At 40.1% G+C, this 254,844-nt stretch overlaps 13 protein-coding genes across 22 annotated transcripts; 5 read left to right on the top strand and 8 right to left on the bottom strand.

The window, feature by feature from the left end:
* Positions 1-4,477: 4,477 nt before the first annotated feature.
* Positions 4,478-6,505, bottom strand: hoxa13b (homeobox A13b). Its single transcript, XM_083917574.1, has 2 exons — positions 5,835-6,505; positions 4,478-5,591 (listed from the first exon to the last, which is right to left on the bottom strand). The coding sequence occupies exons 1-2, from the start codon at positions 6,466-6,468 to the stop codon at positions 5,353-5,355; spliced, it is 873 nt and encodes a 290-aa protein (XP_083773700.1). The 5' UTR covers positions 6,469-6,505; the 3' UTR covers positions 4,478-5,352.
* Positions 6,506-10,219: 3,714 nt separating this feature from the next.
* hibadhb (3-hydroxyisobutyrate dehydrogenase b) lies at positions 10,220-18,608 on the bottom strand. The gene is made up of 8 exons (XM_083917670.1): positions 18,529-18,608; positions 17,400-17,560; positions 17,205-17,314; positions 17,001-17,122; positions 12,117-12,250; positions 11,707-11,783; positions 11,457-11,613; positions 10,220-10,911 (listed from the first exon to the last, which is right to left on the bottom strand). The coding sequence occupies exons 1-8, from the start codon at positions 18,596-18,598 to the stop codon at positions 10,753-10,755; spliced, it is 990 nt and encodes a 329-aa protein (XP_083773796.1). The 5' UTR covers positions 18,599-18,608; the 3' UTR covers positions 10,220-10,752.
* A 1,352-nt stretch (positions 18,609-19,960) lies between these two features.
* On the top strand, positions 19,961-36,183 carry tax1bp1b (Tax1 (human T-cell leukemia virus type I) binding protein 1b). Of its 3 annotated transcripts, none has more exons than XM_083918394.1 (18): positions 19,961-20,065; positions 22,849-23,042; positions 26,064-26,166; positions 26,888-27,078; positions 27,296-27,454; positions 28,425-28,573; positions 28,778-28,868; positions 29,806-29,991; positions 30,204-30,455; positions 31,867-32,037; positions 32,434-32,506; positions 32,617-32,735; positions 32,904-33,029; positions 33,563-33,649; positions 34,229-34,433; positions 34,550-34,707; positions 34,810-34,895; positions 35,161-36,183. In XM_083918394.1, the coding sequence occupies exons 2-18, from the start codon at positions 22,866-22,868 to the stop codon at positions 35,357-35,359; spliced, it is 2,532 nt and encodes an 843-aa protein (XP_083774520.1). In that variant the 5' UTR covers positions 19,961-20,065; positions 22,849-22,865; the 3' UTR covers positions 35,360-36,183. The 3 variants fall into 3 exon arrangements, with proteins under 3 accessions (XP_083774520.1, XP_083774522.1, XP_083774521.1); XM_083918395.1 differs by having other exon boundaries at positions 19,995-20,076; XM_083918396.1 differs by lacking the exon at positions 32,904-33,029.
* Positions 36,184-36,253: 70 nt separating this feature from the next.
* On the bottom strand, positions 36,254-53,055 carry jazf1b (JAZF zinc finger 1b). 2 transcript variants are annotated; one of them, XM_083917986.1, is made up of 5 exons: positions 52,827-53,055; positions 42,588-42,660; positions 41,697-41,810; positions 40,070-40,235; positions 36,254-38,116 (listed from the first exon to the last, which is right to left on the bottom strand). In XM_083917986.1, the coding sequence occupies exons 1-5, from the start codon at positions 52,939-52,941 to the stop codon at positions 37,940-37,942; spliced, it is 645 nt and encodes a 214-aa protein (XP_083774112.1). In that variant the 5' UTR covers positions 52,942-53,055; the 3' UTR covers positions 36,254-37,939. The 2 variants fall into 2 exon arrangements, with proteins under 2 accessions (XP_083774112.1, XP_083774113.1); XM_083917987.1 differs by having other exon boundaries at positions 40,070-40,239; positions 41,697-41,890; positions 52,827-52,983.
* Positions 53,056-58,372: 5,317 nt separating this feature from the next.
* On the top strand, positions 58,373-98,428 carry creb5b (cAMP responsive element binding protein 5b). Of its 2 annotated transcripts, none has more exons than XM_083917571.1 (11): positions 58,373-58,459; positions 64,229-64,306; positions 64,767-64,860; positions 67,074-67,195; positions 68,574-68,731; positions 79,157-79,283; positions 80,704-80,814; positions 92,089-92,415; positions 93,734-93,961; positions 94,562-94,670; positions 95,680-98,428. In XM_083917571.1, the coding sequence occupies exons 2-11, from the start codon at positions 64,253-64,255 to the stop codon at positions 95,832-95,834; spliced, it is 1,485 nt and encodes a 494-aa protein (XP_083773697.1). In that variant the 5' UTR covers positions 58,373-58,459; positions 64,229-64,252; the 3' UTR covers positions 95,835-98,428. The 2 variants fall into 2 exon arrangements, with proteins under 2 accessions (XP_083773697.1, XP_083773696.1); XM_083917570.1 differs by having other exon boundaries at positions 58,415-58,513.
* A 702-nt stretch (positions 98,429-99,130) lies between these two features.
* Positions 99,131-104,906, bottom strand: cpvl (carboxypeptidase vitellogenic like). The gene is made up of 13 exons (XM_083917901.1): positions 104,790-104,906; positions 104,458-104,636; positions 103,961-104,082; positions 103,087-103,201; positions 102,885-102,943; positions 102,661-102,740; positions 102,476-102,542; positions 102,111-102,233; positions 100,584-100,715; positions 100,329-100,427; positions 100,025-100,198; positions 99,711-99,893; positions 99,131-99,625 (listed from the first exon to the last, which is right to left on the bottom strand). Exons 1-13 carry the CDS (start codon positions 104,792-104,794, stop codon positions 99,527-99,529), a joined length of 1,437 nt encoding a protein of 478 aa, XP_083774027.1. The 5' UTR covers positions 104,795-104,906; the 3' UTR covers positions 99,131-99,526.
* A 3,744-nt stretch (positions 104,907-108,650) lies between these two features.
* On the top strand, positions 108,651-132,929 carry chn2 (chimerin 2). Its single transcript, XM_083918889.1, has 13 exons — positions 108,651-108,947; positions 116,117-116,155; positions 117,800-117,855; positions 121,297-121,328; positions 121,536-121,649; positions 121,798-122,068; positions 127,172-127,255; positions 128,289-128,373; positions 129,567-129,740; positions 130,010-130,087; positions 130,295-130,432; positions 130,529-130,634; positions 131,679-132,929. The coding sequence occupies exons 1-13, from the start codon at positions 108,899-108,901 to the stop codon at positions 131,848-131,850; spliced, it is 1,398 nt and encodes a 465-aa protein (XP_083775015.1). The 5' UTR covers positions 108,651-108,898; the 3' UTR covers positions 131,851-132,929.
* Positions 132,930-134,485: 1,556 nt separating this feature from the next.
* On the bottom strand, positions 134,486-136,412 carry fkbp14 (FKBP prolyl isomerase 14). Its single transcript, XM_083918086.1, has 4 exons — positions 136,133-136,412; positions 135,206-135,357; positions 134,958-135,085; positions 134,486-134,859 (listed from the first exon to the last, which is right to left on the bottom strand). Exons 1-4 carry the CDS (start codon positions 136,327-136,329, stop codon positions 134,701-134,703), a joined length of 636 nt encoding a protein of 211 aa, XP_083774212.1. The 5' UTR covers positions 136,330-136,412; the 3' UTR covers positions 134,486-134,700.
* A 320-nt stretch (positions 136,413-136,732) lies between these two features.
* plekha8 (pleckstrin homology domain containing, family A (phosphoinositide binding specific) member 8) lies at positions 136,733-146,844 on the top strand. The gene is made up of 13 exons (XM_083917573.1): positions 136,733-136,861; positions 137,748-137,864; positions 137,978-138,133; positions 138,259-138,380; positions 138,670-138,828; positions 138,928-138,968; positions 139,216-139,334; positions 141,464-141,845; positions 142,688-142,773; positions 143,887-143,945; positions 144,289-144,490; positions 144,828-144,889; positions 144,979-146,844. The coding sequence occupies exons 1-13, from the start codon at positions 136,822-136,824 to the stop codon at positions 145,174-145,176; spliced, it is 1,743 nt and encodes a 580-aa protein (XP_083773699.1). The 5' UTR covers positions 136,733-136,821; the 3' UTR covers positions 145,177-146,844.
* A 1,405-nt stretch (positions 146,845-148,249) lies between these two features.
* colq (collagen-like tail subunit (single strand of homotrimer) of asymmetric acetylcholinesterase) lies at positions 148,250-156,483 on the bottom strand. Of its 2 annotated transcripts, none has more exons than XM_083917894.1 (17): positions 156,323-156,483; positions 155,584-155,693; positions 155,163-155,270; positions 154,316-154,360; positions 154,102-154,128; positions 153,175-153,246; positions 152,810-152,872; positions 152,680-152,706; positions 152,518-152,562; positions 152,362-152,397; positions 152,174-152,254; positions 151,839-151,935; positions 150,838-150,968; positions 150,482-150,601; positions 150,231-150,357; positions 150,032-150,134; positions 148,250-149,946 (listed from the first exon to the last, which is right to left on the bottom strand). In XM_083917894.1, exons 1-17 carry the CDS (start codon positions 156,417-156,419, stop codon positions 149,877-149,879), a joined length of 1,359 nt encoding a protein of 452 aa, XP_083774020.1. In that variant the 5' UTR covers positions 156,420-156,483; the 3' UTR covers positions 148,250-149,876. The 2 variants fall into 2 exon arrangements, with proteins under 2 accessions (XP_083774020.1, XP_083774019.1); XM_083917893.1 differs by having other exon boundaries at positions 150,231-150,372.
* Positions 156,484-157,940: 1,457 nt separating this feature from the next.
* hacl1 (2-hydroxyacyl-CoA lyase 1) lies at positions 157,941-165,871 on the bottom strand. Of its 2 annotated transcripts, XM_083918836.1 has the most exons (17): positions 165,736-165,871; positions 165,238-165,342; positions 165,084-165,124; positions 164,704-164,784; positions 164,510-164,582; positions 164,354-164,431; positions 164,104-164,198; positions 163,883-163,995; positions 162,728-162,863; positions 161,730-161,835; positions 161,405-161,488; positions 161,088-161,189; positions 160,759-160,913; positions 159,751-159,909; positions 159,555-159,662; positions 159,264-159,450; positions 157,941-158,038 (listed from the first exon to the last, which is right to left on the bottom strand). In XM_083918836.1, the coding sequence occupies exons 1-17, from the start codon at positions 165,784-165,786 to the stop codon at positions 158,006-158,008; spliced, it is 1,707 nt and encodes a 568-aa protein (XP_083774962.1). In that variant the 5' UTR covers positions 165,787-165,871; the 3' UTR covers positions 157,941-158,005. The 2 variants fall into 2 exon arrangements, with proteins under 2 accessions (XP_083774962.1, XP_083774961.1); XM_083918835.1 differs by lacking the exon at positions 157,941-158,038 and having other exon boundaries at positions 159,166-159,450.
* A 2,393-nt stretch (positions 165,872-168,264) lies between these two features.
* Positions 168,265-187,270, bottom strand: ankrd28b (ankyrin repeat domain 28b; the record flags this gene model as incomplete). Of its 3 annotated transcripts, none has more annotated exons than XM_083918199.1 (28): positions 187,101-187,270; positions 181,518-181,601; positions 180,947-181,025; positions 180,334-180,404; positions 180,031-180,231; positions 177,193-177,280; positions 176,790-176,932; positions 176,353-176,565; positions 175,922-176,000; positions 175,685-175,799; positions 175,453-175,535; positions 174,846-174,909; positions 174,673-174,741; positions 174,429-174,569; positions 174,135-174,246; positions 174,002-174,028; positions 173,694-173,768; positions 173,390-173,591; positions 172,539-172,626; positions 172,320-172,437; positions 171,747-171,966; positions 171,422-171,509; positions 171,228-171,311; positions 170,955-171,100; positions 170,763-170,845; positions 170,503-170,585; positions 170,242-170,333; positions 168,265-169,722 (listed from the first exon to the last, which is right to left on the bottom strand). In XM_083918199.1, the coding sequence occupies exons 1-28, from the start codon at positions 187,125-187,127 to the stop codon at positions 169,439-169,441; spliced, it is 3,159 nt and encodes a 1,052-aa protein (XP_083774325.1). In that variant the 5' UTR covers positions 187,128-187,270. The 3 variants fall into 3 exon arrangements, with proteins under 3 accessions (XP_083774325.1, XP_083774324.1, XP_083774326.1); XM_083918198.1 differs by lacking the exon at positions 187,101-187,270 and adding an exon at positions 181,743-181,838; XM_083918200.1 differs by lacking the exons at positions 168,265-169,722; positions 170,242-170,333; positions 170,503-170,585; ... (14 more) ...; positions 175,453-175,535; positions 187,101-187,270 and adding an exon at positions 181,743-181,838 and having other exon boundaries at positions 175,681-175,799.
* Positions 187,271-208,454: 21,184 nt separating this feature from the next.
* On the top strand, positions 208,455-231,856 carry hdac9b (histone deacetylase 9b). Of its 2 annotated transcripts, none has more exons than XM_083918216.1 (11): positions 208,455-209,272; positions 216,526-216,761; positions 217,094-217,265; positions 218,668-218,791; positions 218,912-219,024; positions 224,535-224,666; positions 224,972-225,087; positions 226,507-226,629; positions 227,237-227,414; positions 227,546-227,757; positions 229,969-231,856. In XM_083918216.1, exons 1-11 carry the CDS (start codon positions 209,164-209,166, stop codon positions 230,302-230,304), a joined length of 1,851 nt encoding a protein of 616 aa, XP_083774342.1. In that variant the 5' UTR covers positions 208,455-209,163; the 3' UTR covers positions 230,305-231,856. The 2 variants fall into 2 exon arrangements, with proteins under 2 accessions (XP_083774342.1, XP_083774343.1); XM_083918217.1 differs by lacking the exon at positions 208,455-209,272 and adding an exon at positions 209,320-209,573.
* The last annotated feature ends 22,988 nt before the right edge of the window (positions 231,857-254,844 follow it).

Below are 254,844 nucleotides of genomic sequence, written 5' to 3' on the forward strand. Positions count from 1 at the left end.
TTCTTGGTTTCCCTGAATTTTCCTTCGACACTTTAGGGAGACTGTGGTTTAACTTAACTGCCTGAAATTCTGTGTGCGCCTCCTGCCTCTCCTGGTTCCCGAGTCCATTTCACAAGGGGCCATTTTGTAATATTTAGGTAAAATGTGGCGGTTAGTGTGTACAGTTTAAAGGGCCCTTCTGTACAGGTAGGTACAGTATATCTTTATAATTAGTAGTGAGTTTGAGAGCAATAGATGAAAAAACAGCATTTTATTTCAATGTATTTTGAATGTCTGTAAGCATTACTGGTAAAAAAGTATCAAAACAAGAATTATTAAAATGTGTTTGTCTCTAGTTTGTGAGGTAAAGGAGGTGTTCATCAATAAGACAGTGACAGCAGGTTTTGGTGGGGCGACTCTGTGTTTACATCTGGATCACAGGAACCACTTCTAAATAGGCCTTTTCCATAGGCCTATTTATGATGATTTGAAAACGAGGAAACATAACTTACTGCAAACTCATTTATTACTCAACATAATGCCTTTTTACATGGCCAATGACCACAAGGTTGTTAGTAGGAAAAATACAAAATATGTATTTAAAAGGGACTGAAATAGGATCAACTGGAAGATCACATTTTCGAGTTTGAAGCCGAAACAAAAACTCTCCTATTAACAAGGTGACTGTAACTGTTTGTATTGGTTAAGATAAACCTATTTTCCCCAGCCATAAGGACTTCTCATGTCACAGACTCCATGGTTTATAAAGCAGGCCCAATAAACAAGATCATTTGGTTCATGTTATTTAAAGTTAAGGGGACTATGTTAAAATACGGGGAAAGAAATACATATTTGACAACACCGACGAAGAAGAAGAATTGAATTTGAACACAAAACAGATAGCACAAAATTTAAAGTATTAAACGTTTAAAGTCTTCAAGGTAAAGAAACAGAGGAGAGAGGAGAAACAGATAGTGGTGTCTGACAGCACCTATAGGGGAGGAGGGGAGGCGGGGCTTCTCCGGAAGTAGTGCACTGTTGATTGGTTTACAGCTGAGGCTGCTGTAAAACACAACTTTAAAACAAAACAAGAAAAAGCTTATAAAAACCACAAATTCAAGTTCGCATTCATTCACCAGTATCTGGCTGCCACGCAGATGTGATACGGTTGCAAAAGGCAGCATGTTTAATGTACAGGGCCGTGTGTTTAATTGGAGCTCCATGTATCAGGGAGCTTCAATTAAACACACATCAATCTCACTACTTGTCTCACTGTCTTCACTTTAAAGTGTGAATGTCTATTGCTATTATTGTACAGTTATGTTGTGTTTACCGGTGCAGTTTTGTTTGTATCATAGCTTAACATTAGGGTTGCATTACATTACAGCTGTAATACGTGGTGGGATGCAACACATATATATATAATCATTAGAATAAAATGCAGCAGCAGTCAGGGACATGTGGAATTAAACAGAAACATTATATTCAAAGTCAAATGCTTTTGATTGTGATGTTTGAAAGAAAGAACATCCGGCTGACTTCGTGTCAGCGTCAGCTCCGTCCCATTAGTGTTCTGATGTATTCGTTTCTGTGGGAAATATATGGATTTTCCTCAAATACAGCTTTTTTGCGCCTGCTTTTTATGCATGTAAACGTTACATCCTTAATTAAGATATTTTAGAGGTTAGAGTTCTTGTCTGAAGTTCATTGCACAACATTCAACACCAACCACCTCACACACACACACACACACACATACACACACACACACACACACACACACACACACACACACACACACACACACACACACACACACACACACACACACACACACACACACACACACACATACATGAAAATGATTCATATATCTACAGCATAGCATAAAGCTATCAGTTCTGTAGGTTTAGTTTCGTTTACATAAGAAAGTTCCTTTAATTTTAATTGTATGGACTTTATTGGCTTCAATTTCCTCTTTGTATATTTGTATAATGGAAACGTTTCAGTTCAGCAAGTTTTGACTTACATAAAAGACAAACCTATCTAACTGTCTCAAATGATTTTAAAATGCAACATAATTATATTGTTTACAAGTTTCCTAAGAAAGTCAACAAGCCCCTGTTAGGCACACGTTTATTTTATATCCTTGTATTTGTGTGTGTATGCTTGTGTATTACTGTATGTATGTTTGTATATTAATTCATGTATTTTGGTGTATTTTTGTATATGTATTCATGCATTTGCGTTTGTATTATTTTGTATGCATCAGCGTATTTTGTGTATGTATTTTTGTATTAATGTAGCCTCATAGTGTATGCATTTTATACTTTTTAATTTTTCCATTTTAACTTTTAAAATATGAAAAACAAACCTGTGAACAGATGTTGTAAGTTGGAAAACAGCATCTCGCTACAAACACATTGCATCTTGTTCTTGTTCTAATGCTACTGTGATGTTCATGTCAAATTAAATAAAATTAGATTAGAATTTTGTTTAGAATTTTTTATATAAGTTATTTGGCTATGGTTGGTGATGCTGCTAATGAATACATTGGCATGCTTAAGGTCCATATATGACTTTTTGGAGTGAGGTGCATTAACCTGTTTGGCTGTTAGGGGGAGCAATGACACAGATCCATAGAGGGGGAAACCTCATTGGGACCCTCACCTCAACAAGGTAGAAGAATATCTTCTTCTCTTGATGGGCGTCATCATCATTTCCAAACAGGGAGTCAGGGAGAGTAGTGCAAATGCTTAGGAAACCTCATCAGCTTTCTAAAATTACTATCTGTGTTTGAGGGCACATCTATATCAGTGTCCGGCCTCTTTAAAAGGCTTTTGAACAATACAACCTGCTATTGTTAAGAGAAGATGGACAATGTGAGGGGAAATGCCCGGTTTTAGTATTTAATACTTTAATTTGATAGAAAAATTGGGACTATTTTACACCGATTGTGTTAAAAAATAATGTTAATAATTATGTGAATTAAGCGGATATTGCAGCCTATATGTGATTGTGATAGGATAATGTGGATCATATTGAAGCCAACATATAATGATATAACGTACAAAGCATTTACTTATATAGAAGGTTAAATATCAATGCAGAAAAATAATTGTGCGTAATAGTTGAGGGGTTACTTGGACAGCGAATTAACGGGCATCTCTACTCACTAGTTGTGACATTCTTTTTATATGATAGGCTTCTGTTTAAATCCAGCTTTACAAATACTTTTTCAGCTGTACGTTTTTGTTCCAATAGGACAGGGACATAATGACCTTTGGTTCTTTAACACACAATGAAAACGCTGAAAAACAGCTCACCTGAGGACTCGATGAATATACACACATAAAACAGGCCACACCGGATTTTTCGATTGTGAATGAATTAATAAATATGAGGATAAAACGGATAATGTTTAATAAAGAAAATGATGCAGGCGTTTAAGTAACGAAATTTGATATTGCTCTCAACAAAAAAAAAAGAACCACAGAAGACTGAAGTTTGCACGTGCACGAAAAGCACCTGTGATCGACAGATAGTTTTAACTGTTTTTAAAACACATATTAAGGGGAAAAAAGCATCTAAAATGAGCCGTTAAAATACAACCATAATGCCATCATTATAGTGGACTTCGAGCTGTGCCGTGACCTCTAAAAGGCTTATGTGTTGTCATTATTATAGTATCCTTATAATTTTCATGTAGCCCCTATATTTGTAAAATATCCTAAATACACTCACATCATTTAAGTGACTTATTACTTAAATCCTATCACTGTAATTAAACATGCACCTATCTCTATTTATCTTGCACCTTAAAATCCACTTAGTATATTGTATATAGTGTTTTAAATTGCGATACTGTACTCTTATTGTATCTTATTTTTTGTAATTCTGATTGTATTGTACCGCTGCTACGATGACCTAATTTCCCCTCGGGGATAAATAAAGTTATCTATCTATCTATCGATCTATCTAAAGAGATACATTTATTATTACAGCATGAATAAGGTTTCGCTTGCTTAATGTCAAAGTTGAAAAAGCAATGACATATATATATACATGTATTAATAAAAAGGTGAAGTGTATAAATAATAGGTATATTTAACTTGCACACTTACTTACACACACTCAAAACAAACGCTTCTGACAGTAGAGGCATATACGTAGATGGGGCAGATGTACAGTCTACAGGCAGACGCTGTGCTGACGGAGCGTCGCCACTAGATGGCGATATAAACTCTTAATGGCTGAAGCCCACAGAGCCTGAGCGCATGCAGGGCCGTTGGCCCCTACACTCAGGGAAAAGGCCCATATTTTGAAATTTTACATTGAAAATGATGCGTAAGGCCTATCCCCGATCTATCAGTCCCCACCATTTTGCACCAAAACATATGAATGAAAATGACAAGATCACATTGCGTCTCTCAAACATTTATTGTCAAAACTTTGGCTATTGCAGTCAAAAAAGGGAGAATAGATAGTTGCAGTCAGATAGTATTTACATGTTTAAATATGCTTACGTTTTCAGTACTCTTCTTGACTGACAGGCAGAAAATGCATAGGTCAGCCTGTTGACAGGCGAGTTATTCTGAGTTAAACCCTGTGTTTATAAAATAAAAAAAGACAGTGAAATAGACAACATATTGAAATGCTCAGGCTAGTATCACGTTTGATAACGTGTCAGGCCTACTGAATGATTAACTAACAGATGAAGGCTTATTTTAAATAGAAAGGCAAGGATTTAGTGTAAACTCTGTTTTTCAAGCAGCAAACACCAAAAGGCGTTCACCTAAATAACTGAATGGCTTCCCCCTAAGAACTGTTGTGTGATATGGACTCTGCAACGACAGAGTATAGATACATTTTCTCTCTTATACGTGAATGAATTCTGAAAATATATAATTTTCAAAATTCCGTTGCTGTTATTGAATTCATTTTGCATGTTTGCATTGTGATGATAACTAAAGGTGCCACTTTAGCCACCGAATTGTTTACCACTGCATCACGGTCTAAAGACGAATATAGTTATTGTAACTAATCCCAGTCTTCATTTCTGGATTGGATAAAAGCGCAGGATTGTTCGTCTCGTGCCTTTAAGGCCGAACGTGTCATTGTTTGGTGAATATTTTAAGGAGATCATACATCCCTCGCAGAAACGCCTTGGTCAACATGTTGCAAACCATTTCCGATCTTCTGTCAACAGGCCGCATCGACTGGTTCCAATTATAATGTGAGGAAGGAAATGTGTAGGTCAAAACAGAGCCGCTCTGGCGACAAAGAACCCGTTCATAATGTAATAAATTATAGCACAGTTTGTTTTTGTTTTTAAATGAAGGGCCTTCACCTCCTGTTTCAGTATCTCCAAAGCTAACTGGAACTCTTGAACTTAGTGACGACTTTCTTCTCCTTTACGCGCCTGTTCTGAAACCAGATTGTCACTTGTCTCTCTGTCAGATTTGTCTGCGCGGATATCCTCCTCCTTTTATCCTTGGTGATGAATTTATTGGCGGCGTACTCCCTTTCCAGTTCTTTGAGCTGCACCTTGGTGTATGGCACACGCTTCTTTCTCCCACGGCGGACAGAGCTGTCTCCACCAGATATAGTGTCTGTGGAAGGGAATAATGAAACATTATATATTTATCTGCTCGGCTGCATCAGGCAGACAACTAAATCTTTTTTTACATTCCCCCCTTCTTTTAGGCAAATTTTTAAATATTAACAGTTTAAAAACAGCTTTTTTCCCCTTAGATATTACATACACATATTTTGCTAGTTTAACTGTACATTTACATGCACATATATACAGATCTCTGTGTTAATAGAAACAACAATAATAAAATAAAATAAACCTTGTAACGAAGATTTCCACAGAGGATTTGACTGTGGCTGTTCTTTGGTGCAGTAAACTTGACCACTCCAACCATTAGTGATGGCCCATGGCTGGTAGGGCTCCATGGGCAACAGGGACTCATGTCTTGGCTCAGATGGAGCACTCAGCGCAGGTACGACAGGGACATCCAAGTAGCTTGGCTGGTAAGGACCCGAGGAATAGCCCTGATAAAACGCAAATTCCTTTGCCCTGGTTGAGAACTCCTCACCAGGGACCGATGAGTCCATGTATTTATCGCCATAACCAGAGGGCTGCGCGCAAGCCTTGACGCTGCCGTGTGACATCCTACATGGGTAATAACTGCTGCCAAAATATCCATAAGGCAAAGATGCATTGGGCGAACTCTGAGTGGCAGAACAGGGACTGCATTGTTTGCCAGGCTCCCCCATGCCAGAGACTGGCACCTCACTCGCAGCGTAGGTGGTGCTCGGAGCCAGCGAGGTTGGATGCGCTAACAAATTCCTGCACTGGTTTGCAGCAAAATTGCCTCCAGTAAATCCTTCCATGTTCTTGCTTCTTTCATCCAAGCCGTTGTCGTAGAGAAACATCACCGGGTCAATCCAGTGCGAATGGAGGAGTAATGAAGCGGTCATAGCATGCCCTACATCGAGACGACCAACTCTTTTTCAAAATCCCCTCGACTGAACAGAGACAGGGACTCGGGCAGAGTAACGATACCAACACGCCTGAGTACATAGAGATCGCGAGGTTATTGGCCAAGGCCAAACACGTGATATGCAAAGGAGATGATAAACGTCTAGACTCCAGATAATGCAGATCAAGCTGCATGTACTTGTGAAGATGTGCTGTACGTCAGTTTATCAATGTTTCATGCAATTACGCCCTTAGGGTAGTTTTTTTCCCCTCAAACTGGAATCTCAAACTGAGTGAATCTGCGATGTCAATGCATCTCCTTTGTCATGTGCAACCACAACACACGTATCTGAAGGATTGTGTAATACATGGCGTGAGAAAAACTATGATATTTGCATATTTTTACAGCAGAATGGATGCGTAATTACGCGTGCCATTCCGGTTGTAGAAGCTTACTCCCAGACTAAAGGGAAACATTATTTCGGATATGTGAATTTTATATCTAACGAATCGAGCTTTGCATGTGCTTTCAGTCAAAATGTTCACTTTTATAAAACGTGGTCTACCATCAAATTCTTAAAACAACTGCCTTTTAAGCATATTGATGAGGCATGCATTTTTTTTAAGAAAAGAAACAGATGGATGTCTTATGGAAACATTTAAAAGGCTTGTTAATAACAACATTTATGATCATCCTCACATTTGGCACTGAAGCATGTAACTGTAGACACCAGTTCACTGTCCACTAAAATACTAAAAGAATGCCACATTTGGCCGCACTCTGCCTCATACGAGTTAGACGAGGCTTGAGGCCAAGGTCAAGTTGAAAGTTGCAGTCTGGCCAAATAGGCACTTCATGCCAGGAAGCCCGAAGAGAAAACACGGCCCCGAGCCCGAAAAGGAGGTTTCATCCACAGACCGCATGTGCTCGTTTAAAAGACAACGTATCTTTTTTCTTTAATCCTATCGGACTTTGGCGATGAAAAAACATGCTATTGGTGTTAAATGGTCCAAAGCTCAAGATGATTATTTTAGCCTTTTCACTAGAGAAAAAAAAGTGATCCAGAGAAATAAACCGCTCTTCGCCGTGTCTGCATGTGTCTACATTCTGCGTAAAATGCCTCCATAGGTGGGCTCTTGTTTTCCTACGCAGGGCTAAAACAGTGTTGCATTGAGCCACATACGATATACAAACAAATTCCCCACGAGTGTAGTACCAGAATAAAAATAAATGGTTTACATTTCAGCCTATATATGGCATTAAAACATTCATCTGTGTGGGTGACTGAGAAGGTTAAGATTAATGCCCAACTAAATGCTGCTTTGACTTCCAGAGTGCAGTTTTGCTTTACATTAACGCGAGACCACAGACGCAGAGAGATGTTATAGCCTTCTACATTTGAGCACCTTTTTTTTTTAATAGAGTTTTTCCCACCTTTTGAGGCTGTAAATCTTTATGGTCCGAGTTCATAGCTTGTAGGCAAGAGTGAGCAGTTATTTTGGGCAAAAAGCACAATGTTTTATGTTACTGAATAGGTAGATGTCTCGAGTGTTTGTTTTGTTTTTGCTTTGTCTTGATAACTGATTTAAGACGGACTACTTGTTTTAAAAAATGTATTTAGAAGTATATACACGTTGTATTTGGGGTATATGGCCTAGATAAATAACATTTCGAAAAAGTGAGTGTTGGCTGGACAGGAATCATCTCAGTCACGTTGTTCACAGATTAAAGACCGGCTGGTTTTCTCAGCAGCTGTTATAGGAGCCAGTTAAACGAAAAAGTTGGTCCATGTTTAAATTGCAAATAGGTCATGAGTTGTTGATAGAGAAGCATTCCATTTGGCATTTAATTTATATTTCATAGTACCGTTAACGCACACACAGGCCCTCTCACATACCACCCAAGCTCGTATCCGCATACATGCAAATGACAATATTTAAAATGGAGATATTTTGTGTTCATATTTATCAAAGTTACATCACATCCCAAAGGTTTTCGTGACGGTGGTAAACAGTGCAGTCAGGACGAATAGGCTACAATTTCTGTTACTTATTTATCACGCGCAGCCTCTTTAAGTCGAAACGCTGACGCAAATTTACAACTAAAACACTACAATTAATATCTGAAGTTTTCCAATAGCCTATATAAAATAAACGTTTGACCCATTTCAAACAAATGAATTAAAGGATATCTTATTGACAGGAACGACGGCTAAACCTACCCGGGTTTAATCAAAACAGTTATGCGATTCATTATCGACAGTTATTGTACGTGGGCACCGTTTGGATTTGCACGTCGGGTCTGATACGTTTGTGGCGTAACAGATCTTTAAATTAAAGCAGAATCTAGATGTTTTTTTCAATTTACAAACGCTCTAAATTACTTTGGGCAAGGATGCAACTTTTGAAACCACACACATTTGACAATAAACCTTGGTCACCGATTTGATTGCCAAATGTGAATAAAATAAACTTGGCTGATATGAATTAGGAACCATTTGGGACATGAAAACAGCAAAGCCATATTGCGACTATCGTTTAGGATGCAACATCTGGACTTTCCTCCACAGTCAAGTCTAACTTACTTGTTAACATATGATGCGTATAATGTATTTATACAACTACTAAAGGCTATCATGTGCAAAACATGCACATCAAACTTTATCACCGAGTTGAAAATAGATACAAATGGACAACTGAATGCAAAGCTTAATAAAAGTGTTGAATGGGTTATAAGTCCAGCACGAGGGATAACGTGCGCGCAGCGGCGGATGATGTCAGGCTGCGTGTATCAGTCTGCTGGAGGCCTGAAGCGCTGCTCTGTTTGCAGTACCCATCAAGTAGATGACAACACAGCTCTTAGCCTACAGTGCTTAATGGACTTTTTATGAGTTTGGCTTGTGATCGCATGACCTGTGGCACCTTGGCCCCTCAGTGGCTCTTGGCAAACTAGATCAGAAACATGCCGCACTCCTCTGTCTGGTCTGGTGGCCTTTAGAAAAGAGGTCCACGTCCCAGAGTTAAAGTCTGGCCGCGTGATGCAACCTTAGGTCAAAAATCTGTTTCATAGCTGTGGAGTAGGCAAATGGGAAATATTTATCAGAGGGGGATTTGCACTCGATAATCTAGTTCCGAAAAAAGGTTGTTGCGTCCTTTTCGTTTGGGACATTCGCAGTTTTTCCCCGTGTTTCTGTCCGGCGGTCCGCATCCCGCCGCTTCATCCGCTCTGCTGCAAAGCTTTGTTCGTGACTACTGAATCAGTGGGACACCATTCAAACTTGAACATTTGGGAGCTATTTAACTTGCTTGCGCTCAGAGACACGGAGGAAACACCATGTAGCAGTGCGTGTCCACATACAAGGCTTTTAGAATTTAAATGACCACTTTCATCGTGAGAATTAGTATCCTTCATCCGCTGTGTCTGAGGTTTTGGCTGCATTTGCATGCAAGTTTGTGGACTGCATAAATTCAGTTGTTTAAGCCGTGTCCACGAAACTCTCTTCCTTTTGAATAAATGACAGTTATGCAACACAGAGCAGGAGTTATGGCATCACCACAACAAACCAGCAGCAATAACTCAATACATGTGGGACTTCCAGTTGTTTTATATTAAAAAAAACAAAAAAAAAAAAAAAACCTGTTAACTTGAACGTCAGTAAAACATTAACATCCAAATCCAGAAATGAAAAAAAAAAATTAAATTGAAAAAGGAAGGTGATAAATTAATTGTTCACAAAATTAAGACATCAGGATTTTTCTTTATTTCCTAACAGAATAAGATATGACACTCTTACCCAAAGTAACATTTCCATCTTCAAAAGAAATATTCCCAACAAACAGAAAAAAACAGCAACATAAAGAAATCATCAGAAATATTGATAAATATGTGGAGGCTAAACCGTTGACATTCAGAGCTAATGAGTTGTCTTTTAAACACCACAGTTTCCCAACCAGCTCTTTGCATTACAAGTATTATCTGCAAAGCTGCAACTTCTTGACAGTCTACTAATCTTTTGGATCCTCCATATATCTGATAAGTCACTTGATTCTAAACTGAAAGGAGTGTTGCATATTAAAAAGGCTTAATCACACAGGTAACATGATTTCCAATAGTAGATAAGTGCTCACATGATCTTTCATGCTGTGTTGGAGCCCTCTTGGCTTCATGTCTTTCACAGGTCTGAAAAAGAAAGTCTTCGGGGGCAAAATGCACCCAAACTACACTATGTTAGTCCTGTGCCGGGCCAGGCCTTGCGAGGCTGTGGACGGGGTGGAGGCTGACATTACTGGCCCTCCTCCTCACGCAGGAACTGGAATACGGAGGAGAAATCTTTATTGGCGTAACCGCGTGCGCACATCATACGGTAGATCTGATGTGCTAGGGAGCCAAGAGGGACAGGAGTCTTTGTGTTTGTGGCGGTGTTCTGTGCCAGGCCGAGATCCTGAAAAAGAAAGCAAACATACATTAGAAAAACCAATGAAGCTGAAAATTAAATCTAAAACCAAAACCACCAGTCCACACACACCACAGAGAATTTCTTTATGTTGTAATAATATGGGCTTCATTTCCTTTGAAGAGGGATGTAAACTACTGCCGAGTAGTTCACTACATCATTTTAAGAGGTGTGACCTGAGATTGTATTTTGTTTTTTAACAGATCCCTGTCACATGCATAGCATATGGCTTAGAAATGAGTTCCTGACTGACTTGTGCTAACTCTAATACATATGAGTGAAAAGAAAAGAATGAATAGTTTAAGTAGTAACCAAATATTGGGCTATTGGGGAACAAAGTATTTCTCTGCACCAATTAGAGAACAAATGATAACTGCCATAAAATATGCTTTATTTCCTCAGATTTTTGATGACAAGGTCAACTTGTACAAAACTAAAGATGAAATGTTTGTTGAACCACTAATGCGCAAACATAATTGCAGTCTCAGGAAATTGAGTTCGGTACAAAGTAACAGGTCATTAAAGTAACTGACCTTAGCCATCAGCTGGGTGCCGAAGCCTCCCTGGTAGTTATTCCCAGAGGGGACTCCCTCCATGACTCCAGGCACGGGGTTGTAGGTGTCACTTGACCAGCAACGACCTGAACTCATGTTCAGGATCTTGGCCAACAGTTTAGGATCAAGGCCAAGTCTGTGAATGAAGATGAATCCCATGTTACTTAGTGCTGCATTTATCCACAATCTTTAAAATGGCTCCATATAATTTGTAACCAAGAGAGTTCACCTGACTCCCAAGTTCATTGTCTCTGAAGTCCCAATCATTCCAATGGCTAAAAGCATGTTGTTACAGATTTTAGCAGCCTGTAACAAGTGGACAGTACATTAGAATTCAATAGCCTGTACACCATGTCAGAGGTACTTTACCCTTTTACCCAATGGAGCATCGCAGATCTGCTGAAATCTACTGTTGTTTGGTCATTCTGCCCTGCACATCATCCGGCGGATTTCAGCAGATCTCCGAAAGTATCTCTTATTACTTTAATTTTATGACTCACATATTGATTTTATTAAAGTAATGACTAAAAAGGAAAAAAGTTCAACTATCTTTACACCCGAAACACATTGGAAAAAAAAGAAGAAACACTTATAAAAATGACAAATGCATTGTGACAGCTCCTGGAAAATATGACCTACCTGTCCAGTTCCGACCTGACCACAGTACACCACATTAGCTCCCATGCAGGTGAGCAGTTCTTTGGCTGCAGTAAATTCCTCCTCAGCTCCCCCAACCATAAAAGTCAGTTTACCCGAACTGGCAGCGCCAACACCTAGGAATGGGAAGTTGTACTTACACTTTATACAATAAACTATGTGCAAGCATGCAAAGATGGCTGGTGTATCATGATTTGATTTTTCTGAAAGTATCAGCAGTTGAAATGGAGTGAACACAAGGAAATTGAAAGCAATCATAAATGTGCGAATAGTAACCACTGTTAATCATAGCAGCTGTTTCAAGGTACCTAGAATAGCATCCAGCTACGGTCCTTTATGATTAATATTTGGATTTGGGATTAATTGACTGATGAGTTTGGTGATTCCAACCCGAGGGAATTTTGAGAATTACAGACTGACCCGACCTGAAACTGGTGGGCAGGCCAATTGAGTCGGGCAGAGAATCAAAGCTCTGCTATGCTATGCAACATAATTCAGATAGATGGGGTGGGAACAAAGGAAGAGAGAATGAATTGAGTGACTAACCAAATGCAATGTTTATAACAAAGACTAATATACAGTATACATATAATATAACCTACACTCATTCATAGCTAGTAGGTATGGGAGCGGAAACAAGACTAGTGCGCCCAGTTCAACGATGATTGAGATTTGTAAATGAGAATCAGGCGTCAAAAATAGAATTTAATTACATTTCTGTCTTTACAGCATCTGGCTCCAACTGTCTGCATCCCACAACGACTTTGTGGCTAGAACTTAGTACGTGGGACCGGAAAGCATTGATTTCCATCAAGGCTACACTGACCACCTTCTGACATGCAGGACGGTGCATGTTCATTTCCAGAGACGGCCTCAGCAATGGTTCAAACTCCTTGTCCGCCAACCATTTGTTCACAAACTTGCGATTCCCTTTATCTAGGTAGTTTAACACTGTGTGAGTGTAAAGGGACCTTCTTGTAAAATTATCAAGCAACAGTCAATGAGCATGCTCCGATTTAATAAATGATCTACGTAGAATCTCACCACGCACCTATGCAATGATTTAATTCACAAAAACTTTAGTCAGATATTAGAAACTAGTAACAAAACTGTACCTCTGAAAATGGCATTTAAGACTTTTAGAGTTTTAATTGCTATAAATTGATTTATCACCTTTAAAACGTTTTTTTAAGAGTCCACAGACACCCTGAATAAATGGGGGAACCATTACAGCCATTTAGGTGTTAACAGCATGTCTGAAAGTATGTCTTTTAAAAAAAAAAAAGATTTGGATGAGGACAATAACCTATGTAGCCTGTTCTTACTGGGCAAGTCAGTCCAAAGCCTCAGGACACCGTTGGAAAAAGTTTGTCAGACCTTTCCTAGATTAAAAAAACAGCCGTTTCTGGTTCCATTTGTAAATTTGACGGTGCATTCGGGTTCACGTGGGGTTAAAAGCTCAGTAATATCCAATAACCAGGTGCAAGCCACATGGGTGCCAAGAAATGAACCAACATAGTCTTAGAATTAATCCTTAAGTTTACAGGAAGCCAAGATGGGTGTTATACGTTTCCCCCTCCCCCTAGTCCTCACAAGCGGTCTGCCGGCAGCATTTTGTATAAACTGGAATCTAGAACAACTGTGCTGCTGCAGACAGGTGGGAGTTACAAGAGTCACGCTGAGAAATAATAAAAAACATGGGCGATGGTTTCAATATTCATACAGAATAACAGTATCTTTTTAAATTATCTAGATGTAGAAACAAGATTTACCAAGTGAGTCAAGATGCGAGACCGACAGACTACTGTCATTCACAGTAAGAATACTTGGGAGTACGGTATGATCAATAGCTTTGTTCCCACAGAAAACTTTAACTTCTTCTCACAGACAGTGATGTAGAATTTGGAGAGAGTACCTGAAATGAGAATTCTACATAACATTGAAAGCTGATAGTGAATGACTATATATATATATATATATATATATATATATATATATATATATATATATATATATATATATATATATAGTCATATATATATTATTGAATTTATGATTGATTATTGTAATTCTTTAAATCTACTCTTCAGTTTCTAAAGCTACTAAAAAAACAAGTGACAACACACCCTTGCAGCACACAAACCGGTAAAACCTGTACAAAATATCCAGTTCATGGTTCAAAAGCAAACATGCATATCGCTCTCTTTAGTGGGACAATTACTACAGAAGCATTCCTTTCAACCATGCAAATGCTAACACTTCACTGACACATTAATGGGAGAACTGAGACTTCAAACTAGAGAAGCAGTGTTGTTTACTCCATAGGTTTTGGGAGAGAAAAAAAAACAACTAATCTAACACCTTACAAGTGGGCATTTTTGTAAATCGTAATAGTTTTGTTGCTCTGGAAAATTGGGTGGTCATTCCATATCAGAGATGTCCCCAATATAATCCTCCTCTAGGAAATAACCAAGTACGATCGAGATATATGGAAAAAACATATTTCTCTTCTCTACCACCAGTTTACCGGTCTCTAGTTCTGTTATTTCAGACCTCTACTCTGGCCTTCAGTACGGTTAGCATTACAGTCCAAGAAAAAATGAAAGATGGCTCTTATCTCATCTGTTACTTACATTTTTTTTCACACAAAGACACAACTATCAAACACATGCTGACTCAATTATGTCCCCACCAACATGTGTGCTTTTATGTTAAAACTTAAAACCACACTGGATTAAACAGTCACTCCCATGCCACTGTACTTCTTTTGATTTCTGTCTGACCGCTGGAGATGTTCAAAAAGTTTAATTTTGGTGATTGACATGAAAGTGTCAAATCAAAGTATGACATACACTTGAGTTTGCACTAGTTAACTGCCGGCACCCCACACACACACACAAGTTCAAGGCGGAAAGTTGGACGACTTTAATCCGTGTGCACTACCACAGGACGGAAGCATATAAATCATTACTAATCTTTAGGGCCGGGCAATAAAACGGGCCAAAATCAATTCAAAGAAAAGTGGCTGTCTTGACGTTGACGAGGCCAAGTTCAAACAAACTGTGTTTCTGTGTGGACCCCCAAGAAAGTCAGAGAGTTACAGCTTGGAACGTTTGTGCAGGCAGAAGCTGCTCCTCATTTGCCTCTTCTTTAGAGAGATGATGTTGCTGGTCTTTATAAACCAGACTGGACCCAACTCAACTTGCAATAATTGAAAAATAAGTGCTGAAATGCAAATGTCTACTTACAGCCCATTCCCTGCATTCTACACATATACTACATATACTGTATTAAATGTCAGAACTCATGATGACACAAGGTAGACTATTTTATCTCCTTCCTCAATAATGTAGAGCAAAAACTACTAGTTGACTGTTCACGCAACCGAAAATAAATCTGACTATTTTGATAATTGATTCATTGTTTATGTAACTTTTAAAGCAGAAATGAGTGATAGATCGAATAATCAAGATGATTAATGCCTTTTTGAGATAATCAGCATCATGCTGATATCTGCAGATAGCCTTGTCTGTGTGGCTGCCTGCAGGAACGAAGTTAACACTCTTCCTTGGGGCACTTTTGCCATTGTATGGGCTGATGTCAGCATCAAAGTAGCAAGCCTTCAACCAGCTAAACTAGAGGACAGGGCACAAAATAACTACTGTATGGGAGTCCCCAGCACACCACTCCGACTTCTAATGAGGAAATATTTATCAAATTTGTCATTTGGGATGGTTATGTAAGCAAGTGTAACTGTGAAGCCTTTTAAGGGACTGTCCACACATCAAAGACTACACTAAACAATGCAGACATTAACAGTTTTAAATATTCATTTTGGAAATTTTGCATTTTTTTTGTTATTATTCAAATAGTAGCATTTTATCAGAAACCAAAAACAACAACATGATATCAGTATCATATTCATCGGCCATCAGCAGCCTCGTTCTCGAAATATTGGCATCAGCCATTGAAAAACCCTTATCAGTCAACCACTTAAGGAAATGGCAAACAATCACTAGATCTAGCTTCTCAAATCTAAATATATATTCTTGCCTTTTCAGTCATCCATGATAGTAAACCAAATATATATATTTTTTTTACTGTTGGTTTTGTGCTTGGCAAAAGTCTGGCAACACGGTACACATCATCATACAGGGGTCACAACAACCGAAACAATGCCAAATTAACCGCCGTCTGCCATGAATCTTTGCATGTAACTTACCATTTAAAACTCTACAGTGCTTTTGAGAATCAATACAGTATTACAAAACATGATATTGTGATGATCAAGTGTATAAATATTTTCTTACACCCTTAATGGCAAAACAAGATGTCACCATGGCTACTTTTTTGTTATTTGCTGACGTTAAAAGACAATTAATCAAGGAAATCAGTTGATTGATTGATAATGAACGGCTACTTGCAAAAAAAAGTTCAATAAATTTTAGATTGGTTGGAATGAAAATGCAGTGAATTTCACAGGTAAATAAACTTAAGAGATAATATATGTTCTCAAGAAGTATATTCTCAAATCGACAGTTTATTGAAAACACCAGTTGTTGCTTATCTATTTATCCTTCAGTGAGGGCTGACTAAATATCAAAAACACCTCTTGTTATATTGCAGCGTCAGTTACAGCTTCACAATAGCCTGTAAAATGATCATAAAGTGAAATCAACACCTCTCTTATAGAATAAACATTATTATATTTGTAAGGAGGCCTTTATTGCAGAACCTTTGTATTAGGCAATATTAGTTTTATCTCGGTGAAGGCTACCTGACAACCGAGTACGTATTCAAAGATTAGACAGTGATTTGTGTTGGATATAATACAACCTACATCTTGATTAAAAACGTAAAACGTACCTCCTGATACAGGTGCGTCCATAAAAACTGCCCCCATCTTCTCAGCAGCAGCAGCCATCTCTTTTGACACAGATGGGTCGATGGTGCTGGAGTCAATGAGCAGGGAGCCTTTCTTCACCTTTCTGTTGATAAAAGTACATGATTTAGACTCTGACTTAAATCCAGGAAGTTATTACGTACGGAAAAAGAGAAATCGAAGAGTACTTTAGGATGCCATTGGATCCAGTGTACACATCTGTGACATTGGGACTAGAGGGGAGCATGGTGATAATGCGGTCTGCCTTCTCTGCTACCTCAGCAGGATTATCTACAATCTGAAAAAATAGAAAATGACATGGTAAGAAGAGATCATACACGTGAAAACTGTTAAAAAAGTGTGAGTATATTTTACACTCCCACCTGAGCGCCCAGCTCTTGCACTTCCTTGCAGGACTCCGGGAACACATCAGTAGCAATGACTGGGTATCCGTGCTTCAGCAAGTTCTTTGCCATTGGGTTTCCCATATTGCCCAGACCGACAAATCCCACTGGTGTCTTTGAGGCCATCGACCTTGTGGAGGCTACAACGTGACGGCAAAATGGATATGACAAAGTATCCTTGTTACATCTGAACGTTATTTAATTGGTAAATAATTCACATTAATAATTTCTCTCCAATCCAAGTAATGGAAACCCTAACTAAGATGTAATGTCTTTAAATGTCACTAGGTATGTAATTCTAGTGTAAGTGCCTTAAGTGGCAAAGTCATCTAATCTAATGGTACCAAGCCTTTTCCATATTGACTTAGCTACTGATAACAGAGCATTCTTCTGAATGACAAGCCCCGTATGTCATTGTAGGTTAAAAGAAATAAGTTAAATATATAACTTAATAGTGGAGTTCATCTTCACACTAATAACAAAAAAAGACAAACATATACTGTGAAGTGGTTTTACTAACATGTGTTCACCCACACAGGCCTACTGCTTATGGAAACGATAACGATCGTGTGTAAAATGAAAGAGATCGCAAGAGATACATAAATAAGGATTCCCCCTTCTTTTTAGATTAAATGAATAAGATGAATGGTTTTCCCAAGCTCATCTGTTTAAGTGGCTACAAAGAGCCATCTCCATCTTTCTGCAAAGAAACGGACTTGACAAAGTGCACGGTGACAGACATTACATAATGTGCCTTAAATAAAGAGAAGGGTCACAGGGTTAGGACACAAGTGCATATGTCGACGAAATCCGCCATTTAGAGTTTCTTGAGCATTGCAGACTAAAGCATTGGCTGTTAGCACGTAGCTCTGGCACACAAATAAAACATATGTTTAAAGCTTCTTCACCGGTACATTGTGAACCGAAGTCCCTGCAACAGCAGCTAAACACGGTAAAACGTTAGCAAAAATTAACCCAAACTTTCCTCCAACGTTTCAAGCCAAAGTGGTGTTTTCAAGTCATAGAGCGTTTAAGTAACGACCTCAGTTTCTAAAGTAAGCGCAGAGACGCACACAATGTGTTCACGGTGTCAGTTTGTTCTCCTTACCGAATGCAAAGTCAACATGCTTGCAACACCTTCCAATTAGGTACCGAGACCCTCTCAACACAGCGGCCATGCTTCTTTCCTCTGACCTTACGTATGACGTAACATTAGCGACGTATACTAATGGCGTTTACCCCGTCCAATCAAATGATAGATATACGCACACGGCCTCCCGAATTCAACCAATAAGATGCAGGGGCGGGACTAGAATATATTGTCTACGTGTTTCCGGTATAACAGATATATTTGTTATTTCCTTTATGTTGTACATATTAATGACTTTACGTGTTTCAGATTGTCTTATCCATGGTGGTGGGATAATTTACAATACCACAGTGTAAAAAATACTCATCATCATTCATATATGTCATTATTTAATATTACTGACATTTTAATGTGTAAGACAATCTGAATATATCATATAGTTATAGGCCCATTGCAACGATATAGCCTACTGGTCTATGAAAATGCATTGTATTTTATGATTAAGTTGAGATTGAACGTGGTGTGTAAAATAATTGAAATAAAATTCATTGCCGTTCACAGCGGTCAAAACACACAGACATTTATTGTTTCCATACATCCTTATAATACAAAGTAACTAGTAACTAAAACTAACTTTTGAAATAAATGTTGTGAAGTAAAAAGTCCAATGTAGACTATACTAAAGTATAAAGGAGCAGTGAATGATTATGCACTTGTAGTTAGTTCCACCACTGCTTATAGCTTTCAAATGTATGTAAATGCCTCAAAATGATATATATTGAAATATTATAAGTAGTTACACAGATATTTAAATATATTGTCTGATTTCTATTTTGAATTGTATGTGCGGGTTCTTTTTAGTCCATTTGCATTTTTGAATATTTTATTTTATGTATAATAAAGATTACAATTATTATAATTCTTGTCATACAAATATATCGTATTTTTTCTCTCACTATAACTAATACTATAATACTAACAGTTGCGTAAATGATTGTTTTGTTATTGCACGATCAAAAAGGCATACATCATATTGAAGATAATACAAGTAATATACAATATGACATATAACAACCGAGCCAGTGACATTAATAAAAAACAGATAAAGAAATAAATTAAAGAAAAACTAGACAAAACTAAATAAAATAAAATAAATCAAAATAATAAAAAGGAACTCAAGTACAATTAAACAAAAAAATAATTAAAAATCAGGCATTGTTGCCTTGGTTACGGAAGACGCTTTTCTTATGACGGTTTGTTTAGATGTTTGCGCTGTCATTAAAGAAAATATAAACGGATCAAGCCGACCCTCGATCACTTTTTGGACTTGATGTTACATTACATAATATTTTTGTTCTCTGTCTGCTATGTAAGGTCATTGTTACGTTGTTACAAAATGTTCAGACGGGTGGGATTCCCAGGCACGTCCCCTTTCCGGAAACGACGTAATGTTTTTATTATTCCAGGAAGAGGTTCACGGGAAAGCACTGAACTGCGTCAACGATTGTTTTTATGATACATTCTGATTTCAGCTGCTTTTCAACATGTCAACTGGGTATGCTTGAGGTCTATTTTTTATACATTTTACTTATAATACCGTTGATGTTTATTATCAGTCAGTTTGACGTGTGTTTTTAAGGAGCTAGCTCGAGTTGCTAACGCTATCTGTTTACGTTGGCTAACCTTGTTGGTAGCAGTGCTCTCTTAGCTCCTTTCGTCGACGTTTCTAACGCTATGTGTTTAAATGGTTTAAGTTTATATTTAGCTCGGTGGTCTTTGCCTAGCGGTTAAAGTTTATAACTAGCTGTATAGCTAACTTAGACAGCTACGATCACCACAGCTTTCACATTAGGCCTTGCTGCTTGTTAATTTGCCACCTGTCAATTTAGCCAACACCGATAGCTTTTGCCCGATTTTTTTCATTGTCAGCATTACACGTCGGTGGTTGCTGTAGAAGACAACAGTTTCAGTGTTTTTGATCATCGACCGAGGTTCTCATATGACTGTCACAGGCCCAATTACGTCAGACAAACTTCGATCAGCTGAGGTGGAAACGGAAGACCCACCCTGAAGTAGACCTCACGTTTATCAAGTTTAGATAAAGGTCACTGCTCTTTTATCCAGAAGGATTTCTGTCTGCTGTCATCTATGTTATCACGAATGAGGTGACACAATGCCAGTATACACCTGAAAAGATCTAAAAGGCAATTTAAATGCCGAGTCGGTTAAAGAAAAGATACGAACTGTATTAATCCCGAAGGAAAAGGATCAATACAATAAAATAATCTGGGAACATCAGAAATAAAATGAAAATGACAAAATGAATATATATGTTGTATTATAAATGTAGTCTGGGGAATTTTAATAGTATACATATCAGTTTTATTTTCAAAACCTAGTGAATTGAAAGTAAGATAGATATGAAAGATAAATACTGAATTAAAAAAAAAGTCCGGTAGAGTCATAAAGTATTTCTGATTTATAAGGATAATACATTATATCATATTTGCATAAAATAATTTCACCTAGATCTTTAGGAAACTAGGGCTGGGAAATATAACAATATTAAATTGATGTTGTGATGTGAGATTAGGCAGGATCTTACATTATTTTGATATAGTAATGTGACATAAGTGTTGCCTTTTCCTGGTTTTAAAGGCTGCATTAAGGTAAAGTAATTCTATGAACTTACCAGACTGTTAACACTGTTCTAATATTTCTTTTTTACTCACGACACCAATAATACTCAGTGCATTATCTGTAAGTAAATGTTGTATGGATGTAGCTACAGTACCATTAACCTGTTTCATTGTTTGTCCATCGGTGTTGGAAGCAAGTGGTTTTTACTTGCCCTGTAAATATCAATGTAAATTTAGGTGTCATGGAAATTGCCTGAAATTACCAATACCATTTCACTGGTGAGAGAAAATTCTTGATGGCAAATTTGGAATTTTTTGTACTTTACATCTTGACAAGGACCTCCCTGTCGCTGGCCTCCAAGACTTTTTTAAACCTTTCTCCCCTTGAGATTGAGATCTCATTTTCAAGATAGACCTGTGTACATAAAAAACATAAAGAAACTATTCAAAATGTACAATACCAATCATGATAGTAAGTAATGAAATACAATACAATAATTCACAAAAACCCTATGGAGCCAAAAACAGAAACCGCCTATCTTCCTTACAATGAGAGAAGACACAAGTATATTTTCCCAGTACTCTACAGTCCTACACCTAAACCAAACAGTAGTAGTAATAGTTTATTTAAAAGGGGACAGTGCAACTTCATAAAACACATGATTACACATGGTTAAAAAAAGCCAGAATTAGCCAGGACGCTAATTTTCATCTGTAGTCCCCTGAATTAGTTGAATGTAGATTTGAAATGTGTCCTTTTGTAGAGAACTTTCTTCAAACTTTTCTTCAGACATTCCCTCAATTGGGACAGAGATTACATGCACTTTAGAAATGCCATCTGTTTTTGCTGAGCAAGGGAACCTTCATCATGGTGTGTAACTTTCAAATTACCTTATTCTCGATTTTTCAATATTTATGTATTTTATTACTGTGGCCTAGGAACGTTGAATCAATATTTGTGAGCACAAACTCTCTTAAAGCCAGAAATCAGAGAAGTCTCAAACATGTGATGTCAAAGTATAAAGTGTGGAGCTGCTCGTTAGACAATGAATGGAGACTTGGATTTTCTGCACCCACACAATATTTTTTCCATCTCTTTACCCAAATGATCTTATTTTATTGTAGTGTTATCAGTTGTGAAACAGAAAATATACCCATATACTTAGAACTTTCCTCTGGGTGCTCATCTATAACATCTTTCACAAGTCGTTTTCTATGGAGCAGCTCCCATATTTGATGACATCACAAATTTGAGTTTTTAAACCTCTAGTACTTTGGATTTGGTAGAGAGTTGTTCATGTTAACTGATAGCTGCAACAGAGGCAACTATCATTGTCAGTGAACATATTTTTTTACAGCAATAGTGTTGCAACCATGCAATATTCAGTCATGAAACTTTACATGTTTATAGTTGAGATAAAAATGAAGGTCAAGCTTTAAGGTGGATGAGGTCTTAGCAAGGGTGCCAGAATTAAGGGGGTAGGAAGTAAGGAATTTAACAAATTACCTTAAATGTTAAGCCAATCAAAGTTGATAGCTGGTATTATGGTATTAGCCATGAGCCTGTGAAATTACATTTTTTCAATAAAAATATACGCTAATTGTAGGACTCAAATCCATTTTGTTGTAAATAACTGGCTTGCTTTTTCGATTATTAAATGTATATCATATGTTGTGTTGCTTGTGTCTTCCTGTGTAGCCACTGCTGAGTGATTGATGGCCCTGTTCCTGGACGGGACTTTATTAAGCGACAACATGGACACATCAAACTTTGCCCACGTCATCTTTCAGAATGTGGGGAAGAGTTACATGCCCCATGCTGCACTGGAATGTCACTATACCCTGACGCAGTTCATCAAACCACATCCAAAAGACTGGGTTGGCATATTCAAGGTGAATAACCCTTTTCTATCTATTTTAAAAGCATTTGAAGAAAACGCAAGATTTACATAAATATTATTATGGTTCTAAGTATTAAAGTTTGTGTTCTAATGACTTTAGTGTATGATGTATTGGAAGTAAATCTGTAGCTTACTGTATGATACTCCATTTGTACAAAGGAGCAATGATAATGTTTGCAGAGATTTTACTAAAAAAGGTAGAAACAAAATGTGAATTCAGTGGTGAGAAAAACAGGTTGCCAAAGCAGCTATTGTCATGTTAATTTAAAAAATGATCTTGGAAGAGGGAATGGACGGAGCCTTTTGACCCCCACCGCACATTTAAGTGTCCCTCAAGGATCTTGTTATAGGAGAACATTAAATCTAATACAGTGGCAGTTCTTTTTTTTAAGCCTCATCTGTAGCTGTCACAGTAGCATATGGCTCCAGGCTGTTCTAGGCAAACATGCTTTTTATCTTCCGGAGATGAGGTGGAAACTAGAATTAAATCACACAAGATTGAAGATGCCCTTTTCTGTTTGTGTTGCATTCAGGCTGAATGTGCTTCTAATGTTAAGAGTCAGAAATATACTGTACTTGTATTGTGCACCAGCCAAGACAAATTGTTGCAGTTTTGCTGAACATGAGATTTAAGTTGTTCATATCTTTGTAACATTGAAGAAAGCCATATATTTATTCTATATCTGACAAATGCATGTCTGTGATTAATGTTAGTGTGCTATTCATGATATGTTTGTGGATGAAATGCATGTATATACAGAGGTTTTTGCAGAGCCTCACTGAGGGATGGGGTCATGTTAGGTTACTGGAGGTGAATCAGGTAATGTCTGGGTTTTTAAGTACTTGATTCAACACTCTGTTGTAGCTTGATGCCACATCACATTGTGTTTAGCCTCAAGCGAGGCACCAACTGGTAGTGCAAACCTAAAATCTCTAATTTCTTGAGCCTCTAAAAACACAGGGCTGAGCTGGAAAAGGCTGAGGGCGTGATCGTAAATTGTGTAAATGTTCCTGGCAGTGCTGAAGGATGAGACGTTTGGTGCCAAGTTTTTGTGTTTGTATACACAGAGATAACCTGGATACACTGTGCATCAGTGTTGGCTCCTTGACACACATTCAGTTGCTATTGGCTCCCGGTCAAACAGAGCATTTCTTCATTTCCGCTTTCTAGGTTTTTTTTGGTCTTTTCGACACGCTTGGGTCTGAATATAGTGCATGTTTCAGATATGTCTAGTTAAGTGATGCTGTTAGACTAGTATATGTCCTTTGCTTTAGTCTGTTGACATGTAAGTTGTCAGCACAGCTGTCAGTAATGTAGTCACTTCAAAGAATTATACGTTTGAAGAATTATGACTAAATTGAAGATGAATGATTTTGACATTTTTAATTAATGGTTTCACATGTCAACCTAAAATATTTGACATTTGTTTAAATTGCACAGTTTTACTTGGCAAGTCAAACATAAACTATGCATGCTATAGACAGGAGACAGGTTCTTGTTTGCACATGGACAAAAGCAGCCTTTGGCCCTTTTTGATGTTGGAAGATTTACCATTCTGATGGAAGCAAACTGTTCTGGGCTTCATGGAGGAATGTTGTTGGGACAGGTTGTCATAGTGGCCCAGCAGAAAGCAAGCACAGCTTTATAATTAACCTGTCTCCGAGCACAACCTCTCTGTGATTCATGAACAACTTGCTTCTGAATTTATACAGTTTGACTGGCAGATAGACAATACATTACCTCCTGCAGCCACATTGCCACCGGCTTCTGTCAGCTTTTTTGCAGAAGTATGACTTTGCTGGAATGCTTTGCTCGTGTTTAAACTAAAATACTTTGGTATATTTGCAGGTTTTACTCTTGCAGTGTTGCCTGTGTTGTCGCAGTCTATTTTTTGAAATGGTGGCTCTACATCGTCTCTTCCTCCTCTCCTTTTATTTATACACATTGCGGACCAATCTGTTGTAAGTGAAAGAGTTCCTCTCAGAGTTTTCACCCACCACCACCTCCGCTGCTCTAATGAGTGGACTGGTAAGGGCTAGCCTTCAGTAATGACACTCTAACTAGGTGCATGTTTTAATTGCTTCCTGTTCTTTACTGCTGGAGGCTGGAACTTCACTGGTAACAATTGGGGGTTTTGAAGCACCGGGGCTTTCTATCTCTGGCTCTGATGAACACTTGCAGTATTGTAGCTGTAGACTGTTTGTACACAGGTAGGAAAATAAACTGCCCAGATGGTGGAAAAAAAACTGTATACATGAAAGCAATCTGGTTCCACACTATATTAAGTGTGATCTGCATGAATATTTAAAATAGAGTTTGGGCAAAACTTTGAAAATCACATTACACAACTTAATCTTTGTGGTGGGGCAGAGGCTGGTGTAACAGGCTGGCCTGACTGGGCTTGTTTTGGATGCACGTGTGTGTGTGTGTGTGTGTGTGTGTGTGTGCGCGTGTGTGTGTGTGCCTGAGTGTGCCTGAGCCTGAGCGTGCACACCCAGAGCCAGCCAGCTCGATGTGACTCTGATTTTGTTTGACAGTTTTATGGCACTGGGCTGAAGTTATGGATGTATTTTCTGTACTCCCCCCTCATCAGCCGCCAGTTAACAACACATAAAATGAGGATAATTACATTTTGGTTTTCATTTTCATCTCACCTATGTATAAAATTTTCACCTATTTTCCTCTTCCTGTTTGAAGTGAGTTGTAGCTACATTTCCACAGTTTGGCTTGTTCATGACGAGGTCCGGGCATGTGGTGACCACAAGTTTCAGTGGTTTACATAAATTATCATTTTTCTTGTTAGGACAGAAAGTCACACTAGGCATGGTCTTACACTATCATCCCAACATAGATTGAAAACCCAATGATTACAGTAATAAACCAATTTGAGATATTTTGGAAGTGGAACTGTGTGGATTCGAGGAAGTCTCCTTGTTAATCCTCCATTGTTATTATCTTACACTGATGTGGTGAGAGCGTCTGGTTGAATGGATTCCCCACAATGTCTCACAGGTTGGTTGGAGCACAGCAAGGGACTATTACACATTCTTGTGGTCGCCTCTCCCTGAGAACTATGTGGAAGGCACCGCAGTCAACCGAACAGTGGTCTTTCAGGGTAAGATCATACCATTGTTTCATATAACTTTGACACCTTTTAATAACCACATATCAGGGGGCTGTTCAGAGGATTGTTAAAACTTTAATACTGAATCAGTGGGTAAATGTTAAATGAGAACCTTTCCCCACAGATATGTTCTGGTGTTAAAGACACTTCAGTGTATTTAAAAAAAAAACTAAAAAAAAACACTTTTATAATAGTTTTTATTAAGGTTGGGTGACATGGCCAAAATATATTTTTTAAACTTGCAATTTTCTTCGTTTTTAACGATATAACAGTATTTGACAGTATTTAGTTTTCCACTGCAAATAACAGTATGTCATACATACTGTATGACACAGGCCATTACAGTATGTTGAAATACAATCATCACGGTGCTATTTTTAAAAAACTCTGCTGCGAGGACATTTTCTTTATTAACTTAAAAATATACAGTATATATATTCTTTACAATGTGTATATATTGTGGACGACGGTATAGTACCTTCACATTCTATGTACATCCCAGTCCTACTTTTTATAACTTAATGGAGAGTGAAAAAGGGGAGAAGGACATATCTTATTAGCTTTTTTAGTTTTGTAATAACTTTGGAATAAGTGTTCAGTTTAAGAGAAGTTAAGGGCTGAGGTGAGTTTAGTTGTGGAGTAATATCTTTTGCTTTTGGTTCTCTGTACTGCTGTGCACTTAGTTCACTGACCAGATGTCATTCTTCCCCAGGTTACTATGTTCCCAACGACGATGCTGAGTTCTACCAGTTTTGTTATGTGACCCACAAAGGGGAGATCAGGGGGGCCAGCACGCCATTCCAGTTTCGTGCCAACAGTCCTTCAGAGGACGAGCTGCTGACTGTGGAGGATGAATGTAACTCTGACATCCTGGTGGTCACCACCAAGGCTAGCTTCCTTGAGGTATAGTATGCCTTAGCAGTGCTACTCAATACATCAGTGTTCAGCTGTCACATCCAGAACAGCTACTTAAATCTCTGAGTTATTAGTTTGGTAAGAACATCATGCACAGTGGTGAAGTACATTATAAACTATTCCGGCATGGGGGTGTACCTTGTCAGTGAAGTGAATTATTATGTGAATGGCCCAGACATCTTGAACAATTTATCTTTTTGTGCAGCAAAAGATGGAGGAAGCCCAGAGAGAGAAAGATGAGCTGGTCAAAAACATGGCCATCCTGCAGCAGGAGAAGGAGCAGCTGGAAGCCGAGAAGGAGTGCCTGCAGAAAGAGTGCGAGCAGGAGAGAGAAACCTGTGCTCAGCTGAGAAGAGAGAGCCAAGTAAGCTGAGAACGGACTGAATCTAATTCTGAAGGCAGATAGGAGTGTCAGCAGTAAGGGAGGAGGGGGATGTTTGATGCTGTTGTAAACCTTTTGTCAGTGAAGCAAAAGGCCTTGATCCCTTTTCAGGTTTTTAGTATAGTTGGTCTTGGTTATTGATTGGGAAGCACATACTGCTAAATGTGCTAAATTACATGATTGATGCTCTTTTCTGGTTATTCTAAGGATAGTTTTACATTTGGCCTAACAGTCTCTTAGCACCCCCTAGCGAAAGACTGCAAATATGCAGAGCCATCCAAACATGTGATCCACTAAAAGTATAAATCACACGCTGACATATAATATGAATGTATTATCAAAGTTGCAGTTCAGTTTTTTTTATAGCATAACATTAAGTCTTAAAAGCAGTGTCAGTAATAATTCATAATACTGTCCTCCACCATAAATCTGCTGCTACTAAAACAGCTTTCAGATGAAAACATGATTACAGATTTTGCGGCTGTTAATTTTATGACTATACTTTTATATGTTTTTTTTATATGGTGTGAATATAAAGATTCCAAAATTCTTCCTATAAACCAACTGTAAAAAAAACAATTTCCGTTTGACTTTTTTGATGTAATTTCTTAAATTTGAAAACTCTTGATCAAGGCATGAGGTTCCTTTTGATTTAGGCTTGTACTTCAAGGACTTTTTATACTTTGCACACTCTTTCCGCAAGCATAGAGTCAAATAAAGAGATAGAAAATGATAAACCAGGAGGCTAGAATTATTTTGAAATGTCAGATTTTATCTAGACTTATTTATGTCGTGACACAAATTGTAGTAAAACATTCATTTTATGATTGAGAATTATTATGACATTATGCACATTACCAAACTGAAGCCTTCCTCTGTACCTTTTCTAGTCTTCGGTCTTTCTTCTTAGTTAGTTAGTCCACTTTGTTTCCAACATTATATTTTATCCCAGGAGGTGCAGAATTCTTCCCAGGCCCTGCAAGAGGAGAAAGAGGAGGTGAAGAGGAGGCTGGAGGAGGCCACAGCCAGAGTTATACAGTTGGAGGAGGATCTGATTGGAGTCACCCAGAAGGGCCTACAAAAGGAAACTGAGCTGGACAGGTGAGTTCAGGATAGAGGGGTTGTTGCAGTTCCACTGGATTGCTGGTTTTGACCAAATGGTTTTTCTTGTTTTACATATAATGTATCTTTGGTTGACCGCTTGTTTACAGTATAAACCAATTTTTCCAAACATTAAATGTGAACATAGACACTGTGATGGGTGATACTATTTGTGACTCACAATGTTTATGACATTTTCTTTAGTCTCAAGGATAGAGTGAAGAAACTTACAGCAGAGAAGGAGGCACTTGAATCTCATCTCAAGAATGAGAAAGATGAGAAGGAACTCTACAAGGTAAAGTACTGGTAGTATTAATACGTTTCTTTACAAAAGATTAAAGATTAAAACACAAAGGTGCCATTGTTCAGGTTGGTAGCAGTTGGGTGCTTTCATGTCATATGATTATCATCAGGTCAGTGGGGCTGACCTAGCAGTAGTCTGGCTTAAGGGTTGTACATTGACGCTAACGCTGCTCTCTGTTTTGCAAAGGCAACGTTGCTGTATCTGAGGCCTAGTGCTGCCCACGACGACTATGTGGAGATAGGTCTAGCTAGCTTAGCAGTGTTTTGGTTGACTGCTTTGTTAGTGACAGTTTTATTATCTGTATAATTAGCAAAATGTTTGTTATATTAGAAACCCCAAAATTGTAGGTCCGGTTCATTGACCTGTTTCCTTTTTTCACTTTTTACTACTGTAGGTATTTTGTAGACTCTTGCCGAAACATTTAGTCTAAACAGGGCATGCCTTATTCTGTCTGGTGTTTCTGTGCCTTTGTTGTGGTCGATACTGCGCAGGAACTGGGAGTGCCACATACTGTAGTGTCGCCACGGAAATGGCGCCAAAAACCCATACCTAATATAACTTGCAGCATCACACTGAGGCTGTTGCACAAAAACTTTATAGGCCTATCTCAATCTCTGTTTTGTAATTGAGGTCATGCAACATTTATTTTAATGGTCAAATGCTTTTTGGTACATGATCGTGATTGGTGAACGCCAAGGACTTTATGTTTTATAACTTCACTTATGTTTTATAACTTCTTCTGTGTGCGTGTGTTTGTGTGCGTGTGCGTGTGTGTGTGTGTGCGTGTGCGTGTGCGTGCGTGCGTGCGTGCGTGTGCGTGTGCGTGTGCGTGCGTGCGCGTGCGTGTGCGTGCGCGTGCGCGTGCGCGTGCGTGTGCGTGTGCGTGTGCGTGTGCGTGTGCGTGTGTGTGTGTGTGTGTGTGTCTCAGATTCGCCTGAAAACCCGGGAGCTGGACAACGCTAGGTTGAGTGCAGAGCTGCAGATGCTGAAGTCTGTGGATGTGAATAAGGAAAACACCATTGCCCAGTTCAAAGAGGAGGTGGGACGCCTGCAGGCGTGCCTCACTGAGAAGGAGAAACAGTACAGAGAGATCCTGGCCAAAGTCCCCCCCTTGGTACAAATCATTTTGTTTTAAAGTCACAGCACCTGGGTAGATTTGTTTTATAACGTACTTAACTTGTTTAATTCTTATGTCATAATAATGATGACGGCATAAGAAGTCATAAAATTAATGATCATTTGAATATTTTAAATATTAACACATTTACAGTGACGTTACAGAAATGGAAAAACCTTCACTTAAAACGTGTTTTTGCTTTCTGGCAGGGAGACATAAAGGCCCTGAAGGAGCAGCTGCGGCAGAAGGAGGAACAGCTCCAGGCCAAACAACAGCAGTGCTCCTTGTTAGCCGCTGAGTTGAGGGATGCCTCTAGCACCCGCGACCGTACTATGTCTGAACTCTACCACATGAAGCTGGAGGCAGATGCCCTTTGCCAGGCCAAGACTGAAGCTCAGGGCCAGTGCGTTCTCTTGGAGCGGCTGGTAGAGCAGATGAAGGCGGAGGCCAAGAAGGAAGCTGTAAGGATGATAATCAATCTGCTAACAGGCTTTATTAATTCAATTAGCTTTATATGAAACATCATATTTATTATTAGGCGTGTTTGATGCAGGGGGAAGGTGATGTGTGACTGTAGAAAACCTCTAATATTTGTTGTATTATTTGTATTCAACCAAGTATGCAGTGCTTTGGTGAAGCCAGCAAGAAAGCTTTTGGTAGGAGGAGCAAAAATAATGGAAGCAGAAACAAAAAGTCTCTCAGTGGGTTTTATTGGTTCTGCCTTCGAGGGGGGGCTGTAATTCTTTCCATAGTTCAGACATTACCAAGTTTGAACGTAGTGAAATGCACAACAATCTCCCCCTGATCATTTTTTTTAATTTAACCTTTGCTTCACCATTAATATTCCCATTGAGATTCAGAATCTCTTTTACAAGGGAGTCCTGACCATATGGTCCTGGCCAAGACAGCAGCCCAAAAAGTTTCACATAAAAGAACAAATAACTGACTTCAAACAAAACAGCAAAAAGTTAAAACAAACAGCATTAACAAGAATCACATAAAGGAAATAAGTAACAGATTTTAAACAAACTGAAAATTATATCAAGCAGTGAATTAGCGGTGTTCCGTGACGTGCATTCAGTGGTCAAATCGTCATTAATCCTGTTTTTATAATCATCCATGCTTATAAAATACTCTAGTACAAGGTGACTCTGTAGCTCACACCAAGATGAGGGTTCAAAAAAGTTTTAGGAGTTAGTAGAGAACATTATATAACCTGCTTCGAAAAATATTCCAGTGTTACATTCTACGGTTGTGTAAGGAAGACCGACTGCAGTGGTGTGTGCGGAAATCCTAATCAGAGACATATCGTAATGCAGCACGGTACACTGACTCTAACATTTCAATGAAGATGAATTTGTTTGCATACATAAAATATCACAATAGTTGAATTAATTTTTTCCTTGCTCTAAAAGAGAAAGCAACATTTATTTTTAGTATAATAGAAACCTCACCCTGAGTTTTTTTCGTAAGACCCTCAATATGATATTAAAAATGAATGAATGAATTAATTAATTTAGATTGTCTTCTAAGAAAAAAACAAGGTATTTGTAGGTTGAGACTTGTTCAGTCACCTTATTATGTAAAGTAACAATCTGATATACACTTTCACGAAGTATCAGTCTCCTGGTGTGCATGAACACTTCACATTACAACTTTTTATTGACTGCGATTTTACTGAGAAAATCATTTGATAGCATCCCTTTATTAAAAAAGCACCAACAGACATCGTAGATGATCAATCATAATCACTAAAGTACTTTTAATAAGGGGCTCCTTCCTGTGACCACAATCTTAAAGGGGTCTTTAGCAGTTGGCCCATTGCTGTGTTTAATATGTGAACGGTTCTGCTGTCATGTTTATTGTCACCAGGCCAAGGCAGAAGAAGAAGCTGCTGCAGACCCGGCTGTTTTAGCAGAGCTGCAGAGAGAGGTGGAGGACCTGAAGTTGCGGCTGCACATGGCTGCAGAACACTACAAGGAGAAATACAAGGAATGTCAGCGGCTGCAAAAACAAGTGCTTAGATACTCTGATCAGCAAGGGGTAGGTCCCACTAGACACGCCGTATACTGAAGAACAGAACTTACATTCGATTTTTGTAACACTATGCCGGTCTATCACATCCCATGAAATATCCTCAGAGGTAAAAGGTCCTTCGGCCACTCTTCAGCCTGTGTCGCTAAGTTGTTGACTGGAATGTATTGCCAAATGCCATCAACTTTATCAGCATTCAAAGTGCCTGTATAAGGCATTAACATATGCACATTTGAATGTCTGTTTTTAAAAATGAATGTGCAAACTTTGATACATACACAAAATATATAATCCCGTGTCATGTAGTAGTTGTTAGAGGTAGCATACTTTTAACTCTTCATTGTTGTTGCTTCTTTCAGTTGGATTTCAAGCTAATTTTCAACATTTAATTTTCCCTGTCTGTAGGATCTGAAGAGAAGCTCAGTGCAGGAGGCCTCAAACATCCCTGCATCAGTGAGTCCAGACACTTCAGTGCCAGGTACGTTATATCTAACTTTGCCAAAGTGTATGTCATGGAATTAATGATTGCATTTAAAACTGCAATCATGCTTTGCCAAAATGTTTGACTTGCCTTCATTATCTTCACAGGGAGTCCAGGCTCTGCTGATCCCATGCTGGAAGCCATCATCCAGGAGAAGCTCAAAGGCATTAGCAGAGAGGCGTCCGACAGGAATGACAAGTACAGGAAGTGCAAGCAGATGCTGGTGGTAAGAAACATATGATTGCCTCCTTTTATTGGTCACATGCTCCCAACTTAGATATCCCCATGTTGTCAAAGACTCATGTTCTCCAAAGGCATGGTGTACAGTATACACCATCTGCATTGCAAGATAGAGGGGTATGATAAAAAAAGAGCATATCTGACTGCTCTTCAGGAGGAGAAGGAGCGAAGCTGCATGTTTGCTGATGAGCTGGCCAAGATGGAGGTGAAATTTAAAGAACAACTGAAGACGAATGAAAACATGAAACTGCAGTTGGCAGCAGAGGAAGATCGCTACAAGGTCAGTTCAGACACTTAGTACTACGGTCAGGCCAGTCGCTGTCATTGATGCTCTGCTGCTTTCAAATCAGGTCTGTCTTTGGACACTTACTGTGCTTTTACCACTGGGTATGGCTGGTCTAGCTCAGGAATGGAGCCTTTGATGCTATCTCTCCCCTTGAACAGAGCCACTCTGACAGTGTTGTTTATGAGCAGGCCTATCTGTAAGACGACATTTTACTGCTGTTTATGTCAGACTCTGGAGGCAAGCGAAGCTTGGCTCTGAGGAGTCATCTCCAGTTGCCTGGCTAATGCTGTGCTTGGCTCAGGTCAGGCGGATATTTGCTTAATGTCTCAGAGGAATTCAAACAGGTTGTTTTGCTTTGAGCGGTATTGTACATAAATCAGCCCTCTGCAAAGGGAAGCCTTTTATGGCTGTGATCAATTTATGTCACGCACTGAGGTCTGAGAGTCTTTCTGTGATGCAGTTTTGAATGTTTGAGAATTGGAAATGTCTCTTCATTCTTCTGTTTGTGTGTCTTTTGTTGACTTCAGAGCCAGGTAGCTGAGAAGGGAAGGGAACTGAAGGAACTGAAGGACACACTAGCACTTGTTGTGAAGGAGAAGGAAAAAGTGGAGGGGGTTAGTGACAGCTTTCATTTTCTCTTTTATAGACTTCTTCCACTCTAAAAAATCCTTGAAAAGTGCCATTCCCCTGCCATTTTTCCTCTCCCAATCTGGTCTGTTTTTAATATGCCTCTAATTGTAGAAGCAAAGTAAATGAGTTCTTATTTTCCATTCCATTACTTTGGACCACAGTAAGGTCCTCACTGACCTAAAATATTGCTTCAAGTTAATGCTGTTACAGCTAAGAGGAGCAGAATGACCCAATTTGAGGTTTAGACTGTAAATTAAATTGGCGTCTGCAACTAACATCAATAAAACACAGCGTCCCAATCCCTTTGAAAAAGAGAAGAGTTTCTTTTTTAATGAAGGCACTAATTAAACTGTTTGTGTGATTGAGAGAAAAAAAAAACAAGAACTCATGGTTCAGGAGCTGCTGTGCGATTGTAAACAGTGATGTATAACTTACCTTGACAGACCAGGAGGCATAGAGAGTCGAAACCAGATATTTAGCTCCTCAGAAAACATTTTTCATTTTGACATTCAAATTTGTTTTTCAGGAGAAAAAAAAATTAAATGTGCCTTTTTCCTGCCCAGGATCTCCAGAAGGGCAGCAGCAGCAGCAGGAAGGGAGATCAGGGGGCCACTGAGAAAACCAGTTTGGAGAATATCCAGTCTAGTGTGCCTTTATTCCTGCAGTACCCTGTCCCTTACACCCAGGATGCCCCCACCCCACTGCTGGTTTCTCAGAGCCCCAGCAAGTTGCATTTTGGGAACCCTTACTCCATCTCGGACTCAAAAGGTTGGTTTCCTTTTCATATAGAGTCACATGACTTGGTTGAAAAGTTTCCAGTAACAATTGCAGAAGGAACTGCCTTGTATTTACCGTAGCCATGTCTCCGATTTTTCTCCCTGCAGATGAGGGGGATGAGGAGATCTCAGATGACCAGCTGCTTAGACTGCCCCCTGTCGGCCCGCCCTCCTGGGACAGTAATGTGGTGTGCATCCAACCCACCCGCAACCACAGCCGGCCAGAAGGCCACGAGGATACAGAGGAAAAGCAAAACAACAACAATGTAAGCTCTAACTGGGCTGTCTGTTCTCTCCCACGTGCAGTATGCAGTTAAATACTGGATGATCGGCTTAAAGCAAAATATTCACAAACGTTCTTTCCTCAGGGTAATACCAACGAAGAGCCCGCAGCAACTGAAACTAACAGCCCATTTGTGACTGATGGACAAACTGCCTTCTGCTTTGATCCCAGGTAACACACCCTCACATGCCATACGAGTGTGCTGCACCCTACATTTTCTTAACCTGTGCATTGTAACATGTGTAAAGTGTTTGTTCTGCTGCACAACCCCCTTTTGTTGGTATTAGTCAAGCAGCCAGGCCACCCACGTCGCATCAGACAGATGCTCTTTATGAGCCTGCGCTCCTGGTTTCGCCCACACCATCACTCGACTTGCTTATTAACGTTAGCTTTCTCTCCCCGTCTTTCTCTTCTTCCGTCCCCTCCCCGCATGCAGCATGGACATGAAGCGATGTCCACTGTGTGAGGTCATCTTCCCACCCAACTACGACCAGAGCAAGTTTGAGGAGCATGTGGAGAGCCACTGGAAAATCTGCCCAATGTGCAGCGAGCAGTTCCCGCTGGACTGCGACCAGAAGGTGTTTGAGAATCACGTGCTCACTCACTTTGACGGCCACACGCTCAACTTCGACTAAAGAAACAGAAAATAAGCACATCCGGTCTGCCTACTTCTTGTCGCCACTGAAATAAATCACTCTGCACTCTTTTCTGCATGTAATGGTGTGAAGATCCACTCTTTAGGACTATACTGACTTTCGCTTTGTTACTTCAACTTAGAGAAACACTTTGAAGTGATGTGACATTTTGAAACAACATTCTAATTCAGTGTATATCGCAGGGCTACCGAAGCAACATTTTTTTTATAGTCAAAAGATTTCCCTTCATTTGGATTTGAAGACTAATTTAGGGGGATAGGACTGTTGTACGTATATATACTGACTTTAAATTGACTCACACACATCTGTCAGAATCAGGGAAAGAGATAAGTGTTTACCAAACTTACATTTAAAACATCCAACCAAGTGGTTCCCCTCTAAAACATCACTGTACAAGTCATTTGCTCATTCTTTATAGATAACAGCCTTGGTGCACTATATGCAGTCAGGGAGAAGTCTTACAGTCAGACATGATAATACAGTATATCATCAGATCATCTATTTTAGAATAATTAAAGCCAATGATATTGTGAAAGCCTTGATACTTTGTGTATGATATAGATTTGTTTCCTGTTAGGTTTCCTTTGTTTTGATTTTAAATATTTTAAGTGGGTTTTGTGTCGGAATCCTTAAGGACTTTCATATCATCAGCTAATCAGTGCATGCTGAGCTTATGTTAAATTTTCCATCTTTTGTTCTTCTCTTTTACAGTAATAAGTTATTTAATTCATAGAAATGTTTCATTTGTTGTGTGAGGTTCATGTATCTAATGCAAAAACTAATAAAGTCTGTTTGAATCTGAATCGTGTCCACACGCAATTCATGACACAGGAGTCTTTAGGCACACATCAGAGGAATTTTTATTCTAAATGTAACAAAAGTTTACATGAAGCAGCTTTCTGAAGAGATACAATACAATCACCATTAGTTTCTCCCAACAACCTCTGGTGTTGCCTTTTCATACACATTATACTATTGTTTTTTTTAAGTCCAGAAACATATGAAAATATAATTTAATGCACTTAACACATAACAATACATTCACTGTACACTATATCAAAGACTTTCCTCCATACTGGCAGTACAATACTGTCACAATTCTCATTGGACCGTAGTTCATTAACACTAACATCCATGCAGTGAAGATGTTAACAAATGGCTCAAACTTGATAAATCTCCAATTTTGTGGCATTTAACAATCTGCGGTTAACTATTCTGCTTACTGTACCCTCAACCAACGTATTTTTATGGCACACAGTAGGAGTTGCGTGTGATTATTTCACGGTTCCAACATAAAACACAACTATCGTTGACCCCAACTTTGTTCCATCCATGATGAACACAATCACATGGTTCCATAAGACCAGAGAGTCAGTGAAGGGCAGACAGTCTGGGCTGAGCTGTCCGTGTAATGTCTGCATTCTCCTGAATGTGTCTGAACTGTCAAAATAAAGCCATACAAAGATCTGTAATGATTGGAATGGTTCTCAATTCAAGGCAACTACTGTACATACAGAAATCTCACAATACTGGAAACACCGGAGGTTTGGTATACATCTTCCCTTGGACCAATGTAGAACTTGCAAACTTCTGCTCTGAAGGCCTTTTGCTTCGTTTTGGTAGCTACTGTACATACACCAGAAACGAGAGATTGGCAAAAAAATGCTAATTTGTTGGCAACTTGTTACAAAAAGTGCTTAAATCCCTCACTGTAAAAACAGTGAGGAAAACTGCTTTACGTCTTCAGGGAGGTGACTGGGAACTTATGGGCAGCAATGACACAGTTCCCATGATCCCACTGAACAGCATAAATACTATCAGAACACTTGGGCAGAATTGTGGAACTGAAATGTTTGCAAACGTCACCTGAGATCAGCCTTTGGTGCTCACACACAAGTGTTTGCAGTAAAAACAGATGGAAAAAAGGTTTGGGACACTTGTGATATGAACGGAAAAGTAACAAAATCAAACAACTGATTATTTACAATAAATCTGATAAAGAGTTACGACGCACACATTCTGATTGTTTTCATTTGCCACGGTCACATTTTTAGATTCAAACGAGGGAAAGGTAATGGAGCCTCCTTTGTCTAAAAAAACAACAACATCCAAATCTTTCCTCAGTTTTCTCTGACTTCACATTGCCTTTAAAGCAGGACGCCCTACTGTACATGCAAGGCTACGTGTGGCTTAGTGTGGCCGTTTGTCCTCTAGTCTACAACAAGCCCTCATCATCAACAAACACATACTGTATGTCGAAAATAATAAAATCAAATAGATAAATGATAGTTTAAATGTGCAAAATACAAAACTGTGAACTACATAAAGATTTAACATTCAGAATAAAAGTTAAGGATGAATAATAACACATTTATACCATGCAATCAAAAATAGTGTCATAGCAAAGTGGGATAAGAGAGAGCGAAAGAATAGGGGCAGGGGTTTAAGGATGGGGGGTTTGAACAGGGTGGGAATGTGAAACAGCCATTGCTGGTGTTGTTGGGCATTCAGATGGTTGAGAAGTGGCCCGAGGGAGAGTGCTGGTTGCTCACTCGGTCTCTACTGCTGCATCTTGCGGATGATGTCGGTAGAAATGGGTGGGTGGAAGTTGATGGTGTGGTGGCGGAGACCCTGAGACGTTTTGTAGCTCTTCCCACACCGGCACTTAAAGGGTTTGCGCACCCTTATCTGGGTTCGGTGGCCATTCTTGGCATGATATTTGATCCCGTTCACATTCTGTAACGAAGCAAAGAATTCACTCAGCTATGGCGATGATTCAATATTATAGTTTATCATCTTTCAATGAAATCGATATTGTAAAAGAAAAAATCATTTTGACATTTTGTGATGCACAATTACGTTGTCTAAATTGACAATAACTGAAACTTCTTAGAAAATGTTATCTAAAACAGCTAAGGAAATTTCATTTGAAACTGGCAGTTTTTTTTTTATGATCAAATTTAACAATATCACAGAGTTCAATCAACTAGATTACATAAACCCTGATTTCACACAAATGCAAGGGTGCAGATTTACTTTAAACTTGGGGGGGGGGGGGGGGTGCATAAAGAAGGGAGGTCTGGGGGTCCACCGCCCAAAGAATTTGAGTGTCAAACATTTAATTTCCTGCATTCAAGTTAATTTCTATGCACCAATTGGTGGAAATGTATCCCTTTATTTATGCAAGGGAATACGTAGATGACAATTTTAAACATCCATCAGTCCATCTTCAAACGCTTGTCCATATCGAGGTCACGAGAGAGTTGGAGTAAATCCCAGCTGACATCAGGGTACACCCTGGACAGGGCACAGAGCGCACATAGAGACAAACAGAGACAGACAACCATGCACACTCACATTCACACCTACGGACAATTTAGAATGATCTATTAACCCAACACGTTCATGTCTTTGGACTGTGGGAGGAAGCCGGAGAACCTGGAGAAAACCCACGCAGACACGAGAAAACATGCAAACTCCACACAGAGGGGCCCCAGCCGGGATTCAAACCAGGAACCCTCTTGCTGTGAGGCGACAGTGCTAACAGTGGTCCTAATACACTGTTGTAGTTGCCTTTTAGTTATTATTCTCGCTCGAGAGTCATTTGCAGCAGTATTAGAGCAGCTTTTTCCGCATTTATGTCATCAAAGCAGAGTATCTTATACTTTGCATACTTCTTCCATCTGTTTTATGGCAGATAGCAACGTCTGCTTTTGAGGTTGCATACTGCCCCTTACTTTAGCTGCGAGAAGAAGGCGATTGAAGGAAGAATATACCTGTATATACAGTAGTATATCATCAAACATATATAAAAATGTCTATCATATATATTTTTCTATATAATTTCTATTGGAATGTAGACAAAACCAGCAGCCAAAATGCATTACAGCAATATTTACGTCATTTGGATGACACATATTTTGTTCATTTAGCACAAAAGTTCTTAATAAAATGAGGAAATACCTTTTAATTGTCAAGTATTTAATTCACACTGGAGTATACAAAAAAATGTGGTTATTTCATATACCCTATTTATTTATTGAATTGCCAGAAAACATGCTGTGATATATATCTTTATATGAACTGACCTATATCGGGATAGAAGATTTTTGCTCGAAAGATCTCCTAGGCCTACATTCAACCATCTCTTGACATATAATTACACTTTAACATGTGCTTAACTGTGCTTCCAATTACAACTTCCATATGAAAAAAGAGGATGCCTGTTGACAGTAGGCTGTAGAAATGAGAAATAAAATGTCTTGTTCGGTCCCTGAACAGATGCCTCATGCTGTCTGCTGCCTCAGACTAAGTCATTGCCCATAACTCTGTCATTCACGTCAGCAATGCAATTTTCTCAAGCTGCACATAATTTATCCCGACCGCACACACCAGATGTGAACGGAAAATCCTGTAAAACTCCACATCACTGAAGTGGACGAGATGTATGCATCCATGTTGACATGCTGCAATGCTCAACTAAGAACTGATTTTTTCCCAATGTCAACAGCAGGGAGTCCATTTTGATTTTTACATCAACACATAAAATCACATATCTCACTTGATGCAAATTTCCTCCGATTTTTTTTTCGGCCTCTACCAGGGCATGGTAGAAAAAATATTTCACACTGACAAATCATGTTTAATCCATAGTGTGTATTCTACGAAGAGATGCTGTGTGAAACCTACCTTGTATCTCTTTTTACAGCCTGGCACGGGGCAAGCAAAAGGCTTCTCATCTCCTCCGTTCATACACATAGAACTGAGGATAGACTCTGAGCTGATGGCGCTCTCTGTGGTCCACGACTCATCGCTGTCAGACTCTTCAAAGTCCACCTCCTCCTCATCACACTCGCTACCTGTGGGAGGGTGAAAGACATGAAGTCAAACAACTCAAGGCATCATGACCGGTCATGATCATACAAACCTTTCTCCAAAGCAGCTCTGATTTATGCACACTTGATGACTAATCTGTGACAATAAACAAATCCTGGCTTTTGAGCATTCGGGCTCACAAATGTGAAGCATTCTCAACATGTGCTTTGGGGGCAGCATTCACATAATGTCTACTTCATGTGCACCCGTTTCCGGAGAGACTGAAATATACCAATCGTGGGAAAGAATGTATGTATTTTATTAAGGTCTCGGGGCCTGAGATTGTTTTATCGATTAATTAAAGATGTTATGCCAGAAGGCAAGCTGAAAAACCACAAGAGTTAACAACAAGACAGAGCATTAAAGACTGCATACAGAACAAGTACATGGGAAAACATTACAAGAGAAAGAACTAAAGCGTTTTTTTTTGTTATGAACTGTGCACTGTAGTGAATTAGACTGAGCAGCTGGACTATGAAAGCTTCCCCTCTTTCTGTGTAGTTTGAATGTGAGTTTGATATAAAAAAATATATATCTCCTAAGCTTTCCTGCCGATGCTTTTTGTTTACAGGATCATTTATAGTGTGCCAAACTTTGAGCCCTAGTGGTTGAATTCATCAACCAAGTAATGGAAAATATTGAGATGTAACCAACAATTGGGTGAAGTGAAGTGAAGGGTTTTCTACAAGCAATACCAAATTATATAATTTAAATTTTAATAAGCTGTTAAATTCATTACAACTGACAATATATATTGATTCATTGTAAAGGTTAATCAAGGGTGAAAACATTGCCTGCTCTCTGCTGTTTCTTTTCACCTGCTTCAGTCTGAAAGCCATTTATTTCATTATCATCTTTTTTTAAGTAAGAAGATTTTATCCCTGAAGACGATATTCATTCGTTGCCTCATTGCCTTTCTTCATAATGTAGGAAGATGTGAGTACTATCTAAGCTGGCAGAGATTGAGATTTACTTTTGAGAGGAACACTGGCTCCCAAATGGTGGAACGAGCTCCCCATCGACATTCGAAAAGCCGCAGACTAAAAAGCGCATCTCATTCGACTGCACCTTGGCTAAGGAGATGATTTAAAATTTTAAAAATGCACTTATATGTAGCACTCTATAGATGGCTTATTTGAAGCTACAGCACTTATTTAATAACTTGCTCTTCTGGTTTGTACCCTAATTGTTGAATGCACTTATTGGAAGTCGCTTTGGACAAAAGTGTCAGCTAAAGGATATGTAATGTAATGTAATGAAACAAGGTGTTGGCCTTCACAGTGTCTTTAAAACGGACCTCCTGGTTGAATGTCAGTCTCCTTAACTGCTGCAGCACTCTGCTGCTTGCTTGATAAACAACATAGCATGTATATAACTGCCGCAGTGACTACATCCTGGACATCTAACCAGAGAGGTGAGTGTGTTAAGGTAGTTTATGTACCTGTAGGTGTACTGCTTCGGAAAGAAGAGGACGGGGTGATGGGTGGGGTGACTGGAGGGGTGAGGTTTCCACTGGTGTGGCGAGGCGGAGTGGAAACACTGCTGCGAGACAGACCTGTCAGAGACAGAGACAACTTGGGCTGCACCTTCTTCTTCAGGGTCTCGTGTTCTCGCCGCGCAGCATCTGTCATGAACCTAGCATTGTGGGATGTAAGATCTGTCAAAGTTTGCAATTGATCTTATGAAAACTGGGTCATCTTATCCATTGTACAATGAGCTACTTGTTAATGTGGGACTGCCCTGATGTTTACAAAACCCTAAAGGTTTGCTACTGTAGAGCACATGTTTGGGAAAGAAGCATATAATTGGCTCTATTCCCATCAAAAAAACCTTACACCAGGGTTTATGATGGATAGTAAAAATGTATCATAAAAATGAAATGTTAACATAGACATTGTTAAAGCAAAGTGGAATTAACAAATTAAGTGATAACCACATCAAGATGGTGTTTGGGAAGGCAGGGAGACAGCGGCAGACCTTCTTGTACACTGGCTTGCTGCATAAGGCTTTTAAAACCACTATTCAAGCACCATATCAAAGACAACTGGGATGAACCTAGAGCAATAAAAAAAAGCTACCAAATACTGAAGCAATTCATCTAAGCAATCCACCAGATGCCATTTAAAATAGCTGGTAGAACCTCACAGCAGCTCATAGGACACAGTATAATATTCACTGATGTAGAGGAGATAAATCTTTACGGGGACAAATAACAGCAAGGTCATTATTATGTCAGATTTATAAAGTAGATTTATTTATAATTTAGTCACTGCATGAATAAGTGGAAATTCAGCTGATTTCTTTCTCGATAAGAGATCATACATTTCTTTACCTGTTGATGTAGCTGAGTGCAACATATGTCGGCTGCTGCTGCTCCTGCTTCTCCAGAAGACGAGGGTCTGTGTCTGAGCAGGTGAGAGAGACAGAGAGTGGTTACATCTTGTCATATATGGTCATTTTGAGAATAGCAATGTACTTGTTTTTTGGGACGTCCAGTTCCCGGCAGTCTTTGCTTCACTGATCCAACTGTTCACCTGAACAATCATCCCGACCAACCAGAAGTTACTGGCACAGATCCCTCAATGGCTTCCCAACTGAGATCAGTTTCTAATGAAGGGTCAGGCCAATCTGGAAGCACTGCTGTAGGCATATTAATCTGGGCTTCTGTGGTGGTAGGCAAATGCTCTTTCCTTGCTACACCACAAGAGCACTTGCACAGAAGAAAGGTGCAGGGACAAGGTATACAACACTGATATCAAAAGGTGCAGTTAAAGTCTAGATTTAGTTCTCAGTGCAAACTTTTCAACCCTCTAGCATCAGATTACCAAAATATGATAGCCATCAGTAATCTCTGCTACTGCACCATACCTACTGATATATTGTACATTAATGCATTGTTTACCTTTAACTATCAGTGGCTACTTTTTAACTTTACGGTGGATCAAAATCTGATCTCATGAGGGCTCCTTATGTGTCTGTTATTGTAGGCCTACATATGTGAAAATGATCTTTTTAGGAAAAAAATGGAACTGTATTGTATCTTTTGGATGATGATGTGAGATACACACTTGCTGCCTTAAAAAACCTACATCAGGGTATCTCTGAGCAGTGCTCTCAGTGGCAAACACGTGTGGCTGAACTGGGTGAGTCCTAGATATGAATGCGTGTGTGCAATGTGTATAAGTGAGGAGTTGTCAAAGAGCCTGCATGACTCAGCTAATAAACAACAATTTAGTGAAAATAATCAAAATGCAGGATATTGTGTACCAATGTGCAGTACAATTAGTTGAAACATGATGTAATGCACCACTGTCTAGACTACAGTCACTGTTTAGTTAAGTTGTTGCTGGAGAAGCGCCACAGTTTCCAAGCTGATGCTGGTTTCTTGACTTATTTCCTCGAGACCTTTGTGCTCTTTTTCTATTAGCTTAATGAAATGCCATATGTGTCCTTTACTGCATGATTAGGCTTTTTCACTGTTGGTAAAATGCAGGATCCAGTCCGTCTCAAACCATATTCTGCTACACTGTTACTTTTATTTAAAATACACAAGGCGAAAGTACCATATCACTTTTTTGAAAAGCTGCTCTGCAGATGCCACATTGCTCATACATGACCACACTTGACACATACTGTGTTTTCCCATGCTGTGCTCCAGACATTCATCTTGCTCAGCAGTGCTAAATGTACAACAATAGCCAATCTCCACACCCTGAGGTGAAGCGGGCTTGACTTCAAACGCTCTTCCCACTGCCGTCCATGTGGGAGAAGAGAGATCCCCATAAAACAACACAGTGTCTACCACTTACCAGCTGAGCCTCTCTGTCTGCCTCTGACAGAGCGGTGAAAGACTGCTACCCCCATGTGGTTAAATCTATTGCTTGTTTCCATCCACAAGCTCATTTATTTACACCTAGGCCTATTTGTAACATTAAACTTTCAAAAGACGCTTTTGTAACGCACGATGACTACAGTGCACCTTTAATAGAACATGTATATTCAGCAAGCAAAAAAACAACACAGCTCAGTCCTTGTTGCTATGATTTGAAAGTGACTAATGATAGAAAACATATGGAAATTAAAGCTGTCTTGGTTAAAGGGATAAGCAAAACCTTTGGGAGGCTGTAATAAAACCCTGAGTCATACTCAATTATTACTTCCACAGTGTTGGGCTTTTCCTCCTGTTTGTTTGTTTGTTTGTTAGTTTGGAACAAAAAACCTAAAACAATTTTCCATTTTATGTCTGCTGGGCGGAGAGACCAAATTTTGGTGGTGCTCACTTATATGGGAATTCACCGTTTTTTTATGCCTATGCGCAAGCAACATCCGATTTCGTACGCATGTATGTCCCGTTCTCTTGAATGCAACATCCCAGGAACCCCTAAAAGAATTGCCTTACAATTTGGCACAAATGTCCATTTAGACTCAAGGATGAACCTTTTTGATTTTAGAGGTCAAAGGTCAAGGTCATTGTGACATTAGAAAATGTGTTTTTGACCCTGACTCAAGAATTCCTATGCTAATTATGATTTTTCACACAAATGTCTAACACAATAAAATTATGAAGTGATTTTATATCTAAAAGGTCAAAGGTCAACTTCACAAAAAGACTTCACTAAACACACATTAGTTTTAGACTTATTAGTATTTGTATTTTAGTAAAGTAAAGTTCTTGTAATAAGACATTTTTATATTTTGTTAAATTGGAAAAAAGGATTTATTGGACACACGTTTATACTCTTTAAAATAAGGTATCTAAATGTTTAAATCAGGGATTAGCATCAATAGTAGAGGATGACCAGGCATAGTGAAGACATGAATTACAAATTTGTTGATGTTTTTTGTATTCTAACTTTTAATTTGAATATTTTTCAATTTAGTCACTGTGATCGTAGTCTGGCTCAACAGATAGACAGTGCTGAATAAAGTTCCTGACATACGGAGTGTGGACGGCTTTGTCACTCCACTTCTGCTGTCTTTGTGTTACCGTTGTCAAAATCTGTTCGCTACGAGAAACAAAAACAACCTCTGCAAGCCTGCTTGGTTCTTTCAGCGAATGATTGTAAAGATCTACAAAGAACAACATTTGTTGTCTAACAGGGATGTTTTAGCATGTTTGCCCACAGGTTATGGAAAAAGCATAATTTTCAAAGCACAGCTTAGCGAGAGTAAACGGAGAAAAAGGCCTAAAAATGCCATGGTTTTGGTTGTGTGTGCTCTTATGTCAGATGCTGATCCGTTTTCTGACACACCCATCATCAGTCGAAGTTGATTTGCGACATCTATTAACTTTGGCAGTGGCATCCACCATTGACATTGATTTGAGCTTCTGTGATAACAGTTTAATACATTTCTGCAAGAGCAGCATACAGCTAGCAAATCACCTTTGATTAAGGTCCAGTGAGCTCCTCAAGAGTTTAAGTATAGACAGGCTTCACCTCGAGGTCACAGACAATCAAATTATGAGTGTCTTTTCCTTTCTGTCACACAACAGTGGACAAACATCTCTAAATATTTTTCTAGCATTTTCTTTTGCGGGTAATTAGCCATTTTAAGGCCAGGGCTGGCCTCCTTACGTACATATGTTCCACTAAAACAAGATCCCTCCAGAGGCTATTGCAGAGGCACTGTCGCTGCATCCTGAGCTTAGCACTGCCCAAGACAATTGTGATTGGTTTAGAGAAATGATAACAATATGCAGTTTTCCGCTTGTCCCAGAATGTGGCAAAGAGAGATTACTACGACTGTTGATTTCTGACCTGGTAATTACTCAAAATGAGCTTTCAAAACTGGTTGATGTTAATTCAACTTCTCTTCTCAAAAGCTAAAACTGTTAAGAACACCAACATGGTGTATAAATTAAAAAATACTGGCACACACATGCACATAACCATCTACAGTATAAAGGAAACAGAAAGCACAGACTGCACTCTCTGTTTTAACAGTGTAAGCTACTGGCTTAATTCAGTCATGAAAAAGGTGAAAGTTGATGTTGACCAGTAAAACTCAACCGAAACCACATTTAAGTATGAATGAGAAAGCACATATTTTAGAGGTCTAACAGGAATCTAAGTCAACAAACCCATGTCAAAAGTAGACATGGGTGATGAAAGATGCGAGGCACCATCATCCACTCTGTGGTTACAGCCAAGCCGCTTGGTTGACTGTGAAATAGTGGCAGAGTTTTATGATACTGGCAGGTAGGCTCTTTGAAAAGCTTAAACCTCATCGCCTAAGGCCCAGGAGGGTTCCCTCAAGGCCTTAGTCGTAAGCAAGTGTTTCATTAACAGTGGATTTATCCCCAATGAGAAGGACAGCAGACCTCTCTCTACTCTCCAGCCAAAGTCATGGTAACACGGAGCAGGAAAGACACATTCATAATAGCCCTATTCCCCTGCCAAAAGCCCAAAGGCAGTGCAGAGACTATTCTGAGGGCTGTGTGTTGGTATGTGTGTATATGAGTGCACAAGAAATCCCTCCTAACATCCCTAATGAGACTCAAGGAGTGGAATGGCAGCCTGCTCACGGACCGCTCAAACAGCAGTGGATCAATCTGTTCCCACACACTGTAAATCACACGCACCTCAGGTGGGGACTGGGGCGAGGGAGGCCTGCAGGGGCCAGTTCCCCCGCAGCCTCTGCTATTCTTTCGGGGCCACCAGCAGTCAAGGAGAGGAACGCAGGCGCCTCAAGTAGAGATGAGAACCCTTCTAATCAAACTACACCGGTGGTCCACCTTGGTGGCCGACTATTCTGGGAAACAAAATAGGGCATCTATTCAACATCACTGATTCCTGAGGCAAATAATCAGTTCCTTTAAGCCCCAGTGATTGTTTATGTATGGGTAAAAATAATAGATAGGTAGACAAGAAGAGGTCTAAAACAGATCTATAATTCATGTATAATAAGGCTCTTTAATGTTGGATTTTCACAGAATACACTCTGACTTTTGTCAAGTTCATTAATTTAAACTTTTCTAAAAAACATTCCCATGCAAGGTTTCCATTTTTAGTATATTCCATTTTCTGCAAATTGCAGTTCACATCAAAGAGAATTCTCTCGCAAAGTGAAGAGAAAAATCTGGATTTTCTGCAGGTCTGAAAAAAGTTTCAAGCAATTAAAAACCACTTCCTGACACCTAATCTGCATCCAAATGCATCATGTTTTTGGTTTCTTACCTATATGTCTTAATATTTAAAAACCTTGATAAATTTCCCCTTAAAAAAAGAACTATGACAAGCTCTGTTGATTATCATTTCATCCCAACAACACTGATATACCCTATATATTTTTCAATTCATCAAAGATGCTTAGCCTCAATGCAACAGAGCACACAACCCTTTCTTTTTACATGAAAGCATTGACTAGGTCTACTGTCAGTGTGTATGTGTGAAGCATGGGTATGGGAGCGTATTCTGACTGAGCCAGTGGTTGCAATGTATGAGCGCAGAGAACATGATGCAATAGCATGTTCTCATTAGGGCCTCTATGACGACCTGCGACAGGAAACCAAGAGTGGATCACACAACAAACCTTCCTAAGGCAACGGGGGAAGTGACGCCTGCTGCCCTCTCATAACGTCCTCCACGACCCTCTTTACACACATACGCATGTGCGCACACACACACACACAAACACACTCACACGCACACACACACACACACACAGCTCCCTCTCTCATTTCCACCAGTGTCTGGCTCTCCCATCCACCCTCATGGCCAAATGCACTGTGGGGTAGAGCAGAGTGGTGAGCATTATGGTGACATGTTTATGGCGGCTATGAGCAGCAGGGGACATTACCAGGAGTGGTGGCACAGGTAATTCATTATGATGTGACCTCTGAGGAGGAAATGAAAAGAAGTCAAGCTCCATGTGTAAGCTGCCTTTGCGGGTTACTGCAAAAAAAAAATGGGGAGGTTAAAATGATCTATTATAAAGACATTTAGCACAGACAGCAACTTAAACGCGCACCAAGTTATAGACGTGTCTCTACAAAAGACACATCTGCAAAAAAATCAGGAAACAAAGGGGGATATGTATAAAAAGTTTAAAAAACACACATTCATTGCTGCTCATCGCAGACATAATATGCTAGTTGAATTTGTGATATGGTGCAACAAATGTTATTTTCATTTTGGATTGATTAGCCAATAATATTCTCTATTTATGGCTTAGTGTTCAAAATATCTAAAACTTCTCAGAGTTCAAGAGGAATTCAATTTTTAGTATTGTCTGACCAACAGTCCAAAATCCAAATATAATCAGTTTACAATCATTTAAAACAGGGGGAAAGCTGAACACTATTACAATGGGAGAGCTTCAACAAATATGTGTAATTTTTGGTTGAAAAACAACACGCAAAATCCTTCATCAGAATAGTTGCAGATTAATTTTCGATCGATCAAATAATCGATTCAGCTTGAATATGTATTTTTCAACACAAATGCCAATGTTTTCAGACTGATATCCAGTATTTATATTATTTATAATTATTTATTATATTTGTATTCAAGTGACACAAACTATTTTGCTTAAATCCATAAATAGTAAATCCATAGTAGTTAAAGTAGTAGCAGTAAAGTAAATAAAAGATTTTAGGTTACATGTAACTTCTAAGTCTAATTCATGTAGCTGCAGTAAAGGAGGAACCCTCATATCTGCAGCATTTGACATGGAACAATATCGTATGTTTGACATGATCTATTAAAGCATTGAACAAAACCGTATAAAAAAAATGAAACATTTCAGCAAAAACATCACATTTGTTCTGCATAGAACTACACAGCCATGTTGTGTGATGTCAACATAGGCTGTACATCCTCTCCTATGAATTAAAAATGTTTTGTCGAGTTTGGGAGCCCCTCATGTCGCAGTCACAGCACAAGAACAGGAGCACTGGAGTTGGGGGGATGGGGAAATGTAATTAGGCCCACCAGGTGCACAGATCAGGGAACTAGTTACTGCTTCACAAATTTATTACTTCCGTGCAGATTTTGGGGGTGCATACCGAAATCTACTAAATGAGCCTCCAGTGAGAACTGGCAACAACCAGACTCGTTGTTACCGAGCCTGGACACTTCAGGCCATCAGTACGCCAGGCTCCAGCAGCGCACACACTCTCAGGTCCATATAACATGGTCGCTGTTTGCTTCTGGTCTACAGAGGCCTGGTCGCTCAGTGACAAGGTAAACATTTCACTGGCTTAGTGCATGCAGTTTTTTCATGCCGACACAAGAATACCAGACCATTGAGGAGACCGTTCAAGCTTAACATGACTTAGGCTCAGTGTTAAAACATTCCTCTGGTTTGTTGGCGTTTTCTGGCACTCATTAGCATCTGCTCTTTTAAAGTTAGCTGAATTTGTTCACAAAGGGCTAAGCGGACCACCCAACACTCATATTATCAACTTGATTCTGCTGACACGATGGTGGAAAAACAATAGCGGATCCATTTTGAGTTTGTTTATCATAATTGATGTGGGATTGAAATGATTCTGTATTTATAGGCCTATTTTATTTGATAGCCTATTTGTTTTATGAGATTCAAATTGTAAGCTCCCCCCCCCACATAGCTGTATGTGTTCTTGTGTATGTTATGATCTGTACATCCTAAACTATGACCAATGAATATATATTTCAAAGTAGCTGTAATAAAAAGTACAGATATGTATGACCATGGGACTACTCAAGAAGTATGATACATTCAAGTATAACAAGACCTCCTTAAATAACCAGTTATTTAGCTCACTAATTATCCTTTTCAATATGCTTTCATTTACTGAAGCTTGACCCTTTGAGCCAGTTACTGTGTGACACATTATGCTGTGTTAATAAATGAGTCCAGTAAGTAACTTTGGGCCTATAATATCCAGCATAAGCATTTACTGGACGGACCAGGTATCTCAAGAAAGTCCCCTCAACCAGTAGCAGAGCAGCGCCACCTCTTGTTCACAGACCTGATCAACAGGCTGGTTGGGGAAAATGGGGACAAGAATGTGTGCTTGTTTTCCAGGCGCCTAATTATAAAGGAGAATGTGCTTTAAGCAGCAGGCCACCAGATGAGGAGGAAGACAGGCCAAATCAAGCACTCTCTCTGTAATTATGCTTCACAGGCACTTGGCACAACGCGCAAGATTTCGCACTTCTCCGAGTAGGCACAGGCCAGTGGACGAAGGAGGGGGGCAGCAAAGTTTTTCCACTCTGAGCCAACTAATTGCCTCATTACTCCCCAATAAGTCATTTGGAAGCATTTTTTCTAAAGTAACACCTCGGACACATGCACAGCACACAATCGGAGGGCAGAGGATATTAAAGCCAGTCAAGCAACAAACAAGAACAACAGAGGCAGCTGGGCCTTGTCAGCTTCAATAATAAGAGTCTGAAATATTAGATTTGGAAACAGATGTAGGAACTTAAAGAGTGTCAAACTGTGAGGAGGGAAATTCACTTTGTAGTCTAGGCCTAAAGTTAAAAGATATAAATGCTTTTAGCACAACACAAAAATGTAATGTTCATAATAGGCTTATACACTTTTATGCATTTCTTTTATATACATGGATGGAACAATATAGTATTGAGGACTAAAAGACAATGGATAAATAAATAAATACATAAAAAAGTTAAACTTCTAAATTGTGATTTGCTGCTTTGATTTTTTTAATGTATTTAATTAATTTAATTTAATTTAATCAATTTGAAGTCAATAAAGACTATAAAGACATCAGTCTGTGGCAGTAAATACGCAACCACCAATAAATTAGGTTCTCATATAAACTCAATGCCTTTTTTTATTTTTTACATATAATTTAAGTAAATAAAAGCATAATGTTTCACCTATATACAGAGTTATTTCAATACCATGTACTTTGTATGCATATAAATGGGTTCACAGCTAATAATAGCCCTCTGGGTCTGATACTACCGCAAGGTAGTCACATGCACTAACATGCATACACGGCCAGACCTGCTGTCAAAACAAACAAACAAACAAACAAACAAACAGAGAAACTCAAATTACAACACACACACACAGGGAGAGTTACTTCATTCTGCCCATTACTCCACTATATCTTTATATAGCAAATATTTGTTTGCTGCTATATCAATTTGATAGAAGTGCTAAGCATGCTCTGAGCTGTTGCATGTGTACTGTAGACCAACACTTATGTGGACATGATGAGACACACACACACACACACACACACACACACACACACACACACACACACACACACACACACACACACACACACACACACACACACACACACACACACACACACACACACACACACACACACACACACACACACACACACACACACACACACACACACACACACACACACACACACACACAGAGAGAAGGTGATAACAATACCAGCATCGTTGCTGGTAGTAACATTGTGATAAACTTGATCCAGTCCTGGTCAAGCAAAGTCTGGGATAAGGACATGACCAGATGTCCAGCATGTGGCCAGATGTTAGCCCCTCTGCTATTTATTTTGCAAGGACAAGATGACTGTGACAGGTTTAAAAAAAGCATATCTCAGAAATGACAGACAGAAAAATTAACACGAAGCAAATACTCAAGACCAACTTTGTCATTTGGCCATGTTCACAAGTGTACTTGACTCACAGCTAGTCTCCATCATTGAGTGGAGAGACACAACAAAGACTGAGTAAGTAATTTTCTCTCCAGAAAAAACAATAGTTTATGATGTTTTTCCACCTATATCCGCGACAGACACCATAAATGAATAAAAGTTATATGGGGTATATGGAAGTTTATCCATGCGCATATAATGACGCTCTAATTATTATTATTATTATTATTATTATCATTAAATAATGTTACACTTTATAATTACTATGTTATAAATATGAGAACATGAGATACTAAATCATCTAATTTTTAATAAAGTAGTCCGCACATATGTTGTACAAAGCTATAATTGGTTAATTTGTCTGTTTCAAAGTGTTAATGCTAATTTCAACTCAAATTAATATCACACGAATACCAACATTGATTTAAAAATATGTAGGCACATATGCAGATACATTGTGCAACATCACTGTTAGCGAGTCTTAAAGTGATAAATACACACATGTTCGACAGAGACTGCATCCTTACTTTCAGCAAGTAGTAAAACTGCACTATATTGTCAGGCGGATTGAAACAATCTGATAAGTAATCAGTGTATCTTCATTGGTTCCTGCAGACTGCAAGTGAACTCACGACGCTTCACAGGCAGCTCTGCGCGCGGGCCTTGCGCTGCAATAATAATGTTGCACGAGCGAGCCGACGGACCGTAAAGAAACCGTCTTCCTGTTGGTGCTTCAGTGCGGATGGGTTTGGTGATGTAGTAATCAATGAGACAGCGTGGATACAGGCATGCAGATGGTGTACGGGGACCGCAATCTACGAATAAACATCAACAGCCACCACACCTAGCAACAGGGTTGTCAGGACGCAGGAAGTAACTTGCTAGCTCGCTGACTTAGCCACTTCTGCTAGCAGTGCAAACCTCGGCCATCGCTGGCTGCGGCGCTCATTACTTATCGCCTCTTACCGATGTGGTTATCCTCGATGTGCACGATGAGCTCGGCCAGAGAGTCGAAGTGAAGTCCGCAGCCACCGAACCTGCAAGCGTTAGAAAAGAAAGAAGCAGCGGCGATGGCTGTCATGGTCGCGGCTGCATTGGAAATAAGGGCAGCAGCAGCAGCAGCGAGCAGCGGGGAGACAGCAGGCGGACAGCGGCAGGAACAGCTGGAGCGGCAGGGGCGGTGCGGCGACTTCCCCGAGCTGCGTCAAACCAGCCGGACGGAGACAACCAGACCGGAAGTAAGGCGGGTTGTCTTTCACTAGAAAAGCATCCACTGTTTTTAAAAGACGGTCAATAGAAATAGACACAGATCTCATGTAATAATTGGGAATTTGCATAACTACTTTAATATTTGTTTAAAAGTTACGATAAGTCTTTTTTTTGTGCCACTTATTATGAAATAATGGTTACTAATTATAAATATAAATCCATAAAAAATGTAGTAAAAGTACCTGTGTAAAACTTGTGGTCAGTGAATATTATCTTTACTGTGAAATACTTTGACATGAGAAGTTCAATTATTACAAAATAATGATTACATTTTTTTAATCCACTTATCAATTAAAATAGTAGGCATTTTCATCACTAACTAAATATCGCCACTAGAGTAGTCTAATAATCTAAACTAAATATAGAATATCGGTTACATATAACAACTTTACAGTTTTAAAACATAATCAGTGATGGAATTGTGTAATTCTCAAATAAATTAAGGGATCAATAGGACTGAGGGACTGTCAGTAGCTAATCAGCAGCGTTACTGCAAACTACCTACTAACGTAGTGCCTTCTCTTCTGAATCCTATCTAAATCTGGATTTGTGTCGACTTTCATTATAAATAATGTATTTATATCATGCAATTATCAGTGATTATTTTTGTGATGAACAGTAGTGATACAGTTGTGGCATGGATCACACACTGGAAAAACAACCTGCGGCCACTATGTGGCAGTGTTGGTCAGAAGATAAATATTACCCATGATTGTTCTTTGTGTTCAGTAATTTAGGGGTCTTCTATAACTACCAAAAGTGTTGTTTCATAAATTATGCTAATATGTCCCTAAAAGAGCCGAATCACATATATTCCAAATACAAATCTGGTGTTAATTCTACATAGGTTTATCAATACCACTTGATCCATCATGTGCTGCACGGTAATTTCGTTCATCCAGTTATTTGGGATAGAGACAACATAGAAAAGAATACATGCTGCCATTTATTAGGTGCTTTCTCTTACAAGAAAAAGTGGTCAATTTCCAGAAGATTCAGTCAGGCCTATATGTGGAATCAATGTTCAGTTTCCAGGGAAGTGCAACTACAGCTTGCATGTGCAAACCTCAATCATAGTATTGGTGACAGTAACAGATATGAAAGATTGTATGTGTCATCATTTATAAAAATCTAGCTGTATCCCCATCTGTTTTCAGTGGAAGACTTGCAGGGCTGCAATCACTTGTAAGACGAAAACAGATGTCTGCACAAAGTACAGGTAAGAATACGTACATATCACTGGTATGTGCTTATGTATATCTTCTGCCAATTGGCCAGAAATCAATTTTGAAAATGCACAATTACACTAATAATATTTATGAACTTTTTCCAGTTCTTTCTTTTTTACATTTTTTGACCGCAGTTGCTTTAACTTTATACCTGGTGATGGTGTAGTGGGTCATCACTGGGCCCATCGCATTTTCAGATCTGGCACTGTCTGTTTGAGAACACTGTGGGATATTACTTTGAAAGCATTACATCACATGCAACCTTGTGTAAGTAAGCGTATGGTTTTTGTTTAAGATGCTGGCATTGCCTATAGTTAAATATTGATGGCTGTGCTTGTTGAGCATGTCTGCAACTAATCATTACTTTTCAACTTGTTACAGCCCATTAATGTAGATGAGGTAATAGATGCATTTGGGATTTTCTACACTAGATTTAATTAATATATTGTTTAGCCTCACCTATGTGGAAACACATGCAAGAAATGTCTCAAAGCATAGCTGTTGACAAGTGACTAAACCCTGTTGCCCTCGTGACGTATCAAGCAAGTCTGAGCTAACAAACCAGATCATTTGCTCTCTGTTAGATAGTTACATCCGCTTCCACATGATACAGTAAAGAGAGGCACCTGAATTATTCTGGCTTCTACAATTTTCCGCACCCAATAGAGACATATTCCAACCTCTATATCATTTCAAATAATATATGTTAAAGATATAAAATTAAATTGGGTCAGATAGCAGAAATACAGATTTTTCCAGCTCCAATACTCCTCTGATAATTTTTTTCAAGTTCAAATCACCAGTGTGTTTATTTATGAATAGTATTAATAAAACAGAATGTTTTGCAGGCCAATATAAATTATAAAGGAAGAAATAACACCCTGATCACACTTTTTACAAATGAATTCAAAATCTTATCCATACAATGGTGAATATAAATTCCAAATACAATCCTAAAAATGAAAGATGAGTGATAAGTGATTGTTATTATCATCCATTTATATATCAGTTTTGAAAACCCAGCCGGAGTACATTTATGATTGATTTTATAAATTACTCTAATAATCCAGTATTAACACATACATAAGCCTAAATTCAAATGAGAGTGATGTACTTACCCACAAATGCTGTGCACAGAGGACATCACCCTACACCGTTATAAATCTAAAGAGTCATCACACAGGCAGCACCATTCAACAGCCGCCTAATGCAAATGTTATAGGGTTGAGTGTTTGAGTGCGGGAATGTCACTAGGGTTATCTAGTGGGAACCTCCCAGCACATATGTTTTGTTGAATTAGGCTCTCAGTTGCTCTAGTCTACAGTGATGTTTGGCAGCCCAGGACCAGAGCCTCTCCTGCAGCAATGGAGTTGTTAATGTTAAATTCCTTCAACCTTACACGTAATTTTAACCACTGTTTTACAGTGTAGGGAAGCAGCCTCCATAACGTATGTGATATTGACACTGCAGAGCAGAGCATGAAAAATTGTGTTACACGTAAATATTTTTTGCAACCCACCCCCAGACTCTGATACACAATGTCAACAATGTCATACTTTGGTAGCACTGATAACCATAATAAGTCCTGAGGTCTGTGTCATTATTCAGTTTCCTGATCTTTAACCACTGAACAGCTAACGCATCTTAGCAAACAAAATGATAACAACAAATACAGGCTACAAGTCGTGGTTGAGAAGAACTGAAAATGGAACTTGGTCTGCATCCATAAAACAAGCTTGATAGTCAGCCACTGGGAGTCTATGAACACAAATTTGATCAGAAGTTCTCAGTCACACCTTTTTAAAACGCTTTAATCAACTGACAAAGAGCTATAGATTCAATTCTTCCAGAATTTCATTAATTCATTTTGCAGAAAGCTCCTGCTGTTTTGCCCCCATCTTTTATGCAACTTTACACTCTTCACACTGGATAAGTAAAGATATGTGTTTGAAGTGAAGATAGCATGAAACTGAATGTATAATCTGGCATCTTACGTGTATAGCTGAGGTTTTATAATGTACAATTGCATGCAATTATACTCAGAGCCCAACATCCCTGCAGGCACAAAATAATCTCTTCTTAAGATGTGGAGAGCAGGTTTCCAGTTACATTACTTCTTTCCATCTTTGATTGTTGTGAAGTAAAATATTACTTAAGGTGTTCTATATTTTGTATACAAATTGAAAACCTGTATGACACTTTTGTTATTTAGCCTCCTTCACCTTTTGCACCTGCTTGCAACAAAGCATCCTCCATGGTGCTAATCTTCCCAAGGTGATCTTACTCAGAAGCATTGCACAAAGGCATAATAATAAAAGGTTTAGTATAATATAGATCAAATCTGCTTTAGTGTGGGTCACTGACCCAAACTGTATCGGCTCTCTCCAACCTTAATAGTCTGCTCCTCTGGGAGCATAATGTTTGGATTGGTTGGGAAATATATTGGCAATAAAGAGACAAAAGGATGTCATAAACGTTGATTAAAGCTCCGGTTAAAAGACAGAGGCGGAGAAGCTCTGAGTTATGAGAGCTTTTCAGTCTGCGTTATTGTTTCAGTGACGGAGCTCTTAGTGCATGTACTGGAGTGGTCGCAGGCAAGTAGTAAACATTTCTCAATGTGTGAGGAGTCATTAATCCCTGAAGCCGAGGATGGCTTCACTACCGGTGTCTGTGGCCCAAGAAATCACAGCCAGTTGGCACCAGCAGGTCACACAGGGCTCCAAGATAAACGCATTGTACTCCAAAGCTGTTTAAATCTCGTCTAATGTGCTGTAGCTAAGGCACACATTTCAGGAAAGGCAGTGTGAAACCGCTATCTATTCTGCACGTTCAGTTAATTTGCAAGTGAAGCTAGATGATTTTTGACAGATACATTTAGTTAAATATAAGAAAAAAGTAGTATTGAGTTGAATGTGACTATCCAATCCAGTCCTTCCTTGACTATTTTCTGATATTGATGCCCTGCTGAAAAGAATCCCTGTGCCAAAATCTACTCCTTGACCTTCTTTATTTCAGTATTGTGCGTACACTTGCATATTTCAAAGTTATTAATTTATGTTTGATCATATTAAAACACAGAATCTGATAATATTCCATCTTAGAAAAACTACAAATTTCACAGAGGAGGAGGAATAGGTATTTGTTTGACTCAGGGCCCTGTAGCAGGTTAATCCAGCCATTACTGTCACTGAATAATAGACAGTCACCCGTGGATACACATAATCTAATCATCATAGCTAATATTGCACTCTCTCACGGCAGGGACACCTTGGATTACAATTAATGGAACCTCGCTCAAACATTGTGGCCTATAATTATTCCCTCTGTAGCTAATCTAATTAATCCAACAAGCCTTTTCCACAGAAGTAATTTTGACATGTCAGGAAAAGGTGTAAATCATCAAATTAACAATGTCTGAATTCTATTTAGCAACCTCTGTTTCAGGACCGTGGTATTGTGCATGCTGGCTTGTTGTCACTCATACTGGGACACCTGAATAGAACAGAGCCATTGTTAATGTTAAGGGAAACACCTGTGCTTTTCCTGCCATGACAAATTAGAATGTGTGCCGTTAAAAGGCATGTTTTAATATGTGAGTGGTTTCTTTATTTATCATTAACAACGGGTGGAAATAAAAAAGGCGCATTAGCTATTAGAAGGTATCTAATTGACAATTATGCTAATTGTTTGCTTGTTTGTTTTCTACAGTATGTCAGGTTCTAAGTATGGTCTTCCATGATGAAACGTTTGATTGAATCTTCTTTCACACTCAGTTACATTATGTCACTCTGCTCATGAGGCAGAGTTGAGAAGATGCAGTGTATTTGCATGTCTAATTAGTCAGAACTGGAGCTCCAACCCTGCACCACACCCACTTCAGGTCCAGCAGTGTCCGTCCATGTCTCTCTGGGTCTGCATTTGCAAACTCCGCCCCGCTCGCGCCGCCTCCAAGCGGACCGCAATGATTTAGAAGTTCAGGAATCCCACGTGACGTCACCCCGGGGTGACGTTATGCTTCTCTAAATAGATCGTATTGTAATCTTTTCTCAGTCCAACGTGGTTTCTTCTAAGAGACTGCTTCACATTTTCTACACTTGTTTGGTAAGTTGAAAACCTCACACCGCCATGCAGAGGACCATGCACGCGCCCCTGCAGGTTTGTTGTGTTTTGTTTAAAAGCGAGCCTTGTTACTTTTTTCTCCTCCTTTTTTTTCCATGCAACAGCTTGTTTTGTTGTTCGCTTCAGCGGTCTTGGTCGAGATGTTCATTTTTTTCCTTCTTCTTGTTTTCAATTGATTTATGTTTGCAAGTATAGCAGAAGAGGGATCGCGGTAATTTTGTCAGGGTACGTGCATTGTCATCTCACTCCGCGTCCGTATCTGTTGACTGTTGTTGAAGTTGAACGCGGAGTCAAGTGCCGCCGCCGCCGCCGCTGCTGCCGCTGCCGCTGCTGCTGCCGCTCGGTCTGTCAGGCAGCAGGAGACGAGTCTGCAGGAATTCATCTCAAACCCGACTGAAAACTACACACCGGGTCATCGCAAAGGGATCATTTTAATTGCATTTCCCACCAATTCGGCACTTCTTTCAGATTTGTTCTATTTGCTCCATAGCACCAAAGCTGGATCCCTGCATCATTGCCATCCCTGTCCCATCTCGGGATACGCAGAGCCGGCGCTGGTCCCGGACTCTCTGCGAGTTGCGGTTCACCAATGATAGCCCGGTGTTTTTTTGTTTTTGTTTTTTTTCCCCCTGTCATGCCAGTTAAATAAAAAAAAAAGATTGATGCTCTTGTTGCCTTGAAATTTACGTTCCCCCTTTTCTCCTGAACAGCAATGGGACCAACATTACGTCATTCTGCAGGCCAGTCGATTTTTGATTAACCGCTGAGATGTTGAGGGTTACTTTCAGGAAGGTTGTGCTGACGAGGCGCGCTTTGTGGCTATAAGGCTTGGGCAAAAAGAAGGACGTTTTAATCATTTGATTACTCTCCGCTGTCATTATGTTTATGTGCCACACTGTCAATAAGTACTTGTTTCTCATGCACACTGCTTTAGATTAATGTAGAGGCTTTCGGTTTTATTATGGTCCTTTTAATTGGCTCTGTTAACACCTGGTGATAAGGTATTTAGCCTCAATTTGTTGATGTGTTAGTAGGCCAATTCTTAGGCTAATTCTGATTCCATACAGATTGAGATTAGCTTTTATTTTTTAAACGCACAGGGACCTATTGTAGGCTATGTCTATAGAATAAATATGCTATATGCAAGCAACAGTTTGAGAAAAAGTTTGAAAGATGTAGACTAATCTTTCACATTTTCCACTTCTTTGTTGCAAGAAGCCTTGGTAAAAGAATCCACCTTTTGAGGTTGAGAAGAGAACAGTTGTAATAATAATACATAATGAATCAGTTTTTATATTATAATATAATCTTACTTTCTGTAATATTCTACTAAAGATTAGCCAGCTAAGGAAAATAAACATCAAAATGTGAATTAATACATGAATACATACAAAAACAGCAAAGTCTGTAAACTCACTGGCTCTACGATAAACTTACTGGATAACTTGAGTTATTTAGAAACCTTGATCTAATTCTTCACATATTTTATTCTATGTTCAGCTTGATTGCAGTCCACCGGCTCATTGCAGTCATGAAATGTGACCTTTATTTGTTTACGGTTGTTACATGTGCTCAAGGTGAAACATTTCTCTGATGTTGACTGTACTAATCTAGGAAGGGGTCGAATAACAGAAATCATAACTCCAATCAACACTTTGGCCACAGAGTTCTCATTGCAATGTTTTGAAAAATATGTTGCGCATATTTTATTATTTTGGCTTGTACATTGTTAATACAAACATATTCTTGGGACTTTGAGATTAAAGTATACAACTTTGTTTGAGTAAGAATAATGTGAGTGGTATTAGTGCCATGGTTTCCCCCTCAGGGGCCTTCTTTGTATTTGTTATGAGTTTACATGTTGTGGAAGAGACCAGTAATTGATGGTCTCAAGGTTTACATCACAGCAGTCTTTTTGTCATGCATTCACCTCAAGAGCAGAAGTTCAGGGCAGACGTTGTCTAAGAAGGCCATATTCCCTGCCTCAGGGTTCGGCGTGATCCTACCTTGAACTCGTGCTGTCAAAGGCCCAGGCTATGGGGAGCTGGAGATTTGAATTGCTGTGCATGTTTGTGCTTGCTTTAACCCCATATGCCTTTGCACCCCAACCCCTCTTTTCGTCACCATATTGTTTAAATTTTAATATGCGGTCTACCTGGAGAATTTCTCCCTTGCTCCTCTTGAAATCGAACCCCAGACCCTAATCCTTCCCCTCGCACACATCAGGATATAGTTAATGTAAAGTGTAACCAAATTTCCTCTGCTGAACTAAAACATCTATATCGAATGTGAGCCAAGTGCCTCTTCCAAGGAAAGGGGCGTTGAGTACTGATAATTTTAAGTGTGAAAGCTATTGGATAATTCACAGAGGCATTCACAGAATTAATGGTTAAAAGTTTTATGTGTCATATGGTTTGGATTTCCTAGTAAATGTGATGAAATGGCCAAGTCCCATTTTAGAAACAGGAACGTAAACGTACATTTTTGCATCAGATTTAATAATCGCGGATAAGTTTTTATTAGTGCTCTCTGGTGAATTTTTTTTGTTTTAGTAGAGTTTTAGATTTAATTGAAGTGATTCATAATCACACAGGTGTTCAGAAAGAAAGCTTGACGGCGGTAACAATATTTGTACAAACAGCTGAAAGTTCAACGTAACTGTATTTGAGATAAATCCATGACCTGAAATCAGCGACATGTCCACAGGCTTTTTGAAGCACTGTTTCTTCAGCTGTACTTACCGTCATCCTGAGTCTAGTTTAAGTTCAGGGTAAGGATCTGTAGTGTAAGTCATGTTTGTTGTGTCAAAGGAAACCAGGTGAGTTTTTAGGGGGCCCTGTAGTAGAGACAGAGTGAACTGGTGACAGAAAGAGAGACCAGGGCTCATTGCTCCCTGACAGAGAGACCCTGTCCAGACCCATGTTCTGCAGGCTCGGTCATGAAGTACAGCTTGTTAGGAAAACAGCACTGCGTTAGCATAACACAATATTTGAGTGTTTTGACTGTGCTTGAGGAAATAGTCTGTACCCATGAAAAAGACACACATGTACATAGTGTATGAAAGTATTCATGCTCGACACGTGACCCGTGGCTGTGACTTGAATTTTCGGATGCGTTTTCCTGAAGTGATGATGATGGCAGGTAAAAAGTAGAGTAATTAACTTTGTGTTGGATGTGCATAATAAATGACAACTGTTGGGTGCTATACTGCAATACAAAGCCAAAGTGCAGCAACTATGATATCATTTAAACAATAAATAATGACTTTAAAGTTTGCTAGCTGTCCCAATAAATTAATAGTTTGCACATTTATGATGGATGACGGTTTACTGGTGTGCCATGGTATCATTTTTTACGCAAATCACCCATAACTTCCATACTTCCAAAACTGTGCATAACTCATGTTATTAGTGATTTCATAGTTACTGCACTTAGCCTTTGTAGGGCAGTATATCACTGCTGTGAATAATTTAGATGTTCCAGTCATTATGAAGAGAGTACATGATAAACAAACACCTAATGCTGATGATTAAATTATTAGTTTCTTAACAGCCCCCCCGTTTGAACCGTTTGTATTAATGGGAGCGGTGCTACATGAGGATGAGACAGAAGAAAAACTGTCTCCATCATGTTGCATTGTTTACTGTAGATTCTGCACTGTGTTTTTGTACACCTCCCAGCTTTCTTGATTCATCCAGGCACTATTTCAAATAGTTTGTAACTTTACTTAATGGAGCACGAAAGGAGTCTCCACAACTCTAGTCATACACTTTGATGTTCACACGCTTTGCTTCAAACCTCTCAGAGGTCAACCCGTGTGCAGTTTGAATGTCCATTCCCTGCTTGCGTGTCCCATACCAAAAACAATCTTTCTGCTTTACATCAAGGCACTGGTCCAAAACATAAAGATGGTCCTTGGTTGCTGTTCTGAGGCTGGGGCTTAAAAAAGTAATACTTGTCATACTTACTTAACATCTGTTAAAACATCTGTCAGAAAGTGCAGGGCATCTGTGGTGCTGGCGTGTGGCAAATGTGCTCAGAGGTTGTTTGTTTGTTTTTGTCAGAGGATAGTTTACATTGTGTCATACTGGAGAATGATAAGACCTTGAAATAAAATATACATAATAACGACACAGTAGCAGTCATTACATATTACGTTTGAGGTTAAGGTAAAAAAAATACTCAATACCTTTTGAACCATAATGACCGATTATAATAATACAACACATTTTCATTTAAATTAATGAGCTAAACTTGCATCTGTGTTTAATGTTATCTTAACATACTGTTTTCAGACACAATGCAGTCCGTATTAATGTAAATTTATTTCTATTTTTTCTCCCTACAATAATAAACCAATATTGTTATAGATACTGTTGGCAGGAGCAATTTCGTATGCTGTTGCAAAAGTTAATGGAATAAATATTTAAATGTGAGCGAGGCATCACACCACAGGCATCTAATGCAATGACTAATTAAAGAGCACATAAGAGCCTCTGTCCCTGCTCTTGGTTTGATCTTGTGAAGAAAATGCACCTGTTTTTTTCCTGTTGTTTTTCCTCTCTGACATCCTGTCATAAATATAGTCAGGTTGTTTTGAATAGATTTGGAAAGCAGAATGCAGAATGCATGCTTGTGTGCATGATTTAGTTTCTGTAAGTAAACAGAGGGACAGGATATTTACAGAATCGGTTGGTCTTTATTTTTCTATATGTGACTCTGGTTTCATTTTATATTTTGTGACTGGAGAACAGATACGAAGTACTCCTCTTTTCTGGGAAAGTTTGTCCTCTTTTTCACTCTAAATTATTAAAGCATTTAAAACTCTAACTGGAGTTATTGCACAGTTGACATGATGCATGGCTATGGCTGTGGTATACAGAGCAATTACTTACAAAGCACAGATTTGGCAGTAGTTCCAGATAAGCAGATTATTCTAAAGTCATAGTTTTTAGAACATCTAAACTGCATCTTGTGTCTAACCCTCATGAATGCTGCTCTGTCACAACTTCCTTTTCTTGTTCTTACTACACCAAGTATACTGACTGAATAACTTAATTCAATGATTGCTGCATGACTGAAATGTGAAAATAGAACGTCAGCTTTAGGTGCCTTCCATTTAAAGCTCAATTTGTCTCAGTGCATAAGTGCATTAGTGAAAAGAGATTTTTCACATTACTAATGGGGAGTAATTGTAGTCGGTAGACCAGTGCCAGATGTGTTAGACCAGATTCTGTCACTTTGTGGTGAGAATAAACATTTTAAGACACCTTGTTGAAATTGTGGTTTCAACATGGTGTTGGTGTTTGACTTCAAATTTCAAACATGGTTTATCGTGTCATTGGTTTCAACCAAATTTAACCTGAAACCTATCACAACTGTTTCTAGACAACACATGTACCTCTGTATTCACAGTTGGCCCGGTTTAACCGCATAATAATATGAAAATTCAACTATTTAAGTATGTTGGACTATTTAAAGGCTAACCCATTGAATCCAGTGTTTCCAGTCCCTTTATAACCCAGAACCTTAGCCTCAATTTCATTTTAGGAGATCTCACTTTACCGTAGTGTGAGGAAACTGTTTATTACTGAAAAAAAGCACACAGCTGTTTGAGGTGCAATTGCAATTTTATGTGTAGCGTGACACAATGAGTGTATTTTTCCTCTTGGATGCAAGCAGGGGAAACTAAAGTCATTCACTTCCTCTCTTTGCTTTCTCCTTTTGCCTGTTTTTTTTTTTTCTTTTTAGTTTTACGAGAAGGTAGCCAGAGTGATGAACTCAGACCAGGAAAGACCGTACATGTGCAACGCTCCTGGCTGTTCTCAGGTGAGTGTGTCGAGACAAAACAAAACAACACAACACATACATGACGTGTGACGGTGTGTGTGACGGTGTGTGTGATGGTGTGTGTGTGTGTGTGTGTGTGTGTGTGTGTGTGTGTGTGTGTGTGTGTGTGTGTGTGTGTGTGTGTGTGTGTGTGTGTGTGTGTGAGTCTGTGAGTGTATGAGTGTGTGTGTGTGTGTGTGTGTGTGTGTGCGTGTGCGTGTGCGTGTGTGAGCCTGTAATATGAGGAATGGGTTGCTTCCTCATCATGGGGAGAAACAGAATAGCAATGAAGTCAACACTCGGGTTGATGCTCTTTAAGGATGCACTCGTTACATGGGGAATAACAGGGGATGTTATTTTGGGTTAAATCTTCAGAGTACTGGTTTATTTGTTTTGTAATCTGTGAACACTTTTTTCTGTTTTTACACACAATTCTTTCAATCCTACTTTTGGAAAACAGCGATTCCCGACGGAGGACCATCTGATGATACATAGACACAAACATGAGATGACCCTTAAGTTCCCCTCCATAAAAAACGACAACATGTTATCAGGTGAGTTACAGCTACATCAATACACACAAACACACTCACACACACACACACACACACACACACACACACACACACACACACACACACACACACACACACACACACACACACACACATACACACTACCTCAGCAGGGTTCACAGGGAACTTGTAGTTTATTTGCAGGTGTGTTCCTCAGTGACTCAAACTCAGACACGTCATCAGAAGACTCTATGGTGTGTCTATGCCAGTTGTTTATAGTAATGTAAATCATATGGCACACGTTTCTTTGCTAGTAAGCTTTGTTCAGTGCATACCATTTATGCACACATCAGAAGGCGCTGATGTACGACTGGAGAAATCAGCATGTTAACCTAAAATGTGATTCGTATTTTCCCACCATTAAAGATGCCATTGGTCTTGATCTTACTCATAGAGGGAGAGGGAGATGGTTCACGATGGTTTTATGGATGTTGGGGTGTACAAGCCTCAGGTGACATGCTGATGGACACATTAATCTACTGTTGAGAGAAACATGGAGTAGATTGTGAACTGCATACACAAGTGTCAACTCAAGGCCGATCCATAAGTATAGATCTCTATTCCTATAAATGGCCAGGCCACACTGGAGGACAGCACTATAGCCACACCACTGAGATTGTGTGTTCTTTATTATTTACGCTCAGTGGACAGCAGGATCAGATTTTCTAGGCCAGGTGTTCTTATCGCTTGTTGTCTGAGTTACAGCCCTGACCATTTCTCTTATTGAGACCTTGAACTCAGGATAAAATAGTCAGTGCTTATATTATAAGTTACGGTTCGGCCACCCATGGTAATGAAGCTGGTCACTATAATTGTCTCCTCTTTAAATTTGAGCACTATTATTGTTAACCTAAAGTTAACCTCCTGCTCCACTGACTCATAGTTGTTATTGTCAACTTAAAAGACATTATTCTCTTTCCTATTATAAGAGCTTGAAACATATTTGTAGTAAGACTGTATTTTGGGTACACAGGTCATGATGAAAGTTTGAGTCAATCCCCAGTCTAGCCAGGACAGATAAACACACGATGAAGTATGCTTTTAGCCTTTGAAACAAGCCTGATCCTAAAATCACCTTCGACTGTCTGAAACCTGATCTCTGTGCACCCCCCACAATGTCAAGTTGAATACCACAGCTTGACTGAGCTCAACAAATGAGACCCCCACTCGGTAGGTGGGATCTGTACTTTATCAGCTGAAATGGGGCTGTCAAGCGCAGTATCTCTCTCTCTCTCTCTCTCTCTCTCTCTCTAGCAGAATAGAAGTTATGTTTTCTTAGAATCATTGCAAATACGAAACAATGTACATTATTTGCACTTGAGTCTTTATGTGGCTCTGCATTGGCTTCTGTAAGGAGTTTGTAACTGTGGTCCACATAAATAGTCCATGCATGTAATATAGGTCACAGAAGGACTTGAAAGTCAGGGAATTAATCCCGCTAAATGCTTTTTAATCCAAAATGAAAGATGTGGAGCCTGTTTCATTGATATGTCAGTGTTTTTAAATTGACCTGGTTATATAAATAAAGATTAAATACAAACAGTACATAAATAATTAAAATAAGCAGCATTTTAACGTCATAGTGAATCAGTGGGGTTAAAAAATACAAACCAAAGAGAACAAGCTGTGTGTGTACTGGGAGGCGACTTACTTACAGTTATAACTTTTAACATAACAATTAGTAACCCACAACTTATTCTGTTTACTGTAACAGGGCAAAACACCATGGCACAAAACAATTTTAGACACATAAACAAATTGTAACACTTTACAATTTTACATTTACAAAATGACCCTGATGAACGGTATGTTTTTATATATTTTATGTACTCCTGACAGAATAAGCCACTACAAATGTATAATAAGGCCAAGTCACACAAAAAAAAAGTATACTGGGAAACTATTAGAATCTTAACAATTACTGTGATACAAGTATTTGGTCTTACATATGTTCAGTTGTGACCTGCCAGGGGGCTGCAGATGAGAATTAGCTTTAAGCTAACATTTATGTTTAATATCATACACAGTCAAATATGAGTAATGATAATAATCATTTTGAATGCTGCTCTTTTCTTTGTGCTGTAGTGTTTTGCTCTCCATGATCATGGTGCATACACAGTCTAACAAATAAACACTATTAACAGAAGTTGACTTCAAAGCTTAAACTTGAAAAACCTTTCCTTGATTTCCAGACCAGACGCCCACACCAACACGCTTCTTGAAGAACTGTGAGGAGGTCGGATTGTTCAGTGAACTGGATTGCTCCATTGAGCAGGAGTTTTGCAAGGCTCAGGAAGAAGAAGACAGTAAACAGGTAATGCAGAGTGGAGAACAAAGCCTCAGGCTGCGGAAAAAAACAACTAGGTGAACCCACAGGGGTTGGGTCAGTGAACTGTTATCTGGTGCTATCATCAGTCATGTTCCTTAGAGCAGCCCACACGCTATGAGCTGATGCACACACTTTTAATAAATTCCAAACACCTAGACCTCGTGTAACCACACTCTGCTCTCTTGTTGAAAAGACGTTAACCTCAAGAATACACCTAGTATTTCTGCTGTATTTCCTTTATATCCAAAGTGCAGTCATGTTTTGAACATCCAGCCCTTGCTGAGGCCTATACACCACGCTCCCCTGTCCCCATCAGTCTTGTTGACGGTGACAGACAAGGCTAGCAGCTGGAGATTTGTCACCCACCACAGATGAGGAGAAAAGAGATCAGGTTCTTTACCTGTAACTTCAAAAGACTCTTCAGTTATCTCTCAGGGAGGGAGTCCTATTTCTAACCCAGATGTACAGATAGACCCCTGAGACAACTTCTGTGACAGCAGTAAAAGACCTTACCAGACATTCTCACATTTGACAAAAGACATAGTCATTTATGCATTATGGATCTAACCGGAGGAACTTTCACCTGAAAAACAAGGCTACTACTCAGATCACCACAAGACTGACTGCTTATTTAATGTCTGGAAAGACGTACAGTGCAAGCTGTAGCTTAGTTGTTGTCTGGGTGGTTTGGCTCTGGAGCTCATCTGCACTCAGGTCAGCCTTGTCTAGCCTCCCCAGTCTGTGTGGTTTATGATGGGAGGCTCTGCTAAGTCAGCAAGTTGCGAGTCAGAGCAAGACTCTCCGGGAATGCATAGCTTAATAAGGAGGTAAGAAGTGAAAGCTTGAAAAATTAATTACTGAGTAATTTAGTTGGTTGATGAACTATTTTAAGGTCAATACTTGTTGTGAGGTAAACTATTCCTAAATATTTTGACTGCCTGTATTCTCCTTTTTATATCTGATCGCTGCAAGCGGTTGTTTTATATTTGACTCAATGCAAATTACATCACTTTGCTGTTTGTTTTATGCCAAGATATGCACGTTGAGGCTGGAAATATATTGGTACGGTACAGGGTTACTTTGGAATGTATATGTGGTTACATGTAACAGAAGTTAAACAAACAAACTGTCCTCCTGTCCAAATAACAATAAGGATACCTGGTCTTCATTAGACCCTCAAATGTTCCTCAACTCAGAAAAAATACCTGCGGATCATAGTTTATATAGTTCCTCATTACCACTTCAAACAGTTGTAATGCTTGAGTTGTGCTGAAAATACAACATGCTGGGGAGAATGTGACACTTCTTGATTGATTCCCAACCATGTATACTGTGCTTACTCCCCCCCCCTTCCTCACTGCAGAGCATCTCACTGCACGGCCAGGCAGGCCAAGGCCAGCACCAGCAGTCCCACTCGCGGATGGGCAACCATGATACCAGCATAGTGATCCAGCAGGCCCTGCCCTCTCCTCAGTCCAGCTCCGTCATCACTCAGGCTCCATCCACCAACAGACAGATAGGGTGAGTAGGTCAAGCAGTTAAGAATCCAGCAGAACACCAGGAAGTTATACAAAATTGCAGGTTTTACTAAACCTGCAAGAGAAAGAGATGGCAGAATAGCTTTTTTGTTGGTTTTTATTTTTGCATCTTTCAGTTAAGTGTTTCTTCTTTCTGATTGAGTACTAGAGGCACTGTTAAGAACTGCTGACGGACTGAAAATTATCTGAGGAGCGCTGTGATCGGAGTGTATCCTCTATCCTCCAGTGCGCCCCCGTTATAGAGACAGCCTTAGGCTCGTCCTGGTCCTTTTGTGTCCGTGCCGATTGTCATCCCTCCGTAGTCTCTGAGGTAATGTCAGTGTTTTGTTACATTTTGGAGCAGTGTGTGTGGGGCTGGCGATCCATGTTTTGCTGTTCATTCAGTATTGTCCCACAGCAGAGCATGCCAAAGAGGGTCCCAGAGGACAAGATGAGGTCATTGTTGAAGCCTTAGCTGTGACTGCTTTTACAGCGGTTTAGCATTTCATGCTCTAAAATAGTTCCTTTCAGTGTATGGGAATGTCAGCCACAACCTCAGAGCGCTGTTTGTCTGATACGTTTGGGCTGCCATGCTACAGGTGTATAATAACCAGCAGAAAGAAAATATTATTTGCAGTCTGTGTGGTGTGCTGCTTTATTGTTTACCTGCAGCATTAAGTGGTTAAGGAATAGTTCATGGAACATTTTAATTAGAGGTATATATAAGACAATGATGAGTTGATAAATTCTACCAACCATTATGGGTCTGTGAGGGTAAGGTAGGGTCTAGTGACTTTTTGTCTCTGTATATATCAAGAACAAAATCATTACCACACGGAAACATTTATGCACCGTTTTTCCTTATGGAGATACTCCACTGACCTCCGTTAGTCCTTCTTCCTTATCCCTTATCCCCAACCACCTTCAAACTTGTGCCAGGGCTTTGTTACTGTAAACTAGACCTGTGGCAAGCAAGTTAGACATTGAGATGACTCAGTGTTAGGCCTGCCTTGTGCCGAAGTTGTCCTGTGTAGATTTACAGCTTGAGGAGCTAGTGAATATTGGATGGGAGGCCCATCACTAAGCCTGACTGACACTCCGTCAGGCTCTTTGTCGAGGACAAGGATGGAATTTCACCCCCTCAGAGGAGCAGCAATCACTGCCAGTAACAGAGACTCTGCTGGGTCTGCTTCACCTGAGTTTACCTGTCATTAAGAACTCATCAGAGCTGGTGTGCCGCGCAGCGGTGGTTTTCAGCCACAGAACGGCACATAAGTTTTAAGCTACAGTAACGCATGATATGAACATGCTAAATCTGCAGAGGCGTCACTTGTTTACTAGGACGGTGGAATCCTAACACATGGATAGGATGAGTAGAAGATTCACACGAGAGAAATGTGGAAATATTCACATCAGCAGGAAAATGTGTTGAGGAAACCCCTCCACTGAGAAGCAGTGCTTCCACAGGAAGCCATTAGGGCCAACCAAAGGCTCCGTGCACAGGGTCTCTCCACAGGAACTTCCCTCACAGAACAAGCTGGACACTTCACAGGCTAGCTGGGCTCTGTCCAGATTGAGAGTAAGGGAGCCTACTGAAGGTCAGATCAGGGGTTCCCTATGACTCCCCTGTTGTCCTATTAAGCCACTTTAACTGTAGTCTCCGATATGTTCTGACTTCCCATTTCTTTGTGAAGAAAAGACAAGCAAAACATGTTGTTAATCCACAGTGCATACATGCTTTACTGTGCAAATGTTAATGCTTAGTTTGAATCGTAATAATCTGAGAGACATCAGTGGAGGTGTATAAATCTTTTAATCTCAGCACACTTTAAAGCTCTGTGGTGAATGTATCTCTGAAGGAGAAGAAATCACCAAACAAAATCAGTTTAATCTAGCCTCCATCTGCTTCCTTCATTCTCGGCTCTGCTGAACGTACCGCGTGAGCATCCAATGAATTAGGATAACAAGTCATTTTCATTGCTCCACAATGTTTACTAAAGAGCTTTGAGGCTTGGAATCAATTAGGATTGGCTTTCCTCAAGTCCATTTACTTTAGGGTTGAGCTGGGCCTGCAGCTGTGAAACCTGAGGACCTCACTCACTCTCTTTTTCTCTACCTCTCCCTCTCCTCTGAGTCCCTAAACAAGGTCTTGAGGGAGCATGCACTGACACAAACCAGTGTTAAAAGCAGGCATAAGAAACAGCCAACAGATCTTAATGTCACGGCTATCATTATCATACAAAGCGAAGCGGCGTCCAACTGATTTGAATGCTTTCTGCTTTTCAATTATAAACATCTGGTGCTGAGTTATGTCAGAGTTAAATGCGTCGGACGTTACTAGTCAACCATGTGAGATACAACATTGTGTAGAAACCTCAACCATTTGCCTCGTAAGAAGAGATGTGCGAGTATGGGTGTGGGCACAAGGACCCAAAAAAAATGACATTCTTCTTTTCAGGCTCAGTGGAGGAACTCTCGATCCTTTCCATTACATAGCACAATAAACCTGAATGTAGCTGAGTTAAGTGAGGAGTGATTACTGTACAGATGTGGTAAAATATCGGATCGTCAGTTTATGATGATGTGGTATTCAATTACTTATCTCAATTTATGCTGAGTAAAAATTGTTGCTTTTATTAAATGTTCAATTAAGTTTCATACTTTTGGGTTTCTACTAGGATATGTTTAGTTGCTTTAAAGTTCAAAACACATTATTTTTCTCTACTGTCTGTCTGAATATACCCGTATTCACCCTCTTAAACGCTGCATTTAAGCGCCTTTCTCTTAAAGCCCCCCTCCCCAAAAAGCCCAGTCTGCTCTGATTGGACAGCATTTCCAGGACTTCCATCATATGCGCTTTCTTGTCTCTTGTCCTGACGGATGTTGAAAGGCAGTTTCTGAATACAGAGTTGTATTCTGTGTGAATTTCTCTGTATTTATATAGCACCTCCTTTATGATAGCAAAAGACATGAAAATCGCAGTTTTTCTAATATGGGACCTTTAAATAGGTATTATATTTGATAGCTTGAATGAATGATTCTAACGAATGTTGAGATCTGTGTGAACCTAAAAGACCCATCCTCAGAATCGCTGACAGTTGATGTCTGTTGGGTTTAGCTGTCACCAGCATCACATCCGTTTTGAAATTTCAAAGAGAGGTTTTATCATTTTATCCTTGTGGAAATGTGACATGAACCATTTCTTTTACTTCAGAGTAGTCCATCATACTAAAGAGTTATTTGTCTTTCAGTTTTATGCATGAAGGATTTATCTCTAAACTTTAAATATGTCTTGTTGGGGATGTCCCAATCTAAGTGTACTGTTTGTGAATCTTTAAATTTGTCACATCACCATACAAAGCACTGAAGGAAGTCAATTTGTGGTCACATGTATAGTTCCCATGCTGCTTTAAATACACAATATATTTCACACCTCACAGCCACTAGCCCCTCACGTTCCTTGTTTTTGCATTTAAGGGAAGTAACACTGCATGCCTTCCAAAGAGCGGGGTTTCATGCAAAGCTCAAGTGTAGGGTGACACATCTGCTGGAACTTCCTGTGTTTTCTCAAGAAGATTTGGTGATATGCTGATTGATTATCAAGGACCACTGCATGAAAGATTATGATCATCATATCACTCCAGCCAGATATGATTTCTAGATATTGGCTTGCATTTTCTAAAAAAAATAAAGAATGGTCGCATCTTGAAAAGAAATAAAATACAGATATATCATATATCATATCTGTTGTTTATTTTTAACCTGATGTGATATTCAGTTGTTCTCTTAGTTGTTAAGATATAGTACTTCTACTGTTACAGTACAATTAATCAATGGGAGCGTGGTGGTGCTGATAGTTTGATTCCAGGATGCATTATATATCATAGATTGCGTAACAGTTTTTCCTCATGCGTGTGATTGAAATAACTGCGCTGATTTCAACACCCATTGTGCCAGGGCCAGAACAGAGAAAGTCTCCACACCTCTGTAGAGAGTTATGGGCTTTCCATAGACAAACTTTGACCTCATGAACTCCGCAATTTAAACAAAACTTCCTTTATTATTGTTTATGATTAGATTGCATTCAGAAAGTGGTGATAAGGAGGGAGGTCCGTCCTGAGTGCAGGAGTGCGGGACCTCTACAAAATGCCTGAGGTGCCCTCATGCTCTGACTTGACAAATGTCCTTCTCCAGAGGGCAATATGGGCAATAGTCTCAACTAAGTATACACTGTAGGCCAAATACACATAGTAGCAGGCAGAGGGAATGGAAGAACACATTAACAAAGGTGCAGAAAAACAAAGGTATACAGTGTAATCAATGACAAAAAAAGGAAGAAGAGAAAAAGAAAGAGAGAGAATGCAGGATGTACATCTGACCTGAATTAAGATGAGCTCATTGTGTACTGCAGTGGGTTTAATAGTGCGTTTGTCGAGGAACGCCCAGACTCTGTTCCCTCTCATTCCAGCGGGGCTGTGTCATCCCTGCCCCGGGGCCACCACACATGCAGGCTCCTGCACAAGCAACTCACACACAGGGACATGCCTCACAGCTCTGGGGAGCGTGGGGATCACAACGTGGGGAAGTGTGGAAAAGGGGGATCAGAGGTGGACAGAGGAGAGGAAGAAAGGGATCAGAGGTGGATGGAGGAGAGGAAGAGGGGGATAGGAGTTAGATGGAGGGGAGGAAATGAAGGATCAGGAGGGTGGAGGAGAGAGAGAAAGAAGAGAGGCATCAGATGTGAGGACATGGGGTTTCTACCAGGACGGCGGCTAGTTGGGCGGAGGAGAGGATAAAAGACATGTCTGCACAAGGAAAGGAAAAGATGGATCATGTTTGGATGGAAGCATAGTTAGAATTGGGATGAGAGGAATGAAGGTGTGTGAAAAACTGCATTCATGAGATTATGAAAGGAAAGTGAAGATGGAAAACTGAATGAGAAACAGAGGGATGAGACTGACGGTGGAAGGCAGGCATTAGGTGGCTCAATGAGAGGAAGAGAAGTTGGTTAGGGAGGAGAGGGACAAACAGGCTAATTAATAGTCCAGTTTTAGTCGATGAAATGGGAGAATGATGAAGTAATTCTTAAAGTGAAAGGGGCGATGTAAGCCAAATGTTACAACATCAGTCAGGTGCTGCTGACGGATGCCAGGTTAGCTTGTAACAAGATCACCCAGTATTTTTCTGATTCACTGCGATAGGAATGTACCGACACGCTTTTTGCTCGTGTAAAATTAAAGACAGGCCATCTTCGCTCAGCTAATTGCATCTAATGAATCAAAAACAATATCATATTTGGTGAACAAATACCACAACACTCGCCCTAATTTGCTCAAGAGTATCATCCATCACCATTTCTCAACTGTGCTTTGGCACGGTTTAACTCGGCTTGAGGCTCCCTAATGTGAGGACACCCCATTCCAGATCAATCCCAGCGCAGCACCCTCCCAGCATCCATCCCTCCTTTAGCCCGCTAATAAAAGTCAGCCTGTGTCGTAACCCATTAGGGCTGATTTATTTGATCAGATTCGTATTATTTCCTCAGTCCAAACCCCATGGCACTCTCCTCCCATCAGTGATTAAAGGCAGTAAATCAGGGGCAGGTCCTGTGTAGTGTTTACTCAGAGAGCCAGGCAGCTGCAAGCTGTTTGAGGCCCTTGTTTCTCCCTCTGTTTACCTCCGTTCCCATGGCGACTGCACCACCGTCTCCCGAACGTCTGGAACTTGGCCCTTGGCTGTTTTGGTTACGTTCGAAAGTTTTTAGCTGCTGTGTCTACCCAGAGAGCGCAGTGACTTCACCCAGTGAGGAGTGAGCGCAGGGATGTTGGACGGGTCGAAGAAGGAAAGAGAGGGAAAAGCGAGAGGAGGAGAGGAGGGAGGGACGAAATCTGGGGGTGGGCAGGCACAGGGTGGGGGGAGGGCGAAAAGCCAAGAGCATTACATCATTGCTGGAGCAGAGTCAGAAAGGGAAGGATATGAGTCAGTGGACTGACTGCACCTCTCTCTCCCTCTCTTGCTCTTCTTGGATGGCAGCCAGGCCCTTGTGTTAAAGTCTCTAGTGCTTGAGTTAGAGTTGGGACTGTGGGGATTGGGACAGTAAAGCTTAGTGTGTGTGCAGGCTGCAGGATTTGTTGCATAGAGCAAGCAAATCCCTAGGGGCTTGAGTTGAGGTGTGGGCACCCCGAGGGATCCAGAAGAGTTATACTGGATTAACAGGACAATGAGAGGAGGGGAAAACAACAGGATAAGTTAGAGAAATAGACTATGGAACAAGAGATAAAAAGCAAAAGAGGGACTGAGGGAGAGAAGAAGGTCTAGCAGTGATGTCATGTTGGAGTGAAGGTGGATGGGGGATGGAGGGTTGGTGGTGCGGTGGGGTGGTGGTTCTTGGGCGGGGATTGTGGAGGAGAGCTGGGCTGAGAGCGAGGCACTCAGTAATGTGAGAGTGCAGGGTCAGGACTGCAGAGTGTCTACCTGCTTTCCCAAGGGGCCCACAGCCCAGGCTATTATCAATCCCCTCAGTGGAGCCACAGCCTGTCATTATTCACTCACATACACACACACACACACGCACACACACACATATGTTCACACACAGCTGCATGGACATGCACACACTGGCACACACACTTATTCACAGACAAACACTCCGAACATGAATCCACTAATCCACTGCACAGTCTGGTGCATCATGTATTCATAGGCAAACAGATGTAAACACATAAAGCAGAAGATCATTTCAGCACCTCAATTAGAATGCTTTTATTGTGTATAATTGAAATCCTGCATCACAAGCCAAAGCTGACATGATGCATTTCAATAAAGTATGTTGATACTTATAGCTGCAACTGACATTTGTGCTGATTATCGATGAATTCATCTGTCAATGAATCAATTAGTTGACAAAGCGAAGGCCGAACACTGATTATCATTTTTTTTTTCAAATTGGTCACATAAATAAAGTGATTCAAAAGCAGAGGAAAGGTTAAATTATATTTAAAGCCTTTACCACCTCAAAGGCTCTTTATCAGGGAAATAGTAAAATAAAAAATATAATGATTTGGGCTATAAAATATACGACACCAGTGAAAATGTGTTTGTGTTTGTCTCTCTGCTCACCTGCTGTAGAGGACTTATAGGCACACCTGTTGATAATTAAGTAGAAGAAGAATTTAGAAGAATTACTTTATTTTTATCCCACACGGGGAAATTCAATTTTTTCACTCTTATTATGATACATGTTACACACACACAGGCCCGAAATACACACATGCACAACCAGGACCTATACATGCAATTGAGGAGGGATGTTAGAGCGAGGGGGCTGCCAGTGACCAGCGCCCTGAGCAGTTGGGGGTTCGGTGCCTTGCTCAACAGCACCTCGGCAGAGCCCAGGAGATGAACTGGCACCTCTCCAGCCACCAGTCCACACTCCATACATGGTCCACAAAGGGACTTGAACCAGCGACCCTACGGTTGTGTAACGCGCATGTGTAACGCGTAGTTCACACCGTATAGATTTATGTTTATTTGTTTATAAAGCTGTGTCAATCCTGACATCCTGGTGTGTGCTGGATTTTTGAAAAATATTTTGGTTTACCAGGAAATCATTGGGAGATTTTTCTTGAAAAAAAACTTGACGAATCAATTCATCGACTAATACATTTATCATGTACGAGTGACTCGTTCTTTCTCACAAGTAACAAAATTCATAAATGTGTTATTAGTTTTGCCTCCAGTCAGTCTAAAATGTCTTTATCTATTAGTAGTGTCAGCACAAAGGTGAGATAATCCCCACAGGAAGTCCTGTCAGATGTGAGTGTTGTTTTTCCGCCCACTGGACAAGCAGGTTAGGTTTTGCCTTGTGTGTGTGGTGGTGATGGACACGGTGTTCGTCCTTCCCTGCTGCAGGTGACAGGCAACCTGTGCAAGCTTCAAAGGAGCCATTCTTCTCTAGAAAGCGGGAGCCTGACCTGCAACAACCAGCAACCTGCCTGCGCTGTGTCCTGACCTCCAGTTATTATACAAGTGGCAATGTGTTCGTGCATTTCATTGTCTTATCTCGAATGAAAACGGACATCTACATTCTGATTTAACTTTCCCAATGAGAATATCAGCACCTTAAATCATTTAATTGATCTGTTGTTGTTGACTTTGAGAGGCAGCCGCAGATTTGACATCATCGTATTAAAGACATGTTTGCTTAAATTTCTCCACCTTTGGTTTGTAAAGTAAATCACCTCTACTTTAAAATCTCAGTGCAAAACAAACATCATCAGGGAGTCATCCTACAGAATACAAATCCAGCGAAAACTGTTTTTGTGTACACGATCAACAGCGTGTCACTGCCGCTGCCTCGTGACCTGTTATTTCATCTTCTCGGACGCTGGCAGAGTCTGAACGCAGAGGGGAAACTGTGTTGATGTAGCGCGCGGCTACACTGCATACCTCATTGTACTTTCATGACTTTTCCCATGTGGAAATGTTTGGATTCGCAGTGTTGCTCAGATGTCATACGTGCTGTTAAATGAGTGTGATTGTGATGAATTGGGATGTTAGACAGGAATGACACACACAGTCGGGATGGTAATGGTCCTGTGTGTGTGGAGCAATCTAAAATGTCTGGAGTGTAAATGCACATATTTAGGTCTGGAAAAATACCGGTATTTATTCAGGTGGGGGAGCATTTGCTCTGGTGCAGCCCCTCACTCCCATGAAACACACACACACACACACACACACACACACACACACACACACACACACACACACACACACACACACACACACACACACACACACCACATTTGGCTCTTACTCCTTCACTATTATGGTAATCCAGTCTCAATTGATTTTATTAACCTGTTGAACACAGCTTACCTTAAAGCTTCTTGTTTGCACTAATTTCTACATGCTCAAGGAAATGGATCTTTATTGACTGACATTCACCCTGATGATATTGATAAGTTATTGACTTATTGATTCTCCTGATACAGGTTATGCAAGAATCAAGTAGTGAATGCTGTTTTTTCAGCTGTAGCTGAATAGTAACCGTATGCATGTGGTTATAGCAGCACCCTGCAGCTGGGGATCGGTATTCTTACCACCAGGACTTTGGTGGCAGTTGTATGAATGATGTCACCACGTGCAGATGGAGCGGTCTGGGTGTTTGGATGGCTGCAGCCCTGAGCCAGTGACTGGGACAAGACTGCTGTCAATAGTTTAAGCTTAGGCCTCCTCTGTATATGTGATTTATTGATGTGGCCATGAGTGCGGATAGGCCTGTTGGTCCGCACACACTTTTGTGGTCACCAAGGGAGATTTTTTTTTCTCCCACAGGGCTCCCACCACTGTAGCAGTTTCTGAAAGCGATTCTCGTCATGCACGTCTCGCGGTTGTTATGACAAATATTATTCATCCATCATCGCCATCATCGTTATTCATCAATTGTACTACATGAAGTGTGCTTGTTTAAAGTGCATCCAAAAAGTCCCAAGATGCCTCAGCTTTCAACTACAGCATAAATATACAGCCACACATTTTTTTCTCCATTTTTTCATCTTTGTAACTGTGAAAACAAGTGGAAACTAAAAATGAAAGAAGTTAAGGGAAAACATTTGCTCTGAAATGGCAGAGATGTGAATGAATAAATGTGGGAAATGATTTTTAAGATGCAACGTGGTGATCTCACATTGTAGAACTGCAATAGTCCAAGGGTTCTTTTCAGGTTAAAGCATTTTGTGACTTTTGTTAAACTTGGTTTTCAAAACATAACACATGAATAATAATAATAAAAGACTTAAGACTGAACTTTTAGCATTTACGAGCAGAAAGTTAACACCGAATGAATGATTCATAACACATATTCTGTAGTTGTAAGCTACTATAAGGGGCATTTATTAATGTACTAACTATAACTAAACTATAACTCCTCCTAATCCATGCTTAATCAATATAGCACAATTACATATATATGTATATATATATATATATATATATATATATATATATATATATATATATATATATATATATTAGGTAGTATTTTTTAAGCATGATTGTTTTTTGTATTTGACACATGCATATTTACATTATTCGATTTATAAAATATGAAAAATTTGTAATATGTATATTTATTAGGTATGTTTAATTTTTTATACTTATCAACAAATTACTTTACATTATAATTGTTATATTTATCGATTAAGTATACACTTATCTACTTCTTCACTCTCATGTCAAGTGAGCAAACTCTCTCCACTGATGAAGGCTACAAGATGTGACTGAAAGTGACAGAAAAAAGTCTAGAGAGTGGACCTTGAATTATGAAGGAGAAGTTACAACTACCACCATAGCGGTGGAATACCAATTTCTGTGACAGTGCCAAAGCTGAAGTTCTCTGAGTGTATTTCTGTGTGTCTCTTCTCAGGCCTGTCCCAGGCTCTCTGTCCTCATTGTTGCACCTACGAAACAGACAGAGACAGCCTATGCCAGCCTCCATGCCTGGAACTCTGCCAGACCCGACCATGCCTGGCTCCTCCGCCGTGCTGATGCCTGTGAGTACAAAAACTCCGTACAGAACATCCACTCACGGGTGCACTCACAAAAGCAGAAGCAAAGTCACTCACTCATACGTGACAACAGTGTTAATTCCCACTGCACATAAACTATGCCTTAGTTTGGGATATTTTCTATCAGCATTAAAACGATTTACAACCGTTTATAAGGAAGTGATATTTTGTAGAAACGAAGAATTCTACCTCTAGGTTAAAAATATAGACATTATTGTATTTAAAGACTTAGAGGACCCACATTGGGAAGCGGGGGAAATGATAACACCCCGGAGAAAGCTCCTCGTATCAGGATTCTAATGATACAACATATGTTCTCATTGTAACACAAGACAGCCTGTGTTTATGGTATGGAGAAAAAAAACTCCCATGTTTATTAAATTAAGAGCTAAGCGATTTTGGGGAAGATTGACGGTTCAGGAAAGGGGTGTAGGTTTGGGTGATATTTTTATACAAAACACACTTAGTGCAATTAAGGCTGTGTGTCAGGTTCTAGGCTTGAGTCTCTGTGGACAAGAAGGGGGTTTGGGTGTGTATGGGGGGGGGGGGGGGGGTCAGGCTAAGGGGGGTGGAGAGGGGCCATTCCCATGGAGACCATCAAACCACCCAGAGTTTAGCAGCTGGGAGGCCACCGCAGCTTACACATGTGTGCATGCAGACGCCCGCACAAAGGTTTCTTCTTTCCTGCATGTACTGCTCAGTGAACATTGCTCACATCATCATTATCATCATCATCATCATCATCATCATCATCATCATCATCATCATCATCATCATCATCATCACTCTGCGTAGGTGACCTCTCACCCCTGTTTGTCAACTTCACCAGCTGATTTCCTCACAGATCTCAGCTGTGATGCATGACAACACTGACCAGGTTCGCTAAGAGGCAGGCAGTAACCATACGCAGGGGACGACAGATTCTCATGCATCCGTACAACTAAATCACACGTCTCACATCTCGTTCACCTTATTAACACATCCTGCACAAAAAGGGGCCAGGCTATGAGGCGTTAGTCCGACTGACACTCACAACACTATCAGAAAAGCGCACACCCCTGTTGCACCGGCTTCCTGTGTTAAGTCCCTCCGTGCTGGCTTCCTGTTTTGGGTCAGCTTCAGTTATCATCACACAGAGCTGTGCACAGGGCAGCCTGTCATGTGAAATCAAGCTCTCATGCTCTCTCATCTCATCCCCTATAGCCTACTGTGCGGGTACGCTTAAAATGCTAAAGCTTCTTTTGTGAAAGTAGTGAGAGCATCCTGTAAAGGCTTAAAAGTAGCATAGATTATAGCTAAATAAAGACCTTTTTTATTGATTCATCTTGTAGAAAATGTTTGCGCTATGGGAATAATAACTCTAGACTTGTGATTATGACTGTTACCATGGTGTTGTAATCTTCAGATGGAGAGACAAATGTCCATGGGCTCCAATATGATGGGTATGCAAGGACCCGCCCACAGCAACTCTTGCTCTTCCACTCACATTCCCTCCATGCACTCAGAAGCCAAACTGGTGAGTATACGCATGTATTCACATGGATACATACACATTTATGCACACACAAGTCCACACACTCAGGCTCAAAGTGTTGCAACTTTCTTTTCCACTGGGCTGTGCCAGCAAAGCTTTGCTCTTAGGTCTGTGTGGATTTCATCATTTGGTGTGTAATCAAAGCTGTGTCTGAACCTGCCAGTGCAGCACTGGAGACTGGCTGGAATAAAGGGCCCTTTATGTGGTTGTGGCTCGGCTGCCCACCGACTGCCTGATGTATATCTTAATGTACAGAACATGTTCTGTAGGTCCTGCAACTTGTTAGCACTAGTTTAACACAGCAGGGGAAAAAATCAAATGACCTCATCCTTCACAAAGCAGGCAGTTAGAGCAGTGGGAATGAGACGTAGCTGAGCGAGGAGAGAGAGAAAGACTGACTGACAAAAAAGCTGAAGAGAAAGAAACCTTCCACTTCAACTTTGCATACTAGCACTGCTAATACTGACGCAACTGACTGACAGTATACGTGTGATTAAAGGGATAGTTCGGATTTTTTGAAGGGGGGGTTGTATGAGGCACTTATCCATAGTCAGTGTGTTAACTACAGAAGATGGCAGTTAGCACACCCCTAGTTTGGAGAAGCAGAATCTAAGCAACGTACTGCTGTGGGCAGCAGCTAAACATATTTTGGCCACCTCAAAAAGGACCACCTAAAAAATCTTCAGATCAATCTATCAATTTCAGTATATGCTATGTTTACGGTAGTTTCACAGCTTTATCATGTCGTCAAACAGCCCTGTTTAAGTTTACGCAGGGGGGGTCGGAAGGTGTTATCGATGCTCCGGTCAAAGCCACCAGATTCCATTGAAGAGAAACAACATAGAACAGCCTCAACCTCTGTGTAAACATGGCTTTCTGGCAGCAAGGTAAAGTGGTGAACATATTCTAAATACACTTGGGTGCATGTCGACTGCCATCTACTGTAGGTAGTACACTGACTATTGACGTACCTCATACAACCCCAGTTCAAAAAATCTCAGCTGTCCCTTAAACATCCAATGGATGAACGGTTACACTCTAGCTGATATGAACTGATTAATACTGTAACAACATGACCACCAGCCAACCTTTGTTTTCAAAATAAATATCTCTGAAAATGGAAAAGACTCCATAGAAATAAGAGCAAGTGTCATGACTTGGATATCAAAAAAATCACAAAGCATAATGAAAAGCGTTGGCTGCTCTTTGTGTTTGGAAAGGTTCACTGATAGCTGAGTTCACTGGACAGAAACATCTTGTGGAGAGAGAAAGGGAGAGAGGAGGTAGCAGAGGTCATTAGAAGAGTTATTGCTCTGATAGAGGAGAGCGGGAGCATTCCCAGGGCATTTAATTCTCCCTCTTCCTCCTGCTCTCTCAAGATTGATCGTCTTTGTAGTCTTTTGAATCTCTTCGACTGTTCCTATGGTAACACGCTGGGGTAACACAATATTAGTGTATTAGGCTTATCTCTCCCCTGGCCGTCATCCAGACACATCTTGCTCTTTTTTTTCTCCTCCTATCTATGTAATTGAATTGTAAATGCTCTGCTAGGCCTCCCATAAACATATGCAGTCACTAAATGGCTACAGGGCCCTCGACCGTGCAACTTTCTGGTTAGTTGGACGTTCAGACACGAGGCACAGCAACCAAATGTGGATCAATTGAGATTCTGCTCCCTGATGTCTAAACGCAACTGATGGAATTCCATGATTGTGGACAGAAAGTGAGAGGCTAATTGTGTTATCACTGTGCGATCTCCAGCGTGGGTTTCATAAGCATAGACGGGGTCTCTAATGTCTGTAATATCCGCGCTCGGGCCAGGTCGATAAATACGGCCTCGCTATCGGATAACTGGGCCATGATCAGGCCCATGTGTCCCCTGCGACGTTCTCAATCCGGCTCTAATCGCATTACCACGACCATGTTGACTTTCCGCCAATGGGAAATCTCCGGACTGTAACATTACACCCCCGAGGCACGGACCTGGATGCACTCTTTCTTCTCAACGTTTACACTGCTAGAGTGGGAGAAGGGGATTGAGTTGGACTTTGATAGACATGAAGGAAATAGATAGACAGGCGCGGTGAGCGGGGGAGTTGAAAGGCGAGAGACGGTATCGATATTGTGTGAGAGTGAGAAATTGGAAGAATTGTGAAGGATGTTAAAAGGACTTTTTGCTCGGACTTCATGCTCGGCCTAGTTTCCTTTGCCCCTCTGCATGTGTGCATGCATGTACACTCACATGTGGGTGATTGTTTGATTTTTTGTGGTAACAGGAGGCCTCTGTAGCTGGATTAACCCTCCCCTGCCGGAGAGAGCATGCCCAGAGCCTGTGCTAATGAAGGCTAATTGATTTTGTGGTGGGCCAGAGCAGCAGGGAGGCCTGTCTCTGGTGTAAATACTTAATGAGCTGAAGGACTGCTGTGGCCCCTTGGGGACTCATATCTCGCTCTAAGCTCTCTGTTTGTGCTCTCTGGGCCGAAGACTGTATCTGCATCAGTACCCACCTTTGTTCTCTTCTATCTCTGATTTTCTCCTTAAGTGCCAGCAGTTAAGTGGTACAGCAAAGCCTGATGGTGCAGTAACTGACTTGTATATTTTCCCTTTTTGCTTTCAGCTGGTTGTCTGGGAGTGTTTTATTAGTTTTGGTTCAACTGTTTTCTTTCTTGCGAAGGACTGGGTGCTCATGGTGCCGGGTGTGGTTGTGTTGTTCTCTGTTGTGGTCTGGGGAATAGAATGGTGCGTGTTGTGTGTTGGAGGTTGTGGGATAGTTGACCCTTGCAGCGTAGAGGAAACGCTGCAGAGAGGAGGCCAAGTTCCACAGCTCGCTGGCCAAAGCATTACGTCAACGAGAGCGAGAGAGCCAGCGAGCCAGCTCTCCACAGGGCCTCGCGAAGAGTCGTGCACACACACAAACACACACACACACACACACACACACACACACACACACACACACACACACACACACACACACACACACACACACACACACTGACTGCCCCAGCTCTGTGTCATCCCCTTTGCACGGTGCCATATACTTAGACAGCCAGGGACATTCATACACACGCAGACAGTCAGGTAAACAACAGAAAATGAGATGTACACACATGCACAGGACACACACATATACACAGAGATGCACATACAGTACAGTACTTTATAAACACACGTGTGCATACGTGCACTTTGTTCTCCCCCGAATACCTTCCTCTCTTGCCAAGATGGTTTGATTACTTTTTTTGTATGATGAGAGACATTCACTATCACTTCTCATCTGTAAAAAGCAAAGCCCAACCAGGTCCATCAAACTAAATAACTCTGCCGACGACTATGAGGCTTGACTCATGTCAGCGGTGTAATTCAGCATTGTTTTTGTGTCCCTTTTTTAAATGAGCTCCATGCTTTCCACACATCCTGCTTGCCTGCTAATTTCAGACAGAGGGGCCTTGAAAAAGTTTTGGTGCTGTTGTATGAAAATGTGCTATTTATTATCTCCCAATTATCTATTGTTTACATTGTTACTAAGGACAATAAATGTGTCACTAAGCATCAGGCTAGGTGCTGAGTTTTTTATGAGGTAAACAATACTATATGTTCCTTCACTGCAGCTCTCTTGACTGTGGAGCTGGCACTAGATGGGTGGATGACATAATTCCTGGCATGCTCTAAATGTACTCCTTATTACTTCAGGAGGGGGGGGGGGGGGGGTGCGTCTCTTAAAGAAACATTTCATAGGACACAGGAGGACCAATAATCAAAGTGTTTCTAGCACGCTGATGTTGCTTTTTACATTGCATTTACACAACTCTTACTGTTCTTATGTTTCAGCATAGTTAGAGAATTGCAACAGGCATTTGGGTTAATAAGCTCAAGTTTTGCCTTAAACAACGAACAAGTGAAAAATTAGAAAGTTACAAAGAAAACAAAAATGTGTGAAGCAACTACAGGTGCGTCACTTTTCAACTCTGCTGCACAGTGATTGATTGAGCGATTTGCTCGGTGTGAAGTCATTTGTTGGCAGTTGAACTATTAGCCTACATGGTAACGCTATTACGTGTTCCATTCATTTTCTTCCACTGTAGTAGGGGAGCACCTCTGGTTAAACCTCTTTTTGTGAGGAGGAGCAGCACACACAATAGGAGTCTGACTCCACGTTTTGTAAGCAACATCTGTATGAATGGTGGCATTGTCAGGTTGTGATGTCATCGGAGAGGGACGGTGAGATAAGAGCACAGCTGAATCTGCATGCCGCTTCACTTGGCTCTTGAATATGTGCGCTCACTGTGTATGTTTGTGTGCACTCTCACTATTGTGTGCGCAAATGGTTCGCTTTCAGTGTATTGACACCCTCTTCGGTAATTATTGTCCTTGGAGCCAAAACACATCTGTGGACTAAGTGGGCTAAAACAAACCATAAATTTAGAGTTTGTAGATAGTATTTGATACAGATCTCTTATGTACATATGTGTGGTTAGTTAAGTAAATGTACGGATGTGGGATAACAGCAGCCAACAAGGACATTGACCGCTCTATTCATGCACTGTATCAGTGTAGCATAGAGAGAGCGGTCAATGTCAGTGTCTTGGATGCAAATAAAGTTTTGCAGATGATAAAAATGTGATCTCTATGTGTGTCCGCCAGTTTATCAGTGTTGGACAAAGACCAGAGAGGGGCCTCTCTCTCACTGCCTCCACTATGTTGCCAGTGCCAAAGTGTCTAAAATACATGCATACTGTAAACAGTAAATCAAAGGTAAATGGACAGGCTGTGTTTTGTTTAACAGGCTTTGTTTGTCCTATTCGGCACTGTAGCAGTACTTTTTATATACATAAATATATATCTCAACTTGCTTTATAATAAAAAGAAGACATGGAAATCTAACTTTTTTACAATTTGTCACCTTTAATGGATATTAAATTGATGTAAATAATGTTGAGATCTTTGTGAACCTAAAAGATCCCGTCCTCAAAACCACTGGCTTTTGATGTCAGTCAACTTTGGTTAGTCACCAAGAGAATTTTGTATACTTTTATTCTTGTGCAAATGTGACATTAACAATTTATTTTACTTCAAAGTAGTCCACCATACTGATATTTGCAGAGTTACTTTTTCAAATATGGGACCTTTGTGAACAAAGAGTAACTTCTGTGAGAACTTCTCTTTTGAAATGGATGTAGATAAAAACCTAGGCAGTAAGAGCACTGCAGGGAACAAAATTCTGTCATGTGGGATACAATACAGACATACTTTTACAGCTAAAAGTTCAATGTTGACATTGTAAAACTACTATACAGCAAGGTATTTTAAGGACTGTGTATACTGGTACATTTATATATGTGTGTGTGGATGTAAAGGGGGGTCTGGACGAGGGTGGCAGTTGTGGCGCAGAGCGTCGCATCTGTTTGTCTTTGGATAACTGCGTGTTGTTTTAGCTGTGCTGATGGGAGGTGTATGTGAAGGCCATTTGGTCATGGTTCAGGGCCTGTGAATGGGACGGGCTCCGGTAGAGCCAAGCTTGGGTAAACCAACTGCCATCACCACACGGGCCAGACTGAACTGGTCCAGCCACCATGAGCCCCCCTAGAGCCTCACTTGCTGGACTCCAAAATAACCACTCAAACGATGGAGGGGTGATGGGAAAAAGTCTGTTGTGTCAGTGATTTTTTAGTCTGATAAAGTGTCGTTAATATTGACCAGTTAGGTCACTACACACTTCTCAACTTCTGATCAGAACTGACAACCTTTTTCTTGTGCCTTCTCTTTGCTTCTCAGTCATGTTAACATGCTGGAGCACAGGGGGAATCTCCTTCCTTTGGGTATAGTAACAACGTGTGATCCCAAAGCAAATGTTAATAGAAATAGACTATGGTGATGCAAGAAATGTGAGTATTTGTTTTTACAGGACAAAGTCTGAATGAAAAATCCAAGCATAATTAGGAACATTAAAATTTACATATAAACAGTGAGTGCGAAGTTAAGGGTGCTGTTTCAGCCAAAATACACAAGCATTTGAGGACTGTTGTTTTAAGCATCTTTGAAATTATGTTTGATTCCAGTCAGCACATTTCAAGTTACTCTTATTAGCATGATGGCACGTAATTTGCCTGTCGCTTACAGATTAAGACATATGATAGTGTTTGTTATTGTATTCATGCTCTTTCTGTCTCCCTCGCTCTGAGGCATTCTCTATATTCAAGATTGTGTCAGTGGGTGTAGTGATAACCATGTAGGCTGCACTAGAGCAGGGCTTTACAAGAGAGGGAACAGTGGGGATATACAGACTGGAGTCAGAGGCCCATCCATTAACTTGACAGGGTGGAGAAGCTGCCAAGAGTATGAGTGCATGCTTTGGAGCATGCCTCTCAGTGGGCGTGTGTCTCGCTGCGCCCATACTGCCATGGTTCCTCCGAGCACCACTAGAGTGTCGTCGGGCCCTGGCGGAACAGCCGGACTATGTCCATCTCTCCTCCTGTGTCTGGAACCACAGGGAGGGTCTGTTCGGCCCCGGCTCTGATCGTCTTGGCTCAGAACCGGAGAGAGGAGGGAGGGGGCGACATTACAGCCCTCCCATCAGACTGTCTGCCTCTCCATTCCCTGAGGAAATCAGTTTAACAGTCCCCAGCTCTTGGCAAGCAAAGGGGGAGGGGGTGGAACAAGGAAGAGGTGTGTGTGTGTGTGTGTGTGTGTGAGTGTGTGAGTGTGTGTGTGTGTGTGTGTGTGAGTGTGTGTGTGCGTGTGTGTGTGTGTGAGAGTGTGTGTGTGAGTGTGTGTGTGAGTGTGAGTGTGAGTGTGAGTGTGAGAGAGAGAGAGAGAGAGAGAGAGAGAGAGAGAGAGAGAGAGAGAGAGAGAGAGAGAGAGAGAGAGAGAGAGAGAGAGAGAGAGAGAGAGAGAGAGAGAGAGAGAGAGAGAGAGAGAGAGAGAGAGAGAGAGAGAGAGAGAGAGAGAGAGAGAAGGGGGGGTTACTGAGGGTAATCTAATAAAATTGAACTAATGGGGGGTGTGGAGTTTTAGGGCACAGAGAGTGGGTTTTGCAGACAAGCACTGGTGGGTAGTGGTGGTAGTGGAGATGAGGAGGATGGAATTAGATCCTCTGGGTGCTTTGCAAAGCAGAGGAGCCAAACTCCTGCTTTGAAATGCAAGGGGTGAACCCATGTCAGGTTTAGAGTGTGACTTAGGGGGCCTTGGCTGCCAGGAAAGTTACAGCAATGATACATTACGCAATTAGAAATACTGTGTGCTTACAGATGACACGCTGCTACTATAGTGGTAACAAAAGGCTGACAGAGACAGACAGAAGCTTTATGTTTCTCTGTGGACTCTTTAATGTGAGTCGGAAGATCTCCATTTGAAACTGCGATCTTTTCGCACTTAAACAATGACTCCACAGACTGGTTAAATCTTTTTAACCCGCTCAGGCGCCAGAGGGCCACAGGTCCCCTGATAGTACACTGCTCCACTTTTAAGGGGAATAAAAGTGCTCACCCTGACCTCGATGGGTGTGATTTACCCATCCTGAGACGGGCGTGGTCTCCTCCCTTTGTACCTGCTCCGTGCGCTTGCTTCCTCCTCCCAGGGTTAATAGATATGAAGTCATCTGGCGAGGAGAAACCTGAGTGTGTTCTCAGGATGTGCCCAGAGCACTCACAGGGACATCACTCAAAGCCCCCCGTGTCAGAGAGGTAGCAGCCATTAATAAATATCATTAATGGGTGATCACCTGGTATCCCTGAGACCACATAAATGAGAAACTCTTAAAAAAAAGGAGTGGGAGTGGAGAGGTCAGGGGGCAAAGGTCTGCGAGGAAACAGCTCCCCTCTGGGCAAAAGATAGCTGAACCAGGGATGGTGTTTTAACAATGGAAAATCAATAGGCTTACTACTTCAAGTACACTTACAGACTGCATGATATATAGTGTCAAATGCATGTGATTACATATAGACTGCTAGTTTATAGATTTATCCCTGTAGAAGCTGACGCCTCTTTATGGTGTTGTGGGCTGCTCATCCTCTTGTCGTGAGTTTTTCCAATTCTCTCGACAACAACAGGGCAGACTTTAGCAGGACAGACTGCGTGCCATCCCATCTGCAAGCGCCCTGCACCGCCACACCTGCACCGATTTAATGACTGTTTTCTGTAACGGCCATGTTTCTGCAGGAGAAATGCATACGTATGTGTGTGTGTGTTATTAGAGTAAAATGAGCGTGGTGGTTAAGTTCTTGAGCTTAGCGCAGTCTGGGGAAATACAACCATGTGTTAAAGAGTCATTAGGGAGCTGATGAAGGTGTTTAAGTATCACAGCCTGCTCATCATCGCTCTGCTAACGTCCCGTAGTTGCGTCACTGTGGTTCTGGGTACTAAGACTTAAGTTTTGGCTGAGGTGGGTTTAACTGAAGCTGGAGTCTCATCTCCAGATGGAGCAGTGGCAAAGACTTGCACGGAGATAACAGGAACACGTTTCAAACACGGTAAGGGTTTGTTTGTGCTTTTTCTTTAAACTCCACTGTTTAATTTGAGTGTGTTAATATAATTCCTGCCACTTATTTAAGTGGTATGTTGTCTTTTCTCGCTACATGTTCCTTTCATTTTTTTGCATCTGTTTGTTATGTGGGATAGGTTTCACGTCAGATGTGCTGTCTCGGTTCAACAGTGTACAGTATATTTTAACTGGTGTTTGGTGAAGCTGGCGTGATCTTCTAATCATGCATGGTCCTTTTCTTTTGCCTCAATCTGGTTTGTAACCATCACCACTAAGGCTTCTGGAGCGGCCCCTCGGCTCTTTGACCTGCCTCTGTACTCTGACACTCTTGGGCCTCTTCGGATGCAGGCTAATTCAATTAATAAACAGATAGCGCTGTGCTGCCAGCTGGACAGCTCTCAGAGACACTGATAAATGAGCACTAGCTGTCTTGGGCTGGTGTGTGTGTGGAGAGGAGACACTCTCTCTCTCTCTCTCTCTCTCACTTTCTCTCTCTCTCTCTTTCTCTCTCTCTCTCTCAGAGTTCCCCTTCACCTCCTTTTTACCCTCTGTCCTCCCCTGGCGCTTGGTTGGCAGGGAGTCAGGTAGCTCCAGATGAACGTCTAACCAACACACAGACAACTTTATTAGGGTCTGAAAAGCATAGTACGGAGGTAGACAGGCTGCCTTCCATTGGCTTCTGTTCATTCAGGTGATTGCCTGTTCTGTGACTAAGTGACAGGAGATTGTCAAACTCTTTCTCTTTCACAAGAAGGGTGGGTCTCACCTTTCTGGTGCTGACTGACACACTGACGCCTGAAGAGAAGTTGTTTAGTGTGGGCTGTCAGCCTCAGAATTCATCCTGTGATACACGGAAGATGTCCTTGTCAACACCGGTGACTATGATTGATATCTGTAAGCTTGTTTAAATCCATTTCTGTTTTAGTTGCATGTCAACTGTAGCTGCTTATTTCTGCATGTTTATAGCATAGAAATAAATCAAAAACTTAGAGCCTATAAAGACTGTAACTTATGCTGTCAATAGTAAATATAAAATACAGTAAGTCAGAGCCTTCTCTCTGCCGTTTGTTAGCCTCCTAGAGTCTTAGTGTGACTGTGATGCTGTGGACAGCTGCAAAGGCCTGCGGTCGCCTGCTGTGTGTTAGTGTGTACACTGTGTGGTATTTTAACCTCTGTCTCACCAGTCGCAAAGAAGAAGGGATGTAGCCCCCTGAGAGATGTGCTGCCAAGGCTGTGGTGAAGGTAGTTAGCAGGAGTTAGGGTGTAGATGGAGATAAGTATTCAGTATTGTAAAAGCAGTTATAAAGAGGGGCAACAGATAAAAACAAAAGTATGCAGCTACAGAAATGTAGCACTGTTCCACTATGTCAGGCATCCCTTGATTTGACAAGCAGAAACTATGCTCAGCTGAAACAGGCTTAGCAAGGTCATAATTTCACTGTGCTAGTTTCATGTACAGTAATATGACACACACTGAGTATGGAAAGCCTGGTAAAGACAATTAGTCTAGTAAACACTTTCACAGATACATATATGCCAATTTTTAAATATAATGCAAACCAGGAGGGTATGCTCTTCACTTCTAAAGTGATTTATTTGAATGTGTCACCTCCCTCCTGGTAAAAAAAAAAAAAGCTTTCCACTCATGAACAGCGAGAGAGGAGTGGAGGGCTGATGTTGTGCTCGGGTCGTGTCTTAGCGTTGTGATCCAGACCAGCTGGATGCCATTCCCTATGGGAATCATGAATGTGAAGGTTGTTAAAAGATACAGAGCCCTGGACACAGCATGGACTCACTGCCAGCAGCTGGGAGAAGGGGGAAGGGATCAGAGAAGGGAAAGAGAGCACTGAGAAAGAGAATAGATAACTTTGTGGAATTCACAACAGTAGCCTTTAAATGAATGCCTTAGTTTTAAGTTTTGTGTTGTGCAACGTTGTGCTAAAAGTCACAAGCAGTCGAGTCATAGACAGGATATAAGACTTGACCTGAGCATTTATTTTAGTGTGTTTAAGTATTTATTCCCATCAGCGCTGCACTAGGTTAAACATATGGGCATTAATCAAAATTCAAATGTCTCAACACTCTCTCAACCTGTTATTCCTAAAGCGGTTAAAATGTAAATAAGTCATGAAACGCTTCAGACATGGATTTTTTTATTTTGTCTAGGTTTGTGTACAGGAGATGAAGCCTGAAGACATACTTTGGCAACGGTCTGGTCCTGCGGTTGTTTTTATTCAATGCCCAGAAAAATAAGCTTTCGAGGAGAGGTGCATTCAGTAAACAGGAGGAACACAAGCGTACCTTTAGAGAGCCTCTCTCTGGTCTCTCCCAGGCTGCTGTGACACCTGTGGACACGGTTAAAGCAACAAACCTCCTGCTGGGTCAACAGCATGGAGCAGTCTGAGGCTCACACCTTGCCAGAGCTCATCTCACAGACACACATCCAGACACACACACACACACACACACACGTGCGTAGAGGAGAGAGAGGCTATTAGGAATATGAGGAGGAGGGACTGGTAAGATGGCAATCACAGAAGGTAAAGCGGGAGAATGACAACACTGAAGGAGAGACAGAGGACAGCCTAAGTGGCTTTGATTTGTTCTCCTGACATATGTATTTATGGAGCCATTCATCATATCCTAGTCAGCAGATAAACTCGCTCTGTAACTGTTGATAATCCGCACACTGGTAGACGAGAGCATGTACAAACTACAAACAAAAAACATTTTCATTTGTTAAACATTGTGCTTGGTGTCCATTTTGTCCAATTCAGAGACTGAAGGCTGCACTGTCACACCACCCGGGCACCATCGCCAACGGCAACATGAACTCCATGGGCCACATGATGGAGATGATGTCATCGCGGCAGGAGCAGGGCGGCCACCATCACATGCACTCACACCCGCACCAGCACCTGCAAGCTCCTCCCCATGCGTACCAGCACCACGGCAGCCACCACCACCACAGCCAGGGCCACGGCCAGGGTGGACACCACCACCCACAGGGACACAACCCCCATCACAACTCCCACAATCCCCACCTCCATCCCGGGCACCCACACCAGACCTCACCGCACCCTCCGATGCACTCTGCTTCACATGTAAGAAAAGCACATTCTCCAGAGAGGCAAAGCTCTTAGACAACCCGTAGGCATAGCCACAAATTCAATAACACATTAAAACCTCTTGCATAGCTAGAAGCCACTGTATATTATATATGTGTATCGTAACTAAAAACAAGGCAGCACTTCAGTAGTCCTTTGAAAAGTTTAGAAGTCAGCTGTTAGTGGTTTAGTATAAAGTATAGCTGAAATCATGCTTTAAATTCACATTAAGTCAATGGATGAACACGTTTTCACTTGCTGCAGCCATAATGCCGAGTAGTTTCCTGGCAGCCATCTCAAAGGATATTTTTTCTTTAAGGTTGCTCAGCTACAGGTCAGGTGTCGGACGCCTGCCATGGAGGGAAAGGGTCAAGGAGAGGCCATAAAGTAGCCATTGTAAAGGATACTCAGTACTGTCTTGTGAAAACCATGCTCCTCGCCATCCTACACTGCCAAGCTGCCGGCCGTTATGTGGCCACGACATTATCCAGGTGCAGGAGAGGTTTTATAAATGCTGGTCCTGATGATGACCAGACAGCCTTGGTTAATAGTCCTGGAATCTTAGCTCGGAATATATTTGGTTTAATTTTAATTGAAAGTTTGAAAGTACTGCTCACAGCATTAAAATGACACGATGCGAGACACTTTGTCCTTGCATTGTCTAACGGCCTCTGCAATCCCAGGCATTTTGGATGAAGGACAGTCCGACATCAAGAAATGCAATTTACTGTATGTTCCAAATGTATCATTAGGGCATTAAAACAACACCCTCTGTATGTGCCGAGGCCATTAAAGCAGCTTGTATTTTTTCCATGGTTCTCATAAAAATGGTAATGATCTGAAGACTGAAAACACTTGACCTTGCCAAGTATATGTCAAGATCTGTCAGTGCATGTACGGTTTTAGAAACAAGTCTTTTGACTGTGTCTGGTGGTGTTAGTCTGAGTGGAAGTGGGCGGTGGAAAACTGCCTCCTGACACCTCCTTAACAAGGTGGGCATGCTGGTGAATCAGCCCAGTCACTCACTCACTCTGTCACCCCTGACGCCCACAGTCCGGCTCACAGGGCACATGGCACAACCAGATGTTGTTTTTTGGGGAATTTGCCAGACATGGAATATCCGCAGGAGGTAATGTATAGATGCTTGTTTTTAGGCTTTGAGGGCAGTGGAGCTGTGACAGCAGACAGGTGGCTGGATGTTTTCCAGGTGTGTCGGAACTGTTACATGTCTGGTTGGACTGTTGCAGACAGACACGGTCTCATCAGAGAGCTCAGTGATGCTGATCATACATGCCCCCCTGTGTGTGTTTTTCAGATGTCACCTGCAACCCAGCAGATGCATCCAACACAGACACTGCAGTCTCCGCCACCCAGCGGCGGGCGGCGCAGGCGAGTAGTGGACGAGGATCCGGATGAACGTCGGCGGAAGTTTCTGGAGCGAAACAGAGCAGCAGCAACAAGATGCAGACAGAAGAGAAAAGTGTGGGTGATGTCATTAGAGAAGAAAGCAGAAGAGCTCACCCAGACCAACATGCAGCTTCAGGTACACAACAACTTCAGACGTTGCACAGTACCACTCAAAACATTCTCAGTGTATTTTTGACTCACTTCCTCATTAAGAACTTCAGGATATTATCCCGTTTTTCTGCGGAGATGATGGCAATAAGTTGCATTGCTATGATGAAATCGTAACATGATCAGTTGGATGTTGTCAGTGTTGGACTGATATAAACAAAAAAACCATCAGAAACTTTATTTTACTATTTGGAGAAACAGATAAAAAATGATTGGTTAAAATCAAAGCTGCAGATCTCCAAAAACACTGACTACTACAATTCCCACAATGCAATTGAAAAGCTTCCTTTGTTAGACCCTCCCTGTCTGGCAAATGCCCTCATCTTTCAAGGACCATGTCCCAAATGTGTATCACAGGTTTTCAGTTCAAATTTTTAAAAAATTCAAGTCCAATCCAATATATGAAATAACCCTATGGACCATATGAATATATTGCAATCATAAAGGGAACACCAATACACTTATACTCATGATTATTAAGTGACTGATGGTGATAGTGTAGCCTGCTTTAATTGTGGATTCCCTAAATGTTAGTCCTAAAATGCTTCTGTGTTTTTTTGCATTTCAGAATGAAGTGACCATGCTAAAGAATGAGGTGACCCAACTCAAGCAGCTTCTCCTCACACACAAGGACTGTCCCATCACCACTATGCAGAAAGAGTCCCAAGGTTACCTCAGTGAGTAGCTCAGACATAAACACAGACACACACACTTGGGAATTTGACCAAAAAACACGCCTTCATCTGTGTGCCTTAGCCCGGCAGTGCAGCTAGCACTGCGGGGAAATGTTAATTGTCTTGCCAGAGGAAAGATTTAACTCTACAGACTGAACTGTGATGGACACACAGTGACTGCCAAGAATCTTCGCTCCTATGTGCTGGTATCCAGCTCCCACGCTCATGGCAGGACTCTTCCTTTCACACATGGGTGTTGCGCACTCTTGTAGCCAGCCGGGACTGGGAGTTGGTAGTCTGAATCCCGTATGAGACCTGTTTTTCCATCCGACAGCAGCTCCGTGCTCAGAAGCGGCCAAGACTCGACGTGAGAAAGACGTCACAGACTGCACATTGGCATCCAAACTCCCATGGATGCCCCGAGATCTCACTGATTACCGGACTGTGCCTCGGCTCAGACATCAGACCAAAAAACACGCCGTGCATGACATCAGAGCCCCACCCTTTGATACGGATACAAGTGACATTTCCATGTAATTAGGATAAGGCACCTCCCTCCCTGTGTGGCTTTAGCGCAGGGAAAAAAAGGCTCACATCCCTCTGAATGGTTCTTTTATACAGAAGAGGGCCAACTCCCAGACTGGGTTGGGAGAGACTTTCATCGATGAGTCTAGCGTGTGTACAGATGTCACCTTCAATGTGTCCAAACTTCATCAGACATGTTTATGGAGTTGAGTGATTCACTTTTCCATTTTTGTGCTATCCATTTACGGCCTATTTTGGGATGACAGTTGACAGGTGAGGTGAGAATTTAGTGTGTCACCTGTTTGACATTTATGTGTTTCTGCTAATAAAGCTGTTTTTTTTTTACATTAATGAGATTTTTTTCTGTTTATTATTTCGCTATCACAATATATTCTGAAGCCTCTGTGCAGAGCTTGAAGTTCGTAGTATTTACACTACTCCCCACACATGTTGTCCATGCTCATGGATGTCTCTGCTGTGTCCTCAGGTCCAGACAGCAGTCCGGCAGGCAGTCCAGCGCCAGCGTGCTCCCAGCAGCAGGTCATTCAGCACAACACCATCACCACCTCCACCACAACCGTAGGGGGCAGCAGTGTGCACGGGCAAACCAATCACCGCACAGACATTAACCCCATCCACTAGGGACAAGAGGGACTATAACCCCAGCCCAAAACTCCCCCTACTACCCTGTTATCTGAGGGTTGCCAGCTGCACATGCTGACTGCCTCTCTCCCTCCATCAAGAAAAACCTCAAAGGCCTGTGAGGCTGTTCTTTATACAGTAGCTACAGTATGTATTTTTATAGACCAACCCTATTAACACGTAAATGTTCTATGGTTTGTTTTGTTTTTTTGTGCTTTTAGCAAAAAGCGAGTTTTTGCTAATCCCATGCAGCATTTAAGTGACTTTTTCTGTTGCGTAATGGTACAAAATGGACCACAGTGGCCGTGAAACCAGAGGACAGAGACATTAGCCTCTAACTGTCATCTCTATTAGCAGACCTTACATCTCTGTATGCCTGATGGACTGAAAAATTAGTCATAGAATGTTATTATTGACAGTATGTTGAGTGTATGCAACAGACACTAAGTGAGTGGGATGTTGCCGCCTTTTAAGTTGTCTTTTGAAAAAGTCACCATGATGTCTTGAAGACAGGAATATGCAAGCAGGTGTAATGATCCTTTTCTTTCCTAGAGATATGACTGTTAACCTTTTCCCTGTCAGAGGTATTCTTAAAGAGTTTCATTAAATACAGCATGGCGGTGAAAATATGATCAAATGGAAGCAATACATCGCAGTATTGATCATCTTCTCTACTGTATGGCCACGTTAGGATCAGAATGGCCAAGCCACTCTGGTCCCAAGAGGACATATGATGCTGTTACAGATACAGAACTGTACACTGTGATACCAGTGAGGCAGCTTGGGAGTTGAAACAAACTCCTCCGCTCTCCAGGACCAACTGATGCTTTAATTATTGAGGCCTCTATTTTGTGTGTTTGTTCATCTGGATTTTTAGGATCCATAGTTTTGAATATGCATGAGAATTATGTATTTTTGAGTTTCGCCTTCTTTCCTCTGCAGAACAAAGTTCAGCACGTGTAAAGAAAGAAAAAAAAAGTGTGTGAGAAAGTGACTGTGTGCATGTTCATTTTGTTGTTTTTTTTGACTGGCATCCCACAACTGGCAAAATGTTTTGCGGTTTCTAAAAAGGAACAGTTTATGTGTGTGCTTTCCAAAATGTCACAATGTGCCTGAATCGTTCTAAAAGTCTTTTGTTAGTCGTCTGTAGACAGCAGCTCTTTTTTACTTCAATCAAAACCTTTCATTCTCAGTGTTTTATTAATGACTTCTCTCTGTTATTGGCTTTGTCATGGATGTCTGCTGCATGTAAGCGCAAAACCAGCTGACCAAGGAGAAAAAAACTACCAGCTTTCTGTTTGACCTCTGACCTCTTCTTCAATTTCTCTTCCTCTCTTTCTCTTGACTCCTCTGCAGAGCAATGGATGTACTAATCTCTCTTCCAGCCTTGAAACTTAACGCCTTCCCATGTTGACTCCTCTTTCTCTCTCTCTTTTGTATGACCAGGAATGTCGACTCATTAGCATGATGACCATAATGCACTGTGTTTTACAGTAGGATGGATGAAATACATTCCACTGACAGGTGGAGCGATCACAGAGCTGTCTATGCACTTTGTCCTCTGTCATGCCAGAGGGTAGAATAGCCATATTAAGGTCCGAGTAATTCTCAGTGATCCCCCCCCCCTCTTTTTTTTCACACACCAGCGAGAAACTTAAATGTGTTTGGCTTTATGGAGAGACTGTGCCTGACATGCAACACATGTCCGTAGATAGAAAGAAGGGAACCTAGCGCTCACATTGTAGGAACCCTGCACCGTTAAGTGTGTGCTCTTTTAATTCTGGGGAGGAAAAAAAAGATGAAGGATGTGAATGGAAAATCTTTATCCTCATAAATAGGTTCAAGTTTTATCTAAGCATTTGATCTGTTTATGTCACGTGTTATCCCAGGCGTCTGTGTGCAATTTGATGTGTCGATGAGCAATTCATTCTCTTGAAAAGGGCTTTGTCGTACCAACTCCTGGAACTGAACCTTGCCTTATTTAAGGTTGTTTTTTAAACCCTATTTAGACTGTTAGACCATTCCAAATTAACAACTTGCGTGTGAAAATGATGGTTATGACCTCAAAATACTTTCAACTGGAATCATTTGGAGGATGTTGCTATTTTAGAGTTAGATATGAGAGTCCCTTGTTTCAGCTTTTGATAGTGGGTCCAGGTTCAGAAAAAGACATTTGTTACTGCAGAGGAAGACAAAAACAGGACAGATGAAAGTGTAGTGTGAGTGTGTCTGTGTGGAGAACAATTCCCATGTATTAACGATGTTATAATTGTATTATTTTAAATTTAAAACTATAAATAGTGTACATATTGTCATTCATTTATGTAATCCTTTACATGTAATGCAACCACCTTTCTTTTTGAAGGGAATAAATGTGTGGTACATGTTTGTAAATAATGTTTGCATAGCACTTGTTGCCTTTTGTTGTACGTCAAGGCTCATTTCAGCGCTTAAATACATTGTTTATATGTAATGAACTGATGAATCTGTTCTTGCCTGCATAACTTTGTACATTTTTTTGTCTGTATTGACATTGTCTCCTTTTTTGTTTCGTCTTTGATTTTGTACAGATGTTAAAGTATCACTGCAGTTACATTACGGTATGAAAATAAAGCACTTGTTCTGTAACATACAACTAACTGATGTGATTTGATGTCACTACTGCTTGTATGTGCAGATAACGAGTAAAGGAGAATTCTATTAAAAGAAAGCTAATGTTCCCATCAAACGGTCGACAGTATTTCCCCGACACTTGACCTTGAGACATAATTGCTCATTAAATAGTTAGGTGCTTTAAAGGATTAGAATACCCATTAATTATTGATCTGTCTAGACATCTTGATAGTTGCCTGATGAAATAGCAGAACACAAACATGTTTGCGTCATTATGTCAAAAACAAAACAACTGAAACTACAGAACTCTGCAGCCTGTCAGTACATTTTAAAGCCACATTAGCCAAAAAAATAATGAAACAATTAAACATTAGAACATGTAAAGTGACCCCTATTCTTCATTTAATATCGTTTTTCGGATCCAAGGTCAGACAATTTGAGATCAAATGGTATATTTTCTAAATGCATTGAATGACTGTAGTAGTTTTGGGATAGACTGTTTAAATTCTGGCTTTCCAATGAAATTTATTTGAGCACAGTGACCCCTGGTGGACGTTTTGATTCACCAAACACTACTTGACAGGCCATATCTGTAACACACTGCAACATAAGTCAATTAGAAAAAGGGTGTCTTTTTTTTCTCTAATAATTAAGACGCTTAGATTTAGAAAAGTACATTTTATTTCAAGACAATTCAACTCTGGTTTCAAGGTGTTTTCTTTGCATTTCATCGTCAAGCATGTTCCAAAATGACTGCAACATAAACCCATGTTTTCCTCACATGGTCAAACAAAAATAAGAAATGGTTCTGGTCTGATAATCTGACTGAATTGACAGGTGATTTCACTTGATTTTTTTGTCTACCATTTGAGTCACTGATGTGGGCACAATTCAGAGATCTGGGAGATCGTACTTCACTAGAAGTGAATTAGAGCAGCCTAAAGTCCCACACCAAATGTCACCTCAACAAAAAATCGCGCTGGTTTAAATTGGCTGAGACAATCAACAGTCTTTCAAATCAACATTGTATGATCAAAAAATATGCTCTTTAAAGTGGAAGTGCTTTAATCGGCTGGGTTTCATATCCAGCCCCGTGTTGAAAGAAATCTGTCAATCATGTCGAAGGACCTCGCCGGTTGGTCATAAGGCAGAATGTGTCCTCCTCCTCGGATGATGACCTGCGTGACAACAGGAAAGATTACAGACGTTAATACAAAGATGTTCACTGACTACATTTCACATTGCTTTTCATCTTTTGCTCACCTGGTAAAATTCTCCAACTTGTCTCACGTAACCTGCCACCTCTGTGTCTTCGGGCTGAACCTTCCAGTGGAACCGAGGGGCTGTTTTATACTCGGCCGCCCCGGTCCAGTTAACAGTAGGTAGGAACCTCTCAGTCAGTGGGGCTGCTACAATAACATCCAGCTGACCACTGTAGATTAAGACCTGGGTGTATGTAGAAATGGACCAAACAAGGAAAGACAGAGAGTGATTAGATTAGAACTTTTCTAAGCAAAATACTACTGTAACATTGCAGTCACGATACAACTACCGCAGTTTCATTCCACGCCGCTCACCCTATAGTTGTCCATCAGCACCCCCAGCCACGGTTTAATGCTCTTCATGACATCCTGCAGAAGGTGCTTCTCCACCTCTGAACCGTCGTGGAAGGTCAGGTTTCCGACATGGATGGCCCGTCGCACTGCCGGCAGAGTCACAAACTGGGAAAAGTACTCTTGGTCTTCAGGTTCCTTTGGTGCACAAAAAACAAAATGTAGTTGGTTGTGCAAAGACTTTTAAGTAATACCTAGTGTACTATAAAGTTTTTACTCTAAGAAGTCAGAGAGGCAATTTTGATCTGTACAAGTGTTTTTTACATACCCGACATGTCATGTAGTTGAAGTAGTTGGTGCAGCCAGTAGCATTTTGGAAGAAGGAGGGATATGGTTCCACGTCACCATTCAGCAAGCTATCAAAAACCTGAAGTCAGAGGTCAACAAAGTGTTCAGCTAAATGTCTGATTGGATTCACACTTGTATGGTTGGTTTCAGAAAGATGTGAGAATAAAAATGGCATTCATTCAACAATTAGAAATTATGCTATTAACGTTGACTTGTATTTTGATGAATGAATTACCTGAAAAGCCTCCACCCACTTCTGCTGCTGGATGAGTTTAGCTCCGAGGTCTGTCTGCTGGACAACATACTGTTTTTGGAATTCATCTATCATGCCTGTTTGGTACAGAAACTCACCATAACCACCTAGCATCTGAGATGGGAAAAAAATAAATAAATAAACTGTAGACTACTATACCAATAACACCTGCATCTGAGGGAATCAAGCAGAAGAGAAGTGAAAAGCTCCCTGCTGGAGCGTGAATTCTTAAAGCGTAGAAATATATGAACAAAGATAGCGAGACATTTATTAACCAACTTTCTGATTAACACAAGACAATAAGACACAGTACAATCTGGAGACATAGGAAATTCATTAGTCAAGATGATGTCCCCATCAACAAAGTGGTAAACTTTATATTAAATATAAGTATACAAAGGTTATTACAAGTATACTTCTACTTTTTGTTCTCAATTTAACTTAAGACGTCTATTTAACATATACTTCTAAAACGTGCACCTCAAAATAGATGTCAGAAGTCAACTTCAATGCACTAAAAATAAATCTACTAATCCTGCAATACTCAAAAGTGGTATTTCTGTGTACTTCTGGAAAGTATACTTATTTCAAGTCCTTTGAAATACACAATAAATAGGTTTTATTAAAGTGTACTTTAATTTCACTTCATTAGAAGTAGTACGCTTCTTTTTAAGTTTATTTTAAGCTGCATTTCAGTATTAAAAAAAAGTACTTCATTGCAAACATGTAGACTATAAGCTAATTACTTTTCATCTCATCTCATCTTTAACCACTTATCCAGGGTCGGGTCGCGGGGGCAGCAGCTTTAGCAGGGGACCCCTAACATCCCTTTCCCGGGCAACATTAACCAGCTCTAACTGGGGGATCCCGAGGCGTTCCCAGGCCAGTGTGGAGATATAATCTCTCCACCTAGTCCTGGGTCTTCCCCGAGGCCTCCTCCCAGCTGGACATTCCTGGAACACCTCCCTAGGGAGGCGCCCAGGGGGCATCCTTACTAGATGCCCAAACCACCTCAACTGGCTCCTTTCAACGCAAAGGAGCAGCGGCTCTACTCCGAGTTCCTCACCCTGTCTCTAAGGGAGACTCCAGCCACCCTCCTGAGAAAACCCATTTCGGCCGCTTGTACCCACGACCTCGTTCTTTCGGTCATGACCCAGATTTCATGACCATAGGTGAGGGTAGGAACGAAGATTGACCGGTAGATCGAGAGCTTTGCCTTCCGGCGCAACTCCCTTTTCTTCACAGCGGTGCGGTAGAGCAACACCGCCCCTGCTGCTCCGATTCTCCGGCCAAACTCTCGCTCCATCGTCCCCTCACTCGTGAACATGATCCCGAGGTAAAAAGGTAAGGGTAAAAGTATAATTGCTTTCAAGCCCTTTGTAATACATGCTGATAATTATTATTTCACTACTATAATTATTATAATGCATTTTTTATTAGGTTTTATATTACATTATGTTGTTGCAGTTTATAGAATGAAAGAAGAATGGCACTTTGCCAGATACGCACCAGTTCTGGATCACAGAGCCCATCCCCAATAGCCATCCCCATGAAGTTAATTTTCACTTTGGCAGTGGGGTTGTTTTTGTGGATGTAGTAAGAAATGGCAGGAACATATTTCCCTGCATAAGACTGCATGACAAAGACGGTTTATGCAGGTTAGGATTCTGTTAAATATGTGGAATGTTTTTATTGTCTTTTTGTTGCAGTGATATTTTAAGGCAAACTTTCAACTTTATCCAAAATGTGTTCCATACGAATTTAATGTAAGGAGTATACTTTTTACTGTAATGTGTACATGTTGTAGATGTGTGATGCCACATTTAATTTTTTACAACATTTGCAAAGTTTGAAAAAAAACTAAAAACATTTACCTCCCCAGTTGCATAGAACTCATTGGACTGATACTCAGGAAAGATCTGGAAGAACTGTGTTAAAGCGCTTAGGAAGAAATAAGAATACAAATAAAGGTTAGTGATCAAACCCTTCAAAATACTCTTATACTGTTAGATCCAAGTGACAAGATCACTGTGTTTGAGTTGGATGGCAGTGGTATTACCTGTACAGGTCTCTGCCGACATCATCCTGGTTCTGAGCGAAACCTCTGTCATCTTCAGTGAAGCTGAAACCAGTTCCAACCTAAAAAAAACAACTCGTCACTAAGTATTCATACACATTAAAAAAATCAATATGAGCTGAAAATAAAAGATGTGTTTCATGTTACTAGTTTGCTACTTTTTAAAAAAAATAAAGTGTAAATAGGGTAAAGAAAGTGACACGTACCGGATTGTCAATGTACAAAACTGAATATCTCGATGTCCATGCGTAATCCCTCAAACCAACTACAAAAACAAAAAACATGAGCAGAAAACAATAAGCAATGTTATATACTATATAAACTATACAGGGCTCAATTTTATTACAATAAATATGGATTACAAGTGCATGTTTACGCATTCTGCTGTAGTCCCAGATCAGTTCTTACCAGTCAAGTCCTTAAACACCACGTATGGTCCATGTTCCACAAAGAGGCCAAACATGGACGTGCCACCGGGTCCGCCTTGCAGCCAGAGCAGGACCGGAGCTTTGTCTTGATTCGCCTACAGGTCAGTCAGGACATCACACAGAAAGTTATAATGTTTATTAACAAAAGATTTTTAAAAATGAATCAACTACACATTGTTAGAACAAGACCTCAACTTCCTAACCAGTGAAAGCAATAAAGACCGAAATGGAGTCAGGATTAAGTTCATCGGACCGTAGAGATGTGGCAAACCTGTCAAACATCCGTCTTTTGTCATCTAGGATAGGAATATCATCACAGAACGATCCAATTCGAAACTGATTTTCAGCTGAAATTAAGGATTTTTGAAAGCTTTTAAATTCTCATAAATGGGTTTAAATAAGTTGGTTATGTATTATAGTATAGCTCTCTCAGTGTAGATATAAGAACTAAACACTGACTCATGTAAATAGTAGAAGCATCTTCACAGAGACTGAGCTGTAAGAGTGAAAATGAACATCTTGGACTGACTGCAGCGTCATGTGACATTACAACACTGAAGTATGGGACATTAAACACAAAACGAAGTGTACCATCAGCTGACACTCCCGCACTGCAGCTGAATAAATACACAGGTGCAATTCCTTAAAACAGGTTGACTGAGGCGGCACAGTAAAAAAAAAAAGACTGTTGTGCAATGTAGTTCAACTAAGAGAACAAGCACAAAAATCCCTATTTTTTCTCAACATTTCTGCTCATCCCTTGTGATCCTCTCCCAAACTGCAGCACTGACAGAAATGCAACCACATAACGCAAATGTAATATGGAAAGCCTTTAAAGAAAAGTCTGAGCCTACCATCAGTGCAGGGAAGAACCAAAAGAACAGGTTGCTGTTGTATTTCTTGTTCACAGTGAGGTACCCGGCATAACTCTTGACGTTGGCACCTGGCAGATCTCCTACCAGACTCAGTTTCCTGGCTGGAACAAACAGGAAATATATCTAAAATGTGATAGTTGATCCCTTACTGTTGTTTATTTTCACTTAACCTAAATAAAATAAGATAATCCTTTATTAGTCCCCAAGTGGGGAAATGTACAGTGTTACAGCAGCAAAGGGGATAGTGTTATAGAAATGCATATGTGATAATGCAAGATATAATAATTAGGTAAACAACAAAAAGTATAGTGCAAGTACAAAGCAAATTATAATAAGTAAACAGACTGAAAGGTTGAATACACTATCCATAGTATTGCACAGAGGAAATGTTGATATTTCACTCAAACATTGACAGCAGCAGGAAGAGAGGAAGGCGTCTAAAACTGAAAATATGAATGCTGACTGCAGTATTATACCTTCATCTATTGCGCCCTTCTCCAGGTACGGAGTGAGAAAGAGAGGAGACCCGGGGTCGACTCCATTCAGTCCGCTGACACGGTGAGATTTTCGGCAGAAAAACGACGAGCAGCTCCGTGAGTGTGCAGAGTCCAGAGCGACCCACAGTAAGAGGAAACCCAGAGTTTCCCTCCGCAGCCTGCCAGTGATTACAGAATGAATATCAGACTACAGGCCTGGTCGGTCAGTCATGTGTGAACCCAAAACACCACGAGTCACCTCACATTTCACAACAAGGCTGAGCACGAGCACAGCGGAACACATGGATTTACAGACTAGTATGAAAACTCACCTCATGTTCACGGTCGCTTCTATGGCAACAGAAGTATTCAGTCTCCAGGCAGAGAGAAGTCGGTCAACTGACTGAAGAATGACTGTCCCTGAACATTCTATGGTGGAGTCACGTGAGCAGCTCTGCGTCGGTCATGTGACATGTTAAATCACGTTGTCGTTGTTTTGGTTCCCGGGTTTTTAAGTCCTCAGTGAGGTCTTTCAGGAGACTTCCGGTGTTTTCACTAAACCCAAAACTTTGTGGAAGCCTGTTTCCGCCTCCGAAAGAAAAAACATCGCCATGGAAAGTCATAATTATGAGACAAAGAAAGTCGAAATTATGAGATAAAAAGTCATAATTATGAGACAAAAGAAAGTCGAAATTATGAGATAAAAAGTCATAATTATGAGACAAAAGAAAGTCCAAATTATGAGATAAAAAGTCCAAATTATGAGACAAAAGAAAGTCGAAATTACGAGATAAAAAGTCCAAATTATGAGATAAAAAGTCATAATTATGAGACAAAAGAAAGTCCAAATTATGAGATAAAAAGTTATAATTATGAGACAAAAGAAAGTCCAAATTATGAGATAAAAAGTCCAAATTATGAGACAAAAGAAAGTCGAAATTACGAGATAAAAAGTCCAAATTATGAGATGAGGAAGTATAAATTATTATTCACAATTTCGTCTTTCTATCTCGTCAATCTTCAGATCTTCATCCTCCTAAATGTCTTACTAGTAGAGGTCAATTTTCAATAAGATTTAGGGTTTTACCAAATTACGGAATGGCTTTTCCCATCTGGCAAAGAACTGTTCCTCCATAACATGCTATAAAAGAAACTTAAAAGATAATTTAATGGTTGCTTTGTAATTGCTTTTTTTTTTTTTTTTTACACATTGTCCATTTACATATCATATACTCACTTTCTTTGCTTTTATATTGATGTTATTATTTTTTGTTATTATATATAATGTGTTACTATTAACTTGTTATTACTTTATGTCATTTTAATTGTTTTATTTGTTGTATGTTAATTTTGTTTTTCTTTATAATATTGTGAAATTTTAACATTATTTAGGTGGAGGCTTCAAATAAGCCCACTGGGTTTTCTGCCTCTTCCTGCACTGTATGTTATTTGTACTCTTTGTCAGCATTTGTGTATTTTTTTTAAATTATGCTAAATAAATAAAATAAAAAAATCTCAACTTTTTTTTTTTATCTCATAACCATTACCATGGTAATATTTTTCTTTCAGTGGCGAGCTTCCATACAAACAGAAAAACAATTTTTAAAAAGCCCAATTTCAAAGAAAGGTTACACTGACTTGGTAAGTAAGCTGTTTTTAAACTGTTTAAAGGTGTTTTAAAGTAGCAGTTAGGTGCTGTTTAGCATTCTGGCTAGAAGACAAACAAATGGGATAAGAAGATAACAATGAAGCATAGACTGACTAAGTTATACATTATCATTGTAGTATTATGGATTATACATATCGTCTATGATTGAAAAGGATAGTTCTGAGACGGTGAGCATGCCTATTATTCTCAGCATTTTTTACAACAATTTACCTGGACAGCATGTTATTTAGGGCATCTGAAGGAATATTTTTTAGCACTGTATATTTTCGTTAGAGAAATTGGCAGACTTAAGTATAATAAAAAGAATAAAATAATTTAGTTTCTCAGTTCCCCACAAGGCAAATGAAGTCAAAGTAGCCTAGAGTTCTGGTGCTGGTCACAGTTATTTAAACAAATACATACATACATACATACATACATACATACATACATACATACATACATACATACATACATAATTGAATGAATAAACACGTTTTTTGTAAAAAAAAAAATACATTTTAAACTGGGCAGTTGTATGTATTTGTATGTATAGTTCAATTTAAGCACACACTCCATTTTATTTCCTGTGCTTCCTTTAAACTCATAATAGTGCTCAGTGAGAATTTGTAGTTGAACACTTCATATAATTAAAACTGAACATAAAAACTGGGACACTACGGGACTACTCTGGCTTTGCTTCTCACTCAGAACTAGAGAATACAAATTTGGGTAAAGCCTCCAGGGCTGACTGATAAACTGGGTCACCTGTGAACCAAGCCAAAATACCCCAAAGTAAATCTCCTCAATGGAAAAATGATTCTCAACACAGGCGCACAATTAAAGTTGCATTGTGTACCTGCCCATATAGTTTTATTGTACCATGCTATATATTTCAGAATGCTTGCCTTTTTGCCTTAAACAATGCTCATAGTTTAAATCCCCATCAACACATTATAGAATAAATGCTGGGATTTTAAAAGGTACAATTATTAATGTTTGGCCACCAGTGGGCAGACTAACTCCAAAATAAAGTGTGGCTTTAAAAGACATCTTGGTTCTACAGTGCAGTTCACAGTGAGAATGAAGAAACTATTCACATCTGGGAAGAAACCTGTGGACTGTGATGGGACAGCTCGGGTGAACAGGTGAGGAGGTGGGGACTACAGCACAGCTGTCTGCTGCCTATCAATCTATAGTAATACCTGATTCCACTTATTCTGCAGATAATCTTGGTGGTCATTTTAAAAATTAGTGTTCATTTAAGAAGCTGGTAAGGCTTGATGCTAGGCATGTTCTGATCAGTTTCTCAGACTATCACAATCCTTTACACTCATTTTCATTTTTGTAACCTATATTTGCGTACATTTTAGAAGCTGCCTGCTAAAACCTCACAGTCGTATCTGCTGTCCATTTGACATCTGCACTGAGGCATTTGTGGGCTAAGTGCCTTTCTCAATGCATCTCAGCAGTGGTAATGACAGAGAAGGGAGTGCTTCTCTCTTTCGCTTAACTGCTCAGATTTGTCCTGTCACTCATGGGATCAAACCAGCTGTTGGTCCAAAGGAAAATAAGTTGACCATCTTGTGATTGCATCCCACGAGCAGTGATGCCAAACCGGGCCAGGGGCCTACAGTAAAGGGGCCTTCTCTGCTTCCCATACCTCCCTAAATATGGCGCCCCTGCTCAGTCCACACACATCTTTGACCTCAAACTGGATAGTTTTGTGACTGCATCTTGTACAGATATTCAGCCAGGGGTTTGGGGCCTTGCCCGGACCACACCCATTTTCAAACCTCATTTTGACAGACAGACACAAACACCTACCAAAATCAAAACCTCTGCGGTAGTTCCTGCCACAGTAGATGTCTTAAGGTCCACATTTCACACACACACACACACACGCACGCGCACACACACACACACACACACACACACATACTGAAAACAATACCAGCATCACAAGTTGTTCCCCTGTACAGGAAGATTCAGAGAAAGAATCAAGATGGCATTCATAGGAAATGTATGAAATCCCCGCTTCAAAATCTGTACCTATGTTACACATCCATCATTTGTGTGATCCCAGAGAAAGTGGGGAAAGCAGTCCCACCAGATGGCGCAATAAACATTCTAGCTCTTTCAACATAACATGACATAACATGACATCTGATGAAAATATACCATCGCTGAAACAATGTGGTTCAGTCATTTGGGCCTTTGCATTAGTTCTCACATAACCATTGGCTTTAAAGACAAAAAAAAGTGTCATCTGTTTTGGATTCTGCGAACAGAACTGAAATCAGTTGTTTTGGGGCTTATTTTGCCAGTTGGGCAACCCTGCTCCAAACTTTCACTTTAAGAAGGCGCGTCTACGCTGCAGTGTGTGTTTCATACAATCCTTAAAGTGGCACATGGAAACCATAGCTGATGTCTGCATGGCACAAATCTAGACTATACAGATTCTGTCTATTTAGTGGGAGGAAATGCTTTGGAAAAATTATCCACGGAGTGTATCCCTGTAGCGTGTCTGACTATAATTATCTGTGGCACCTTCAGTGAATGCGGCAGCGTAAGCTCCTCACCCAGGCGCGCAGCGAGCCGAGGAGAAGGCTCGGCGGATTCAGACAGACGGGTGGTGGGCTATGGACAAGACGAGACATGAAATAGTCACCGTGAGAGCCGTCAAAGGTGAAGCACGTTGGGACGCGAGTGAAATGGAGGCACCGCTGGTGACGAGCTACTGTGAGCGCACCTTGGACAAACGGGAATAACCGAGCCGTGAAACGGACTCTGATGGCAGCATCCAGCAACTCAAGCCTCTCAGGTTCATCTGTGTCCTCCGGTAAGAGTTCACACAACCCAGACTCAAACTAGACACTGAGGCGTTGCACGTAAGAAATAATAATAATAATAATAATAATAATAATAATAATAATAACAATAATAATAATAACAATAATAGTGATAATGATAATAATAGCCTAATAATAATAATAATAATAATAATAATAATAATAATAATACTCTGTGGGGAGTTTATAATTGTGCTTGTCTGTGTTTTTTAAACATGTCTGTATTGAGCCTAAAGCTAACTTTTTTCATTGTCTATATCTGCACTTGAACGTGCTTGGTAAACTTTAAACAAACACATTAGTAAAGTAGCTTCCTGTGTCTGCTGTGAATAAGGATTAACGATGAATGGACAGCATCAGCATCGGTTAAATCTGTATTCAGTGGTGGAAACATTGGAAAATTACACCTTTCATTTTGCCTAGGGATTATAAGGTTGTGACATGCAGTTCCTATGACGCTGTGTTTGGATGTTATCATTAGATTGCCAGTCATCTCGATAATTCCCTTATTGGCCTTCCACTTGGTTGACTGCAGGAATTATCTTTGGCATGTGTAGTTTACCATTTTCCAAAACGCAGCACAAGGCTGGGAAATTGTCTGGCATTGTACAAAAAAACAAAATCCCAATATGCTTTGGTCCAGGGACCTAATACAGTTCAGCCTGCCACAGTGTGCACACAACTCCAATCAAATCCTCTTAGCATATAATGAGGTATAGCTCAGCAAGGCATCTATTATATATTTGTTTAAAAAAGAGACAATTTCTGGGTTGAATTTTTACAGAATGAGAACAGAACGCGGGTTGGCAGCTGTTCAAACAAACCCAGAATAAAATAGCAGCTCCATGCTTGTTTCAGTGTCTATCCCATTCTGTGTTGATACAGAGCGTTGCTCGTGTTTGCCAGGGTATAAAGTACAAACCCCACTATCACAGCCCTGTTTGATGTGCAAGCCCTGCCAACAACCAGAGGCTGTGTGTGTGTGTGTGTGTGTGTTTGTGTGTGTGTGTGTGTGTGTGTGTGTGTGTGTGTGTGTGTGTGTGTGTGTGTGTGTGTGTGTGTGTGTGTGTGTGTGTGAGAGAGAGAGAGAGAGAGAGAGAGAGAGAGAGAGAGAGAGAAAGAGAGAGAGAGAGAGACCATGTGTGTGACAAAGGGAGGGAGAGGCTGTTTATAATACCAGGCTCAGCACTTTGGTGTATGTTTCTGCCAATATTTTCACTTTTACTGAATAGTCTAGAAAATGTGCAGCGATACTTTCGCAACCTATAAGAGCTTCAGGTTTATTACAGGGTGAGGACACTGTATAGTATACATCATGTTTGTTTTAACTCTCTCTGCATCCTGACCACACCACACGGCAGTCACATTTCCTTAGGTACTGCCCAATGGGAGGGACAGACAGTCGTTTCCAAGCTGATATAGCCTAAGGCGACCACATGCTTCACAGAGCATTATCTCATGTGTGCGTTTCAGAAAGCAGTGGATTTACTGTTTGACCACTGCTGCTTTAAGAGGAAAGTCTTTTCTCTCTGTGGCATTGGAGGGTTGTCATTACTTTTGGGCTCTCAATATAATTATCAGAGGTTACAAGCTGCGCTGCTGCCAGGGATAGAGTGGTTGTCACAAGGGTATTATTATTTTCATGCGGAGCTCTTTGGCAGTCAGACACAACATTTGAATAATCTTGTCTATGAGACATATGACTCAAAAATGAATCTCGGCTCAATTTCTGCTCCATATTAGGTCGTCTGTTTTGGCTGCAAACAAAGTGCTTGTGGTGTAGTTATTTCAGCTGCTTCTGGTGATAAGTCTATCTAGTAATCTTGTTTGTGGCAGGGTGTGGAAATAAAGTTCATTCAACTTGTGTCACTGATGACAGCTTTTTGTGCTGAGTATTGATTTATAATGGTGGCAAAGGTAATTATATTATGGGAGCAGACATTGATTGATTTCTCTACTTCCTGCTAATTATTGAAATGAAGGAACAATGGTATGCACACAAATGGCCTCGTAATGTATGGACTGCATTATAAACAAAGTTTATGCAGCCTGATTACACAGGTGAATAATAGTAGATGTAACCTACCGCTCATAATATGATAAGAGACAAACTGGAAGGATTGCAACAAGATTGCAGCACACATGTTGCAATCTCTTCCTTTCCTTGGAAATATATTTTTTTGGCTCTTCATTTAGATCAGGGAGATTCCTACACATTCTTGGCATCAGTGGGCATTGAAGCATGTACTGTACCAACAGCTCAACCATTTGCCAGACGGCTCCAGGAAATAAAGCTTTGAAAATAAATTGAGGGATAGAGCATGAAAGTATGCCTTCAGCTCCCAGCCTTAAATGACAAAATTGGTCAGGGAGGCTGAATTACAGCCATGTATTACAGAGAGGCTGTCTGCTCAACACAATCTTGCACATGTGTCTGGCAAATGCTGCAGTTCACCTCAAAATCTTTCCACCACATCTATTTCTTGTCCTTACCAGTTCAAATTATGTAGGACTGAATATGTGTCATGTATGCTGAAGGACTAAAATTATCTGCATCTTCTACAGCATGAGCGAAAGTATTTCAATTTTGGTTGAACATATCCCAGTAGTCAATCCTTTATTAATTACAACAGAAGACTCTCTCAGTGGAAGACACAAGGAAATGTCAGAATAAGATTATTAAGTTACACTCTTTCCTCGCTTAAACTCACCTACAATTCTTGTTAACAGAACAAACATTGTTGTCCAGCCCAGTAGCACAAAACACACTCCAGAGAGACCCTGTCACATATTATCTGGTCAGCACTAAAGGCAGTGTTGAAATACTTGTCCTGGACCAGTGTAATACACAGATGGTCTCCCTGCTGCAGCTCTGCAGCATCCCACTGACACGATAATGTGTGTGTTTGTGCGTGTGTCTTTATGTGCAGGTCTGTATCTGTATCTGAGTAGTCCAGAATGTGTTGTTTCTGTATGTTATTTGTGTGAATATATACTGGCTATAAACTATATTGAGGCTTTAAAAATATAAATGTGTATCTATTTTCTTTTTCTCTTTATTTATAGACAGACAAACAGACAGACAGACATATAAACATCTAGCGAAATACTCAAAACGGCATTTCCGCTACAGTTGGTGTCTCCAGGGCCACGTTTAGCCATGATGACGCACACGTACAAACAGACTCACATGGTAAAAACAATACGAGAGCGGCTGTGATGGCTGGTAATTAGTAAACAGCATAGAGAGAAGATGATAACTGTTAAATCACTGATTTCCAGCACACAAGACACAGTCACAAAACTTTACAGGTGTGTAGATGAATGTGTCAAAATCAAGGCCAAGTTCGAAATTAGGTGTGATCCTGGGGGCCGGAAGTAGGTAAGGGCAGCCCCCACTTAACGGCCCTAGCGCGATAACAGTGTAAGATACAGTCACACAACTTTACAGGTTTGTTGAGATCCAAAATGAAAGCCAAGCTCAAAGATGGGTGTGGTCCCAGCAATGGTGCTGGAAGTAGTGGAGTTGGAAGTAAAGTAGGGGCGATTACCCCGCCCCTGGCCTGGTGTGGCATTGCAGCTGGTGTTATCCATCACAAGATGGTCTCTATAAATGGTACAGAAGTCCCTGGTCTGATGCTCAAAAAGCTTGTCCCATGTGGTGCGATCGATTCCAGGATGTCCAAGTCCCGAAGACCATCTTGTGTGGGTATGTTTACCTGGCTGTAAAGAAAGAAGGCACTTCTACTTGCCTGACAAATGTGCAGTCATAACAGACATTGAATAAATTGTTACAATATTTAACAATCAATCAGTCTATATTTGGTGTTGTTGGGAATAGGGCAAGTGGAACATAACCAGTACCATTTTACCTCTGTACCTATACAGTATGTCATTCCATTGCCAGCCATGTCTGCTGGTATTTGTTGTGTGAGAGTATTTTACAGCAGAGCTACAGCTGCATATACAAAACTAATGCTTTATTAATTGTATCATTTTAAATAGTGCTATGGGGAGTTTTATATGGACTTGACATCCTTCTAACCAGATAAATTAAATAACTCCACACCAACGTCTTTATATCTTCTCCGTTGACATCAGCCTTTTTTTCACTAAATTGGGTCACTGTGAACAAGACTCTACACAGGTTGTAAAAAAGCCTGTTGTAATCCATGTTTTCTTTATACCTCAACACAAGTTATTATTTTATGTGCTGAAGTTTTTTTTTTGTTGTTGTTGCATGCGGGCTCTAGAGCAGACGTCATCTCCAGGGATAAACTTCTTAGGCGAGCTTGATCTTCATTCATCACACATTCTCTTTGTCACCAAAGCAAACAACCTCCGGTAATTATTTTATTGAATGTTTCTGTGTGGTGAGTAATGGAGGGCAACACAATTAATAGATGTTGCTTTGGGGGGGAAGAACCCTTTGGCTGCTCTAGAATTTTAAATTCTCCCTGATCATCAAACACTGTACAAACTCTGTGCTACTTAGAAATTCTTTTTGATGTTCTTTTTCTGTGTGTGTGTGTGTGTGTGTGTGTGTGTGTGTGTGTTTGGTTGAGAGCTGGTATGTACAGTGTAGCCTTATGTATTTGCATGTGTGTGTTTGTGCAAGTGTGCCGGTGTTTGCGTCAGAATCGACCCTTAAGAGCTCCCTTTTCCGAGCTGCAGTGGCTGCTGAATTCCAGACTGAAATGCCATTTGTCATTAAAAAGAATCAGATTGAAAAGTGAGTATTTGGCAGCCAACCAGATGAAATCACATTCTTTAAACAAGCCGCAGTGGAATAAATCTATCAGACTGTTGCCAGTGCAATGCACAGTGACAAAGCTGCACTGACAATACATTTTCCGAGGCAGCTTGGCCACACGTCAGCAAACTGAGCCTAGAGCCTATTTATTTGTATTTGAAGGCACATATACTATTGACGGCTTTTGCAACAACGTTTACTCTCGAAGCATCCACTTCTCAGTTGGGCTGCTTTTTCAGCATTTACATATTTATTCAGCATTTGATCATATGCACCTCTCTTGTCTTCTCTGTGTAATTAATGCAGCTTTTTCCAAAGTAACAGCACTATTATGATGAGAAGCAATGATGAGCTTTCGGTATGTTTGATAATGGAACTCCTGCTGCAGTGAGCAGAGAAAACAGCAGCAAGGAAATACTCTGATTGCCTGCTCCTTAAGTGCCGTCAGTTAAACAGATAAATATAGCAGAGTATATACAGAGACTTTAGGGGAATAAGTAAAACTTTCTTTTACATTGATGCCATTTAGTATATGAATAAGTACGTCAGTGCCCACATCCAACAAGTGCTCACTGGTTTTCACACCCTCTCAGGTGTGTTTTATTATTACCCAGAAAGGTGCGGCGCTGATCTGCTGATGAGTGCAAAGGAATGCTGTAAATGAGAGACATGTATCTTCTGGACCAACATGATTCATTATTCAAACAGTCAATTGAGTCCTTCAGGAGTGGGGCTGTGAGTTTAATAAGAGATATTACACTAAACATCTGAGAGGCAGATTAATCATTTATTGTCAGCTATTTTTTTCATTTGATATTTAGTATCATCTGCCTATGTGGTAGCTATAGACCACCGTGTTTGACAGGCTATGATTGCCTCACTGTGTGAACATGTAGGACATGCAGTAACATTTAGATATGCAATAAAATGTTTACGCCAATGGACCAAAACCTGTTAAGAAATTGCTCAATACTGTGAATAGCATCAAATGATTACCAAATTACTGTTATTAGAGGAAAGATTATTACTGTCTTGTAGGTGTACTATGTTTTAACTGATGAGTTAACAACATTTGCAATGTATAATTACCAGACGCGACAGCGATGCTGGTATTGTTTTCTTACCTTGTGAGTCTGTTTGTGTGTGTGGCATCACGGCAAGATGTGGCCCTGGAAACATCTACTGTAGGGGGAACTACCACAGAGGCAGTTTTGAGTATTTTGCCTGGTCTGTCTGTCCGTCCGTCTGTCTTTCTGTCTTTCTGTCTGTCTGCGGACAGATTTTGTCACTGTGATGGTGACGCATCCATGCAAGATGCAGTCACAAAACAGGTGTGTAGTTGAGATCAAAATGAAGGCTGAAAGTAGCCGTCGCTCCACCACTTAAGGCCCCTGGCCCGATTTCGCATCATGGCTGGTGTGATCCTCTTTCAAGATGCTCTCTAGTTAGAGTTTAGTTTGTAACAATTGTAAAAATAGTAGCTTGACATAAAAACTCCTAAGAGAAGTTCCATTTTTCCCTATAGCTTTTAAACCAATCCCTTGACCTTCCTCAACATATAAAGTTGCTGTGGTGTGAGACATGGTTAAAAAGTTTTGTCAGGAAAAAAGATAGTCACACACTTGGAGTCAGGATACAAAAAACAAATTAGATAATTTAAAAACATTTCAACATACAGTCTTCTTTAAGGAATGAAAACGTTTCGTCATCATTATTATGTTATGAGTAAAAAAACTGCTGCACCATTTCTGTCATAATGAGGGCAGGACATATTAATACACTACTGGCAGTGTAGTACACAAATTTTGCCACATTTTTTACTCGTTTAGTGAACACATTTTATTACAAGTCATTACTTTACCTGGCAGGTGCTATAGTAAATTTTCAGCTGCTACAGGGCATTTACTGCATCGCCTCTCTCTTTTCAAGTTAATATAAAAGCGCCATCAATATTTCAGGAATGTGTGTTCACATAATCATTAATCGGCCACCATGTTTCCCAGAGGAAAATCTTCCAGTGGGCTAAATTGTATTTACCTATATTCATGTTGATTGGTGTGTTTGCACTGTTGTCTTTGGGCCTGTTTCTTCTGGTAATATACATCAGGTATGTGCCGACACGATATTTAGCCAAACACGCTGACATCTTTATTGATTGTCCTTGAAGTGGAGTCACTGATTAGAAGTTTATTCACTGGTGCATCTCTAGAGGCACCTGCACTGCATGAAGCCATATGCATAATTATAACAGAGAGATAAACAACAGTGACATAATATGGCGAAGGGCTCACAGCCAGTCTGCTGGGAAAGGGGTAGAAATAGAGATTTTAATGAGAGAAAAAGGGCACAGTCTATTAAAGCTACTGAGTTAATAACAGAAACCTGCTTTATTTTTGTGTTTTACAGACCCTGAGGATTACCAGCCGCCCATATGGAAGTCCTACTGTGAGTAATGAATTCCTTTTTTAGTGTGACTCTTTAAATAAGGACACATTTATTTTGTGATATCATAAAGACATTTTTCTGTACTTTCTGTACTGTTTTTAGTACAATAAGATACACTGCAGGTTCCAAAAGGCTACGTATACGCATAAAAGGCACACACTCAAACACACTCCCCCACACAACACTCTCACACATGATCTCTGAGTAAAATAGGTTACCATCGCCCGGGGAAAATAGGATTTTCTACCTGCAAAGAGGCTCAGCGGAATTAGGGTACTCAGAACACCCACCTCATCGTACAATGTTTTTGCCACGTGGGAGGAAATAGGTTGACTCGTCAGAATATATGTGGTGCATTTGTGAACTAATTTCAGCTGGAATCTGTCTCTGTCCTTACAGTGAATACGGTTTAATAAATGACGATTTAAACCTTATCATATACATTTTTCCCAGTAATTAAGCATTGTCTCCTCTGTATAATTGGCTGATAATGCTGTTTCTGGAGTCCCCCATTTTCTTCTGACTCCTCTAATCCTCTGCTGAGGTATTTTTAGAGCTCACTGTGTCACAGGAAACAGTGAAGTCCAGATCTTGCTGGTTGGCTTAAGTCTGCTTGACAAAACATGAAAATTCACAGTCAGGAGTCTTCCTTCTCCTGCCTAGGGAATCCGCTGTGATGAAGACTTAGCTCAGCCTCACACAGCGATTTATTTTCTGTAGTACTGGTTGTTAGAAATTAGGTCACTGGTGCCATCATCAGCCCCTTATCCACTTCTCACAGGGTTATAGACTGCTGAACGTACGTGAGCACGAGTGCATTTAAGTATTAAACAGTAGACACTGTTAATGCTGCAGGATTTTTATATAGCGTCAGGTTAAATGTGGCAGTTTGTCAGATAAAAGAGAAACTCAAATTCTAGACAAATGAAAGATATAAAATTGGATATGAAAGAAAAGAACCACACTCAGCTACTGATTCTTCTGTTGTGGGAATATTTCTATCCTGACAGACATCCTGTTCTGAGAAACAACCAACATCTTTGGCTTCTCTCACTTTTTGAACACTAATTGTAATGTACTTATTCTGTGAGGCTGCTGAGGTGTTTGTGGTGAATACTCCAACTGGCACAAATCCCTCAATTCCATTTTCACTTTGCTTCACTGATTTACTTCCAGTTCTCCCAATACTTTAAGTACATTGGAGTTGCAGCATGTGTATATTGAGAAGTGTAAGTATTTGGGTTTTGCAGTTCTGTGTATTTGTAAATGCACATTTGGTGGGTGCACAACATGTCTTAATTCATACAAATGGATTGCAGATATATGGCACCTGTCAAGTAAAAAAACACTGATCGCTTGGCCTTGCATTCATAAGCTAATGTTATTACCTTTGCACGGAATCAGAGCTGCAGTCAAAACTAGACTTCAGGCTGTTAAATGGAGATATTGTTTGAAGTCCAGGAGTGTCCAGTGTCGGGAAGCTGCACTGCGTCATTGGGTGTCCTGCATGTTTCTTAAGTGTGCATTGAGGTCGTTATTTTGGTAACAAATCTTTAAAATGTATGTAATTACAACTTGCACTGGGCTGTGTACATAACTCAGGGGCAGAGGGCCTTAATTAACATCCATGTGTTTCTCTAACAGTGTACCAGCTACAGCAGGAAGCCCCGAGACCAAAGAGGATCACATGTCCTCAGGAGGTCAGTTCATCTGAAAAGCTGTATACAATAGGCTACTGTATAAGGCAGAAATGATTAGTTATATATTTTTTTACTATTGAAACAAATACAACCCGTTTCCAAAATAGTTGTGTGTAAAATAATATATAATAATAAAAAAGTAACTATAAGAATACAAACGGAATGCAATGATTTGCAAATCATTGAAACCCCATATTTAGTTGAAAATAGCACAAAGACAACATTTCAAAACGAAAAATGTAATTGTTCTTTTAAAATTAAATCCTCATTTAGAATTCGATACCAACAGCCTATTTCAAAGAAGTTGTGACAGGTTCATGTTTACCACTCTGCTGCATCACCTCTTCTTTTAACAACACTAATCATCTGGGAACTGAGGAGACCATTTTCTGTCATTTTGAAAGTGGAATGTTTTCCCATTCTTGCTTGATGTAGGATTTGAACTGCTCAACAGTTCAGGGTCTCATATTTTATGTTTCATAATGCGTTCATAATGATTTCCACAAAGAATTTCTATTTTTGACTCGTCAGACCACAGGACAGTTTACCACGTCACCTCAGTCCATCTTAAATGAGTCTGGTTTCTGGATCTGGTTTAATATGGTTTCCTCTTTGCATGGTAGAGTTTCAACTGTCATTTGTGGAAGCAGAGAGGAACACAGACGATAATTGTTGGAAGTGATCCTGATCACATGCAGAGATATTCATTACAGAATCATGCCTGTTTTTAATGCAGTGTCATCTGAGGACCAAAACACCATGGCCATCTATTTTGGTTTTCATCCTTGTCCTTGTGTCATCTTTTAGACGATGACATTACCAAACTATTTGCAATTCGCAAGTTTATGTTTATGTTTTTCAACAGCCAGCAAAGTCTTTCACAGAGTGGTGAACCCTTTCCCATCTTTACTCTCTGGGATGCTCTTCTTATTCCCAACCTGTTGCCTAATTAATTGTGACATGTTCCACCAGGTTTTTTATTTTAGCATTTCACAACTTATCTTCGTTTTTGGACACAGGGTTGTAGAACTACACACCAAGTAGCTGCTGTTAAAAGGATTTTAATGATGTGTGATGTGCACAGCATTCAAATCTTTTGACAGGAGCTACTTGGTGTGTTGATCTGTTTGTTTCAATTATATTTCTTCTATCCAGCAGCCATCCCATTTGGCAGGAGTTTGCATGCCTTTTTAAATGTTTCTTTATATGTTTATTAACCATTTAGTTTGCTAAATAAGAACAAATAATAGCAAATGCCAGTGTCACAATCTCAGAAACCAACAGAGAATCTATATCCAACATAGAAAACCTGTCATACCTTACATTTGAGTAGCTGGAAACAGCAGTTGATATTTTACCATCAATCGATTCATTGATTCATTCTTTCAACTGCATATGGTTGAAAAGAAATGCCCAAACCATAGATACAAAAACTCATATTAATAGTAATCTATATTTCATACAAAAATATGTGATACAGTGTGCTTCAAGAAGAAAAGAAAATAAATATTAAAAGACAGGTGCGAGAAATGTGAGCATTAAAAACATAGCACAATGATTCCTTTTCTTTCTTTTTTTGTCATGTGATAAAAATGGTACTAAGGTTCAAAGTGGACCACCTGCTGGCTCCATTTATTTATTTTCAAAGGCAATCGTTTTTCCCTCTTGCTCCCAAAACCATTCTACCAGACTACAGCCACACTACAATCTGTAAATTCTGTTTTCACTCTCAGATTTAAGCCTGGAAAACATTCACAGAGTAGTGATTGAGTCTGGCAGCTGGAAGCCAGACCAGTCAGTAATCTATATGGAGTGACTCGCTGCGTCTTGAAACTCTCACACCTCACAAGTTAGTGTTTAAACACAGCACCATACTAGAGTAAGGAAACTGAGCATGATCCTCCAACTGCATGGTTTATTCTTTAAATATATTTTCATGCTTGAACAGGCTGCGTATAAATAATTTTAACCATTTTATAGGAAAGAAATAAGCTTGAATTTGAATATACTGAAAACTGCTTGGTTTTCATCATACCCTGGTGTTTCATCAACACAATCACTCATGTCCACCAAAAATCTTTTAATCATTTAAGTGTAACAATCATCATGTTTGTTTGTTGTCTCCCGGTGTCTCGCTCTGGACACGGAGCAGATTATATAACTTTTCATGTGAATATTCTTCCGGGATAATCTGATCATTTTGTTCATTTGATCCTTTCAGTGGTTTGAACAGATAGAGATACTGCTGTACTTACTGTAATGTGCAAACATGTAAAAACGTCTTTTAGATGATTTAAAGACTGTCTGTTCTTGGACACCATAAAAGATCCAACAACTGAATGTTCTTTGGAGGCTTCGAAGGCTTCCAGAGTGTACATTTTTTTGTTTAGATACCTTGAAAGTGCTTGAAAAGATCTTAAATTTTCCTCTTTACCCTGTCTGAATGAGATAACTGCTAATCATATTTTATGTAGCTAGCATATTTAACCTAAAAGATTTAGAGGATAGGTTCACAATTTCCTGAATCCTTCTTAAAAAAAGGGAACTGTACTAGTACGACTGTAACTTTGGATGATATCCATTTGATTTGTCCAACTCGGACAGCTGAAGCCTCATTAGCTTCAGACTATGGAACTGATTTTTGCAAAGAACAAGGAATGTGGATTTGATGTCTCCTCATCACTTATATTGGAAGTGACTCTCATTTAAAGAGTACAAATATATCAACTCATAGCAAGCAACAGGAACAGCATAGACTTTATTCCCTCAGCTCTGTGAATAAAGCCAAGGAACAGATATACAAATATACTCTACGTGTTACTGCCCTCACTGGGAGAACTGTCAAGCTTCTATTGTACAGCTAACCTGAAATGATGCATGTCTCATCCTATTTTGAGTCTTGCCACGCTATGATGAGCAAAGTGAAATTTCTGGGCTGGCTCTGTGAGATTAGTGGCTAGCCATTAATCCAAAGCACGAAATTATGTTTTATTACCAAATCCTATACAAAGAGTTTAAAAAAGAATCTACACTATTGTCTGTAAAGATGTATGGAAAGACGGTCTGGATAATGAAAATGTTAGATGACATGTTGAGAAATGTTTTTTGTTTTTTTAACGCCATATCCTTTGATCTGTAATGCAGACATACAGCACACACCCTAGCGTGACACAATAACACACTAAATATTAATTCTTTGCAGCTGGCCGACTATCACCAGCTGTTTTCTTGCTCGGCCTATAATTCATCTCCACACTCTGTGATTTGGCTTTATGGTTTGGTAGCTGCGAATAGATGTGGGGGCACAGATGGAGATAATCTGTCCCGTGGTTTGGAGTCCTTTATATTTCAAAAAGGCCGTAAGAACAATTCGCAAAGCCATTTAATTGATCTTTCATATCTCACTCCTCCAGCTAATGTGTCTTCTTCTCTGCTTTACAGATGGAGAACAGACCCAAATACTACGGCAGAGAGTGAGTGTGACTTGATTACTCTCAACGTCTCTATGTCTTCCCCTCCCTAATATTACTATGCAGAGAATGATTTTTCTTTATCATGACTGCCTTGCATTAGATGGGGTTTGGATTTAAGTTGGTGGATGTGTATTTTATGTGTATGTATATCTCATGACACTAGCGGAAGAGTTATATGGACTGCTTTTTTTTTTTTTAAATCTACAGGTTTCATGGCATGATCTCTCGAGAATATGCAGATGAGCTTCTAGCAGGAGCAGAGGGTCCGTACCTCATCAGGGAGAGCCAAAGACAGCCAGGGACACACACCTTGGCCTTAAGGTAGCAACACCATCAGTATGCAGCACAGAATCCCCTGAAAGGTCAACCCTATCGGCAGCCCAGTCATCGCTCAGTCTCCACCTTTTATTCATCCACTCTACCGATTCCACCTCATCTTTACTCTCCCCGTCTTCACGTATCAATCCAGGTTTGGGCACCAGACCCTCAACTATAGATTGTTCTACGACGGGAAGCACTTTGTCGGGGAGAAGAGGTTCGAATCAGTCCATGACCTTGTGACGGACGCCCTCATTACTCTCTACATTGAGACTAAGGCAGCGGAGTACATCGCCAAAATGACCACTAACCCCATCTACGAGCATCTCGGTTACACCTCGTTGCTCAAGGACAAGATGGTGCACAGACTGAGCCGTGGACGCACAGAACCCCGAAGAGTCACCTTCCAGAGAGATGAAAGGGTGAGTTTTATGTAAGTGGACTGTACTTTTGTGTGCACTGTCAGTGGTGTAGATCAGAGAGGAGTGAAAAGTACATAGTGGAAATGGGTAACCATCTTGTCTGCCTCTGCCAAGGTAACAAAATACACATACCAGCACCTAGGAATCCCTAATTACTTTTTATATCTCATTTCTTTCATCTGATATATTGAGATGACTATTTTTTGGCCGAGGCCAGTACCTTGGTTGAGTTTCATTGTCACAGAAATGTTGCCAGGTAAACTCATTGAGAGTGATATTGATTCTCTCGTCTCTTGGCGTGAAAGCGGATAAGCATATTTCCAAAAATGTCAGAATATTCCTTTTGGGCGATAATAGCTTAGTGCGGAGGAACAGGGCTTGGTAACGGTTCAAGTCTCTGTATGAATCAAGTATAGACTGTGGACTGGTAGCTGGAGAGATGCCAGTTCACCTCCTGGGCACATCCAAAGTGCCCTTGAGCAAGGCACTGAACCCCAAACTGATCTGGGTGCTTTTCCATGGGGAAAACCCCTTGATCTGACATTTCTCCATTTAATGCATCTACAGTATGTAGGGCCCCTTTATGCATGTGTGTATTGCGACCCTGTAAGTGTAATATGATGAACAGAGTAAAAAATAAATAAATATACTTATTTCTTTCTTTCTTAAAACAAAGAAAGCAAAATAAAGATGTAACCTTTGCCCCTGGTATAATTGTGACATTTTAGACTAACTCGTGAATCAGTGAGGAAAAGAAAATGATCAATAGATTCATAGAAATAATTGTTAACTGCAGCTCTATCGTCCTTGGAAAGAGAACCCTGTGGGAAGGAAGCATATTCATTATTTCATTTCGAACAGTGAGTAAAGTTTTTTCACAATGTTCCAAACACTTTAAAAGACAAACTTTATTTAAACCAAGCTTGAGGTTTGTTTTTCAATATTTCTAGAATGTTACAGAACCAGCCTGGAACCTGTTTTCTGTTTGTTATTAAAAGACTCCAGTCACCTATGGTCCTAATTGTCATATTAATCAAGACTTATTTAAAAAAAAAACTTGGTACATGTAAATAGTATATTTCCCCTGGTCATGTGATAGACAAGATTTTGATTTACTTCCATGTTGCTGAACATCTCCAGTCCATTCCCGGTAGGATGAGAGCTCTACTGAGAGGACACTTTGTCCTGTGAGTGAGACGTATATTATCTCTGTAGCCCCTTGGGGTATTCACTGCTGCCATGCTTGGTTGCGTCCTATGAAAGGTAATGATGACCAAGGGGACTGGGACTTTGCTCTGCTTGCCAAGCATATCAGACACACTGATCTTGGGTGTGACAAATTGCTCATTGTTGTCATTGGCACTCATGAGTTTTTTGTTGGATTAAAGTCTGTGAATGATTTATCAATGAGGAACGAGGAATGTGTGTTTTCTTACCGGTGAAGAATCCTAACTATCCTTCCACTAGGTGGCACTCTTAACTTGTTTCCTCATCTCTGTTTGAAGATAACACGACGATTCACACCCAGCTCTTTTTATTAACAGATACTAATATTCACACCCAGCTCTTTTTATTAACAGATACTAATATTAACACCCAGCTCTTTTTATTAACAGATACTAATATTAACACCCAGCTCTTTTTATTAACAGATACTAATATTTACACCCAGCTCTTTCTATTAACACAGCCAACTCTTTTTATATCAGATACTAATATTTCTTTGGGATTGGATGAGCTGTATCCTTCATGTGTCTCTCAGATTGAAGACCAGATTTATTGCTTCAGGGGAGTCTTTGTCTTCAATATGTCAGCCTGTAGTTTATCAGTCAGTGACAGACACTTGTCAGCCCTGTCAACAGGAGCGTCAGAAGTAGTATTATTATCACCAGTCGTCAGTTTGGTCTCTGTAACACATTGAAATATGAGTCATTAATGCCGCCTTTTGGACCTAATGGTCATCGGTCAGCCAGCAGTCCATTGACTTATAGTGGTTTCACATACGCTTTGAGCTACACATGCCACTACCAACTTCTATGAAGCCCTTAGAGCAGAGGACTGCCCTCATAAGTGCTCTAAGACATGCAGACTAACCTTCGTTTGCTTAACACACAGTACTGTATTGAACATGTCCAACACTGTTGCCCTGTGTTTGACTTGCAGTTTATAATGTTTTAAATTTCGTGGACTGCAGCCCTTAAAATTAACCTCTACTTGGCGAGTAAATCTGGAGCACGTCTCTGTCAAAATGTCACATTGTCAGTTATCTTAGTGCTATTGTAAAATTTCATATTCCTCCTGCCAAGTTTTCTAAACAAGCATCTGAGTCAGTGACAGCTGTGACGACAGCAGGATTTGTCAGACGTTTGAAAGCCACATGCCAATCAAGGTAGAAAAATGTTTTCTGTCTGCTCGAATATAACATGTTCGAGAAGCAGAGACCCGACTTGATGGCTCAAATCTGTGGATGCTTTTTGAACTTCGTCTTTACCAATTACTGAGCCACACCCTGAGGCATTACAGCCACAGTGGCTTCACTGTATAGTCAACACGCACGTGTATTTGCTCGGTGTCAGGTTGATACCGCCATATTGCCGTGACTGCAAATTCTTGTGTAATTAGAATGCACCCAGAAGGTGAGAGAGGGGGGGATACTTGACTCGACCTGTAGATCAACCTCCTGAATTTACTTATTTTTTCGTGTGGAGAAATTTCCTCAATGACCAGAACGACTGCCAAATTGGTCCTGATACTCATCACACTGGTTTAATCTCAGTGGGGCTCTTGACAAGCTGGTCTGCTCAAATGGCCTGAAAAGATTTCCAAAGAAATCCTCTTGTTGTTTGTACGGATAATGACCTGTTCCCTCCCGAGAGTTACACACTATAAAAACAGCCATTTTACATGTTTTTGTTGTACATTAAAATGTAAAAATGTTCCTCACAGCAAGCATTCATTTCATTTTCAGCCGCAGACACAGTAGATCAATTTTCAGTGTTCTATAGTAAGACAAAACTTGCAATTTCTTTTTTTTTCCATTTTAAAATAAATGACTGATATCTTTGACTGCTATACCCTTCACAGTATGTCTTTTTGTCAGAGATGTTGTTAGGGCTTTGTTGTTTGGTGATGTGGGTAGTTGTATCCTGTTGTCTTACTGTGTCAGTGCCCGCTGTGCCGTTTTCCCAATGATTCCAAGTACTCAGCCACAACAGACTCCGCTCAGCTGTGCTCTCACAAAGCCTTGCAGGAATAAAAGAGCCCAGCCACTGAAAAGAAATCAGAGATTGCTGTGTGACCACCTTTTGTGTCCTTTCTACCAAGCTCTTCTTTAAGAGACAAGAAGCCATCTGCCTACAGACAAAGAGCCCCCCATCCCAACCCCCTCCTCACTCCAACCTCTCAAGCTAAAATATCTGCGAGTGATCTATTCCTCATCTGTCCCCTCAGACTTAGCTGCAGAGCTGAATAGTTTGGTAAGGTATTCATAGGTCTTTTCAAGGAATGTCAGCCACAATGACAAATGCCTTCACCTGTCATGTCACTCTGACAGCGCTCAGCCAGTTAACTATTGCCCCCCAGATGCCAAAGACAAAAAATAAATAGTTGGTACACAAGAGGCCCGCAGCAATTTTTTTTTTTACTTTGCTTCTGTCTGTAAGCTGCCAATCCTTTCATTTTATCTCAGCTTTGCAGTTGCCCTTTGGGTTTTTTTGCTCTCTGCTTTACCACTCTGCTTTTGCTCAAGCTCTTTATCATCACAAATCCAATGCTTGCTGGCTTTATGGCCTCTCCTCTCTGTTTAATACATCAGTTCAACCTTATGTTCGGGCTTAGCTGTTCTGTAAAATAGCCGTTTGGCATACAATCGTGCAGATGTTTGTTATTTGACATGTAGTTCACACTGCTGTCAGTGTTGTGCATCTTGGTTCAGGGCTTCTTAATTAATTAATAAAAGCTGTAAGCCTTCTGGTGTCATTTACTGGTTGTTTACAAGCAGAGCTAATAGGGACAAATTCAGCATGAACATAGCAACAGCCCCCCACCGCCAAAACGCTATATGGCTGTAGATCTGCAAATGAGCCTGCTTTGGGATTTGACTTGGATTTGGGCACTGTTGGATTATTCCCTATGTAAAGATTATGGCAATAATCCCTTCCAATCCCAGTTGATGGTCTGGCTCTGCTGGCCCTCCGAGACAAATGATTGTGATTGGCTTGAGTAGTCAGAGCGTCTGGATGATCCAGTCTGGATGGCAGTGTGGGGAATTCCACCAGCCGACTGACATTGCTGGAGGTCAAGATCTGTTTGAATTATGAGGGCACAGCCTCAGCCCTGTCATGCCAGAGAATCTTTGGTCAGACTTTGAGCAGTCGACTGACCTGTTTAGGAGACCCAGCGCTGGCCGAGAGCTGCTGGCAGTTGAGTGCTATCTCCAGTTAAGTGAAGTGGAGTGTGTCCGGAAGGCAGTGTGCTAATGGGAGTGTGCTATGTGCTATAAAGAGGGCGTCTGCACTATTGATTGTGCTTTACAGAACTATTGAGCCGTGTGAAGCGGTCCTGACAGCACCCGACCGCCCTCACTCTCAACCTCCTGGCCCCTCCCTATCAGGGACCCTGTTCTCTCTCTCTCTCTTTCCTCTTTGGGCGTGTGAAAGAGGGCCATTGTGTGAGGCACACTCCTGCCTTCAGGCCGCCCACTACCAGTCCCGTTCCCTCTGCTCTTCTTGCTTGCTGCTGCCACTGGATTCAGACCAGATGCAGAGTCAACCCCGTGCTGGCTTTCATCAATCGCCCTCCTGGGTCAGAGGGGAGTGGAGCGTAGCTGCCACCTCTGTGCTGGGCTGTTGCCGGCAACGTCTGCTGCACAGCACCCACGTCTCTCCTCCACATCTTTCCCCAGAGGAGATGGAGAGTCTGTGGGAACCCGACCAGGCTAGCATGGAGGCTGAAGAAAACAGAGGAGGGGAATTGATTACCCACAAGGCTAAAAGACAAGAGAGGAAGCATCAGGAGCTGCTGGCTTTGGCTCTGGGTGTCAAACTGGGGTGCAAAGGAACACTTCTCTGGAAGCCTATTAAACTGTTGGCATCCTGTCCACAGATCTCCTCACCTCTTGTGCGACGGAGTGCCTTGAAAGATACACCAGAGAAGCAGTGCTCCTATGAGAAGATACACAACTTCAAGGTGAGCGGGTTTTTTAAAGAAAAGTTTAAAGGTTGCTGACTACTTGATATAATGATTTATATGTGTATATATAATTATTCATTTCCCCTTAAAGAGCAAATAGATTTTCATTAGTTTTCTATTAGCGCTCAGTTTCTTTGCAGTGCTTAAGTAATCCCAAAGAGTGATCCATTTAAAGATGTGTTTTTGCCTGCCTCAGATGTTTGCTCGTCCCATCATAGACCATAGTTTGTACTGCTGTTTTGATGAGAACACATGCAGCTGACACCCATGTGCACTGAGGGGAACTAATGCACACACTGTATTGCAACCCATTAGCAGAGCACAATGATCAGCATTGATTTTAAAGCTCTTAGATCCTATTTTTGTTTTCAGGCTGCTGATTTTATAAAACAAAAAAAGTTATACTGTAGAGTGCATAGCACATTGTGGAAAGCAGAATAGAGTTGTGGTTCTTTAAATATACAATAGAGAATTTAGGGATACTTTGCCTCTGGGCGCCTCAACATTCTTGCAATTGTATCTTTGGTTTCAGTTAACATGCAGGCTGTAATGTCCCCCAGCTTTGTGTATATCTCCCTTTGAAAAAGAACAAAAACCATCCACTCTCCACCTGCCGTATGCCCACTTCACTCATCAGTCTACTACTACCTATTCAAATTACCAATGAAGGTGTGTGTGTGTGCTTGTGCACGCAGGTGTGGCTCCATTTGCCATCTTGTCTGTGTTTTTAGGGTGCATGGTGGGTGTACATCTGTTATTTTGACTTGCAGGCCTGCCTCTGTGCCTGCCTGCATGTATCCGATTGCCCAGGAGCAGATGCCAGACACATTATAGTAAATCCTTTAATCTGTCTTATATATACAAATACTCTCATTTGGCGAGGGGTCCCGTCCACTGTAGTTTGGGATCACAAAGTAATCTCTGTCCAGTACATCAAAAGGGATTCTCTCTTTGGACTGGACATAGCAATGATTTGCAATATATGCCGTGTGTGTTTGCATGTGTATAACCATGCCATCTTAAACCCCAGGTACATACCTTTCGAGGGCCGCACTGGTGCGAGTACTGTGCCAACTTCATGTGGGGCCTCATCGCCCAGGGTGTTCGCTGCTCAGGTAACTATACACTCGAACATCAAAGTTGCATGTCATGTGCTACAGAAAGAAAGTCACATATATCTTGAATTACACAAGTAGTGTACTGTATGATCCGTGTCTAACTCTGTCCTGCCCTGGATATTTCACTTACATAAATCCGTCTGAAATTTCTTTTTGTTTACCATTTTGATTGATGGTTCGATCATGTCTTCTGGCTATTTTCTTGGTATATCTGTGACAAACAAGTCTAGATCCATAATCACAGTCATGCCAACTGAAAGGCTTTTTTCACAATATCTTATTTCCCTTATAACTGGCTAATGTGCAGAGAACTGCCATGTGATGCATGACGCTTACAGCATTTGTATCCAAATGTAAGTTGTGAAATGTAAGTAAATGTCAAACACAGGGCAGAGGTACTGTAATTGTTGTCCAAATATAGCAGCAGATCTAAGTGATTGATTGCGTATGAGAGTAGTTCACTGGTGTTTTCATGGCCTCCATGGTCACAAGATTCGTGCACTGCACAGACACAGTTATGAAACTGATGAGCACATCAGTGGATTTGGCGACTTTCTCCCGAAACAGAGTGTTTGTTGTTGAGGCATTTGCCACGCTGATAAGCCAGAGGCAAACACTGGTATCATCAGACACCTCATGTGCTATGTGAAACAAGGAGAGACTTTTTTTTGTTCCCTCTCAGTCCTTGTCTAGCCTCTATTTTTTCTTATCTCCTGCTACACTCTCTCTGTGAACACTGACTAAGAGCGAGGACTTCAATCAGAAGACCAGCGTTAAAGGTGCTCAGGCAGTAAAAACATCTTTGTGACAGACGATTTCAGGCAGACAACGTCTAAAATCAAAACCTTCATTCCAAGCCGCCACACAAGCAGGCGGCACGGCTTATGCACACTGCTCTTGCCAGCTGTCCAGCAGGTTCCATGTGACTAAAACTGTACAACAAGACACACAGGCACACAGTTTAACAAGAACCCCGCCCATGCTGACATATTCGCTGTTATCTACCTGCCTACAAGTGCATGGTGACAGCTTAGCTGCAGCTGTGCTGTCTGACAGCGCAGTTTATCACTGACTCTGGGAAACCTTTTCAAACTGCTGTCTTAAGCCTGCTGTGATGGTCGTGTTATTATCAGTCTGAGACTAATCTCTCCCTCTCTCCCTCTCCGTTTATCTCTCTCTTGCTCTTCTAGATTGTGGGCTGAATGTACACAAGCAGTGCTCCAAATTGGTTCCCAGCGACTGCCAGCCGGACCTGCGCAGGATAAAGAAAGTGTTCAGCTGTGACCTCACCACGCTTGTCAAAGCTCACAACACGACACGTCCCATGGTGGTGGACATGTGTATTCGAGAGATAGAGCTGAGAGGTAGAATGTGGTTAATCAGTCATCACACTAAAATCCATCAATCACTTCAGAGAAAGGAAAGCAGGACATAAAGTTTGATTATTATATGCTTAACTCAAACATTCAAGTATTCTGAGATTACTCGATTAGAAATGTCACCTATAGTTTTCTTAGAATAGATGCCTGTCTTTCCTCCAGCTCATTTTTAATGCCAAATGGAAGGCAGATGATTCAGAGAGAAATAAATCCTCAAAAAACCGAGACACACGCTCCCCTACTTTTTGTTCCAGGTATGAAATCTGAAGGTCTCTACCGAGTGTCTGGCTTCTCAGAGCACATAGAGGACGTGAGGCTCGCCTTTGACCGAGGTTTGTTCACATCAGATTTATTTGCCGCAGGATTCTGGTCGCTGAGGTTTTAGTTCACGGGTTCATACTTTTAAATGAGACGCTTGTTTCAGCTGCAGTACAGCACGAAAAGGCACTATTTTGTGACGTACGCAAGAACATTCAGCCTTTATGTATAATTGTATCCAAGCATAAAATTACATGTCAGTCATATTTTTTCCTCAACAGACGGTGAAAAGGCAGACATAAGCGCCAGTGCCTATGCAGACATCAACATCATTGCTGGTGCTTTGAAGCTCTACTTAAGAGACCTTCCAATTCCAGTCATTACGTTTGACTTGTACTCCAAATTTATTCAAGCCGCAAGTAAGAGCTCGCCCACTCTGGGCTATTCCAAGCCATGACTGTGTTACTGGTGCTCTTCAGTGCTCTGATACTAATCATGTTACTCATGTAATGCAGAGATTCCAAATGTTGAATCCAGATTGGAGGCCATCCACGAGAGTTTGCTGCAGCTTCCCCCAGCCCACTACGAGACCCTACGCTACCTGATGGCTCACCTCAAGAGGTCAGTTCATTCACACAAGTCATCAATACAAGGACATACAATATATTCAGTTCCTTTATGTAAAGAACTAAAATAAAATCCCTTGTAAAGACCAAAACTAAAAATGAATTATTCCTACTAACAAGTATTGCGTGTATGGCTAAAGCCTGATTTATCTTCTCTTCTGGCATCTTCTAGCATCCTCCTTGAGGTTATATTCCTTCATTACAATGAACTTGGGCACTGTAGTTAATTTTGATTCCACATACACCATATTACTACCGTAAATACTCACTAGAGCCCCAACTGTGTATTAATCTGCAAAATATGAATGTATTAAAGGGGATATACTATAGTATATCAGGTTCACACTAGGTACTAAAACACCTTTACATTATTTAATTTAGAAAAACAATTTTTTTTTTCATATTGTCTGAATATACCTGCATTCACCCTTTGTCTGAAACACCCCCAAAAAAGCCCTTTCTGCTCTGATTGGTCAGCGTCTTCGGGTCTTATGTGCTCTCTTTGTCTCGAATGATGCTAATGGCACTGAATGGACACTTTCTATATATATATTGTATAGTTGTGATATCACAACAGTACAGTACAAGTCCTGACTGCTCGTTTAAAAGAACTGGTTCTGAATACGGGCTGTGTGCATTTATATTTATATATATATATATATAAATATATATAAGTATTTATTTAACACCTTGACCTGCTTTATAATAAAAAACGACATGAGAATCTCACTTTTTACGTTATGGGACCTTTAACATGATTTAATAACAATAATGTAATAAGTACTGTTTGACTAACATTTGTTAACATCGACAGTGCCCAGCATTTTTAGGAAAAGATTTATCCTGTTTAGCCACAGAAAGAGTAAAGAATTCTAAAAATATTGAGAGACGGACTAAAACATTGTTGGTTATGGTCTTTTGATGAAAATAAAGGAACTATAGAATAATGCCAGATTCAAATATTTTAAACATTTTCTTTTTTTGTATTTGTCTAAATTGTACTCTCCTTACAGACTAGTTATTTTGTTTTGTCTTACAGGGTTACACAGTTCGAAAAGGACAATTTAATGAATGCGGAGAACCTAGGGATTGTCTATGGTCCAACACTTATGCAACCACCGGAGCAGAATGCCCTGACAACCCTGAATGACATGAGGCAGCAGAAACTAGTGGTGCAACTTATGATAGAGCATGAAGATGTCTTATTCTAAGGATTGAGCCATGCAGGCCTAATAACAGAAACGAAGGACGTTTATTTATTCCGTCAAAGAGGAAATTCAAGCCACCTTGATTCTAATGAAGTTTCAGAATAGTTTGCAATCAAATTGAACTTGAAACACTTCTCTCTCGCATGACAGTTGAAGTTGGTTTGGTGTCGACATTGTCTTGTTACTGTAAGTTTGGGGTTTTCATACCCAGCCAAGACCATCATTTTTATATTAGGAAAGGATCAAGTCTTTTTAACTACATACAGTGCTGCTCTCTCATCTCTTTAATTTGAAGACTGTCACTACCTGGTGTAGACTCATGATGTCATCAGCTGTGTAAAATCGGCCTCAGGCAGACCGTCAATCAGTGCCAGTGCTGTGTAAACCAAGCATCACAGCAGCAGCCAAGTTAATGTTTCCCAGATTACATGTGTGCATATTGTGATTTAAAATGGGAACGCTGGTTAAAATGTCATTGTAGAGCAAATCAGATCATGAAATGATGGATATTTTAACTGTGTGTACTAAAAAAGACAGGTGAGACAATTGGGCGCTCATGAAGCACTTTTTTGCAACAAGTGTAAAGATTTATTTTGTAAAGATGTTTATTTTGTCTTTTACTCTGCATCCTGTTCTTTTGTCACAATAATATATACTGTTGAGGATGATGTTTGTTGAATTGATGTAAATACAAAACTAATGACAAGAGAAAAAGGAGACAGTGGATTTTCCATTTTCATTTCCAAGTCACTCAGTGTTATGATGAGGAATACACAGGTGGATTAAATCCTGGTCATTTTAATTAACATGTCATATGCACACATGGTTGCCAGTTTTGTTGTATTTCCATTTACATGCTGGACATTTTCAAGTAAAAAAAAATATGATCTGGAACCATTTCTATTTCCTTTTTGTGTGCCAGTAACATTGCTCGGGCCAGTGGTAGCCATTCACTTCACAGTGCCATAGAAGTTAATAGTCATACCACAGCTGTACCGAGCATGTTTCTTTCGCAGTTGGTTCAATGTGATTAAGTAAATCCTTTCTACAAATCCATTTTATTAAAATGTATTTTTGTGACAGTTGCAATTAAAACGTGTGATTTATCAAATGTTGATTTATTAAAAGGAAAGTAAACGTTAGATAATGTGACCTGTTGCAACTTTTTTACACAATGTTTAACATAATCTTACAGCAGTGTGCTCACTGCAGAAGAGGTTCAGTGAGGTGAAAGGCCCAGCCCTATGCTAGCGCTGATAGCTTGTAGCCTGAAGCACAGTGAATCACAGGTATGTGGTTAGCATTTTTTTTTTTAAACTTCTGACAGCTTTTGCCATATACTTGTATTTTCCATAGAAGTCATTGTCTGATATTCAATCTCTCTTCCCACTCATACAGTTTTTCTTGCAGGTGTGGTCAGCAGGTTGGCATTTTGCCAGATACCATATAAACTTCAGTGAGAGAAGAGTTGCACCGCAGTGTTTGCACTGTGGCTTGCTCTTTTAATGGCACTTTGTCTCTTTCACTGAAATCTGTTTGTGGTTCCTGAGAATATCACAGGTGCATGTCTACCTTTATCAGAACGTAATCTCAACCTTGCAAAACAACAATATCATATCTGTTATATTTACGTATTTAAAGAATTGCAATAAGATTAGTTTGTTAAAGTTGGTGACTAAAATAACTGTTGAAACCCCCACATGCAGTATGTCTGTATAGTATTACTCATAGTGTGATTTTCATCAGCTCTATGTAATGGAGCAACTGTGATATTATGTCCTACAATGGCTTTATTGCTCAAACTTGAATACCTTAAGCATGTGATGCTGATTATTAGTAGCCTTGGTTATGGGAGAAAGAGATTGCATCCATTTGTGGTAAATTTAACTTGGGAGGCTTTATACGTTTACTATCAAGATTCACTATAAACATATTGGAGGTATGTCGACTTATATGTCACATTTCAGAGCAGAGTATCTCAGGATTTTCCCCTTCAGCTTATGTATTTTCTCAAATAACTCGTAAATCAACTCAAAAACTTTGATTCAAAGTTCAAAAGGAGCAATTTGCCTTTGGTTTTAGGCAGTGTGTCTGTTTATACACTGCAACATTCATATTTTTGATGCCACTGAGGGGATTTGATAGTTGCTTAAGGCTGACTACAATAAGCTATACATGAACTGAAAATCTGAAAATTATTTCCGTGGTATTCCTTTAAGGCATAACACAGGATTTGGATTATTCCTCACGGCAAGTGACTGAAACCTTTCCATAAAAGCCTACTGCATACTTCGGTGATTAATACCTGATGGCATGAAATGGTATGTGACGGTACTTTTATTTTTTATAAATCTAGAAATCTAGAGGGACCCGTGACATTACACTGTTGCTGTTTTGTTCTGAGGTTTTATCTGAATAAGATTTGTATGTATGATACAAAAGTCTTGGACAAGAGTGCCCTCTAGTGATTAATGAAGATGTACACAGAGACCATCATCCAGTATCACGTCACCAAGGCTGGCTGCATAAAGTACACAGTTCAGTTTTCTGCATGTAAAGACACTAAAAATAAATTAATATAAAGTTCTGTTTAATTCAAAAACATGAAATCAATAAAAATAGAAATGCAATACTGTAGCCTAAATTCATTTGAGGTGACATTATCAGTGCAGATGCATACATTTATTATGGATCTCATTTTGCATAAAAAGTTCAACCAAAAGTCAACACTGTTCACCTGCAGTGTAAAAACAATCCCAGAAACTAATTCAAAATTCCTCAATCCAAGTCACTATTTTGGAGGAGATCCATGAAACAAACAGTACTTTTAAAAAAGTGGAGGAAATCAGCCCGCTAGAGCTCATCGTGTTGGTAGGTGAATTCCCTCGCGGATATAAAACCGTCTTTATCTTCATCCTCATTTTGGAAGATGTCATCTACCATCACTTCATGATGTGTGTCATTGGGTGAATATCCGTGTTTCTCAAATTCTTTCTTCAGGTACTCTTTCACCTGTAGAGGAGACGGAAAGGCATTCAACAATGGTGACATATATACCCTTAATGTGAAAAGGAAAGCAGTTTTTCACAGAGAATTTCAGAATTCCACACCTCCTCTCTGCAGAGCTTCCAGTCGTCATTGAGATCCATCTCCCGGAAAGAATCATGCGACCTGGGGCCATTTCGGATCTCCATGAGCTCAATGTCAAAAATGAGGGTACTACTTGGAGGGATCTTGCCTGCAGACAAAAAAATGTTTCATGTATTAGAAGCACACGTATTTTATGGGGGAACATGATTAGAACCAACAACCATGTCTCTCAAACATGTTTTTGTGTATTACAAATAGTCTATGTTACCTTTTCCTTCCTTGCCATATGCCAGAGATGGAGGGATGGTCAGTTTCCTGCGCTCTCCTGTGCACATATCCTTCAAACCCTTATCCCAACCCTTGAGCGCCTCTCGAATCCCAAGGGTGAACCATACTGGATTTTTGTCCCCATCTTTGCGGCTGCCAAAAGTCACAAAAATCCATCAAAGTTGTCTTTGAAAAAGAAAAGTCCAGTGCACAAAGCATTTATATCACAAATATGAACCACAAATTATAATGGCTGCCACATAAGGACAGTAGTGGACAGTGGTGTAAAGTACTACATTTACTCAAGAAGTGTACAATTCTGAGGAACTAAACTAGACTAAACTTGGGTAATAATGTTATTTTATACTTCTACTCTACTACATTTCAGAGGGAAAATATTGTACTTGTTGCTACATTTATTGGACAAATTAAGTTACTAGTTACTTCACAGATTCAAATTATTAATACAAAATATTATCAACAAATGAGACATGCTACATTGTTGTGATAGATTAAGCTACACATAAATGTATAATTAAAGCAACCTTTAGTAGCTCCTACATTAACATCACACATGCATTCATCTCAAATTGTAGATAATATAATATACATGATTCTGAAATGGGCCATTCTGTATAATGAGTACTTTTATCAAAGTTTTGTATGCAGTACTTGTAACAGAGTATTTCTACACTGTACTTTTACTTGTTTTGAGTACACTGCCCGTGGTTAATGTTGACTACCAATAGCATAACCAATGGCACAGATACTGTAAAGTGGTGGGTTGCAGCATAAAGTAGTCTATTAAATGGGCTATAAATAGAGAGAGAGAGAGAGCTAACAAGCAGCTAATCTTTCTGCACAAGGATTTTAACAATATTTAAAGGACATGCATGCAGCATTGTGACGGTTTCTAGCAACACATTACCTGGAAAAAAACAAGGTGCCATTACTCTCCAAGAATCCCTCGTGATGAACAAGAAGCATGTCTCCATATTTTGACTTACGGTAACACATGAAGGGTTTATGTATAACTTCAATTTTCACTTCTGGCTCGGGCAGTTTCCCCCCAGTGACACACACAAACAGTGAGGGCAATATCGAACAAATACAAAAAAACATCATTTTTGATTGCTCACTTACTCATAAAATGTACCAAAAAAACCCTAACTAATTTAAACCTTTACACAAAATGCAGAACCTAAAATAAATACATGGCAGGAATGCCAACTACGTGGCAGGCAACTTCTACATGAACGCAGGCCACTGTTCAGCTGTCTGCCCTCCTCCCTCTACAATTGGATAAAATAATCTCTAAGCCCCGCCCATTACATATATCTCTTAGTCTATTGGTTCCTCTTCTTGTCAATCAAGACGACGCACACCCACGGTACTTAAAGCTCTCTGATGTCAATGGGTGGAACGTCGCGTGAAAGCTTAGAGCTCGATTCACGAAAAAGTTTACGCACTTTTATCTGCGCAGCTCACATTTAAAGCCGAGGACGTTACTCCACAAAATCACACTTCGGGGGCCCGATGGAGTCGCTGCAATCAGCTGTGCATCATAGCTTGTCATGATAAACAAGTAATGAACGGGAAAAACACATAATTAAAACAATGGAAGGAATGCTGCATAAATGGACCAATTACATAAGTGGTAAGTTAACCCCACAGTCGTTGCGTGTTATCGGATATGGAGCTCGTATTAGGCAGCTAACGTTAGCTAGCGTGACAACGTCATAGCAACGGGTGAGCTAGCGTTAGCTGCCGTCAGCCTTCAACTGGGAGCTTATTTAAAATGAACTTAGCTTCTCTTTGACGTTGCTATGTTAGCTTTTTAACGAATTAGAAGTGAACCTTATTCTTGTATTATTAACAGGCAGCGCCATCTAATTTAGGTAGTTCTCGCCATCTGTCTTTATAATCTCACTTAACAACTGATGAGCTGTGGCTAACATAACGTAGGGGTTAACTCTTTCCAAGTTTATGAGGCTAGATAAGGCTGTTTCATATCGACTTTTTTTATTTGAAAAGTAAAATACCTATAGCCGGGATGATCTAGAACAGAGATCTTCAACAGGGGGTCCGTCAAAGTGTTTGATAATTACAAAAAATATTCAAAAATGTCTGAAAATAAGCATTAATATGAATGTAAAGTATTATTAGCAAAGATAAAATTGGGGGAAAAAATAAATACATTTACACAACCTTGGCTTACTGGCTTATAGGCACTAAAGTAGCCTTGCACAGATACAATTGAGCTGAAGGATGCAACGTGCCTTCCAAATGTATGATGATACATATATGAATATGTTAATCATGATCATTGTAACATCGTAGTATTGTATGCACCATAAAAAGCTGCGTGTATAAGCTTTAGACCACTCCAGCTGTTAGGCTCAATTTAATATGCCACTCAGATTAATCCAATATTTGTAGTTGAGGGTCATTGCTTCAACTTTGTTTCAACTAAAGGGGTCCTTGGCCTGAAAAACGTCGAAGGCTTCTGATCTAGTAAAATATAAATGCTTTTTTTTTCTCAGGTTGGCAACCTCGTTGGTTTGTGCTCGATGGAGGAACTTTGTCTTACTATGACTCTCAAGAAGATGCATGGAAAGGTTGCAAGGGCAGCATTAAAATTTCAGTTTGTGAAATCCAAGGTCAGTATGGCTCAAATTTGTCCTGTTTTTAAGTGTTTCGTTGTGCAACTGTATGTGAGTTTCTTTCTTGATGTAGTCCTGAAGAACATGTCTCCTTGCTTTAACTTTACTAGTTCATTCCTCTGACTCAACACGAGTTGACTTGACCATACCAGGAGAGCAGTACTTTTACCTCAGAGCCATCAATGCAGCAGAGAGGCAGAAATGGCTGGTGGCACTGGGAACAGCCAAAGCCTGCCTTACAGACAACCGAACAAAGAGAGAAAAAGGTATTTGGATGCCACAACATCCTTATCTGAAATTGCATGGATTACGCTTACACAGCTAGTATTCTGTTGTAAAATACTGTAAAAGTTTTCCCAAACATTGACTCATTTTCCTTTTATTATGACAGAGCTCCAGGAGAATACAGAGGCACTGAAAACTAAGATGTCAGAACTCAGATTATACTGTGACCTTCTTTTACAACAAGTAAACAAGATCAAGGAGAATGATGAGCTAGGAGACACAGCAGAGGTAAGGTTAAGTTTTGGATGAGCTGATGAAATAAGAGAAGCTGCTGTTAGTGTGAAACCGCTGTGTTGGGCAGCGCATTTGCAATCAGCAAGATGTCAAATTGTTACGTGCTTCCACTTACTTATAGACCTGACAGGTAGCAAATGTTATTAAAAGTAAATTTCCTTTTTAAAACTTGGCTTTATAGGTTTAAGCTGATTTTTTTTAAGCATACAATTACCAAACAACAATCTTACCTGATGTTTAGGACAGTATTGGCTAATGTCTATGTTTTGTGTGCCCTTTTCAGACAGAAATAGACACTGGGAACATGGTGAAGTCTACATGCACCACCTTCCTAAAAACTTTAGAGGAATGCATGCAGATAGCAAACCGTACTTTCAGTGCGGATATGGCAACACAGAGTCCACCGGGATCTCCTCCAGTAGCAGCCATTAAACCTCAGAAGGTACAATTATGTCACCATTCACATAACCTAATAACATCTAGTATAAACAGTTTGGCTTGTTTAATTATATATATGCCTAATGTTTTGTTTTGCCAACAGATTAAACCTGTCAATCATTTAAATCAGAACGCTGGAGAAAAGTAGGTAGTTTTTTTTTGTCATTATGTACGTTACTGCTTATCCGTCAGTCATTAATTGTCATATAGATGTTCAAAGTAGCACTCAGCAAAGTGAAGTGAAAATTAAATCCCCTTTTCTGTTGACACAATAATATAGTTGTCATTAATGTTGCATTTCTCTTGCACTAGATACAGTTGCCAATTATGTTTGCCCTATAGAAGTTCAGTCCATATTTTAGAATTAACATATTGCACAAATCCATTCCAGGTGGAGAGATTTGTCTGAAACCTCAGGAGAAGCAATGACACATGACAGCCAGAGCCTCGACTCTGGAGCAGAAGGACCAGATGAGCCAGACAGACCAGAACAACATCCTTCCCCATCAGGTAAATCAGGCGTCCCAACCACTCACCTCACGTGTTGGAGAGTTCCCTGAACTGAAAACCCTTACTGCATTCAATACAGGAAAGACCACATGCATCGAAAGAGGCCTGGTTGTTATGTATCCATAAACTGGACTGATGTTGATCGATTATTGTCTTTTAGTGAACGGACAGTGATGGATGCCCCAGTTACATTATTGCATTTCCCTTAGCAGTGACAAAGCCTTTATACAGGGGAAGCTACTGCCGGTGATGGGAAAGTAAGACCTCAGTAGTTTCAAATTTATTGTTTTGGGTCATCTATAATACATACAATATCTCACCGCAAATACAAAGATACATTATTTAAAACGCATAATTATCTTTTTAAGTATACTGATGGTGTTCTCTAGTGATTTCCTTTCGAAGACATGAGTATTTTAATGTCATGTAGCACTTTGATTGAACTTTAAAAAAATAATACAGTACATAAACGAGAGCCTTTCTTTTTTACATGGTTATTTAACACAGAATATATTTCATAGTTTGGTTCAGACTTGATTTGATACAGTAGTGGCAGTTAATAGTCAGTTACAAAAATTAAAGAAAATGTAGGTTATTGTTACGTAATTGTTTGATAGTCTAAAATAAAAAACAACAACTAATTATCAGACTTTTAGGAGATATGAAAGAAATAACATTTAGTTTGATTGTAATCAAGAAGTTGGTCTTTCCTGTGTGGGGGAAAAAAACAAAACAAGGAAGGTAATGAAAAGTATCTTATAGAGCACAATGCAAAATCACAGCCAGGTGTGGTCACAACTGAAACCAGTCACACCCTACCACACCCAACCATGATGTTGTGTGACCGAACCTTTCGATCCATAGAGGTCAGTGCAGCAATACTTTAATAAAGTAAAAATTGAGGAGTTCCCTCTGGGTCCCCCTGGCACGCTAATGCCATGCAGTTTTTGACATGCAATATAAATGTTATATTCATTTATTGGTTTATTTGAATATTTTTGCATATTGAGGTCCCTAAACAGTCTTAGAATTGCATATATTGGGTGTGACTGGACTGTTACAGATTCAATGAGCTCAGTGGTACCCATGTGTGATGTTAGTCTGCATAGAACCCCTTTCATTGTAGTGACAGCATTTTTAAAAAACTTGAGCTCACTGTATAAAACAAGCTGTTTTGACCTCCTAGGATGATCGCAACCTCATGAAACTTTACAACCACAAATGAAAAGGCATTCAGAGGATGTAGGTATTTCCAGGTATGCTGACAGTAAGGGAGTGTCTAAGCAGATTGTGCTTAGACAGTGCTCATCATCCAATCACCGTAAAGTGAAACTTTTGCAGAAATTTGCAATTGTCAAAAAAGTTTTATTTATTTTTTTATCCCAAATCCCAGCGTGAATTTTCCTATGATATTCCTCAAGGTCTCGTTGTCTTAATGTGCTACTGGAGGGATTTTTAACCAAAAAGCGAAAAAGCCAAATAAATTTTTACTAACCCCCCACCCCCCGCCTTTTCCAATCTTCCCATCTTCGTCACCTTTTTCACCCCTGATGAGCTGATGAGTAATATCCCTCCTTTCCCAAAAGACGGCTTTCTGGGATAGGCGTATAGTGACTTACCACATATGTGTCGGAAGAAGTTAGCCCTATGATCTGATGGTCAGCAGCGCATGGATTTCACAGGCTTTCCAGTTGCTCAACACGGTAGTAGATATTTTTGTTGTCTCTCATTTCTGTGATCAGCTGTTTCCTGCTTTTAAAACTCCCGGCTGTGGGTCGCACAACAGCTCACGTCAGCGACACCTCCGCCCAAGTCAGGCATATGTCGCAGAGCCGCATAAACTCTATTTTCATGGAAATCGAGCCGCCACGATGTGTAGTGTCTAAGCCGTCACATTAGGGTGCTAAATCAAGCCGGCAAAATACCTCAGTCTGTCTGACGGACCAGGACGCAAAAAAGGCAGCCAAATTATTACTTACGGTCCAGTGTAAAAACACCTTAAGTCTACAGTATAACATCACATTTTCAGGTTGATGAAAACTGGGCTTCAAACTAGACATCTTGACTGAAACCATAATATGTATGCCCGTTTGTACACATATATTGTTGTTTTCTGTTGTGTCACACAGACATTGATGCCACCAACGGTAACAGCTCAGTCCACGAGAAGGAAGTTGATCCTACTTTACTCACTACCCAGAATACCTCTGAGATTGAACACTACGACCAACCAGCAGAGGGGGACGAGGAGGACGAAGCTGAATTTGATGATGCGGAATGTGATGATCAAATGGAGACAAAACAAGAGCAGAAGCACAAAGTGGACCAAAGTCAAGAAGAGCATGACAACAACAACAAGGAAGCAAAGGCCGTCGAGCCTCAGCACCAACAGGAAGCTGTTCCTGTTCCAGACCAAGAAGAGGCTCAACATGAAGGCAACACTTCCAGAGATTCAACAGAGCTAGAAGACACAGAGCAGGTGGAAACTTTCTTCAGCACAATGAGTCACAGGTATGAAAATGCTACTCAGGAAGGTCACATCCTTTAGGACACATTTGTTACTGTACGAAGTTACTGTATGATCGTCTGTGATATTTCACTATGACAGTATTAGGGTTAACCTATCTAAGCTATATGTAGTATTTTTGTCTTTGAGGCACTGTTTTTCTGATGCAACTTTTGACTAAACTGCACAGTTAATTAGTTTGTTGAAATATATTAATTGTGTTACCATATTGCACAGAATAGATGTATAATAACAGGTTTGAAAACATTTGAACTGAATCCATTTCAAGATGTTATTTATTAGTGTTTTATATGAGTGTGTTCTCTCTTGATCACATGACACAGAGAGGCCCTCATCTGATTTTTGGGTTTGTAAAGTTTTTTTGTTTCACTCTGTATTTCAAACCTACTTTACTCTCTTTTTTAAGACCTTGAAGAGTGTTTCTGAACTATGGACTAAAGTGTTTATAATCATTTCTGTAATATTCAGTCATGACGTAAACATTATTTCAATGGAGAACCCATTGTCTCACTTTATTTAACTGCAAGATGGGGACTATAGTGTGTGCATTTTTAAATTGGTCTTTTAAAATTGATAAGACAGTTTAAGAGCGGTAACATTTAGCAAAAAAAAAGACAACAACTCTGTTAAGTTGTAGACCAAGTAGCAGAATAGTCTCAGGTATTGTCAGGCATAGAAGTGCATGACATTGTGTGAATCATTTCTCTGGCTTGGTTTTGACATTTGTATCCTTTTCTTCTTTTTTTTGAGTTGATCAAATAAAAATTGAAATGGCATACTTACGTCTAATATATTCTCCTGTTTGAATCTGTTCTACTTTCTTTAGATTTAGTGATATAAGACTGGACGACGACAATGGTATCCCTACACAAGAGTTTTTGGACTCATGCTATGCAATAGTACCTGTATTAGGTAGGCTGGTCACTTTCAGTCTCTCCTCTTAATCTGCCACTCTTCTCATTATGGTAATTTCACCCCTTACAATGCTTAGAAGGAAAACTTCTTTCCACTGTTTTTTTTTTTTTGTTGTTGTCATTTGTGCATGATCTGTCATTCACTTTGGCTTTAATTAATGAGGAGGCAGCTTTCTGTCCTGGGTTCATCATCATCATCCTTTTCTTTAATTCCCTCATTATCTCCTTCTGCACCTATGTATGTCTTTTAGAGGTTTTAATGCATTCTTTGTAACCTAACAGTATCTTTATTAAGTTTATTTCCTAACCCTTTAACTATTCACATGACTGTGGGTCTACTTGTCTGTGTGCACTGCACATCTACACAAAGTGTACTACATATGGATGAAGGTGGTCACACGCATAACTACATCAAAATGTTGTTACATTTTTTTTTTCTGTAAATGGTGAAATTTTAAGACTGGCAAACGGAATGACATGAAACACGGAAAAAAGACGAGTGAAAACTTACGCTCACCCTATTTCATTTAATCCATTTGTTATAAATATTTGACATATTTTAAAGAAGATATGAGAAAGTAATTTGTGGGGACGGACATGTTGCGTTACAGGAATGACCCATATAAGATGTCCAGGGTATTATTAATGTTTCATTGTAACCAGCTTCAGAAAAAGATGCATTTTATAATGGTCCTCCTTTTAAATAAAATAAACAAACACTGAATCTCTATTAATGACTGTAAATTAATATCTAAAGTGACCTGAACTTTTAACTGAATAAGCCTGCAGTGCCACCAGCTGTACGGTGTCAGCCAAAATTGATGACATCTCACCTGTCAAATCTTGACACAGACCAAGATACTAGTGATATCTACAATAGTGATGTTTGATGTCCTGTACGCCAGGCAGCATGCTTTCAGAACTGCTAATGATCTTCTAGCGTGTCGCAAGCCTTCATTGTTTTCAAAATCTGCACTCAAAAGGTGAAATCTACCTCACAACTCTGTATTTCTGCTCTCTTTATCATTTCAAGTCTTGATAATAGGACACAAAACAAAGAATCCTTTCTTCTTAAGCAACAAAGAAATGATCATGGGTTCTTTCTTCTCAGACAAGCTGGGGTCCACAGTGTTCGCACCAGTTAAAATGGATTTTGTTGGAAACATCAAGGTATGTGTACACGTCTTTGATAGGTTGTCTTAAAGTAGTTTTCACTGTTAAATATGAGAAACTATGACAGTTGTTCAAAGGTGGCTCTATCTTTGTCCTAAACCTAGTGTAACAATAGGATGAATCAACATTTAGTACTTTATGATGTACTATACCTGTATATGTCAACAAGGAGATTTGCTGTGTACAATATACTTGACTCCTGGTTTATCTTAAAAACATCAGACGTATTGTCTTATCACTCCTCGCATTCTTGTTCTGTCACTGTGCATTACGTCAAGTGACTTGTTGAGCTGTTAAAAGGTTGTAACTGGGTTGTAACCGCTGTTTTTTAACCCTGTAGAAAATTAACCAGAAGCTGATGTCAGACCCGGACAGCTTCCCCACACTACAGTCCATCGTGCTGCATGAAGTTCAAACAGATGTTGCCCGGGTGCGCAACTCCGCCACAGAGGCTCTGCTGTGGCTCAGACGTGGCCTGAAGTTTCTCAAGGAGTTTCTTTCAGAGGTCAATGCAGGAGAACGAGACATCCAGGGAGCACTTAGTGAGTCCGATTTCTCTGATGCGCAAATACGTTCAAATACTTGGAATTGAAAGATCCCATGTTACAATCATTTTCAGGTTCATACTAGTATGTTTGCCTAGCAGATGATTCCATCTCCCTGTTATCTCTACTATTGGTTTCTACTTTAATGTAAACCACAATTTTTTCTTCATAACAGTGACTGCGTCTGTGCGTTTCTCGCTTTACTACTTTTACAGTATTTATGCTGCACCTTGACCTGCTTTATAATCCAAAAAGACATGGCCATTTTTTCTACAATATTGGACTTTTCATGCATATTTAAGATTTGTCATCTTCTACCTACTCTCTTGCACAGATAATGCCTATGGAAAGACTCTTCGGCAGTACCACGGATGGGTTGTGCGGGGAGTTTTTGCTGTAGGTATTTCTTACTCTTACGAATGCTTCTCCTCCCTAAGGTTCATCTGTTCTTGGAGTGTGACTATCGCATGCTTCTCTTTCCTCAGTTGGCCCTCAGAGCTGCTCCGTCTTATCAAAGTTTTGCAGCTGCCTTAGTGTCGAAAGATGGCGACGAGCTGAAGGGAGATTTCCATAGTGGCGTGCACAGGGACCTGGGAGTGTACCTGCCTGCCATGGAGAAGCACCTGGCCATCCTAGATGCCCTGTATGAAGAATACAACCTGGAGTCTGATGAAGTGGTGTGAAACTTGGAGCAGAGAGACGATCCAAGTTCAAGGAAGGAAAGAGCCTGACCGCAGGGGGCACAGTAGTGGCTGACTCCTGAAGTGGAGTACCTCCTGGTGCCAGATACATCAAGTACATCTTGTGTACAAAATAGTGTACAGTGTCCCATGTCAGTGTGAGGTGTTTCCAGTGGTTGTACGACAGTAGAGGGTTTAGGTTTGAAGAAGGTTTTAATGTCTGCATTTAGGAGCGAGCATTAACAATTATGTCAGTATGGTTGGACAAAGTAGTTTCTGGGTTTTGTTTAAAAGACCGTTGACAGTGTAGGGATATTAAGCCCTGTTATGCAGACTACAACCATAATGATTCATGGTGGCATTTGTTTCTGGTGTACATTTTGTGGCTGTATTGTGGCTTTTTATGTACATGTACATAACCACAAGGTATTTGGCTCCAGCGACTTCCCGAGAAGATCATTTGTGATTTCCCCTGATCAGAATGCAAAGACATGTTTAATCAAGATTGTCCTGTTTCCTCTGATTCATGAAACAGGGTGACACCTGCAACTAACACAAAGCACTATTTTTACAAAAACAATGTCAAATTGTTCCAATGCCCAATCTATGCCTTAACTATGTGATGGAATGGCATACTGGGCTTACTTGTAGTGTATTAGGTTAGAAAAAGTTATTGCACTGACTGGTGAAGTTAGGAAATTATCGTGGATATTGATTTTTGTTTTTTCTTTCCCTGAAATTTTAATAGAAATCCTGCAGTTTGACAATGTATTGTTTTGTTTTTCACCGCTAACATGTCATAGAGACTTTCCGTGGGACCAAAAAGGAGCTGTCAGGTCAATGGCTTCAGCCTCTGCTGCCTACAGCAACACAACACACAAGAGTAAACTTATACAGTGTGGCTGTTAAAGTACGGACAACTGCTAAATACTTCTGTGGACATCCTCTGCACAAACCTATGCATAGAATGCATTTTCACAATGTCTATTTATTATGTCTTGAGTTATAAAGTTCATTGTAGTCCAGCTCTTGTGTGAATGTATGGCCATTTGTATCCATAAAGCATGTTTATCGATTGCATGTTTTTATGTATTAAGTAACATAGGTGCCAAACTGAATACAGGCGCAAGACTTGAATTAACCAAGTGAATAAATAGTCCTAAAGGGCACAGATAGAAAGTTCAAATACAATGCTTCTCCTTCATCTCTGTACTGATAATTAACAGTAACATTTAGCTAGTCTAATCAACAGTTTTCATCATCTCGTCCATGCACTGTTCTACATATACTTGAGTGTCGTTACCAGCCATACTTAATATTTTATGATGTCGATTCAAGAATGAAAAAAAATGAGTGATAAGACTCCACCTCCAGGCCGGTTTCAGGTTTGTCTTTAAGAGCAAAGCAGGAACATCACCATAGGACTTTTTTACAGACATAGTGTTTTTAACTTTATTCTAACTTTTCTTTTGTGTTTTCAGGAATGCGTATAGTAATAACTCTAGAAGAAAGTTATTTGCAGCAGGTTTACATCACAGGTGTGCAACAGGCCGATTTACTGTTTAAGATAAATTCTGATCCTGAAAATATTCCATTGTAATATTGCAAACATTTGATTTGTTTTTTCTATGACTGTATATAAGATGCTATTTGATTTTTACATAATAAATAATTCAGTTGTAAAAGTGTTTGTCAGTCACATGTTGTCATACTGTATATTAATATTTTGTATCAGATAGGAGCCCAGAGGTCAAATGTTTGTTTATTAAGCAATTTTGCAACTTGTTAACCGAACAAAGCCATAGATAGTAAATCTACACAGGTGTTCTAGTTTGTCTAAACACTGAGCTCAAATAACACCTTTGCATACTTTGCTGTGACAGTTTTGCATGTGCAGCAGTAGTGTGCCCTCTGCCAGGACCACAGCACCCATGCATGCCAGCCATTCCTGCTTATAGGTCAGGGATTTTCACTTGGCTCGGGCCAACAGCTGGGTCCCTGCCGGCTTCCTGTCCCCATGGCCTCCTTTGCATCGCCTCTTCGGCCACAGTTGTAACGCTACACCATCCAACTTGCACTAATAATAATAACCTCCTTTTGTTGGAAAACGTGTTTGATCTCAGTTCACCAACTTAATACCTTTGAGTTCAAAATACATGCTTCCTACAAGTTTGAGAGGGAAAAACTAATAAAATCAACAACAAACAGCTATTCCCAAACTTCAAAAAGTGTAAACTTCACTTTGGGAGATTCTTCTGTGAGCACAGCAGATCTCACTGCATCTCAGCGACATTTAGTGCTGTATTGAGACATCTGTGGTACAAATCTGATTGGGCTGGTCAGGGGAATGCACATGATGGGATAAATACGCCACGGTAAGCTTTTACTCGGACATCTCAGCAGACAAATTGTCCTGATGTGATTTAGAGAAGAAATACGGCATTGCTAACAGAGTTATATGGTGGCTTCCAGCCTCAAACATCTCTGCTGCAACACTGGCTGGCTGCCAGGGGCCTAACCTGTATCACTGTGCCTCATCTCAGACACAGAATCAGCTCTGGGGGGTGGAGGCGCTTAATCGAAACAGAATGAAAACCTGAAAAAAACAAACCCATTGCCATGTCTAAGAAAACAGCAAGGGTTCACTGTGTGGTCTGTTAACTATTTAGTCTAACTCAGCACTTTGCAAGGAGCGCTGACAGCATCTTCTTTCCCCTTGATAGATATCTGCTGCTTCTTTTTTTGCTTGCACACTGAAAGAACATCAATAGCATCTCTTTCACTGTCAACTGGCTTTTTGCATCTCTAGCACTGTCACCACTCACTCACAGAAAGCAAACACACAGAAAAACCTCTGATTAAAGTTTAAAAATGTCTGCGTGTGGAAAGCACTGAAAAAAATTAAATTCATGTTTTATTTTATTTTTCAAAATTATCCACAACTACTATAAAAATCATATATCAGTGTAATGAAACAAAAATGAACTTTATACTATCCCAGTCACAGTGAACACTATATTTCATTAAGCCTTACAGTACGTTACCACATGCGTCTTATGTTTACAGCATTGTTGTGCATACACAGTACAGGATACAGCAAAGCAGCACAGGCCACAGACAGAACATTCAACATATTTTCCAAAAGGTATTTCAACTATCATAAGGCGTGTCTTACGTACAGTACTTAGCTGCTAACACCTGCTACATTGATAACAAAACAAAGTGGAAGCGTTTCACACTCATAAACATGGTATCACAAAGCATGCGGAGACAATATACTAACAGTCCTTTTCTTTCCATTGCTTTTTTTAAATGTATTTTCTTTTACAGTAGAGCCTTTTGATAACACCTGACTACATCTAAGTATGGCTGAGAACAGGTCTCCCTTGGCACTACGACTCATACAGTAGCTTATGGAAATATGTCAGCTTATATCGGCATAGTCATTTTCACCTTTGGAGCCCAACGCACAGCAGACTACATCTACGCTGTTAAGTTTACTGTTGAGTTTCTCTGTTGCTGTATATACTGTAAGACAGAAAGACTGGATAAAGAGGTATTAGAGTAAATACAGTAATGACCGTAAAACACACTGGAATTGAAATTCCTCCCCTTTTTTTAGCAGCTACAGACTATCCTAGCCTTTTCCTGTGCGGTGAGAAAATTAAGAACATAACAGTTTCAAGCCTTCATATACAGTATATTTCATTTCTCACTTAAGCGCAGGGAAGAAACTTGAGCTATCTGTGTGCTTCAGCGTACAGTCACTTCCATTTCATTTACAAAGAGAGTAGAGGGGGGTTGCCTGTGGAAGGTGCTGTGTGGAGCTACATTACCTGTTGGTTCCTGAGAATTATTTTTGGATTTATGAAACCTTGTCCAGACTGCCAAGCACAGTACCACCACTATAAGCTAATAAAGCCAAGTCGGCCTCTAAAGTGTGGCCTCATGGAGTAACAGTCTCACTGAAATATATACTGTGTGTGTGAGTGCATAATCCGTGCACCTCTACCTAACCGTGCATATTGATCTTACTGTATGCCTGGTTTGCTCACAACTGAAATTCATGTGATATTGAGACTAAACAGTACAAGCCCTGTTGTGGCAATAAAAAGTAAAGTGATGGGGTTACATGCTTGGATAGTGACAGCTGCTGTCATGGTCTCAGTAATCCCAGCCTCATGCAAATGCTGTGCACTGTCATTGACACTGTAGTAGAATACCTGAGGCCAAGGCTCTGGATGTCCTGCTGCCTCTCTTTCTCAACAGTAACTGGGTCAAGATTAAAACGCCTCTGGCTCCCGGCTACTGCTCCTCTGCAACATCTCCCACTGGCACTTAATTAAGTCCCTTGCATGGCTGTCACACACCTGCTGCATCCAGAGGCTGATTCATGGTGAGGAGGCCAGTCTTAAGTCCTGCTTGTTAAGACTGAGTGCAGTTGTCCTGTGCATTTCCTATGTGTGGGTGGAGGTTTTTCACTTCCACTGACCCGACTGTAACTCCAGGGAGCTACGTGGCATCTCAGCAGCAATACAGAGGAGTTATATATAAGTATATGTTTTGCTTTTTCTTTCATCATAGAATCATTGGCTGCCTCTACCTTCGGTGTCTCTTGCTCTGGGCATTATTGTTCTTTTTTTTTGCATGAAAATATTCCAAATAACACACAGAGGATCCCGCTGCACTGTCCAGCTTCCTCCTCAAGTGAAGTACTTGCAGTTTGTGGAGTCAATAACACAGTACGCTGTGCACTTGAGGTGACCATATGATCTGCGGATAACAGGAGAAACTTTGGGTCAGTTTAACATGTCAACAAAACACTTTTTCTCAACAAAAAGTTGTGTACTGTGCTTACCCTGGAAGATATGAATTGCATGTCTGGTATCCAAAGTCCTTTCCATCACACTCCTCAGCCCCCTCATAGCGGTATCCGTCTCCACAGTAGGCATGTTTACACTCTGTGGTAAGGGGAGACGGCAGAGGTGGAGGGGTCATGTTATATATGCACAACTAAAGAGCTATTATAGACCACCTAACATAGACACGTGACTTACTGACGCAGCCGTCAGTGACAACTCTGTTTCTGTCATCACACTCCTCGCCGGTGGAAATCTGCACGATCCCATCACCACAGTAACCTTCATCGTCAGGTGCGTTTTCCATGGACTGGAATGGCGTCAGCTGGAATGGAAAAGTCTTTGACAGAGTTTAAAAGAGTTGAAAAAAAGGAAAAAGGGTTTGAAAAGTCACTATGTGTAAAACAAGATGAAATCATCTGATTCCACCGCATGTACAGTAATGATACCTGGATTGGCAGCCAGCCATCGATGTCTTTGAAATAGAGAGATCTCTGGTCTTTGCGGAATGCAAGAGCATTATCTGTGTGAAGCCGCTCCAGTTCTTCCCCATTGCTTACAACGAATATCTAATTGAAGGGCAAAGTAAGGAAAACGAAAATGTTTTCATGATATGGTAGGAGTCTTGCCGGAGTGCAATTTTGAGATATTGAGCATCAAAATTGAATATCTTAGCTGAAAGTATGTGTGTCGAAGCAATATCCATGTCCCCTAAAGGCATTCTTTTATATTTCTAAAAAAAAATGTATCTTGTATAATTAATTCAAAATTTATTAAAACAAAACCACAAGGCTTGTTAACTCACCGCCGGTACTTTGGGATAGTTTCCTCTTGAAGAATAATCGTCAAATGGAGAATTACTGAGAGAGCCGCAGCTACACTTTCCAGGAGGCCCTGGTGGACCACGTGCACCCTTTGTTCCAACCATGTATAGTCCTGAACATATACAGAGAGACACAAGACACAAGGCAAAAAAGTATTAAACGTCATAAATTGTCTGGTTACATAATATTTATAAAACTGCAGGGAGGCTCACCCCTGTGAATCTATTTTAGCTACATGATGTCATGATGAGTGCATCGTGTTTCACCTCTGGAGATAAAGTTTCTCTGGTGCTAAATAAGACTACCGGTGTTACCCCTTACACTGGTCTCAAGTGTGCTTCCTCTAGCTGTCATGGGTCTTTACTGCTCCTTACACTGGTAGTAGCACAGCTTTTCACACACTCTCAGAGAAAGTGCACACTCAAACAATCACTTTAAAGAGGACGTAGTTAAATTCCTGCCCTAAAATTAACAAGATGTTATAAAGGTCCCATATTATGCTCTTTTCAGGTTCATATTTGTATTTTGGGTTTCTAGTAGAACATGTTTACATGCTTTAATGTTCAAAAAACACATTATTTTTCTCATACTGTCTGTCTGAATATTCCTGTATTCACTCTCTGTCTGAAACACTCCATTTTAGCGCCTTTCTCTTTAAACCCCTTTAAACCTAGAAAAAGCCCACCCTGCTCTGATTGGTCTGCATTTCTGAGTCTTCTGCATGTGCACTCTCGGTGTCTCTGCAACGTCTTTGCAGTCAGGGAATGACTGTAACAGTACTGTAGCGGCACTCTCTAACTATGTATAGTACAGTATAGTAGTTGTGCCATCACAACCATGCAGAAGTCCTGACGAGTCGTTTAAAGACACAGTTTCTGAATACGGGCTGTGAGCATTTTCTTTTTACCATACGGGACTTTCAAATCAGTATACTCAAGAAGTTTTAAATCTGTTGTAAAATGGAAAAGGTCACAGTTCTCACCTGTGGCCGGTGAACCAGGAGGACCAGGGTGACCTGGAGTTCCCTGTGGGCCTGCAGGTCCCATAGGACCGACACTGCCCGTATCTCCTTTACCTCCCTTAAGCACAATCCAAACAATACACAAGGTGATCAGATTTTAAACATTTCTTTAATACGATGTTTCTGAGCGTAGTATTAATAAGTATTTTTATCCTTGACATAAATTACATTTTGAAGATGTTAACAGAAGTTATAACTTAATTTGAGCAACAAAAATCTACTTTACTCAAAAGATGGAGTGAATATAGAGTAACTCCATATAATGCTGTTTTGAAATAATGCAACCAACTCCTCACCTGCTTGCCTCTCTTCCCCGGTCGGCCAGTGGGTCCTCTGTTTCCTGAGATCCCTGGTTCTCCTTTTGGACCCATTTCACCCTGCACAACAAATCGGATCAACTCAACATTTGATTTGATCAGATTTAGAAGGTCGTAATTCTGCAGGACAAATTCAAAACTGCTTCTTGTCTGAATGTGTTTCTCACTTTCTGTCCAAGCATTCCTGGGAATCCCATCCCACCCTGCGGATGAAGAACAGTAGATGATCAAATCAGCTTAGATTACATACAGCAGATAAATACTATTAGCTGCTACATTTGCAACAACCCCTGCAATATGATAAACTGATAAACTCTGCCTACCTTGTCGCCTTTCACGCCACTCTCGCCCCGATCCCCTCGAGAACCCTGATGGAGCAGATTACAGTGTGTTACATCACATTAAGTCTAGATGAAACAGAGAAGATATTAATCAATATATATCCTATTATATTTTCTGCTGAATGATAAAGAACGGTTACATACCTTTTCCCCTTTATACCCAGGTAAACCCTAGAATTAAGGATACAAAATATCCAAGATGAAAAAAAAGTAGTGTGAAGGTGAGACCATCCCATATCAGTGTACTGTAGTTCATATAAAGTATATCTCATACCCTGGGCCCAAATGGTCCTCTGGCTCCAGGCAAACCCATCAGCCCTGGGTCACCTTTCTCCCCCTGACACACAAAAAAAACATTCAGAATAATGAGAAATGTGGATTGGCTTCATTTATTTAGAAACATGTCCCAAAATATAACCCACACATCAAAGTGCAGACTTCAAATTGAAGGTTATTACCTTGTAATATTTCAATCAAGCATGTATATAGAAACGGTTGTTACATAACAGAGTATTTCATTATACAAATGGGACTAAACACAAATCATAGCTGACACTCATCTACCTTTCCTTCTATTAGCACTTACTGTTCTCATCTCATGTCATACATCATCTACATTATAAGGTCTGACTTACTCACTTTGGGCCCACTTGGTCCAGGCCATCCAGCTGGTCCCTGCTTCCCAGGAAGTCCAGGAGGACCTGTCCGACCCTAATGAGAGACATGCATTTTACATTATGATCTCACGTGTAGAAATATCTAATAAAACACGTGATGCCACAGCTGAAGAAGCAGTTATCTGATTAGGACCTCTTATACCTGCAGCTTTGCAGGTTAAAAAAAAGAAGGAAAGAAAGAAATAGTGCAGGATTTGCTGCATAAGCTTGACAGCCTGCTTTCAACAGTATTTATCAGACACTGCTGCACATGTAGGGGGAGAATGACTTTAACGAGCCCTGTCACTTTGCTCTCTTTAATTAAATGATGGGCTGTATATAGAACAGGAGCCCGTGCTTGTGGGAAATAAAATGATTTATGACCTGGCTGAAGCACTAAGTTAAATTGCACTGCAGTGCTGCAAAGCTGCTCAGTCAGGCCACCAGCCAGTGAGGCCCTCCCACTGGGCCGCCTTTGCCGCTCGACTACAGGGACCGATCATTTAGGGAGTTCACTTCTCTTCCGCCTGCCACTATCAAACACGGTGTCCTGTGCTTTTAATAAAGCTGCGTGGGCTTGTTCCTTCTGTTCTGACAGAAAGAGGAGGGGTCATCTGACATGGAGCCAAGATGCCAGATGTCTTTGAGGGGTCAATACTAGTGAGGCAATATGCTCCCTTTCAGTGAGAGGAGACCATCCCTCTGTCATCAAAACAGCCCCTCTCAGCAGCTCTGCATCTCTTGCATCCTGTGTCTGTGCTTTCTCCTGTCAAGGTTGTACTCGCTCACAATTCCTTGCACTGGCAGCGCTCTGAGTTACAGATAGTGAGCTGAAGGCGGAGGCACTGTATCTCATATTTGAGTAAATCCACTTAGTGGAGAATATGGAGTGATTAATGGAGACTCTCACCTTTTGCCCAGGTCTTCCGATTTCTCCCTGACAACAGGATGCGGAGGAGGGGACAAGGACAGTAGCTATTTAAATACACTTCCAGTAAGCATCTTTCAGTCAGAGGTAACAGGTCAGTTAAACTTGAGCTTCCAAAATAATGAGTACTGTAGCTTGTAAAATGTAAAATGAGCTACATAAATCAGATGAAACAAGAACAAGGGGAAGTGCTTACCTTTTCTCCCTTGGGCCCTCCTATCCCAGGTAACCCAGGTGGACCCTAATGGACATAATAAACAATAAATACATGGCATATGCTCGTAAATCTCAGAGATATCTATCTACATTAGTTTTATTGTCCACAACATCCCACCACAAAGTTATGTCTGCTTCTGGGAGCTTGTAGCTGCAGTTTCAATTAGCTAAAGGCTGAGTGGCCATTATTGATTTAAAAAGTGCCTTGTAGGTCTCTTTTGATAAACTGAAATGCTGCTGCAGTCCAACTGGTGCTGTAGCAGCCTGAGATGGGCAAAGCTTTAGCAATCATTTGGTACATTTTCTTTTTGCTTATGAAATGCTGTGCTAACAGGGGATGAGTGGATTTAAAAGCACCTATCAAACCAAAATGTCTTTACATCTTTCATCACAAGTGTACACAAACACATGGACACATGCTTGTGTTGGTAATCCCTGGAATTTACGCAACCCAGTACGCCTTTCCAGGCAGACAGTTCTTCGGACAGTTTCTGAGAATGATGTGTGGGGCACTGGCAGCCAGTGGAAAAAGGCTATTTGTGTCTCATCTAAATGTGGAGCGTTAATGGGCCGCTGTGTTGCATGGGCCAGAGAAATCCCCCTGCTTTGCAGGAACTCTCAAGTTGGAGAGGAGATGGGGCTAATTTGTTGTTGGAGTACTAATTCCTAACACCTCAAAACACCAGAGACAGTCTGTGCTTTAGCCATGCTGAGAGTGAATCCTACGCAAGTCATATGGTGGGAGGTGTGTAGGAATGGTGTAATGGTGCGAATGCCAGATCTAGTGTACATTATGTGATGATGTTTTTGAAGAGTCTGGAACCTACCTGAGGGCCAGAGGGGCCCGAAGGCCCACGGGGGCCCTGAACGCAGGCATAACCATTGTCCTCATTGCCAGGCTCTGACTCACCACCGTCATTTGGACTGTCTTCATTCTGAAAAAATGAAAATAAAATTCAGTATTTCTTTTACAGCTTTGACAGATGCTGTTTAGATAGAAGAGTCTTATAGATAGCTGATATAGAAGAATTACACCTTTGCCATTTGTGACGATGATAAAGAAGAGCAATTCACAACCCACGGCAATGCCATTTCTTCCTGAAAACTGTGTTCCAGCATCTGAGTGTTTTAATGATATTATTTGAGGGTCAAATAAAAGGCAGTAAGTGTTGGGCAGTTTGGAAATGACCCAAGGACAAATCAACAGTCAGATATTCTACAATAGAAAGTCACATGACTTTGACTCACATGAGCGTGGCGGCGCCAAAGTGAAGGGGGCGGAGGAAACAGTGGGGGTGGAGGTGGACTCAGTAAACAGCATGGGCTGAATCTCTTCTGCTGCTCCTGGGATCTGAGAGCTGTGCAAGGTGTGCATGCAGTCAGTCAATTAGTCAGTCATTCACACAGGCGATGGTGCCAGATGTAAAAATCAGAAGAAGACAGTCAGAAGAGGTCAAGTTTAAGTCGTCTTTTGCATCAAGTTAATGGGAAAGCTCTTCACCTCAAATGAGAAGAGTTACTCATGACACATTGGCATGCAAAGGCAACGGAGGTACAAATAATGTGACACTTAGCAACAAATAATCCACAAATACAGTAACATTTGGACAAGTCAAATAGGTTAGAACATGCAGGAGCAGCATAAGCAACAGGGAAACAGGTGCAAACTATCAAATCATGACACCCGTCCAGCAGTGATCCTAGAGCTGGACACAGATATGAAGTGTCTGTGATTCTCACAGAAGGCTCAGAGCTGGTCTCGCTATTTATAGAGGCATTTACCTCATGGATGACAAGAAAATGTATTTTACAAAGATAATGAGCTCAAAATTAATCCCAAAAATAGACATTTAGTATCCATGTATTTACAGCCCAAGTCTCTCAACACCTGTGCGTGCATAGTACTGTATGTACAGTATAGTACACAAACACACACACACACACACACACACACACAGAGGCAGGCTCAGGATTACAATATTCTTACCCGCTGGCAATGCAATAAAGCTGTCTAGAAAAGAGGATTGAGCCAGGCCATAACAAAACCACAGCGGCAGATAGAGTCCAAGTGTTAGAAGAGTCATGCTGCTCCAGATAGTTGCCTGCCCTCACACGCTGCCTTTCTCGCTCCCTCTCTCCTCACTGTCCTCTCCCTCTGCTCCCCTCCCTCTCCGCTCACTCTGCTCTGTCTCCTTTACGCCCTCAGAAGAGGGTAAGCCGACCAATGCCCATTAAATCTTTCCTCTGCATCAGTGTGCGCTAAAATTACAGGAGACAGCCCGCCAGCTGCTTCGAGTGCCAATATTAGACCTCTACTACTGCAGGGGGTGCCTTTTGTTGTTTCCACTCCTCACAGAAGGAGACTTATTATGACTAACCAACCCACAGTGGGATTCACTGCAAGGGATTCAAATATAAATCCTGAAACAACTTTTATGTATCTGTTTATGTGTATTTATCAGTCCATCTTTTTGTCTGCAGTAGACAGTGCTTTCCCCTGTGCATTGTGGAGTCTATTTAGTCCAGGCCAGATTGTTTTTTATTGCCCAGTCTGTTAAAATTACGTCTCTGCATTTCCAATGAGGCTCTTGGGGATGTGAGCTGTAAGAGCTATAAAAACCCTGGAAATGCAAGCGATATTAATTAACGCATAAGTAATGATATTAAAATTATATATTTTCCATAGAATGCTGGCGCACAAGTGGACACGGTGACACTTCAAACTAAGGTCCTTGTAATAAGTGTCAAGTTAATAGGTAATAAGTCCTCATAAGGTATATATTAACATTAGTAGCCTATATGTTAATAAGACTAACCACAGCAGCACAGCTTCGATTCCAGCCAGGGCCCTTTGCTGCAGGTCATACCCTCCCTCTTTATATATCTTTTTTTTTTTAAACTTTTAAGAAGTGCATTATAAAGGGTGTATTAACCCTAACAAGGCATCCTTCTTGCTTTAAATCCAGTAGATGAAAAAAAAACATATTTACCTGCTAATACATGCATCATAATATATTTCTCATAAGTGCTTATAAATGTCTTATAATTGAACAATAAACAAGTTTATGATGCTTTTTATTACCACTAATATGTATTGTTATTAAAATGTTAATACGATTCTTATACGGCACTTCTTACCTATTAACTTAAGCTTATTGCAATGACTTTAATATGAAGCATTACCTATTAATCTAATAAAAATGATCATGCTGTGCACTCATTCAAAAAATATGTAGATATTGCATGATTTTCACTGGTGCTAGAAATCACCTATCCATGTGTATGTCCTTGAGAAGGAGTGAAACCAAAGGAGGGTGTAAATGTATGTGCAAATTGGACAAACGTGGGTCAAACGGTTTTTGAGGTGACCGTAAAAAATAACATTTCCCAGCATTTTGAGAGTTTATTGATCCATACATTGTATGTTAATAACATTACCTATTTACCATTTGAAAGGACAAAATAAACATAAAGGAATAAAGATGAATACTGTTCAGTGTATGTGTAAAATTGTTTTATTGTTGTATTCATTACTTTGTTAATTGTAATACTACTGTGTAGTAAGAATCAATACAAAAAATATTTAGTTATTTCATGGAAACAATCACAAAAAGCTTCATATTTTTCCTGAGGAAAACACTGCTGTTCGGAAGCGGATCCCTCTTTTGGTCTATAAGTTAGAGCGTGTGAGCCACGGGAACTCCTGCAAATACAAACAACACAGCATTATTTTAGACCTCCTTAGATGATAGAGCTATTTTATGGAATGATCAATGTTGAGTCCGCTTAGTCTACACATTCAAAAATCTGAGTTGTGCCAGACAAGAAAATTAGTTCATCATCATCCACTGTATAAGACTCAACTTTAAACTTGAATAAGGATAACAGTCAGGGGGCAAACACTGAGGGCAGCACACCTCATAAGGGGAAAAGTCTTTCTCCTGGCCAAAGAGCGCTCAGCACCATGGATACGGCCCTCAATACAACCTTCAAACATGTCTGCGAAGGGTTGCATGGATACATTCAACATAAACACAAAGGGCTATGCTTGCTAATTATGGGGACCCTGAAATAGAAAGGTCAGGTTGGTGTGAGGTGGAGGGATTGTGAGAGTTCTGATTGTGTTCAGTTCTGCAGAGCACCTGGAGTATCTGGATTACTGTGCAATAAAGCATGTCAGTCATGAAGCCCTATAAGGATGAGATGAGAGCCAAGTAAACACCGAGCTGCTTGTTGCTCCACACTACTCATGAACCAAGATGCTGCCGCTTCTAATCACGCCTGACTTTGCTGCTGCGACTGTCAATGTCATCCGAGTCATTGTCTATCTCTTTTCTGTTCTATTTCCTCGGGGGAGGGGTACCAGGTAATTATGAGACAGGGGCTGAACCCGACTTGCAGACCACTTTGGTCACGTGTCTGAAATGCTTGCTATCATCACATCATGTCTGCAAGGCTGCTTGGCTGCAAGGGGATAAAAATGATGTTATGATACGCGACTTAAGATCTTGCTTTAATCCCGTCTACAGGATTAATCCTGCAACACAAAAAGTGTGCAGAAGTCATGGATTTGGGCAGCTCTGCGTTTGCCCGTAAGGTCAGTAAATGTGCGAGTGCGCTGAAGTCTGGACATTTGGATTCAGCCAAGGACATTTATTGTGAAAGAACTGTGAATGAGGACCTTTTAACCGTTCAAATTTCAAGTCTCAGCCCCCTGGATTGGGACATTGACCCAAACAGCGTTTTAAGCAGCAGGAAAGAGGCATTGCAGCATCAATTGCATCCTCAGCCACCAGGGGGCGTGGTATTTCTACAGGATATAAACTGAGGAAGTCATTCAACAAGGAGCCAATCTTTTATTTGTACCCTATACTTCTCAGGATGACTGAGATGCCTCTATACATATACTCCTGATAGGTGACAGTTACCTGCTGTTTTCTGTCGGAGGAAGGATCAATCAGCACATTTAGAAGACTCGGTCTCTCCCAGTCACTCAGGCTAAGCTCTAAAGCACTGCGCAGCTCCTCCACCGTCCGCACCAGGTAGCCTCGACCTCCAAAAGCTGTCATGACCTCATCATAGCGCGCCTCAGGTAGGAGGGTCACAGGTGGGGCGCTGACAAACAACATGATAATGTAAAATAAATCAAAGCTGATTACATGCAGGAAACCATTATAGTGAACTTGTTATGTTCATTTGCCCAATAATATGTGACTCACATAGAGGTCAGATCTCCCAGTTTTGCCATTTCTTTCCATGTCTCAGGATCCACTCCGCTGTAAATACCATTATTATTGACCACAATGATGACCACAGGCAGATTATACCTTTAAAAAAAAACAGACAACGTGCAGTTACGGAGCGGTAGGGGGTTGAAGTGTATATGTTGTATAGAAGGGGAGGCAACCAACCCACCTGCACATGGTTTCCACTTCCATGCCAGAAAATCCAAAAGCACTGTCTCCTTCCACACAGACTATCCTTTGGTTTGTATTCTCGCTCTTCTCCACGGCGGCTGCTGCTATAGCAAAGCCAAGGCCTACTCCCATTGTTCCAAATGTACCAGCATCCAACCTGCACGTTGTCAGGATTAGCCAACAACAATCTACTAAAATTTGCACTTTGAATGCTTATTTTTACACAGTTAAATCATTTGTCCCTGAAGGTTTGTACGTCTTCATCAGACATAGGCATGAGTCAATTGCCTGATACTGGGTGAGTCTGAATTTAGTACCCAGCCTTGGAGGTCAAGATAACTTTGCTGTGAGTGTCAGTATTAAAGCCTTTCCACTCAAAGACGTAGCTCTTTCCATTTTACCAGGTGGCTTTCTTCATCGTTTTGGGTATTTAATATTTTTCAGCGTTGTCTCTCACTGATTAAACCTAAGGCTCAGAGATTCTCTCCCTCTGAAAGCCTTTGATCCAAATGATTGTAATGCATTATTTGAAGATTTACATGGGAATGGCTCAAACACAATTCCCCAAAAGGACTTTGAGATGTGTACAATAATACCATGCCTCTCTTCTATAACCAAATTCAGGAGAGCATCTGGGGAAGGGCGTGACCATATACAGTACATAAATAAAGTTAAAGAGGAACATAATTTGTCATGTCATGGCCTATAAGTTCAATCAATATTTGTGTGAACATGAGCTACTCTCTCTCACAGCTGAAAACCAGAGTAGCTGATCCATAGACAATGAATGGGAGACTGATTTTTTTTTTTTTTTAAATATATTCTGTATACCTTAAGAGCTTTATTTTAGTGTGGAGTTCTCAGTTGTGAAATAGAAAAACACCCCATTTACTCAGAAGATTCCCCTGGGTGCTCTCAGTGTCATCTATAACATATTTTCCCAATTCACTGTCTATGGAGCAGCTCCACACTTTATAGAGAAGTGTGTCTTAAGAGACCCCCTTGCCTGTGTCGTGGTAGGGAGTTGTTCAACATAGTGCGTCCTATGTCCATAGTGTTTGCACCCTCGCTGACAATGATGCAGTCACGTGGCAGCAGCTGGGAAACGTGATGAAACACTGTGTAGTAGTTCATTGGCACTGTCGACTGAAGAGCGAGTGCCTGTGGAAAGAGGAAGGGCAAATGTATAAATAATAATACAATACATAACATCTAAATGGATCAAATACATAACTATATAAAATTTTAGCCATCAGTATGTGATATTCTGATAAACATTTTGAGTGACCGCATACAGTAATATCCCAGGCTTTTCAAAAGTGAGTCTAAACTCACCTTTGATATTTTTGCATTAGCAGCAATTTTGTCCTTAAGTGTGCTCCACCACTCTGTATCAGAATAATATCTCCAGCCGTCTTTACGGACACCCTCCAGGAGCTGAAAAAACAAACGATGAATCATAGAGTCATAGAGTGTTGTCTATATCCACTCTGTAAAGTGTCCTGAGATAACTTTTGTTATGATTTGGCACTATAAATAAAATTGAATTGAATTGAATTGAATCAAGGACATAGTCACCTACGCCACTTCTCCATAAGGAGAGAGATTAACAGCAAACATGAGAGTTTGTGTGCCGACTGAGTTGCAGTTACCTGAGTGACAATAGCGTTGATGTCTCCCAGGAGAGCAACAGCAGGCTTCACATTGTTCCCCATCTCCTCAGCGCAAAGGTCAACCTGCATACAGAGCACAATCGTGTTGTTAACATAGCACAACATTTGCGGCAACAGAAAAATACAGTGCAGGAGATACGGCCCAAGAAATGCATAAAAGGCACTGATGTGACAATATTTAAGTATTTTCTCCAATGCTAAAATTAATAATTAAATACATGACTAACTTACCAGTAAAGTATTCTAAACATTATCTTTGAGGGTTTCAAAAGGCACCTGACACTCGGCTTGATCATTTATATACCTGGATGATCTTGACATCGGGTTTGAATCTTGGTGGCAGGCCAAAATGCAGGATCCAATTCAGCCTGGCTCCAAGCAGAAGCACAACATCAGCCTGGAGAAGAGCTCTGGGTGACAGAGACAATGGAGGGGGAGGTGGTGTAACATTGAGATGGATGGATGGATGGATGGATGGATGGATAAATATCAGAATCAGTAATACTTTAATTATCCCAGGGGGAAATTATTTACAAAACTCCAGATATACAAACAACAAGTATTATACAGACAACATATATTAGAAATCTAATATCCAATATCATATATTAGAAAAGATAGATAGATAAATAGATAGATAGATAGATAGATAGATAGATAGATAGATGAATAGATAGATAGATAGATAGGAAGATAGATAGATAGATAGATAGATAGATAGATAGATAAATAGATAGATAGATAGATAGACAGATAAATAGATAGATAGATAGATAGATAGATAGATAGATAGAAAGATAGATTGATAAATAGATAGATAGATAGATAGATAGATAGATAGATAGATAGATAGATAGATAGATAGATAGATAGATAGATAGATAGATAGATAGATAGATAGATAGAAAGATAGATTGATAAATAGATAGATAGATAGATAGATAGATAGATAGATAGATAGATAGATAGATAGATAGATAGATAGATAGATAGATAGAAAGATAGATATGTTATTGATCCCGAGGGAAATTCATGTTTACGCTGTTCCAATATTACACTCAAGTACCAAGCAGGAAATGTACAAAAATATAAAAGAATATAGAGGACAAATATGATGAGAATATACAGTTGTGTCGTGAGTGGAATATTGCACACAGAAAATGTGCAAAATATATATATAAAGTAAATACATTCAAGGATAGGTAATGGAGGTTCAGGATGTTTCCTTAATAAATAGGGTAAAGTAATCGTACTTTACACCTTTTGATCCCTGCACATTTTTACAGTGAAAGAAGGGCTGACCTCGAGCGGGCAGCAGCCGCACAGTTGGGGTGATCATCAGGTAGGACCCCTTTCCCCATGGGGGTGGGCAGAAATGGCAGACCGCTCATTTCTACAAACTCCCTCAGAGAAGTTTCTGCTCGGCTATAGGCTGCTCCTGTCGGGCACAACGGTACTCATGTCATCATGACTTTCAAACTACTCTGATTCAACAGCAGTTAGTTACTAATAACAAATTACAGTAATAATATTACTTTCAACAGTAATAAGTAGTGTAAAAAATATTATGTCAGTAATAATATTATAGTTACTCCCCTAAAAAAATGTTAAAACCTTATGTTTGTAAGGTACTGATTTGAAACCAAACAATCCAATCACATCCCAGGATTCATACAGTTTGAGCCAGGTGTGCTTTCATCTAGTGTGTAATTTTTATGGATTCATAGGCTGCAGAAAAAAAACCCTGCTAGTTTTAAGCCTTAGCTGCACTTATCAGCGATTAACCTGACATGCTGAATTTTGAGGAGAAAGGACACAATTACCTGTTTTGCTTAACTAATTACTGTTGGCAGGGAGCAATAAGTAAAGTAATAACATTCGGTGGCCAGCAAGTTCACCTGTGTCTGAAAAAATAGGGTTTCTAACTTATTCCCTGTGATAGAGAGAGTCCAAATATGGATGGGACAAGACAGGTTTTTATCACCGATCACAATGGAAAACACTTTTTGTTATCAGGATAATCTTGTGTAGCCTCACGAGTGATTTGAGGGGAATTAACTGCAGTTTCCTCTAACCGTAACATTAATTTGCCCACAGCCCATAAGTAAAAGTTCAAATCAAGTAGAACTGATTCCATTTTTCAAGTAGTGTATTAAAGGAAGAAGTAGAAAGTGAAAGTTTTTGTTGCCTGTACAGTGCATGTATTTATCAACCACAACACTGAACATTTAATAGGCTGTATGCATGTAGAAATGACCGTCAGCGTTTCCACTCCGCTCTCTCTGTGATCACTGCAAGTCTGTTATGCTGTGAGTTTTTATGACTTTAGGACTTTTTATGTTGCTTATTTTTATGATTATCTGGTTATTATCGTGATCATCTTGGCCAGGATAATCATGACATGACATTTTCATATTGTCCTATGCATTCAAGTATGAATGCTTCTTTTGACTTTACCTTTGCCGATTATGACTAACGGCCTTTTAGCTGCTTTCAAGACAGATATAGCTTCAGTGACTGCACCGTGGGGAGCCAAACTCACAGGTGGAGACAAACAGCAGGACACAACTCTGCAGAGGAAACACATTCCCGTGAATGGCAGTGCACTTTGAATCACAGAAATAATACCTTGCAGAATAAATATTTATTTTAAAAAAATCTCAAAAATGACAGCAAACCTGACTTCGCTCCTGTCCACTTTAGCATTGACCATGTCCCCTGCAATATCCACATAACAAGCACCTGGACGCCCATACATGCTGGTGCGAACTGCCTAAAAGAAAACACAAACAATACAATTTAAAATAACATTTGTGTTGATATCATCTAGCTATGCACAAATATCGGATTTAGTCTGCCGTGATAAATGAAACAAGACTAACAAGGATAAGTCAGACAATATAACAATAAGCTGGTAAATTCAGCTACCTTCTCTATCACTGAAGGGATGGCTTCCAGGCTGCTGGGTCTGGCAGAGAACTTGCTATAAAGGCGACAAGCTTCCACCTAGTAAAAAAAACAAAAAAAAAACGTGTTTTTAAATGAAGCATCAGTCAGCAAAATACACATTAAAGTGAGCATTACCTGAGGAAACTCCTGAAAGGCTCCTGCTGTTTCTTGGTTTCGATCTGAGGAACCACCGATAATAACCACGGGCCTGTGCAAAGGCAACATGCACTCAATAAACGATATGACCAGGGCTCACAGGATCCATGTTAGAACTGTTAGCACTGCCAGCTGCATTAAAGCAGCATCAGTTTGTCAAATCATAAGCCTACCAGCAGTTCATGTTAGCGTTGGCCATTCCACCCAGAGCATGGATGAGTCCAGGTCCAGACACCACCAGGCAGGCACCTGGTCTGGATACAAACAAGACAGCAACATGTTTAATATTCTGTGGCCTCTGTTGAGGCTTTTAAAAAGCAGCTGACATCTCACTTGTTTAAAAAGGCTTTTGTCTCATGTTTGTAATTTTGTGTGTTTAAGTCTTTTTAATTTTATTTCCATTGGCAATATTTTTTTGCTGGCTCATTTTACTGTTTGGGTGAAACATATTGTGACTTTGTCTGTAAAGATGCTATATCAAATTAACTTATTATTATTATGTAAGATACAACCAGCTGCTGACATTATTCTATTCAGTTACTAAACGTCTTACCTTCCAGTAAGGTACCCAATGGCAGATGCTGCATAGCACGCCTGTTGTGTGACAGAATGTATTGTATATTAAAATGTCATTGTGTTAAGGAGGTTAGGGTTAAGGATTAGAAATGCAAGTAAACAGCAGTTTAGATTAATAAAAAGTGTTGTACCGCTTGTTCGTTACGCATTCCCACATATCTGATCCCTGCAGCCTGAGCAGCCATGGCCACTTCTATGACAGGGACACCGACTATCCCAAACATGTACTCCACTCTCTGCAGGGAGAGAAAATGCTCTTTAACAAACAGACACTGAGATATTGAATACACGCACACACACACACACACACAAACACACACACACACACACACACACACACACACACACACATATATATATACATACATACATATATATATGTATATATATAAAAATCTATACATATATATATATATATAAAACTATAAATATATATATATATATATATATATATATATATATATATATATATATATATATATATATATAGTTTTAAGTGCGACGGTAATCCTTGTATCTACTTGTTGTTTTTTTTACTGTGTTAAAGGTCTAAACTTGACAACACAGCTTGAACTTTGACACAGTTTTTTGCATGAGATAGATTCGCGTTTTTTTCCAAGCGGTCTTACCTGAGCCTTTAGGGACTCAGCAATCAGCTGAGCTCCTGTCACTTCTTCCATGGCTTTCCACAAACTGTTAGCTACGAGTTATTACACTGTTATGTACCCGCAGAGGTATATAAAAGGCTATACTGTTGCACCCACCAGCTGCATGGACAAGTCGTTTGCTACAATCATCTATCTGCCCCTGAAACCGCCCCGTTAAGTTCGCTTCCGGGTTTCAAGCCAATCACAGAATCTTAGCGTGACGTCACACTAAAGGAAGTTTTGCAGTTATTACTGTAAAAATAAAATCACACCCATAAAGCTACATTTTTCACATATTGGCCAACTTTTAATCCTTCCAAAATTGAATTTTTTGACCAAATTATTAATAATAAGAAAAGTATTTATACAGCTGAATAATTAACACAGCTGAACATTATTAAAAAATGAAAAACTAGAAAAGCAGGGTTGGAAAAGTTACGAGTCATTTTTAGAATAACTATTATAAACATTCTCATGTAGTAGAAAAGATTGATCAGGAAAGCTACCAAGAGGCCCATGGTGAAGGAGTTACAAGTCTAAATGGCAGAGGTCGGTTGATCTGTGCATGTGACAACAATTTCACAAGTTCTACATGAATGGCAGGGTGGCAAGAAAGAAGCCTTTTCTGAAAAAACGTCACACTGACTCAGTTTACAGTATGCCAAATAACATATTGAAGATTCTGATACCATGTGGCAAAAGATTATATGGTCAGATGAGATCGAAACTGAACTTTTTGGGAACTCCAAGCGCTATGTTTGGTTTCCACCAAACACAGCACACCACCCAAAACACAGCATCCCTACAGTGAAGCATGGTGGTGGCAGCAATATGTTGTGGGCTTGTTTCTCTTCAGCAGGGACTGGGCAATTGGTCAGGATTGAAGGGAAAGTTAATGCTGCAAAGTCCACCCAAATTCTTTAGGAAAACCTGCAGCCCTCGGTTAGACACTTGAAAATGGGCAGGTGGTTCACCTTTCAGCATGACAACGACCCAAAACACACCACCATAAAAACAACACAGTGGCTAAAGAACAGGAAGGTCAATGTCCTAAAGTGGCCTAGTTAGAGCCCTGACCTGAATCCTACCGAACATCTGTGGATGGACTTCAAGAGTGCCGTCCATCACCGCTCACCACAGAATTAAAATGAACTTGAACTGTTCTGCAAGGAACAATGGGGAAATATTTCTTAATCTAGGTGCACAAAGCTGGTAGAGACATTTCCAAACAGTAGCAGCAGCTATTATTTAAAGTGGATGCATAGACAAATATATTCAACACATTAATTTAACTTTGGAAAAAAATTTAATATTCTGACACTTAAAATGTTTTTAAGAAAATGTGTTGATCCCTATTGTTATTGTGCAATGCTGACCTTATTTCTGCTGTCACACTTCAGCCTATGTATTACATATTTACAGATCATAACACGACAAACTACAAATAAATGTTACATAAAATGTTTTAAATGTGACATATTCTCATTTTCAGATTTACACGACATACATTTACATGCTTTAGTGCTAAAAAAAGATTGGTCAGTGTTTTCGTGTGCTCTTGGTGTCTCCACATTTTTTTTTCTTGGATAAAGGCAGTTTCTGAACATGGGCTGTGTGCATTTCTCTGTGAAATGAGCGTTTTGATACTTTCACAGTATTTATATAGCACCTTGACCTGCTTTATAATCCAAAAAGACATGGAAATCTCACTTTTTACAAAATGTGGTCTATAAATAGCCCTTAATCATTATATTGTTGGAATTATTTCTGTTTCTTCTGGAAGAAGGCTGATTGTCAGAGTTGTGAAAACACATCTCAATTTATAGTGTTGGCTCTTTAGTTGTCACTCTGCAAATTCTATTACTGACTTAATAACTGATAACTTGTGTGTCCTGACCAAAGCTACGCACGCGCGCACACACACACACACACACACACACACACACACACACACACACACACACACACACACACACACACACACACACACACACACACACACACACACACACACACACACACACACACACACACACACACACACACACACACACACACACACACACACACACACACACACACACACACACACACACACACACACACACACACACACACACACACACACACACACACACACACACACACACAATGTACATAACAGATTAGGAGGATAATCACTGATAAATTGAAAAAGCAGTTAACATACTACTGGAACCAGCTGTAATATATATAAATTCAATATTATTTACACCTGTGAATTTTCCTACTGCAACATGTCTCTGACTGCTTCAAATGTGTCATGTATTTAACAGAATTAAAGGCAATAATCCATGAAGACTCATGTTCTTTATTAAATAACTCATTTCTTTATTACTCATAAAATATACAGCAATCTCAGTACTGAAAGAATTCATTTGAGCATTGAATTCACAGTCATAATTTCTATATACATACTAGTTTCATCCCTCTTCAAGAAAAAAGCAAGAAAAAGACAAACTTCTTTTCCGTTCTAAAGAAGCTAGCAAATGTATTGTACATATTTCCAGTTAAAAGGGTCTTTTCAAACGACAGAAAAGGGAAGATTTGAATAATGGTGGGATCAAGTGGTTTCTTTTTTTTTTTGTTAAGTTAAAGCAAGCAAAACCTGTCAACAAACATTGACTAATATAAGAGCAAAAAATATGATTCAAACAGAAGAAAATCAAACGCTGCCCTATCATTGGTTTACAGTGTTTCTTCTCACAACGCTGAGCCCCAGATACCTCAGTACAGGATCAGTGCTTCTTTGAAATGTTTCATTACTTACCAAGTGTGCATCACTGTATTTTCACAGCTACTTCAAAAAACTCATCAGTAACTAATGAAGGCACAAAATGAACACATAAATAGGAACAGAAATTACACAAATAATTTATTCTTGAAAGACTAAACCGCAATGGACAGGTCAATATACAAAGGTAAGGTTGATCAACATAACAATAACCTGGTGGACATAAAGTCTTTTTTTTTTTTAATTACTCAGGTCAGTAAAATCAGATTTATTTTCTTTCTAGAGGAAGAGGTGTTTAAGACATGAACATGGGTATATTAAAATTTTGATCTCAAAAAATAAATGATTTGCCGCCTGTATGACTCACAGACTTGAAGGACAAGTGCATTCTGACAGATGTAGTGGACAGATATCAACGTTCTTTAACTCGTCAAGAAATCCAAAAATGAAAAGTGGCTCCTTCCACCCGCCCCCTCCCTGCTATCCATTAAAGCAAAACAATTCTCAATCTCATTTACACAGATAAAACTGGGTTAAAAATGCATCCATGTCTTTTGGTCCCTGTCTGTTTAGCTCTCTGTGAAGTGCTGCCTTTCTTCTTCAGCATGTTATTGCCGTACAAAAGTCGGTACAGTTTTTTTGCACTCAAGAAGTCAGTGTTAGTAACACAGCGGTTACTGAGGATCAGTATCCGCCGAAGGACACCTGGTGCTGGATGAGGTCGGGATGAGTGCTGGCCAGCCTGCTGCACCTCCTCCCTCTCTTGCTCTCTGGTGGGGTGGGGGGACTCTTAAGGCTCCTGTGGGGGGCTTTTCTTTCTTCTTCCACCCTCCCAAGCTGGCGGTGGGTGAATTTTTTAAGACACAGTGTGTGTGTGTGTGTGTTTATGCATTTATCGCTCCCTCCTGTCCCTTAGTACGTCTCTGAGTCAGAGTCATTGAGCTCTTCATCCTTGTAGATGCCGTCGTGATGGCTGATGTTGTTGAAGCTGCAGTAGGAGCTGTGCTCGCCGTGCAGCACGGGCAAACTGTCGAACGTGACGCTCTTGGAGGGGCTGGTGGTGTAGTGGTTAATGGCACTGAAAGGGAGGGTGGGTGCCGGGGCGCAGGGGGACACAGGCATCATGGTGGCCAGGATAAGAGCTAGGCAGTCTGCCACATCTTTGTTGGGGGCACAAGCCAAGGCAGGGGTGTAACCTGAAACAACCACAGTGAGCCAGTGTTACATACTATAGTCTATCAAAGGAATAGTTTCCAACAAATGGTGTTACCTCTGCTAAATTATTTGGCAGTAATTACATGGCTTTTCTGAATCACTATACATGATGAGTCTGAGAATGTCTCATTAAGGTCGGAAAAATCAGTAATAGATCTGACCCAGGCATATTTTAATTGATTGGTTATTACCCAATCAAATTCTGATGCTATTTATACCTCTTTGTAGGTTTACCCGCAGTATGTTAGCCGTCATGTTTCCAAAATGAACATCAAGCAGGTAAAACGCCATAAGTGTGGAACTAATTCAAACTAGGTGACTAATCATTTCTGATCAGGCTGTGTCCATTAGGACGTATGTTTACATGGGAGTTCCTGATGTACTGCAATAGCACCAAGTATATTTCATGCAGCTTACACTTTTATCCAAAGCACATTACAATAGGTGTTACAAATGAAAGGTGATGGTATATAGCAAGAGAAAAACAACACGGAATTTACCGTTTTCATCAACTGCAAGTACACTGGCTCCTTTTGCAAGCAGCTCTTGCACCACCACAGTTAAACCATTTCTTGCAGCCACATGTAGAGGCCTTTTTAAAAAAAACAGATAAAACATGGATGCGTCAACAGCAAAGTCAATATTTTACAATTTTGTATCTCTACATTAATAATTCAAATCCTCACAGTAATCCACCCACACCACCACAACATTTCATTGCACAGATGCCGCAAGATACTGGACACTAATGTGATACATACGTTTGTAAGGCGGCATTAGTGGCGTTTATGAGGTTTCTGTCCGTAATCTTCTCCAATATCAACAAGGCACTGGTTTCATGTCCCTGCAGAAAACAGGTGCAGCATGATGGATATCAAAAACAACCATACAGAATTGCTTCCAAATGTGCAGTAAATACCATTTGTTTATACTATTTGGACATAAATTATATTTGCAGGAACAGACTGTATATTTGCTGTTGAAGAATGTAAGAACAGTGCCACCCTGTGGCTATACAAACCTTACTGCATGCGAGATGAAGTGCGGTGTTCTTCACAGCATCCTGCAAAGTGAGATCTGCTTTCGCACTACTCACCAGCAGTTCTAATAGTGAGGGGAAAACAAACTGAAGGTAATTCGATAACAGCACTGATTATTACATCCCACAGAGATCTTTTCCAGTCCAGAGGTTAAATAGGAGAAGTATCCATACCAACAGCATTGGTCTGGCCATTTTCAGCAGCCATCATGAGCGGGGTCTTTCCTGCAGCATCAACACTGTTGACCTGTGCGTTGTGGCTCAGCAGAAGCTGGAGACACTCAACATGGTCAGTGAAGGCTGCTGCGTGTAGTGGGGTTCTGCAAAGATAACGTCAGAACAAGGCACATTTTTAAATCAGAGTCAACCAATTAATTATGTGAGTTTTTAATTACAGTTACACAACTCTTGAGGCTATTGCACTTAACCTTAGAATAGTGTGTTTACCTGTTTTTACTGTCTTTGGCATTGACAATGGCAGGGCCAAGAGTGTCTATCAGCATCTCAGCAGCACCTTCGTTGTCATGGATTCTAAAGGCGAAGAAAAAAATAAAAATAAAATAAAGAGTACCAAGATGTAATCCATTAGAAGTTCTGTTTCACACGCATTGATTGAAACAGAAAACGGCTCAAGATCTTACACAGCACAGTGGAGGGGGCTGAAAGAACTGCCTTCGGCCTTGTGAAAAACCTCTTGTTCCAGCAGAACCTCCACACACGTATCGTGACCTGCAGACGAGAAAGAATTAACCGCGTGAGTCTTCATCTCAAGGTGCTCACTATCAGGGTTTGAAGAACTAATGAAATATGATGAAAACGATGTTGTCCATGCCATTTTTATATCTACAAAAAGTGCTCCTTTTAACTTTTTCGGCAACTTGCTTGTATTTAAGACAATACATTACCAAACATCAGATATACATTTCCAGAATTATATTGATTGTCTTCAAACCCTCATCTCTGTACCATTGTAGCAGGCCCAGTGCAGTGGGGTGTAGCCTTGGTTGTCTGTTAAGACAGGGAGTGTTTCCACTGATTGGGCAGCATGCAGCAGGCCTCCCAGTACCCCAATGTGTCCACACGCCGCTGCCAGGTGGACGGGTGTGCGCCCTTTACAGTCTCGCACCAGGAAGGTGGCGCTGTGCTGAAGCAAGGCCTCCACACATTCCTCGTGACCGGTCACCGACTGCAGACAGAAGGAAAATACTGTTATTACTGTTGACTGATCATACCCTGTATGATTATACATTAAAAATGATTTGATAATAGCTGACCAATGTTTTGGAGTGACTTCCTTTCATAGAAAAATAGGCGAGGCTGCACTGCCCAAATCAAAAATGTGTTTTGTTTTTTGTATATCTAATGTGCCAAGCAACATCTCAAAGATGCAAACAATCATAGTGAAACATATGAATGAGGAAGTGGAAAAAGCATACAAGACAAAACATCAGAACAGGCAAAGTTAAGGTGAGAGTATAAAAGACTGTCCTACAGTATATATCCTCTAGGTGTATGTAGGAATAAGTAAGATGTCCTTACTCCTCTATGTAGGGCCGTCCTGCCCCACTTATCTTTGGCTTCCACATTGGCTCCCTTATTTAGCAGAGAATACACACAATCGGTGTGTCCACTCAGGACCGACAGCATTAATGGGGTTCTAAGAGATAACAGACAATAATGTCAGCAATTTCTTTAGAACATGAATGATGGGGGGTGGGGGGGGGGGGGAAATCAATACTCCACTAAAATTTTACTTACTGTCCATTCCCATCTTGAATGTCTACTGCACTTTGAAGATCAGCATTTCCAATCAGCAAACGCAAACACTCTGAATGACCGTTAGTAGCTGCAGGGAAAGAATGAACACCCAATTAGCGTACTTGCAATAAAAATAAATTGTACAGGGTTCGTACGGTCGCTGGAAATCCTTGAAAACACTTGAGTTTTAATGTGGTGTTTTCAAGGTTTGAAAAGTGCTTGAATTTTAAATAAAGTGCTTAAAACTGCTGAAATGTATGTTATATAGGATGTAATATATGATAAAACAGAGAAAACAGAGACTGAAAACAGCATTTTCTGACATTTTTGAATGAACATTTTAAATCATTTTATTATTATTATTAACATTTTAATTAACATTCAACATGAAACGTTGGTTTCCTTTCATTTGTCACCCCTTGGTAGAAAGCCATCTCAAAACATAATGTTTGTTGTTTATAGGACAATAACGGCTAATTTAATGTGATGAACAACTGCAATCATAAATATACAGAATATATTGTATGTACTGTATACATATTTGTAGTTTGCCACCGCTGTAAGGTGCTGAAGAGGCATGAAAATGAACCTTGAAATGCTTCAAAAGTGCTTAAATTTGACTTCTGGAAAAGGTATAGGAGCCCTGATTGTATTTATATGGTACCTTTTAAAACAATGTTACTGTTTTGCTTCTTAAAAGGAAAAACTCATTCCAAAATAAACCCACACCACAAATAATCCTAGCAAATAAAATTGGTGAATAAAATACCCAATACATTATTTCATATTATATATGGGTCTGAAAATTCTGATGTAAGCAAATTCATGATCCACCAACTCGAGGTCCATACCTGCAGCGTGGATGGGGGTTCGCTTCAAGGTGAAGTCTTTGACCAGGATGGAGGCTCCCTGGTTGATTAGGACATCCACACACTCTACATGGCCCTTAAAGGCAGCCAGGTCTAGGGGTGTGCGTCCTTGGCTGTTTCTGACATCCAGATCCAACAGAGACTGCACCAGAACCTCCATAGCATGATGGTGACCGTGGTATGCCTGAAAGATTAATTTACCATGAATACGTTTTCATGCGTTTGATGAAATGAAGAATAATAGTATAATAAGGAAATAAAGATATGGATAATGCACATTACTTACAGCGAGGTGAAGGGGGCTGACGGGGGCTCTGACGTCGGAGTCATTCAGGATGTCTGTCCCTGAGGTTTCCATTAGCTGAACAAACCAGATATACAGGTTAGAACCTACTTCAGATCACTTGCTTCGCCGTGAAACTCAAAGTCAAATAAAACATGCACACACACTACTGATTATAGCTCCCAGAAAACTCAGTTTAACAGCGCAACATTTCGATCTAACACAAACCTTTGTCAGAAATGGTAAAATAACCACCCCAAAGAAGAAGAAACCATATATAAAAAGGGGAAGAAAAGTAGAAATCCACTAACCACATCTAGAGGCGTTTCACTTGCAATCTGTAACACAGAGTGTGACAATCAGCAAAGCATTGAACATCAATACAATATGGTAATGCTGAATTACAGAGCTGATTGTTATGCATCGTGTACGTGAAGTTCTCACCAGCTCCAGACAAAGGCGATGTCCATACGCCGAGGCGTAGTGCACAGCATTGTAGCCCTGATTGTCTCGGATCCCTGGATTTGCATCATTTCGCAGTAAATATTCCAGGCACCTGCAGACACAACAAAGAGGCGGTAGTCAAGGAAACAACATCATCTTTTCAAGTGTTGAACTGTGGCTCAACATAATCAATAATGCAACTTTTTAAGCATGAAAACCCTCAAAGATAATAACCCGCCTTCTACACAGCCACTCGCTCCTTTAAAAAACAGAATTTTCAAAAGCATTACTCACTTTCCATCTGTGTCAGAGGCGGCAGCATAGTGGAGAGGAGTGCAGCCCCGCTCGTCTAGGTCATTGACGCTGGCCCCAGAGCCCACCAGAGCAAATAGGCACTGGTAGTTACAGTTGGCAGCAGCATAGTGCAGAGGGGTCCTGGAAAAGCAAACACGGCGAAATCAGTTGCCTTTTCACATTTGACCAAGAAACTCGGAGAGCACAAAATCATGATCCAAACCCCTTAGTAAATGCCGCAAACCTGCCAAAGCTGTCCTTTCTATTAAAATCTGCCCCCGTGTTGAGGAGAAGATTGAGACATTCCAGGTTTCTGAGGGGTTAGGGAGATTTAAAAAATGATGAACGGATAATGAACATGAACCACAGTCTTAACACTTTAATATTAAACATGCTTTCCAGTTGTCCTGTACTCACCCTCCAGCAGCTGCTGCATGTAAACAGGTCCTTCCAAAGTCATCAGGAGTATCAATATCAAATCCTGCAGCCGAGTAAAGGATTGTGTATAAGATTCTGCATACTGTAAATGAGTTTTTATAGTACAGTAAACATGTTGTTTAGTTTGAAAATCTTTGGAACCGTGTCAATAATTTTGACTTAGGTCGCACTCACAGTGTCCATTCGTACCGTGCCCAAGCACTTATTAAAGCACTGATGCACATGTACGGACACGAGTACTAGCATTGAGGGCGGTCCTGATGTCTGTTTAAAAAAAAGATGCATCTAAATCTCCGATGCAAACAAAATCTCTGAGGGGGGATGACGTACTTCTACGCAATCAAGCCGAGACTTGGATCATTTTAAGTAATGTGAGTGCAAGCAGGCCTGGGCCGCGGGGGAAGAGGGAGGGGGGGGGCAATCACCCTAAAGCATGGCACAGATCATCTGGGCCAAGTGGGAGTTCACCATTATTAAACTGCAATAACTGAACCATTCAGATATAAGGCTTGCATCATGTTGTACTGTGATGGTTGAGTTAGTACTACTCTGCACAGCCACACAACATGAATTAAAACTTGCTCACCTGAGGACAGGAGCTTCCTGCAGCAGTCAGAGAACCCACTGAGGGCAGCCAAATGCAGCGGGAACATACCATGAACTCCTCGTCTGAAAAAGACATGTTGATTTACTCAGGATCGACCAACTATCACTGGTGCTAAACTAAGGGTAGAAAGTACTATTAGCAGTACAAAATAATTTGTATAAATTACATAACAGGCATCCGTGCTTGGAAAAAGTTAAACAGGCTCTCTTACTTAGCCGTATCAGCTCTGTTGGTGATGAGGGTGTTGATGAGGAGCTCGTGTCCGTATCGAGCCGCAATGTGCAGTGGTGTATTTCCGTTCTTATCTTCACAGTCAATCTCAGCACCTTCAAGAAAAATGACGATAACAATCAAAGCTCTTAGCCTGTGTTAGGCTAAGGAGCAGTCTTGGTTTTTTACGGTCCAGCATGAGAAATAAAGTCAGCGATGACTTTTTAGAGGAGCTCACCATTCTCAATGATTGCTTGAGACCTAGAGAACCTCCCGTGGATGGCTGTCATGTGGAGGGGAGTCTTACCATCTTTACTCTGGAGAAGAAAAAAACAAAACATGTTGGTATCACAATGTAGATTAGTATGGTTTTCAGTTATAAAGTATATTCCCCATAAGACTACAAGAAGTTATAATACTGCATTTTCTGACATCTATCAACTGTAGAAAATAAGTGTTAAGTTTTGGTACATCACAAATAAATACTTGTTTTAGCACTGATGTTTTAAACACAAATATCCAGTTCTTGTTGAATTTTAAGTGACCAAGCTTTACCTGGAAAAGGAGTGCCAGTTATGATGTAACGGCTTTGCCTGGTTACAATAAACAATCGATTTCCAAGTTATCAGTGTTCAAACTGCAAGAGGCAACATTCTGTTTTTTACTCACCTTGATGTTGACATCGGCCCCGTTGCACACGAGGAGCTCCAGACAGAGCGCCCCATGGCGAGAAGCGGCAGTAAAATGAAGAGGTGCGAAGCCCTTCTCGTTCACCTGGTTGACGTTAGCTCCGCACTCAATGAGCTCGTTCACCACCACGTCCTGCCCGTTGTAGCAGGCCACGTGGAGGGGCGTGTTGCCGTACGCGTTGGGCTCATTGATCTAGATGGGAAAATAAATGGAGAGTAGTCACGACTACACTGTTCCCCATCAAGACGGCCGCTCTTTTTAAACGGAGTATAAATATCTGTCGAGTCATTATCCAAAACACCACAAGTGCATAAGGCTAGGTTATATGTTATTACATATCTGTTCTCTCCTCTTCAGATCATAAGATCTAGCAGTGTCTGTAGTGTAATGACAATACGCTTGTGGGTGGAACTTACATCCACCCCCAAGTCCAGGAGGTATTTGACAACGCTGATCATTCCACTGGAGGCTGCTGCATGTAAGGGGGTGTAAGATTTCTTATCTTTGCAGGCCACCTCAGCTCCATGAGACGCCAGCAGCTTCACCACTTCTATGTGTCCTGAAAACAAAAAGAGCATGATTTCATTACATAAATATGCTATGAAGACATCATCAACTATTTAATTTAGTTATATCAGATCACGAGTATTCATTTGAACATCTAAAACCTTTTTCATCGTTTTAATGCCTTTACAAAATATAAATTTAAAAAAAAGTATTCTCAACTAGGTCCTGGTGACTTTTTATTGACCTTAAGATCACAGGTTACATAGAAAAATGAATAATGTAATGTAAAAATCCCTGCCGTTGATTTATTACCCATGTAGGCTGCCCAGTGGATTGCACGGCGGTCCCTCTTGTCAAAGGCATTGATGTTTGCTCCTCTGGAGAGCAGGAGCCTCACCATCTAACAGCAGCAACAGAGAGGAAAAAATAGTAGAGGAAAAATGTCAAGGGAAGTTACAACCTGAAGACTACTAATTCTGCTGCCTTTCAGTCAGTAGGTGTTTTTATAAAGAAAAGCCTGGGATAGCTGTAAACATGTGACGGGATGTGAAAAACAACGTGTGATGTACAACTTGTGCGTGTGATGTACAACTTGTGGCAGTAACACAAGTGCCATTTTCAAAACAACAACAAAAAAACCCGAGAAGTTTTAAATAGGTTTAACTTAAAAAAAATAGGTTACGTGCGGTCTCTACGGTCGATATTTTGCTGACGCGGTCGAAGTGATGAATAGGTGATGACTTGCTGTCTCTCGTTCCTGTGTTTCTCAGCTGTTTCCTGCTTTTAAAACTTCCGACTGTGGGTCATGCAACAGTCTGAGTCATCGACACCTCCAACTAATGTGCCAGCAAGCCACAAAACATTATTTACATGGAAATCGAGCTGCCAATATATATATATATATATATATATATATATATAGGGTCTGAGCCGGCAAAATGCAGCCAAATTGCCTGCTTGCTTTCCAGTGTAAAAACACCAAGTGTGGCAACTGACTGTGTATACTCGTTAATGCCTTAATACTCTGATTTACACCACATACATGCATATAGTTTACTTTGGTTTAATCTAATCTCATGAATTAGATGAGCTTCAACAACAAGACTACATTTTATTTTTAAATTTCTAAGCCCTTTGCATAGGCAACTCAACATAGGCACATTTGTTTATTTGTTTAATTTAAGGATCCCCATTAGCTGATGCCATGGCAGTCAGATAATCATGGGGTTCACACATACAAATTACATGATGAACACTTATTGCATTAATACACATACAATTACATTGATATATTTTCAACGCCAGTCAACACTGTACATATGATTAGCTAGAATACTAATTAAAAATCATCATATGAAGAGCAACATTATTTATTTATTTTTTTAGGCGGATATTGAGGGGTTCATTATTCCAGTTTGTCATTACAATAAACAATTTGGTCAAATAGAAACGTTAGCAGCTTTGAGTGAATGGTACAGCTGAACAATGTGGGCATGTCTGACAATATCCTTTGCTCAATGGAGAGCCATGAGAGGCTAGAATGGAGCTTTTCTGTGCTAGTACTAATAGAGCAGCCCAGAATAAGTTTAGCAGCCCTGTTTTGTGCAACTTGTAATTTGTTTTAGATGCATCAACAGGAGAAGAAGAAATTAAGCCTGAAACAGTCAATTCCTACAGTGCACCTGTGTTGAAGAATACACATAGGCTGTTCCACATGCTGCTACAACTACATGTCCTCACATCTATAATTTTTTGCCGCATAACCAAAAGGTCGTATGAAACGCTTTAATTATCTTGATTTGCATAAAGTCAAACGCCAGATTTCCACCTTTAAGATAACTAATTTGCATGCAACAATATGATCCAGTACAAAATGTCAATCTGCATCCATGTGGAAAAAAATGGACGGTCTGAAAATGTGTTCTATTTTCTTAACAAGCTATGACTGGTTCATTGGAAAGCAGCATTATTGTATGTTCAGCTGTGCCTTTTCCAACTTAAGCGTTGGCCAAGGTGATTGGATTTGTGTAACTGGCTCCCGGATTATATGGATGATTATTATCACCTTATAAAACTCTACTATACACCAATACAGCAGAAGCTTAGATTAGTTATTTGTCTGAAATGGAGTCTAAGAATAAGCCACACAGCATATGAAAAATAATATAATATGTTCTGTACTTTCCACTACGTGCAGTTCTAAAAAAAAAAAATTCAAAATGCATTGAAGTTTAAAACCAAATAATCATTGAGAAACAACCTATACTTAAAGGAAGAGGAACAACTGACCACATGTTTCTCTAACTCACTCTCTAACGCACTCACACTGTCCTTTCGCACCGCGCCCCGGGCTTTAGGGTACTTTTATATGTCGAACAGGCGCACATTAAATGACGTGAGAGCCGCGGTAGGCGTCGTACTCGTACATGTGCGCACGCTCGTGCTTGTACATGTGCAAACGCGCTCTACAAAAGCCCACCTCTCTCAAACGGGCTGTGGACTGCCAGCTGGCCGCAGCTATGCGCGGAGCGGTTGCACTCACACTGGTCAAACGCACTAGGCTTTAGCCGAAAAACCTGTTTTGGCCCGCTGCGGAAGGACAGTTTGAGTGCGCCCTAAAAATCTGTATAATAAAAAAAGTATTTTATATGGTTACGACAGTTACAGATATGGTAACTGGTGTAGCTTCTAACTGTATCAGAGCTACATGGGGGACATTGATTGTTTCACTTCTTGAAAACAGGCAGAAAGTAGCCATTGTTCAGTTGTTCTGTATTGCAATGCCCATTGTGTTTGCATATTTATGAGGCACGCAGAAAACACTTCCTTTCAGTAAGAGGAAAGGATCAGGAGCTTATACTAACAGCCAGGCAAACCAACCAAACAACAGGCCTGTTGTGTCAATATGAGCAGCACTTAGGTGCTTATACTTTTCAAACACAGCAAAGACAGGACAGACCATACAGCCACACACACGTCAGCAGAGACCCTTTAAGTTAGTACACTTTTGATTTCATCCTACAATTGATATCCAAATGTGCTGCCATTTCTATCCATTAAGGCACAACTACATTAATACTTAAGGCTTTAAAGCATTTACTCGAGTAAAGCTCACAGCTGAATTAAACAATACTCTAGGCTTAACATTACCTCCAGATGACCGCTGAAGGCTGCATGGTGCAGCGCAGTCCGGCCCGCTCTATCGGACACATTCACATTGCTGAGGAGTGGGACGAGGGCTTCAGCGCAGCGGACAGCTTTATTCGCCGCGGCGATGTGAAGCGGCGTCTGCCAGTTCTTGTCTCGGGCGTTTACGTCTGCAGAGTGTTTCAGCAACACCTGGACGGCCTCCTGCGAGAAGTCATCACATGTCGGTTTAACTTCCACACTGCTTAGATTTGTAAAACATTTCGTAATAGTATTCTATACAGAAACAGGGAAACGTTCACATACCTCACTGCAGGAGGCCACAGCCCGGTGCAGAGGAGTGAGCCACTTGTTATCTTTGGCATTTACTCTGGCACCTACGAGTCAGAGGACAGCAGTTAGACCATTTAAGGTCATACAGTTACATGACATCTAATGCAATATTTCAACAAAATGACTACAGCCTTTTTCACAGTTATGAAATCCTGTTTTGTCTCCATCTGCACAATCATAAGAGCAGACTGCAAAGACTGCATGTAGAGATATTTACAATATTGAACGCAGATGCACCATCTGGCCACACAGGCATCTGAAATTAGTCATTCTGCGCTGACAGGTTAACAATGATCATTTCATTTACTACTCTCTTCGATGCCCAGAATAGAGAAACCAGTCAGCAGGGAGAAGACAGGTGATGATGACTTTACCCAAAGCGATTTTCAAAGTTTTAAACGGCATGAAGAACATGACACTGCTATTTGTTTCTTAAAACATTCTTCTTTGACATAAATTTATGGATATCTGGCATTAATGTTGAGGATGAAAAGTTACAATTTCTGAACAAAGAATGGCAGAAAACCGTATGGTTGCGCTTGGCTTAAACAGCCTCTGTACATAAATCCTCTTTTGAAAAACATACCTGAAAGAATCAGCAGCTCTATAATTTCTGCATCTCCGAGATAAGCAGCAGCATGCAACGGAGTTCGCTTCTCATTGTCCTGTAATATGTGAACAGAAAGACTTTAATAGGACTTAATAGTTACAAAACAGTTTGCATCAACAACCTTGTGTGTTTTCTTTACTGTATCTTTACTTCATGTTAAAGTGGTCCTGATCTGTTGTGACATCAAAACCACACTTTTATTTGTATCATTACAATGACAGACACACAGTGAGCATTCATGGAAAAAAATGCAAATCCAGTAGCTTGAAAAGCCTTCCAATGCAACTCAAGCAAGTACAAACCAGTTTTATTTTGAAATAAACACCCCCACCAAAGCAGTAATGTTGAAGAATGCAATAAAATAAGCAGAACCAGCTCATGCAGTGGAAACTGTACAAACAAACGATGTGCTTTGTGTACTAAAAGAAATATTAACTAAAAGAGTTATGCAAGAACTTTTATGGACAAATATACATTAGAGGTTTTAAATGATGTGTTACAGGGATGTAAAATACAGCAATAAGAAGAGTTAAGCAGTTGAGATTACCTGTGCATTCACATCCTCTTTTTTGAATATTAGTGAGCGTACTTCATCTGGGTCCACATTGAAAATGGCTTTCAGCAAAGCAGGCTGTGAAAGAAAGAAAGACTCCGTCAAAATCAACTCGACATGCAATGTTATCTGAGATCTGAGACCTTTAAAGGAAACCCTTGGTTCACTAGTAACACCAACAGTATAGCTCAGATTTGAGAAAACAATAACCATACAGACCTTGGAAACCTTAGAACTTAAAGAGACTTCAGGATCCTCGTCGTCAAGCACCACAATACAAACACGACTCATTTGCTCAGACCTTAAACAATGTTTAAGCCACTAAAAAATTCCATATATTGTTAAAAATCTTTTTTTTTTTTTTAAAAAAAAGCACAGACTGGTTATAACAACAAAAGTTTATAGAGAGACACTAAAGCAGGTCGGTACAGACTTTCAAATATACATTTAACAAAACGATCACTATTTATTGAGGTAGACTGTCAGGATTGGTACTGACAAATGCTGAGCAGCCACTTTCCAATTCTGTTCTACGTTTACAGTCTGTTGGCAAGCAAAGCCACATCCATCCCCATATCACAGAGAGAAATATCACAATCTCTGAATGAATGCAAGTCCAACACTGTACTCCCAATGACTGATGCGCTGTCCATTTAACTTTTTGTCCAGACATATATACGGGACTGTCTGCATCTTTGATGGAGATGAAAAAAGGAAAACGTCCACAGCTGCTCTGGTTCGCCACGTCCAGTACGACAACCGGTTGCAAGGAAGATCAGAGTCAAACTAAGTTTCCAAAGTAAAACTGAAGCATTCCTGCCCTTGCTTCTTAAAGAGTAGCCCCGCCCTTCTTAGGGGTGTATACAAAGGGAAAGTACCGACTTTACACAACTTAAGCTGTGCTATATAGGCAAAAGCTAAATATTGTATGCACCATTATATTTTTTTATATTTCCATTTTGCACAAATAGTCACATTTATACCTTAAAACGCATGTAAGAGATTTAACTGAAACCAGATATACAGCAGTTTGTCAGTAACTGAAGCTATTAATTGTGACACTGTTGCAGCTTTTTTTTTAACCAACACTTCCTGCAAGATAAAACTCTCTTACACGTCTTGAATGTCTCTGAATAGTTAGTCCGAACTGAGAACGCAGTGTAACAACTTGACAAAGCTTTTGCTACATGTAGTTGCCCACATCTTCACATCAACTGTCAGCATTATGACAACCTCAGGAGATAGCTTCAATACCAGACTGCAGCTGCACTTGCAAACATTTCTACTTTTGACCACAGGCTAGTATAAAGCACTCATTTGTTGGAAAAGCAGAATTCTGCCACATCATAAATGACAGGTTTTAATCTGAAATTGGTGTTAATTTAGCATTACCACTTTCAACCTTCACGTTGGACAGCCTGGTACGACTGACAGCATCAAGCTGGCAGGTGATCAACCCCATTCAGGTGCTTATTTCATTCTACAGTACTAAAGTAGTCAAAAATTAATGTAAAATTATCTAGACAATACCCAGCAGACTTGTACGCGAGAAGTTACGCGTAACTGTCGATTTTGATTGAATTATTCCCCTGACCCTACTTATCAGACCGATACTTCATCCACTCCCTTATAGGTTCCTGATCAATTTTCTATTTGAAAAAACACAGTATTGATGAAATTAAAGAATATTTGTGGAACTTTCTTTTCATTTATGGTTTTCTTAGTCAAAGAAAATCCCTTCCTAAGCCTACCTGTGTGGCGTTAATGTTATTATATAACAGGATATTTACCCTCGGCCTGCCCCCTCCACGGACAAGCTGCTCGGTTGGGAAGCAGTGGCACTCGTAAGTAAGTCAAATACGTCAGTCAAGAGCCTATTTGAGGGTTTGACATCATTGTTTTGCAATGTGCAGGGGGGATTAATAAGCTCAAAGGCATACAATTCCAATTTGTTCATGGTTCCGATTCTCGATTCCCAATTCCCATCCCTAGTTGCGTGGTACATGTGTGAAAGGGAAATTTCGAACAATGTCCGCACCTGATTCTCCGGACATTGCTCAGAGCTCATATGAGACAACGGTTTAGGACTTGAAAAACACTATTGAGATCAACGCTGCTATCAACGGTCACAAACTGTATAATTACGTTTACCAAAAGCTTCATGTGTCATGTTAGCCAGCTCAAAGTGCATTTACATGCAGTTTAAAAACCTGATCATATACTGGATAAAGGCATACTCCGGTTTCTCGCCATATAAACACTGTACCCCAAGAATAAGTTTGCATACCCAGGTTAACAGGCCTAGATAACGCTTTCAGTACCCCTAGTATTTTGTGCATGTAAACAGCGTTCCCGGAGTATAATCGGGTTACGTGCTCCGTGGCTTATAACTGACCCTCCTCACTCCACGGCAGTGGCTTTTGACTCAGAAATAATATAGATCAGAAAGGAATGCCACAAAAACAATGTGAAAACGACAACACAAGCTTTACTTTTATACCGAGGGAGGACTTCTACATGCCAAGTAACATCACTATCAAGAGGATTTTAACAAAGGTCGATCAGAAGAAAAAGCCAATAGCCTATTCCAACCAGTTGTATGTTGGCACAGTGCCACAGTAGAGTAACTCACATAATTTTCCCATTTAACCCCTTTCATGTACACTGGGGCAACTACAATAACCTGAATATTCACCTAACCAAGGTAGGACCACACTCTGGTTACTGCTGTGCATGTAAATGCACTGACTGCTGCACATCCCTATCTGATCCACCACAACACCAACACAGAGTCTTTGATCAGGCAGTTTTCCACTGCCTGTGGGAGGAGGCCGGCATGGATGGGGAGAAACGTCAAGGGCAGGGGATCCCAAACAGAGTCTGCTACTGGTTACCCATGAGGGAACATTCCTGGCTTTCACAAAAACTTAACTCTTCCCTGACTTTAGTAATACTGACTACAACAACAACAACAAAAATAAGCCATTAACATGGATTTAAAAGTGGATTACTGTCAGGTGAGCAAATACCGAGCACTTCCATTACAAGTGAGCACTCATAACCTTTGAATGAGTGATGTGTACCCATGTATCCAAAACAAGACGTAATATGAAGAAGGGGGAGGGTTCTGTTACAAAAAAATGCCAAGAGTCAACAACAGGTTTTAAAACCACCTGCTGTAATGTTTGGCTGGAGTGAAAACCTGGATTATCTTGTATTTCCTTTGTCTGCCTCCAATACTTCTTCAGTGACAAAACTGCAGAAAGTAAAGGGGCCAATCCTAAATTAGCTTAATGTTTGAGAGAAAACAACACTGACCAAATATGCTATTTGAACAGTCCATCTGTCTGCATGCAATATCTTCCATGATGTTGAGGTCTTTCTGCATACAGTCAGCATGCAGAGTACATTTGTTCATTCAGACTTCATCCCTTATTTAACCCAACGGGCTACCCAGCTAGCTAATTAGCTAATTGGCAACCATGTAGCTTATAAGACTTTAAGTAAGAAAGACCTCTTTTTGGCATAGTTTGAGCCACATATTTTACAAACCTTATCAAATAAAACTGGCTTTGCCTGGTTCCAACTAGTCTTTCTGTTCTGCTTCCTCATATGTTTCAATGCCTCACAAAACAACATTGTTTTCCAGTATCATTCACTGTAAACTTTGTGAAAGTGAAGCACAAAACCAAGGTCTTACATCATCTTCAGCAGACAGAGATTATTTGTACTGTATGCTTTATGCAATAAACATTTCTGCTGCAAAATGTCTGGATTAAACAAACTCAAAAGTCAAACTTTGTAAGCAATGTCACAGTTAATTCAATACAAATCTACTTTATACTTTACTACAGATAAGTAAAGGTATATGTGGTGGCATGGGTATGATTATTCCCTTTGAGGTAAATTAAAACCAACAGGAAATGATAGTTATGTTATTCAAATTTGAGCCACATGATGCATTTCAGTAGTCCAATTCATGTTCAAGAAACATTTAGAATAAGCAAGACAAAGACGACCATTACCACTGATGTACCAAGTATCCTTACAGTCCCTTTTTAAAAACATAAGACAATGTTCTCATTCACTTTTTATAATGGCCATGGATATCTGCAGGGTGCAATAGTGCTGAGAGTTACTAGGAATGAATTCAGGGTAACAAACAGGCTCTTGTTTCATTTTGACAATTTCTGTATATCCCCCACAATGAAGACGAAATGCAGAACAAATCTGCATTTTGTTGTTTCCAGTTCTCCAATCCTGCACTACCAGTGTAGGAGATTTTCTATGCTTCTCTGGCTGCACGACTGTGTGCACCTCCTCTCCTCATACAAGCCAGCCTAGTTAATACCATCACCATGGAGACAGCTCTTTGGCAACTCCACCGGCTCACATGAGCCCAGGTACACGATCACACACACACACACACACACACACACACACACACACACACACACACACACACACACACACACACACACACACACACACACACACACACACACACACACACACACACACACACACACACACACACACACACACACACACACACACACACACACACACACACACTAAATGATAACAGAAAGCTATTCTCGTTTTCACAAGTAGGTGGCTGGTGTTTAATAAAGCCTAGTTAGAGGATGCATGTCTAAAACTGTCACACTGCAGATCACGTCATACATTTATGATAACCATTACACTGCAGTTTACCTCAATGTATTCCACTCACTCAGTACATTTTAGTACAAAAAAAAAAACACACACATACGAAATAGCTAAATGTGTTTGCAGTATTTACAAGGGGACAAATACTTGTGATCAAGGACGTAACTTATCTATAACATTGTTATTAACCAACTTTAGAAATTAAACATTGAAAAAAATCACTAAACTAAGCAGGGCACAAAGCCTCTCACAGACTCCCCACTTCCGCAACACAGTGGTGGTATTTAAACAAGATTAAACATTTAGTCAGGGGATTTGGTGCATAAAAGTTGCATCATTTGTTATGTGTTTACATGCCATCCAATCTTACAACAAGCATGAAACAGCTAACAAATCTCCCAGACGTCCAGTAGTCACAGTAACGTAGCAGTCAACAGATAGCTTTTGTTTGTTATGGTAATCATCTCACCCTATTACTAAATCATATAATCACTCGGAAGCGACACCTCAAGCCCAGTGTTAAGTCACAACATGCTAACTAGTCACTTCTCAACTTGAGTAGCTGGCCAATTTCACTCACAGGCTCTGGCTAATTGTTGAGATAAACACAGTATCGTTAGTTAGCTAATTGCAACTCAAACAGCCGTTTGAGCATGTGTCTCAGTGTGAATGTGATGCTCTCTTTATTATCGCCAACATCCAACACTCCAAATGTGATTCACTCAACAGTACTGTATCTAACTTTCACCTCATAAGTGGACAATGTATCACCTATAGCTCCATGTGAAGCGTTTAAGGAAATGCTTCTGAATTAAATTCCGCTGGCGAGTGTTGAGAGCGAGGCAGCAGCAGCAGCAGCTAACATTAGCCAACGAACAGCAACGTTAAACTTGAATGATCACTTACCTGGTCTCGAATTTTGAGAACCACCATATTTCTGGGTTTTTAATTGTTCTCATGCAGATTCATAAAAGGGATATTTTTCTCCTTCCGAACAGCAGTGCTTGATCTTGTGTAGGTCTCCCGCTGGTCAACTGGAGGCCTAGCGTGACGCTAGCTTAGCTCTCGTGCTAGCTTCCTAACCTGATGGCATGAAAGCAGAGGAGTAGCGGAAACCAAGGCTAATGGAAGGAGGCTGGGACACCCAAAAAAAAGGGTATGATACTTGCGCAGTGGAACTAGAGCTGCGCTATTGGAGGGTTCCAATAGATGGCGCTAGAAATAAAGGTTTCCGTTCAGGTGCTCTTTGGTTGCGGTTTCTTTCTTTCATTTTAATTTTTTACATCTATATTAATAATACAAATAAAGTTTACAACAGTGACCAAATCCGTGCTATACAAGTATGATTACTCTCCAGAACAAAGTCACAACTTAAACAAAATACCAGATATTATTGCGCCTGCGTATTACCCAAAAGACATTTTTTTGTATGTCCCGGCCTCCTTCCATTAGCCCTGGAGGAGAAGCGGAAACGTCATAGCATTGCCGCCACCATACTTAGCCCCACGAAAAGAAGCAATTCGATAGGTCGAACGCGTTGGACTTCCTAGTAAGGGAGTCAGTGGTTGGTTGTTGCTAACAGATGCGCTGTGTTGTGTTGTGTTGTGTTGTGTTGGATGTTGCATTGCATTCGACCAGTCGACAAATGAAACATACACAACTAATTTGATCATTCTTTTTTGCAAAATACTATATCCATAAAAATATTTTTCTTAACAAACTACCCTCCTTTTATATTTTTAAAGAATCAGATTTGAAATCCCATTTGACCACAAGAAAATACTTAAAACTAAAGAATAATAAGCCTGTGAATGTTCTCATTTGTCCAGGTCATCGTTATCCTCAAAGCAATTTCAGTCAAAAGCAACTGGACTGGTTGTTTGTCTAGGAAGACGTTTCACCTCTCATCCAAGAGGCTTCATCAGTTCATGTACGCATCTGACCAGGCTGGGACTGGTCCAACTAACTGGTGTGGAGATCCAGGTATTTAACCTCTCACAAGGCCGATGATGTCACTGGAACCCTTTGTGCTCCAAGTGCCAACGACCGTCGTTGGAGTGACAGTCGTTGGTGGGAAGTTGGTTACGACTTCGTTGGTGCTTTGTTGAGTCTGAACGACAGTCGTTGGGGTCACACAGGGCCATCTGTGAACAGTTGTTCTTTGAGGTTAAATTGTTGAATCTCCTGGGAAGGGATGAAAGGGCAGCATTGTAAATTGGAGATAAGTGGTGACCTCCTCCTCTGTTTGTAGAATAATAGACTATTAGATTATTTAGACATTTCAAATTTACTCACTTAGTTGAGCAGACCCCATACATTTTTGTTATTCATTATTCTTTTTTCTGTGTTTTAATGTCTCTGTACATTTGGTATTATTCATTCTACATTCACATTATGTATTGGTTCAACTATACTGTGCTGTGCTATTAACTGCCATAACATATAAGTCATATTCACATTACTATAAATATTATTATAGTTACTGGAAGTGTATCTGTCTCTGTCTTTGTGTCTGTCTTTGTCTCTCTCTGTCCATCTGTCCGTCTTTTCTCTCTTTCTCATTGCTTTTCTTCCTCCCCAACCGGTGCAGACAGATGTCCGTCCTCCACAGAGCTGGGTCTGTCTGACGTTCCTGCCTGTTATAGGGAAGGTTTTCGTTGCCACCGTACTCTACAGAAGAATTGTTGGGTCTATGTAAATCATAAATAAGTCATAGAGTGAGGTCTTTACCTAGTTTGTAAAGTGTCCTGAGACAACTTTTGTTATGATTTGGCACTATAAATAAAATTGAATTGAATTTAATTGTTTTGAATAAATTTATCAGGCTCAGTTTTCCAATCGGGCAGCTGCTTATTATTGTATTCAAACCCACCGTGAAGTTGCACAAAAAGCATAAACCATGCTATAATTCGCATCAAAGCTACTATAATAGAGCAATATTGTTTCTTTTTTATATTATTAACAATAGTATTCTCTCAGGGAGATAAGTTCCTCCAGCCAGAATTTGAAATTGTGTGCAGATATTACTAATTGATTAATATTAGTAGCTGTCTTCTGGCCTAGTGGTCACAGATCCTGTTAAGCAGCACTCCTAAATGTCTAAACTGTAAAACCAGTTATCTTCCTCTTTTTACTTATCATGTTGAAAACCTGGATGTATAAAGAAATAAATTGGAGCTGATGGAGTAAATAAAGACTATATATTTTTTGTTGCAGCCACATGCATTGCTTCACAAGCTGTTTGGAGGATAGTGGTGAACGTACAGACCTCAGACCAGACTCCTACTAGAGAATTTGTTCCATATTCTGTCTGTTGTCCAAACTCTTGGATATATCTTATTGATTGTGAGATATTGAAACATAGTGCCATCTTCTGTAATGAAAAGTGAGTTCTGAATCCCCAGTGTGTTTCAGGTCCTGTAACATAACACCACAGTGTTAAGAAATATGGCCCTCTAGCGACTTACCTTCAACTACAAGTGGTCTATGAAAGAAGCTGGTGTGCATTAAATTGAATAAAGACTTAAATGAGAAATACAAGTAGCTATAAAATGTAAATTATTGTAAACTTTGAGCCCAAGTTTAATTATTTGATATCTATTCATATCTATATGACACAGGGTGACTTTGAGAACATTATTGACTCATGCAACCTTATACTGTATAATCCCTGTGACAAAATGAATAATAATTTGCATTAATTTAAAATAACTTTTAGATCTAGACAAGATTATAAACTAATTTCTGCTTACACAAAAAATTTACAAAAAGAAGCATATGCATCAATGATCGTGAAAATAAGGGTGTCTGTTGAATCGCTCATGGAATGTTTCAGCCACAACAGCAGATGATGTGGGACAGTAATTTCCTCTGTGTGGTGAAAATACCACAGACTGGACTGACAGGGATGACATCATGGACGAGGGCCAAAAGGCGCGCACACAATGCTGTCTGTTTATGGTGCAAGTGACTTAGTGGTTGTGTCACAGACACAGTCAGTACATTGAGATTCGAAAGTCCACAGTGCAGCAATTCAGGACTAGAAAATCTGCTGCTACTGTACGTGGGAGAAATGTGTATAAGCTACCGTATAGTCAGACTATACTGTGACATGTTACTCGATTTTTGCAGCATACAGCTATTCAGCTGCAACAGCTCAGTATAGAAATAAAATTAGCACAATGTTGATGGTAGAATATTTCTACTATTAGTACTACTGCTAGAACAATAATGATACACTTTTGATGTTTACAGCTTTCATAACATAAAATGCAGAGCTTAGAGAGTGCATCAAACGTTGTCATTTATCTGTACTTGGCACCTTTTAAATAAATAAATAAATACATAAAATGAATATAGAAACAAGCCAATAACAAAGGTATTAAAAACTGATGACAAAAGGAGCAAAAACAATACAATAATAAAAGTTGTGATTAAAAAATAGGATATTACTATAAAAACAAGTTCATAATGATTAAAAAAAACTATTTTAGTTTATAAAAAGCTATACAAAAGTATGAGAAAAAGTAACTAGACCATCTTGCAAAGGGATCACACCAGCCAAATGGGGTCAGGGACTTAAAGAGCGTGTGTGTTTACTTCCGGCGCCCTTGCTCAGACCACACTCATCTTTAAACTCGGCCTTCATTTTGATTTCATCTACAAACCTGTCAAGATTCCTGACTGTATCTTACACAGTTATCGGACCAGGGCCATAAAGTAGTGGGGTCCTTTCCCTACTTCGAGCCCCCTTGCTCAGATCCTACCCAATTTCAAACTTGACTTTGATGCTATTGCGCAGAAAAAAAAAGACGGACAGACTAATAGATATACACCTGGCAAAATGCTTAAAACCACCTATGGGTTAGTTACTGCAACAGGTGCCTCCAGGACCAGATTTTCTCTCACACACAAACACACACACACACACACACACACACACACACACACAAACACACACACACACACACACACACACACACACACACACACGGCCTCAACGTTGCTGTTGCACCTGGTAATAATGATGTTAGGACGCGGTGGAATGAATTAAAAGCAAAATCATCAAAATATGTTTTGAGCTGTTTCTTAAAGATATCCTATATACCTAATAAACATATCTGTAGCTGCTACAGTAATAAAACACAAACAATAAATAACAATAAATCTTTATGCCACATCCCTACAGGAACATGTTAGAAATAAGCAACTGCTGTAACTTATTATATTACTCTCCACCAAGAGGCATCTATGCCATCAAGAAAAAATGCATTATGACAAACTAGTACAGTTTAGTGAGTGAGGGAGGTAGTGGGGGCCTTGTGAAGGAATGTGGGCTATGCTCACCAGACAGCTTTCCAGGGTAGTCTCCCATTTCAAGGCACTAGATATAAAGAGAGGGGAGAGAGAAAAGGTTGTGGCAGCTATGTTGATCATTTTGGGTGTAGGTTGTTTGCCTTTGCTGGGTGTAATCCTTCTGAATCTGTCCTAAGACCCACAAGGACCATAATAACCAAAGCAGGAATGATTTCTCCCTGGAGAGGCTGGTGGAGAGGGATTGCCACAAATTAGATTAAAAAGAAGAGAAACAGTGGACAAAGGAGTAAACGCATGAATGAAGAAAACAGATGCATACTCAAACACCACCCCAATCTGCACCGCTCTTAAAAACTGCACACTTCTTTGTTCAAAATACCCTTTGTGTGTGTGTGTGTGTGAGAGAGAGAGAAAAAATGTAATTAAAATGTATATATTTTACTGAACCTTCTGCAAGTTCCACTGGGTCTCTATTGAAGCTTTTGTTGGTTTCTTTATTCAAATATTTTATGTGATGAAAACATTTAAATTATTTTCTAGGCAAGGCATCCAAAGTCCTCCAAGCCCCACCAAAACAGAATAATGTAGTGACATTAATAGAAATACTTTGTAATAAAATAACAACCAAACAGTAAACCACAGTCTTAGCTGGCAATCACGTCCAGGTGCCAGCTGTGGGGTCCTGCACAACCATGAGACAGCCCCAGTGACATGCATGCAGGGTCATGCCTCAGATTCAGTGATGCTGGGCTGTGCCCCTGTCTGTCCAGCAGTCAGGATGAGGGATAGCAAACAGCTGGATGAAAGTGGTGTCACCCACTGGGTCATTCCTAACTGCTAGGACAGTGGCAACATGGGACGAGAGATTCAATTCAATTCAATTCAATTCAAATTCAATTCAAAAAACTTTATTTGTCCCCGGGGGGCAATTCAGGGCACACAGAGCAGCAAATAACGACAGTGCAACTATACAAAACATTTTAACCTAACAACAAGAATAAAGTGTAAAAGAAGAATAAGTGTCAGGATGTTAGTGTGTTAGTACAGGTAGAATAAGTGTCAGGATGTTAGTGTGTTAGTAGTTAGGTTAGATACGGAGGACATCGTCGGCGTGAGATGTAGAAAGACATGCGTGTATCAGATGTAAGCAGAAATGAGAACGGGTGTATAAGATGTAAACACGCAGTAGACTGTTAAAACAGGTATGAACAGAACTGTAGTGCAGAAAAGATTTAAGTGGACAGTGTTCGGATTCAGATGAGGTCAGACATGATACATGTGTGTAATGAGCAGACGTAAACAGAACTATAGTGCAGTAATAGAGTATAAATATAATATATAACTATAAGCTATGTGCAGATAATAAATAATGATGATTTCAGTTCACTGCCTCCCACCACGGTTTCTTGAGTGCTGAACCATAGACCACATATTGAGCAGATAGATCCAAATCCTTGTCATATACTGTCTCTTAAAAGTCTCAAGGATGAATAGGTGGCATAAACCGAAATTGGCCCAAGTGAAGCCTCAAAATAGTCCAAGAAGCATTAACAATTATGGTGGAAATGACAAGAATGGATGAGGATGAATCAAAAACATCCACGCACATTGAGCCGTGATGTAGGAGACAGGTGGACGGAGATGAGTATGTTTTGTTTTTCTGCTAAACTAATAAAGGGTAGACATTTGTCCTCCGGGCCAAACGGTAAACTAAGACCAGGCCCTAAAGAATGCTTTGAAGTGACAAATAAAAATGTGAGACTGTGGACAGCTGTAGATTTATGACGATGACAAATCTGCACATAATCTATGCTAATCACACAGGCCTTACTCCTGGTTGAGATGAAAGCATCTCCCTGTTTTACCAAATTGGGGAGTTATGTAACCAGAAGAGTGGGAAAGGGCTCCGTCGGTAGGTTCACAGCTTATTGTTCCCTATAGTTTAGCTATGAAGTGATGGGCCGGGTGTAATGACAGATTCTTTGATAACCTGCATTACAAACCTTGTCTAGAAATGTATTTATTAAACACATTTTTAAACACACTTTGTCCCAGGCAACAATAAGTGAGGGACTTGTACTCCGGGTCTGCAGCTGGATGCTACTCCCAGGCAAAGTCCTAGCTAATGACAATGACTAGTACGACCAGCAGATGGCGCTCCTTCCATTTGAATTGCCTTTTTGTGGACTCTACAGGTGCTATTTTTAGAAGGTGTTGCACTGCAAACTGTAATCTGTAGATGCAGCTGTCGTAGCATTTACACGTTAGGCAATAACAAGCAAATAATAGGGTCTTTACTAGCAGTGAACTCCTCGAGTGCCTCATCATACCCCTGTTATCATAACCCTGGTGCATCCAACGACTGATATAATGTAAGTAAGAACTTCACACTAGAACAGTTTATTGAAAAAACAATCTTGTTAGAATAGAGTAAAATGAACAGATGTTTTACATGCAAGCCAGTTTATGATCTGACTTTTGCGGAGGTTTATACTATATAGCAGAGTTGTCTGCTTCAAATGTGTTTTCGGTGCAACAGTGGGGACCACAGACAGTCTCTCCGTCACAGATGATCAGAGGAAAGTGGTGTCTGCCACTGCGTTGGCTAGGATTCAATATCGCATTTTTTTTTAACCAGTTAGACTATTTATAGCTCTGTCGTCGTCATAAACCCTTAACCCTGTCCTCAAGGTAACGTCTCTTCCCTTGTAACGAACAGAAAAGCTCAGCGCACATTTACATATTTTAAATAAATCGTTTTCTGTGGCCCGTTTGACCCTTTGTGACGGTTGTATATAAATGTTTTTTTAGCTATAGTTTTGATATGTATCATTTTCACACTGGTCTGTATGAATATCTATTTTTGCTTATTATCTGCTTGTTCCTAATCTGAAATAAAGATATCTAAATTGAAAAAAGGAAAGAAAAAAGGTAGATAACGTTTCTACTTATGTTCAAGTATGCGAGTAGAACAAATACGGCATGATATGTAAGCAAACTAGCGTGTGTTTAAAACTAAAATGTCTTATGCCTGGTAAATATATTTTTAATGCTAAAAATTACATATATGTTACAACGTAGCTAACGTTAGTGTTTGTGATTTTTTTTTAAATATGGTCGCTGAATTGTTTTTAAAGAAAATGACATTATAATGTTTAATAATTACTTAAGAATAATCATGTTTTTCCACCAAGCTATGCTCTTGAATAAAAATGTTAGCGAGGAAACAAAAAACTATGCTAATGCTACATACTGTAAGGTCGGCGCATTGATATTTGAGTTACCGGTTGGTACTGCGGTCAAAGCAAGTGTTTTTTGTAAACGAGTTCTATTGTGAGTCCGCCAATAAAAGTGTACCGGAACTGTGTGCTATGGCCATATCAGGCTGCTACATTCCCCACTCAACTAGAAAATTGGAAATGTTTTTTTTGCGTACTATTATTATTTCCAACATATAGGGTATTGTGCAGACTGTCATCTATAGATAGCTTAAGACTATAAAGTTGGTCTGAAAGTAGTTGATCAACCAGGCTGTATCACCCCTTGCCCCAGGCTAGACATGACTTGATTTGACTAAAAGAGCACTTAAAAAAACCTGAAAAAGGATATAACAATCTGTTGAGACTGAAAGCAGTGTGATCTATGTTTGAACAACTACGAGTCCACTAATATTAGCTCTAAATAGCCTATTTATAAAACCATCTGAGTACACCTCCACCCTAACCCTATATAATTCTACTTTAAATTGATATAGCCAGTGGTGTAAAAAGTGTTCAGCTCATTCAGCATGCCTATTTAAATTTACCTTGAGTATCAAAGGTAGATGTACTCATAATGCAGAATGGCTCCTTTCAATGTTATATTAGTATACTATTAGATGATTATCATTAGAGCAAGACGGATATATCTGTCAACTGATATTATCAGCAGATTTCAGCTTATCACAAACATATCAGTATCTATCGGTATCAGCATATTGTATATGGTTTCTGATACGTGCCTCCATGAAAACCTTTTCTACAGAACATATAATGCGAATACAAGGCTTGGGGTGATTTTAAAATGGTATCTATAGCTATTTTTTTTACTTTTGTTTATTTAAATGTCAATCAGTTACAAACTGAATGTTTAGTTCATTTTTTATTCATTAGTTATTTTCTAAATACTTTATGTATATAATTTAGATAATGCTAAGTATTCTTTATTTAAGTTATTTGTTTAGGAGAGCCGCTACCGCCACTGATTACACATGCTTAACATCTGTATTTTGGTCCATACTTTTGCTTTTTGCTCCTTTGATTTTCTTAATTTATGTGTCTTTATTTGTACTATAAAATATTTCTATTGAAAAAGAAAAACGTTGCAAACACAAGCAGATGAAGACATGAACATGCCTGGGTAGAGTCAAAAGTAAGTAGCTTTTTTTTTTTCTTAAATGCATTTTAATGCCAGTAATGAAAGTAAACTAACAGTGCAGCTGCTGAAATTAGGTTTATATTTTGAAGTTAGTTTGATTCTCAGTTGTTTTACTGGACATTTTATCACTCCAACAAAAACTTTTAACAGATGTGTTACATTTGAAATCAGCTCTTGTATGATGGCTTTGGTGACCAGTGCTCTTTTCACAGGTGTCATATGTTGACAGCGTTTCAATCTTCACTGAGCAAGGTAATAGGAAAACACAAGAACCACAGACCCTCCAGTGTACACATGACATTTTCACTTAGACAGCGACACAAGAAAAACACTGCTCATACTTTACACGAAAGCCTTTCAGAGGCTCCAAATGACCCTTCAGCCGTCTTTCCATTTTAGAATATTTATAATATTTTTACATTGGACTTGTTCTTGGCAGGTTAATGTTCACAGATGTCTGCACTGCTCAGATGGCTTGAGGGGGCAGGTACCATCTGAGCTGTGTCAGGGAGAGACAGTCATTTTAACAGCACCTTACACTTAGCCTAACACATAATTTCATAGTACCAATGAATGTGTTAATGAGACAAAATGTTTTCGATAGAACAAATTTTGGCAGGCATCTGTGAAATAATCACTGGACCCGATAACTTGGCATTTTCGGCTATACGATTGGCAAGCAGTATTCACAGAAGCAGCATGTTGCATGACATCCCTACTGTGTAAAGCATGTGAGCTATAGTGGGTTATTATTGTCCTAAAGTTGGCATCTGGTAGATTTGTGGCTGTAAAATATTCTATGGCCGAATAATCAGTCAGCTACTAACAAGAGCTTGTTTATCAAAGTATTTTTTTTTTCACAGCTAAAGTGATGGAAGTGATGAATTACACTTTGTCCCTGTGGATTTATTTCCTGTGTTTGTGTGCCATCCTTGACTGACCGTGATAGTGTGAACGCAGCCTCCATGTCATGCAGTACAAATTGCAGTTCCAATCAACAGAAAGAATGCTGTGGTGTTTTGTGCCAGGTGACGTAAAGTATGACATGACAAAATGATCAAGCCAATCTTCTGTCTGAAAAGCTCACAAAGGAATTGTAGGAAAAACACAATTATACGCCTGTGTTTATACGTGTGTGGGTGTTTACAGTTCAAGGGTGTGTACAGGTGTGCCAGTGAAACAATATGTTAGAAAATACATAGATAATTGACACTCGCAGTCTAGAATAGCAATCGTATTTGCTTTGTGAAGAAGCTATGTGTGTCAATACATAGTATTATGATGCTGCTTGACTGAGACTAATGGTTTAGTATTTTGACTTCTCATGTACTGGCTAAAAATAAGTAGGGTGGTTATGTTCTTATTAGAAAACCAAGGACCTCCACCAAACAATTTTATTTATTTTTATCTGACATTTATGACAGAAAATGTATAATACATTAATAGTGCCTAATGAATCTCACACTGACGGGCTGTTTTAACATAGATGACTTCTATGTTTATTTGTTTATAACGCTTAACAACAAAGCAGAGTTTCACTGCAATAGCCTCAGAATATATCATATTTGTGTTTGGGGTGACAAGTTTATAGCTGTTATAAGTAGAAGTGTAAGAAAATAACGATAAAATTGAGTATTACAACATTATGTTTTGTGATACTGTATCAACTCACTGTTTGGATTTTTTTTCTCTGTTATTTAAACCCCTGGTCGTTAGGCAGCATAACAACATATCCATATGGTGGTGTGTTCTCCATACCTCTGCGTTTTTTTTTTTTTTTTTTAAATTGCAATATATCGCCTTACATACAATACTGCAATATATTGCATTATATTAAATTGTAACCCCTGTATGATACATATCATATTGCCAGATTCTTGCCAATACTAAACCCAAGTTAGAAGTCATCTATTGAGCACAGGATTTTTTCCATGGTGCAAAAAATAATATTAAGAGGTTGTGTATGTTGTACCAACCAGACCTTTAAAGTTCACAGTGAATGCATGAATGCTGTAAGACATTAAGGAATAATGTAAAGAGTCCAAAAACACAAAATATACTACATACGATGACATACTGTGTATGTAACAAAGCAATTACAGGCAAATATATTATGTTGGTGACAATTTTAATTACATTCTCAAAATGTGCACGTAGCAGAGAGCAGAGCTGCTGCTCCACTATGCACATTTATGCACTTGAAACAGTAACTTCATTGATTTTTTTCAAAAGCTAAAAGTTTTAGTTCTGTTTCCTTTAAAACTAGTTTTTGTAAACATTTACAATTGATGCTGATCATTAAGTAAATCATTAAAGAAATCACTCACATCAATACAATACATAATTGAAAAAGCAACAGCCTAGAAATTGAGTTAAAACAATTAATTGGAGCGGTTGGCAGGTGGATAATTTAACCGTATAAGTGGATTTTCAACAAATCTACAACACACAGGGACCCACAGCAGCATTCCTCCTCCTCCTTAGTTAAATAGATTTTCAGTGCATTAGCTCTTATGCAGTCAAATTGTTGAGTTGTTAATGGGACAGGGGATTGGAAGATGGTGTGCTGGGTTTTTTTGGTGAGGAAACTCACTGTGTGCTAAGCTGTGGGTCCTCTGCTTCGCATACATGAGTTTCCTCACCAAAAAAACCCTGGCTTCTCCAAATTCCCTAATTTGCCATGTAAATTGCAATGCAGCAGGTGCAGGAATGGAAGTTTACACTCTGATTGTTCTGTTACGTTTACGCCCAAAACACACCCATGATAAATTAAGTGACTAAATACAACCAATTTGTGCCTAGACTATGCACCGTCTAACTAGCACAAGTGGAGTTAGACTTAATGTCCTAAATGCACTTGCACCATGCACTTTAGACCATGAGCCATACAGTACATCGTATAAATAGGGCCCACAATGTATAATAGCCCATTTTGTATTACAGTTAGGATGTTGAGTGTAAATAATGTAAGTTATGTATAAGTAATGTTCTCATGTTGCATGCAGAAAAGCTAAAAGCTAAAATACTAAAAAAACAGTCATGAGCATGGAGCATTGGAAAATACTGAGTTTTAGATATTATGTCTTTGTGATTCTGTGAAAGGTAAAATCTGTATGTTAGCTCTTTCAATTCTATCATGATCCACATATTTCTTGGAAGGGGCCAATTTGTGTAATTCTGTATGATCCAAAAGACTTAAAACAGATTCAGTAATTATTACCCAGCACCCAGTGCCAGTTTGCATAATGTGTCCTTTAGCTGGATTTCACACTTGGAAATTAGCTCCCATTCTATCCATCATTTCACTTGAAAAATTACAGTTGAATAATTATAATGTAATTTCACAAGTGGTTGCAAACACAGAAACACTTCCAAAATTCTTAAGAAGTGAGATTTGATTCTGAAGCATACACCTTATGATATGTTTCTCAGCTTCACGTTCATGCTTGTTGACACCCTTAAACATTTTTTTTGTGTGGTCTAGGATCTATTATTGGCTCTGGCTGTAAGTGTTTTCTGTTCCATAACAAGATGAATCCCCAACATGGCATTAGGTTACCAGGCAACAGTGTACACTCCACTGCCTGGTTATATTTTCTTTGTATAGTTATGATGCTTAATAGTAAGTGACTACAACGTAGATGGCAGTCGGCCAAAATTAACCACTGTTAGTAAAACCCGTAGAGCCTGATGTATGTCAGGAGGCGTAGAGGCTAGCAGTCTATATTTGGCTGCTGTGTTCCCTTCAAAGAGAGGAGTTCTAGGTCTGGACTTGACATTTCTCTTGGAAAAAATAGGTTTGGGTCAGTGAGTTTTTACAGGAGGAGGGGTGTTGTTGCCCAGAGGAAGGTGCTGGTCTCTATTCTGCAGTAGCTCATTGTTATGTTCTCTTCATCTGCATGGTTCAGGAAGCTTAAATGACAGGATAAAACTAGCAATTATATGTATTGAAATACCACACTGTCTTTACTACATGCTGTCAGGACAACAGATTAGAATTACTTGTGCCCACACAAGCTACCGATAAGAACTGGACCCATTTTTACTGTCTGGTCAAAGCTTTGTACATGTACGTTTTATGTTTTCTAAAAAAGTCAGTATATCACATGTTTTTCTCTGCTTTTAAAAAATGATCCAGCCTCTTAGGGTCATACCGTATAACCCTTGTTTAATGTGTATTTTCAAGCTAAATACATTGTCAACAACTGAAAACTATTTTGCTTATTGAAAATATGATGTGATGAATGAGATACAAGGTTAAGACAAATTATGATATGATGTACAGGCTTGTTCAATAGCAACTTGTATATATTATGTATATTACTCTATGGTAAACGTACCCTAGAGTGGCCAGTAGTCTCGTTGATCTGGCAGGGGCACAACATATTCACAGGGGATGTTAGAAATGAGTCAGCTATCTGTCCATCGGCCCAGGAATCATTGCTGAGCAGCTATGGACAAACTCCATGATGCTGTTTTCTTAGTCCACTTGCAGCCTCTAAACTCACAGATCATTTGCATTATTAGCAAACCTCACAGCATTTTCCCCCACTGCAGTGTTGGTAATATAAATGTCAACTTTTTCATTGGTCTCCTGTGTGTGAGTTGGATATGTTTTGAGGTTAAACAGAAGCATGCACAGTGCAGTCATGGGTTTTATCTCAGTGTGGTGTCATGAAAAAGAGAGTCATGTTCACACCTTTTTATTAATTTTGCTGTTCTTGGCTGCTTCTGCACCAGTGGAAGCAAGAGCGCTGCTGTACAGCAGACATTGTGCAGACAATCTGAATGTAGCCCAAGTGCCACAAAACTATTCTGACTTAAATACATTTTTACATTCTTAGAGTTTGTTGTTTCAGTTCTATTTTTTTGCAGTCACAAGTTATTAACATCATCTCTGTACGAGGCAGTTGTACAATACAGAGAAAACATTTGAATCAATCCTTAAACCAATCTGATGATGGATCTCCTGCAGGGTGAAAAAGTCAAAGGTGTTTTCACAATGCAGAGTTTGGACTGAACCGTTGGTGAATGAAGGAGTAGGTTGTGGTGTATGTGTGAGGAACATTTTTCTCCCTATATAGATACTGTAGTAGGAGAGCTATGACCCAGGGGGGCTCCTGTTGCAGCTGAGACATTGAGCTTGGTAGACCCTTTGGCTCTCTGGGGGGACCTACCTCCATTTATTTTCACTTCCTGTCCAAATGGAGTTAAAGAGATGAATCATTTATGTCTTTGAAAGGCCTCTTGTGTGAATGAAAAATGGGGAGATTTAAAGCTCCCGCTTAGAGTATTCAAGATAGATTAATAGCCTTTTTGCTAAAGCAACATATTTATGACCTCCATTTGCATTTTTTATGCTTTAGTTAATTCTTTTGTCCAGATTTTTTAAAGGCTTGATATTTTTCACAGTCTACTTATACCTAACTGCTTAGCTGTCTGTCAGATTGCCCATTGACAGGCGCCATGGAGAGTACCCTTGCTCTAACTCGATCTTGGTCTGTCAAATCTGCATGGTGAAATATCAGTGTAGGTGATAAATGAGCTGTGCTTCTGAGTTCTTTGTTTGCCCAACCTCACGAGCAGATTGTCACTTAACTGTCACAGGGTGGGGCCATTTTTCTTGATGGCAGAAACAGACAAGCTTCGGACTTCACAGGCCCATTAGTTGTCACTCCATGCCATCCCATCATCTTCTGAGGCCCTGACTGCGCTACCATGGGTCATGCTAAACATCTCTTTGTTGTTACCTTTCATCTGTGGGTACCTGTCACCTCTCTCAGCCCATCCTGTGAGTTATGGGGATGCAGGAGGTCATGGCCGCAACCCCTCCCCACTTGGCGTGAAATGTGCAGAACAAACGGATCCAGGAATTACACAGAAATTGGACATGCTGGCTGGATATCTAAGAGCAGAGCCCTCGTAAAGGTTTCTGTGGCCAGATAGGTGTGAAAGGGTTACCAGCCCATCTGTTACCAAAACAGAAAAATGTACCCTCTTTGAGGTGACAACCTTAGAGCATTCTTTAAATTCTCCCTTTTAGCTTTGAGTGTCATTATTTCAGTAAAAGCTGCTGGGAGAATGAAAGGCTTCTCTTTAGAACAAAAAATTGATAGTCATCTGGAAAATGAAGATTGACTCATGAATAACATCAGTGAATGACATCTTTTTATCGGTGAGCAGACCAAAAGAAGAATGAAGGTGCCTTTTTTTCTTCCTCTCATTTATTAGGTCTATTATTCTCATGTAAAGGTAAGAATCTTTATACTTTGTAGTTCAAAAGGAAACATCCATGTTCTCAACTTCATTTCATCTTTTGATTTTTCACACCACAGCTTTAAGGAGATCACACAGTTGAAACAGATTTTGTTTTGGTGCTGGTAAGTTCTGCATGTATAAAAGAAACAGCCAAAGCTTGTTAAGCGCTGTGTTATTGAAGGGGTTGGGTTGAAAAGTCAGTTTGGTTACTGGATCTGAGATGAAAGGCAGAGGTCAGGAACGCTGCAGCCACTCCCATGCACAGCATGGTGGCATTGCTATGTGGAATTGTGTGCTTGTGTATGCATTCGTGTGTTAGTTTTTTTGTGAATGTGTATTTGTTTGCTTGTAGACTGTCTTGATTTGTATTTCTACAGTATCTGTGCTCCTTGGAGCTCTGCTGCTTTAACACAGTGTTTGCTGTGTGTCAGAGTATATGTCTTCCTGGTCCTGAGAGTTTGCTATGAAGAATTGACTGTAATGTCTTTATAGCCATTCTTGATTGTTCCTGTTTGAAGCAACCTGCAGGGTGCACTGTTGCTGAAGGATGGGGGGTTTTACCCCGCTTGGACAGTGTCCCACAGTTACAGGTCCTGCTGCCTTAGTTACTTCAACATTTTCTAGTCTTAGTCCAGCTGATGAAACTCATATATAGTTGACTTGATTGTAGAGACAAACAGATGGATAAGGGATTTGTAATATATTCATAGTAACAATGTATGCAATGACAACAACACAGTCGTCAGTGTGATATAAATGTGATTGGACAAATCTAAAATGTAGACAGACAGAGAGGTTTAGTGGAAAAACCGCACTGGACTGAATACGTACATCACATATGGAATCTATCAGTTATTGAAGCACCTGTAACACTACTACTATTTTCCCACCAAACAAGTGAGATGACTGATTGAGCCATGCCTTTGCCTCTCAGGGGAGAAAGGAAATAGAAAGCTGTTTGCGTTGTTTAGGCACTCTCATAGGAATTGCAAAAGTAGAACATTGTTTTTACAATTTATTGGGGGCTTGTGTAACATAAGCCGATAACTTCCACTGCATAAGGATATGATAGCTCATCACGGTGAATTTGTGCGATGGAAAATGAATATAAATATAACTTTTTAGTCTGTAATAAGATCCAGAAATTCAAGGTCACCCCAGCAAAGTGTTTAAAAATACATCTGGAGCCCCTCCAGGTTCATGCATATGGAGCAGCCCAGACATTAACATTGTAAAAGAGGTGGCGGGTGCACTGTGGGACATTTCCCGTTATGCATAGCACTACCTTAATAATCAGAGGAAGAGCTATTTTTCAGAGGTATTGTTGCGTCCAAGACCTTTGAGACACCACAGGAGGCAAGTACTATGACTGTGCTGTGGTCAAGTAAAGAAGTAGTGGCGTAGGTGGAAGTGGCTTGGACAATAAGCGCCAGCCCACCCTTCCCATAATAAACTTGATTTCCTGAAGCATTTTTTTAAATGGACTGAAAAAATCCATGAATGGGGATTTGCTTGGGACTTTAAAGGTCATTGACAAATCCAGAATGGCAGTCAAGCAGTAAGCATAACCTATTAAACAATTATAGTTTAAATTTTGCCATTTCGTTAGTCGATAACTCCCTGTGCTTAACATATTCAGGTCACTGAAGTGAGATTTGTCTTTGCAACTGGAAACTGCTTGTGCTTTTTCTGTGACTGAAATAACAAAGCTGCTAATTTGGCAAAGGACAAACAAGCCTAATAAAAATGTAATTTTTGGTAATACCATATTGGTAATACCAAAAATACATATTGTATTATATTAAGGCAATAGCTCCAAGGCACTTGGTAGATATGATGCTATGATCATCCACTCATAAATGGGCTCATCTAGGAGGATGTGGTTTGGAAGGATGCCTCTGAACAGAGAACCTTTGTTTTTATTAATCCCTCAGAGAATTTCTAAGGTCAGCTAAGCTTGGCTGTATTCCATCCAAGTCACATGTGGTTGTTTGGGACTGTGTGATTGTATGATATAGATGAGACATTTGACTCCTGCAGGCCTTTCAATGACGTAAGTCTAAGAGCCACTGATGCAATGATTCTGCACACAGGTTTAAGGCTTTTCTCTGAATCCTACGTCATGTCCATTGCTTAAAAGCTTGCTAGAATGTCAGCTGACATTAAGAATGATCTCTCAAAGGCGTTAATGCTAAGCCTCTTGGTGTTAGAATATTATTATAGGGTCAATATTTGTGTGTTGCTTTGAGAGAAGGTGTTGAGCAAGGTGGACAAAGTGGAACATAAAGTTGACTTGTCATGATTGGATGTTGTACAACAACAACATGGTCAATTTGATACAAACAGTGGATCAATGGTTTCCAGCAGAGATGAGCACATTGATCAGTAAAAATACTGAGAGCTGCCCTCTGTTTCCAGTGTGCCTTTGTGCTCCATATCTATTTTTAGAAAGCCTATGGCAGCAGATGAAGGCAGGGCACCAGGGATCTATTCAAAGTTAGAAAGTAAACTGACCTCAAGGTCAGTGCACAATGAGTGGATTCTTTGAAATTGTCTTTTTGCTTTTTTGAAAGCATTATTGTTCAGTCTGTCTCTCACATATCTCTGAAGAAACACATGAACCTGCACAAGCTCATTCTAACTTTGGTATTATTGCAAAACTCTGTTGGCATTGTTCCAATGATAAGTACCAAACATGACTGCCTTTAAATGCTTTTTCATGTTATTTGATCCAACCTGTTAAGTGCATTCTATATCACCCTGAAAGTCCAACAGGAAATACCACAGGACGCCAGACAGAGTAACCCAATAAAAACAAGAGCGCCCAAATCATTAGTGGGGAAACACGCTCACATAACACATCCAGATGTACTCGCTAATTGAATTTTACCATCAAATCAACAGTTGTAGTGCCTTTGTGCTTTTATGAGACTGACCGCAAGGTAAATGGGAAAAATGGGCTGTTTGAAGTGACAAAACTTTACCCATGGATTATAGAAGTTAGAAAGGCTTGGTTGCCAATGCTGTACTCCACATGTAGAGACTGGGGAAGCATTGTGCCAGTGCTCCACTCCATAAATTGATCTAGAAACTCTTCCACAGTTAGCAACGGTGACTCATCACAGGCTGATGTAAGTAAGATGGCGGGCATTGAGGTAATTGGTGAGGAGAGGTAATTTCCCTTTTGTACCAGGGCTGCCCCTAGAGCTGCGCGTGGCCACTAGAGTAAAGAAAGTCAGGGACAGGGGGCATGGCATGGTTACGTCAGAAGTTGCTGTTAGTATGCAGTCACTCTCTAGGGAAGAACATCCCCTCTGTCTGGAGAACTCAGCACCTGACAATGATAACATCCGCCACAATCCTCCCAGGGTAGCATGATGAAATTCTGCATCCACACAGGTAGGAAGACAAGCAATAGGTAGGAAGTCAAAGAGGCGGTTTAACAGATTCTAATAAACATGTATTGATTTAGATAATGTAAGAGGTCTACAAGAGTCATCCTACTCATGGATCATCCGCTAATAAGGGGAACAAAACCTTTTCTAGCTGGATCATATTAGTTATAAGGAGTGCTGTTTGTCCTCATATGTGTTGCAACACTTAAGTTCAGCTCCCTTCCTTCTCCAGTCTGCCTCCCTGCTGGGTTTCATCATGTACAGTGTGTCACAAGGCAGCAGTGCTATGGTGATTAAGCAACAGAACATGGGAGTTGATCTGAATCTGGCATAGTAATTGTGGTAATGTGAGTCGGCTTATTTGGTAGAAAAAAAGTTTATGACCACAGTTTCTTCAAATAGAATGGAAAGAGCTGAGGTACCATGGCGGGAAGTATCTTTTTGTTATATTTCTAGTCCCAATAGATCATTTTAATTGGCTATGTAGAAGTAAATAACATAATGAGGATGTGTGATGCATGTGTATTAGTGTGCAGTGTTTACTGCTCTTTAAAATAGGCTATAATGGCTCGTCATTAAAATTCGGAAAGTGCTAGGGGCACTTCACTGGTCTGGCCCACTTGTTCCCTCATCTCTATTATTCCCCCACTCCAGTCAGTGTTCTGATGTCAAAACATACACGAATGCACACACACACACACACACACACACACACACACACACCCACACACACAGAGTTCATGTTTGATACGACTGAGGTGACAGATAGTCAGGCCCATGCCCCCAGAGAGCAGTGCGGAGTGACTCTTCAGCAGGGACGCTGACGTTCACACTTAAATGCTTTAATAGGACTAAAGTAGACAAAGGCCGCCAGTGACGCAGTAGGAGCTATAATGGGCTTGCCACATTGCAGGTTTACTGGACCCTGCCTATTGGACAGAGCTATTTCCAATCCCACAATCCCTCATCAGCCTCAGGAAGCTAGTTATAAATAAAAAGTGTAGGTTAATCGCTGCTAACGTGTCCCAGTGAAATGTCTCTTTGTTTTTTTAAGGAGCAGTAGGTCAGGTTGACCGAGGTTCAGCTATTTCAGATGATTCTGTGAACTAATTATTCATTCAAGTGCGGAATTTTTTTTTTATTTCTTTTCTTTTTTTTAGACAAAATAAAGAACAAACCTATTGTGCAGAGCCTTCTTTGAACAATCACTTAGCAAAAAGAATCCATGGATGATCAGAATTTAACGTAAAAAAAGAGTCAGTTTGCAGTATCTTTTATTGTGTAATAGTGGAAAACAGTAACAGGAACATTGCAAAATATATTTTGACCTTTTCATTTCAGGACTTAGACAAAATCACATTGTCATGTCATATAAATAGGGATTCCATTGTCATGATAATGACCATTCATATGACAGCCTTAGTACTTCCTCTTTTGAACAATTATGGCTTAGCTTTTGTTCAGGTCAGTCTACAGGGTTAGAGCTCACCCGCTCTGACAGATACTGTGACAGATGGAGCTCTGGGTTTTAGCCATCATTACCTTGAACTTGAAAGCTTTTTATCTCTCACACCATCTTACTGCCAAAACTAATTCATGAAGATCAGGAGTTTGCTAAATCTGTTCAACAAAAATGTGTCACTTGGGGAAATTGGAGTAATCTTTTCTTGATAGATTTGCCACAATGTCCAATGACTATGTTTGTGAAAATCACTCTCTCAGCTTTCACATAGAATAAACAGAGATGATTTTTTTTTAAATTTAGTTTGTTAATTTGAGTTTGATGTTACAGAGAAGTAGCAAGGAATCAAAACAAAAGTATGAGTCCTCTTGTTGTATGTGTTTGTGAATAATCAAGTAGCACAATATCATATATAAGCTTTAGAGTTGTTTTGCTGCAAGCTGTGCATTTCCTTCTGGGCTTCTTGGTTGTGCTGTGATAAAAGGATTGAGGGGTTAAATGTTTGTCCAGCTGAAACAACACAGTAAAACTCCTTCTCTGTGTCTCTGTAGCCCAGCCGTCAGAGCTCAGGACCTAAAAATAGCTGTGCTGGCTCCACGCCCCTGGCTGGGGGACAGGTCAAATTATGAAGGAAGATGAAAAATTTAAAGGCACAGGCTGCCTGGCCACAAACCCAGCCCTGCATCAGTGGTCAGATAGAACATTTGACTTGACTTTTATTGGCTGGAGTCAGATTATATCAACTACAGATCTTGGCTAGTTTGGGATGTAATATTAATTCTATTCCTACTATCTTGCTTCTTGGTGCTCAAAGTTCAGTTTTCAGGTTCTTGAGGTGTATATATACTGTAGTGTTTTGTTTTAAATGTTCCTGCTTTATACAGTATTAAGTGTGTTTCCAGGAAATGGGACGCATAATCCTGGAAAGGTGTTCTTGACACAGTATGAGAGGTTTATGTAATTGCGATCATGCTGTTACGGCATCTTACAGTTGGCTTCCTTGGCTAGCTGAAAGCATGCTTCCTGAGCAGCAGTACTGCCCTGGATACACACTGAACCCCCCACACACATACACTTAGCTAATGTATCGAGGTTACACTCTGAGTCTTAAATGAACACAGTGTTCACTTGGTGTCTGGCTTGGCTTAACACATATTGTTGGGTTTTTCTCACACATGCAGATTTGTACCTAAATTCAATTGAATTTGTTTGTTGAAATATAAGAATATCATCACCTTTTTGTACAATTTTTCAAAAATGTCAATACACTATTTTTGTTTTGTGAATCATGTAAAAGACAAACAAGCGTTTTACAAAACCTTTGACATAACATACTGCACAGAGGTGAATCTTACATGTTCCTCTTTTAGATATATCTTTTACATCAAGGCAGAAATGGATCATTCTAGTACCCATGTACCTGAGAGAACAAAATGAAGACATAAATAGCATGTGTGAGATAGGCTGGTTCAACAAATCATAAAAGAGAGAGAGGAATCAAGCCTCCATCTGCAGAGAGGGAGTCAGGAGACATGCCTTCTGGCAGGAGCAGAAGAAGACAGCTGTGTTTGGTGTGGTATTTTTAAACGCATCAATGCTGCTCCAATCCCCGCGCCTCGCCTGACCTATTTTTAGCCAGGGCTGGCCATTGTTCTATTTCTGTCACCTGTGGGCCACGCAGTTGTTGATTCACATGCAAATGAAGCTTGCTCCCTCCCTGGCTTGCATTACTGCCTCAGTGAGGTGCTCAGTGCACAGTACACGTCCTTCCTAGCAACTCAGCTTTACATTTTTCTCAGTCTCTGCTCAGACGCTTTGCTTTACTGTAGAGGAATAGGGAAAGAGGGAGATAAGAAGAAAAAAAGCTGGACTTTACCATCTTTTCCTAAAACTGTGTTAGTGTTTGGACCAGATTGAAGCAGGCACCGGGAGAGTGGCAACCCTGCAGAGAGAGTGTGCAGTTTGTGTTATTGCTCTACAGTGAGAGTGGTTAATCAGAGGAGGAGGCAGAGGAAGGGAAAGAGTTGCCTGTTGTCGTGGTCTCTCCCCTGAGTGGCTGAGGGGTGGCTCTTGGTGACAGGAAACGCAAGGCTTGCAATGAGACCTGAGCGCTGAGTGGAGTATGCTGCAGACGATTTACGAGGGCGAGTCAAGTTTCTCCACAACAGAAGGGCGCGTTGGACACCAGCAGTTCCCCTACCACAGCAAGATGCACAACGTGAACAACTCAGGTGATCACACACCACGGCGTTTCTTCTCCTTTTGAGGAATCCCAGTTTTTCTCCTTTTTTTCTCCCCCTTTTTGCATTCCAATCTCTGCCTTTCCTCTATCTCTTAATCTCTTCCTACTTGTCTGCTTTTTCACATCGTCTATGCCTCTCTCGCACACTCTGTCTCTCTCTTCCTCTCTCTTCCTCTCTCACATACTCTCAACTCTTTGCGCTCTGCCGGTCTCTCATTCTGTGTGAAAAGAACTCAAAAGCGTCTCAGCACAGCAACGTGGTAGGATCAGGCACTTCTTCCTCAATCAAGGTATTTGCTCTTGTGAGGGTAAAAACTGCTTCATGACTTGTCTTTCTCAGTGGGATTGTTACCTTAATCTGTGTTGAAATGCATCTTGTAAAGAGTTAAAAAGTGTTGTTTAGTTTAAAATGAGGAAATGTGTTAACACTATTCCTATGCTCTAGTTGCTTGAAATGAGGGGCTGTGAACATGAAAGGGATGTTGTGTTTGGTGAGCACTTTTCAGGGAACAGGAAAAACTGTGACAGAAATACTGAAGGGACAACTAAAAGGTTTCTCAGGATATTTACCACAGACATTGACTGTTCTATTTTTGACCTGAGAATTGAATTGAATAGGACATGGCTGACATCAGTATGAGTAACATGTATTCACTGACTCAAGATGAGTCACACCTTATTTGATTTTTATTTTATTTTTAGCATGTAGCTATTGATAAAATGTGAAAACTGTCTCTGGAAATTACTTGAAGCATTATGCTCTGTGAAATCATCGTCTTGTGCGTCAGTGAGAAGCATGTGTAATAAGAAAGTACGGATTGAGTCATGTGAGTGCTTAATTTACTTTAACATTTATTGTCATCTTTGAGTTGCAAGAAAGGGGCAACTTGATGTTGAGTAATTCAAATGAATTGTTAAATGTGCTTTTAGGTGCTTTACATTAACTAGTAAGTCAGTATTTTTGGTGTAAAAGACAAGTCAGAAACTAAAAAAGAACAAACAACAAAAAACACAACCCTAAGTCTGACTTCAGGCAAGCAAAATGGGGGACTGAGAGCATCCAGAGACAGTTGGCTAAACGTGAGGAGACTTATAAATAAGACGTGTAGATGACAGGGAGATGACACATTCCATCTCTGTCAATAGAGCAGGTTATTTGACTATCAGGCTACAGGAGCAGGACTTTCTTCTTCTGCCTTAGCGGCCTATGAGCCAAACAACAGATATACCGAGCGCCTGAATTCGGGCTCCTTGCTTATTCTGTGGGTCAGCTATTCTTAGGTGAGTTATTTTCAGCTTATGGCATTAGCCTGCTAAGATTAGGCGTCTGTGCGTTATCATTCCATCTCAACTTGCTCCTGATATAATAGTAGTTTGGAACAGATATATATAGAGAATTCTGTCATTTGCCTGTTTAATTTGTTCTTTCCACTTTATAGTAAATCACTTGACAGTGACTAACATTATCTGTCTAAAAATGCTACTCGCGCATGCATTTGTATGAGTTTACTGGATGTCATGTGAGTGTCGTTGATAGAGCAGACACATTCCTTTTAAAACAGACCCCGGGGTAGGTTTATTATGTGCTGTGTATATTAATGTTTTAGGATATTAATCTGTTGTCATGATAATTGTTGGTGAAGGGGTCCTTGTGTCAGCTAAATAGTTTTGTGAATTGTTTTCTAAAGCAAACTTCCTGACATTTTACTCTACTGTGTTGTTACATTTCAAGTGGAACATGAAAATAAAGGGCACAATCCCATTTCAATTTTGATTAGTGTCAGTAACAACAAAGTTCTGACAAAACATGCTCAGATGGGCTCTCCAACAAGGGAAAACTAATTAGTTTCCCCTGAGTAGAAAATGTTATGTAAAATATCATGCAAGCTCCCTTCAATAGGGTCTTTCAGACAATAACAAAGCTGCACCTTTCAAGTCCACTTGTCTGTATCCTGTATTCATTCAGGTTGCCTCGTGCGTTTTGGAAGAGCTCACCGCTAAAGAGACCATGTAAAATAACACAAAAGAATATGTGATTTGAACACTTACTTATTATTTTCAAACCATTGGTAATGGCAAGGTGAAGATAATGTTTAACAGAAAGCCCAACTGAAAGTACATTTGCTTTTTGCGTAATTTTTCACTTTGTCTTAACATGTGTGTTGTGGAAAAGCACTGGATTATCTAAGGGATGCATTTCCTTTGGGTGGAGTGTTTGCTGTAGCTCAAAGCAATAAAGCAACTGAATCTTTGTGATTAATTTATTAGGAATCTAATTGTCTGTAGGATCTGGTGCCAATGCTGTCAGAGGATAGGATACTGATTAAAAAGTATTTACAGAGGGACTAGCTAATTATTACCAAGAGTTTCCTGTTTTTTTCTCCTGGTTTTTGCTTGGAGAAAGATTTAGTATATGTTGATTTTGTGTGTTGTTGTTTTGTGAGATGATTAGGCATGATGGCAGGACCAGAGACGACTGGATTTCTGGCTACTCTCAGTGAAGGGCCTGTGGTGGTTTAGCTCAGCCCTCTTTGTTAGCAGATAGCCTGCAAGCCGCAGCTCTGGCTCAGCTGCAAGGACGAGCCTGAGTCTTAAAAATAAAGACCTGTTTCTTGCTTTAGACATGCCAGCTGCTCAAAATAACAAGGCACTTAATGAGAGATCCAGCGCCACATTGCAGTCCCAAGCATCAGCTTATTTTTGCCCTCAAACATCTTCTGCATCTCTGGTTCTATTTATACTGTCAGACAGGGAATTTAGATCAGCAACTATCTCAAGTGCACACTGAACGCATGCAACATACAACATATAACATGTTCAAAGTGTAAACACAAGGTAGACCATTATGTATCATGCAATAATGTATTTTATTGATAAAACATACACTTTATACAGATCCATGGTCAGAAACACATTGAGTTAAGATGCTCTCAACACCCATCCTTTATATACAATAATATGTTCTACAGAAAAACAACTGGAGCAACGTGCCCTTCAGTATGAACGGTGAAATTGTGGTGATGTTTAAGGGGTTGTGCTAGTCTTAAGTTTTTGAGACAAAAAGCAGTTGTGAGGGAAATTTTTAAAAAGCGAGTTACTCAACCACAACCTGTTACCATTTATAATATAGTAGTTATTTACTATTTGAGACTGAGACTAATGACAAATAAGCTCATTGGAATATGATTCTTAAAAATAATGGTTCAAGTCTGGTTTTTCTTTTAAATCTTGCAAATGCAACAATTGCAAAACTGCACAACATCATTAGCATCAAAAATAATATTTAAGTTAATATTATTAATACATACTGAATTCATGTTATTATTATTATTAAATATTACATTTCTGAATAATTTTTCTAAATAAACTTTTGCTTTCACAGTATATACGGAACATGTTTATTGTTATTACAAAAACTCCTCTAATATATATTTATGAAAGTAAACTTAACTTTTGTTAAAACGCCACAGGGCCCCTTTAATAACCAGTAAAACTGTTTATCATCACTTGCTTATCAACACTAAACACAATGTGCTTGGTGGAGTTGAGTAAAATCTAAATATGATATATATATATATATATATATATAACTGTATATATTACTCAATACTCTAACCCATCAAACAGTACCTCTAGGTGCAAACTAACTCATAAAGGTGTAAGAATAGCTGTGCCATTTATATTCAGCGGGTAATGTTTATCATGTGAACAACTCCTTTGTCACGTTAGTTATCAGGAAAAAAAAGATTACATTGAAATGTCAAGGTGTTCTTTAAAACAAAAAATCCAAGCACATGACTTATATTGATAATATTAACTATATGTCAATAGCTACTATATATATATATATATTTATTTATTTCAGACTCCTCACATGTAATAGTAATGTCACTGGCGATGTGTGTCTATCCTCTCTCCAGGGTGGGAAGCCTGCTAATGTGGCCTGAGGCAAAAAAAGACAGCCATCCAACATCTCAAATTAAGGCTGTGATTGTCACTCTAACCACCACCAAGGCTAATGAGAGGCAGATCGGTTATAGAAATAAACACTTTGGGGACACTGGCGGTGCGACGCTGCAGTGGGAGTGTGGTCACAGGCTATGAGTCACCCTATCCCCCATTGGCAGGCCCTCCACAGGGAGGAATTTGGGCATAGGGCAGGGTGCTTGTCGCTCCCTTGTGCTAAAAACACATTTGGGACCTGTCATTCATAAATCTCTTGTTTACCAGTGCCTAGACACACGTCTGTGCACTTTCCACCAATCAGGAAGCACCTCACTTCCACCTGAAACAAAGTATTCATATCAAGGGTCATGATCACCAATGGCAACCACTGAACCAGAAGTGGCAGGGTCTTTTTTGTGAGTGATAATTTTAAAAGTGACCCGAAAGTTACATAAATGCAACACTGCGCTTTTATTTTTGCCTGTGTTAAATTGAGCAGGCGGCCTCGCAACTGTGACAGTCTTTCACACATTGTCTATATTAAGAACCTGCTCAGAAAAGCATTTATATTTAGCACTAGTTACTGGTGGTTCTGTATTCTCCTCTCCCTATGAGTATTTTTGTAATACAGAAACAGCAGATTTCAGTTTTGGGTAGTTTCCGGGTGTATTGGACTTAAATGTCAATTTTAAATTTGTGGCAGTAGATACGCATGTCTAATGTATTCTGTGGTTGAGTAAAGTGCATAGACAGAGGTATATTTGTCTGTCAATCATGAGGAATGGAAGTTGTACATTTTTCATTAGTAGAGGCTTCAGCAGAGCTCCAACAAAGCCTACCTACCTCCAGGACCTTATTATGTTCCCTCAACATTGTCATTGCATCCGGTATTATTCTTGCCGAAAGTGAGTGAAACGGGCACATTAGGCTGTTGTAGTTTTAAGGGTCCATTTCATACATTCTGTTATCAAAGGTGGCTTAAGCTTTCACACTCCTCCTCCTCCTCCTCCTCCTCCTCCTCCTCCTCCTCCTCCTCCTCCTCCTCCTCCTCCTCCTCCTCGCTCCCTTCCCATCCTGTTAAATCACTGTCTGAGATTTTCTGATGGAGTCTCAGCTTGATGTGCTGATCAAAGTGGAGATCCTTAATGCCAGTCACAGTGAGGGTACAGAATGAAATATGAGATTAATTAGATATCTCAGTGGTGAATTCTCCCAGGCAGCAGGTGTTTTTTGTTGCTATATTTAGGTCCATTAGGCAAAAGTAGCACTAGGACTGTCTGACTCTCTCAGCCCTTCAATGATTCACAGGTTCTCATCTGCCCCTGGAACAACGCCCGCTACACAAGAGTCCTTTGTCAAGTACTTACGAGCTAAGATTAATATTCCCTGTCAGGAGAGAAGGGTCTGTTCTACAGGTGCCTGTTCTCTGCGCCTGCCGAGTCGATGCCCTCCCCTGTCATTTCATGGGAGCGGTTTTTAGAACACAGAAAGAAAAATGACAGAATGGGAGTTTCCTGTAGCTGTCTGCACTCTTTGAACATGTTTTAAGACAAGTTATCACTTAGCCACCGAATCTCTGCAGTGTGTGTGTGCGTGTGTGTTGAAGGGTTTTGTAATGCTTTCTCTCCATCTCTCTGCTGGGGACTCCTTTCTTATATAAGCGCTGAAAAGCTGATATAATAGTCAACATGTCACATTGCCTCTGTAGGCAGGAGATGACATGCAGTGAGACTCGATATCTGCAGGATGGGGAGACATAATTACGTCGCCAGCGTTGCCATGGCAGCGGCAAGTTAGGGTGGTGGAGACTAGGGTGTGGGGGTTGTCACAGACCAGGATTGCGCCACTTGCTTTTATGTTTCTATTTATAATCATCACCGCCGCATACACATGGAATGGTGGCAGGCTACATGACAAAACAAATGGGCGCCAGTGAGCTTCACAGCATCAGTGAACAGGAGGGCACTGCTTCTTAATTGATGGCTACTGTAGACTGACGCTGCTTCTTTTGGCAGGTTAAAACTCCTTTTTATTGGCATTTCATTATAGTTTATGAGGATAAATGCATGACTGGACACCAATAAGGTTATTTATGTGAACATATAAATTGAACTGTGTTAGCTTTCTCTCATGCTTACAAAGAACAGGTGGTGTAGTAACATTGCTTGTATTTGTTCCCTCAAATGTGACCCTTGAGAAGATTACAGCAATGAATGCACTTAATAAATCGCCCTCCAGCCACTGGAATTTTAAGTAGGTTTGAATATTTCTCCGGTCTCAAAATGGAAGAGACATTATACAGTCTGGACAATGAATGTTACATCATGAGCAGCAGCAAGTATCAGTGTCACTTTGACATTTTTAAAAAATGTAATTCTGATCAAATATAGGCCTAAAATACATTATTTAATATGGTTTAAAGATTTTTGTGTAGCAAGGATTCAACTGGATAGAGTAGTGTGGATCAAAACAAGTGTAAAAAAAAAGATGAAAATCACGAATCACTAGAACAATCACTAATCATCCTCTGTGGAATACAGAGATGAAGTAGCCCTGTCTCCCATGTTCTTAACTGGCAATCGATTTTCTCTGTGGAACAACCTATATATAGAACTTAGAGACCAAGGGGATGCCCTCTCACTTTGTATCTGGCAATTACTTATAATGGAGGTAGATGTCAAAGACAAAGGCAGTTCTTACGTATGTACACATTGCAGTGTCTGCACTCAAGAACAGAGATGGAAAGATCACAGGAACATGAATTCACAAGTGTATGCGGTTTCCAGGCTCACAAAGTACTTTGCCTTAAATCATTTATGTTAACAACGGATATCTGCATGATGTTCTGGTAGAGACAGGGAGTAGGACTCCCTTTATTTATTTATCAAAAGGGGAAGATAGGATTTATGTAAATACTTTAAATGACCACTTTAACATTTCGTGCCACATGTCCATTGAGTCTGTTGTACAGCTGCTCCCAGTAGACTATAGTGATAGATGTGATCTCATGTTTGTTTATAGAAACTATTATAATTAAAGGCTTGCCAGTCTCATGAGAGAAAACATTTCTGACCCTTCTTTTTCTCCCTGCTTATTCTTTATTTTTTGTTCTCATGTCTAGCATCGTCATTTTCCTGCCCTCCTTAACTCTGTGTGTTTTGTTCTGCAACAATATACAGATATACTATACACAGCCACCTGGTTTGATTTTATACACAGCCACATGGTTTGATTTTGATGACTGAGAAATCTGTTTTTCTCTTTTATTCTCTCTGATTTCCCCTCTGCGGCCCACAGTGGACATTAAACCAGAATTGGCTGTAGAGTCCTTATCTCCGTTGGACCTGCGTACAGATCTGAGGATGCTGGGTTCAGGCTCGGACCCGGGATTGTGGGAGAGGCAGCTGCAGCAGGAGCTGCTCCTTATTCAGAAGCAGCAGCAGATCCAGAAGCAGCTACTAATCAGCGAGTTCCAGAAGCAGCATGAGAAGTTGACCCGTCAGCACCAGGCTCAGCTCCAGGAGCACCTCAAGGTCGGCATTGCACTGAACAGTTGTACAGAGGACAGCACAGCAGTATACACAGCACCACAGTGTACAGAACAGCAGAGCACAACACAGCATGGCATACTGCAGATCAGTAGAAAACATTATAGCTCAGGATTACAGAGTGCAGGAAAGAAGAAACAACTCAGCACAGCAAGGTAGGGTGTTAAGCAATAGATTACAGAACAGTGTGAGTTTTGTTTTTACAGACGAGTACAGAGTAGTCTGCAGAATCTCACATAAGCCACTGTTGTTTTAAAAAAAACGTATTTATCAGTGTGCTCTCTTCATGCTGACTTGAGGCCTTGCATGTTTCTCAGCTCCAGCATGAGCTCCAGGCCATGAAACAGCAGCAGGAACTTGCAGAGAAGGAGCGTCGTTTGGAGCAGCAGCAGCAGCAGCAGAGCCAGCAGGAGAAGGAGCAGGAGAGGCATCGGCGGGAGCAGCATGTTTCCAGCCTGATCCTCAGGGGCAAGGAGCGGTCCAGAGAGAGTAAGAGCTTGACACCGCCATCAACACCATCTCCTTACCATCAGGGGTGGAATTAGTTATTTGGAGGCCCTGAGGCAAAAATGAGCATGGAGCCCCAAATCGTAACCAACACCCTTTCCAATATTTCTTTAATGCATTACCTTAGAGCGGGGTCTAAGCAAAATATACATAAAACAGCTGGATAGGAATGCTTTACTCTTGCTGAATGTTCCACTCATACGTATATTCTGTAACCATAATTATTACTAGAAAAAAGCCATTGATATGTGGTAGGATTGGAGTGCTGGTTCGATATAGCCTTTGTAGGGACGTGAGACATTATTTGGCCATGACATTTTATTGTAATAAAAGGGGCTAAAACAGCTACTCATCCTCGGGTCCACAAAAATGTGTTTACTACTACATAAAAAGTGCCGTAATCAAAACAACACAAAGCTGTAAAGGATCATTCCTCCAAAATTGCAGTTGTATCTAGTCATGCAGATATTTTTGATTTTATTTGCTGATGTTTTGCAATAACAACAGTGAAGCAAATGAGGTTAAATGTTGTTACATTTGAACACATGCAGATATCTCAATAGCTGATATAAAAAAGAAAAACTGTCTCAGATGTAATGTAAGTAAGTGGGGAAAATATGTTTTTATTTGTTCGGTCAAGCAACCCTTTAAAACGACCTCCTCTAACTTTCCAGGACTAATGACACTCAGTGGATTCATATTCAGCAGTGTAGCAGTAAGGTTACACGTACAGTATATCTTTCTCACTGCATGGGACAATGAGAGCTATTCACAAGGAAAGGAAAACTTAATTTAATTTGGTCATCAGCTAAGAAAAACATATAATGATGGTGTGATGATGATGATGACATAGTACTTAACCAGTACATTGAACTGATAATAAGGTTGGTCAGTGACATTTAAGCTTAGAGTTTAGGTAAAAATGTCTTTCAATAGCACGATGAAAATAGCCCCACATATTGTATTTCAGTTCTGTTTTTACTTTATAGCTAATAATAGACAAGATGTATGACTTTGTCAGGTCAGGTAATTTGAAACTGTGACCTGCAACTGTAACCCTCCAATGTGAGAGAACATCTCTCTGCAGTATCGCTTTAGCAGCTTGAAACTAATATAGTGCTCTGAGACCACTAGGGGGAGATCTTCCTACATAAGTTGCGGTTGCTTGTGGAGCTGAAGAAATAAAAGAGAAGAAAGTTGAATTTATGTTCTTCAAGGCAGTTTTTGAACTCCAGCAGTGTTACATGTGATATAGGAAATACAGGTGAGGGAATCTGTCACAATAGGGTTAAAGTTTGATTTGTAATATTGAGGCAATAATATATCATGAGTCATAACCCTAGGGTAACCCCAATCCCGTTGGTTCCGTCTTTTGGTCTCACAGGTGCAGTGGCAAGTACCGAGGTGAAGCAGAAACTCCAAGAGTTTCTGTTGAGTAAATCAGCAAAGGACCCTGCCAGCAACGGAGTCAATCATTCTTTCATCCACCACCAAAAACTCTGGTACACGTAAGTATTTTCTGTTGTTTTAGAGAGACTGAGAGAGAGACATACAAATATAGATACTATGTTTAAATCACATAGAAACCTATTCTACATTATGAATTTGATGTATTTTTTTGTGGTTAGGTCCACATCACTGGACCATAGCTCTCCACCTTTGGGCGGCACATCCCCCACCTGCCAGTATAATCTGCCATCACCCATAGAGAGCAAGGATGACTTCCCCTTGAGGAAGACAGGTTTGTTCCTTTTTGCGCGCGCGCACACACACACACACACACACACACACAAACACACACACACACACACACACACACACACACACACACACACACACACACAGCACAGACATAAAAATGTAAATTCACATATACTGTACACATACATAAGTCTACAAAGACACAGACCTAGAGACCACTGGACACAGATTCCAGTGTGAGTGTTAAAATTTTGCCTTATATTAGTAATTTTCCATTTACTACCCTGGGTTATAAATACATTGAGTGTCTTTTTGACCCTTGTCAATCAAGGGGTCGGTGTACCCATGGAGTATTTCCTGATGTTGCTGATGACCTGCTAATAACATCAGTTAGGCTCATTATGACCCCAGAACCCCCTCTCCTCATCCCTCCAGGGCTCAACACGAAACTTTCATAAGAGGTGACACACGCCAAAAAAGTAACATAAACCTTCCTTATGCCTATTTGGATTATTCTAATGCACACAGGCAACATCACAGTTTAATTGAATGTTTTCACTTCACAAGTTAAATTTATAATTAGTGTTATTTGTACTGAAATGACCATGTCATTATTTAAAAGGAACTACATTTGTCCCTATGTTACAATAATAAACCAAGTTCCAAGGCCCTTTGAGCTGTTTAGTGGTAAATGGGAGAATTAAAGCGGATAAATCTCTCATGAGTTATGGGCTTTTAAAGCTATTTTGAAAAGACACAGGTTCCCACCAAAAAGCAGCTCAGGTTTGTTGGTTTAAAGTTTGAGGAACCCTTTGGGGATGGTTGTATAAATAAGAATAATTCCCGCCTCTTGGTTTGCACGAGCCCAAGCTCACCAAGCTGAAAACTTCATAATTCTGCAATGAGGTCACCAAATTACATTATGGTCTTTTCCCTTCTGTGTCTCTTTTAATTACATTGGAAAACAATTATACTTGTTGAGTTATTTAACTACAGACCCGTCCTGTTGTACACAATTTAGAAGTCAGGCAAAGGAATTATATCTTGTAAAATAAAGTCACTGCATGACAAGAATAAATGTTAGAAAGGTAAATGAATGGTTTGAGAGCTTTCATTTATTGTAATCTTGTTTAATTATACCATCTTCTGAGGAGAGAAATACCTCTTGTAAATATATATTTACATCTTTCCAATATGCCTTTTAGACCCACAAGGTAAAAGGTTGTCTCACAAGTATAAGTATAGTTGAAGACTACAACACAGAGAGGGTTTATGGTAGCATTGTTTGCTTTTTACCGTGAAGACAAAAAGGCATGTTTAAACAAATAAAAAAGATAGAGTTTCAGTGTCTGCTGCTCTGACATTTTCATCTTTTAATTCATGTTTAAATCTTCTCCCTGTTGCCGTGCGTGCCTCTTTTGCAATGATAAAACTATTTCTTGCTCTTAGGATTCCTGAATCTATATGTGGTCATTTCCTGCTTAGGCCTTCCTCCCCCACTTCCTGTCTGTCTTTATTAAAGTCCTCTGAGAGCTTGGCACCCGAGGGGGAAACACAAAGGTAGTGTTGTTCCCAGAGCCACTGGCCGTCACTGATAGCTGATTGGCAGGTGTTGCAGAGTTAAGACGGGCATAGGCAGGATGAACCTTGACAGGACTGTTTGTTTAAGCAAAGATAGCTCTCTTAAAACAAAGTGGAGATGACTCCGGTGCTCCACGTTAGACTCCCCACTGCTTTATTTGGCCAGAGGGATGAACGACATCTTTTTATGGTTGAGGTTCACAATGAGGTTTATAATGTACATGTACTATATGTACATGTAATGGATCAGCAAGTCCTGCAAATATTACATTAAAGAAACAATCTGATCTTTATCTTTACTATTAGTTGTTCCGTAACAGTTATATCATCCTTAAAAACACAGAATAGCTGTAATGTCCTTGGTTTTTATTTCACCCTAGTTGAAAGAGTTTCACATAATGAACTTGTTTACTTGACATATATCCTCTTTGTTTCACTTCCAAGGCTTAGAATAGACTGGACTGAGGGCACGCGATAGTCTGTGGCAAGAATAGTTGCAGCTTAGCAGTAAGAAGTGCAACACCCTCTCTGGTCTTGACCTAGTTAACAAATGTGTGCATTCAGCAGGGGAAGGAAAGATTTTTAAAAGTAATCCTACAAAGGTAAAACTCAAAGCATATCAAAGTAAAGTTTGCATAGAAACTCTCTATTCTAGGATTAGTATCTGACCTAAACTCTGAGGGACTGTAACTTAGCTTTGGTTTAAAGGGATAGTTCATATTTTTTTGAAGTGGGGTTGTATGAGGTACTTATCCATAGCCAGTGAGTTATCTACAGTAGAAGCCAGTCAGCACACCCTCACTTTGGAGAAGCAGACAGGAGGACAGGCATAAAAGCTAAGAAATGTACTGCTGTGAATAGGGGCAGCAACTAAACATTTTTTTTAGCCACCTACAAAAGGCCCATCGGGAAAAAAACAAAACAATATCAGTTTAAGTGTATGCTATATTGAGAATATTTTTCGCTGCAGATTGAGTTTATGCAAGCGGAACTGATTTATAATATTAATGCTCTTGTCAAAACCACCAAACTCCATTGACAAAAACATTTTACCTCACAGATCATGGGAGTTGCTAGTCTAGTCTGGTTTGTTTTTTAGTTGTGTTAGTTCCTATTTCTAACACCAAAATTCCCAAAATATAACCTATAAAATTACTGTTTCTGTTGATGGAGTCTGGTGACGAGAGCATTGAACAGCTTCAGTTTCACCTGTGTAAACTTGAACAGGGCTTTCTGTTGGCAAGGTAAAGCGGTGAAAATATTATAAATAGCCTACTGTTAAACAATATTGTTGTTTTTTTTTAGATGGGCCTTTTTTACATACCTAAAATAGGTTTACCTGCTGCCACCATCCACAGTATACATTTCATAGCTTCCTTGCCTGTCCTCCTCTGCTTCTCCAAACTGGTGGTATACTATAGGTAGTACACTGATTATCGATAGGTACCTCATACAACCCCCAAAAATCTATCACTTTAAGCGTTAATGTACAGAACAGCAAGTACTGAGCATTAATTTATCAATCTCTGCATCACTTTAAACCAGCATGTCAGGAAAAATGCATAGCAGGCCTCTTTATGTACAGAACACCCACCTCAGCTTACCACAGCCATCTGTCCAGGTCTATGCTCTAATGGACACCAGCACTCACAGTGGCAGCAGGGTTCAAATTCTGATTTAGCGGAGATAGCATAACACATTCACTTGCACAGCCACTAGCCCTACAGGCAGCACCACTTTCAAATGTAATAAGGTGATTGATTTATGACTCTAGTATATTGCAGCCATTACTGTATGTTTTCGTTAACTGAGAAGCCGGAGCAGAAATGACCCAGGTGTTCAGTATATGTGCTTTGCGGCTGCCATCATTGCCTCCTGTTGCACCGTGCATCAGGGCATTTTTTTTTCCATGGAGACCAGTGAGAAAGTGTTTGTTCCCGAGGTGCTGTCTGGCGTTCCCGTGGCGACCAATTGGGATGCGTAGCTTGGTGGCAGCAGTGTGTAAAAATAGAAAGCAATCAAGGCAGCAGGGCGTGAAGCAGATTCATACGACTCCCAGCAGCATTTTCTCTCCATTTATCTCTCCTGCCTCTTTTCTTCCTCCCTCGCTCTCTTTCATTCTACCTCACACCCACAGGATTAGAGGTCTATGCCACGTATTAGGGAAGAGGGTTTTGCTGCTTTTCACAAAAGCCAGAAATAGCAGCATCTGGCCCACTCTCCTAGCTGTGCCCCCATCGCCGCTCCCTCTCCTCCTCCCTGCAGTGCTCCCACGTCATAGTCCCACTTCCCTATGGATAGCTGTATGTTGTACACATTGCAAAAGCCCTATTTAATTATTGATTTGAACTAAATAATTGAAACGGGTTGGCTATTGTGTAACAGGTTTACATAACTTCAATACAGCTTTATACTCTGGCTTTCAGTCAAAAGACCAGCTTATCTGTTCAGCTTGTTTATCTGAGTGTGTAAGGCTAGCTGTGGGATTCAATGTCTACAGGGTTGATGGGAAGGCCATATGAGACATGTTGACCTAGTGAGTCACTGTCACTGTGCCTAGACTAGCGCACGACTCAACAGTCAGGCACAAAAGCATTTACTTGCATTCATGTAACAGATGCTTTAATTATTAAAGATTATTTATTTACCGAGATTCAACCTCCCCTTTATTTCTCTTTTTTCATTAAATAATGTTTGCATATTGCATATTTTTCAGACTAGTTTACTGGTTAGTGATATCTTCTTATTTTATCAGAGATTGGTAGGGCTGTACATGTAACTACCATTAAGGACTTAGATTTATAATACTATACTATAATATTCTTTCTGTCTTTTAACAGTGCTGCCGCGGAGTACAATGTAACAGTGACTATTCATTTAGCAAGAAACACGTTGGTCTGCAATATATTCTTAAACTCAAGGCTAATTTATAGGTATTGTATAGGAATTACACCCTATATCCCATTCTCAGTTATGAACTGGAAATGGAAACTAAAGACACATAAACATCCTTTATAAAAATAATGGTGTAGGAAAACAAACATGAGTCAAATACAATTTTATAGTACTATACTATATACTGACTATACTAAATCCAGATTTTTGAATACAATGTCAGCCAACTCATTTACTTCAGTGATGGCAATCATCTGTTGTGTGTAATGGTGTTGAGTAGGGCGTTTCTGGAAAAGAGCAGTGCTCAGTAAATCTTAAGTAGAGGTTTTAAATTGATTTAATAATCTAAAGTGAAACAAGCTCATTTTTGATAAATGTCTGTAAATCCAACATTAATAACAGCCAAAAAGTTTGAAAACAATATGTCTATTGTGATGAATATTACATCAGCATATCTATCAACAATGATGAGCTGGATTAGTAAGTCTGGATCAGTTCAGGTCAGGCTGTGTGTGAGTGTGACTTTGGAGTGTGTTCGGACTGTGTATTTGGGTATCTCTGTTTTGCATTAGGAGAGAGGGGCGTGGAGCGAGCCTGAAACATCTGCGATGTTTTTGTGTTAGTTTAACTGTTGCTACTGTATCAGACTGTGGTCACCAGGGTGGCAGGTAGCGGACTATTTCACTTAGAGCCTGTGTGTTGCTCGACCTAATTTAGTCCAGATGAGGTGGAAATGGGCCCAATCCTGACTCATTTAATTTATCTGAAACCGGCTCTGAATTTCACTGAAACTGAAATTGTAAAATGTCAAACGTGACCGCATTGCATTATTTCTAACTGATTTATAGTCTCCTTATTGCTTTTTTAGTTTTCTCTTATTTTTCAATGTTACTGTTTTCTTTGATAATGTTCATTTCACCCAGGCTGTGTTAAAGCACAACATTTGACTTTATAAAAACAGTCACGGAACACCCCACATGATTGTATAATTTATCTCCATTTAATGTTTTTTTTTATTGTCCAAATAGTGTGAATTGAAACTTACAAAAAATATATATGTTGTTTATTTTTTAGCCTCTGAGCCCAACCTGAAGGTACGATCCAGACTGAAGCAGAAGGTAGCGGAGAGGAGGAGCAGCCCGATGCTCAAGAGAAGAGATGGAAACATCATGACTCCTTACAAGAAGAGGGCTCTGGAGCTAATGGGTATGTAATATTGTTTAAGTTATTTTCCTATTATAACATGTGAGGAGAATTGTCCGCATCTTATTATCTGGTGTTTTAAATGTTCTCTGAAAACAATACAAGCAGCACGAGTTGCATAATAAGTAGCCATTTTGCAATTCAGAAGCATATTATGGTCATTGCGCTTTCATGTAAGAAAGATCATTGTAATCAGGCAGCCGTGACTGTACACATTAAACTGTTGTGAGGCTGCAGCTGTTGTGCAAAGTGTGTTGTGTGTAGAATGTGAGCATGCATACTGTGTCTAACTCCTTGATGTTTTGTAGACTCTACACCCACTAACAGTGCCCCCGGCTCCGGCCCCAGCTCTCCCATAGGGGCCTCCAGTGCCTTGGGGGGTGAAAATGGACCCTCCTCTCTGCCCACTACCACAAAAACTGAGGTATGTTCATGAATAATCCACACTGCTATTGATTTGTCCAAAAATTAAGCAAAAGTCATGCTGCTTTTGTCATTTTTGCAACTATACATTTATGTCAGGGCTAAATATATGCCTGTCTGCCCTTCTGTTGCAGCTATAGAACAGCCAGTTGTCCTCCTTACCCCCACCCCCTCTTACATTAAAGAGGCACAGCTTGACCCCCATGTCTGATTAGCCCAAGTGTGCTTGTGTAAAGATGACACATTATGCAGTATAAAAACAACAGGAGAAATTAATGCTGCACATTATGGCTGTGCATTTTCCTATCCAACATTTTTCACCCAGATGTGCTGTACAATCAGTTTTATGTTTTGCCAAAAAAAAAAAAGAACTGTAGGCTGTAAGGTTGCTGTTGGCTTGTCATTGTATTCCTGTCATTGGCTTGGCGGCATGCCTCGTCAGAGTTGTTCAGAGGCGTTTCCCAATAGATTTATGGCTGAGTTACTGACCAGAGCTCCCCTTGGATCAGCCTCACAAAGAAGACCATTATAGAGGGTGGCAGATATGACACATCTTTGAAAAATCTTGACAGAACAGCTGTGTTTTCCTTAACCGTCACTGTTTACTCTCCTTGGGATGTCCAGCGACACAGAGAAGGGGGCGACGCCCTGACATCAGGCTGAAGGTTGGGGCTTAGGGAGGCAGACGAACTGTGGAGTTTAATTGATATCCCAGGCACTGGTAGCCAAAGACACCCACATGCTAACAACATAAACACACAGGATTGCTATTGTATCAGCCCAAGCTGAGGCTCTCATGAAAGTCATTGGTGGACTGCGGGGCTGCCCGTAGACCTCATGCCTGTTGCAAAAGCAAGGCATGTTTGTTCACTGTTACATTAGGTATCCTTTTTCAGAGGGAACGGGTCCCCTGGGTCAAATATGGGCCGGATATCCACATACAGGTCACTGAGTACTGGTAGGGGTTGGAAGGATAAACATGACTGTTCCAAAACCACATGCTGGTCGGCTGCTCTGCTGGGTACAGGAAGTATGCCCCAGTGCTGATGTTCTCTGAGAGAGTAGCCTGTGGGTGGGGACCGGGAGTAAGAACAGGCAGCAGGCCGACTGGGGACTGAAGACCTGAGGGTGGAGCGGTAGATTTAGAGGTTTGCAATATTATATAATAGCATTTCGCCCTCAATGGTGCCATTCCGTAAAGCTCCGGGAAATGTTTGCTGCCTGCCATACCTTTATATCATCCATCATAAAAACTCATACCTTTCCCTTTGCAGCAAGGAGGGCTGTTGTTCGTCATAGAGCATTAACATTTATGCCACTGCTCATGTTGCCTTTTGAAATTGTCCATAGTGGGATTTCTAAATCTGTCACCTCCTCCTAAATCTCTCTGTCTTTGCCCTGTCCTGTGTGTTTGATGTAGAGGTGGCCTTCACAGCCGAGATTATTCCATCCTGAGGGCTCTGTGTCGATGCTGAGCTTATACACATCTCCCTCCTTACCCAATATCTCCCTGGGGCTTTCCACTGCATCTTCACCCATTAGTGTGAGTACACATTTTTCTTGTATTCTTAGATAACCTAATTGTTTTAGATTTAAAAAAAATCTTGCTTAATACACCAGTTTAGTGGTCCTGTGGTGGTTTTTCTGCTCAGTCTATGAGTTGAAAAACCTGCCATCAGCAGCTTTCTGGGTTCTCTGTACGACTACAGGTCACTGACCTGTGGCCCCAAATGATTTTATCCCCCTTAGATAAATATTGTTCTGCAGTGTCTTGTGTCAGGCATGCTCTTATCTTCCCCTATTACCTCATTTATCACAGCTTTTAAAAAGGCCAAGTCTACTCAAGTGCAACTCCTGATTACACAGCACATGATATATCATCTTTTAGCTCTCAGGCACATTCCACGGAGGCCTGTTCATCAGCTGCAGGAACTTCTAACCATTGATGGTCTCTGATTTAATAATTGCATGATTTGTGGCAACATGAATCATTTTCATTCACAAATAAAAATGTTCATATTATTGACTTTGGCTTGTTAAAATTAACCTGTCACATTTCCTATAAATGTTTATAAGTGACTACCAAGCCTAAGCCCAACATATGTAGTTTGAATGAAAGAATGACCATAACTTTATCAATCCTCTCTCAGGCCGCCATGGGGTTGAAGGACAGATCAACAGAAATCAAGCATGGGCTGCCTGGGCACCTTCTGGGCCCTGTGCCCCTTCAGTCAGGCCTTGAGTCCAAAGTGAGCCCCAGTCACCAGGCCCTTCTCCAACACCTCCTCCAGAAGGAGCAGATGCGGCAACAGAAGATACTCTCCTCTGGTTAGACCATGTTACTTGATGTTAAACATAACATTGCGTTACATTGCACAATACTACAGTACATATTGTTATAATTTAAATTAAAGTCCTTTACAAAATGACTAATTCTGATTTTGATTTTTTTTGTCAAGGCCAAGGCACCATGTCCCACCCTCAGTCTCCTCTGGCCATGAAGGATCGCCCCTCCAGCAGTCGGCCCAAACTACCAAAACACCGGCCCTTGAATAGGACCCAGTCAGCGCCACTGCCTCAGAACACACTGGCCCAACTTGTCATCCAGCAGCAACACCAGCACTTCCTGGAGAAACAGAAACAGTACCAGCAGCAGATCCATATAAACAAGGTATTTGTGCTGTTCATCAATATTCGAATCACAGGGGAGGATTTTGACTTTCAGATTGCTTTTTGCAGCATTCTCAATGCCTTTTTAGGTCTTGTGAGGTCTTATTTTACTGCAGGGAGTCTGATTTAATCATTCTAAGCACACAAATGCTGATCTATTTTTAGCATATTGTAAAAGCATCTGTGGTAGCTCAGGTTTACAGAGCCGGGCTGTTGTCTGTTCTTCCCTGGAATCCTGGTGTTATTTCTGCGAAGCAAAGAACTTCTGCCTGACTTCAAATGGGGAAGAAATGCTTCCCCTGCACTAATTCTGTTATCATAGCTTAAGGCATCAGTGCTGTTCACATGCTAACTCTGTGAAATTCAATTCAGCTAACTTCAAATGAAGGAAAAAGTGCCCAGAATACATTTTGTTCTGCTGTGGCAATATTTGTGTTTCTATTAGCTGGCCGAGGTGACCTCGCCATACACAGAGTGTAATTATTCTGGTGAGGGACGTGTGTGAGGTGGCAGACACTGTGAAAGGCAGCATTGTGTGAGCTTACATACTGATGTGTCCCAACGCTGGGCCCTGAAAGAGCCATGGGAACTATAGAGCAACTCTTACCTAGAAGCAATAAAAAGCACAAAGTACCACAAGCATTTATTGAGTTGTACAGTACAGATGTACAGCTTTCGCTGTAACAAATTGTTTCAGTTTGAATTCCACTCTAACTTGCGTCACTGCGCAGGCAGGTGAAGTTAGTTTTAATATCAGCTGTCATTATTGAAAAGTACACTGTGAAGTTGATTTGATTTGAAAGGGGCTTTGGAATCATTGCGACATCTCATCTAGGAACAAGTAAACAGGCCCTACTCTGATTACTCAGGCCAATGAGATCGCAAGTAAAGCCTCTTTAAGTAGAGGTTATAAATGGCCCCTAATCAGGGATGAGCCCTCAGTGTTTATTGAGAGGGATCTCCGAAACATTGCCCTAATTAATTTCCTAGCAGAGGCTCGTCTACGGTTGTTTTTAAACGCCCTTCAGTGCCTGGAACAGTAGGGGGCACTAATGGAAATTTACAAGAGCTTAGGGATTTGAGGAAGCGTTATGAACAGTGTTTACTAATGCCAAGCTAAGGAGGCTAATTCTTATAGCTGAAAGGATATTTATAAAAGGCCTACATTCTGTAGACAGTACCAGCTTGGGAAGGTGCTTCCTTGTCCTGCTCTTGGAGCCCTCTTGTGGCAGACTAATTAAATCATGGCACCATTACAGTAGTTTTGATTTAGTAAAGTTGCAAAACACTGAATTATTCTTTTGTGTCAAGTTCCTTTGTCAGGCTTGATTTTAAATCCAATGCCTCTGTTTTTGGTCATGCATACATGTCCTTTTGACATTTTGACATTTTTGTCCCTGACACTTCGCTCAAGATGCACCTGTTAAACTATGGAGAATTTATACTCCATTACACTAAGGTTTGATTGATGAAAAGATCTTTGATGTAAGTAAGATGAAACATATTCAGATTTTGATGATGACATGCTCCATAAATGTGTGCCTTCAGAGTGGTGCTCTCTTGAGCAGATATCTCTCTCTGTAGCAAGCTTGTACAATCTAAAGAGTATAGTATACAATATCATACTCTCTACGTCATGTACCTCGATGCTACTGTTTGCATAAAATAAACACAATTCACAGGAGAAACACATGATTTAGCATAGGGTACAGTTTTTACATTCTGAACTGTACTTTTATTAAAAATATTGCAAGTGAGTGACACTAATCCATTTACCTGGGCAGCCACAATTACTGGATTATATTAACTCATACCTTACCTTAATAACCTGAATAATATAAATGTCAGTCTGTTTTCCTTTTTGTGTTTTGTTCCAGTGTAAGACACTATTACACTTTATTTTACAAAATACAGTGTCAGACTGAATTTATCAACATGAAAATTCTCCCACTGTGGCTTGTGTAGCCTTCATTTTCCATCACAGACTATACTGTCTTCCATTTTTGTTTTGTTTACAGTATTATTAAACGGTAATGGTAAATGGTAAAGTAAAACAAATCATTCTGCTATTCTTTGGGTGTATTTGCATGCTTATTGTTGTTTATGCAGGCAAAATGTTTTTGTTTGCTCTGATAAAGGATAAAGGTTTCATTTGGTGAAGATCACTGGCTGCAGGATATCATCACTAATATGGAGCCAATGTGTTTTGCAGCTGCTGTCCAAGTCCATCGAGCAGTTACGTCAGCCCAGTGCACACCTGCAGGAATCAGAGGAAGAACAGGAGGATCAGCACAGAGAGCTGACAGAGAGCATGCAGGAGGACAGGCTGCCCCCTGGAGGAGTCATCCGGAAGCACATGCTGAGCAGTAGCAGCAGCAGTGGCTCGAACGGCGAGCTCCACGAAGCTCACTACGGGGTTATAAAGGTCAAGGAGGAGCCGGCTGATAGCGAAGATGAGGGCTTGACCAATCAGAGCTTAGAGTCAGAGAGGCAGAGCACCTATCTCCACCAGGTCAAAGGACGACTGGTGATAAGAGCCATGATCTGAGAAGGGAAGAGGATGAGATCACACACTCCAACATTCGCAGATAAACAAGTCTCTACAAACATGTTCATCTACATCCCTTCAGTTTATACACACACACACACACACACACACACACACACACATACATATACACAGCAGCCATTGCACAGTAGGCCAGCTCTCCATGTCACAACATTTGACCCCTTTTCACTTAGCTGCAGCCCACACTCTAAGACTCTCCGTTTGTGATCTTTGTGCAGTGATCTCTGTAAAATATGTATGTTTCACTTTTGTGTATATAATATGAAGACAATTTAGTCCGTTCTTTTTAAGAGCTGCTTTGGTCACCTAGAGTCCGCTCATCTGACAAAAAGTTCTATGTGTGTATATATACTGTGGATTTAGCAACAAAGATTTCTAGAGGGGTAGGTTGAACAGGTGTACACCTATGAAGAGCCAACTTATGTTCCCATCATGTACATTTTTGCCATAAATATTTGAATGCTCTTCCATCAACTTTAACTTTGAGAGTTATCATAATTTAAAACACTACGTACTCAAAAACCTGTGATGATCTTCCACGTTAAGTGGTCTCAGAACTGAAATAATGAACGTCTATCTTAGAGAGAATGTATACTTAAATCCTAACCAAGGATGCTCCCTTGGGGCAGACTTTTGCGCTCGGAGTGATCTTGCCATTGGAGTATGGTCCACTGCTCATATTGCAATTTATAGGATAAAGCACTAAATCCCTGCTTGGGTTTGCAGGCATCTCCCTACACACCCCGAGTCTCCATGTCTCTCTCTCGGAGTGGTCCCAGAACCAGGGCCCTGTGTTAAGCCGAGCTCTCCTCTCTCTCTCTCCCTCTGGGTTCAAATCAAAGCTTGCCGGGTTCCTGCCCAGCTTTCAGCAGACGAGTCAGACAGAGAGAAAGAGAGAGAGGGCCGGGCAGGAAATGCCTTCTAGAAGCCAGGAGTTGGAGTGATTCATGTGTGCAGGAATGTTAAGAGAGGAGGACCTAGGGTTGGAGGAGTCCAAGGGGCCAGGCTTGAGAATTGATTTACTGTCAAAGCGAATTACAAAGTGAGTGGGGATATGGTTAAGGGAGTCCCTTTTAAAGGGAATCGCTTCCTTCGTATTCCCTCGTGGCATGCTTACCTCAACATGCAGGTTTGATGTTACTTCAATAAAAAAAAAAAATGGACAGGACCTTGCTTCTTCTTTTTCTTTTTTGGAGCCTGTTTTCCCCTGAAAGTGCCCATTGCGACATGTATAGCCCGTCTTAAAGTGATCAATCAAATGTATTGCATAGCCGTAAACCTTCCTGTTTCATTTGTACCGTTGACTAAATGTAAAAAAATGCTAGTATGAGGTCCTGTGTTTGGATTCATGTGAAAATCAAAGCTGTCTGTCTTATGCTGTACATTCAGATTGTCCGGTTTTAATGTTTTTAGTGTAAGTAAACACAATCAGAACAATGCAAGTCTTGTTGTCTTGCTCCTTTGATTTGGTTGTAACGAGAACCCCTTTGCTGCCAGTGGGGGGTTGGGGGTGGGGAATCCTGTGGTCTGTTCATAGCAGTTTGCAATTCTTCTCTTTCTTGCCTTGTGTGATAAACCTTTTTTTTTTTTTTAAATAAAGTGAATTTACCTCTGACGTTCTTTTGCTGATTATTTATACACATTAAGAGGTTGCATGCATAGGAAAGAAGGCAAAAACACCATACTCCATTAAGTCTTTCAAGTACTTTTATATTATATTAATTCACATTCTTAACCCTTTTTTTTTGCATCATCATCTAAATCATTAGCCCAGCTTGCTTTTCCCACACTAGGTCTCATAACCAAGCTATTTATTTTCAGTGGATCTTTGTAACCCTTTAAAGGGAGCTTAAGAGGCTTTCAAAACACTTCTTTGATGTTAGCAAGCAAGGCTTCTTGTGGCAGTATTAGAGCAGTCAAGATAAGGTGAGCTGCGAGAGGGTGATATATTACTTGCCCAGATTCTTTCAAACCAAGCTTAAGCAATTTCATAGCAAGCTTAGTTCATGGGACTGGCCTGATATGCTATACACGCAATGATGCCACTGGAAAAGTTCACTCATAGACTAAAGTTGCTCTCTATGAAACACCACTCTGAGAACATCTTTCAAATAACTGCCTTCCCTTTGCCACACATAATGGCTCAAGTAAGACCTTAAAAAGATAGTATACTTTTATAAAAACCATACATTTTATACAAACTCTTTTATCAAACTTCAATGAGAACTCCTTAAGTATTTTCTTAAATGTAAAGAGTTACTATTTTTAGACACTGACTCCCCATCTGTAAGGCTCTTGTGATTTTAAATGAGCTATTACAAAGGCAGACAAAATAATGAAGCCCAAATCCATCTGGGCTGCCCCACCCCAGCTGCCCACAGAGCCAGTTGTAAAAGCAAACAAGCATTTTTAAAGGTGTGAGGAAGTAAGGACGCCATAAGCCTACCTATTTCCTCTAAATGAATTAGACTGTAAGTGAGGCCGGAATTTTTTTTATCACCTGCGGTGCTATAAAAACAAGCCATTTGGATGCAGTGGGCACACATGCAAGAATGTGTTATAGGTGGCGGTAATTATGACTTTGTAGAGTCTAAAATCTCAATACTTATAATCTCAATTCTTACACTCAATTCTTACAAAGCTTGTCAAATCATGAAATTATGTATTGATGTTTGCAAGTAGTCAGAAAACAAATGCACTCCAAGCATTGCGTTGCACTTAAAGACCAGGGCTTACGTATATCCACGTGAACTAATAGCTCAAACCTCATGATTTGAGTTGCATTTTTGCATCACGGCTTTTTCAATATTGTTTTTCATAGTTGAGAATAGAATTTTTTATCATTATTTATCGTTTCCAAATATGGTGCATGGTGTTCATTCTATTGTAGCCATCTGATTCACACCAGATCCAAAGTGAATGTAATTAACTGCCACTGAGAACTAGAGGCTATTGATTAAAAAGAGAAAGAGGCATCAATCCTCTCGGTGGCCGAGGATTAAGGCTTCAGACCCCTCCCTGAATAGCATAGCTGTGAAGCTCAGGCTCTAGACTGGAGAGTTAATGTTGCAGCATCATGGTAAATACACGCTCCGCACATTACATGCTAACCTCTAAGGGGAATAATCACCACAATTTGACAGGTCTCTAATTTAAAAATGACGGTTCTTTTACATTGCTTTTCCCGCATTATCTCTTAGATTGTCCATCCCCTCTGAGATTCTCTCTTCTCTCATTAGTTGATAACAATCCAAATAAATATGATTCATCCGGAAACATATCCAAATGTTCTGAACTTTTCTTTGGCTGCTATTTAGGACTCGCTAAATATGTCTCTGCGTCTGCTTTCAGAAAGAACATCCTGGAGTGACACTTAGGGAAAATTATTGTGGGTTGTTATATAATTGCTTATGTCTCCTGGTCTTTTCCAGTAGGTGGATATTCATATAATACAGTATGAGTGAGGGCAACTCTGTAGGGCAAGTCCAGATACCCCAGACAGACGTCAGGCTCAAAGAAGCCACATTTTCTGATCAATCACCAGCCACCAGTGGCCAAGCTTGAGAACATTATGCTTCTTCAGGCTTTGTTTTCCAGGTCAAACTCAGCATCTTTCCTCAGAGAACAAGCTTCTTACTTCTATTGGAAATCACCAATCAACGAATGAACATAGACTTACACTTCCTGACTAAGATTCACATCCTCGTCTGATTCCGTTTGGATTCCTATATGTTCAAGGAGTAAGTCATGACAGGATGTATGAGTTGTGTAGGATTTGGTGATAGGATTGTCATGATGCACAGAGAGACACTGATGGACTTTTTTACACAGATGCAAACGGGTTTCAGCTGCAATAACAATATATTTGCAACAGTTCCCAGAATAAACCTGCAGATGAAATCACACATGATAATGGAGATAAATTGCTAAAGAGCCCTCTTATATACAAGGACATTTTGTTGAATAGGACTGTGTGTAACAGTACAGTAACACGGTACAGTAACAAAGAGTCGAAGGATCAAGAAACAGATTCACTACAGCCTTTGCGATCGGTTTGCAAATTGAATTTCCCAAGGGGATTAATAAACTAATTCTTGTTCCTCTTGTTCTTGTTCTTGTTCTTGTTCTTGTTCTTGTTCTTTTTCTTGTTCTTGTTCTTGTTCTTCTTCTTCTTCTTCTGCGGTGAAAACCCCAAAAATGTAGGAAGAATGCATTTACTTCTTAATCTCTGAGAATTACTATCAGGGAACACAGTGTGGTAGACACTAGTTACACAGCAACAAAACGTTTGCATCAGTTTTCCCATCTATAAAACTTAGCCAGATTGCACATGTTGCAGTTTGATGATTGACAGGTGAAGATGAAGCGTTGCTGCTAAACCTAATGTTACTCAGCGTTTCAGGTTTCTGTGTCCTGATATCAAAGTCATCAGCAAAGAAGTGGAACATTGACAACATTGTGATATACCGTATAACCTTTGTTGCAATGATCCCTAATTTGATAGTTTAAATAAAGTGCCAACTAATAAATTACAACCTAAAAAATATATCACATTGGCCTTATATCTTACCAATCAGAACGTGTATGTTGAGGGAGCTAAATTCTATTCATGCCGTTAAGATATATTATAAAGAATGTGTTTTAATGTTGGCTGTTAACAAGTTAAAAAGGTTTGGATTTTCATATGTTAGAGTTTGACATGTACATAAATATGTTTGCTTCATAGGTTGATGTAAACAAGGAAGTAATTTGTTAGATGAACCTACCACTTCAAACCCTGACCACCAGAGTTGAAGATGACAGAGGACAAAAACAGCACATAAAGGAAATTTTCCAGCTTTCTTGTGTGCATGTCAAAATTTGTATGAATCTGGCATCTAACAGTACAACGTGGTGTTTTTCTTTCCATGTGCTGTTAACTTTGCTCATGGTACAAATGAAGGAGACTGTTTTGTGTGCTGGTGTGAAAAAGTGGACCTCGTTTTTTAAATAAAAAAGGACTGATGTCAGATGGGTGTACAGTCGACTCATTTCTGCTGGATTGGTTATGGCCTGTGTTGTCTGTGAGGCCAAGATTTCTTTCTTTGATGGCTTGTGTGCCTGTCATTTTACATTAAATCATACTTTACGAGATTACATCTAAAACTGAATTTCAAAAGTAATGTTGGATTTGATTAGTAAGCATTTCAAAGAATTGTATACTTGTGAATGAAATATGTGTTGTATCACATTTGTACCAACCTGAACCACAGGAGACATCATTTTTTTTTAAGAACAGAAGAAGAATTTCACATCCTTTCTTGTCTCCTGAGATGAAACATTGATGTCCCAACATAGTGTTTATATTACTGTCAGTCTCCCTGACTGCAGTCATCCATACTGTTATCTTAGCCTTTCAAAGATTAATATACCTTTTCAAGTTTAATGAGATAAGAAACCTGGGGGAGTTCTCCTCCTGCTGTGTTCAAAGACCATCCGGTCTGAGGAACTGCTTTATCTCAGCCACTGATTGACCTGGCTGATAGGTGATACTGAGGAACCACAGTGGCCCAGGGAAGTGGCCTCTCCACTGAGGTGATGGGGACTGGCAAACTTGGCCTCTGCTGTCTGAGAGAATACCATCAGTGAGGCTCTGGCGTCCTTGTGATGCCGTCTGCTGTCTTTGATTCCTGCAACCAGGCACTTTTACGTGCCTACCTCCCTCACACCGTCCAACCCAGAGCCCATAAAGCAAGTCTGCTGCTCTCCAGCTAGTTGGACAGGACGTGTTTGTAAGTGTTGCCTGAATGCACCGCCAGGCAAAATGACACCCAGAGGGCTCGTAAGACCTGTGATTTCTTCTCCAAGCCAGTGCCAGGAGACCATTTTGAACTCCAGCTCAGTTCTCCTAAAATTTGTGGTTTGCGACCATGGACCACTGGGGTTTGTCTAGTGATCTATATGGCATGGCAAATGTAATGTATTAACTAAGGACATAATCATAAGAGAAACAGAGAAAGCCAGTAATAACGGCCTTAGTGTAACACCACATAATAACCTACCACTTCATAGAAATATGTTCTTGAAAAAATATTCAGATCTACATTAAATTCTAACCTCTAAATAACAATAATATAATCATTCACATTCAGACTTTCAACAAATATACATTCAACACTTTGTCCATATTATGGAAAGCATGACAAATGTCTCATTATGTGGTTCATTTCTACATTTTAAAGAGGCTGTACTTGATATTCAGAGCATTAACATAGCAGCAAACAGTGAAACATGAAAAACAATAAAATGAAACAATTCGTTTTTTCACATATTGGGTTGAGAACTGTTTGGAGGTAATCCCAGCTCACTTTTTTCAGTATTTCGAGTAGAGCACCTTTAAGATATTCCAGGAGATTTAAGACACAAGATAGCGTGGTATGAGGAATGCAGCCTGAGGGAGCATTGCTCCAGGGAAATATTTTGCAAGGAGGGTTTAAGGGCTCTCTCATTATCACTATATATTGAGAGAATAAAATAGGGGGCCCCTGAAAAGGTCCCTGAGGCATCTGCATGCGTGGGAGTTCACGCTACACACTATATCACAGCTAATCTCTGAGGGAATCCTCCGTGTGTGGATACATGAGGCACGTGTTGGTAAAACTGAGTAGCAGGTCATAGACAGTGGGAAAAGTGGGTCTCCAAGCTCCATTAATGTTGCTGCTGCCATGTTTGCTCATCTGTGCAATTTCCAAATAACGTCATCACTAAAATACACTGGAGGATACGCTTGATGTCTGTGAGCTGTCTCATGTTAAATTTACTGCTATATGTAAAGGAATTTAGAGGTATCATTTTGAAGTACTGTTCAGTTTATTTAATATCAATTTTACAGAAAAAAAGATATTTGTCATTATGTACAACTAAAATGTAGTCGTATGGTACAGGTCACAATACTCTCACATGAATTGAATGTATATTGTCATGAAACCATTTCCTTCCGTTCTCAGTATGTTGGCTAAAGTGGTCTTTTTATACAATATCTCATTCTAAAATATTATGAAAAATATGACATGCTAAAAACTCTGCTCTCTAGTTTAACAACGACGACACAGTGAGATAAAGGCTCAGACCTAAGCAGATTCAATATTCAGGTTTGAACTGGGGAGCTTGAACGGATTCACAAACAAAATCTCCACATAAAGTCTAATTTAGGGTTGGGCGATAATTCCCTATGTTCTTTCAATGGAATTGATCGAAAAATCATATGATGTTGTGATACACTTATCTGAGGGAATATCATTTGTCAATTGTAGTTGTGGTTTTATAATAAAACTTTACATTTCCACACAGATCAATGTGATTAACATCAACTGGATAACATAACCCATGAGCTCACATGCATGAGCAGATATAATGATATATTGAGGTGGTGTGCTGGTTAGCACTGTCTGGTTTGCTTGTTCTCCCTGTGTCCCATGGGTTTCCTTCTGATTCTCCGGCTTCCTCCCACAGTCCAAAGACATGCACATGTTAGGTTAATTGTCCGTAGGTGTGAATGTGAGTGTGAATGGCTGTCTGTCTCTGTTTGTCTCTATGTGCCCTGCGACAAGCTTTTTCCCTTTGGATCCATTGAAATTGATTTTGACTGACATACACAATGTATGTGTTTTCTTTGAATTGTTGTTGTCCCTTATGATGATGTCTTTGGTCTGTTTGTTATATAATTTGAATACTGTATATTAACTTTCATGTGCTTTTGTTGTTTTATATGTACTGTAATCGGGATCTCCTTTAAAAGAGAGCTTGCTCCCAATGGCCTTGTCTGTTTAAATAAAGGTTTCAATCAATCTATCTATCAATCAATCAAAAGGACACTTTTTGGAGGATGCTTATTTTATTAAGTTCTTGAGAAAATGAGAAAATGCTCAATCCTGTTTTTCAAGTATTTAATTAGCACAGGTGTATACAAACCTAGGTTTTACCATGTGATTCATTTATATACAGTATTTACTTATTGAATTACCAGAAAATATGAGAAGAATCATGATATCTCTATTGAGATATGAAATGACCTATATATCGATATACAGATGGAGAATTCTGTCCATGTTGCCTAGCCCTAGTCAAGCTTTCAACTTCATTTTATGGCGTTGTTCAGTCAAACAACTCAAGAAGAAGGCCATGGGAAGTATTTAAAAGCTTAGGAGACAACAAGAAAGTTGGGCCTTGTGTTGAGATTTCTTTTGTCAAATTAAAAAATTCTTAATAGATTATGTTTGATGTTTAAAATTAAAAGTTTGTAAGTGAAAGCCTGACGTATGGATTTAATTACGGATCTGTTCTTGCAGAAGACAAATCAAATCAACGCTGCCCTATACTGTATTTGAATTGTGCTTCACTTTGGTAAAAGTTGTTTATCTTCGCTGTGTGAAACCACAGTGGAATCCTCAGGGAGCTTGAAAAGATTCAAGTAAACGTTTCTGGATGATATATGAAAAGTTTTCGAAGTCAGTAAAGTCATGATGTGCCCTTGAGTCACTGTATAATTCACATAATTCATGGTGAGGAATGAACAACAAAGTTTCATGTGTGACTGGTTTGGGTAGAAACTGTGAAACAGCCCTGTGACAGATCCAAGGGGCTACATCACAGTTTTAACAGAACAGCCACAGTGTAGGCACATTATTGACAGAACATAACGCACCACTAATGTAATGTAAGAATGTGTTACCCGACCAGATGGGAATTTGTGCCCACGCTAATGCTAAGAGTCGTGACAGAGCATTTCTTTTGACAGAGTGGGAAATCACCATCTATATGAGGATCATGTGATTTAAATGTATAGGATGCCACAAGTTGTGATACTCTGGGGTTAATGGCAGTTCTTCTTGTGTTTTGAAGTTCAGCTGGCACTGCCACCTCATATGGCCTGGTGTTAATCTGCCATGAACAAGCCTGCATTATGCCAAGAGTTTAGTAGAAGTGAGTGGGAAACAGGTGGCCTCGACTTTCTCTCATTCCTGGTCAGCGCTGGCTCTTGGACGCAAAGTTGGACAGCCTACATTCTTCAGGGGGGGATTTCCTCCCAAGCCACTTTATTAGTTAGTGAAAATAAACCTCAAATATTACTGAAGTGTTTACATATGTGGATTTTTGTAATGCAGAGTCAGTTTTAGTGAGTGGATTTAAAGGACAAGTTCATCACTTAGGTAAATACGCTTATTTGCTTTTTTGCAAGAAAGTAGAGGCTACTGGGAAACCCCATTCATTTCTTTATATTAGGCCTATACGTATTAAGCCCATAAATTCTGCTCCATAATTTGAGAAGATTGACAGGCTATCACTCCCATGTTCGTACAGTAGCCTACATACTGTATGAAGCTACCGCTAACAGCCAGTTAGCTTAGGTTAGCACAGACTGAAAACCATAGAAACATAACGAGTATAAAGGACATTTCCATTCAAATCAACATAGCAGGATAGTTAGGATGGTGTAAGCTATTCTTGTCAATGAAATAGTCTAATTTCCATATAAACTTCCGTTTAAACCGATTTGCAGAAAATCGCAGACTCACTGAGGCGATGTTTTGCAGTAGCCTAGCCTAACTACCAAACGATCAGTGGAGTTGTGGGCTAACATTACAAAACATAGAGAGCCAGGCGCTAAATGAGTCAAATTTAACAATTTAATGCTTCATTCACACACTCCTGTAACAATGTAGGAAAGCCCATTGCTAACGCCAAATGAGTGACAACTTTGTTTGGCTCATTTTCTGTAACCAGTGTAGCATTAAAGCATTGCGGAATTAGCAAGATAGCTATCTACCTATGGACTGTGCTTTATACATCCATGCCCTCACCTCATTAAGAGAACATGGAGTTGCAGCAGCAAAAAGCAACAACAGTTTGAGCCAGTTTAGTAAGATCTGTTTCGTGTGCAAAGTTCCTGATTTCATGTAAGTTGATTTCAGTTCTCCTGGTAACGTTGCAAGATGGCAAGCTGCTCTAAGGTGACTGAAACCCTGAGACCGCAGGTTGTCCAGATGAAGGCCAAAGGGATGACCCTCTTAGCCATTGCAAGAGAGGTTGGGCGTTCCAAGTTCAGTGATTTCAAGAATATTAATACTTTACAAGCACCCAGATTCATTTCAGTCCTTAAAAAAGGACGGTCAAAGTGAAAACGGGTGCACAATAGGACATCATTATGTGAGGACTATCAATGGGGGTTCGGTTCAACACTGCAGCTGTACTTGCTCGCCAGTTCAGTGCTGAACAGGGCAAGGATCTGTCTGGCCACACAGTGTCTCATCATTTAAGACAATTTGGACTGAAAGCCCACTCTGCAGTGACCAAACCTCTCTTCAGCAGAAAGAATGACAATTCTAGACATGCCTTTGCTGAGGAGCTTGTTGTGTGGACAGAGGAAAACTGGTCCAGAGTGCACTTCAGTTATTAGAGTGCATTCAATTTATTTGAGTCTGATGGGAAACATTCTGTTCAGTGTAGGACTGGGGAAAGACTGAACCCAAAGTGTGTAAAGAAGTCAGTTAAATTTGGAGGAGGAAGGGTCACAGTTTGGGGGATGTTTTCTGCTGCAGGAGTTGGGCCTCTTGTTCAGCTACATGGCAGGGTGAACGCAAATGTTTACGTGAACCTCCTTCTGCAACATGTAGTACCTTCACTGCAATTATCTCCCAATCAGGCTGCAATTTTCATGCAGGACACTGACCCCTGTCACACTGCAAAACGGGTTAAGCAATTTCTTCAGGCTAAGAATATTGAACAATGAAATGGCCAGCCCAATGTCCAGATCTAAACCCTACAGAGAATCCTTGGAAAATCCTTGGCAACAAAGTAAGGGGTAATAAACCCACTACAGTTACCAAACTGTGGAAGAGAACGGACCAAGATCAAACCCCAGCAGTGTGAGAAACAAGTGATGTCCTGTGGGCGCAGATGTCATTCAAAGATGTGGCCTCTACACTTCCTATTCATTTTTTAACCCTATAGCCCTAAGAAATCATTGTTTAAAATCTTTTTTTCTGACACAGTTGCTACTGTTCTCTAATTTTGCTCACTGCTTTTTTCACATAATTAAGGTTTTTGTTGAAGTGCCTTAGTTATTTTAAAAAAACATGCTAGGACAGCAGATGTATAGCCACAGTATATATTCTATTAAAAAAAAAATTCTGGAAAATAAAAAACAACAGTATTTCAGAATTAATCAAGTATTTATGAGTTTTTCTCTTATTTTGATCTCCACTGTAGATATGCATGTTTGGTGTAAATGAGTAGTTGAGTGTTGCAGAAAATATACTGGCATGTTACAGAAAATGAGTCGAACAGCGTCATAGGCCCGACTGATGTGTGCTGTCACCATAATGACTAACAACAATTGGAATTTTCTTTTGTACTAGTCAAATGACCACAAAAACAGACTGATGTCCTTTCTTTTACTATTTATATGCTGGAAACAGGAGGAAACAACTAGCAACTACCTTGAATGCTGACTAATAATACGTCATTTGTTTAATGTGTTTAGAGGTGTTAGTGATGATTCTGGCTAGCTGTTCGTCATCTTAACACATCTTCGGCTCCGAAAAATGAAAGGATACAGAATATTGCTGTATATAAATTACTCTATATATACATGAAAGACAACAGGCTGTTTTGAAAGAATGTCCACATCTCATCTTCAAAAGACCTTGTCCACTGTTATCACTTATATCTTGGCTGCAGCACAGAGTGTAATTCCATGGATTTGAAGAAATTGATAGCAGATTGTCTGTGAGACTTCTTCTGGCACGAGAAAATGGGTAACACATCACGACTGTCTGTTTTCCCGACAAAGTGGTAAAAAATCAGAAAGCTCATTTAACCCTATTCCACACAAAGATGAAAGGACGTCGCTGCTGAGTGGGGTTTTGGAAAACTTGATGAAAACAGGAAGCAATTCTTGGCTCTTTATTGGGTGGAACCCACTGTGAGTTTCAGGTTTTGGTTATGCCTTATTTGATTGGCTCCTATATGAGGAAAATCACTTTTATCCCTCAGATGTAAAAAGTCATTGGTGCTTACAGAACCCAAGCAGTTCTTGGGTGATTTTTTGCAATGCACCCGTCCCCTACAGCATCATTTTTGCACAGGTAGTATGTTGTAACCTCGACACACGAATAGAAACAGTCAGGTGTCAGTCAACAATACACAGACAGCCTGGGGAGTCATGGCAGCTCCAGTCCTCTGGTGCTGCACTTGGACAGAGATGAGAGAGCGCGGGGAGAAAGAAGGAGGCCTGCTTTCCATAAAGTTCTGGTATCCTGTGAGGCAGCTCCACTTCATAATCATAAATCGCCTAGATGGAAATTGGGGGTTCGTCATATCCCAACATAACAGGGAAGTTTCAAAATCAAAAGATGGACTGGCGGTTCTTGTGACAGTTTAATATCAATGGAAATATTTTGAAATTTCCCAAGGTCTCTGTTCGGTTTTATTTGAAGTTTTGCTGCGGGAGGAGGCGGCTACAGAATATTTGGAGTTCAGTGTAAGTTCAGTTAGCAAAGAAAACGTTATTTTTTATGATGGACTATTTTTCAGTTTTCTCTTACCCTCAGGATGTAAAAAGTTCATATCTGTGATTCTGAATTTTTGGGTCTCCATATGATCCACCAAGCTACTTCATGTCTCTCCTGAAGGCTGTGAAGGACTGAGGTCCCTGGCCTATCCCTGGTTTGTGCTCCGGCCAGCTCCAGCCCATGCGTGTAATGCTGTTTGTAATGAGAAATCTAAACAGGGAGCAGCAGTGAGGCATGACAGGAATGTGTTTCCATTGGAGGGAGCTCCATGCAAGAAAAAGAGAGGAGAAAAAAAAAGAATAAGAAGAAACGTTGAAGCAGAGTTGTGTCCAGAAGGAGCGTTAACTTGGGCCAAAGCGGAAGACTAATGTTATTGTACAATGGCTGTCACTCTGCCAGCCCTCCCTCACCAATTGGTTCCTGGTCTCCTTAACAGTTTCTACCCCGCCTCTCTCTCTCTCTCTCTCTCTCTCTCTCTCTCTCTCTCTCTCTCTCTCTCTCTCTCTGTCTCTCTCTCTCTTTCTCTCTCTCTGCTTCCCCAAGACTCTGTTTGCTCAGGTGGACAGTGACACAGTTCTGAATGAGCCCCAGTCGCCCCCTCCATTTGCACGCATGGCTGTAGACTGTGTCATTGAGTCAGTGTCCGGAGGGGCCTGTAGAGAGCTGGAAGTTGATTCTACAACCCGGGTTCACTCTGGATGGGGAGGGATCAGGAAGTTAAGAGACAAACACTGGAGGAGGCATAAAACAGAAAAGGAGGGAAAATGCATATGCAAAGAAATGAGTGGCATAAACAAAAGGAGAATAAACAGAGGGAGAGAAGAAGTTGGGGTGAAAAAGGAGGAATAAAGATAAGGAATGAGCGAGATGTGGAAAAAATCCGACCACCCATTTTGAAAATTAGAGAGTTGTAGTCTGTGGAGGCCGTCTTGGTTTATGGTCCATGGAGGATGTCTTGAAACAGTGCTGTTTAGAGTTTATTTTATCATGCCACGCCGTCTCAGACCCTCTGTCAGGAATCTCATTCTGCAAAGACTAATTATAGTGTAAACACTACATTAAAGTCTGCAGGCCACTTCACTTCACTATTTACCTTTTCTTCCTAACAATCCTGACATCCCTCCACAGATTGATTTTTTCCATAGAAACCTCCTCTGCTGGTGTTTATTTGTTTTGAAATGTGCATGCAATTCATGCTGGAATGGATGGATACAGATTTTAGAGAGAAGACAAATAACATAGCTCAGTTTGAAAGGTTGCAGAGTTGGTCCCACCTGCAAAACACCACTGCATTTCAGTCTGAGCATTACCAGGTTTCGAAGAGAAAAAAAAAAGACTAGAAAATACCAACGTTCAAGTTGCCATAACATTCAACAGATACAGTACATTAACACTCAAGGGAGGCAAGAAAACACAAAACTGAATATCTCACTCCTTAAAAAAGAAAAAGAAGAAAGAAAGACAACCAGGAAACTCTGCTTCATTAGCACAAGCATGGGTGCTGAGGAGTGGTCACTCAGTGTCAGTCACCTGCATGGCCCGAGCCAGAGAATGTAATTACTACCACATGGCGGCTAAAGGTCCGGAAGAGAATGCTTTTAAGGCAGCCAGAGAGTTATGGCCCCCCCAGATCTTTTACCATATAAAATAAACAGGGGAACTGCTACTGCGTGCAAGAGTATGTGCATGTGTCACTGTTTGTATCCTTTATTTTTTCATTTTATGATAGCTGTAGATACCTGACCCTTGTTTGCTGACGCAGAAAGTCCCAAAAGCAGCTTCAAATTAAGTATTAATATCGTTGACCTCAGTAAAATAAGAAATACTAAACCTTTGCAAGAAAAATCCCTTGCACTTTTAATATTAAAAATAAAAGTACTTGTGTTATATTACTGATTTATTACTTACGCATTAAGGTGTAAGCAGCTAATTTGTACTACTTTATAGGATAGTTTAATTTGTACAAATGCATCATATCTTACCAGCAGATCATATGTTTTATATGCAAAATCTACAAGTATTTATATCAGTTAAATAAAAGTAATGGAGTAAGATATACAATATAAGTCTCTTACATGTAGGCCTATCTAGTAGCCTAAAATGGACATACTAACAAATATTTAAAGTAGTACATGTACATGAGTCAAAAATGAATAAAATAGGACACACAGTTGCACAAAAATCAGCATTATCCCTCCATATTCGCCAGTAGATGGATGGAGCAATGTCCGACTATAGTGTTGGTGTCTGTTGTGTGATTCTTACACTGACACCTGAGGAGTGTTGATATTCAGGCTGGGCCAGTATACCCGGCAGCTGCCTGGGAGGTGTAATAGGTTGTCTTACAAAGCACAGACAGGAAATGAACCCTGGTATCAAGCTTGAATCAGCTACATCTGGACTCAATTATTCATCCTGGTTGTTTTTGGCTGGTGATAAATGATTTAGTCGCACCACTGACACCATTTCTCAAGTACGAATATAGCTATGATATACCTCAATGAAACAAGAGTAGAGAAAAATCAATTTTGTTCCTTAGATTAAATATTTGCTTTCTTTGTTGCTTTTTCATTTATTTGTCTCCTCACTCAGTTTTCTCTATTGTGACTAACCGTGTTCTTAGACAATCAATGCACAATATACCTATTGTATTTTTTTTAAAAAGCAAACACATTATTATCCTTATCTTGACACAATGATCTGATGTCGCAGCTGATTCCAGTATTTTGTTGCACTTGCACGCAGGGTGGAGAAGAGAAAAACATTCAAATATCTTCCCAGTCCAAATCAAACACTGCCATTTCTTGTGTGACCACAGGAGGAAGTTTAATAGCTCCTTGGAGGTTATGAACTGTTGACAGTTAATAAGTCATAAAATTTCCCCTTAAAAAGGATACTAGATTCCATCTGCAGGGCACCCAGTACAAAGAGCCGGAAAGTAAATATCTTGCAATGGAAGTGGACTGGAATCTCTCAATGACTGCTCATGGAGAGTCTCTAGAGCATGTCCTTCAAGGTTTCCTGATTTCTAGAGGCATGGAGGAAAAATGACCACATTACTGAGTAATTTTCCCTTAAAGTACACTTTTTTTTCACTTTGGGAGAATATGGGGCCTTGAGAGTGGAAGCAGCATATTGCAGGCAACTGACCTTCGTGATTACAACTCATATTATTGTACTTGTCATCTATTTTCTTTGGCCCTTGGGATGTTTGCCATGGTAACAGCACACAGCGGGCTGTCTGGGCTGACCCATGCTGTCCTATGCATTTCCCAGCTTGGCTGTGATGAAGGGAAGTCTCTACCCATGATCCCTAACCCCTGATGAGGAGGGTTCTCAATTTCAGCTCCAGGTCCTGCATGGGCCTCACATCCCTCTCTGCTCCTTTGCCACCATCATTACACCCCCCCTACCCCCCACTACTATTCAACCACAAAAGGGCATCCCTTCCTTGAATAAGCAGCTATTTTCTAAGATTACCTAAACTGTCCCCTCTGGCCTCTCAAAGACAACAAGCGCTGGCCATCACAGCCTGATCACACTTGACATTTTGTTTAAAGAAATAATTAAACATTTTGGGAAATATACTTATTCCCTATCTAACCAGTGAGATGAGAAGATTGATACCACTGTCATGTATCTATGATCAATATGACAATGACAGCTAATTAGCTTCTCAGAACTGACTGAAAACAAAGGGTTGTTCCAAGGTGACAAAATCTGTCTGGCTTTGTTGCTGCAAAGGGTTCGTCATATTTGGCATTGACAATCTATGAATTCTCAGATCATGGAATTAACCAACGTATTCTTATCAACAGATTTGTATGATGTCTTGTGAGAGGTGCGCAAGAATTCTTATGAAATAGGACTTTCTATATAACACTATGAAACGGGTTGTATGATATATATTACGAAATATGGTATGTCATATTCTAATTAACACTGTGAAACTTTGTCTGGTAGGTACCATGACCACTCAAGTGAAAGCAACAAAAGGTGACGGTTATGCATGACTACCTGATATGATTTCTGGAGTACAGTTTAGGCTATAATTGTAATGTACATGCTGCCTTGACAGGTGTCCGTGCCATATGCCATGACACCGGCCTTAACAACCTGGAGCACTGGAGCAACCAGGCTCCACAGACATTGCTAATGAAGTACATCCACAGATTGGTGTTAAAAAATCAACAAAAGTACAGACACGCTCACGCAGCTTAACCTGAGAGCAAAACTAACAATGTTTTGGCTGACTCCTCAAAATTTAGGATGTCCTTATCCTGGGATACCCAGAGAAGAAAAGTTGTGTTTTTTGTGTCCTGTGGGGTTGAAAGAAGAAAATCTATTTACAAAAGCATGAAAATATTTTATCACTAGCAGCAGGGGCAGGAGTGTTTTAATGACCTGATCCACAGGCCTCTGGCTGGCTGCAGGCTTTCTCAAACTGCAAAGAGCCCACTGGTCTGCCTGCCAACCCTTGGGGCAGCATTGAGATGAAACAGATAAGATGATTGTCTCTAATGAAATCCAGATCTCTAGGTCTGTCTGGATGAGGTCTAGCTGGGCCCTTTTCTCCTTTTCTTTTTTTTTTTGAAGGGGGTGTTCCATATTGATCTTGAATTTGAAGGGCGACTGTGGAAGTCACTCCTTAATTCAAACCAGAGTGCCTGTACCAGCCCTGGCAGGGCTTTGATACCGTTTGAAGTTCTGCAAGGAACGCGGCCCTGTCAGCCCGCTGGACCCTGTTGTCATGACAACCCCAATTATCTTCCTTTACGGCTTAGTTTTTACACAGGAAGGGGACCATTATGTTCTTTGGGCATTTGCATCTCTCTGGGGCAAGTGTTAAAGGTCAGGGAAATGAACCAAAATAACACATAACATGAATACAGCAGAGCAAGCTTATGTGTGTGTGTGTGTGTGTGTGTGTGTGTGTGTGTGTGTGTGTGTGTGTGTGTGCGTGCGTGTGTGCGTGTGTGTGTGTGTGTGTGTGTGTGTGTGTGTGTGTGTGTGAGAGAGAGAGAGAGGGAGAGAGAGAGAAACGGTGACTCACTGCAACACAGCCGATACTCTGGAAGGGATTTCTTTTGTTGAATATTTCTTGAATCACTTACTGAAACATGTGTTCTCAAGGACATGTTTAAACTCCAACTTTCTGTACTTTTTGTCAAGGTTACAGTAAAGAGCCTCTTTGTACCATTACATGTTGCTTTTTTGTGCTTTTTTTCTTTCTGTGCACCATTAAAACTCGGCTTCCTGTAAAATTCTACATATTTTTTGTCAAATAAAAAGGCCAGAAAACTGCATACATTGTTAAATAATGAGCCGCTCTCCTTTTATTAGATGTTTGACTTTGGTCTGAAAACCCCCAGTGTAATGACAATACATTATTCATTTTTATAACGTGATAATACATTTGTAATACAAAATAAACACAATGTTGTTTTTCCTGATGGGTTTCCAGTTGTGTTCAGACCATAGACTGTATAAAAGATACATTTATACAGTCTATAGTTCAGACATCGTCCTTTGGTAGTTAATGTGCCACATGTATTTCTTTGCTCTTGGATAATGTATGCTGGTACCAGACTATTAGGTTCAAAAACAGCAGAACATGGCCCAGAGTAAACTGTTGCTTTTCACACAGAATATATTTGGGCTCTGACATCTTGTTCATATATTTTAAAAAGGGGAAAAGTGAATGACTGCCAATCACCCACATCAAAGAAGGGCTTTCAAATGATAAACAAAGATTTAATTCATTGCACGAGTGGTTTAACATTTATTTCCTGTTTTATATACTTTGGATGAATACAAAAGAAACACAACTGAAGCCATGCAAAAGATGATGTTTATACAATCATGCAGTTATAAAAGGATGTTGCATGTATGAAAAGGAATTAAACTCTTAAACAAACTTTCAGCATTTGGAGCTAAATAAAATGAATCTGTTCAGTTTGTCTGTGAATTAATCATAGGTAGGTGAATGTGTTTCTCAGACTTACGTGAGTTTACTGCTGAGGTATCCAATCACTCACATTCATCGTTTCATATAACATTTTTTTAAAATCTGATTTCTGTCTTTTACTAGAGTGGGACCAATCCATGAGAGGGATTTTCTTGATATACGTATAAAAAGGACAAGATATTGTGTAAAAAAATGGCAATTAATATAAATTCAAGAAGATTGATAGTCAAGTCAGTCATCACCCAGATCTTATCAGACTGATCAGTGTGTCTGAATGAAGGGGCCTTAAGTGGTGTCGCTCTGCCAGGGGTCACAGAGAGCTGCGAATCAAAGGGGGAGCCAGAGGTTGACCAAACACGCTGTTCTCCCACTGCCCTTGTGTAAAACTATCTGCCAAACACCAGTGGTCCTCTTTGAACTTGATTTAGCAAAAAGGTCACAGACAGCCAGTCCTCTGTTGTAGAGGATGAGGCCAGCACCCTGATGACATGGAAATAGGGGAGATAAGATGAAGTTTATGTTGTGTTACACTGAGATTATCCCTGGCCTCTCACTGTGGTCTCACATAGACTTTTCTGTTATAATAGTTGAATATAACTATTATAACTGCTCAGGCTATTAGACTTGCAGTTTTTCCATTCCTTTTATATATGTGTAAATATGGGCGTTTTGAATATGTGTAATTTATGGATATACAATTTTACATGTTTCAGTCATACTTTATAAATCATATAGTAACACGTTAGTTGTTTAAGTAATGTCTGTGCAATCTGCATATTAATGCATTAAAAAAGCAGACAAAATGCTTTAAAATAATTAGCATAAAACGCATTTTTCTCAACTGAACAACCATAAAACTAATAACAGTTGCTTATATCTACTGTATCAGATAAACAACTTATTTTTCAGATTGTTGCTGTTGTTGTTGTTGACGTCATTGTCTTGGTCACATGACCAGGTGGCACCTCTGTCCTCTGTGCACTGAAGGATCCTGACGCCACGTGTGAAGAGTCAGCGTCCTGCACCGACGCTCCTGCTGGGACGTGAGGAAATACATGATGAGTCATAACTTACATAGAACATTAAAGCCAGGTGAGAACTTGCCTAAAGAAACACATATGAAAATGTATCCTGTTTATTACTCAGTGACGAATGCTTTGGCAACAGTTGAAAAGATGACTGAATTCACAACTTTTTTTTTCATTTATTTATTCTAAATAAGCAGTTCAGCTACACTTTTGTTCAGTTGGAAGCTCTGTAAATCAGTCACTTAGTGCTATATTTGATTTTAGTACAGTATATGTGTTATTTTAGCTGTTTTAAAGCCATTTAAGAGTAAAAAATCCCCTAGAACTTTGCTACAAAGCTGATGAAACACATTGCCTCTTCACTGTCAATGAGAAGAGCATTTGAATTGAGAAGAGCATTTGAATTGAGTCCATTAATTAAGTTAAATTTTGGCTTGGCATCATGCTACCTTGATGACCTTCAGTAGGGTTTTCATTTTTTAATGCTACTATTTTGTGCATTTTGTAGTTATATACATCAATATAATTATACATTATAATGAATAGTGGATAGTATTGTGTCTGTATTAGAAGTTTTGCAATTAGATTCTCTCTGCATCCGCATGATGCCTACTGAGAAATCACTAAATTGGATAAGAATAGAGCATTTAAGAGGCTTCAGAGGGAATAAGGAGATCATTGTAACTCATCGTAACAACACATCAATTATCAGCGTCGCATTAGAGTCCCGGTATTCAGTGTTGGTGGGACCAGTGGGCCAGCAGGTTAATGAAGGCAATGGGATTAATACCCGGGGAGTGGTGGGGTGCCCTCAGGGACAGGAGCAGGGGCCGCAGTATCATTAGAGCCCTATTAACCCTTGGGCAACACAAAATAGGACTGGATGTTTCACTCATTGTCTCAATAAGTGACAAATTGTGCTCTGCCTTTATATCCAGGAAGACGTTACTTTAATTAAGTTGAGATTTTTACACACACATTTTTATTATAAGACAATAAAATTAAATTTAAAACATTTCAATCATTTTTTTTCACAGCGTTTTCGGACACTCTTGCATGTGCTTTATAAGCTTCACTAAAGAGTGAAGCACTCATCAAACAGTTTACATTCTATAGTGAGGTATTCTTTTCCCCTCTTCCCTCCTCCTTTGTATTTCGTGCTCAAACTGGGGCTACAGTTATATACTCCATCTTGATTGAACATAAACATGAATGTTTGAAATCACTGCGTTGGACTATGACTGCCCTCCACTCCATCTGTATGTTTATACTTCCTGCGAGAGGCCCTCTATTTATGGACAACTGAAGAACACAAATAATCATCCCCCTCCGGTGAAAAATCTGCTTTTATTATCTGCAAAGTTTTGCAATGCCTTTGTGTACGCTCACGCTGCCTTCTGATTGCCTGTTTATTATTCCAGCGTTTGTGCTGAGCCAAGGGGATCTGGCCAATTCCAAAGGTGCCAAGTCTTTTCTAACCTTTTCCTGTCTCTGACATCATTGTGCATTCCCCTAAAACAAACTGATCCGTGTCTTGTCTGCAGCCTGGGTGGCACACATCACACGCAACAAAGGTTAAAAACAAGGTGTACGCGTTTGACTGTGCCCTTTGGACGTGTATCAAAAGTCATCTCTGGTCCTGGATCAGATCGCATGCCTAAATCCTGCCTTCATTCTTCATAACCTTTGTGCCTTTTACTGTGATGAAACGGTGACCTGTTACAGCTTCACATTTTCAGTTGAAATCTGTAATTTACTAACTTAAACACGGTGTGTGTCCACAAGCCTTCAACCAGATTCAAACAAGCATCTATTTAACATTTTCTCCAACAGCCACAGATGTACAGTTCCTCCTGCTGTGTCCACTTTTATCCAAATATCTCGAGAAATTATGTTTCAACACTGTAACACTGCCATGGTGCATTAAGCTCAAAGGCCACACAACTTGTCAGACCAAAATCCAGGTTGTTTTATGAGATCAGGATAAAAACACAAATTAATTCTGTATTAAAGTTTTTTGTTTCCTTTATGCAGGTAGACAATAATTATTAAATGCATAAATTACATGATCATGACATGTGTTCTTTGACTTTTGGAAGATGAGAGATTAAAAAAAAAAATCATCCAGTATGAGGTTGTCAGGAATTAGTGAAAGTTTGAACCTTCAACAGTCAATTATTTTTCCAAATACCTTTGTCGTCAAATACCCTATCACCCCTCTTATTGTATTATTTTTTACATATATCAAGAGAGTGGCACAGGTGTCTGCGCTATTTAAACACCAAATGTTTTTGGCATGAAGTATCCTCACTTCTCAATGCCCGGTTGCAGATACAATATTAGACCCTGTCTTGAAAGTTAGATTCCCTTTACTATTTCCGGTCTCCAATTCAGTGTGCAATGAATTATCAGAAACCCGACGATTTTTGCATAAAAGGAAATAAAAGCATCCATTGTTGCATGTTTTGGATTTGAGAGGATTCTCATTTTAAACTTGAAGTACGTTTAAACATCTACGGCTCTATTTCAGCTCTATTTCACAGTAAAACTGATTCACCTTGTTGCACAAATCTGGTGACAAAGAAACTCAAATAAACGAACGGCCAGTGATTTTCTTAAACTTGTTTGTCTGTTTCAGTTTAAATGTTTACACCAACACAGGTTAAAACTAAAGATGGATCGTTCAAATCCTCCATCTTTTATTCTTTGACACACATGGTGTTGTTATGTGGAAAAAGTCTATGCAGCGGCAGGTAGCTGCTCATTTTCAACAGCAGTGACGGTCATGGGACATTTAACAGATACTCTTAGCTGCCATCTGCTCAGAGATGCATCAAGATTATGGATTTTAATCTATTTTTTTGCATGTATGTCCTATTTTCAACCCAATATTTCTTCAAATGTATTTTCTCTGCCATTTTTTTCTGCAATGTAGATGCACTAAAAATCCAGACTTTCCATAAGATGCCTTTTATCACTCACCTCCATAGTACACAATATGGATGCTTTCAACTTCTTTTTTGTGGACAACTGTTTTGACTTTTCTTGTGCGTATCAAATAAGATGCCTTTGCAACAAAAGAGCTGCGTAGATGTTAATGTATTCAATAATCAGCAGACTCCAGATGCAGGAGGTATGCACTGGAGCGGTCTGTTTCTGTTTAGCCTCTCTGTTTCCTTGCCTCAAGTGCAGCCCTGTACTCTGATCTAATCTCCCCCAACTACTCCTGCTTTTGATATTCACTTTCTGAGGCATTGTAAAAGGTATGGATCAAACTGTGTGTGTGGGCCTGAAAAGGTTTGATTACCAACCAGAGAGAACTTTTTTTTATTATTATTATTTCTGACTAAGACTCAAAATAGGAAAATCTGGAATTTCACTTAGAATTGAGGAACTGGCCGTAAAGTCTGCACCTGCTCTTTCCTGTTGAGCTCAGAAATACACTTTTTAATGCAACTACATAAAACAAACTTCAGTCATCTGGAGTGCATATTATATATTTCTAAAGTTATTCTAACCATCTATTACATTAATGTATCTGCTTTTTTTTCAAGTTATCTGCACAAAGATTTCTATAAATGAAAAAAATAAACAAAAGTAAAATATGAATGAAAACTTTAAAAAAAATAATACATATGTTATTGTAATATAATTTATGAATATTTTGTGAAGTGATTTATCACATTTCAGCTGCAAGTGCACGTGAATAAACAGCGATATTTGGTCCAAACCCGAAAACCTTTATTATAGAAAAAAATGAAGACGCCCATGACCTACAGTGTCAAGTTATTTAACTATTGATAATAATAATAATAATAATAATAATAATAGTATATTATTAATAATAATAATAATAATATAGGTTATTTAATGATTTTTAATTTACTATCAACATTAGCGAAGTTATATATTTTTAGAAGCTGCACATCCAGATCAAAGGAATCTTTTGGAAACATGGGCACATATTACTCAGATAATAAAGAAACTCAGAAAAAAAAGTCATATGTAATTTGATACTGTTGTCTGTTTAGTCTATTGATTGTTATTCAGTCTATGTCTGACACAACACTTCTCGTATTGAGGCTGAGTCAGGGATTTATATGTGTCATGCATTTCTTTTTTTTTCGCCCAATAACTGGATGATAAATTCTCGTCCGTTTCTCAGTTACTCACCTTATGCCCCCTCCCTCCCTCCCTCCCTCCCTCCCACACACACACACACACACACACACACACACACACACACACACACACACACACGCTTCAAAGTCTGAAGCTTCGGCGGCAGTAGGCCCGTTAGTGTTGGAAGCTTTGGAAAAACTTCCTGATCTCTTCACATATCATCTTACAGCCAAATAATCAGCGGGTCAACATCTCACACAGTCATAAATAGCTTGTTACACACTGTCTACCTTTTCTTACAGCCTACCTTTGTCTCAGCGCGGTCAGTCAGCTCCAGGCCCATGTCCCTGGCTGCAGGTGCCCCCCCCCCCCCCCCCCTTTTAAATTAATCCATTTTAATCGGACCTACTGGATGATGAATTCAGGACTAGATACTCGCAGAACTCCTCCGAGCTCTCTCTCTCTCTCTCTCTCTCTGCAGAGTAATGCTCCGCACGCTGAGTCTCTGCGCAGACTGAACATCTGCTCGTTTCACGTGACGTTTTTTTTTAAAAATACTAACATCTGTTCTAAATAGGTTTCATTCGGTGCCTCTGCATCGTGTCAATTGCCAACTCCTCTCTCCTGCAAAATGGAGAGGAAACTAATTTAAGCCTTTGCATTGCGTAAGGAATGAATTGGATACATTTTGTGATACAGCTGCTATATATTGGAGGCCCTGTTTATTCACCCGGTATTGACTGAGAGCGTAACTGTAAACGTTTAATGAAAAGCTGTTTATTTATCTGGACTGTGTGTGTGTGTGCGTGTGTGTGTGTGTGTGTGTGTGTGTGTGTGTGTGTGTGTGTGT

The sequence above is a fragment of the Echiichthys vipera genome, assembly GCF_963691815.1.
Source record: "Echiichthys vipera genome assembly, chromosome: 8".
In the NCBI taxonomy this organism is placed as follows: domain Eukaryota; kingdom Metazoa; phylum Chordata; class Actinopteri; order Perciformes; family Trachinidae; genus Echiichthys; species Echiichthys vipera.

Coding starts and splice junctions, on each gene's coding strand:
- hoxa13b (XM_083917574.1), bottom strand. CDS start 6,468: ATGACCGCTTCATTACTCCTCCATTCGCACTGGATTGACCCGGTGATG. Junction 5,592..5,834: donor GTGGAAATCTTCGTTACAAG/GTTTATTTTATT, acceptor TCCCTTCCACAG/ACACTATATCTGGTGGAGAC.
- hibadhb (XM_083917670.1), bottom strand. CDS start 18,598: ATGGCCGCTGTGTTGAGAGGGTCTCGGTACCTAATTGGAAGGTGTTGC. Junction 17,561..18,528: donor GCATGTTGACTTTGCATTCG/GTAAGGAGAACA, acceptor GTCACGTTGTAG/CCTCCACAAGGTCGATGGCC. Junction 17,315..17,399: donor TGCAAGAGCTGGGCGCTCAG/GTGGGAGTGTAA, acceptor CTATTTTTTCAG/ATTGTAGATAATCCTGCTGA.
- tax1bp1b (XM_083918394.1), top strand. CDS start 22,866: ATGGCCCTGTTCCTGGACGGGACTTTATTAAGCGACAACATGGACACA. Junction 30,456..31,866: donor CGGAGGCCAAGAAGGAAGCT/GTAAGGATGATA, acceptor TATTGTCACCAG/GCCAAGGCAGAAGAAGAAGC. Junction 34,434..34,549: donor CTCCATCTCGGACTCAAAAG/GTTGGTTTCCTT, acceptor TTCTCCCTGCAG/ATGAGGGGGATGAGGAGATC.
- jazf1b (XM_083917987.1), bottom strand. CDS start 52,941: ATGACAGCCATCGCCGCTGCTTCTTTCTTTTCTAACGCTTGCAGGTTC. Junction 42,661..52,826: donor CATCGAGGATAACCACATCG/GTAAGAGGCGAT, acceptor TCACCTGCTCAG/ACACAGACCCTCGTCTTCTG. Junction 40,240..41,696: donor CCGAAGCAGTACACCTACAG/GTACATAAACTA, acceptor ACCCTCCCACAG/GTAGCGAGTGTGATGAGGAG.
- creb5b (XM_083917570.1), top strand. CDS start 58,484: ATGCAGAGGACCATGCACGCGCCCCTGCAG. Junction 64,307..64,766: donor ACGCTCCTGGCTGTTCTCAG/GTGAGTGTGTCG, acceptor TTTGGAAAACAG/CGATTCCCGACGGAGGACCA. Junction 64,861..67,073: donor AAACGACAACATGTTATCAG/GTGAGTTACAGC, acceptor CTTGATTTCCAG/ACCAGACGCCCACACCAACA.
- cpvl (XM_083917901.1), bottom strand. Junction 102,944..103,086: donor GGTGTTTAAGGACTTGACTG/GTAAGAACTGAT, acceptor TTGTTTTTGTAG/TTGGTTTGAGGGATTACGCA. Junction 99,626..99,710: donor AAGTTGGAGAATTTTACCAG/GTGAGCAAAAGA, acceptor GTTGTCACGCAG/GTCATCATCCGAGGAGGAGG.
- chn2 (XM_083918889.1), top strand. CDS start 108,899: ATGGCAGCATCCAGCAACTCAAGCCTCTCAGGTTCATCTGTGTCCTCC. Junction 121,329..121,535: donor CCCAAATACTACGGCAGAGA/GTGAGTGTGACT, acceptor TTAAATCTACAG/GTTTCATGGCATGATCTCTC. Junction 129,741..130,009: donor TCGAGAGATAGAGCTGAGAG/GTAGAATGTGGT, acceptor TTTTTGTTCCAG/GTATGAAATCTGAAGGTCTC.
- fkbp14 (XM_083918086.1), bottom strand. CDS start 136,329: ATGATGTTTTTTTGTATTTGTTCGATATTGCCCTCACTGTTTGTGTGT. Junction 135,358..136,132: donor GGCACCTTGTTTTTTTCCAG/GTAATGTGTTGC, acceptor GACTTTTGGCAG/CCGCAAAGATGGGGACAAAA. Junction 134,860..134,957: donor GGAAGCTCTGCAGAGAGGAG/GTGTGGAATTCT, acceptor TCTCCTCTACAG/GTGAAAGAGTACCTGAAGAA.
- plekha8 (XM_083917573.1), top strand. CDS start 136,822: ATGGAAGGAATGCTGCATAAATGGACCAATTACATAAGTG. Junction 138,969..139,215: donor AATCAGAACGCTGGAGAAAA/GTAGGTAGTTTT, acceptor AATCCATTCCAG/GTGGAGAGATTTGTCTGAAA. Junction 141,846..142,687: donor TTCAGCACAATGAGTCACAG/GTATGAAAATGC, acceptor TACTTTCTTTAG/ATTTAGTGATATAAGACTGG.
- colq (XM_083917893.1), bottom strand. CDS start 156,419: ATGACTCTTCTAACACTTGGACTCTATCTGCCGCTGTGGTTTTGTTAT. Junction 155,271..155,583: donor TTTGGCGCCGCCACGCTCAT/GTGAGTCAAAGT, acceptor TCATTTTTTCAG/AATGAAGACAGTCCAAATGA. Junction 151,936..152,173: donor CGGGGAAGAGAGGCAAGCAG/GTGAGGAGTTGG, acceptor ATTGTGCTTAAG/GGAGGTAAAGGAGATACGGG.
- hacl1 (XM_083918835.1), bottom strand. CDS start 165,786: ATGGAAGAAGTGACAGGAGCTCAGCTGATTGCTGAGTCCCTAAAGGCT. Junction 165,343..165,735: donor CTGAGTCCCTAAAGGCTCAG/GTAAGACCGCTT, acceptor CTCTCCCTGCAG/AGAGTGGAGTACATGTTTGG. Junction 162,864..163,882: donor GTTAGTCATAATCGGCAAAG/GTAAAGTCAAAA, acceptor TGTGCCCGACAG/GAGCAGCCTATAGCCGAGCA.
- hdac9b (XM_083918216.1), top strand. CDS start 209,164: ATGCTGCAGACGATTTACGAGGGCGAGTCAAGTTTCTCCACAACAGAA. Junction 227,415..227,545: donor ACAGAAGATACTCTCCTCTG/GTTAGACCATGT, acceptor TTTTTTGTCAAG/GCCAAGGCACCATGTCCCAC. Junction 227,758..229,968: donor AGCAGATCCATATAAACAAG/GTATTTGTGCTG, acceptor TGTGTTTTGCAG/CTGCTGTCCAAGTCCATCGA.